Source organism: Pelecanus crispus, chromosome 9, assembly GCF_030463565.1.
Source record: "Pelecanus crispus isolate bPelCri1 chromosome 9, bPelCri1.pri, whole genome shotgun sequence".
NCBI classification, from domain to species: Eukaryota; Metazoa; Chordata; class Aves; order Pelecaniformes; family Pelecanidae; genus Pelecanus; species Pelecanus crispus.
The window spans coordinates 11,369,029-11,623,620 of NC_134651.1; the positions used below are offsets into that span (position 1 = coordinate 11,369,029).

Sequence of the window (254,592 nt, forward strand, 5' to 3'; positions counted from 1 at the left end):
CGAGCACCCGCCATCCCAGGGCGTCCCCAAAGTGGGGGACAGGGACCTGGGGACCGTCCCTGTCCCCATCCCGCTCTCACACTCCACAGTGCCGACAGGAGGGAGCTCTGGTTATCATCCCGTGCCGCCCCAGTGTGATAACCCCCGCCAGCGCTGGGGCAGAGGGCAGCCCACTGCCCACCCCCTCGACCCCCTGTCCATCGCCATGTCCTGCCACCCCGAGCCACCGAGGGAGGTGGCATGGGAAGCACCCAAACGCTGACACCTGGGAGCTCCCAGCAAATGAGGGCAAGTGTGTAATTAGTCCTCATTTGCCACGGGGTGGCCAGCTGAGGTGAAATCCAGGCTGAAGGAGGCCATGGGGTGTAAGGTCAGGCTGGCTAGGAAGAGAGCTGGGCTGCCCAAGGGACACCCCCCCAGGGGCTGTGGGAGCATCCTCTGCTGCTCCTGTGCAGGGGCAGCCTCAGCCCCCTGAAACACCAGTGGGTTCAAACTGGGAGGCTCCAGCTTTTGTCCGAGCAGCAGGTAGGACCTGGTGGGAGGGGAGGAGGAGGAGGAGGAGGAGGAGGGTTTGCCTTGGTGGCATCAGATCCCACATTTCCCGTGTGCTCAGCACCCCTCTATCCCCTCTGCATCCTGCTGTGCTCCATGCTGGGTCCCAGCGTGGGGACCCTCCAGCCTGTCTTTGCCCAATATTTGGGGTTACCCGTGTGCAAGGTCTCAGTGAGAAGCCCTGCAGCCCTCAGTGTTTGCTGAGTGGCTTGGAGCTGAGCCCCAGGGCCTTGTCTGCCCTGGGCTTATCTCCCTGGGGAGCAGAAACCCTCTCTGGAGCAGCTCCCTAAGGGGTTCAGGGGGTCCCCAGGGTGGGTGTGGGTCCCTTGGGGCCACAAAGGCAGGAGAGAGCAGGGTGTGCACCCAGGGAGAGGTCCCCGGTGTTCGTGGCGCTCAGGGAATGAGTGCCCACCTGGGGGGACATGTGTTGGGTGCATGTATGGGTGCATGAACATGTGTAGCTGGGTGCTCCTGTGGGCTCCCCGCAGGGCCCCCTCACCCCATTCCCCGCGGGTGCTGAGCAGGGGCCGCTTTTCTGCTTCGTTAGCCACGGCTGTGCCGGCACATAATGACATGGTAATTGCGAGCGGAGACCCGGCCACACGCACTGCCTGGCTCGCCGGCCAGCCCTCGCCGCACCTGGGTTAGCCACTGACTGGGGGTCCCACCACCCGCTCCCCTCCCCTGCCGAGGGGACCCCCGCCTCCGGCTCCATCCGGGGTCTGCCCCGGCAGCAATGTGGGGGGAAAGCCCCCCAGCAGGCTGCGGTCACCTCCTCGCCTGGGAGCTGGGAAACCTGTCCTTCCCTGTGGTGTTTACATGGGTAAGAGGGGTCCTCTGCCGCTGCACATCGCATTTTCTGCTTGGTCACTTCCATCTGTGTCCCCGCATAATGATTTTTTCTGCTACATTAATTTAACACACTGCGGCGAGCCGAGGCGCTGGGACCCCGGGCTGCTTAATTGTGTCAAAGGAAAGACTCCCTGCTCCCGCTTTCATCGGCAGCCGGGGCTGCCGCAGGGTGGGTGTCCCCACGGAGATGTGGGAAGGGGTCTCAGGGTGGTCGTGAGGTCTGGAGGGAGGCGGCGGCGGAAGGGTGTGGGGTGTCGCAGGGGTTGGCCTGAGCTTCCCCATCCCGGGGCAGGCAGCGGGTCCTGGCTCAGGGCATCCATCGGGGGCTGTGGGGTGAGGGTGGGGGGTCCTGGGGACCCTAAAACATCCCTTCCAGAAATCCTGGCACCTTGGGGCATCCCACCTCATTCCTATGGATGCTGCAGCAGGATGGTGGTGGCATGTCCCAGTGCCGGCCGGCCCCGCACCCTGGGACAGCGGGAGCCGGAGGGTTAAGTGTTGTGTTTGTGTTGGCTGAATGCAGCGGGAGCCGAACAAGGCCCCCACAAATGGAGGTGAAGGGCTGCCCAGACGGGATGTGACAGCCCGATTTCAGGGCTGTCAGCCCCGGCATGGTGGGCATTGAGCAGGGACATTCCTCCCCGCCGCTCCCTGCTTCCCTGGCTCCCGCGCCGGGACCGCCGACAAAGGCGATGGGCAGCCCCTGCCCACCTCAGCCCTGCCATCTGGGATGCCATGGGGCATCTGTGGGGCAGTGCCAGGCCCGGGGCTGGGCTCCGTGCCCAGCTCTGCCACCCCGACACAGCACGGTGCTCGGTGAGCCCCTGGCCAGAGGGAGATGCCGGGAGCCCCCCTCACCCTCCCCGCCAGCGGCCCCGCCGTAAGTGGCCTCCGGTATTTGCAAACATTGTGGCGAGGGGCTGGGAAGGTCTCGGCCCACCCCAGCAGGCGCCTTTGTGCCGCGCGGACCCCCGGGGACTCATTTCCATCCCACCCGGGAGCTCGCTCCGCTCCTTTCAGCACCGCCGGGCCTCGCTCCCCGCTCTGCCGGCATGCCAGAGCCGGGCAGGAGCAGTGCCAGGCACACAGCTGTGCCCCAGCCCGGCACCGCTTCCATCCTGGGGGCATCACCGGCACGCCGTGATGTTGTCTGTGCCGCTGCCCCATGGGGTGGTTGCTGAGGCTGGTCTCTCCTGGTCCCTCCAAAACCCACTGAGGGTCCCCATGTCTGTGCACGCTTGCACAGGCGTGTGTGCACACTCGTGTGTGGGCTGCCATGCTCAGAGGTGTGCGGAGCCAAGCACACATCTCCTGCACGCGCAGCTGCGTGGATGCACCCACTCATGCACACCCACCCTGGCTTCCTCTTCCCTTGCACACCCACCCACACCAACTCCAGCTGTGCACGCCCCACCATGCACACTCCCTGTCCTGCCCTCAGGGTCCCCCAAACCCCCCCACCCAGCCGAGCGAGGTGCCCCGGGCTGGCAGGCAGCTCTGCCCAGCCTGGCACAGCCAATCCCCACGGCACAGGGGTGCCGTAAGTGGCTCTGGGCTCCCCACAGCTCCCAGCACACTCCCTGTGTACCCAGCTGTGGGGTCACCCTGCCCCTCTGATGCATTTTGGGAGGCTACCGCAGCCACATCCCCTATCAAATCACAGGGACCCAGCCGGGCGCAGCCGGATGCCAGGCAGCGCCCGTTGGCTAGCACCGGTGGTTTATGGCCCTTCTCAACGCTCGCAGATCAATGCCAAGCGCTGTTTTATTTGCTTTTGGAGTTATAAAGGTGAATTAACCCAGCTGCACCTTTGCAACCGCTCTCTCTTGCTGCCAGGTGCAGGGTGGAGGGGACAGGCAGGGGACAGCAGGACCCCGGGACACGGTGCCCATCCCTCGCCATGCCGGGGAGCGCCCGAGGGAGACGGGGTTGCTCTTTTCTCGCACTTTTTGTGGCCAGCAAATCTCCTCGGGGGCCCCCGGCGGTGACCTCTTCCTGGGCGCAGCCGCTAAGCCCTTTGTAATGGGATTTTGTGGCAGAACCGGCAAATTAGGGGTGAAGTGAATGTGTTAAGCTGCTGGTCTCTTTCTGGCGGGTTCCCCTCCCCGGCCCACGCCAGCCAGAGCCCGAACAAAGGCGATGAGCTCCGCTTTTATCTCCAGCCCTTAGAAGTCGGAGCTGTACAGGGCCGCATCCCCCCCGGAAGCGGGCAGGCTGGGACAGGGATGGGGACAGGGACAGGCAGAGCCCGGGGCTGCGGGAAAGGAGCGTGGGAGGATCCAGCTGCAAGCAGGTTGCGCTACCATGTTGGCTGTGGTGGCAAATTTGGGGAAGGGGGGCAAAAGGGCCCATCTCCAGGCCAAGGACATGTGGCACCGAGGGATCCCCCTGGCATGGGACCCCTCAGCATCCGAGCTGGGGCTCAGCACTGGGAGGGCAACTGGGATGGGGCAGCGGCTGGGGCTGCCCAGGGATGGGAACGGTCCCAGGGCGATGCCGGAGGGATGCGGTGGGAGGATCCCACCTCTGCTCCAGAGCTAATATTGTTCCAGCGCGAAGGCTTCATTAACACCGGCAAATACAAGCCATAAATACTCATTAATTCCCTGCATCACTGATGGCCTTGGGAGCCAGTGCACCCCCACCGCACCCCCAGCCACCCGGGGACCCTTCGCCAGCCTCATCCCCAGGTTGGGCAGGGGGGTGCTGGGTGTCCCTCCGAGGAGAACAGTGGGCAACTCCCAGCCTGGGGCATCTCCCCTGGGCACGGCCATTCCCCCCAGGAGATCTCCTTTCAGGGGTGCCCCTCCAGCCCCCCAACTCGGGGTGGTGGCCGATCCCCTGGGACCAGCCCCATGTTCCCGGGCAGCTCTCAGCACCCACAGGCAGGAGAGAAACACCCCGGGGCTGGGCGGGGAGGGTGCTACTTTGGCACCACAAAAACCCCCAAATGCAGGCAGGGGACAGCGTGCTGCCCGCAGGGCCCCCGTAAGGGCCTGATTTATTGCTGTCTCCTGAAGGATGCCATTAAGGGAGCGGCCGGAGTGGGGAGCGCAGCTGCTGGAGCAGATCAGTGCCTGATTAATGTTGGGCAACTTGTTATATTGTCAGATAATTATCCCCAAACTGTATGACTTTTCTGCTAAGTGACAGCGCTTAATTGCGTTTTTAATTACACCACCATCACTGCAGCCCCTCTGTGCAGGCGGTAGGGATGCCGGGAGCCGGGCAGGAGCGGGGTAGGGGGCCTGGGACCCCTTGCAGAGGGCATGGCGGCGGCATCCCGCCCCCACAGAGGCCCCCCCCCAGTGTGGGGCACCCAGCTGTGGCATCCCCAAGCTGTGGGTGCTGCGGGCAGCGAGGTTTTGAGGTGACCCTTGTCGGTGCTCCCTGAGGCAGCAGGCACACAGGGTGCGGGAAAAGGGAGGATGAGGCGGGGTGCTCCCCCTTGCCCGCCATGGGCTTCGAGGGCTCTCCATCCCCTGCGGCCCCCCCGACCCCATCCTGCTGGGGGCAGCCCGGGGTCTGGCTTCCCCTGGCAGGCAGGGCTGGGTCAGGGGTCAATGCATTTAAAATTCCTCCTTACTCTTAAACTCCAGAGAGCAGCCGGGGGGGCAGCGGCTGCGTGGGGAGCACCCGCCAGCACCCCGGGCAGGCAGCACACGTGTGCAGGCAGGAGTGGGTGTCTGTGTTTGTACACGTGTGTGTGTGTGAGTTCATGCACATTCATGTGTGTGCATGTGCACAGGGGACCACACGTGTGTATGCATGTGCACGAGTGTGTGCATGGGTGTGCATGCACGCGGGTGAGTGTGCAGCATGTGCACATATGCGCGTGCCTGTGGATTTATGTGTGCGCGCTCACAGGGGGCTGTGTGCATACATGCAAGTGCATGAGTGCGTAGGTGTGAGGTGTTCACGCTTACATGTCTGCTGATGTGTACATCTGCATCTTTGTGTACATATATAGGTGTATGCATGTATGCATACATGCACGTGTGTGCAAACACAGAGGTATGTGCATGCATGTGAGCCCGTCTGAGCACTCGCAGGAGTGTGTGTTTGTGTCTCTGAGTGCATGGAGGATGTCAGTGCTGCATGCAGGGGTGCGTAATGTGAGTGTCTGTGTGTGCAAATGTGCGTGCGTGGCTGCACGCCTGTGTGAGGTGTGTGGATGCAGCCACCTGGGGTGGTTGCAGTGGGTCCCAACTCTGCCCCCCTGCCCCAGCCACGCCGGACCTCCCAGGGAGCCTCCCCCAGGGGACCCCATGGGGGCCAGCCCTGCGTGGGGGGTGGCAACGGGGACTGGACCCCCCAGGGCTTCAGGTGCAAGAGGCACCTGCGGGTTGCAGCAGCCCCTCTCCCCCACCCCTCCCTGGGACAGCCACGCTCCCAGCACCGTGAGAGGGGCACAGCCTGAGACCCCCAGCACTGCCGGAGCACCGAACCCCCATGGGGCTCAGCTGTGCCCCCCAGGGCCGTGGGGCAGCAGGGGGGACAGGGTGCCCCAGCCCTCCCCACCAGCTGAACGCCGGGCAGCACCAGGAGGAAATCCAGGCGTTATCGGGCGGCAGGCTGCAGCCACTGCCTCGGCCGCGGCCTCTGGCCTGAAATTTCCTGGTGTGGCCATCACAACAGCGTTACCCTGGGCTTTGCCTTCTCCACCGAGCCGGGGGGGCCGAGCCGGCAGGAGACACGGCTTCCCCCGACCCGCGGGGGTGAGGGGACGGGGTGGATCAAGCCCCCCAGGTCCCCGTCGCACCAATGGAGAGGAAGAAACGTGGATTTTGATGGGGAAGGAGTCAGCCCTGAGCCCTCCCTTGCTGCTCAGCTGTGCCCCCCACTCTCGTGGGGTGCATGGACCGGGGCAAGCATCAGGGTGAGCATCAGGGCTCGGGGGGGGAATAAGCCCCCTGAAACACATCCTGACCCCCAAAAGCCCCCTTAGCAGCCCCTCTTATCTTTGTGGCAGCCGGATGGGGTCTCACCAGAGAGAGGTTGAAATTTCAAGGAAAAAATGTAAATAAAGGTCCCTGTCCCGCCTGTCCCCGTTATCTCAGGAATCCAGAGCGCGCCGGCCCCTTCTCCCAGCCGTATTTCATCCCAGCCATTGCCGCTGGCCGCGGACCAAAGCGGCGATGATGGGGATGGAAGGAAGCTGTGCCTCCGCACCCGCTGGGACCCCAGGACCAGGAGAGCCACGGTGTGCTGGGCTGGGGCCGCCTTCCCGCCCCACGGTGCTGGGGGTCGTAGGATGGGCAGGGGCCCTCACCACACGCCACCCGGCCACGAGGACACCACGATGGGGATGCTTTTGGATCCCTGTTGCCCACCTGGTGTCCCCAATCAGCACGGTGGGGCCTCGGCCGCTTCCCCTCCTTGCTCCGAGATCAGCTGCTAATGATGTCTCTCAGCCTGCTCGCAAAGAGTGTAAATTATTCAGCTCCTCATCAGGGCAATTAAATTAACTCGTCATTGCGGGCCATGAATATTTCAGGGGGGCAGGGGCCGGGGAGCTGCGAGTGGGGTGGCAGGGCTGGGGCTGAGCCCCTTGGCCGGGAGGTGCAGCAAGTGCGTCCGGTCTCAGCCCGCAGGGGCCAGAGGGGGCAGGGAGAAGGGGTTGGGGGCTCTCTGGGTGGGGGGCTTGCAGGCGGTCTGGGTCCTGCCATCGCCCTGTCTACCTGGGTTACTTCCACCGGCTGCTGACAGAGGCCAGGTGCCAGGCAGCCCCTGCGCAGCCCACCCTGGCTCTGTTCCCCGAGGGCCTCCTGCACCCCACATCACCCCCCTTTTTTTTTGGGGGGGGGGCGTGGTGGCACTGCAAGGAGCTGCCTCCACCCCTGGGACCCCACATCCCCCCTGCCCTCCCCTTGCCCCGGGCTGTGCCAGCCCCTGCCTGCCGCCCTCCCCACGGCCTGCGGGGTCTCCGTCAGGATTTCTCTTTCCTTTCTTCCTTGCACCGAACAATTAATAATTTATCCCATAATAAAAGAGGAAACGGTTAATGAGATGAAAACAAGCCAGAAACATCTGCTGGGGCTGCTTTCATCGCCTCCCCGGGCCGCCTGCGCAGGAAGCAGCAGTGGGAGGGGGCTGGGGGCACCGGGGGTGCCGCAGCAGCAGGAGGCTGTCCCCCACGCCCGGCCTTCCTCACCACAGCCCCCTCCTCCTCGGGGACCCCCAGGCCGCCCTGGCCCGGCGCCCTCTCCCCACTGCCCTGCCCAAGCCTGGCTGAGACCTGCCAGGCTTGGGTCATAAAATGGCACTGGGGGTCCTGCCGTGGGGATGTCACCCCAAAACGGGCAGCGAAGCTCCCAGTGCTTTCACTGGTCTGGCGTTGCCCTGCATCCCCAAGATGTGCCTGGCTGCGGGAGGGGGACAGAGCAGTCCCCTCTGTCCCCTCCATCCCCAGCCCCCATGCCCAGATGTTGCTCATTACTGGCAATCCGATCTGCAGCGAGCAGGGCTGCTCCGGGGACCCGATGCTATCGGGGTGGCAATGCAACCCCAAACCCTCCCCGGGCACCGGGGGGGGAATCATGGGGACCAGGCAAGGCACCCCACGAGCAAAGGGGGCTGCGGGATTGTCCTCCCGACTCAGTGCTTTGCTGAGATTTATGGGGCTTCCTGGGCGGAAGCTTATTTCGGGACCACTCATTTCAGCAGCAGCTTCATGGCACGCGAGGAGAGGTGCAAGGGGACGCAGCTGGGATGCGGGTGGGGATGCGGGGTGCTGGGGAAGGGGAGGGCAGGCAGAGGGGGCACGGAGAGTGGGAAAGGGACGGGCAGGGAAAGGGAAGGGGAAGGCAGCAACGCCCGGAGGCTGCTGACGCAAGGCCAAGCCCCGGGCTGGAGGGAAGAGCCTGCCCCGAGCAGCCCCGCCACCGGCTTGGCCACAGGAGGGGACCACGGGCACCCCATGGAGGCACCCTGGGCTGGCCCAGTGGGGATGGACTGGGGTGCTGCAGGGACGGGTCTGGGGTGGGGATTTGGGCAGGGGGGAACGGGGTTTGGTCAGGACACTGCTGCCTGCCTCTGCTTCTAATTTAGCTGATCCTCGCCCCGATCCCCGCAGCTCCCTAATCTGTTTGTCTTTCAAAGCCGTTAAGTTAATTCAGAGCCCAGCAAAATCCCCCAGCTCTAATCCCAGCCCGCACTCCGGCTTGGCTGGGTTCAGCTCAGTGGGTCTGGCCAGGGCACGGCAGGCAGCTGCCGGACGCTGCCGGTGCCGGGCACAGAGCCCCTCTCCACGCAGAGGAGCAGGGACCCGCTCCTGCAGGCTCCCAGCCCCGGCTCCCACAGCCCCCAGATCCCTCCCGGGGCCGGGTGCCGCTAAGGGCCATCGCGGGGACAGGCGGGCGTGATGACAGCTGGGGAGATGGCCTGTCCCTCCGCCAGCCCGGCCGGGCACCCGGCCCTGCTCCCGAGAGGTGTCGCGGAAAAACCGACGTCAGCATCAGCCCGGAGGAATTTGGCCCCCCTGGCCCATCCGGGCTGGGGACGGGGACGGGGACAGGGGCCTCTGCCATGCACCACCGCAGTCTGGAGCAGGGCAATGGAGGGGGGAAGGCTATAAGCCCCCTTCCTTGCTGTACCCTTTCCCGGGGCTGGGAGCATCCAGAGGGTCTGGGAGTATGCCTGGGGTACAGCCGTTGTCCCCGCTCCCTGTAGGCACGTGCCCCTCCATGCCCTGAGTGCAGAGAACAGCCAGCTCGTGACACTGGTGACACCCCCTGCGCCAGCCAGGGCTGGTGGTTGGGGTTTATTTCCCCAGAAGCTCATTTTTTCACCCAGGGCCTCAGCAGCGGGGGGTAATGGGCTAATCTCTTCCCAGAGCCCCCCCGGGGCTTCTGGTATGGCTGTAGCCATGCTGTCCCCTCTGTCCCCCACCGCACAGGATGTGGCTGGTGGTCCCCGGGGGGTCAGTGGTGATGGGGAAGCTGTCGAGACATGGTGACACCCCCCCAGCCGCCCCCATGCTGGGGACCCTGGCATCCTGCTCCCCTCCCCCAGCCATGCCACCCTCCATCATCTCCTCGTTCCCAGCCTGGAAATTGGTGGTCCGGTGACAGACGGGCTCATTAACAGCTTAATTCCTTGGCTTTGTCTCTTCCTGCCTGACCCGCAGCCCAGGTGGGGACAAACCCAGCAGGGTGCAGGGTTGGACACCCCGAGGCCACTGCACCCCATCGCTGCACCCCACAGGGACACCCGCGGAGCCGGAAGGAGAGCACACGTGTGCACACGCGTGTGCAACACACACCGGCAGGCAGCACTGCCCTGGCCAGCCCCACGCAGCCTCAGCTCCCCAACATTGGGGTGCATGGGGGAGAACCCCATCCCTGGGCATGGCGACGGTGCCACCCCGCCCCTTGCCCTGCCACCCGCAGCGATGCCACCGGGGCGGGTGCCCACAGGTGCCGGCAGCTGCCCACCCTCCTGTCCTCGCCCTACCCTTGTTTGCTCCCGTAACGGTGGCGGCTTTTCGGCTCCTTTGTGCCAGCAGATAACAGGGGCCACCTTCGCCTCTGAAGCACCGTCCGGCTGCCCAAGCACCGCTGCCACCCCGCAGCCCAAACCAGGCAGCGGGCAGGGGTGCAAGCGGTGGGTGTGAACAAGGGGTGCAGGCAGGGAAGCAGGCAGAGGCATGGGTGCAGGCAAGGGGTATGGGTGGGAATGCAGGCAGGGATGTGTGGCAGTACAGGCAGCATTGCAAGCAGTGGGTATGGACACGGTGTGCAGGCAGGGGTGCGGGCAGGTTTCCCAGCCCCACTGCTCCTCTGCTTCTGCCCTTGGGTGCACATCGCAGCCCAAGAACCTGTCCTCAGCACCCCCTCATCCGGGCAGTGCCCAAAATCACGTCTCCCGTCCCCCTCCCCGGCAAAGGCAGCCGGACGCAGCCCACAAATGGCTGATGTGGGGCCCCCAAAGGCTGCCCCACCGGATGGAGGCCTGGCCGCGTTTCAAAGGCACGCTTGTGTTGTATAATTTATCGGCAGGAGATAACAGCCAAGCAGCTAACGAGGAGTGGGGGCTGCACCCCGCTCCGGGGAGCCTGGCACCACAGGCACTGGGGCTGCCGGGACTCGCCATGCTGGGGGCGTGGGCACCTCCCCAGCCACAGCAGGACAGGGGGACCACCCCCCCGCAGTGGGTCCCATTTTGCACTGGGATGTTTTGGAGGTGCCCCAAGGCAGGGGCAGAGACGGTGCCACCCTGTGCCCTGCTTTGGGGGCACCGGCTGGGTGCTTCCCCCGCTCCCCACCGGGTACGCCTGCCCCAGCCACCCCAGCGCACAGAGACCCCGAGGGCTAGGGCACAACCAGAGCAAGGGCAGCCTGGGCTCAGCCTTTGGGGGGCTCTTCACCCCCAGAGATTTATGGCCTGGGTGCCCCCCGCAGCCCAGCACGGAGCGGGGGCAGCAGGCATGGAGGAGCCCCAGGGTAGGGGAGGACTGGTCCCATGGGCACCGGGGCAGCGCCTGGCGCCAGATCTGGGGAGGGTTTGTTTAACCCCAGATAAGGAGGCGACGCCAGGCACCTGGCTGGCAAACCAGCGCTCCTGAGGCAATGGCAGCAAAGGCAGTGCCAACCCCCCCAGCGCCCGCTGGCACGCACCCCGGGACCATCTGCTCACCCCCCGGCAGCACGGGGCTGGCATTAACTGGGCACATGGGTCCCTCTGGCCACCCACGCTCCTGTGGCACAGCACAGCATGGCACGGCACAGCACGGCACGGGGTTGGCGAGGCAGTGGGCACACAGGCAGAGCCAGGGCAGATGGGGACATGGTGCAGGGAAAAGCAGGGTGCCCCATCCTCTGCCAATCCCGGCCAGATTTATGCCAGGGCCAGCCCCGCCCGGCCAGTCCTGCCCCACGGGCTGCCTGGGCGCGGGGCCGAGGAGGGGGCTTGGCACGACAGCCATGCTGCACAGCCAGCCCCCGGGGGCTCGGGACCGTGCCAGGCTCCTGCTGCCACCCCGGCCCCGTGGCATCTGGGGGGCTCCTGGAAACCTGCCCCCCACCCCACCCTCCACCAGCTGGCTCTACGGGTGGCTGCGTGCCCATGATCCCGGTGCGGGGCCGTGCCCGCCTGCACCCAGGGTCGGGGCTCAGCTGTGCCCTGGTCCCGCAAGGGCAGGGAGACAGACGGTGCTGCCGGCTGCAGGGGCGGTGGGCAGCAGCATCCCTGGGGGGCTGCCTCGCCGGCTGGCCAGCACAGCCCAGGCTGCCTGCTGGTGTGCACCGAGCGTGCCAGGTCTCAGCAAGGGCAGGCAGGGCCAGCCGGGTGGGATAAGCCCAGGGCGAAGCCTTTGTGTCACCCTGCAGTGGCCCTGCGAGCGCCCAAGCAGAGGGCACAGCCGTGCCAGGGACCCCAGCCTGAATTGCACCAGGCTCCCAGCGGGTACCCGAACAACAGCCCCGGGGCCCCATGCTACCCTGCCGTGGCCGGCTGGCCCTGCCTGGTGGGTCACATCCCTCCAGTGCAGCATCCTGGGGATGCTGAAGGGGACAACTGGTCAGACTGGTGAGCCTGGCTGGGGTTTGGGGGTCCCCCTCCAGCTCACCCCGGGGGTGCTCTGCCATGCTCAGTGTGCTGCTGCCACCCCCTGGCAACGTGCACAGCCCCGGGTGCCTCCCAGAGCCCTCCACGCAGGGGTGCCCAGCCGCTGCACCCCCCACAGTGGGCAGGGGCACCCTGGGGTGCAGGATGCCAGGGAGGGTGCAGGGAGCTCGTGGGGGGGGGGGGGCTCACACCCCACACCTTGCACCGGGTGGGGGGCCTGGGCATGGCCCCACACATGGCCCCACACTCAGGCAGGAGGTTTGTGCCCCCCCGCCCCAGGGTGCGCAGAGCGGGGAGGGGGCACGGGGCTGGGCGGGGGGGTCACCCACCCAGACGATGATTAGAAGGAGCCGAGGTTACGTCCCAGCGCATTAAGGCTGTCCCTGTTGAGTGCCACCGCCGCGGGGTGACCCCGCCATGAACCGCCCGTGTGTGTGCCCCCCCCAACAGGCCACCAGCCCCCTCGCACCAGCAGCCCCCCGTCACGCCAGCGGGGATGCGCCGGCACCATGTCGCGGGGGGAACACGCGGTGGAGAGGTCACAGCTGGGTGGGCCTGTGTACCGTAGACATCTTGTGACGGGCATCCCGGCGCGGATGCTGGGGGCACCTTGGCGCCGGGTACCACCCCGAGCCACGTCCCGGAGATGTCCGGCTCCCAGGGACTCTGTCTATGCAGCCACCTCGCTGGGGGCACCGGGGCCGCGCACGGGCACCTGTGTCCTGTAGAAGTCCCCGCTCACGGCCTCACGGTCCTCAGCGAGCTGCTGGCATATGGCAGCCACGCGGTGCCATGCCGCCCGCCTTCCCCGGTCCCCATCAAAGCGGGGCACCGGCACCCGCCACCCACCTCCGTGCCAGCCCCCTGGGTGCCACGTCCAGGTGGGCACCCCCTGCCCAAATGGGGCGCAGGGTCCCCGCTGCCACGTCTCGCCCAAGCCAGGGACAAATCGGGTAAGGCAGGCCGGCGGCGGCATTTGGGTGCCGGGGGGGCCCAGGGCTGAACTCTCCACCCCGTGCCGGTGGCTCCCGACCAGATGCCAGGCGTGCGAGCACCCCGTGGCGCCCGGACGCGTGAGCCGCCCCCGGCCCTGCCAGCCCCCCCGCTCCCCTCACGGTTCATCGGCAGGACACGGGTGACGGCCGTCGCCCGTCCCTCCCCCGCGTGCCTGGCGTGGGAGGGGGTCGGAGCCGGCGGGGGCTGCAGCTCCCCGGCCCCATCGCTGGCTGAGTCTGCGCAGCTCATGACACTGATGCCCAGCTGCGGCCGGGGGGCGCGGGTGAAGCCCGTCTGTCCCACGCCTCGGGGGGGGGGGGGGGGGGCTGCCAGGCCCCCCGTGGGGCAGCTCGCACCCCCCCCGGCGGGGGCCGCTGGCTGGGGCGGCTCCGGGCCGGGGCCCGCCCGTGGCCGTGGGGGAGGCCGTGGCGTGCGCGGCTCCGTGCGGTGCCATCCGCGGCCTCGCAGCTCCCTCTGCCGGCACCCGGCCGGGCCAGGCCCCGCGGCACCGGCATCCCCGGGGGGCGGTCCAAGCGCCGGAGCCCCTCCCGGCGACAGGCTCCGCGGGACCCTCCGGGGCCAGCCCACAGCGCTCCGGCCTCGCCAGGGGCCCTGGCAGCCCCCCATTGCGGTGCACTTCCCTCCGCAGCGAGCCCCCCGCTATGCACCCCCACTGCTCTGCACCCCCCCGCAATGCCCCCCCGCAATACGCCCCCATTGCAATGCCCCCTCTTGTAATGCCCCCCACTGCGATACACCCCCGCTGCTGTGCACCCCCATTGCAATGCCCCCCCACTGCAATGCACCCCCCAATGCAGTACGCCCCCATTGCAATGCCCCTCGTTGCAATGCCCCCCATTGCAGTGCCCCCATCTCGCCGCTCCCCATTACAGTGCCCCCCCCGATTGCAACGCACCCCCACTGCAGTGCGCACCCACCCCACTGCAGTGCCCCCCAATCTCACCGCCCCCCTTTGCAGTGCCCCCCCGCAATCGTAGCGCCCCCCCAGCCGCAGTGCCCCCGCCAGCCCCGGCCCCGGGGGTGCCAGACTGTTGACCCAGCCGGGAATCCGCCGCGGGCCGGGTGCTCGGCGCTGCACAGCGCGGCCCGGGCTGCAGCCCACGGCGGGGGGGGAGGGGGGAACCGGGGACGGCGGGCACTAGGGCCGCGGGGACACCCGCCGCCGGCCGGCAGCAGTGCGCGGGCGCGGGAATCGCCCCGCCCACCCTGAAGCTGCTTCCGCCCTGCGGCGGAAGGACGCCTGCCTGGCGGCGCGCGGCGGAAGTGCGGGCGCGTCATCGGCCAGCGCCGGGGGGAGCGGGACGCGGAGCCGCCGCCATGGCTGGGATCCTCTTCGAGGACATCTTCGACGTGAAGGACATCGACCCCGAGGGCAAAAAGTTCGACCGCGGTGAGTGGGGCCCCGCGCCGCGCCCCCCGCCCGCCCGGGCCCGGCTGCTCCCCGCCGGGCCCCCGCCCGGGCCTGCGCCGCCTCAGGCCGGGGCTGCTCGGCTCTGCCCTCCCGCGGGGCCCCGTGCCCTCCCTCGGCCCGGCCTGCCCCCTCCGTCTGTCGCGGTCTGCCCTCTGCCCTTCCTGCCGATGGTGGCCCCTGTGCCCCGTCCTTTCGCCACCGTCTGGCATCGACCCCTCCGTATGCTGCCGTACCCCGGTGCGCCCGGCTTCCCCAGCCAGGGGTGTGTGCCTGCGGCCCCCGCTATGCTCCATTTCTCACCTCACCCTGTCCCTCTCCCTGCCCATGCGCGCCTCACTGTGCTGCCAGGTTCTGGCAACCATCCCCAAGCCCTGTGTGCCCATTCCCCCAAATAGCTTGGGTGCCGGTCCGGGGTGGGGTGGAACAAGAATGGCCTGGCCCGAGGACCGTGCTCCCACCCAGCCCCTGGGGGTCTTCTCTGTCCTTCTGTCCTGACTCTGCCACTTTCCCCAGTGTCCCGCCTGCACTGTGAGAGCGAGTCCTTCAAGATGGACCTCATCCTGGATGTGAACATCCAGATCTACCCCGTGGACCTTGGTAAGCTATTAGGCTGCTAGTCCAGTATGGGCCGGGATGAGGCGAGGTTAGAGAGGCACATGCTGGTGCTCGGAGGAGGGAGGCTGAGTCTGCTCAGGAATGAGCTGTCTCAGACTTTCTTGGGCCACTGTGCACCCCCAAGGTTGCAGGAAGTGCTGGGCACTCTCACTGTGCTGGGGATGAGCTGGATTCTGGTTCGTCTCACTGTGAGATTTGTTTGTGCTCATCTCTGGCTTATTCCCCAGAGATGCTGTCTAGTGAAACTGCCTCAGGTGGTGGCAGCTAAGCTTTAAGGGAGACCTTTTGAAATGAGCTGTTGTGGCTAAATGTATTAAATGGGTGAAAAAGAAAGTCTTACTCTCAGTAAAGTGCAGAAGGGCTGGAACTGGTGCTGCAGGGTCTTGCATACCTGCCCAGGGCCCAGCCAAGCCCTTTGGGACTCTCCCCGCAAATCTCTTGCTGTGTCCCATGAAAACACCAGCAGCGGCATCCTGGTGGCACTGGTCTCCTCCATGGTGGGGACCAACGTCTGTGGGAAATGGGGAGACAGGGCATCCAGTGTGATCTTTTCCTCGTTCCCCATAATCCTGTTGGAGGACTGAACACAGGGATGGGGCTTTGTGCCAAACCTGCCAGGGCGGTTCCTTGCCACCACCCCGAGATCTGCTGTGGTTGCTGCTGCTCTGGCTGTGCCCCCTGCCTTCTCACCTCTTCTCTGCTCTCTCCTCCCAGGTGACAAATTCCGCCTGGTCATCGCCAGCACCTTGTACGAAGATGGCACCCTGGATGACGGCGAGTATAACCCCACGGACGACAGGCCGTCCAGGTACAGGGGTCCAGCCGGGACCCGCGTGGGGGTGGATGAGGGAAAAGGTGAAGTGCTGAGGGGCTGCGAGGTACCTTCTCCCAGAGGACGCTCAGCTGGGGGAACACGCGGGTTTGACTCTTCTCTGAGCTCCCACATTCCCATCGCAGGGCGGACCAGTTCGAGTACGTGATGTACGGCAAGGTGTACAGGATCGAAGGGGATGAGACCTCCACGGAGGCAGCCACGCGCCTGTGAGTGCCTGTCGGCGGGAGTGGGGGGCCGTGGTGCCCTGGGGTGGTGTGGGGGAGGCACTGGGATCCCAGCCCAGGTCTCCCGTGGGATTCCCCACTCTCACTGCTCCTCTTCTCCTACCCCAGCTCTGCCTACGTGTCCTACGGGGGGCTGCTCATGCGGCTGCAGGGAGACGCAAACAACCTGCATGGGTTTGAAGTGGACTCTCGAGTTTACCTGCTGATGAAGAAGCTGGCCTTCTAGGAGACCTCCTGCCTCCATGGGCTGCTCCAGAGACATTCTGCTAGCAAGCAAACGGGAGCCCTGTGACCCCAAATCCTGCCCCAGCATCCACGCTGCCTGGCCCCTCCGGAGCTGGGGATGAGGGAGCAGTCCTCCTCCTCGTGCTGGCCTCTTCTGACTCGTGCTGGGATCCGCAGCCCCCTCCTGTGTGGAGTGAGGAGCCTAAGGGCCGAGTGGAGACTGTGCTGGGTGCTCTGCGGTCCTGCCTGCAGGGCGTCTCTTCCCACCTCTGCCTTCCTGTGCTTCAAAAGCAGGTGCAGCCCCGGCTCTGGCCAGGGGCAGCGGGACAGGGACGGCCACCTGTCTACTTCAGAGCTGGGGACTGCTTCTGAAGGAGCCATCATGAGGCAGGCTGGGCTTATTCTTGATTAAACTGGGATGTGTTTTTTAGATCTGGCTCTGCTGGCTGAGAGATGAGGCTGACAGGGAGCAGGTATACCTGTGTGGGGGCAAAGCGGGGGGCCTGTTCTGCTTTCCCAAAAGACGGGCAGCCCAAACCTGCCCCAGGCTCTTCTCTGCCACCCATCTGGGCATGGTGCACGCTGGGGCTAGGGAGAGGCAGGTGGGTGCGGGGGGCAAGGAGTGGAAGCTGACATCCCCGAGTGGGTTTTGGCGCCCGACGGAGCCCGTCGGCCCTGCAGAGCTGGCGGCTACCGCGGGAGGGAGCTGGGCACTGGGGAGAGACCCGGAGCAGGGCCCTGAGGGGCTGCCTCTTGCTGAGGCCCCTGGGGGGTGCGGTCCCCCTGCCAGGGCCACAGCAGGGGGGAAAGGAGGACACAAGCAACGCTCTAGAAAAATAGCTCTTTAATTGTAAAGCATTCACAGTAGAGGGGTCTGCCTGGGCGGGAGCAGGGCCTGTGCCTGCTGGCACACGGGGGCTGCTGCTGTCTGTCTTGGTGGGCTGCGCAGTCGCTGAAAGCTTGAGGAGCAGGAGCCAACCCTTTCCCTGCAGGCACCTTCCTGGGCACCCAGAGCGCAGCTCAGTGTCCGGCAGGATTGCTCGCACGTGGGATTGGGGGTGAGCCCTGTGCGCAGCCTCACTGGGCCCTGTACCGGGGGTCTCTGCCACCCCCTAGCCCTGCTTGCACAAGTCCTTGGCCAGGTCGTGGAAGAAGAAGCGCAGCTTGCCCTGCACCAGCTGCCGGTAGGTGAGGAAGATGCTGGTGACGTGGGTCTGTTCCATGGAGCGTGGGGAGCAGCCTGGCTCCCAGGGTCCTGCCTAAGGGGTGAGAGTGGGACAGTGGGGGTGACAAAGCCATCGTACCCAGCCCAGCGCAGCCGGTACCTGCGCCGGGGTGGCCTGGCTCGCGTCAGGGAGGCCTCACCTCCCAGCTGAAGGTCTGCAGGAGCAGGAGGAAGGAGTTGGCGTGTCTGTGAAGCTGGCTCAGCTGCCTGGCCCCGCACTCCTGGGTCACTTGGCCCTGGGCCCCCACCACGGCACCCACCAGCAGTGCCAGGTCACAGAGGATCTCTTGCCGCTTGGTCTCGTTCTGGGGGAGCAGGCAGTGAGAGGGCTGGCTCGCAGGCCCAATTTATTCCTTTGCCCACCCCAGGTCTAAATGGGGTCCTCCACCCCCCTGTGCCACCAGGTGTGCCCACAAGGCATCTTGTTCAGCATTTCTGGTGCCTGTGCCAACCCGGGGGCTCCTTCTCCAGCCCCATGGGCACCCCTGGTGCCAGCACCATGCTCCCAGCCCCTCTCACCGATTTGGATTTCCACTGCTGGAGGCTGACATCCACCAAGGGCAGCACTATGGGGCAGCTGAGTGCGGGCAGTGCCTGGCACTGGCCCTAGGGGGGAGAGGAGATGCCGAGGTGAGATACCAGGAGTTGTGCCCGTCCCTGGCCTTGGGTTTTGGGGCAGTGGGGGGGGGTGACTGTATCCTTACCACTCTCTTCTCCATGTCCTTGGCCTCCCCAATGTACTTCTGGATGAGTCTGTTGTCGCAGACCAGCCGCGTTGGGCTGGCATGGCCCTCTTCCATGTGCAGGAAGAAGGATGTGAGGAGGAGCAGTCCTGGGGGAGACAGGGTTATCTTGGGCACCATGCCACCCTCCCAGGGCAGCTCCAGCCCAGGGCTGTGCCTGCACCAGTGACCCCTCACCCCAGCCCTGTGGTGGTTGTAGGGGTCAGGGGGAGATCTAGGGGGGCTGAGGAGGGCCTGGTGCTGCCCTCCGGTCAGTCAGTGCAGGTGCCCGGTGCTCGCTGGGGAGAGCTGGGGTTTCCATGCTGGTGGTGTGTGCTGAAGGGCTGCTGTGCCCAGATTTTTTTGTCTCTGCTGCAGGCAGGAAGCAGAGCCGTGCTCCCTGCGCAGACCAGGGCCAGCCCTCCGGATCTGTGCCAGGAGCGGCTTCAGGCATCACGTGCGCTTCGGGGAATCCCTGCCTGTAACATCCCACAGCGTACGTCTGCTCCTCGCCGCTGCTCTGGCCGAGGGCTTGCCTGCTGGCACTGCCTTCCCCAGCGCTGCCAGCACGCTGCTGCCCTGGACACCTCTCGGCTGGGCGGCTGCCATGCCCGCTGTCTGCCCATCCTGGCGACAGGCATCTCCTCTCCAACAGCCCTCTGTGCATCCACCTGCCTCACTGCCTGCCTTGGTGTTACACCTGTCCCCAAAAGCCCTCAGCACAGCCTGTTTCCCTAGGACGGGCACGGAGAGATGCCCAGCTGCCCTTGCGTGCCGGTAGCGGCCAGGTCCGACCAAACCGGAGCCACCCTTGGGGTTTGCTGCCCACCTGTGGGGCTCACCTCTTGGGGTGCCCATGTGGGGGATGCTCTGGCCAGGCCGGCACGGTGCTTGCTGCCAATGTGTTGCCCCTTCCTGCTCGCTCCCGTCCCCCCTTTTAACCACACACTCACTGTTCAGCTCCATGCTCAGCTGGGGGCTTCGGCCCTGCATCTTCCACCGTGGGGCCAGCGGCTGCTCCCTGGCTCCCGTCCCCCTTCCATGGAGGGCGGCTGTGGCGCGGGCTCCCCGCGAGCCGCTCAGCCGGGACAGAGGGCCAGGGGCCAGGAGCGCCCCCGGGGCGGCACGGCACGGCTCTCTGGCTCCGGCCTGGCCGCCCAGCCGAGGCAGCGCGATTTCCTGTTGTGTTGCCGCTGACCTTCGAGCAAAATCGCAGCGGGGGCCCCGGGCCCGGGGGACGGCTTCCTGCCTCCAGCCGCTTCCTCCCTTGGCTCAGGGCACGGGAAGGGCGTCCCCAGGGCACCTTCTGGGGCTGCTCACCTGCCCCTGGCCTGAGCACGCAGCTGCCAGCACCTTGGTGGTCAGTGCCTTGGCTGTGCCTGTCCCGGGGGTGAAGGTGGCACTTGGACCTGCAGAAGAGATGGCATCGGTGACCCTGCGCTGGGTGGCCCTGGGACCATCAGCCCTGATGGGGTCCTGCTCCCGGCTGCGGCAGCCAGGCACGAAGGCCACCAAAAACCCTCACCCAGAGGTGGACCTCATTCCTGTTCACCTTCACCCAGAGGTGGAACCAAGAACAGTTACCCTCTCCCAGATGTGGACCACAACCCTGGGACCCTTGCCCAGAGGTGGACCCCATCCTTGGGGATCCTCACCCAAAAAGTGGATGCCATCCTTGGGGTTCCTCACCCAAAGGTGGACCCCAACCTCAGTGACCCTCACCCAGAAGTGGGCTCCAACCCCTGCATCCGTCACCCAGAGGCGACTCAGGGCTCTGGAGATCCCTGGCAGGGCTGCAGTGCGCGAGGACCCCTCTGAGCTGGGGAGGGTGATGGAGCATGGGGGCCTGGCTGGCATGCAGCCCTGGGGCTGTTTCACCAGGGGTATTGTTTGGGGGGGGCGGGTGAAGCACCCATGGACACTCCCTCCCTGGGTGGGAGAAGCACCAGGGATCTGCCCAGTGCCAGGCCCTGGCACGGCCATGACCCAGCCCCCCCAGGGCACTCTGGCCTGCTGCGGGGGGCGGGGGGGGGTAGGTGTGCACCCCCCCATACCCATGCATACATGCACATGTGTGTCTGTATGGCACACACGTACACACCCCCCGTGTGCACCCGTAGACCTATGCGTGCACATGCGCACTTCCCATGGCATGTGTCGGGGTGCATGCTCAGCTAATCCCCAGGGCTGGGCAGCCCCCTGCACGCTTCCTTTTCGGGGGGGACCCCCCAGCGGGACCCCCCCAGACTACATCCTCTTGCCCCCGTCTCCCCGCAGCCTGCCTGTTTCCCTTTCACACCCCTGCTCTCGCACGCTCCCACCCCTGTCCCTGCAGCCGGCGATTCCCGGCAGCGCCTGGCTGAGTGACAACAGGCAGAGTAAACACCTCAGCCCCGCTCTGCCTGCCCTGCGCCCCGCTCGGCCCCTGGCAGCCCACCTTGCGGGTCGCGGGGTGCCCGGACGGGGGTTCCGGCGGGTGCCACGGCTCCGGAGACAAGGCTGGCAGACCAAATCGCCTGTGGCACCGCTGGTGGCAGCAGGAGCCGCGAGCGCTGGGGTCAAACACCGCTGGGCTTCCCCTGCGCGGCCATGCCCCGTCTCTGCGGACGTGACAAGCTGCAAACGCGCCCCGCCGGCACCCTCGGCCTCCTGGCCAGCGCTGGCCCCGCTCCCGCCACCGTCCTCACGCCAGCCCCTGCTGTGCCCGGGTCCCTGTCCTTCCCTGGGTGCAAAACCCTTCGCGATGCTGGGCCTGAACTGCGGTTCCCTTCTTGCCCTCATAATTAGGCAAATGAACCCGCTGGGGGAAACTTGAGGGCAGCTGGTACTTGGGAAGATGCCTGATGGACCCCAGTGGGCCCCGTAGCACCCCAAGTTGCCTAAAATAGCCCCTTCACTCCAAAATGCTCCTTTTTAGCCTTGCCAGAAGCTGGTGGGCAGCAGGAGTCCATGCCCATGGGCAGCCTGGTGTTCTGCTGGGAAGGGCAACGCAAGCATTTGCTGCCCATGCCGGGGGGGCAGAGGGGGATGTGGGGGGAGCCCCTGCTGCTGGCCCGCCATGTTTCCCCCAGCCCAAAGCCAGGGATGCTGTGTGCCCTGGAGGGAGGGGAGTGGGGCAGCGCGTGGGGCTCAGGGACCCCAGAGGGGCATGGGGGCTGCAGCCGGGGCAGGCAGGGGTCTGGCAGGGGGCAGGAAGCCGGGTGGGGGCCGCAGGGCTGCACAGCTGGCCGGATCCCGGTGCCAAGTTTCCCACCTCTCCTTACAGGGTGCAAAGTGTCGGGAATCCCGCTGCGGGGGGCAGCCGTTCGCACCCACTTCACCAAGGTGCCAAGGGCAGCCGGAGGTGCCAGGTGGCAGGGGGGCCGGGGGGGGCAACCACGGGCCGGTGGCACAGTGGCTGTCCCTGCCGGCCACCCAGATGTGCCCGGTGGTCATCCCCAGCATGTCAGCACAAGGCGGGGGGGGGCATGGGAAACAAACCTGGGCTTCCAGGGATGGGGAGGGGGGGTCCCAGCCCCCTTTGAAGCCCCCATAAAAGGGTCCAGCATAAAGGGAGGAGAAAGTCAAAGGAACAAAGAGAGTGGCTAATCCCGGCGTGAGCAAACAGCCCCGTTTGCTCAGGGCCCAGCTGGCCCCGGGGCCAGGGAAAGGAGCACAGCGGGGCTCTGGGGGTGCCAGGCAGCGGGGGACCCTTTACCCACGCTGGCCTCCTCCCTGAGCGCGGGCAGCCCCTGGGAGCTGGGTGCCCCCTGCCCGCTCCGGGCTTTTTTTTTACATTTGCAAATTGCCAATAAACATCCGTGGGCAAATCCCACTCCCCACGCCCTCCGCACGCTGCACCGCTCCCTGGCAGCCTGTCACGGCAAGGCAGCACGGCACTGCAAAGGGGCACTTTGGCTGGGGTGCCACAGCTCGGGGGTGAAGGCTGGCAGAGTTTCCCGCACTTTTCCCAATTCCTGGCAGGCCACACGCTGCCCGGCACCCCGGCATGAAGTCCCCCGTGCTGCCTGGAGGATGCCCATGGGCAAACCCTCCAGCTGCTGCCTTGCACCAGGGCAGCTTGTGCCAGTGGCCCCGCTGGCATCCAGGGAGACCCCGCCGTGCCCCCTTCCCCCATCCTGCTCCTCAGCTGAGCTCCCCACCCTGATGGGGGACACGGGGGGTGCCAGGAGGGCACCTCGTCCCTCTCCCTCCATCCCGCAGGGCGGCGAAGGGGTTAATGCCAGGCGGCCGAGCCGCAGGTGGGCGCAAGAATGAAATTCCTTCTCGCCGTCCTGCGAAGTCTGGGCACAAATATTTGCCTGCATGTCCGGTGGGGAGGGGGGAGACCACCATCACTCTGGGAGCTTGCTAATCCCCCTGCCAAACATGGCCCCCCCCCCGTGCTCCGCACGCCCCCCACTTTCCTCCCACTGTGGTCACCCCGCAAGGCCTTTGGGAAGGGGATATTTGGGGCCAGGTGGACACCAGGACCTTTGGGTGCTCCTATAAGCAGGGAGCTCTATGGAGTTGACTTGGCACTGGGAGCGGGCACGGTGCCCCGGGGCACAGCCGGGATTCGCTTGGCCTGGCAGGCGAGGCTGCTTTGGGGTCTCCATCCCGCTCCCCGAGCCGTGCCCACCGCAGCGGGCTGGGATGAAGGCGAGACCCCCAGCCATCCCCGCCATGCCGGCAACGCGCCCTCTGTAATAAACTCCATGTGTTCGCAGATGGAAAGCAGCCACTTTCCCCCCCCGCCGTCACCCCCCCAGGCTGCATCCCCCTCCCTGTACCTGCCACCCCCAAAACCCCCTCCATCCCCAGACCCCCCTGGCCTTCGTCTGGGGCGGCCCAGCCCTGCAAGCCGCCTACCAGTTGTGCAAATATTGCCGGAACGACTGTAATCCCCATGTCCAACGTGAATTATGAGATATTTCCACCCATTACGACAGCCCCCCCCGCCCCGCCGCGTGTGTGCGAGGCCGGGGGGATTAGTCACGGGGCAAGCCGCGCTCGGCACAAAGCTTTGGGGAGGCCGACAGCTCTCCGCACCCCGCGCTGGGGCGGGGTGGTCAAGGGGGGCTCTTTTTGGAGGCGGGGGGGGGGTCCCATGAGCCTTCCCAGCTCCAGGCTCACGCCTGGCACGGGTGCGAGGAGGGGATGTCGGGGTGCCCGGGAGGCGGCGGGAGGCTGTGGGAAGGCGGGGCCGGGGCGTGCGGTTTTGCCTCGACCCCTTCCCTGGGGAGCAGAGGCTCCTTCCTGCCGCCCCGAGCCCGGCTCATGTTCAAAGCCGCGAGCAGGCAGCGGCTAACAAGGCCAGACAATGGGGAGCTGCGTGGGGCAGGAGCGCTGGCGAGGGCCCGCCGCGACGCCCACATGCCAGGCACGGCACGGCCCCGGCACCGCGGCCCACCGGGACCCTCGCCACCGGGCAAGGCACGTGCTGGCGAGGCCCCGGCGGCGCTGCGGGCTGTTTCGGAGGGCGCCATCGGGGCATCCCACCCGCGCTGCGCCGGGATGGCACCCCATGGGGCCACCGCCTCCCCAGCCGGGGGTGAGCCAGGCACCCGCTCGCCGTAGAGGTGCCGGAGGGGCGCGGGTGCCAGGCGGGGTGGCCGGGGCTGCCTCCGGCTGGCCGGCTCCGTCCCTGTGCGGCTCCAGCTGCCTGCAGCCGGCGGCCCCGTTGGGGCTGTGCCGGCGCCAGGCCTGGCTCCGGAGCGCCTCAGAGCTGCCTTTGTGCAGGGCGCTGCCGGCGCACATGTGCGGGCACTGGGAAGCAGCTGGTGGACCGGGACCCTTTCCCAGCGCTTCCCCCCGCCGGCACCACCCCCTCCCCACCCGCACAGGGACCCCCGAGGCTCTGGCAAGCCGCCTCTGCCCCTCGCCTGGGGGCACCCCTTGGCATTTCCAGGGGCAGCCAGGGCTGCGGATGAGGGATGCCCAGGCACGGCTGGGGCATCCATTTCCTCCCTGCCCGCGTGCCCCCACTGCAGCGGCGATGCCCCCTCCCCGGGCAGGGATGCCCGGCACCCTCCTGCCCTGCCAGGCCCCGTGCCAGCGTACCACCCCGGTCCCAGTCTGGCAGTGCCGGGATGCCCTTGCAGTCGCCCTCTCCCTCTCGCTGCCACCCCGTGCCTCAGTTTCCCCCATGCCGAGGGCCGCGGCCAGGCAGGTTCCCCGTATCTCCTTCCTTTCCCCAGGAAAGGGGAGAGAGCTTCCCCCGCCGCTTCCCCACGTCCCGCAGCCGAGCCAGGAGACTGTGACGAGCTCTGGGTGCACGGAGCCAGCGCCGGATTCCTGGCACCAGCAGGACGGCCGGGAGCCATCGCCCGCCTCCTCCCTGCTCGGCCGCGCTCGCGTCCCGCCGTCCCCCAGGGCCGCTGCCGCGCCGCAGCGGGCACCGCGCGGTGACACTGGAACGGCCACGCAGACCCCAGCCCTCCCCTGCCCACCGCGCTGCCGGATCCCAGGCCAGCGGGGACACCGGGAGAGAGGAGAGGGGACAGGTCAGTGGCACCGCCGGGGACAGCGGGGAGGGCACGGGGCCGCGGGGTGCCACGCTGTTGGGCATGGTCCCCGCTTGCAGAAAGTGCTTGCAAGCAGCAGGGTGTTGGGCACAGCCGTGCCCAGGGGATGCCCTGGGCCCTGGCAGTGTCCCAGCCCTGGCGATGCCAGCGGGCCGTCCTGCCCGGGGAAGCCCGGCTGCTCCTCGCTGCCTCGCACCAGCACCAGCTCCTGCCACGGGGCAGGGTCCCAGCACAGCCAAGCCCCCGCGCCCCACTGCCCTCCCTGGGAGAGGTGCCCGCTGTGTGGGGACGTGTGCCAAACCAGGGCAGGGAATGGGATGGGGCCGCAGTGGGCAAGCCATGGTTAGGCAACGCCATGCGGGCTGGCATCGGGGGCACGGGGCGGCGGGCTGCAGCCCCCCCAGCCGCTCGCCGGGCCGTGGGGAGGCCCAGGAGGAGCCTTCTGGGGAGGCAGGGGCCTGTTGTGCTCCAGCTGTGCCGTGTTTCCCTAGCTACACCGTGCAGCTGGCCGGGTGTTTGTACCGCCCGGAGTTGATTTTGGCAGCCCCGCGCTTCCCCCTCCTCCCTTCCCCACCCGCCTTCCCCTTCCCCGGGCGCCCGCCCGCCACGGACCAGACACCCCTCCCTGCCCCCCTCTGCAGGGGTGGCGAGGCAGGGACACGGGTGGCACATGCTGGCCCCCTGCCCACCGGCCCCCCCTCCCTGCAGTGCGTGCCTCAGTTTCCCCAGCTGGATGATGCTCTCCCCAGGCTTTTCCATGGTGTCTGCTCACTGCCCACCACCGCCAGCCCGGGCACATGTGGGTGAAGAGCGGGACCAGTGCTGGGTGCTGCTCTCTCAGCTTCCTCCACGGCTGCCCCATACCCTCCCCGGGCAAGGGAACCCAAGCATCCGGGCTCCTGTCCCCCCGCAGCCGCTGTCACTGGTGGGCAGGAGCCCGGGGTCCCATTCTGGAGCCTCCCTCTGCCCGGGGTGGGCAGCAGCCGGAGGGATGTGGGGATGTCAAGGGCACAAGTTGTGGGGTGCGTGTGACTTTGCAGAGTGCAGTGTAGTTTTGCGTGGGAGGGGAGCTTTGGGGGGCCCATGCTCGGGGTGCTGAGTGGATGGAGGATCTGTATGTCCTGGGGAGGGGCTGGCTGCGGGCAAGAGGCCTGCAGGGGGTCCATGGCCCACAGGGGACTGTGTGGACGGACGGTGCCCCGCCGTGCCCTGTGCCCTGGGGTGCCAAGCAGCCTGGGAGGGGGCTGAGTGGATGGAGGAGTCCCCAGGATGTCCCATGCCTGGGGGGGCCCAACGAGCCCTGGGAGGGCTCATGCCTGAGGGTGGGCTGCATGGATGGGGAGCCCCCAGGATGCCCCATGCCCAGGAGATGCCCCATGCCAGGCGAGAGTATATGGTTTGGGGAGGGGGGCATTTGGATGGGGGTGCCCTTCAAATGCCTTATTCCTGAGGGGGCTTATGTGGATGGGGGACTCCCAGGGTACTCATGTCCTGGGGGGGGGGGGGGGGCATGTGGATGGGGGCATATCCAGGGTGTCCAGTGCCCAGGAACACCCCAAGCTCTGTGGAGGAGGTGTGGGTGGTGGCAGTGGTGTCTCCACAGTGCCCTATGTCCCCGTGGGTGTTGTGTGAGTCGGGGGGGGGGGGGGTGTCCCCAAGATGCCCAGCCCCTGGGGGTGCCCCGTGCCCTGAGGGAGGGTATGTGGATGAAGGCATCCCTTGGGTACCCCATGCCCCAGGGCTGGTATGTGCGCGGGGATGCTCTACACCCGGGGGTACCCCGTGCTCGGGGTAGGGGGGCAATGGATGGGGGTGGGTCCCCAGGACACCTCGGGTCCGGGTGTGCCCCATGCCCGGCGGGGCAGCTGCAAGCCCCGGGGTGCCGCAGGACGGCCCGTGCCCAGCAGGAGCGGCGGGGCCCGGGGCCCGGGGCGGGGGGGGGGGGGGGGGGGGGCGTCCCCCCCCGGCCGGCCGCTGCCTGCGCCTCATTAGCGGGGCCTTTGTTTGCACAGGGCTCGCAGCTCCCGCTTGCCCATGCCGCCGCCTATAAAGCGGAGCCGGAGCCGGCGGCCGGGCAGAGGCGGCGGCAGCGGCAGGCAGCGCCCGGCCCCCCCTCCCCGCCCCCGGCCGCCTGCCTGCCCCGGCCGGCCGGCACCATGCGCGCCGCCCGGCTGCCGCTGCCGCCGCTGCTGCTGCTGCTCGCCCTGCTCCTGCCCGGCCGCGCCGCCCGCCCCAAGCTCGCCCTGCCCATCCGGCCCGACACGGACCCGCTGCCCCCCGGGGGGGCGGCAGGTAGGAGTCCCCCCTTCCTTCCTTCCCCCCCCCCTCCCGCTCCGGGCACCCCCCCGTCCTATACAAGCTGCTGCCGCGCCCCCCCCTTCGTGCATCCCGCTTCGTGCACCCCCCTCCCTACCACCCGCACCCCCGTCCGTGCACCGCATGCCTGCACACCCCCCCACACACCCCATTTTCTTGTACCCCCGCATCCCGCTCCGGGCCCCCCGGCTGGCCGGGACCGGCACCGGCAGCGGCACCGGGAGCGGGAGCGGGACCGGCCGCCGTGCCCAGCGGGCGGCGGGGCGGTGCCGGCCGCTGTCCGGGGCTGCGGCAGGGGGGTGCCCGCGGCCCGGAGGTGACCGGGGGCGGCGGTGGTGGTGGGTGGCGGGGGGGGGTCTCCGCAGGCTGCGCCTTCGGGGGGCACTTTCTATGCCCTGGAGGAGACGTGGCACCCGGACCTGGGGGAGCCCTTCGGGGTCATTGCGCTGCGTTATCTGCCACTGCGAGCCGGTGAGTGCCCCCGCACCCCCCGCCCCGGGACCCCCCTTCCGCCGGGAGATCCCCCAGGATCCGGCCCTGCCGGGGAGGGCGCTGGCAGGGGGGGAAGGTTGACCCCCTTCACCCAATACACGCCCCCCCCCCGAATGGAAAAGGGGAGCGGGGATCCCTCCAGCCAGCCCCCGGACCTTATCCGCCCCCCCGCCGCAGCAGTGGGGAGGAGAAGGGGGGGGGTTAAAGGCTCAGGCTTCATTCCTCCTCCTCGGGGATGGCCCCCCGGCCCCCCTCCCTCCCTCCGAGCAGCCCCCCCGAGGCCGGGGCTGGCGGGGCCGCACACAGCTGGGCAGGGGGGCTGGGGGCCGTGGGGGAGGGGCCCCGGGTTTGGCTGCCGTACAGGCAGCTGGGGGGCTGCGCAAGGTGTCCGGGCTGCCCGCGGGGGCTCCAGATGGGCCGGGATGGGGGGAGCCAGGCTGTGCCGGGGGGGGGGGGCACACCTTGGCACGGCTTGGCACACCTTGGCACGGCTCTCCCGGCCTCTTCCCCCCGTCCCGCAGCAGAGGAACCGGCGGGGGAAGCCGGCGGGGAAAGTGAACTGCAAGAACATGAAGCAGGACTGCCCCGTGCCCCGCCTGCCCCCGGGCCACGCTGCTGCCCGGGCACTGCTGCCACACCTGCCCCAAAGGTAGGCCAGTGGGTGCCTCCCTGTGGGGAGCCCCCCTGCATCCACAGGGGTCCCCTGTGGGCACGGAAAGGGGGGCACTGCACACACACCCCCGAAAAGGGCTGCTTGGCTTTGTTATGGAGGTTGCCGGTGCCCGAAGGGTGCTGGGCAGGGGAAGCCCTGATGGACGCAGCTGTCCCTGAACCACCCCTGGAGGGGTGTGGAGAGGGTGCACAGGGCTAAATTGCCTGTCCCTCTGCCTGCGCCCAGCATGCCCCCTGCACCCCAGTGCAGAGCCCCACGGTCACCCACAGGGCACATCTCGGTCTGTCTTGGGAGGGGGGAATTTATTATTGCCCCCCACCCTGAGCTCTTGGGCACAAGCAGCCTGGTGCAATGGTCTTCCCCTGTGCCCACCCCATCCACCTTGCCAGCCCCCCTTGCCAGCCCCGAAGAGCCCCGCACCCCCTTCGACACCCTTCGAGTACTTCCAGGACAAGGAGGATGACCTGGACAAGCCCTACAACGACCGCTCCTACCTCAGCTCTGAGGGGCTGGCCCGCGATGATGCCCGCACAGGTGAGCCGCCCGCCCGGGCGGGCAGCAGCGGTGCGGGACACCCCTCTGTGCTCCCCACCATCGTTGGTATCCCCTCCCCAGAGTTCGTGGCCTTGCTGACGAGCGGCCCGGAGCCGTGGCACCCCATGTCCAGCGCAGTGGCAAAGGCTCGCTTCACCCTGCTGCGCTCCTACCCTGCTCTTCTCCATCAGCTATGAGCGGTGAGTCCTGCCCTCTGCCCCGGCTGGCACCGCGGGCACCCCTCTGGAAAAGGGGGGATGCAACCGTGCTTGCGCCTCAGTTTCTCTTTCGACGTGCCCCCCGCCACAGTGCTACAGCCTTGCATTGGCAGGGCGAGAGATTTGGGGAAGGGGAGGATGTGCTGGGGGTCCAGCCTGGGCGAGCAGCCGGGATTTTGGCACACCCACGGCACCGGCCCGGCCTCACCCCTTTGCCTCCAGGTCTGGAGCGGGAACAAATGGGAAGGGCTCCGCCGAGGACGCGGGCGCAGCGGGGCAGAGGCGCCGTGCCGCCCCCCGGGCTCTGCCAGCGGGCACCGCCGGGGCACTGCTGCCAGGGTCCCCCATCCTCACCGTGTCCTCCCCGGATGCCCGCCGGCGGTGGAGCTTCTCCTCTCCCTCCCTCCTTCCCGCTCCAGTTTCTTCTGCTCTTCCTCGCTTCCAGGCCCCTTTGCATAGTAAAGTGGTGACTAATTTCCAGCTCCGACTGGGGGAGCCAAACAGAGCCGAAAATGCTCCTAATTTACAGCCAGGCCCGAGCGCTTGGCTCCTAGTGGGTCCTGCCCTGCCGCCTTTCCCGGCGGGGACCCCCTTCCTGCTCGGTGCCAGTTTGGCACCGCTCCGGGGCAGGGGAGCCCCGGGGAGCCGTGCCGAGCTGGCAGCAGGCCGGGCAGCAGCGTTGGGCCAGCACCCGGCGTGGGCAGGCAGAGCGTGGCGCTTGGCACCCCAGGGGGATGTCGCCCTCCTCTCGCCGACCTCAAATCTCTGGGCGACCCCCATGTGCCCTCCCCGACGCACCCCTGTGCCCGGTGCTGAGCAAGGGTGGTGCCAGGGGAGGGGGGGCCAGGAGGGAGGTCCTTGCTCACCCCCTGGGTGCCCGCAGGCTGGGGCGGCCAAGCCGGGTGCGTTTCAGCGACCCCGAGGGCAACGTGCTGTTCGAACACCCCGTGCAGAAGAGCGCTGCCCCCGAGGATGGCATGGTGAGAGGGGCCGGGAGGGCAGGCAGGCACCCTGCCCCTTCCTCCCCCTGCCCGGGTGTGGGGTGCCCCCCGGCCCCTGCCCAGCCCTGCCCTTGCCCCCAGCTCTGCGGGATGTGGAGGACGGTGTCCAAGGCCAATGTCCAGCTGCTGCGGGGGGAGCAGCTCCGCGTGTCCCTCGTCACCCGGGCGCAGCCCTCCGGAGAGGTCCACGGGCACATCCTCAAGCACCGGGCGCTCTTCGCAGGTAAGTCCAGTTCCCACGTGCCCATCCGGCGGGTGCCCACTGGGGTGCCCCTCATGCCCCCTCTCCCTGCACAGAGACGTTCGGTGCCATCCTGACCTCATCGGACCCCGCGCACCTGGGCGCTGGGGGCATGGCCATGCTGACGCTGAGCGACACCGAGAACAACCTGCACTTCATCCTCATGGCCCGGGGGCTGCTGGAGCCCGGCGCCGGCGGTGAGGGTGGGCACGGGCACCCCGAGGGCCTGGCACTGCCTGGAGGGGCTGCGTAGGGCTGGGTGGTGGGGCGGTGCACAGCATGTATGTGGCTCGGGAGGCATGGGTCAGCATCTGTGGGGTTGGGGTGGGTGCATGGGCTGGGTGCAGGGTGGGTATAGTGGCTGTGCGTGGTGTGTGTGGGGGTTGAGGTGTGCATAGGGGTTGTATCATTTGGGGTGTGCATGGTGGGGGTGTAGGGCCATGGGATGCTTGAGTGTGTATGGGATGTGGGGGTCAGTGTGCAGAAGGATGGGTTTGGGATGTGGGTTGTGCAAGGATTTGGGGGGCGCAGGGGGGAGTGGTGGGGGTCACGGTGTGTGCAGGTGTCCAGGCATGCAGGAAAGGAGAGGCAGCTGGCAAGAAAGTGGGGAATCAGGTTCAAGGGTTTGGGGGTGGTGGGCACAGAGGGGTGGGTTTGGGGGGGTAGAGGGACAGTGGTCGCAGGCCCCCGGTCCAGTGGGTCCAACCCTCTCTGCCATGGCCAGAATCCCCTTGGGTCCCGCTGCGGGTCCGCATCCTGCACCAGGGCCAGACGCTGCGGGAGGTCCGTGCCAACATCACCGTTGAGGTAAAGCCGTCTCTCCCCCCCACATGCCCTGGCAGCCGTGGTGCCTGCCATGCCAGGGCTGAGCTGTGGCCCCGTGTCCCCCCGGGCAGGACCCTGACTTTGCAGAGGTGCTGAGCGAGCTGTCTGCCCACGAGCTGCAGTGGCTGGTGCAGGGGGAGCTCCGCATCGTGGCCGAGACGGAGGGCCGGCACGCACGCCAGCTGGCAGGCACCATCACCACCCGCCGCAGCTGTGACAGTGAGCATGGGGCAGGGACCCCAGGGTGCAGGGGGGGCTGGCCGTGCCCCCCATGCCAACCTCACCCCCCCCCCCCCCCCCCCCCCCCGCACCGTGCCTCTCTCCCCGGGCTGAAGCCATCCAAAGCGTGCTGTGTGGAGCCGATGCCTTGCTGCCAACCAAGACGGGAGCCGTGGGCTCGGCCAAGCTGGCGCTTCATGAGAATGGCACCCTGGAGTACCAGGTAAGCAAGGGGCACCCGTTTCCTTCCTGGGGGTCCCAGGGATGTCTCCCCCCTTCCCTGGCACTGCCCCTCAGCACCCTTCCCGCAGGTGCAGGTGGTGGGCACCGCCAGCGAGGTGGTGGGCATCACGTTGGAGACCAAACCCCGGCGGAAGAGCAAGAGGAACGTCCTGTTCGACATGACGCCCAGCTACAAGGATGGGGTGGTGAGCACTGGGTGGCACTGGGGGGGATGGCACAGGGACCTTAGGCAAGTCCCCATCCCAACCCATGTGTTCTCCCGCTGGTGGCAGGCCCGGGGCGCCTGGCAGAGCCCCAGCGCCCGCGATGCCCACATGCTGCTGCAGAACGAGCTCTTCCTCAATGTGGCCACCAAGGACTGGGCGGAGGGCGAGCTGCGGGGCCAGGTCATCTCCCTGCCCTACAGCGGGCTGCTCGCCCGCTACACAGGTACCCGGGGGGCACCAGGGGTGGCGGTGGGGGCAGTGGGGCAGCACCCCGCCCGCCACCTCCCACGGCCCCTGTCTGTGCACAGAGATGCCCGTGGCGCTGGCGGGGCAGCTGGTGTCCCCGCCGGTGGGCAGCGGCGCCGGGGGCCACGCCTGGCTCTCACTGGACGAGCACTGCCACCTGCACTACGAGATTTCGGTGGCGGGGCTGGGCCGCCCAGCCGATGGCACCGTCAGCGCCCACCTCCATGGGGTGGCTGAGCTGGGCGAGATGAGTGCCCGTCCCCACCAGCACAAGCGCCTGCTCAAGGGTTTCTACAGCACCGAGGTGAGGCAGGCACCTGGTCAGGGCACCCTGCAGCAAGGACTGGGCCAGCCCTCATGCCCCCCTCCCCGGCGTCCCTCTCGCCCTGGCAGGCTCAGGGGGTGGTGAAGGACCTGGACGCCGACCTGCTGCAGCACCTGGCCCAGGGCACTGCTTTCCTGCAAGTCAGCACCAAAGCCCACCCCCATGGGGAGATGCGGGGACGGGTAGGTCCCCACCTGGGCAGGGCACCCCTACCCATCCCCACCACTGCCTGGGGTCTCCAGCCAGGTGACGCTGCCCAGAGCAGGGTGGGAAGGGGACAGGATGGGGGCACACCGTGGCACGGTCCTGGCAGCCCAGCGTGGTGTGTCTTGTGGTCGTGGGTGCTTCCTCCAGCAGCCCCGACTGTGGAGGGCAGCCGGGCATCCCCATGGGAAGCGGGGTCCCCCAGCAGTGCCAACCCTCCTGCTCCATGCCCCCACCCAGGTGCACATCCCCAACCGGTGCCATGCAGGAGGGACCCGCCTGGCCCCGGGGGAGGCTGAGCTCTCCGAGGGTGCCAAAACCAGGGACCTGGAGCAGCTGAAGAAGGACCCCAATTCCTGCTTCTTTGAGGGGCAGCACCGGGCGCATGGCAGCCGCTGGGCACCCGACTATGACAAGAAGTGCTCCATCTGCAGCTGCCAGGTACGTGCCGGGGGTGGACAAGCTGGGGGGGCAGCACCCATCAGTGGTGCCCCCTTGTAACGAACCCCATACCTGCTGCCCCCAGAAGCGCACGGTGATCTGTGACCCCATCCTGTGCCAGCCCCTCAACTGCACCCGCCAGGTGCACCCTGAGGAGCTGTGCTGCCCCATCTGCGAAGGTACCTGGGGGCTGGGGGGATCCCGGGTGGGGGACTGGGGGAGCAGGGGCATTCCCCATGGGTGAGAGGTCCCTCTCTGAGCATCTGCACCCCCTCATGGCCTTCCTCTTCCTTGCAGAGAAGATGGGGCAGGAGGACCTGAAGCTGGAGCGGGCACGGGACAGTAGCGAGGGTGAGTCCCCGCAGGCATGGGCTGAGGGGGCAGCTCTGCCCCCCAACCTCCCTGGCATCCCCACTCCCCCCATGGGGGCTGTGCCTACCTCCTGCTCCTCCTTCTCCTCTCCCAGGCTGCTACTTTGATGGGGACAAGACGTGGCGAGGCTCTGGCACCCGCTGGCACCCTGTCGTGCCGCCCTTTGGCCTCATCAAATGTGCCATTTGCACCTGCAAGGTGAGTGTGGGTCCTAGTCCCCCCCCAGACCCCCACCCTGGTTTGGCAGCAGAGCTGCCCTGGCACCCATGGTGGCTGCCCTGAGCAGCCGGGCACTGTAGCAGGGGCTCAAACCAGGGAGGGGAGTGTGTGTGCCTTGTACCCACTGCCCCGTGCCCTCTGTGCACTCCCCGCAGGGCACCACGGGCGAAGTGCACTGTGAGAAGGTGCAATGCCCGCGGCTCACCTGTGCCAACCCCGTGCGTGCCAGCCCGTCCGACTGCTGCAAACAGTGCCCAGGTACCTGCATCCCCCTCCTGCCCTCCGCTCTCCCCACACCCCTGGCATGGCCCCTGTACCTCCCCATGCCACCACCGGCAATGCCGTGGGGTGCCCCTGCTGCCTGCATGCCATCTCCCACTGCCCTTTCCTGCAGCCCCGGAGAAGACTGTCCCCGAGCTGGCTGACACCATGCAGGCGGACGGGCCGCGGGCATGCCGCTTCGGGCGCCGCTGGTACCTCAACAATGAGAGCTGGCACCCCTCCGTGCCCCCCTTTGGAGAAATGAAGTGTATCCTGTGCTGGTGTGTGGTGAGTGTGCCAGGCCTCGGGTGGCACCGAGGGAAGGAGAGGTGCCCCCCGCGCCAGTCCCCAGTGCTTCAGGGACGGGCGGGAGAGCAGCCTGGGGCGGCACCCCAGGGACCCACCACACCCTGAGAAGCCACCCAGCCCCTGCGCTCAGCCCCCTTTCTGCCCCGCAGTCGGGGGAGACGCACTGCCAGCGCCAGGAGTGCCCACCAGCCACCTGCGCCAGCCCCGCCAGGAGGGACAACCCCTGCTGCGCCAAGTGCCGTGGTGAGTGCGAGCGCTTGCACGCAGGCGCTGCTCCCCCAAACACCCCGTGCACCTCCCTGGCCCCCTTGGGTGCCGAGCCAGGGCTGGGACCAACCCAAGCGCCCTCCTGGCACCCGCCGTGCCCATCTCTCAGCCTTGCGTTCCCCCCCCCGCAGCCCCGGATGCCCCCCCAGATGCACGGGAGAAGGTCCACGATGCCAGGACGGAGGCGTGGAGCCGCTGAGCAGTGACCGCTGCCCGGAGCAGGGCGAGCACGCAGTGAGGCCAGGCAGCCGTGGGGGGGTCCCCGCCGCCCATTGCCCCTGCACAGGGTGGGGGGCACAGAGGAGCACGGCGGGGTGAACACGGCCAGGCACCCAGCCTGGGCACCCCGTCTCAGCATGACTGCGATGCCAGGGCTGCCCTGCCCGCTTGTGCCAGCAGGCAGCGGCTGGGCTGGCGGAGGCTGGGGCACCCGCTGCCCTCCTCTTCCGAGCCCCCCTGGCCAGTGGGCACAGCGGGCATCGTGCCCACCTTGTACATAGTGTAAAATCCCTCCGGTCCCCATCTTGCTGTGCCCACCCTGGCTCAGCCGGGCTCGTCACATAATTTATGGTGCCCGTGGATAGGGGTCCCAATGTATTTATTAAAACCAGAGATATTGCCCACCCGGCTCCCTGCCTCCTCTTCCTAGCAGCAGCAGGTGCAGGGCTGTGCTCCTGCATCCCACACTGGGCTCCTGTGGGATTTGTAGGCCCTGGCCTTGCTGGGTTTGGGGGTGCGTATGCTGGAGTGGGTATTTGAGGGGCACGGGCTTGGGAGCCAGTGCCAAGCTGGGGGCATCCCCGGGGGACTGTGGGGCACTTGTAGGGCAGCATGGGACAGGACCAGAGCAGGACCCAGTACCCACAGCCAGGGGCATGATACCAACCCTGCCTGTGCCCAGGGCAGGGGCTGCGGGTGCAGCGCCTGGTGACGGTGCCCGCTGGCACAGGGACAGCAGGGCTCTGTCCCCTGCACTTCCACGGTGGCACGAAGAGCCCAGCCTGGCGCCCCGGGCCAGCTGAGGCCCATGGAGGCACCTGCCCACAGCACCCACAGCACGCCGAGTGCCCGGGGCTGGGTGTGCCACATAGCCACCCATACCTGTGCCAGGGCAGAGCACGGCGCGTGCTCGGGGGCAGCGCTCCCCCAGTCACCCCAGTATAGCTGCACCGGACTAAGGGCTACACAGGTCATGGGGCCCATGGGAGCCCCAGTGCCGCTACCTGCCCTTTGGTCCCCAATGTGGGGGACTGGGTCACCTCTGGGGACATCACTGTGTTGCATTGAGGACAACTGGGACAGAACCAGAGCTCTACTGGAACATTGTCAGAGCTGTAGGGAAAGTAACACTGGGCTCTACTGGGACAGCACTAAGGCATGCCAGCACAACAACGACGCCATAGTGGGACAGCGTTAGCCTATACTGGGACTGCACCAGAGGTGACACTGGGCTGGACTGGGGTGGTGGTAGGGCAACAGGAGGATGGCACTGGGGCATACAGGACTGGCACAGAGCCGTGGGTGCTGAGCCGGGGGTCCTGCCCCATGTGTGCCCACAGCCACGTGGGTGCCTGTGCCAGCAGGGTGGCAGCACCCGTGGTGGCCTTGCAGTGGGCTGGTGGCCCGCAGCCGGGCACGCTGGTGGCAGCAGGCAGAGCGTGTGTCCTGGCACGGGGCTGCTCCTCCGGATGAGCGTCCCGGCTGCCACGGGGCAGTGCCAGGAGCTGACGAGCGAGGAAGGAGCTCCGTGCCCAGGGACACAATGAGCGGGCAGCCCATTTTATCACCTCTCTGCCGCAAACCGGTTCATGTCCGGCAATGAACCCTCCCAGGCTGGCGCAGGGCATATCCCAGCTACCAACCCAGCCATCGTCATCCACCCTTGGGGGTAGTAACGTCAAACTGGAGGGTGGCACCTCGGCGGTGAGAACTAGCCTGTTCCCGGTCCCTCAGCACCAGCCCGGCAGTGCCACGGCTCCATCATTCCCTGCACCCAGTTCTTGCCACAAAGGTGCCATGCGGTGCTCCAGGGAGGAGGGCGAGCTCGGCCCTGCCAGCAGCCCCGGCTGCTGCTGAGCCGGTGGTGGTGGCGAGACGGAGGCCCCAGCAGCCAGCCTGCCATGCTGGAGCACCTTGCCCGAGGATTGCCAGTGCCGAGCTCTGCCCGTGTGCCCCTCTGGAGAGGGCTGAGCCCCTGCTGCCCAGTGGGTTTGGCAGCGAAGAGCAGAGCCCACCTTCCTTCCCTGGGGCTGGCAGTCCTGGGACGCTGAGCGGCACTACGGTAAGAACGAGCTCCCTGCCTGCTTTGGGGTATCTCTGGTGAGCCCCTACAGTGCCCAGGTGCCCTGCCACCCATGGACATCCATGGGGTCCCCCCGCCTCAATGCCAAGACCTCAGGCACTCTGCCACCCAAATCTGACCCCCAGCCAGGCATAGCCATGAGCCTGGGGGCTGGCTGCCTGCGGTGCCCCCAGCACGACCCTCCCTGCCTCCCCATGCCACCGGGGAGAAACCACGGGGCAGCAGGGACCAGCGGCAGTGCCAGCCCCACGCCAGCCCCTGGCGCCCGTGGGATGAGGGAGCAACGTGTCCCACAGGGAGCTGCACCCGCCGTCACCCCACGCCAGCTTTTACCCTCCTCCCCCGGCTGCCCACGGGTGCCATCCTCGGCTGGGAAACCTGCGGGCACGGGTGGCAGGGACCCCGCTGCAGGGCTGAGCCCCGCGGCCGGGCTCCCCCTGCCCCTGCCCGGCGCTGGCTGCCGGTGCCGGGCGCTGCCGGCGGAGGAGGAGCGCGGCCGGTCCCTCCCCCGGGCACTGCCCCGGGCCCGCCCCGCACGGCCCGGGAGGAGCCGCCGCGGGCACCGGCACCGGCACCGGCAGCGGCACCGGCAGCGGCGGCAGCAATGGCAGCAATGGCCTCGGAGGGCGAGGCGCAGCGGGCGCTGCAGTATGAGCAGACCCTGGTGAGTGCGGCCACACCGGGGGCACGCCTGGGGGAGATGGGCGGTTTTGGGGTGCTGCCCCGTTCAGGGTGGCAGTGCCGACGAGCTCCGCGGGGCCCGGTTTTGGGGGGGGCGGCGGGAGGGGTGTCTCCGGGCTGTGGAGCACCGGGGCTGGGGTGCCACCCCTCGGCCCCCCCCAGCAGTGGAGGAGCCCAACTGAGCCCCCACCCCCAGGGCAGGGCTTCTGCACACACCTCCCCCCGCCCCCAAAAAACCCTCATCGCTGGAGGGGTGATGCCCGCCCTGGGGGGGGTCCCAGAGGCACCGCACGGGCACCCTTCACCCCCTGTGCTGCACGTCCCCAGCCCTCTGCCCCCAAGATAGCGTATCTCCCCTGCCTACAACCTTAGCCCCATGTTTATGACTCCTTCCCCTCCGAGGCCTCTGTGCTGGCACCCAGCTGCCCCGGGGGTGTCCTCCCTCCCCACCGTGCCCGCAGACCCTTCACTGCCTACGGCCCTTGGACATCCTGGGCAAAGGTGCTTCTCCCTGGCCTCTGCCTGGGACGGTGCCCGGGGCAGCTCAGCAAACGGGTACTTTGCCCTGGCAAAGGCATTCAGACAGGCAGGGCTGGGGAAGTGGGTGCTGAGCCCCTGCAGGGTACCCATGCCCACAGCTGCCCGAGTTTGCCGAGAGCCTGAGCCAGTTGCTGCAAGCAGTGGGGGGCTTGCCCTGAGGCTTGCCCACCCGGCACGTGGGCACGGCACAGTGTCAGGGCAGTGCTGCGCCAGGCACCCTCCACATCATCTTTCCGAGCACCCAAAGCCCTTGTCTGGATGTCCCTCTCAGTGCCCACCCCAAGCTGTCCCTTCCCCATTACTGTCAGGTGGCTGTGGTGCACCGGCCAGCCGTGGGAGCAGGGATACACAGCACTGTCTGATGCGAACCATGGGGGTGCCTCTCCCCGCCCCCCCCAGCGCCGGATTGCCCCCCTCGGTGCTCTGTCCGTGGTGGGGGGGCAGGGAGGCCAGCTCAGTCAGGCACTGCGGGACAGAGGAGCCTGTGGGCAGTGCGGGAGAGGCACACTGGGCTGGCATCCGGGCAGCCTTGCCCGGTGCCAGCAGACTTTGCCCTCCTTTCCTCCAGGCGGGGTAGTGCCCGTGCCCTGGGCATCCCAGGGCGCCCATCCCCATGGCCTCTGGGCTGTGGCAAGGCTCATGAAACTACCTGGGGCTCACGTGTAAGGCTAGGCACAGGCTCCTGTCCCACAGCCTCGCGCCTGACTTTCGGGAGCCACCTGGGCACGTGCCAGGCAGGAGGGGTGCCCAGCCCTCCCCAGGGCATCTGAGCCACCACCAGCTACTGCCAGCACCTGTCAGGAGGGTCAGGATCCAGCCGGAGCCTGGCACGGGCTGGTCCCAGCCAGACTGCCCTGGGGACAGACCTGGGGACAGCTCTTGCTGCCTGTGCCCACAGCTGGGGCATCAGAGCCGGGCTACAGGGCTGTGCCCTAAGAGCCCCATCCCCACCCCACGTCCTTACACACACACACCCCCCCCAGATTTCATCAGCCCTAGGGTGCCATGGCCACGGTGCCACTGGGGGCTGGCACAGCCCCAGCCCTAAAGATCCCCCCAGGCCACAGCATCCTTCCCATGTGGACCCCATGCTGGGTGGGTGCCCATGAGATCCCCTGGCCATGCCAAGGGTGCTGGGGTGCACGCCAGCCCCGGTGCCCCCCGCATGCCAGGCTGCCGTGGCGGGAAGCAAAGGGCCCCTGGGGAGGGGATTAAGCTTGACAAACTGCCCTTGTTCAGTGCGGAGCCGCTCAGGGTGATTAGAGCCCGGCTAAGACGGGCAGCGTGACACACACCCCACGGCCTCAGCCTGCCCGCTGCCAGCCCAGGGGACCCCCTTCCCCCCCACCTTTAAATATCACCCCCAGGATCACGGCTTTGCGGGCGGAGGTTGGCTGGCATTGGCCGTGCGGAGGTGAGCACCAGTGCCAGGCAAGCTCGGTGCTATGGGACAGGGTGGCACGGGGACACGGCAGTGCCAGATGCTAGCGCCTACCCCGGGCGCAGCATCGCCCGGGCACCGCGGGCTGGCACAGCCCGGGGGGCTGCGGCACGGCCGGTGCCCACAGTGCAGGAGCCCAGGACCGACACAGCGGCCTTGGCCTGCGCCCGTGTCCCCGGGTGCCCCCCACCAGCCCCCCCCCCCCCCGGTGCCCGCTCCCTGCCCGCCCGGCACTGTGATTGTTCAGCTGCTTCGCGGCGGAGGCCGGAGTCCCGGGGCTGTTTGTGTTTCAAAAGGCCTTTGTGGAAAAATAACCGGAGCGGGAGGAGGAGGAGGAGGAGGAGGAAGGAGAGAGCCCACCACTGGCCTTCACCACAGCCCTGCAGCCATGCCAGGGCTGCGGGCACGGTAGCTGGGGCTGCCCGGCACGGGGCACCCTCGGGGTCCCATGCCCTGCCTGCAGGGCCGTGGCACGGGGCAGCGGGGTGGCATGGGGTGGCAGGGGACAGCAGGGTGGCATGGCCCCTTCACTCACATCCCCGTTGCTGCAAGGGGTTTGGCTGCAAACAGGGGGAAGAGGGGGAGCAAAATCCCCCCCCCCCCCCAACCAGGCTGGGCCCCCCTGGGACTCCAGGCCTCCTGGCATCTCTCCAGGTGCCCCAATACCCGGGCGGCAGCGTGCCAGCCTCTGGCATGGCCCCAGGAGGTGGGTGTGGAGCTGATTTGGGGGGCACTCAGCCTGGGGGTGCCCTGGTCCCGGGGCTGGCCGTGGGGCGGCAGTGGGGACGGAGGAGGCGGGCGCTTGGCAGGGGGACAGCACTCCTCGCGGTGCCGGCCCATTTCGTCTTCCAGAGGAAACAAGCTTCGCCCGAAGGGAGCCTTTGAACGCCGGCCCCTGCAGGGCTGGGGTCCTCCTCTGGCAGACGATGCTGAATCCAGCCCCTGAAGTGGCTGTGCCGGCATCTCCACCCGGCTCATGACTTCCCTCCAGCACATTTCTGTAGGGCGAGGAGCCGCTGAGCCCGTGCTGAGCAGGAGTTTTGGGGGCAAATCTGTGCCGGGAGGGGGTCAGCAGTGGAAATTAATGTGCCCCCCTCTCCCTGCCTGCCTCCCCACCCTGCCTCCCACTGCTGAGCACAACCTGGGTATTAGACAGCGGAGAATCCACCCGGCGCCACGCTGGCTGCTTTCTGCTCCCTGCCAAAGAGACCTGGGCAGGAGCAATGCCCCATGAGAAATGCACCTTCACACCGTCCCCACGGGGAGTTGGCATGTGCAGCAGGCCAGGGGGTTGTGAACGGGACCCAGGCGTCCAGGGCAGGCACCGCTGCCTGCAGCCGGGGCTGGGCTGCCCACGTGCCAAGCGTGGTGCCCACCCATGGCATTGGCCCTCTGCCAGGCGCTGGCACGGGCCGTGCCAGGGAGGAGGGTGGCTGCGCCCTTGCTGGGCGGCCACGCGCTGCACCGGCACGGCACGGCGGGTGGGCGCACCATCGGCATGGGGCTCACGTCACCCCAACGTGGGAGCCTGGCAGGGGTCCCTGCGGCCCTGAAGCCTCGCTTTGTGCCGGGCCCAGCCTCTGGCGCTTGGCATTCAGGTCATGCCAGGGGGAGCGAGGCGGAAACCAAGCAACCGAGTCCTTGGCAGTGCCCGCCAGCGCAGGACAAATGCCCCCGGCTTGGCAGGGAGGACGGGCACAAAGAGCTCCTGGCCGGCACAGGGGGCACTGCCAGGGCCACTCCCCCGCCAGGGCCAGGCCACGTGCCATGGCCAGGCAGGAGGTACCCGAGGAGGAGGGGGTGCCCTCCACGTGGACACGGAGCCCCTTGCACCCTCTTGCTCCCCAAATCCCCTCCTCACGGCCTAGGGACTGTGCCGTGCCCAATGCTGTGCCCCCCCTCTCCCCTGGGACTGGGGTTATGTCCGGCGCCCCCGCTGCCCTCCTGCCTTCCTGCTGCCGGCTGAGACCAGCCAGCTCGTGTCACGTGTGGCCTGCCAAGCCTGCCTCCCGGGGGGAACCCAGCCCTGCTTTTAGTGATGCCAAGGGGAGGTGCCTGCAGAGCGCCAGCACAACCCCAGTACCAGCCCTTGGAGTCTCCCAGCCAGGCGCCCATTGCTGGAAGCCCGTCCCCACCCTCCACCCGGGGCACCTGGGCAGGGCCGGGCACTGGTACCCGCGGTGCCAGCTGCCTGCGCTGGGCATGTGGGCGAAACCATTGCCATCGATCCCTGCATGCCTTATCTGCCCGGCCCCTTCCCACGCCCTGGTGTGCGGCTGGGGATCCCCAGAGGCACTGCTGCCTCTTTCCCTGGGGGTGCCACAGCCGCCAGCCCCCTCGCCTGGCACCCACTGGTGCTGGGAGGTCGTGCCAGCCTGCCCACCACGCCCCTACCTCAGTTTCCCTACTTGGGTGTGGGAACCAGGGTGCCAGCCCCGCCTGATGCCCTCGCCCGCTCCTTCTCCCCCAGATGTATGGGCGCTACACGCAGGACCTGGGCACCTTCGCCAAGGACGAGGCGGCCCGGCTGCGGCTGCAGCAGGGGCAAGGGGAGGGGGGCACCCCCCGGCCACGCCGCCCCTCCGAGCTGCTGGAGTACACCCAGGGCCGCTGTGCCCCCTGCCGCGGTAAGGGCCACCGGGGACAGGGACACAGGGGGGGACACCAGTGGGCACAGCCCCACAGCAGCGCGTGACCTGGGCACAGCCGCCCACCCCGCAACGGCGGCGGCGGGTAGGGTTTCTCTGGCTGTCATGGGACACCAGCGCAGAGGACAATGCCACCTGCCTGCTGGGCAGCAGGGACACAATGGCCCAAAATAGCCGGGCATGCCGCAGGGACTGGGGGGGCCCCGGCCCCTCTGACTGGGGCCATGCCAGGGGGACCGTGCCAGTGGGACGTGCATGCCCAGGGGCGCCATGTGCGGCTGTGCACAGCTGGAGCCCACCGTTCCTGCCTGCCGGTGGTTGCGGCGTGGCTGTGATGGCTGGGCACGGCAGTGCTCCTGCACCGGATGGTGCCGGTGGTGCTGGGTCAGTGCCGCCAGTTGTGAGCGCTCGTGTCCCTGCCAGCGTGGCCCTGCCTCCCCGGTATGCCCATCACCGGGGTGCCTGGCCCTGAGCCTGCCCTTGTGCCCGCAGTCTGCGCCTTGCAGTGCCAGCGGTTCCTCATCTCCAAGGTGGGCGAGGACTGGATCTTCCTCATCCTCCTGGGGCTGGTCATGGCGCTGGTCAGCTGGGCCATGGACTTCGCCATCGCCACCTGCCTCCAAGGTGAGCAGGCACCGGTGGGCTCCCCGGGGTGGGGCAGGGGGTGGCCGTGCCACAGGGCTGTGCCGTGCCCCTTGCCACCCATGACCTGCTTCGTCGACTGCCCACAGCCCAGAAGTGGATGTACGGGGGCCTGGACACCAACGTGCTGCTGCAGTACCTGGCCTGGGTCACCTACCCCACTGTGCTCATCACCTTCTCAGCTGGCTTCACCCAGATCCTCGCCCCCCAGGCCGTGGGTAGGGCACCGGGGGGGTTGCCTGTGCCCTACGGGGTGTCCCTTCCCTGGGGCTGTGCGTTGGGAGCTGCATGGATGTCCTCCTGGGCTATGGAGTTGGCGGTCCTGAGGGTCTTCCGAGAGCTATGGGATGGTCTTCAGTGGGTGTCCTTGAGGCTCTGGGGTGGATGTCCTGGGCTATGGGCTTGAGAGTCTTGGAGGTCTTCCTAAGGCTATGAGCTTGTCTTCAGAGGGTCTCCTGTGGGCTATGGCACTGGGTTTCCCCCCAGGGCTATGCGTTGGGGTGTCTCTACATGGCCATGGGGCTGTTCCCACAGACTACTGTGGGGAGAGGTGTCTCAGGTCTCCCTATGGCAGTGGGGGATGGCAGAGCACCAGGGATCCCCCCAGAACTATGGGGCAGGGGCTCCCCAGTGTCTCCCCCACCACGGCCACGGGTCAGGGCTGTCCCCACGGTGCCAGGCTCGGGGATCCCTGAGATGAAGACCATCCTGCGGGGTGTCGTGCTGAAGGAGTACCTCACCCTCAAGACCTTTGTGGCCAAGGTGATCGGGCTGACGTGCGCCCTGGGCAGTGGCATGCCCCTGGGCAAGGAGGTGAGGACAGTGCCCAGGGAAGAGTGGGCAGGGGGCCGGGGGGGCACCATCCTCAGCCCCCGCCCCGCTGTCCCCACAGGGTCCCTTTGTCCACATCGCCAGCATGTGTGCAGCCCTGCTCAGCCGCTTTCTCTCCCTCTTTGGGGGCATCTACGAGGTGAGCTGGGTGGGCTGGCCCCAGGGGGGCTCCGCCTGTGCCCCCCCAGCAGGGTTGGCAGCATCCGGGGCGGGGGGGACAGTGCCCGCTCACCCCTGGCTCACCCGCAGAACGAGGCAAGAAACATTGAAATGCTGGCAGCCGCCTGCGCCGTCGGTGTCGGCTGCTGCTTCGCCGCCCCCATCGGAGGTAGGGTCACCCCAGGCCCCCTGAACCCCCACACACATCCCGCCCGGGCACTAGGGTCCGCCCAGCAAGGCGAGCAGGACCCCCAGGACAGCTGGCACAGGAGAGGGCAGTGCCGCTCAGCGGGGAGGAAGACGGGAGGAGCGGGCACCATCCTCCCGGAGGTGTAACATCTGCTCTCGTCCTCTCCCCTGCCGCCCTGCGCTCCAGGGAGCTCCCTGCTCCGGCCCCGCTGAGCCCTGCCCGTAGGTTGGTGATGTGTCTAACTCTTTCCTTGCCCTCTGCCTGCTGCGCCGCCCCATCTGTCTGTCCGTCTATCTGTGTGTGCCCCCCCATTCCCAGCGCCACCCGCCATGTCTCTGCTCACATCCCCGCGCTACCCTCTTGCTCGCGCCGACTCCTGCTCTGCCTTGCCCGCTGCCGCCAGCCAGGGAGCGGCTGCGCGCTTTGCCAGGGAAGCCCTTGAACCGCCCCATAGCATGTCCGTGGGGCCGGCCCGGGCCCCCGCGGGCCGTGCACGAGCGTGGGCTCGGGGCAGGAAGCATGCCAGGCGCCGGGAGCCCGCCTGGGTTTCGCCGCCTCCCTCGTGCGCTTCCCCCCGGTGCCAGGTGTCCTCTTCAGCATCGAGGTCACCTCCACCTTCTTCGCCGTCCGCAACTACTGGCGCGGCTTCTTTGCTGCCACCTTCAGCGCCTTCATTTTCCGCGTCCTCGCCGTCTGGAACAAGGACGAAGGTACCTCTGGGGGAGTGGGGGGCATGGGGCTCCCCCCACCCAGCCCCGCTGACCCCTGCCACGCCTCCAGAGACGATCACGGCGCTGTTCAAGACCCGCTTCCGCCTCGACTTCCCCTTTGACCTGCAGGAACTGCCCGCCTTCGCCGTCATCGGGTGAGTGCGGCTGCCGTGGTGCCCATCCCATGGCCCCGGGGTGGCAATGGCGGTGCTGGTGGTGCTGCTGATGGTGGGGGTGGCAGCAGGACACACGGGTGCTCACCCTCCTCCTCTGCCCAGGATCGCCAGCGGCTTTGGGGGTGCGCTCTTTGTCTACCTCAACCGCAAGATCGTGCAGTTCATGCGCCGCCAGAAGACCATCAACCGCTTCCTCATGAAGAAGTAGGTGCCTGGTGGTCCCTGGCACTGGGGCGGTGGAGCCGGGGCTGCACCGGCATCACCCCTGGCCCGTGCCACCCCACCAGGCGCCTGCTCTTCCCTGCCCTGGTGACGCTGCTCATCTCCACGCTGACCTTCCCGCCCGGCTTCGGACAGTTCATGGCCGGCCAGGTACCCGCTGTGGGGTAGCACACCAGTCCCCACCCCAGGGCTACCGCCAGCCCCAGCTGACCCCTGCCCCTCACCAGCTCACCCAGAAGGACACCTTGGTGACACTGTTCGACAACCAGACGTGGGCCAAGCAGGGGCTCAGCGATGAGTTTGAGTACTTGGGCATCCTGGAGGCTTGGCGGCACCCCCGCTCCAACGTCTTTGTCACCCTCGTTGTCTTCACCCTCATGAAGGTGGGTGCCTCCTGCCCCTGCCAGCCCCAGGGTGCCACCAGGAGGTTCTGGGGAGGGGCTCCTGGGTACCACCAGGGAGGTTCTGGGTGGTTGCCAGCAAGTTGGCACTGGGAGGCACTGGGAGGCTGCTCCCAGAGGCCACAAAGGTGTTGGCTGGGTGCCACCATCATGCCGTCAAAGAGATCTTGGCTGGGAGCCACTAAGGTGCCACCAGGGAGGTGCTGGCGGGGTGCCCCAGGGAGGAGCGGGGCTGCACCTTGGCACGGTGCAGTGCCCACGTGCTGCTCCACGGCAGCCAGCTGTGGGGCAGGGCAGGGGCAGGAGGCAGGGAGGCGTGGGACGGGGCAGCGGCAACTAATGGGTGCCTGTGTCCCCTGTGCAGTTCTGGATGTCGGCCCTGGCCACCACCATCCCGGTGCCCTGTGGAGCCTTCATGCCCGTCTTCGTCATTGGTGAGAGCCCGTACCCCGCGTGGGCACGGCAAGGGGAGGGAGCCACCTGCCAGCCCACGCTGGCGCACCTGTGGGTGTCCTCGGGTGTCCCCTTCCCTGGCAGCGCTGGGGCAGAGGAGAGAGTGCGGGGCTGGGTCGGCTGCTGGGAGAGCCCCTGCACCCACTCCCAGCCCCTCTCTGTGGGCAGGGGCAGCCTTCGGGCGCCTGGTGGGGGAGAGCATGGCAGCCTGGTTCCCCGATGGCATCCACACCAACAGCAACACCTACCGCATCGTGCCGGGGGGCTACGCCGTGGTGGGTAAGTACCAGGCTGGCATGGGGACACCATGGTGGGCATCACTTGGAGATGCTCCAAAGGAGCTGGTGGGTTCCTCAGGGCTGAGGTGGTGTCCCCAGGGACTGGGGGTGATCCCACCATCGGGGATGTCCCCAGGATGTCCCAAAGGCTTGGGGTGTTGCAGGTGCCCTGGGTTGGGGACCCAGCCCAGCAGGCAGCACCTGACAGCAGCCCCCATGTCTCCCGGGGATGGGCGCAGGAGCGGCTGCGCTGTCAGGTGCCGTCACACACACAGTGTCCACGGCTGTCATCGTCTTCGAGCTGACGGGGCAGATCTCACACATCCTGCCCGTCATGATCGCCGTCATCCTGGCCAACGCCGTGGCCCAGAGCCTCCAGCCCTCCCTCTACGACAGCATCATCCGCATCAAGAAGCTGCCCTACCTCCCTGAGCTGGGCTGGGGCCACCACGAGTGAGTGTGTGTCCCCTGCCCTGTCCCCAAGCCCCTCACCAGGCACAAGGGGAGGGATGGCATCACCCTGAGGCCACCGTTACCCACCCCGGGCAGCAAATACAATGTGCGGGTGGAGGACATCATGGTGCGGGACATCCGCTACGTCACCCTCAACTGCAAGTACCGGGACCTGCAGCACGTCCTGCACAGTACCAAGATGAAGAGCCTGCCGCTGGTGGAGTCGGCCGGTGAGACACGGGCAGGGGGCTGCGCCGGCACCCACCCCGGCCCTGGGGCGTGCCAGGATGGCAGGGGGGCGATGGCGAAGGGGACATCGGGACTCAACATGGCCCCTTGCTGCTGCCGGCAGAGTCCATGATCCTGCTGGGCTCCATCGAGCGGGCACAGGTGGGGGCCCTGCTCTGCCACCAGCTCAGCCCCCAGCGCCGGCTCCAGGCCCTGCGGCAGAAGGCGCTGGCCGAGGATGGGCACCGGCTCTCCGATGCCAGCATCCACTTCCAGGTGAGGGGCATGGCTGCCTTGGGGGATGCCCGGCCAGGGTGCCCCCCACCGCCGTGCCCCCACCACCCATCCCCCCGCAGATCAGCACGGAGGCCTCCTCAGGCACCCCTGCCCGCACTGCCTCCCGCAAGCCCCTGAAGCCAGCACTGAAGCGGGTGCCCAGCAGCCTGGCCGAGACCCCCTCGGGTGAGTCTGTGCCCGGCACCCCCCAGCCCCTGCCTGCACTTCCCCGCTGACACCCCCCTCCCCGCCCACAGCCGGCACAGCCGACCACACCGGCATCGCCCTCAAGAGCCTCTTCTGTGCCAACACTGCCGCAGAGCCCACCGAGGTGAGCACCTGGCCCTGCCCGGCCCTGCCCATCCCTGCCTGGCCCTGCCTGGCTGTTTCTACCCACTGCCATCCTTTCCCACCACTCCCATCTCTCCATCCCTTCCTACTCCTGCCCATCACTTTCCATCCCTTTTCTGCCCATTGCTATCCATCCCTTCTTATCCCTGCCTGTCCCATCCCTTCCCTGCTCATCCCTACCCATCTCTGCCTGTCTCTTCCCTTCCCTGCTCATCCATGCACATCCACGTCCATCCCTACCTATCCCTTCCCTTTCCTGCCCATCCTTCCTCATCCCTGCCTGTTCCATCTCTTCCCTGCTCATCCCTGCCTGTCCCTTCCCTTCCCTGCCCATCCCTACTTGTCCCTTCCCTGCCCATCCCTGCCTATCCCTACCTATCCCTTCCTGTCCCTGCCCATCCCTGCCTGTCCCATCCCTTCCCTGTCCATCCATACCTATCCCTTCCCTTCCCTGCCCATCCTTCCTCATCCTTGCCTGTCTCATCCCCTCCCTGCCCATCCCTACTTGTCCCTTCCCTGCCCATCCCTACCTATCCCTTCCTGTCCCTGCCCACCCCTGCCTGTCCCATCCCTTCCCTGTCCATCCATACCTATCCCTTCCCTTCCCTTCCCTGCCCATCCTTCCTCATCCTTGCCTGTCCCATCCCCTCCCTGCCCATCCCTTCTCTGTCCATCCCTTCCTATCCCTGCCTGTCCCTGCCCACCCCTGCCTGTCCCATCCCTTCCCTGCCCATCCCTTCACTGCCCATCCCTACCTATCCCTTCCCTTCCCTGCCCATCCTTCCTCATCCTTGCCTGTCCCATCCCTTCCCTGCCCATCCCTACCTATCCCTGCCTGTCCCTGCCCATCCCTGCCCATGGCACCATGGGTGCGCCACGCCCTAACACCTCTGTCTCTCCCTGCGTGGTGCCAGGCCCAGGGCACGGCCTATCGCAAGGCCAAACACGTCCGCATTTCCGTCACGGTAAGCTGCAGCCAATTGCAGGCTGGGCATGGCTCCTCTCAGCCAATCGGAGCCCATCATGGATTCTTTGAACCAATCAGGAGCCTGGCAAGATTCTGCTTGGCCAATCATATTTGGCCTGTGTCTGTGCAGCCAATCTCAGACTGTCTCGATTCTGCTCAGCCAATCACAGTGTGCGTCCTCCCGATCCCAAACCTTCCTGGCGAATCGTGGCGTGACTCGGAGCTTCTCAGCCAGTCACGGCCATGGGCTTTACTCCACTTTGCTCAGCCAATCACGGCACAGCCTGCGTTCTCTCCACCAGTCACAAGCCTGGTTTGTCCCGCCTTGGCCAACAGTCATGTGACCTATGTCCTCTCAACCAATCGGGTTACCTTGGCCTGCGCCCCGCCCGCAACCTGCCCACGTGCTGCCTGCGCCCTGCCTGCACCCGCTGCCTGCACCCTACCCAAGCGCTGCTGCCATGCTGCCTGCAGCCTCACTGCGCCCTGCCTGTACCCTGCCCGCACCCTGCCTGCAGCCGGCCTGCAGGCATGCTGCCTGCTGCCCGCCAGGCCGCTCACGCTCGCCTCTTTTGCAGGAGGATATGGACCTGGGTGACAAGATGACCCCGGCGGAGGTGAGGGGGTGGGCAGGGGCAGGCAGGACCCTCCTGCCCACGGGGACTCAGGAGATCCCAACGGGGTGCCAAGGCATTGGCAGGGGGGAATGCACCCACAGTGCTGGGTATGGGGCGGGGACCTTCCCTGGCATCCTGTGGGGCTGTGCCCCCTTGCCCTGCCCCACAGCGTGTCCATCCCCAGATCCTGGAGTGGGAGGAGCAGCAGCTGGACCAGCTGGTGGACTTCAGCAGCGCCAAGATCGACCCTGCGCCCTTCCAGCTGGTGGAGCACACCTCGCTGCACAAGGTGCGCCTGCACCCCCCTGGACCCCCTCCAGGCTCCCCCAGAACCCTAACTCAGCCCCCTCTTCCTGCAGACCCACACCATCTTCTCGCTGCTGGGGCTGGACCATGCGTACGTCACCAGCATCGGGCGGCTGGTGGGCATGGTGTCCCTCAAGGAGGTGAGCTGGGGGGTGGTGGGGTGGGGGGCACAGGGTGGGGGACACCTGGAGCAGCCTACCCATGGGTTTGGGGTGCCCGCAGCTGCGCAAGGCCATCGAGGGCTCGCTGACGACCAAGGGGGTGAAGGTGCGCCCGCCACTTGCCAGCTTCCGCGACAGCATCACCAGCGCTAGCGAGCCCGACACCACCGCCCTGCGCCAGCTCTGGGACCGCCACCAGCACCACCCCATGCCCCGCGAGGCTGGTCCCCAGGCCGACGATGACAATGATGCCCCCAAAGGCCAGTGAGATGGGGTCCCCACCCGTGTCCCCAGGTGCCGCAGGGGCCCCCGGCGAGTGCTGGGGGCTGCCCACCCTGTGCCCACCTGTGCTGGGCTCAGTATAGGGGTGGGCACCCTCAATCCAGTGCTGCTGCCCACCCCGTGCCAGGGGCTGGCCAGGTGCCCCCCAGCCTCCCTGTGCCCCCCACCTCCCTGCCAGCTCCTGGGGCTTCCCACTTCGCTACCTCTGCCCCCCCACCAGCCCCGGTGCCCCCCGGCATAGCCACCACCCTCACCCCACCCCCGCCTCGGGCACCCCAATGTCCCTCCTCGGGGTGGCATATGGGGCAGAGGGGCGTCCGGTCTGGGTGCCCACAGGGACACGGGTGGGCACTGCTCCCCTCCCCAGCACCTCGTGGCTGGGAAGGGGGGGGTCTTGCCGCCTCTCCACTGTGCACCCCACCCCTGTGTAAATACAGAGATTTTTATATTAATTTAATAAAAGGACTTTATAAACAGAGCCAGAGTGCCAAGGGGCTGGGGGCAGGGAGGGGGCACAGCCAGCGGGCACCGGCCAAGCCTCACCACGGCACCGGGGTTGGCATCACCTGGGGCAAGAAGCCTTTCTTTACCGGGTGCTGGATCACAGCGTGGCCTCGCTGCGGTACAGCGGCTGCGGGGGCTCACCAGGGCAGGTGCCAGCACGGCGCCGGGCGGTGATGACCAACGTGCCGGCCTCGGTGAGGGCACAGCTCACCGACAGCGGGTCCGTGTCCTCAGGTAGCTGGCACTTGTGGGTGAAGGTGTCGCAGACGGTGCCGTCCTCAGCCACCTGTGGGGACGCAGCACTGGCGTGATGGGGCACGGCACGGCATGGCACAGCACAGCAGCACACAGCACAGTCCCAGTTATCCCAGTGCTAGTGATGGAGCAGCTCCCAGCTGCCCCGGCCCCAGCAAGGAGCTCAACAGGGCGGTTCCCAGTCACCCAGTGCCTCAGGGGCAATTCCCAGTTACCCCAGTGTCAGCAGAGAGCAGCTCCTACTTGTCTCAGTCCTGGGGTGGGGTAATTTCCAGTTACCCCAGTGCCAGCAGAGGCCATTCCCAGTTATCCCAGTGCCAGAAGGGGCAGTTCCCAGGTACCCCAGTACTAGCTGGGGCCATTCCTAGTTATCCCAGTGCCAGAAGGGGCAGTTCCCAGTTACCCCAGTACCAGCAGGGGCCATTCCTAATTGTCCCAGTGCCAGAAGGGGCAGCTCCCAGTTACCTCAGTACCAGCAGGGGCCATTCCCAGTTACCCCAGTACTGGCAGGGGCCATTTGCCGTTCCCCCCTTGCAGGAGGGGGTGCCGTGGGGCAGCACCCCCAGTGCTGCATGGCGGGGGGGTGGCGGTGCCCCCCGGGGTGCCTCACCTTCTCAGCCTGGATGGCGACGTGGCAGTTGGAGGTGGTCACCACGATGTCGGGGGGCTCGAACTGGCTGACGTCGGCCACCACCTGGTAGGTGTCACCTTGGGCACGCACCCAGGTGCCCAGGCTGCAGGGACACACAGCGCCCGGGGACCCTGCGGGCATTGGGGGGGCTGCTGGGCACAGGGCCATGGGGCCACGGTCCCCGAGGGCGGTGTGGGAGAGGCTGGGGACACTGGGAGGGGGTCTGGGGGTACCCAGGGACACTGGGAGGGTCTGGGGGTACCCAGAGGCACTGGGAGGGTCTGGGGCCACTGGACGACCTGGGGACAGCAGGGGAATGGCGCAGGAGGCTGGGGACAGCCAGGGAAGTCTGGGGGGAGTGGGGTGGGGGGCTGGGGTTACTGGGGGGGCTCTGGGGGTGTACAGGAAAGCGGGGAGGGTAACAGGAGACACTGAAGTGTTTGGGGTACAGGGGGGCTGAGGACATAAGGACAGACAGGAAGGTCTGGGAGGGGTGGGAAGGGACATGGAGGGGTCTGGGGGCACCGGGAGGCTCAGAAGGGTCTGGGGAAGGGGGAGCTGGGGGCACGGTGGGCCTAGGGACAGCAGAGACACTGGGGACACGGGGGACTTGGGAGGGGGGGCACAAAGGGACTGGGGGGCAGAGGGCTCGAGGACAGTCCAGAGAGCCATGGGGCATTTGGGGGACAGTCGGGGCTCTCCCCAGCCCCCTGGTCTGTGCCGGGCACATCCCACGCTGTGCCCAGGCACGGGGCAGCTGGGTAACCCTTGGGGGGACCCTCCCTGGGGTAGCAGGGACCCCCACCCTCCCATCCCCGGTACCTGGGTACCCGAAGGAGTCATGTGCCCGCGCCCCGAAGGGGCCGTGCCGCCGGTCGCCCTCGAAGCGGGGCTCGCCATGGCCCTGACCGTAGGTGCCGATGCGCTCGGTGCGGTACGCGGAGGCCGAGCCCAGCGAGGCCATGGCGTCTGCCGCCCGCGCCCCCCAAAGCCCCGGCCGCGGGGAGTGGGACGGCCGCCTGCCACTGCTGCCACTGCCAGATGCCCATAATTAGGCACCCAGCCCCAGGAATGCGAGATAAGGGCCGAGACCTTGCCGTCACCCTGCGGGGACGCAGAGAGGGGGATGCACCACTGCCACCGCCGGCTGCCGCTCCCCCGGCCCCCCGGGAGGTGCCCCCCGCCCGCAAGAAGAGGCGCCCGGCGCAGCGCTCGCACAATGGACTTTATTCGAGACCTGGCGGGATGGAGGAGGGGGATGCCGGGGTGTGGGCACCCAATGGGTACCCCAGGGGTACCGCTGCAGCGGGGCGGGGGGGCTCAGGCAGCCCCCCCAGGTATGCACACGCGTGCACATGCACATACACTCCCAAGTGTGCACACACACACGCAGAGCAAAGCCCCCCACCCATCTGCAGGCACCCTGTAACCCCCAGCCCATCCCAACACTGTGGGGAGCATCCCCTGTTCCCCGGAAAGGGGGTGGTGGTGGGATGGCAGGAAGCCCATCAGCGTGGCGTCAGGCCTGCTGCTCCCTGCACCCCCCACGGCTTGGCCATGCAGGGAGAGGGGAGCCAGCCCCACGCCGGGCACCCCACAGCGGGGAGGGGGAATGGGTGCCGTGCCCGGCAGAGGTCGATGGGGGTGCTGAGGGGACGCGTGGGAGCAGGGACGTAGCGGGTGCTCAGGGCACCCCGGGGTGCGGGGCCGGGGGGGCCGTGGCCGGGCTGGGCGAGGAGTAGCATGCAGCGGGCGAGCGGCCCCACGAGAACACGTGCCATGCGGGAAGGCGGGGCGCAAGCGTTGGCAAAAACTGGCATTCCTCCCCCAAAAGGCATGCCCGGACCCCTGGCACGGCCCTGGGGGGCCCCCGAGCCGGGGTGCCACCCCCAGCCAGGACCAGGGGGACTGGTCGCCCTTCATGTAGGCACTTGGTTCCCTGCTAGGGGTGAGTGACTTGGGGACGGGGACATCGGTCCCGGGACCTGCCGTCTCCCCCCTCTCTCCACCCCACGTTGCCCCACAGCAGACATGGGGGGCCCTGGCTGGGCTGAACCCCCCGCTGCAGAGCTGGCTCGGGTGTGCTATCGCTGGTGGCCCAAAGCCCCCAGCCTGGGGGTCTGTGCCCACCCGGCCCCCCCGGCCCCGCAGTCTCCCCGTGCCGGCCCCACGCACGTACAAAAGTGTAGAAAGCCCCGGCACCGCGGCACATCCACGGCCCCCCGGCCCCCCCGCACCAGCCCCGTACCCCGAGGCAGCAGTTCACAGTATAAAACTCAGTCCGATAAAAGCCGGCCGTGGAGAGAGGAGAAAAGACCCCTGCTCCCCAAATCCCCCCCGCCGCCCCGAGCCGAGGGTGCCAGGCACGGGGCAGGGGCACCACAGGATGCTCAGAGAGGTTTAGCCATGCCAAGGGGGGCGGGCCTTGCCCAAAAGGGGACCCCGGAGTGGTTTGGGGGGAACATGCGAACAACCAGCCCCACTGATTCAGTCCCTTCAGTTTTGGGGGGCACATGTGGGCATCGGGGCAGGGGATGAACCTCCCCAAGCCCTTCCCCGTTCTCATGCAAAAATCCAGGAGGGCAACGATGTGGCCAAGCAGGGCCGGGGCACGGCAGGGGCACACTGGCCAGGGGGGGCTGCGGCAGCCCCCCGAACCCCCCCTGCGCCCTGCTAGCGAGGGGGATCGGCGGCAGGGCCTGTCCCTCGCCCAGCGCAGGGTCCGGCCGGGGGGCAGCAGCTGGGGGGCTGGACCCCCGCCAGGAGAGGCAGGGCACCCCAGGGGGGCATCAGGGCTCTTCAGCCTCCTCCTCCTCCTCCAGCGATGCCACCCCAGAGGAGGCGACGTCGGAGACTTTCCGGCGGAGCGGGAAGTCCTTGCTCAGCACTACCTCATCCTCGGCAGGCGAGAGGCAGGCTTCGGCGTAGGACACGGAGTAGAGGGAGTCCTGGCACCGGAGCCGTGCCAGGCCCCGCAAGGCACTTTGGCTGGCCGGGGGGGGCAGCTTGGGCAGCAGCAGGTCCTCGCTCCCCAGGGAGCCCAGCAGTTTGGCAGTGAGTTCGGAGGGGGACACCATCTCCAGGCTGCAGAGGCTGGAGCAGAGGGTCTCGGGGGAGAGGGTGTGCGAGGAGTCGCTCTCGGGCTCGCAGGAGCCGTGCCGCATGCCCAGCTGGCACAGGTGGCCCTGCAGCAGGTCTCGCAGCAGCGCGCTGGCAGGCACCGTGCCGGGCAGCTCTGCGGGGAACCGGGATGCCCGTGGTCAGTCCGGGGCAGGTGGCACCAGGGGGTGCCAGCTGCCCCCCTCCCTGTGCCCTGCAGAATGGGAGCGGTGGGATGGGAGCAGCCCCGTGCCAGGCACCGTGCCCGCTTTGCCCACAAATTGCTGCGTGCATGGCAGTGGCAACCGCCAAAGGAAAAGCAAAATATGGTCTGGCACCGGGGAGGGCGTCACATTGCAGGGCTTCCCCATCCCCGGCACGGGCACTGCTTGCCGTGGTGCCAGGCAGGGGCACTGCCCCGTAAGGGGTTGGCCAGGCTGGGAATGTGGCCGGGCATGAGGCACCCCACTCCTTCAGCCCTTGGCACCGGCAGCAGGACACCGGCAGCAGGACACCTTGCCCGCTGGGCAGATGCCTGCTCGCCGTGGTGCTTACCGGCGGGCTGGGAGCTCTCCGTGGAGGGCACGAAGTCCTCGTCATAGGACTCGTCGTTGGAGTCGTCCCCGTCCACCGAGGACCAGGCTCGCAGCTTGGCCTCGGCGATGGCAAACTGCTCCGCCACGCCTGGCATGGGACAGGCACAGGTCATGCCGCGCACTGGGAGGTGCCCCCAAAATCCCCCTGCTCCGGCGCCTCTGTGCCCACGGTGCCATGGCACCAAGAGGAGGGAGGAGGGAGGGATGGATGGGGACAACCCACCCCACCGCCCCTGCCCTCGGCCACGGTGGGGGAGCGTGCCCGCCGGCCGTGCCCCGCGTGGTGCCCACCGGCAGCGAAGCGTGCCTCCTGCTCGCCCTCGCTCAGGTGGCAGTAGGAGTTGAAGGCGCTCTCCAGGGCGGCTGGTGGCTCCACCGGCTTGCACCAGCCCTTCCACTCGATGAGGTGGGCAACGCGGCCCTGCGCCATGGCCGTTGGCTTCGTCACGTGCTCCTTCACCACCTGCGAGATGCCTGCGAGATGCGCCCCCGCGTCAGCACCCCCCAGGCACCCCGAGTCTGCTCCACAGAGCCCATGACCCTGGGACCCACCACCCCCCGCCTCCAGCCCTTGGGATGTGGCACCCCCATGCCCATCTTTTGGGTGCCGCCAGCGACCCCAGGGATACTTTGAGCCCCCCAAATCCCAGAGGGGTGACCCCAATACTCTCCCTAAGAGGCCCAGCTCCCTCACCCACAGGAGACCCCCCCCCCTTCCCCGATGTCCCCCACGCCAGGCGGGCAGTTACCATGCAGCGAGGAGCGGGCCAGGGCGGCGATCTCCTGGATGGTCAGCGCGCGCCGTGACTTGGGCAGCATCTCGACAGTATCCTCAACATTGACCTGCCGGGGCGGGCAGGGGCGTCACGGCCCCCGGCCACCCTGCCTGCCCCTGCCTGCCACCACTCCCCCTCTGGGAGCCCTGGGCCCTGGGAGGGGGCTCAGCCCCACTCTGTGCCGCAGGGTGCCATGTGGCAAGCGTGGGGTGCCTGCGCACACATGTGTGTTACGTGCACACATGCATGCGTGTGCAGAGGGATGGTCACAGCCGCTACATGCAAGGCAGTGGGTACATGCACACCCGTACCTGTGTGCACATTCCCACGCTGTTAGTACACCTGTATGCTGCTACTATGTGCACACACACTGCACACACTCACACCTGCACTCATACATGTGTGGACACACCTGCACACATAGACATGCTCAGTGCATGCACGCCTGCACATGCCCACTCACATAACCACATGTACACGCACTCGTGCATGTGCACTGACCAAAAACACACACGCGCCCTCGCTGCACGCACACGCACGCTCGCACATCCACTCACTGCAGCCAGGCCATCCTCACCATGCACACACGTGCGCTCATCACCGCGCACACACGCGTGCTCACTGTGCACACTCCATGTGTGCATGTACCGCACACATACGTGCACTTGCTGTACACACACATGCACCTGCATGCGTGCACACACGCGTGTGCACATGCCCTGTACCAGTTGGTGCCATGGAGCGTCCTCCCCAGCTCGTGCACGCACACACACATGTGTGTGCAAGGCTGCCGTGGCCGGGCTCCCCAGTGCCCGCTCCCTGGCAGCACCCGCCATGCCGGGACATCCTGCCACGTGTCCCCATCACCCATCCCGGCCATGCCAGGCCCCGAGCCCATGGCCACGGGGGAAGCGATGCGGGATTTGGAGGCGCGCAACAAATTGCATTGCCATGGCAACGAGGCACCGTGGACTGATTTCTCCCAGGATACAGCCCGGCTCGCGGCTGACGTCAGAGCAGCCCCGGAGCCGGCTGCGAGCTGGCAGGGCCAGGCGGGCAGCAGGGCGGTGGGGCCCATTGTGCCCCCGGCCACAGCCAGGACGGGCGGCCTGCCGTGGGGTACCGGCACACGGGGACCCCGGCCAGGCCCGGCCGGGCTCGGCGGTACCTGGAGGAAGTCCTGGCTGTCGAAGGAGGCCTGACGCACCAGGCGGGGCAGCGGGCGGGCAGCACTCAGCGGCGACAGCGCTTTCACCTCCTTCCACTCCACACACAGGGTCGTGTCCACGGCCACTGCGGGAAGAGCCAGGGAGGCATCAGTACCTCCGTCCCCCCAGCAGCCCCCTCAGCCCCCCACCCCAGGGAAGCGGCTTCTTGCCTGGTCTGAGACCAGACACAACTCGTCGCAGGGCCGCTCCGGAGCAGCCGGGTGCTGCGGCGCGGGTGACTCACGCCCGGGCAACTCTTCCACCTGTGTCAGCGGTAACGCACGGCCCCAGCCTGGCACCGGGGACCGGGCGCCCGTCCCGGCTTGGTGGCTGTTTCGGGAGGGGTGGGAGTAGCTGGACCAGGCTGGGGGGGGGCGGACAGGGTGCATGGAGGGAGGCGGCACTGGGCTGTGCTGCGGGGGGCTGTCGCTTCTCCCCCATCTCCAACACGCCCCTCCCCAGTTCCCCATCTCTGGGGCAGGAGAGAAAGGAACAAAAAAGGGGGGTGGGAGGATAAAAGTACCCTCACACGGCCTCCACTCCAATAGCCTGACCTCCTGGCACTGGCACCCCAAACGGATGGGTCCCCACCCCCTCGGGCACTGACTCCCAAACACCGGGGCCAGGGAGGGTCCCCTGTCACCGCAGCCCCCGGGCCAGGCCAGCCCCCAAGGGGCCAGGGCAGGATGTCCCCAAGGAGCCTCATTCCGCCTGCACCGAGGTGGGCCCTGCTGACGTAAACCGGCCCTAAGGTGGGATGTGGGGGGGGAGAATGGTGCTCCCCTATCTAGGGGTGGCCCCTGGCTCCTGGAGAAGCAGCTGACAGCGTTGCCCCCGCCTCCGTCCGTGGGTAGGGGCACCCAGTGTTGATGCCCAACATCCCTGCCCCCCTAGCAACAGCACCCCCAGGGCCCCTCTGGCGCGTCTGCAACACCCCCAGCGCCGTCCCAGCCCCCACCGGCCCCAGCCCCCAGAACACCCTCGGATCACAGCCACAGCCCCCATCGCCCCCGTCCCTCCTGCGGCTCCCCCACAGCACCCTGTGGCACCCCACGCCCTGCAGCACACCCCTGCCAGCCCCCATGGCCCTTCAAACACCTCTATCCCCCGCAGCACCCCATAGCCTTCAAGGCCTCTGACCAGCACCCCAGTCCCACACCCCCTTCCCAGCCCCCTGGACCCCCCACACCACCCACCAGCTCCCCCAAAGCTGCACTCCAGCCCCTCCAACGCCCCCAATCCCTACGCATCCTCACCCCCCATATCTCCCCACATGCCCTGGGCCACCCAGCTGCCCTGGAGCAGCATCCCCAAGCCCCAAACCCCCCGTCCCTCCGTAGCCCCCATCCCCCTATACGTACCCAAGTCCTCCAGAGCCCTCAAGCTCCCTGTATCCCCCCCCCATCTTCAGGCACCCCAATCCTCCGTGCCCCCCTCCCCACTTCCATACCTCCCTATATCCCCCAGCCCCCATAGCCTCCCAATCCCCACAAGCCACCCCACACACCCCATCCCCCAGACCCTCAGCTCCCCCACAGCAGCCTCCGCCGCCCACCTTCCCCTATCCCCTAGCCCCCGTAGCCCCCGACACCCCCACCTCGTCGCCCCGGCCACCCCTCAGCAGCCTCCCCGCACCCCCCTACTCTCCACATCCCCGCACCCCCCTATACCCTCGGTACCCTGAGACCCCCTCACGGCCCCCACGCACCGCCCCCCGGTCCCAGCCCGGTGCCGCTCACCCACCGATGGTGGTTTTGGAGCCGATGCAGCCCATGCTCCCGGGGGGGCCCCGGTGCGGGCACTACCGCCGGCTCCGCGCCGCCCGCATCGCCCCCCGGCCGCATGGGCGGCCCCGGGCAGCCCCCGCGCCCCGCCGGAGGCCGCTGCCGGGCCGGGCCGCGGTGCGGGAGCCCCGAGCGGTGCCTGCGCCGGGCCGGGGAGCAGGAGGTCCAGAGACGTCACCGCTGGGGGAGGAAGAGGAGGGAGAGGGGGAGGCGGGAGGGGGGAGGGAGATGGGGAGGAAGAGGAGGAGGATGGGGAGACGGAGGGAGGAGGGAGAGGAGGAGGAAGGGCGGGAGGAAGGCTGGGGAAGAGGAGGCAGAGGGAGGTGAGGGAGAGGAAGGACGGGGAGGATGGGGGAGAGGGAGGCTGGAAGGAAGAGGAGGAAGGGGAGATGAGGAGAGAGAGGAGACGGGGGATGAAGGCAGCCGGGGAGGATGAAGGAAGAGGGGGGCTGAAGGAAGAGGAAGAGGGGGACGGAGGAAGAGGAGGATGGATGAAGGAAGAGGAGGAGAGGAAGGCCGGGCACCGCGGAGAGCGCCGAGCCAGCACCGCGGACAGCGCCGCCCCGCCCGGCCCCGCCGCCCGCGGAGCCCCCCCGGCCCCGCGCGAGCCCCGGGGGGGGCAGGGGCCGCTCTGGCCCTGCCTGCCCCCCCCGCCCGAGGGTGCCACAGGGAGCGCACAGCCCCTGACAGAGGGCGGGGGTCCCCGCCTCGCTGGAGCCGGGTTTGGGGCGGGGGGGTGCAGGATTTAGGACATCACCTCCGACGGCAGCACCACGGCCTCCCCTGCAGGAGATCCAGGCCGGCACTGATGCCAGGCTGAGGGGTTAACCCACAGCCAAAGATGTCTGTTCATTCTGAAACCTACTGATGGCAATTAATGCTGCGGTACCTTTTCCCCAGCACAGAGGGGCACAGGCGGGCGCTGCCAGGGTGCCACCCTCCCTCTTGGCAAGCAGGGCACCGGAGCAGCCCGAGGGCCTCCCTCTTTACTCACTCGGGAGCTCCTGGCCATTAACCCCCCCACCCCAGTCCTGCCGGCCTCTCCCCACCAGCTGCTTCCCAGCATGGGTGCTGCCAGGGTTGCAGCTCAGACAGATCAGCCTCTCTCTTCTGGGGAACAGCCTCTGGTTAATTATTCTGTGCCCTCTGGGCCATGGCCAGGGTGACTCAGCAAACACACCAAAGACCAGCCCGGCCCCAAGGGGGGACCAGCCCACCCTCACCTCCATCCCCAGGTGGGAGACCCCCACCAGGGACCCCCACCTGCAAGAGAGAAAGTTGTGGGGGGAACCCAGCTCACCTCTCCCCTCTCCTGCCCCAAGGCAGAGCCCAAGCAAGGCACACAGGTCCTGCCACTTCTGTGCCCGCAGGGAAAGGAACATCTAGGGACATGGGGGCTCTGCTCTGCAGCCAGGGCTGCCCGCTCCACCACAGGCCCCCCTGTGCAAGGCACAGCTGGCGAGGGGGGTCCCAGGGGGCCGGGCTCCAGGCACATCCGACCCCCTCGCCACCCCCCCAGCCCCGGGGTGGGGGGTACCTTACCATCTGCCTTGGGGTGCCGGGGGAGGCTGGCCCCTGCCTGGGCTCGAGGCTGGCACCCCCACGCCAGCCCAGGCGCAAGGGACATGGGTCAGGGGGCGGCAACAGCGGCACACGGGGCATTATTTAGCAATGTTCTTTTATTTCCAGTTTTAAGGTGAAAAGATGCCTTTAAATTCTCAATTAAATACTCCATAAAGAAAAAAAAAAAAGAAAAAAATTATTTACAAATTCACGTGACCAGTAATTGAAGCCTTGTTTTAATAATTACACGTGCGGCTCGTCACATCCGGCGCTCTATAAATACAGGGGACGCGGATGGGGGGGCCGCCCCGTCGTTTGCCCAATTGTGGCCTTAAACGTTTGGGAGGATGGGGGCTTCAGGGTGGTAGGAGGGGACTCAGCCTGGCCCAGAGACAAGGGGTCACCCCCCCTCCTCCCTGGCACCCTCCCCAGGTGTCAGAGCAGGAGCTGGGGGGGAATGATTTATATTTAAAATAAAAAACCATAGGTGGGGGAGGGTCCAGGCAGTGATGAAGGAATAGAGAGAGGACAGGGGAGGGGGAGAAATCACGCTCCTGTCCCCAAACCAAGTTTAATAAGTTTATATATATATAATCTCTCTATATTTCAGCAAGAAGTGGGGAGGAGAAAGAGGAGGAGGGAGAGGAGGGGAGAGATATGTCCCCATCCCATCCCATCCCCCCTCCCCATGACATGAGTCCGGGGGTGCTCTGCCCCGCTCCCGGAGACCTGGTGTGCCTGCGCTGGGAGGGGGGAGAGGAGGAGCCCCGAGGGGACCCACCGCAACAGCCACCTCCATCAGCATCTGTTTATTATCGTTGTGACAAACTAGTACAGGCCTCGCAAACAGAACTGGGACAGGGGGAAGAGGGAGAGGAGGAGAACTGAAAAGAGAGAGGGGGGCTGCAGGGGGCACAGCAGGTCCCTCGGCCCCAGCATCAGCAAGTCCAGGGGGGCCAGGGGTGGGAGGGGATGGAGTCGCTCCCCAGGGTGCCCCGCTCTCTCTCCCCCCTTCCCCCTCCTCCTCCTCACGGCTGCTCAGTTGTTGTCCGACTCGTCCTCAGCTTCCCGGAGCCAGGTGAAAAAGGCTGTCACGGATTTGAGAGCCACCCCTTTGCCCTGCTGCTCGGCCGGGTCCTTGCTGGACTCCCACTTGTAGAAAGCCTCCTCCTTGATGACGTCCTCGTCGTAGAGGGCATCAAAGAACATCCGCAGCAGGTCTGGGGGGGCACAAAGCAGGGCCCCTGCCATTCCCCAGCCACCAACCACCCTGCTGGGGTGGGGGACACACCTGCCACCCCCCTCCTCAGCCCACCCATCCCACAACACTCACTGGGAGGCTGGTCCAACTTCACCACCAAGGCTTGCAGGGCGTAGAGTGCCTGGAGCTCTTTCTGCTCATCCCGCAGGTACTTCTGCAGCAGCTTGGCTTGGTTGCGGATGACCAGGGCATCCACGCGGTAGGGGTTCTCGACTGCAGGAGACAGGGCGTGAGAGGGGGACAGTGTGGGGAGGGGGACACATACACACACACCCCCCCTCACCCCGGTACTCACAGACGATGGCCGAGTGGCACACAGACGTCATCAGGGCCCTGATAAATGTGTTGGATGAGACCTGCTGCTCGCTCAGGTTGGCCTGGAGGAGGGAGGGTAGAGGGGCTGTGAGGTGGGGAGGGAGCTGGGAGGGAGCCCCCAGACCCACCAGCGCTGCACCCACAGCCTCACCTCGATCCAGTCGTGTATTCTTTGGTTGTTCGGGTTCTCCTTCAGCAGTTTGTCCATTTGCTTGCACAGTTCCTCCGAGGTCAGCTCCTTGCGGCTCGGCGTGTCCGAGCTGTCCCCCATCGTGTACTCCAATTTCTGGGGGAGCAGGCAGAGAGGAGCTGTTAAAGGCAGCACAGAGGAACCACCACGCTCCTGGCAGTAGGACCCCCAGGGTTCCCCCCCACGGCCTGTCCCTGCCCCTTGCCGCCACTGAGCTCCCACCTGCTCTGTGACAAATTTGTTGACATCCTGGTCTTCAGGCAGGAATTCCTTCCAGCTCAGGCCCCCGTCCCGCCACAGCTTGCCTACGGTCTTCTGGCTCTGCAGGACAGACAGACAGTCAGCATCAGCACCCCATGCCCTCCATGTCCAGGGAGGGGGATACTGTGGGTTGGCCATGCCACCCCCGTGACCCAGACACAGCAAGGGATGCCCCTGCCATCCCCTCTGGTGGCAGAGGGGTTCCATCCCCACATGCCACCCTGCCCCCCTGAGCAGGCTGTCAGTCCCCGAGGCAGTGGCCGACAGCTACACGAGCTCCGTGCACTTACCATGCCCTTGCACAACAAGCCCAACACCTCAACCAGCAGCGTGGTGGCCTTCCCAATTGGCACCAGGGGCTTCGTTATCTCCCTGTGGGGCACAAGAGACCTGTCTGAGCTACCTGCCCCCAGGAGCCCCCCTGGGACCCCGTGGCAGCCCTACGGAGGGGCACGGCCCTCACCTGAACAGCTCCTCCATGGGGATGCCTTCCTCTTGCAGGATGGGGGTGATGAGCTCAGCCAGGTATAGCCAGATGTGTGGGATGTCGATCTCCATGTCTTCTGCGATCTCCAGGATCTCCCGTAACCTGCAGGGCAGAGGGGGGCCGTTGGGATCCAGCAGCCCCCATGCCCTCAGCTGGGAGGGACCTCAGGAGGTCTCAGCAATGAGCCCTGCTCAAGGCAGGGCCAAATTCAAAGTCAGGCCAATAGCAGCTCAGGGCCAGGCAGCCCCAGCCCCTCACCCTTTGTAGTACTGCTCCTTGGAGAGTGTGCCCGCCTTCACCAGCTGGCACAGCAGGACCCCCATGTGCTCGCGGGAGATGGTGCTCCTCTCCAGCGTGGACTCAATGCCGTTCTGCACGAAGATGTAGAGCAAGGAGGGGCTGCCCAGCTCCTGCACGCACTGCAGGGCCTCCTGCGGGGAAAAGAGGGGTCAGTACTGCCCCACAGCCAGCCCCAGCCCCCCCCTTCATCCAGGCACCGCCAGCACCCTGCCCAACAGCGCTGCTGCACAGGGAAGCAGACGGCATGTTATGGGGGCCATATGGTGCTGTGCCTGGCCATGCCCTCCTCTCACCTTCATGTCATTGATGTGCAGATATTCCTCTATGATCGCCTTGGATTTCTTCTCCAGCTCCTCTTCCGACAGCGCAGGCTTGGGAGATGCTGCGGGAGGTGCTGGCTCTTGCTTAACTGCGAGGAAAGAGCAAGGATCAGGCACCGCCTGGGACAGGCAGAGCCCAGGCCACAGCCAGACCCCCAGGACACCGCTCCTCCCCAGCTCACTGGTCTCTCGGCTCCTGTCCCGCTCCTCCGTCATGCTAGCAGCCTTGCGCACGGCCTCAGGCCCGCCCTGCTTCTCCCGTTCTCGGCTCCTGTCCTCTGTCTCTTTGCTGAAGCTCCTCTTGGTGAGGGCAGACCTGTTCCTGTCTGCCCGCTCCCCCCGGTCAGGACGCTCCAGGCGGTCGCTGCCCTTCTCCGAACGCGACTCCCGGTCCCCTCTGTCCCCAGCCTTCTCTGACCTGTCGCGGCTGGAGCTGCTCCTGGGTGGAAGAAGGATGGACACAGCGTGAAGAGCCCATCACCACCCTCCCTGACCCCAGACTGCAGAGGTCTGTGAGGCAAGGCTGTCCCACTCCAATTCCAGCCCTTTTCAGGGCCCCTTCTAGCACTTGACCACCCTCGGAGAAAAAAAAAAACAACCAAACAACTTTTCCCTGTTTCTCCCCTGTTCCAACTCATGCCCTTTGCCTTTCGCTCTGTCCCTTGGCATGGCTGAGCAGAGCCTGGCTGCATCCTGCCCACGCCTTCCCCCTACTGCAGACTGTGGTTAGATCCCCCTTTGTTTTCCTCTTCTCCTGAACAAACCCAACTCCAACTCTCCTTGGCGACCTCATACTCCAGCCTCCACAGGACTCTCTCCAGCCCATCAATATCCATCTGGTCCCAGGACCCCCAGACCCAGCACCCAGGTGTGGTCCCCCAGGTGCCAAACAGCAGGGAGGAAGCCCAGGGTGGGGTCAGCCTTCTTTGCTACAAGGACTCACCACCGACTCTGAGCCCCCCCAAGACCCTGACCTGCCACAGGGGCTTATTCCAGCCCAGACACCATATGTCTGTCAATACATAGGCAAATCACTGCCCAATTCGGGGGGTTCCTCCCTGGGCTGCAGACCAACACAACAAGGCAGGGCTGGCCCCTCACCTCTGCACCACACGGCGGGACTCCAGGTTCTCGGCAGTGGTCGACTGCTGGAGCGCTGAGAAGCGGTTCAAGGTGCTCGTGGCTGGTCGCCCTGAATCAGATGCTGGGCGTGAAAAGAGGGGAGTCTCAGAGTTCAGCACCTCCCCAGTACAGGAACTGCCAAGGGAAAGATCCCCCCCGCCCCTGCCCCATCCAACAGCACCCAGCCAGCCCCACACTGCCTACCTGCATCTGCAGGCTTCGCGCCAGACCCTCCGCTGCTGCCTTTGCCCCAGCTCAGCCGCCCACCTGGCGCAAAGAGCTGGTTGTTGGAGTCGATGGATCCAGGCTGCAGGTGGAGAGACAGAGTCAAGCTCTGAACCCCGCACCAAGGCAGGATCCGGGCCAGGCAGCCAGCTCAGCTGCCCACACTGCACCCCCGGCCTCACCTTGGTGATCTTCGTTAGCCGGCTGGTGTCGATGGGCCGGTTGCCCTTGCTGATGGGCACCGTGTTCCAGCCATCATCTGCAACCAGGCTCCCACGCCCACCTGGGCACAAGGGGGACAGACATAAGGCACAGCCTGGCCTCGAGCGGTGCCCATCGGGAGCAACCCACCCCTGGCAGCCTCAGGTGCCCCCGAGCCCAGGCACTCACTGCTGGAGGATGGCCCGGGGGGTCCTCTCCTCTTGTCCTTCGACATGAGCTGCTGCACTTTGATGTGTTCCCGATGCTCCTCCATCTCTGCTTCTTTGTGGATCTGGTCAATGGTTTTGGGGCCCTGGTCTCCTCGCCGCGGCACCCAGCTATTCTGCAGAGGGCAGGGAAGAAGGGAAGAGGGCACTGAGCTGGCTGGAGGACAGAGGCAGAGACATTTTCCCCTCCCAGCCATCCCACCCTTAAAGCCTCAGGCCGAACTCCTGCCTTGGCCATCACAGCTCCCTGTGTGCTGTGGCAGCTTTTGGCACAAAAGGGCTCAGTTTCCGGAGCCCCCCTGCATTAAACAGCCGCCAGTTACTGTGTGCCCACTACTACTACCATGCTAACCAAGGGCTGTGGGCTAGCATGGTGTCTCTGGGGCTGGCCACAGCTTACACGCCCACCTCTCCCCTCCCGGTCACACATGGACTGCTGGCACTTGGAGGACACAGGCCAGCAGCTCCACAGGACCAAGCAGGGGACGGAGGACAGTCCCCAGGCTATAGCAGGCCACACGTCTTACCCGTCTGAGGTCAATCACATCCTGCAGCATGAAACGGATTCGGGATGATGTCTTCTTCTCTTTGATGATTTTCTCCATCTGATTGAAGTACTGGTCCATCCTGGGCTATAGAGAAACAGAGTCACGGTCACATCCCTCCCAAAGGCAACGGCAGGGCAAGGCAAGGCAGGGCAGGGCAAGGGGTACCTTGGCCTTCTCAAAGTCCAAGTCCTTGCCAATGGTGGTAAGCAGGCGGCAAAGGCACTCAAGAGACTCCTCATCGTGATTTTTGAGCAGCTTCACCACGCAGTCATGCATGATGGCCTCTGTTAACATCTTCAGTTTGAAGAGCTCTCCGATGAACTTGATGTTGCCCAAGGATCGCCGGCGGGCCTTGTCCCGTGCCTCCTCCAGCTCGTCCTTCATGCGCGCCTTCTCCTCGGGCTGCAGGGAGGGCACAGCAGGGCAGCTCAGAGCCCAGAGCTACCCTGAGGACACCTACAACAGCCCTCAGCTGCAGCCTCCCACCCCAACTCACAGCACTGGCATCGTCCATCTCCTTCTGCCGCTTCTCAAAGATCTCGTCGTCGTCCTTGTCCTTCTCAAACTCCTTCTGGCAGCGGTTGAGCAGCAGCTTGCGGAAGTTCACAGTCACCGTGGGCTTGTCTGTTGTGGGCACTTTGAGCTGCAGGGAAAGGTACAACCCAGGCAAGGAACATGAGTCGTATCTCCCCCAAAAACTGGCCACCTAAGGCTCAGGCACTGCTCAAACCAGGGAAAAGCCACCCTACACCCTCATGATGCCCTGCTAAGACTCTGGACTTGGTCCTCCATCCACACGCCCCACTTTCCCAACCCCACACAGAAGGACCTGCACCTTGCTGAGCTCAGCTGAGGCCCCCAGACAAACCCCTGCCAGCTTGGCATGAGATGCCCCAGCTCCTGCTCACCCCCATAAGGCAACGGCACATATTAGCATAGGCAACAGAGAAGTTTGGCTCCGAGATGGCCTTCTCGAAGACGAGGTCGATGACACCCTTGAGCCGCTCCTCCGTGTCGATGGACAACTCCATCACCTGCTTCATCAGCTGCTGGAACATCTGGGGCGTCAGCTTGTTGAGGATGCTGCGGACACGGCGGAGCAGTTCCTGAGAGGACAGCAGGGTCAGCAAGAGCCAGACACGTCCCCCCCACCCTACCACTGCCCGCCCGCCCCAGCTCCCACCTGCGTCTTTATGTTCTCAGGATCCTCCTCCTCGGAGGCACGCTTGCTGCTGGGTTTCCAGGCCTTCTCAGCCTTGTTCAGCTTGACGTCCTCGTTGAGGGACACAGTGGCAATGATTTTGCGGGGCTCCTTCCTCTGGCTCTGCTGGGAGCGGCGGGGACCCAACCCTGAGGGCTGACAAAGGGAGAAGAAACTCAACTCTTTGCTCTGGCACTAGCCAGGCGGGCTCCTGGGGTGTCCCCATCCGCCTGCTCAGATCCTCAGCTCCATCACAGACATCAGTGGCCCAGACACAGTGGCTCGAAAGCTTGATCATCACGGAGAGGCAGAAGGGGACAGCGTGAGCAAAGCGAGGAGATACTCACCAGGCCCCGGTTGCCCATGACGGGCCGGCCAAGGTTGGCAAAGGAGGGGGTGAAGTCAGGGCTGCAGTTCATGCCGCTGAGGCGGATGGGGTCGAGTGCCCGCAGTGGGGTCTTGTTGGCCTGCGAAGGTACACAGGGCTGAGGATGCCCGGGGGCAGAGGAGCGGGACGGATCCATCCCCCAGCCTCAGCGCCGGGACAAGGAACTGGAAAGATGGCCCCAGAGGTGCCCCCCCGCACCGACCCCAGGCTCAAGGCTTGTTGCAGATGCTGCAACAGGACCCCGAGCACAGCAGGTAAGTCCCTGCCCTGCCTTGACAAGCACAAAGAGGAGCCAGGCCCCCACCTGGGCACCACCCACACTCCCCCAATTTCCAGGTCCGCACCGACCTTGTCCAGCACCACGTCTGTGATCTGGGGCAGCCCCTCAGGTTTCTGCATGCTGGCGAAGATGAACTGGAAGCCCAGCAGGAACTCACGGTCATATCGCTTCTTCTCCTCGGGGTTCAGCGGCTTCCATTGCTCTGCAGTGGGGGGCAAGAGGGAGACCCTGATGTGGCCTGTCCCGTATACTCTACCCCGAGCTGCAGCAGGTCCAGGCCCACCCAGGGACCAGCGAGGTGGGATGTAGACAACCACAGAGCTGCCCCAACCTGGTATGCCATGAGTACAACGCTTCTTGCTTAGACAGAAAGCCTGATGCTACCAGCTCCCTGCCTCCTGCCAGGACCCTCACGCTGGGACCTCTGTCCCCCACCCCATGCCAGGCTTGGGGACAAGACCGGAGGAGAGCGTGAGGTTTAGAACAGCAGGACCATGCCACCCCCACCCACCCGACCGCTACGTCCAGAGGTGGTGGCTCCCAGTGGAGGCCTGGGCCAAGGCACGGCTCACCTTCCTTGTAGCGGTACTTCTGGTCGGCAGCCTTGCCCTTCTCCGGGGCCAGCTTGTCCTCCTTCTCCTCCCACGTCTCCTCCGACTCTTCCTGTGGACGGGCGGGGGCTGCATCCTCTGCTTCACGGGCAGGGGCGGATGCGGGGGGCTTGTTCTCCGCCTCTGAGGCACTGTCACTGATCTGAGACTGCATTGGGAGGGATGGGGACAGCAGTCACCCCGCAAGGCTGGTCCTGCCCCCTCCACCCCACACCCAGGCATCTGCTCCCCCTCAGATCCTCATTACCATCACGGAGCATCAGTGGCCCAGACACGATGGCACAAAGCAGAGTTCATCACAGGAGGAATCGGAACACAGGGTGACCCCTGGACCCCCCTGGGACACTCACCTCTTTAAAGGCATCCAGCAAATCGCCTACTGCCTCCTTCTTGTTCAGCTCCTTCATCCTTCGCTTCTTCTTTGGCACCGACACGGCGACTGCGAGGAGAGGCAGGGGGGTGAAGGACAGGAACCCTCCCAGTCCCCCACGTACCCTGACACCAGCTCCAGGGTCACCAGTGAGGCCCCAGTAACACCAGGAGAGCTTCAGGATGGGACTGCGGGGAGCCACGGGGACATGGCCCTGCCACCCCAGCACAGCCCCCGTCCTCAAACACGCTGTGCACCCACCTGGGCATCTGCAGCCCTGCGGGTCCTACACACAGCCCACCAAGGCACCTCGCTTCCTCAGCGCGTGGCCCAGAATACACCCCGTACAGACGCACCTCACACCTCTCCCCATCCGTCCGCTGTACACCAATTTACCCTATGCCTCTCCAAAGCACCCCATCCACACCTCTTCCCTAGTGCAGTGCTCCTCATCCTCCTCAGGGGATCCCTGCGGACACCCACACGCCTCTGCAGGGCAGCCCTTACAGGGACACCCCTGTACACACCTCTGCCCCCACATATGCTCCCCTCCCTGGCACCCCTATACACCACCCCATACAGAGGTGCTCCCCAGAAGCACATCTGCCCCCCAGTCACATTCCTACAGCCCACTGTATCCCTGCACAGGGTGCTCTGTATGAACACATCCTGTGTACCCATCTCCTCCAGTACCCCGATATAACCCCCACACCCCTGTGCAGGGTGCTAAAAAAAAAAAAAAAAGGAGACTTATCTTCGCCCCAGCACATCCCCAGGGCTCCCTGCTTTCCCCAGGCACCCCTATGTACTTGCACACCCCTACACAGGGTGCCCCACACAGCTACCGCTCCGTATCTCCCCTGCCACCCCTCCACCTGCTGCGCCTCCCCATGCCCCTGGGGCAGCTGGGGACAGCCCTCAGATACAACCCCAATACACCCGCCCTACACCCCCGCGTAAGGCGTCACATCGAACATGCTTCCCTCATGGCACCCCATCACCCAGGGCACCCCATGCATACACCCCTCTATACCCACCCCATACTCCTGCATACAGATGCACTTCCCCAGACATCCCCCCCCAATCTTGCCATCCACAGGCACCTTGTCCCCCCCTCAGCACCCCATGCCCACGTATGCTGGGTTACCTAACCCTGTCCCCCCCTCTGTACCCCATACCCAGGTGACCCCCCCCAACCACCCAACACCCACCCTGGGGCAGGCACCCTGCAGCCCCACATGCCCCAGCCCAGCATCCCCAACCTTGCGCGGTCGCCTCCGAGGTCTGCGAAGGGGCAGGGGCTGGACTCGAGCTCCGCTCCTGGGCCTCGCCAGGGCCTTCGCTCTCCTCCTCCTCCTCCTCTGCCGGCGGGGAGGCAGGGGTGCCAGGCTGGGCCGGCTCCTCAGGCTCCGAGATGGGGCTGACATCTGACTCAGGCTGCTCCTCGCTTGGCTCCACTTTGCCGGTGCCCTCCACCCCGTTGGGCAGGGGCAGCTCTTCGGGTTGGGCAATCGGGGAGTCCAGGGTGGGCACGGGCACCAGTGTGGGCACCGGCTGGCACACGGGTGCCTCGGGGACCGGCTCGGGCACCTCCTCTAAGACCCCGTTGGCCTCGGCGGGGGACTCGGCAGCGGGCTCAGGGCAGGGCTCTTCCCGGGGTGGCGGGGGGCTTGGGGAGGCAGGTTTGGCGGGTGCTTCAGGGGCCTGCGGTACGATGGGCGGCGGCGACGGCGCAGCCGGCACCAGGGGCACAGCTGGCATTGGGGGGACAATGGGCACCGGCGGCGCCTCAGGGGGCACAGGCGCCTGCGGGGCAGGCTCCGAGAGGGGAATGACGACCTCCTCCTCCTCCTCCTCCTCCTCCTCCGCGGCCGCTGTGTCCATGTCGGGCGCGGGCATGAGGGGCAGCTCCGCAGCCCCTGGCACTGTAGTGATGGCGCTAAACGTCTTGTGCGGGTCGGGCGGCGCCTCGCCCAGCTCCACTTTAGTGTCCGCATCCACGGGGGGCTCCATTGGCACCAGCGTCACATCCGAGAGCACCACGGGCTCCACCTCGGGGATGAGGGGAGGGGGAGGCGACGGGGACGCCGACTTGCTGGGCTCCAGGGAGACGGGCTTGCTCACCACCAGCGCGGGCTTCGGGCGGTCATCTGCAAGATGGGTGGCATTAATGGGGGGCTCTCTGATCCCCGGCTGACCCCACATCCCCCCCCCAGACCCCTCCATCTGCAAGTGCAGTAGGATCAGATGTGCCAACCCACATCACAAATCAGTGACAGGGACAACGGCGTTCCTCCAGTGCCCAGGGGACAGCTGGCGTGAGCAGACAGCCCCCATAAACTCTCCTGGACCCAACATGGGGACACTGGTCCCCAGGTATGTAGGGAATGCATTTGACCCTACAAACCCCAGGTGAACCGAGGAACTGCGAGGCTGGCAGCACGCACCCCGCAGTGCTGACAACAGGGAGCCTGGCAGCAGCCATGCTGGCTGGCACACCCACCCCCAGCGCAGGCACTTACCTGGCCGGACAATAACTGCTACATGGGGGGTCTCTCCGTTGGCCTGGGGCTCCAAACCGCTTCCAGCCTGGAGGGGTAAAGAGGGAGTTCAGCAGGGCCCCGTGCACATCCCGTGGCCCCAGTTGGGGAGTCCCCTTACCTGCGGAGGGGTGGGGGTAGATGAGGTCCTTGCTCCGGACATGATTTCTTCAGTGATGTCTTTGCCGCCTTGGTTGGGGTCTCGTATCCGGATCTGTCCATGGGAGAGAGGGGGACCCTGTCAGCAGGGTGGGGGACCCAGCACACAGGACACCCCCTTTCCCTGGGCCTGACACCCCCAGGACACCCCCTCCTCCCAGGGGAGAGGCCAGAGGCTTATTCAGCGCTGTGCCTGCCCTGGCCCCACGCAGCTTGGGGACTGGCAGGTGCCACCTCCCCTCCCCACAGGGCACAGCACCCCACAGACACCAGCCTGTCCTGATGCCCAGCGGGCAGGGACGGCATGGGGCAGGGTGAGCCTTGCAAGCCATTGTGCCACGCAGCCGGAGCCAGTGTCATGTCCCCAGGCCAGCGCCCATCTCCAGGCGTCAGGGGATCCCAAAGCATCACCACACTGGCACAGGGGCTGCAGGCACCCCCCCTGCCTTGGGGACAGCAGAGGGGACCGGCCTCGGCACGCAAAAGTCGTGGCGAGCTCCGTGCCATCCCAGGCACAGCCCATACACCCGCAGCCTCACTGGCCCCGTGCCTGCCGTGGGTGCAGCAGGAGCCGCAGGGCATCCTGCTGGGGTGTGAGTGGGGGGAGACGCGTGGGTCCCGGACGCCGGTGCGTGGCACAGCGCAGCCAGGGGTCTTGTTCTCCCCACCCACAAACATGACCTGCTCCCAGGGCAGCAAGAGCAGAGCCCAAGGGGCACCGAGGCCCCTCTGCCAAGGAAATGCCAGCATGCCCCCCTCTCCGGCCCAGCAGCACCCCTGCCCCCCGGCGTGGGGCCATGCCGGCAGCCGCCCGGCTCCCCGCTATAAATAGGCCCCGCGCGAGGCCTCCGAGCGCCGGCATCTCCAGGAGCAGACAGCAGTTGGCAGCCGCGGCACCCCCGCCCCCCCGGGAGCCGTGACTCAGCACAACGCTGCCCGCCGGGACGGCCAAGGTCGCCAGCACCCACCACGCATCCCGGTCCCCTCGCTGAGCCCCCCAGCCTGGGGGGGGGGGCACGGCCCTGCGCCGCACCCCTTCCCCGGCATGCTCCACCACATCCCATCCCGCACACCACGGGCACCCGGGGCTGGCACCGTCCCCTCCTGCACGTGAGCCCCCCCACGCCTGGAGGCGGATGGCTCCTTACCGTCTTGCGCTCTCGTTTGGGGGGGATCGGCGGCTGCTGGCTCACAATGACCTGGGCGGTAGGGACCCCCGCCGGGAACTGCTGCACCCCCTGCGCTGGGTAATAAGCACCCGCTGGAGGAGAGGAGAGAGCGTCAGACCGGCCAACCCAGATCCTCCAAGCCCGTCCTGGGGATCCCCTGATCCCCCAAAGACAGGGGTCTGTCAGGAGCCTGGGGAGCCTGTGCCGCTCTGCAGCGAACCCCCATCGCATCCGGCCCGGATTGTCCCAACCCGCCTGACAGGCCTGACCAAATTCCTTCCCCGTGAAGCAGAGCGTCCCCGCGCCGCCCCCACGCCCAGCCGGGCCCCGCGGGCGCCTGCTGTGTCCACTGGCTCCACGCCACCGATGGCCCCACCGGGACGCTTGGCCATGCCAGGTACGGGTGTCCCGGCTCCGCGGGCGGCCGCCCTCCTGCCGGCACCCTTATCTCCCCGGGGCCAGGACCAGCCCGAGGGCGGCACCAGGCAGCCCCATCCACACCCTCCATTCACACCCAGGGCAAGGGGCTTGGGCTCCCCTCGCAGTCCAAGCCCCCAGTGAGCCCAGCCCAGAGGAGGGAGCCGTGCCGGGGGCCAGAGGCCGAGCTGGACCCCATCCAGGGCTGGCACAGCCCCCGAGAGGCACTCCGCTCCTCCCAGGGCATCCGTGAGCATCACCCCCAGAGCGATGCCACATGGATATGGGTGTCGGGGGGGGACAGGCACAGCTGGGCCCTGGCCCCTCCGGCTCCAGCGCCTTCCCGGCTGCGCTGAGCCTGGAACTCACCCAAGGTGCTCTGGTAACTGCCCCATCCCCAAGCCAGGGACCCCTCCCTCTGCCCAAGGGGTCAGCAGGGGCACCAGATGGGCCCCGCACCCCAGGATGGGCCAGGCGCAGGGGGAGGGACGGAGACCCCGAGCTGCCCAGCCCTGGGGACCAGGAGGGCCGGCCTGTCTTGCCCGTCAAGGGGCATGCCATGCCAGGCCGCCCACCCAGTCTTGTGGGCACGCTGTTGCCAGCTCCCCTGGGAACAGCCGCAGCCCAAAAGCGGAGGCAGGAGGCAAACCCATCCCGGGACCCCGCAGAGACACCCAGGGGATGCCCCAGCACCAGGCACGAAGGAGCAGCCGTGCCCTGGCCCAAGCGTGGGAGCCAGCTGCTGCTGGGGGCCACCTCCCTCCTCCGAGGGGCCAGCTGGGCCCTGAGACAAGAGGAAGGGAGGCCGGGCACGTACCTGGCTCAGGAGAAGCCCATCTCTGCCCCGGTTATGCTCTGCTGCCGGGCCGGGGCCGGGCCGGAGGCCTCGGCTCACATTTCTGTGTCTGCCGGGCCTCCCAGGACCAACCAAGCCTAAATATAGTCACAGCCCGGGTGGCCACATGCGAGCGGGGGGAAGAAGGGGGGGCTGCTCACACCGCTGCTCCCCAGCGCCGGGAGAGGGCAGGCACGGAGCGGCCCCGGCACCCCAGGCTCGGCTCCTTGGGGAGCGGGGAGCTGAGGCAGGGTCAGCAAGCACAAAACTGCTCACCACCTTGACGGTAAGCGAGGGGGAGCAGGGGATAAAGTCTGCCCCAGCCCTCCGCCAGGAGAGTTAAACATTAAACGGCCCCGATTTGGAAAAGGGCGGGGGCGGATGGACCGGTGGGACATGATGCGCAGCCGTCAGTGCTGCTGGGAGACAGGCAATACCCCCTGCCCCCCAAAACAGCCTGTAACAGAGTCACAGAGACAGCCCCAGCAAGCTGGCAAAGGCAGAGGGGGGTGTGCGCTCAGCTCCTGAGCACAGGGGGCTGCAGGGAGGCCAGAGGCAGGGTTGCAAAAAAAGGTGGGGGTGCTGGGGCTGGAAGAGCACCAGGGAGCAGAGCAACCCCCCCAGCCTGTACCGTAAGTCCCGAATTCTGTGGGGCTGGCTCCAGGGTAAAAACTAGGGGCGCCAGGCTGGACCGGGTACTGTTGGGTTGGGACGACGTAGGTGGAGCGACCCTGCAATGGGGGAGAAGAAAGGTGGTCAGTTACCTCCCCTGCGAGGCTCAGACGTACCCCCAAACCACAGACGTACCCCCAAACCTGCCTGTGAACCAGCTGGGCGCCAGGGCAGGGAGCAGGACGCAGGCAAAGTGGGCACGACGCGCCTTGGGGGGCTGCTGAGGAGGGGGACCAGTGCTGCCTGCTGCCTCTCTACAGAGTCGGGCAACACCCTACTCAAATCAGTGGATGCTCAGAGAGCCTGGGGGACCCCTTCCACCCTCCCAAAACAGACCTGGGCTCCAACCCAGGCAACACCCCCCCGACCGGTGCCCACCGCAGGCCCCTCCCACAGAGCTCAGGACATGGCCCTCACCTGTCCGGGAATGTAATAGGCTCCTTGGGAAGGTGTGTAGGATATCTGGGAGGGTATCATCATCACCTGGGAAGCAGCCGGATACACATGGGCAGGGGGGCCGGGCCGGGCCGTTGTGTTACTCTGCACACGGGACGCGCTGGCGGGAGGCTGCGCCCTGTTCTGGTAGAAATGCTTGGGGAGAGACGGGGCACGGCGTCAGGTGGAGCGCCAGCACCCACGCACACAGGAGGGAGACCCCCCCCACCCCAGGACGCAGCCCCCACACCCCTGCCCCACACTCCCCAGAGTTGCCCCCCAGCCCAGCACCATCCTGTCCCCACGCACCTGCGTGGCCGCCTGGGTCCACCCGACCCAGCTCATGCCCGGCGCGGCCCCCTCCCAGCCCGACCGGGGCCGGCAGCTCCAGCGCCCGGAGCCGGCCACGGCCGCACGCAGCTCGGCAGCGGGTCCCGGCGTGCTTCGCACCGGTTCCCGGCGCTCGCATTGAATGCTGGGACCTGTAGTCCCGCCGTGCCGAGCCGCACCGGACAGCCGGGGCGTGCGGAGCCGGCTATTCCCCCCGCCCCGGCCCACACCGTTCATCCCGACCCAGCTTCTTTGCTGGGCAGGAGCATCCCTGGGAGCAGCAGCTCAAGCCCAGCAGCAAGTGGGCAAGGAAGGGTCCGCACACGCACCCCAGGGCAAGGAGAAAGCATTACCTGAAGAGACCTGAATCCTCCCTGTTAGCAAGCGCACGCGTACAGAGGGAAAAGGGGAAAGAGAGAGACAGGAGTTACCCGCATTGGGACTGGGCCTGGACGCAGGGTGGCTGGCAGAGGAGGGGACAGGAGGGGAGCCCTTTGCCTGGTGCCCACATCCCAAATCCAGTGGGGTCCCCTGTAGGGACCCCCCAAGGGGCAGGGAAGGGTTTGAGGAGCTCCCAGCTGGCACAGCCAAGGACGTCACCAGATCTGTCCCCAGCAGCTCCTCCATGCAAGAGGGCCGATGGAGGTCCAGAGCCCTGTATGGCACCACAGGGCCTTGGGAGACCCCCACAAAGTGGGGAGGAAGAGGAAGAGGAGGATGAGGAAGGGCACAGGCAGAAGCAGCAGCCTGGGCTGGGGTTAGCACAGGCACAGCCACATGCTGCAGGCTTCATGCAAGGAGGAAACTGGGGAGACACTGCAGGGAAACCCCCCGCAAAGTCGAGCATGTCCCCCCCACTTTCCCCAGACCATCCTGTCCCCCACCTCTGGGGTCCCCACGTGCACCCCGGCCCCGGGTGGGTGTTTCTGTGCAGTGTCGGTGCAGGGTGCTGAGCATGCGGGGTGCGGGAAGCGGGTTAGTACCTGCTGGTGAATAGCCCGAGGCCCTGCTGGAAACTGAGAGAGGAGGAGAGGGATGTTTGGGACAGGGGAGGAAGGAGAGAAGAGCAGTCACTTGGTGGGCATCCCCCGCTGGAGGCACCTGCCCCCCCACCCCAGGGCCGGGAGGTCCCCAGGCAGCGGTCGCAGTCTGGATCACGGGCGCGCTCCCCCTCGCAGGCGCACGCCAGCCCCAAGGGGCACCACGGGGCTCCTCGCGCCCCTGGGTGCTGTGGCGGTAGCGGCTCCTGGGCCCGGAGGCAGAAAGCTGCTGGATCCCCCCCATCGGCCCCTCCAACCCAGGGCAAAGCCCTTACCTGGCGCGGCTGAGAAGGCGTATTCATTTGTGAGGTCGGTGCCGGGTTAAAAACCACAGGTGCCGTCTGACCGGGTGGGAATGTTGGCTGGAGGGAGGCAGGGAGGGAAGGAGATGGCACCGCCACCCCCAGCACAAACTGGGGAGGCAAAGCTGGGTCGTCCCCCCCACCCCAGAGGGGCCGGTTACCTGCGGCAGTCCAGGAGAAGGGGCAGGGTGCGGGGCTGTCGGGGCTCCTCCTGTGGGCTGTGGAGCTTTGTTCATTTCATGGGGTTGTGCATAAGGATCCCCTCGCTATCTGCAGGGACAAGGACAGCGGGCATTAAGCCGGAGGCGGGGAGCACCCCGGGCACCCATCTCCTGTCCACGTCAGCCCCAAAAACGGGGCATCTCCAGCCCCTCAGCATCAAGCCTGACGCCGGCCATGCCCCACAGACAGCACCATGCCAGGGCGCAGACCCCCAGCCACCCACTCCTGCCCCGCTGGGGCACGGGGAGAGGGTGAGCACTGCCCAGCCCGGACAGGTCCCCGCGCCCCGCGGAGCAAAGCCCCCCATCGTGCCCCAAACCCGGCTGTGCCCACTGGCGGGACGGACTCCCCCTGAGGTGACCCCGCGGAGCCCAGCCAGGTGCCCCACGCAAGCAGGCACCAGCGCTCATGGCCTGCCGCCAGCACCCAGGCCACCACCGACTCCGGGGGGCTGGGTGGGCCGGCGGCACCCCGGCGTCAGCCATGCCGTGCTCCACCCCAGCTGACCTACTAAGCGCTTCCCCTGGCCGGCCAAACCTGTTCCTGCTGGTGGTGCCGGGTCCCCGGCGTACGCCACAAACGCCTACCGGGGAGGGCAGGGAGCAGCTCCCGCGTCCCCCCGCGCTGCCGACGCTCCTGCCCAGGGGAGCCGGTGGCCCCCCACCACCACCGGCACCCAGACCGGCCGGGCACCCTCCCGGCAGTCCCGGGAGGGACTTGGCAGCCGGTGCCGCTCTCCCCGCCCCAGTGCAAAGGCCGCCAGGGCAGGAAGGAGAGGCGATGCCCCCCACCCCGCACCCTGCTGGGGGTCCCCTGCAGCCCCACGGCACCCGGCGAGCCCGCTGCTGGCCGGGGCACCCGAGGGAGCAGCCGCGGTGCCTCCTGTAACCTGATGCCCGCCCGCGTCAGCGCCGCCGGCCCCCGGCCCCGCCGCGGGGCACTGCCAGGCACGTCCCACCGACGCCGGGCCACGGGGTGCCCCAACACCCCCGGGGCCGTAACCCTGGCACAGAGGGGTGCCACCCCATTGCAGGGGTCCCCCCGGCCGCGTCCTCAGGGCAGACGGCTCCTGCAGGGGTTTCAGGAGGTGGCAGCCCAGAGGCCCCCTACTCACCGGGGAACCGAGAGCCTGGCACGGGCATCCCAGCACGCCCGCCCTGCCCAGCCCCGGGATGCGGCAGCCTGGGCCATCTTATCTCGGCCTTGGCACCAGTCATCCCAAAAAAAGGGGGAAGGGGGGGTGTCACACAGGGGAGGGGACGCCCGGAGAACAGCCCCGGCCTCCCACCGCCGGCACGACCGGGAGCGAGCAGGATACTCACCCCCCCGCGGGAAAAACCTGGGCCGGCTGAGCGGGCCTGCAGAGACCGTTCATCCGACTGACTTGGAGAGAGGAGGGAGGGGGAGAGAGAGATCAGCCCCGGCCCGCCGCGGGGGAGCCCACCCCGGCCCCGCACCGCGCCCTCCCCGGCCGGCCCGGCGGTGCCCGGCCCGAGGCAGGTCCCGGCCCGGGGCGGGAAGGGGAACCGCCGGGAGATTTTGCAACAACAGGAGCCGCCGTGGCCGCTGCCTCCCCCGCGCCGGGAGAGGCCGGGGCCTGCGCCGGGCCCGCAGCCGGGGCGGGGGGGTGGGGGTGGTCCCTGCCCGAGGCCGAGGCCTAGGGGGGCCCGGGGCAACCAGGCCCCGCCCGAGCGGGGCACCGCGGGGGCGGAAGACAGGGCTCGGCGGCGGGGGCCGACTCGCCGGGCGCCCGGAGTCGTGGGGGGGACGGGACGGGACGACAAGGCGGGGGCGTCCCCGGCGGCGGGGCCGGGCCGGGAACAGCCGGCCCCGCCAGGCCCGGGCCCGGCCTCACCCCCAGGCCCAGGCGGCGGCCCGGCCGGCGGGCGCTGCCGGCTCCGTCCCGGGGCGGCGGGCAGGCCCGAGGCGCCGGCACCATCTTGGCGAGGGAGGGGGCCGGGGCGGCAGGCCGCGGGGCGGGGGGGGGGGGGCCGGGGCGCGGCGCGGGGCCCGGTGCGGCATCCGGCGGCCCCGCTCCCCCCCGCGGCGGCGGCGGCCTCTGCCAAGGACACGTGTCACTGCCGGCCGCCGCCATGGCCCGCGGCCCCACCGACACCGGCGGCGGGGCGGGGGCGGCAGGGCGGGCACCACGTGCGGCGGCGGGCCTAGGCGGGCGCGGCGGCGGGAGCACGTGCGCGGCGGCGGGGCGCACCGGCCGGCACGTGGGCGCGGAGCGGCGCCGCGCGGAACCACCGGGGCGGCGGAGCCGGGACGAGCCGGGCCCGGCGGGGACCGGAGCGGGACGGGGCAGGGCAGGGCCAGGGGAAGGGGGGGGGGGGGGGGCGGCTGGTGGCGGCGGCGGGGCGGCGCCCACGTGGTGGCGGCGGTAGCGGCGCGGCGGGGCCCGGCGGCGCGAGGCCCGGGGCGGCGGCGCAGCGGCCCGGTACCGGTACCCCCCACCCCTCCCCCCCCCACCCGCCCGCCCCCCCCGCGGCGCGCGCCCGCCCCGCCCCCGCCCGTTACCTTCAGTCTCCTTCAGCGCGCGCGGCCCGACGCAGCCGCAGCGCAGCGCAGCACGACCATTTCCGGAGCCGCGCCGCGCGCAGGGGCGGGGCCGGGCGCCGCCGCGGGGGAGGGGCGCGCGGGGGGCGGGGCGCCGGCCGCCGCGCCTGAAGTCGCTCCGGGCGCCGCCCGCCGCACGTGACACCGGCGCCACGCCCCTGCCGCTGCCGTCACGGGGCGGGGCGGGGCCGGCAGAGTCCCCGCCCACCCCGCAGGGGTGGGCGGGGACTCCGCCGGCCACGCCCCTCCGGCCACGCCCACAGCGCCCGCCCTCCCGTGCGGGAACACGTGGCGCGCCCCCGGGACCCGCCCAGCGCCTCGCACCCACGCGGGACATGGCCCCCACAGGGGACACGGCCCCTTGATCCTCCCCTGCGCCCACCCCACTCCCCTCGGGGCTCAGCGCCCCGCACCCATCCCAGCCTCCATCCAGCACCGCCCACACCCACAGCCTCCCACGGCCCCCCCGCTGGGGCAGGGCTCTGACTGGTTTGGAAACAGGACAGGGTTTTCCTCTTTTTCCTAAAAATACTTCCCCTGTGTTCTCCGCCCCGCCCTAAAACCACTGTTAACCCTGACCCTGGGTCCGGGGCAGCACCAAACGCTGGCAGAGCCCAGCGCACCCCGGGGGGGATGGGACGGGACAGCTGAAGCCCAGGAGATGCCACGCAAGACACCCCAGGGGCACAGTCCCGAGTGGGGACCGGCAGCGCCGGGCTGAGGCAGGTGCCAGCACGGACAGGAGAGCAGTGGCCCGCTGCCGGGCTCCCTGGCACGGTGCCACACCGCAGGCACAGCGCGGGGAGGAGCGGGTGCCCCTGCAGCACCCCAGAACTTTGTGTTCAGCCCCTGCTTCTTGGGGCCTGCGCTGTGCCCGGACCCCCGGGGCACAGGTACCCTCGAAGGGATGAGCCTGGCCCACGCCCCCAGCACAAGGAGGGTATGGTAGCACTAGAGTCTCGGCATAGTTTATTTCCTTGACCCTCAGTAACAAAAACAAACAAACTAGTTGTTTTCCCCTCCCAAACCCCCTACCCCCCCCCCAACCCCCCCTTGGCTCAAACATCGTAGTTGGGGTTCTTGCGTAGGATAACAAATCCCTCCAGGATGGGCGTCACGGGCACGTGCTCCTCTGTGGCCAGCTCTGCCCGCTCTCCATGTGCCAGCAGCACTGGCGTCGTGTGAGTCTGGAAGCCAGTGATGGTTTTGGGCTTGCCTGCCTGGCCCACCACATCCACAGCCTGCGAGAGAAGAGTGAGGTAAATGCCAGGGCCCCACGGGGGACACCGGAGCACCCCATCCCCGGCTCTGGCTGCCCCTTACCTGTCCTACCCGAACCGATACGGGCAGAGGCCGCAGCTCCTCGTCGAAGGTGACCAGCATGCGGGGCTGCATGGCAGCAACGAGCCCATAGAGAACGTAGTGGGACTTGCCCAGAATAACTGGAGGGGAGACAGAAGTGGAGGAGCTGAGCGATGCCCACCCCGCAGGCCAGAGGGGTGCCAGGGTGGGGGCCGAGCCCACCGTACTCACTGTTGCGCACGTCCAGGAAGGACACGAGGACGGTCAGCAGCCCGGCCACGGCCACCTGGCTCATGAGCTGGCGGTCGCTGTGGTACGGGCACAGGGTGAGCGTCCCCTTGCCCAGGTGGGTCAGGCCCTAGTGTGGCAGAGAAAGCTCGTGAGAAGAGTGGTGGAGTAACGCCTGGGACCCCCAGCCCTGCCCAGCAGGAGGGTGACACCACTCCCCTCCCAGATCCAGGGTAGAGACTCCAACACGCCCATTCCCCGCCACGAGCAGCGAGTGCAGGATCATCACCTGGGCTAACCGCACCATGAAGAGGTTGTTGGGGTCCTTGGCGTGGTACTGGGCAAGCTGCCGCAGCATCGCTGCCAGCCGGGCGTTGTTGGTACCTGGGGAAGAGGGGATGCAGGCAGAGAGTAGTGTCCACGGCTCGGGTCTCCCACCTTCCCCCTACACAAGCCCCAAACCGGGCTGTCCCCCAGGCTTACCGCTGCCCACCATGCCCATGGCAAAGATGGAGTTGTAGGAGACCTCAGGGTCAGCATCATGGGAGAACTTGCTGAGGGTGTCAAGGATGTTGAGCCGGGGGTTGGAGACTGAGATCAGTGCCAAGGCCAGGGGCACAGCACGGCGTAGGGTGGGCTCCCCGTACCGCAGCTGCACAGAGGGGAGGTGGGTGTCAGACCCAGCTTACCAAGGGCAGCAAGGTCTACAGCGATGTGAGGCCAGACCCAGTCTCTATTCCCAGGTCCCTTCCCAGCTCTGTGCTGTCCCCCCAGCATCACTCACCAGGTGGCCAAACGTGCGCAGGGCCATCTCAGCACCGATCTCCTCGCCCATGGCAATGAGTGCGATCCCCAACACCGCTACACCCTGTGGGGACACAGGCACTGAGTGCCAGGCAGGCAGCACGCAGCCCAAAACCCAAGTTCTCACAGCCCCTGCGCCCACGCTGAACCCAGGGGGACAGGGAGAGCAGAGGGTGCTGCCGGGGGCTGTTTTGCTCCAGCTCTGATGCCACAAGGGCCTTAGGGACCCTCCCAAAGCCTGCTCCTGCCCCAGGGACACAAGTGCCAGCCCACGTTTCCCCACCTGGTGAGCCCCCATGTCAGCTGAGCTCTCTTTCTTCTCTTTCTCCTTCTTGTCCTTTTTGTCCTTGTCCTCCTCTTTCTCCTTGGAGTCAAAGTGCTCACTGCAGATGTGCAGGAGCTGTTGCACCTTCAGGACGTTCCCTGAGCCTGGGGAGAGAGCAGAGGGCCAGGATCAGCAGGTAGAGGGCCCAGAACCCACTCCTGTATCCCGCACCTCGATCAGCCCAACTCACCCGCATAGGCACAGATGTCCACCAGCGTGTTGGCAAAGCTGCGGAATGGCTCCGACACCACCTCCAGTGCTGCCAAGATGGCCTCGATCGCCTCTCCCTTCCCTGCCGAGGAAGGCGCAGTGGTTAGAGGACAGCAGTGGAGGGACACTCCCACCACGTCCCCAACCCATGAGCCACTGGCACTGCCCAGCCCTACCCAAATGATTCAAGCCCAGGCCGAGCGGCAGCCACCGGGCATACGTGTCCTTTAGCTCAGTCTCTGATTTCTCCATGATGGTCTGGAGGATAGTTGAGGTGACATCCCCGTTGCAGGAGCCCACTGATATCATCCCACAGGCCAGGGCAGTCACGCCAGCCACCTGGTGAAGGAGGGAAGGGGACATGTTGTACATGAGGACAGTGCAGAGCAAGCTGACCCACAGCTCAGGGCCAGGTCTGCACAGTCTGACGGTTGCCCAACCTTAAAGAGCACTTGGGTACCTTTGGTCCCCACTTTGTGCAAAAATTTGGGCTATTGGGAGGCCTGATGGCTTCCTACCCTCCCACACCTGCTGCAATCCCATCATGGGAGCAGCTCAGATGGAGAAAACAGGGTCGTGCTCTTCTGGCACAGGACAGCACCTAGCAGGGACATGTAGCTAGCCTTGCTCTTGGAGCCCAAACTGACTGCAGGACATCCCCTGTATTCCCAGGGGCTGCTGGGGACTGGTTGGAGAAGCAGGAACCCCAGGCGAACCCTGCCTCGCTCCCTACCTCCATGCTGGACTTGGAGTCTCCCATCACAGGTAGCAGCAAAGTCAGGACATCCTCACGGTTGGAGCCCGCGTACGCCAGCCCCAGCCTGTGGAGAGTCCAGGGGAGCATGAGGGGGGAGATGCACCACCCTGTGCAGCATGGGAAGGCTGGGGCCAGGCCCTTACCCAAAAATGGCTCCGATCCTCATGGTGTTGCTGTTGTGGAGAACGTAGTCGGACAGGAGGGCCAGGGCAGGGTCACACTCATTCCTCACCCCCGAGTTGACGATGCCACAGGCCAGGAGGGCTCCCGACTGCAAGGCAGAAGCACCGTCACGCACCAGCCACCAACACACAAAGCTCCCTGCCAGCCAGTGACTAATGTCACCCCACACATTACACCCACTCCCCGGGATGGGCAAGTTGGCATCAAGTGAGCAACACCACTCTGGATCCAGCTGAGCAGTCAAAAGCTCATAGAGCTCTGTGACAAGGGGACCCCAAAGGTACCTCAGGCAGTCCCCAAGAGCTCCCCACCTTGCTGTGAGCTACTCAAAAGCCTGGGACAGGGGGCATCCGACCCCTCTCCAGGCAGGAGCTGAGCCGCACAGCGGACCAAGGCAAGGTTAACCATTCCCTGAGCCAGCCGCACACCCAGCCCGCAGCAGGGCTGCCCCACGCAGCCGTAGAGCCTGTGCTGGGATCGGTGCCACCGACCTTGATGTAATCCTCCGAGGAGTAGAGGTACTTGTCGATCTGCGTGAGCCCTCCGTCCACGTCCCACAGCAGTATCGTGCCCAGCGAGGCTGCTGCACTCAGCATCCCTGCAGTTCCAGGGGAGAAGAGCCCATGTCAGCCCTGAATTGATGTGCCCTGCCTGGGGCAGGTGGTGGCCAAGGACACAGGGCAGCCCAGCAGCAGCTGTGCCCTGCAGGCCCCCTTTCAGCAGGCCCCCAAAAGGGATGGGGTAGCAACCCCAAGCCTAGGGGCAGCTCCAGCCCCTGCCCAGCTGGCTCCCTCACCGTGGTCCTTGTTCTTGTACAACCATTTATTGCCATCGTCTGTCAGCAGCTTGTCCTGTCCGAATGCAGCATTCACAAAGCCATTCACGAAGGAGGAGGCCAAATTCATCCGGGCTGAGTCCACTTGGGAACCGCTCCCCCCGAACCCTGGGGAACAATGTCAGGGTGAGCTGGGCAGCAAGAGAAGCCCTGCCAGCCCTCCACCGCACAGCTGTCCCACGCCACGGGGGGACAAGGACCTGTCCCGCCATGAGCAGGAAGGAGGAGCCCAAATCCATGGCAGGCAGCTGGGTCTGCCCCACGCCAGGTCAGGGACTGCAGGCAGGCTATCTGCCTACCTTGGGATACACAGCTGACTGCCCCGGCCCAGAGGTGCCTTGCAGCCCCAGGAGCTCCCCACAGGAGGAATGACAGAGACCACAACAAGAGCCCTTACGGTTATTTTCCAGGTGGGTTTTGTAAATATCATCCGGCACTTTGGGCTCCATGATGTCCAGCTGCAGAGACAAGGGAGAAGGGGTTACATCCCAGCCAGCACATCCCAGGGCAGCTGCCCTACAAGGACAACCTCTCCAGGAGGTGCCTGGCCAAGCTCGTAGGGATGACGGGTCTCTTTCCAGATCTTGCCACAGAGCCCGGCAGCCAAGGCAGCCACAGCTGGAGGCAGCCCAGGGTTCTTTTCCCAGCTGGGACACTCACCTCTCTGGCCAAGGCCAGGAAGTTGCTGTTGAGCTGGACATTGGACATGATCTCAGTCAGGTCCTCGTACTCCTCCACATCCTCATTCAGCTCCAGGAAGACCCCATGGCGGCCCAGCATAAAGGCCATCTGCTTCTGGACAACTCTGCGCAGAGGGAAGAGGTCTCACAAGTGCCCAGACCCCAGCCAGCCACAGCACAAACACACCCTCACCAAACGGTGAGCCAGCCTGCCCTGCTCTAGAGTCACACAAGAGCAGCCCAGAGATGACCCGCTCCTGCCCATCTTGATTTCAGGGACAAGAGTCTCAGTCCATTTAAACCCCCAGATACCTCCAGCGGCGGCAGGATACAACCCAACTCTGCCCAGATGGGGAGCCAAGCCCCACCACGACGGGAAAAGGCCCCAGAGGGTGGGGAATGAGTCTCCGCTTACACATCCTTGCAAGAAGTGAAGATGTCCTCCACCAACTCCATGTCATTGAGCATCAGAGCCAGGCGCAGGGCTTCAGGGTAGCGGCTGAACTTGCGGAAGATGCCCAGAGCACAGCGCAGGAGAGCCGAGTTCTCGGGCTCTGGGACGTAGCTTACACAGCTTTGAGGAGGAGACAGGCATGAGGGCAGCTACCATGTCAGGCAACCTCAGCCCACCAGGGACCAGGCCCCCTCCAGTGCCTGCGACTGCTGAGGTCCCTCACCTGGTCAGGTAGAGGCACACTTTGGAGTAGGCATTGTCATCGATGTACTTCTCCAGCATGTCCATCTGCTCAATCTCCATGAGCAGGTCACAGGCCTCGTGCTCTGCGTTGTGAGCCATGTTGTAGGGGACGATCTCCTTGACCAGGGTGAGGAGCGTGTCCCTCTGAGCCTTGTCAGCCTCATCGATCTCCTGCCACTCCTTGGCCACCTCCCCTGCCAGGTGCCTGCAGGGGACAAAGGGACATCACCACCACAGAAACCAGCTTGACCCAGCCCCAAGGATGGGGAGCAGCTGCTACCAGTTAACCAGGGCTGTGTATTGTTTACAGGGACTCCACATTCCTACGAGAGCTTATGGGGGACAAGCCCAGAGAGGGAACAGGGCTAAAACCAGAGATTACAGAGGCCATGGTGGTAAGATCTCTGCAGCTAGCAAATCACTGTGGAAAGAGGACAAGGTGACGCATGTGCAGACGCAACAGGGGCAGCCAAGCACAAGCCCAGCAAGCTGGGACACCTCCCAGGCAGGCAAGAGTCGAAACACTCGGGGAAATCCCCCCCAAGCCCTTGTCTTTCCCCACACCCTACTCCGACCCAGGCTTACCTGACGTATTCATGCCCCCAAGACGCCAGCTCCTCCTGGGAGCCCACCAGCCGGTACTTCAGACACTCGCGCTCCCCACTCATGGTCATGGCCAGAACAGAAATGATGTCTGCTGCAAAGCGCTGGGGAAAGAGTGCAGAGGTCCGGACACAGACCGGGCACGGGGAAGCAGGGGCAGCCAGGGACACAACACACTCCCTGTGCCCACAAGCCATCAGAGGCAGCAAAGGCACGGCCCTAGCAAGTTATAATCCACCAGAGCAAGTCACAGAGGCTGGTGTTAGACCACAGGGTCTGGAGGGCTCTGTGATCAACTGCCCCAGCGCCATCCCCCCAGCCACGTGGGATGGTGGGGCCAAGAACCTTTACCTTGTTCTCTCCTGGAGCCATGTTCTCATAGATCTCCTTCAGCTTGCCGTAATGTGGCCGTAGGAACTTGAGGGGTTTGGGAACGGAGGTCATGGAAGTGGTGGAAGAGCGGATCTGCCTCCGCAGCTCCTCCAGGGCCGGGCGGTAAAGGGACGTATCTTTCTCCTGCAGAGGGAAGCTGCCTGTCAGGGAGCGGGGGGCTGGTTCCTGCACCACCACCCCGCCAGGCCTCCCCAAACACAGCCGTGGCTCTGAGCAGAGGGAGGCAGAGGCCCCTTGGGCAGCAGTCAGACAGGCAGCAAGGCTGGGGGACAGACCGCAGCGGACAAGGAGGGACCCCGCTCAGGGTGAAACCCCCCCATCTCCGCTGCACAAGCCAGGGACGGATGGACTCAAGTCCTGGCCAGGACTCCTGCTCCACAGCTCCTTCCCGAGGGGCACAGCACCAGACTTACCCCCAGGCGCTCCACCAGCATCTCCAGCTCATCCTGCAGCTGCTTGTCCTCCTCAGACTGCCAAAACGCACAGCAGAAAGCAGAGTTAAGGGTGCTCAGCACAGACACACCCAGTGTGACAGGTCCCAGGGGGACCAGGACACAGTGACATCCCCCCCGCCCAGGGTGCCACCCTGCCCCAGGTGGGGCAATGCTCCCGTTCCTGGGGACAACCCCCCGAAGGGACCACCCCTTCCCAGGGGGTGAGAAGTGCCTCCCCCATTCCCCTGTGCCGTACGGAAACACCCCCACGGAGACGGGCACGGCAGGGCACAGCCCCGGGGGGGGGGCACCCCCGGTGACAGCAGCCCCCCTCCCCAGGGGCAGCCCCCCCCAGCCAGTGGGGACCCCCAGCGCCAAGGCCACCCCGGTGCCGGGCAGAGAGGGGACCCCCCCCATAGTCCCCGCTGACACACGTGCACCCTGATTACATCACGGCTCCCCTCACCCCACTCCAGCGACATCACAGCCCGGATCCCCCCGCCTCACCGCGTGCACACCGCGTGCACACACACCCCCCCCCCCCCCCCCCCAGGGCCGGGAGCTTTCAGCTGCGTCAGGAGGGCACCGCTAAGACGTCACGGCCCCCCTCCGGAGGGAGCCCCTCGCCTCAGTGACGTCACGGCACCGCTCCGGAGGGAGCCCCCTCGCGCCAGTGACGTCACGCGCCCCCGCCGGAGGGAGCCCTGGCGACGCCACAGGCGCCCCCGGAGGGGTGTCGGCCGCACCCTGACGTGGGATGACGTCCCGCCCCGCCGGTGACGCGGGCCCGGCCGGGCCGTGACTCAGCTGCGGCCCGCGGCGCGGCGGCGCTCACCAGCTCCTGCTCCTTCTCGGGCCCCGCGGGCGGCTCCCGGCGGTCCCGGCCCCAGGGCGGCGTGGGCTTCTCGTCGCCGCCCGACCCGGGGCCGCCCTGCACCCGGCTCTGCCCGCCGCCGCCGCCCGCGTCCATGGCCGTTCCGTCGCGCACCCGCCGCTCTGCGCCTGCGCGCCGCACGCGCCCACCGCCAATCGCCGCCCGGCGCCGCCGTGACGACACGGGCGCGCGCCGGGGGCGGGGCGAGGGGCGGGGGCAGAGGCGGGGCGCGGGGCGGGGCGGCCTCACGTGGCGCGGCGCTGCGCAGCGCCCGGCACCGGCACCGGCAGCGGCACCGGCAGCGGCACCGGCAGCGGCGGGAGGCACGGCACGGCCCGGCCCAGCCCAGCCCATCCCATCCCGGGGCTCCGGCACTGCCGGGGAGCGCTGGCAGCCGGCGTCGGAGACCCGGAGCTCCGCCACCCTGGCACGGGGCACCGGTGCCACCCGAGCCGGGCGAGTGAGGCGGCATTGCCCGGGGCTGGCAGGCTCGGCGGGGCCCCGGCACGCCACGGACACCCGTGGGTACCCCTGCGCCCCTCCACCCGTGCTCACACACACACCTCCGGCACACGTGTGCCACTCTGTGCCCCCCGGCCCCGCAGTTCGGGCAGGTGGCACTGCCCCGCCCAGCCCCACCGGGCGCCCCGGGGGGCACCTTCCCCCCCCCGGGCAGCACCCCGGGCTGTGCTCGCTGGGAAACACCCGGGTGGCGGGTGCGGGGCCAGGCGTCTCCCCAAAGACGTTTTTCAAGGCGCTGCTGCTGCTGTGCACACCCGGGCACCCACCCAGCCGCTGTGTGCCCCGCACCCCGGAGGGTCGGGGGGACCCTACCCGAGTACCTGCACCCAGGCACCCCCGCACGCCGCTGCCCCCCTGGCAGCACCCCGGGCACCGGGCGGGTGACCTGCGGTGACACCGTGTCCCGGGCAGGCAGTTGCACAGGGTTGGGAGGTGTCAAGGCGGGGTGCGAGGCTGCGCGCACAGCCAGGCCTCCCCTTTGCTCCCCACCGCAGCGGTGGCGGTGGCTGTGTGCCCCTGCGTGCGTGCGACCGTGTCACGGGGGGCACGGGCCTGTGGGTGACCTCGGGGTGCCGGGGAGGGGGTGTCAGAGTGGGTGTGCACCCACCCGGGCGTGAGCCGGTGCGTGGCGGTGTGGGCCTGGGTCCCAGAGCAGGGTGTGCTGCTGCGGCTCTGCACCGGTACCACCCCGCTGCCGGTGCCGGTGCCCGGTGCTGTGCGGGGCCAGCGTGCCTCCCCGCCCGCTGAAGCCCAGTGCCGATACGCGTGTCCGTGTGCCAGCGCCCGTTGCGGGTGTGAGCCCGGGTGCCGGTCCGAGTGCCAGCGCCGGTGCCCCGGTGCACCTCCCTCGCCGGCGAGGCTGCAGGTGCCGGTGCGGCTCCCGTGCGGCTGCCGGAGAGGGTGCGGGTGGCGGTGCCGGTGCAGATACCGGTGTCGGTGCGGGGCTCCTCCCGCGCACACGGCGGTCACCTTGGCGGCGGGGCCGGGTGGAGCGGAGCGGAGCGGAGCGGAGCGGGCTGGGCGCCGGTGTCCCCGCTCCAGCCGCCCCCCGAGGCGCAGGCCCCAGCCGCCACCGCCCCGTGCCTGCGGCCGCGCCCAGCCGTGCCAGCCCCCGCGGCTCCATCCCTCCGGCGCGGCCCCATCCCTGCCCGGCACCGGTCCCGGTCCCGGCGGCGGCCGGTGCGGGCCATGGCGGCGGCGGAGGCAGGCGGCGCTGCGGCGGCGGCGGGGGCCCGGCGCGGCCCGGGCGGGGAGCGGAGCTAGGCGGGAGGCGGCCCGGGATGGCCAGGATGAACGTGGCCCTCCAGGAGCTCGGACACGCCGTGAGTGCCCGGGGCAGCGGCGCGGGCCGGGCCGGGGATGGCGGAGGGGCAGGGCGGGGGCAAAGGGCGGGGAGCGGGGCAGGAGCGGGGGGGACGGGGGACATCGGCTCGGGGGGCAGAGGGGACGGCGAGGGGGACGAGAGGGGGCCGGGACAGAGGAGAGCCCTGGTGCTGGCGGGCTCAGGGGGCTGGAAGGGCTGGGGGGGCTGCGGGACCCTGCAGGGACGGTGGGGCTGGGGGAGCCCGGGGGGGCGGGAGCCTGGGGGAAGCAGGGGGCTGCGTGGGGCCGGGGCTGGGGGAACTGCGTGGCTGGAGGGTCCCCGTCCCCCACGGCGGGGGGGAGAAGGGGGAGAAAGGCCCCCCCCCAAACCCCTGCCTGTTGTCAGGCAGAGGGAGCTGGGGCAGTTCGGAGAGAGCCCCACAGCCCCTGCTCTGCCAAGGCATGAAGCCCACCTGGGGAGTGGTGCTGCTCGTAGGGTGCCCCCCAAGGCAGCACCCCTGGAGAGAGCAGGGGGCCCTGTCCCCGCGTGTCTCAGCCCCACGGAGGGGGCAGGAGGAGCCCCAGGACCAGGTCCTGCTCCTGCCTCGAGGGTGCCAGGAGGTGCCGGGGAGGGGGTGCTGCCGGCTGGTGCCCAGGAGGACGAGGACCACCCAGGAGGGGAGAGGAGCATGTCAGGGGAGCCAGGGCAGTGGGGGTGCCCGGCTGGCAGAGCTCCCACAGGATGCCGAGCCGCCCCTCCTAATGCCAGTGGCTCCCAGGAACCCACCCCGGTGGGGGGCTCCTGCCAGCTGTGGAACCCAGTCTGACGCCCTCCTGCCGCGGCAGCGCTTGGCGAAGCCCCCTCCCTGTCCTGGCAGTGTGGTGGTGGGCAGGGCTGGGCATGGGGCTCTTGCTCTGCTTCTCCCCCTGCCCATCATCCTCCCCACCCAGGCTCCTTCCTGGCCCCTGACACTAGCCCTGCGGGCAGCCCCGGGACACACACCTTAGTCTGCAGCACAGACGGGAGGATGAGCCGCTACCCACCTGGGTGTTAACTCTGAAGCCTAAGGATGGCTTGTGACCAGCAGCATTGCTGATTCTCCTCCACCAAAGCCTCCAACTTTTTTCTCCACCTCATCCCCCCCTCCAAAGCTGCTGGCTCAGCTCCACCACCTCCCTCTTGGCTGAGTCCTCAGCAGCCATCACGGCTGGGTCGGCGCAAGCAGCCTCTGCCAGGCTGCCCCACAAGGCCAGGAGTGAGGGGGCCCTGCCCTGCTGGCTGGCCCCTCTGTAGTGCCCCCTCTCCCCCTGCATGCTCTGCCTGCACCGGCTTGGCCCCACGCCCCAGGCACCCCTGGGGCCAGGATGGGGTGGGAGGTGCTTCCAGATGTTTCGGACTGGTGCACATCTGCATGGAAAGTTCCAGGCGGGGGAGGAGGGGCAAGGCAGCAGCACTAGGCAAGGGTTGCCTGGCAACGGGGACCTCGTCTCCGTGGCGATGTGGCACCTGTCGGCAGGGCTGATGCCACGGCTGCCATGGCGACGCAGAGGGATGCTCCGGTGTGAGCCCCCGAGTCAGCCACCAGCAGCTCTCCCCGTGCTCCCCAGGGCCACCCGGGGCTGGGGACAGCCTCTGGGGAAGGCCCAGGAGCACCGAGGGGGGTCAGGGGCTGCCCTGATCCCCCTGTGCCCCCGCTGAGTGGGCACTGGCCCTTGCTGTAAGAGCCAGAGGGGATGGTGGGGCGGGGGACAGCCACCCCCACGCCCCCATCCCAGCCCACTCCCTCTCTCGGCAGATGCCCGACTACAAGCGTGCCACGCTGCAGGACGACGAGGGGCCGGAGCCAGTGGGAGATGGCAGCACCTCTCCCGACAGTGTGGAGGTGAGGTCTGCCCCAGCCCCTCCATCCTTCCCCTCTCCATCCTCCCTCACTCCCCCTCACCCTCAGCTGGCGCCTGCCTGCAGCTGGGTGGGCAGCAGGAGCAGGGCTGGCAGCCAAGCCAGCCCTGGCTGTCCCCAGGGATGTGCTGGGAGGCAGCCAAAATGCGGCAGAGACTGTGCCTGGGCCATCGTCCTTCCTTGCAGCTGGGGGGGGCCACCAGCACCCGCTGCTGGCTCGCCGGGGCTGGTGCCCTGCGCACCCCCGGACAGATGCCCCAATCCCCACCTCGTCATGCAGCCAAGCCAGGCACCGGGGAGCGGTAGGGGAGGGAAGGGGGAGCAGCAAGGTTCAGTCCCCCCACGGTGCGATGGCAGGTCCCGCTCCTGCCCAGGTGGGGTTTCGGAAGGGGCCGGGGCCGCTGCTGAGCCGCCTGGCCTCACGCAGCCAGCTGGAGCTGGTGCTCTGCGCCGTCGCTGTCTCCCTGGCCCTGCTGCTCGGTGTCGCCGTCGTCGCCCTGGCCATCCAGTACCACAGAGGTAGGGAGGGGCCCCACGGCTCCACCGGGGTGGCAGAGGCGTCCCCCCACCCAGGGGGGACACGGCAGGATGGGGAGGGATGGGCCAGCCCAGGGCTCCTGCTCCGGGTGCTCTGCCTGCCCCGGGGTGCAGGCAGGGCTTGGCCCCGCTCCGTGCCTCAGTTTCCCCCGGCACATGCGCACAGCCCCAGGCATGCCTTCCCTGCCAGATCCCTCTCACAGCACGTGCCTGACGGACGCCTGCGTCCGGGTGGCCAGCAAGATCCTGGAGGCCCTGGATGTGGAGACAGACCCGTGCCAGGACTTTTACCAGTACTCGTGCGGGGGCTGGATCAAGAGGAACCCGCTGCCCAATGGGCGCTCCAAGTGGAGCACCTTTAACAGCATCTGGGACCAGAACCAGGCCATCATGAAGCATCTCCTAGGTGGGCACTGGAGGGGTCATGGCCACCGCGGGGGTGATCTCCAGGCGCAGGCGGGCAGAGCCCTGGCGTCCCCGGGGCTGACCCGCAGCCTCCCGCAGAGAATGCCACCTTCAACTCCAGCAGCGAGGCAGAGAGGAAGACGCAGCGGTACTACCTGTCCTGCCTCAAGGAGCAGAGGATAGAGGAGCTGGGCTCCCAGCCCCTCATGGAGCTCATCGACAAGGTGGGCGGCCATCCATACGCGAGCCAAGCTGTCGGGGCTCAGCCCAGCACATCTCCCACTCGGCTTTTCACATAACTGGGGAGGGGGCAGCCCTCAGGGACGGACCCTACCCCTCCTTGAGGCACCGGGTCCATCTACCAGCAGATTGGGGGGTGGAATGTCACCGGCTCCTGGAACCAGACCAGCTTCATGGAGGTCCTCAAGATGGTGTCGGGCACATACCGGGCAACACCCTTCTTCACGGTGTACGTGGGTGCAGACTCCAAAAGCTCCAACAGCAATGTCATCCAGGTTGGCACCTCAGCACCGAGGGGTGGTGGGCACCAGGGGCCACCAGCGGGCACCAGGCTGCCTGTGCCGCTCCTCTCTCCTCCCAGGTAGACCAGTCGGGGCTTTTCCTGCCATCCCGGGATTACTACCTGAACAAGTCCGCCAACGAGAGGGTGAGGCTGGGCGCCAGGCACCCTACTGGCAGCAACTGGGGGGAAACCCACAGCAATGGGGTGCGCGCAGTGCTGGGGCACACCTGGCACCTGCACCCTGCCCATCGAGGTGGCACAGTGCCCAGGCACGGTGCCCAGGCAGCAGGTCTGAACTCCCCGGGGAGGTGGGATGAGCTGCAGCCAGGGCTGAGCTGGGGCTTGGGGTCCCACCAGGTCCTGGCAGCGTACCTGGACTACATGGTGGAGCTGGGCACGCTGCTGGGGGGGGCCCCAGAGCCCACCCGCCTCCAGATGCAGCAGGTACTGGACTTCGAAACCCAGCTGGCCAACATCACAGTGCCCCAGGCTGAGCGACGGGATGACGAGAAGATCTACCACAAGATGAGCATCGCCGAGCTGCAGGTGGGCATGGCACGGCACAGCCTGGGGAAACCCTCTGGGGGTGCAAGGAGGGGTTGTCCAGTGGGGCACCGAGGGGTCCATGCCAGCTGCTGCCCCTCCCCAGGACACCCTGGACAGCCCCATCTGCTGTGGGACATGTGCTGGGTGCTGGAGTGAGGTGTTCATCCCCACGGTCATTAGGATTTGGGGTGAGCTGCCACCCTGCAATGGGGGTTCCCAGGGTCCCCTCCTTGTCCTGCAGCATTGAGAGCAGCAGGCAGCCACGGGAAGGGTTTGGGTCAGAGAGGGGATTTGGGGTGCTGAGGGACCTCAGGACCTTCCCAGGTGGCACAGCCCTTGCCCCAGGGCATCCTCCCATGATGGGCAGGATGGGGCAGAGTCATGCCAAGCACCTGGGTGCTGCATCCCCATGTCCCCCCCAGGCTCTGGCCCCTGCCATCGACTGGCTGGATTATCTGTCCTACGCCCTGGCCCCGCTGGAGCTGGCCGACACAGAGCCCGTGGTGGTGTATGGGGACACCTACCTCCAGCAGGTCTCCGACCTCATCAACAGCACCGACAGGAGGTGAGGCACCCGTGAACCCCCTCTGTGCCCCGTTTGGGGTTTTCCCAATGGTAGCGGCATATTTTGGGCTCACCAGTGGCTGGGGCGTCCCCCGTGGACCACGCCCGTACCAAGACATGGCATCTCTCTGCCCCTGCAGCATCCTGAACAACTACCTGATCTGGAACCTGGTGCAGAAGACGGCCTCCAGCCTGGACCAGCGCTTTGAGACAGCCCAGGAGAGGCTGCTGGAGACACTCTATGGCACCAGGAAGGTAATGGGGGGCCCCAGGACCAGCCCCCTCAGCCCCCAGGCTGGAAGCAGCCAGGACCACCTCTGCTCTTGGGATGCCCTTGTGATGCACTTAGGATGCTGAGCCCCGGGTGCTGCAGAGGGAACCCAGGGACCATCTTTTGGGATGGGGGATAAGCTGCTGAGCATCTCCCCCCCCGGGGAGGGGGCAGAGCCAGGCTGGGGGCAGGGAGGGTAGCAGAGGAGGGAGCTGGGGGTCTCAGGGACCCCGGTCTCGCTCCCACAGTCCTGTACGCCCCGCTGGCAAACCTGCATCTCCAACACGGACGACACGCTGGGCTTCGCCCTGGGCTCCCTCTTCGTCAAAGCCACCTTCGACCGGGACAGCAAAGCCATCGTGAGGATGCTTCTGCCCCCATCCCCTCCCCATCACCATCTGTGGGAACCCCCCCTTTCTCCCCCAAACATCAGGGCTGGAAGGCAGAGAGCAGGGGAACGGGACCCCCAGCCCTGGGGAGGTCCCATCCTGCCACCCTGTCCCTGTCCGAGGGTCTGCGGGGAGAAGGGGGACTGCAGGGGGCAGGGGATCCTTCATTCCCTCCCCTCCCCAGGCTGAGGAGATGATCAGCGAGATCCGGGCAGCCTTTGAGGTGTCCCTGGACCAGCTGGACTGGATGGACGAGAAGACCAGGCAGGCTGCGAAGGAGAAGGTGACCCAGGGGAGGGCAGCGGGTGGGAGACACCCCCCCCCACCCCAGGAAGCCCCCCCATTTCACTGCTGAAGCCTCTCCCCACGCAGGCGGATGCCATCTATGACATGATCGGCTTCCCCGACTTCATCCTGGACAACAAGGAGCTGGACGACGTCTATGATGGGGTAGGGGGCCACCCAGCTCGTGGGGAGGGGGTCTGGTCCCTGCTGACACCAAGCCCTGCGGGGTCTTGTGGTGGGGCAATGTCCCTGTTTGGGGGACCCGTTTGGGACAGGGTGTTATGTGGAGCCACCCTGGTACTGAGTGCATCCCAGACAGGGCGGGGGGAACAGCCCCCAGGGACCCTTCCTCATGTCTCCTCTTCCTCACCAGTACGAGGTCTCGGAGGACTCCTTCTTCCAGAACATGCTCAACTTCTACAACTTCTCCGCCAAAGTGATGGCTGACCAGCTCCGGAAACCCCCCAACCGCGACCAGTAAGGGGAAGGGCCCTGGGTGGGGGGACGGAGGATGTGACAGCGGCACAGTATCACAACACTGTCCCCAGCACAGCCTGGGTGGCACTGGTTCACTGGGGGGGAAGGTCACCCAGGGTGGCTCTGGCTTGTCCCTGTGGCAGGGTCCCTTGGTCATGGGGCGGCAGTGCCAGCCCCAGGCTGGGCAGCACAGGGGACCCAGAGCGGGAGATGGCACAGGAGGGTGCCAGGGTGGGGGGGAGAGGGGACACATCCCTGCCTGTCCCCTGTCCCACCTCCCTGCCCCAGGTGGAGCATGACCCCGCAGACTGTCAACGCCTACTACCTGCCCACCAAGAACGGGATCGTCTTCCCCGCCGGCATCCTGCAGGCTCCCTTCTATGCCCGCAACCACCCCAAGTGAGCCTGGCACGGGGATGGGGGGCATCTCCTGGGGCGGGGGGGGGTGTGGGCTGGATCAGGGCCAGCACTCCACAGAGCCCCTCCCAGCCACGAAGCAAAGCCCTGGGGGGCCTGAGGGTCCCTCAAGACTTTATATCCCACAGCCAAGACAGCCTGCAAAGTCCCCATGGGGCCACCAGTGTCCCCAACGGGACTCATTCCCAGCTGGGTGCCAACCAGAACAGAGTCGCGCCGGGTGCGGAAGGGGTGCCCAGGCCAGGGGCAGGCTGCGATGGCATCATCCCCCTGCGCTTACCTGGCTCTCTCCCCTGGCCCCACAGAGCCCTCAATTTTGGTGGCATCGGCGTGGTGATGGGGCACGAGCTGACTCATGCATTTGATGACCAAGGTGAGAGCCTGTGGGCAGCGCCGGCCCTGCCCCCATCACTTTTCTGTTCCCCCTGGCCCCCCGCCCGCCCCCTGCCCTTGGCGTGGGGAGGGGGTGCCGTGGGCGCGCATGGGTCCCGCTTTGCCATCCATTGCATCATGCGTGCTCGTGCCCCCCCAGCCGCCCCCCCTTCTATCATCCTGTCTCCCCAGGTGGCACCCGCCGATACCTCCCCCCGGCTTCTCTGTGCAGCTTTCGCTCCATCTGCTTGGTGAGGACATGGTGTCTGCAGCCCCGGCCCCCTCCTCATCCTCCTCCCCGTGGGGTGCAGGACGGGTCCCTCTCACATCCGCTCTGCTTTGTGCCTTCACCGCAGCCCTGGAGCCGAGATGGGGTCAATGGGGGAATCTGGGGTGACAAATCTGGCTTGGGACAGTGGGGATGCACCGGGGGGTGGCTGGGACCCAAGCACATGGCTGAACCCCAGCCGGAGCCCACCCAGAGCAGGGGCTGGGGGACACCATCTGCCCTGGGCATGGACCCAAGGCACCAGGTCCCCCGGTGTCCCCTGGGGCTGTCCCCACTGCACCCCACCCTGCTTCGGGACACCTGCAGTGGGAGCTCTGCAGGGGGCCAGCGTCCCCTGTCCCACCCTGCCCCACGGCTCGGTCCCACAGGGCGGGAGTACGACAAGGAGGGCAACCTGCGGCCATGGTGGCAGAACTCCTCCCTGGAGGCCTTCAAGAACCGGACAGCGTGCATGACAGAGCAGTACGGCCGCTACACCGTCCACCACGAGAAGGTCAACGGCCGGCAGACACTGGGCGAGAATATCGCCGACAACGGCGGGCTCAAGGCAGCCTACAACGTGAGTGCCGCCGTCCCGAGGGGACGCAGACCCCCCGTGCCTGTTTGTCCCTTCCTGGGACCTTCAGGGCACCTCTCCCGCAGGCGTACAAGTCCTGGCTGCAGAAGAACGGGGAGGAGAAGCGCCTGCCAGCCCTGGGGCTCACCAACCACCAGCTCTTCTTCGTAGGCTTTGCGCAGGTAGGGCAGAGTGGGATGGTGGCTTCCCCATCCCTCCCGGCCCCTCAGAGCCACTCCACAGTCCCCTGTCCCACCCGGCGGGCTCTGTCCCCCATCCCTGAGGGTGCTCCCGCTCTGGCAGGTGTGGTGCTCTGTCCGGACGCCCGAGAGCTCCCACGAAGGGCTGGTGACTGACCCCCACAGCCCTGACAAGTACCGTGTCATCGGCACCCTCAGCAACTCCCGGGACTTTGTCGAACATTTCAGCTGCCCCCTGGGCTCCCCCATGAACCCCGGCAAGCACTGTGAGGTGTGGTAGGGACAGGGAGGGTGCTGGGGACAGAGGGGACGATGCTCTGCTGTGCTCCCCCCGCCCCCAGCCCTCGCCGGCTGCCAGAGCTGGCCCACGGGCAGAGAGCAGGGCCACCCCCTGGGTCACCCTCTGTCGCGGTCCCCCCCGTGCACACACCGCACGCCGCCTCGCCCCACCTCTGCCCCCCTCCCCAGCACAGACGGCTCCATACCAGGCACCCACCGCAGTCCCTATCCACAGCCTGGGGCTGGGCATGGCCGGCGGAGAAGCCGTAGCACCCCCCAAAACACAGCTCTGCCCCCCAGCCCTGACGTCCTACAGATGGGCACAGCTCAGCCCCCCCCCAGCGCCGCATCCACCCCCAGGTGGGCAGCTCAGAGGGGTCCCAGGGAGAGCACTAGAGCCGAGCCCGCCCACACTCCTGCCCCCCAACCCGCTGGAGATGGAGGCTGGGGGCCACCCGGCTCTGCTCTTCCCTCGCCCCCTCCCAATCCGGCTTGGCTTCCCCATCCACCTCTGCTGGGACCAGCGGGCAGCAGCAGGGACTCTGGTGCCTTCAGCTGTGGGTGGCTGTCGCTGAATTTATTTAACAATTAAAAGCAGTTTCCACTTACTCCAGTGGCTCCGGGACCTTTGTGGTGTCGGGGCACGGGGAGAGGTGGGATCTGGAGCGGGGGGTGACTCAGAAGCCAGGGAACGTGTGGGAGATGAGACATCCCGAGGGATGGGAGCAGGAGATGAGAAACCCCGAGGGACCAAGGGAGGGGAGCCGGAGATGAGATGTCTTGAGGGACGGAGAGAGGGGAGCAGATGCGCGGGGAAGGAGAACGGCAGCCGAAGGGCCCATCCCAGGCAGGGTGGGGGTGATGGGTCACCCTGCAGCCACAGGCACGGGGGGCCGTGCTGCCGGCTGGCACCGAGCGGGGTGGCTGGGGGACACCGAGAGCGGCTCTGGGTGAGGCTTGGGCGACGGGAAGGCAGGAGCCGGGCTGGGACAGCCCCACAGCCCCGGCCCAGCCCCAGCGGGCTGGGGTGCCCCCGTGGAAAGGCCGGCCAAGGGGTCCCATTGCCCCCCCGGGCGGGGGTGACAGCACGGACATCCTGCCCTGGGGCCAGGCCGTGGCCGAGCCCACTCCGCAGAGCGCCTGGGGCCTGCCCTGGCCGGGACCTGTCCCCACACCGCGCCCCCAGCCCCATACTGCGGTCCCCCCCTGCACCCCCGCCTCTGCACCGGGACCCCGACGGCCCGCAGGGGCCAGCGGCAACGGGGGGGCTCGCAAAGCCTGCCGGGAGTTATAGTCCTGTGGGCGGCAGGCGCAAGGCCCGACGAGAGCTGTAGTTCGGCGCAAGGGACGCCGGGAGCTGTAGTTCCGGGCACGCTCGCCCCGCCGCCGCGCCGTGGGCGCCGCACTCCATTTCCCAGCAGGCAGCGCGGCGGGGCCAGGGTCCGGGCCTGGGCGCCTCCGGCCTCGGGGGGCACGGGGGGCAGCGGGGCCGGGCCGGCTTGAGCGGCAGCGGCGGGGCCGGGCCGAGCCCGGAGGGGCTGGGGCCGAGCCGGGTGCTGGGTTCGGGCCAGATCGGGGGTGCCGGGCCCGGACTGGGAGTGCTGGGCCTAGGTGGGACCTTGGGTGCAGGGCGCGGGCTGGGTCACGGGTGCTGGGCCTCGGCCCGACCCAGGGCACAGGGCAAGACAGGCACCTCTGGAGCCAGGTTGGGCAAGGGGTGCTGGGCCGGGCCGGGGCTGCCGGGCACCTGTGGCTGCTGGAGCTGAACTGCCCCCAGCTGGGGCCACGGGCAGGCCTGGCCCTAGGGTGGTAGCGCCCCAGAGGCAGGGGCAGTGGGACATCCCTGCCCCGGGGACAGGGGTGCTGGGACATCCCTGCCCCTGGGCCGACAAGGGCCCATCACCCAGCCAACACACTCACCTTGCAGGCGTGCCGCCTGAGCCTCGCACCATGGACGCGCCGCCCATCACGCCTGGGGAGCTGCTGTGTCTGGGCTCCAGCCTCGCCTTCTCCGGCCTCTTCTACTACCTGTACAGGAAGAAAGCTAGAGTCGTGTCACGCATACAGGTAGCCCGGTCCCTCAGATGTTCTCCCCTGCCCACTGTCCCTTCCCCACTGCCCTACACTGCCTGGCCCAGAGCCTTTGATTTGGGTGCACCTCGCTGATGACTGCAGCCTGCTGCATCCTCAACTGATGTCGTGATGCCCAGGAGCAAGCGGGTCACATCCTGCCAGAGATCCCCACAAAGCCATGCACGACCCACCCTCTGCTTGCCAGCCCATCTGCCCCTGCCCGTGTTCACGCTCAGTCCCCACTCTTCCAGGAGGCCCCGAAGCTCCAGATTGATGACGACTTACCAGCACTGGTGTCTGCGGCTGATGGGAGATGCCTGCCATATGTTGCCCTGGAAGGTAAAGAGACCCTGCGGCCCCACACTAGGGACAGAGGCCGGGCTCTCCTCCTTCAGCCATGGTCTTGGCACTATGCCTTCGTCCTTAGGCATAGTGCTGCCAGCCAAAGCTGCGCTGACCAGCCATTACCATGAGGGGCTGCAGGGCGTGATCCAGAAACTGCTTCTGAAAGAGCATCGGCTGATCTGGAACAGCTTGGCCCGGAGCTGGTGAGCGATGGGAGGGGACAGCAGGGGTGGGCTTGCACTGTTGGGTCCAGACCGCTGTCCTCTGGGGCCACTTGAGAGGCAGAAAGTGGCTCGGTTAAAGGCTCTAGTCCCTACCCTCCGCTTGGCCCCAGGAGCTCAGAGTTCCTCTGTGTTGTCCACATCCCAGCACTGCACTCTGTGCTTGCAGGAGCGAGAGCGAGCGGGTGCTCTCGGAGCAGGTCTACACTGTCCCCTTCTTGCTGGCCTCGCCAGACACCGAGGCGATGACGCAGGTGAGCGTGGAGAGCCCGCTCCGAGCCATCTGCCTGCCGCTGGAGACGGTGTACGAGCGGTTCCAGCAGCCGGCCCACGGCTTCCGCGACCTGCTGGGCCAGTACTTGAGCGGGGAGAAGCCCAAGGGCATCCTGGAGACAGAGGAGATGCTGCGGGTGGGGGCCGGGCTGACAGGCATTGGGGAGCTGGCCCTGCACCCTGACGGCTCCCTGCACCTCCAGCCACCGGCCCGGGGAGGCGAGTATTTCCTGTGCCTGGGGGACTGGCAGACGGTGCTGGCGGAGCTGGAGTCAGCCAGTGGGCTCTGGAAGGGGGCGGCCGTGCTGTGCGCCGTGGCAGGCCTGGCCGTCCTCCTGCATGCCCTGTGCCGTGCCTACCGCCGTGCCCGCCTCAAGCAGCAGCCTGAGGACAAGGAGCCGGACAGTGAGGAGGCCGGGGACGGGGGGGCCCGAGGACTCCTGCGTGATCTGCCTGACACGACCCCGCGAGTGTGTCCTCTTGGGCTGCGGCCACATATGCTGCTGCTTCCGCTGCTTCCAGGCCTTGCCTGCCCGCCTCTGCCCCATCTGCCGGGGGCCCATTGACCGTGTGGTGCCCCTCTACCAAGCCTGAGAGCACCTTTGGGGCGGGGTGGGGTGGGGCAGGGCGGGGCAGGGAGGCACAGCATGAACCAAGCCAAGCCTGGAGCCTGCAGAGATCTTAGCTGTCCCCTTGTGTGCAGCTGAATGATACCTGCTGGGAGGGAAGGGTGCTGGTGTGCCCCTCTGTCTGGTTTTGGGAGGGGAAGAGTTATAGCCTCCTCATCTTCCCTTTGTCTACCAGAGGGACACCCCCCCTCAACATGAGGGCTTGGGGGAAACGTACTCGGTGCCTAAGCCAAGTCCACTGCCCCACACCAGGGCATTCCTCTGCCTGGTGGCTATTTGACCCGTGCCGTTTTCCCAGCCCTGAGCCCCGCTGCCAAAGCCATGTAGGACTTTTCCCTTGTTTGGCATTTCCAGCACATGGCTTTGATGGGGCAAGACCAGGGCTGGCAGGATGCAGAGGGCACAGTGGAGTGACAGAGACCCCCGAGCCACTGCAGTGGTGCCACTGTTGTCCTCCCCACTGTCCGTGTGCCTACAGCCACTGCTCAGACGGTGCAGGGGCACCCAGGGGCTGGCAGGGATGAAGTATGCCCATTTTCTAGCTGCTCTGCCACCTGGGGAGGGAGACAGCGTCCCTCCATCCCTCTCCGCAGGGTCCCCGCTCTCCTCCTGGAGCGGGAGGGCACTCCTGGGGTGCCCCAGAGTCTGCCCGGGCCTCCGGCCCCTGCTGCACCCAGCTTTCCTGCCCGCCTCCCAGCCAGGACCAGGCACAAGAGTGGCTTGTGGTGGTGTGTGGAGTGATAAAGCCAAGGAGTCGAGCTCGGCCTTGCCTCTTCCTTCGCGCCATGAAGTCAGGGGGGATGCGCCAGCAGCCAAGGCTGTCCCAGGAAGGGGGGTGTGGAGGCGGGCACCGCCACCTCCCTCCCCACCCAGGGAGCCGGTCCGGGTGTGCACCACTCACCGGTGGTGGGCAGGGGACCCCCGGCCAGGGTACACCTCCTCAGGATACAGCCCCGAAGAGGGGGGGAACAGGACTGTTGCCAAGGCAATCGCGCTCCTCTGGTCTCCATGGCAACTGCTCCCCTGGACCGCTCCCCATCAGTGCCTGGCTGCAGTTGCCCAGGCAACCCACGGGCTCTCCTGGCTCCTGTGGCTTTGGGGCACCCAGGATTTGGGGGGGGTGAGGGGGAGCGCTGGCAGGCCTCTGGCAGCCAGACAGCAGCAGGGGGTGGGGGGACACAAGGGGATGATGTGCCCCCTCCCCAGGGCAGCAGCCCCCATTGCTACCAGTTTGGGGCTGGGAGCTTGCTTGGGGCGAAAGTGCCCCTGTGGTGTTGCCCCCAGGGCCTGCAGCCAGCCACGATGCCCCAGAGCACCCAGCAAAACCTCCTGGGACCCACATGCGTTTTCGGGGTGGGGGAGGTTTCCCTCCTCTCCCCCTGCCATCTTTCAACCCAGCCTCTTCCCCACAACAGCATGGTGACTCCCGTGCTGCAGAGTGAGCAGTGAGGCCCGGGTCCCCCCCCCGGAGCCAGGCATCCCCCCCCGCAGCAGGAGGGATTTCGGGAAGGAGATAAATACCAGATGGGAGAGGGCCGGGCTGCCAGGAACACACTCCCCGCGTGCCAAGAGCTGCTGGCGCGAGTGGGTGCGTGGGCCGGGGGGGGGGCAGGGGGTGCCCGTGCTCCCCGAGACTGCTCGCCTCGTTCCCCGGGGCCCGACAGCCAGAGAGGGACCTGCAGCCACCCGCTCCCTTCTGTCCCCACAGGTGCTGAGGGTGCCCGGGGCAGGGGACACATCCCCTGTGCTGGAGGAATATGGGGAGCGTGTCACCCCGTGCTGGGGCACAGCCCTATGCTATATCCCCCCCACTTTGGGTCTCTGCCACCCCTGGGAGGCCACCAGCCCCACGGCGGCCTGGACACGCAGACCCCGCTGAGCAGCCCTGCCTGGCACCGCTCCGGGCAGCAGCGTGACTCAACCGCTCAGCTCGGCGCCAGCCAAAGCCTCGCCGTGCCAAACCGCCCGGCACAGGGGCTGCCCGGCCGTGCCACAGCGCCTGCGCCCACAGCCGAACCCGCTGTGCCCCCATTCCCGCCCCCCCACCCTTGCCCTTCCCCTGGGAGTTTTGGTCCAGAGCAGGACAGCAGGGAGCTCACAGTGCCCGGGCTGAGCCCTGCCCAGCCTCCCTCCCCGCCACCCAGGGCCTGAGAGGGACCCAGGCGTCCTGCCAGTGGCCCCCCTGGCCCTGCAGGGTCCCCACAGGTGCCAGCGGCCACCACCCGCACCCCCCCGGGCTGCCAGCCCGCTCCCGCCTGCCTCCCTGTCTGTTGTCATGGTGACCAAAGATGTGGTGACAGATGAGGATGGAGCCCCACACCCCAGCAGGGTGTTCATTCCCCCCCCCCCCCCCCCCGGGGTCAGCCTCCCCCCCCTCGCCCCAGACCTGGGGCAGGGGACCCTCTGTGAAGCCCCTGCCCCAAGCAGCGTGCTGGGGGTGCCCCATCTGCTCGGATGCAGCCACGGCATCGCTGGGACTGTGCCTGTGCCCCGGGCAGCTCGTGTGAGGGATGGGGACAGTGCCACCCCCCTTTCACCTGCCCCGACTTACAATCAGAGGCCCCTTGCGAGCACCCTCTTCCAAAGCCTGTGCGCTGAGACGGACAAACTCATCTCACTAGTGACAACCTGCTGGCTGGCCACAGCTCTCCTGCGAAGGCTTGAGCCCTTCCTCCCTGGGAAAGGTGCTTTCCCTCCAGGGAGGGCTTTTTGGCCTCATCTTCCCCCATCGCTGGCTGCGGGCACAGCACAGGGCGAGGAACACGCTGCTGTCCCACGCTTGCCCTGGGCTCACCCACAGCACAGCTGCCGAGCAGGGTGCCTGTCCCCTGTCCCCCAACATCTCCTCACTACGGTGACAAGGCCACCACAACCATCAGCACACATGGCCATCCCCACCGCCCGCGCCCAGCCCGGGTGCGTGTCTCCACTCCCCCAAAACGCCTGTGCAAAGGAGCTGCCCGACCATGGCACGGGCAGCACACACAGCAGCATCCCCACCTGGGCCCTGCCTCCTGGGATCCACTTGGCTACCGAGAGTTGGCATCAATAGCCAAGGTGGGAGACATCCCCGACCTTGTTGGTGACCTTTGCCAGTCCCCCATGCCGGGTCAGGGCCAGGTGCTCTGAGAGAGTGGCGGTGCTGGCAGCAGGGAGCTGGCACTCGGCGAGGTCCCCCGGGCCGTGGCTGCCACTGCCACGGAGCAGAAGTTGCCATTTCACGTTTCTTGGCAGGGCTGGAAGCAGCGCAGATGGAAGCACCAGAGCCGGCCTCCAGGCATGCCTCTGCAGCCCCCAACCCCGTGGGGCCAACCCCGGCACTCCCAGCCCCGGGGGACAGCTCCGACAGTCTCTGGACCTGCACCAGAGAAAGCCCTGGGTCTGGTGGCTGATGCCTCCTGCCTCTTCCCAGCCCCCTGCCATCCAGCCGCTGCCTGCCAGGCCACCGGCCCCGTCCCTGCCAGGCCTTGGGGCCCACCGGGTGCTCCAGTCCAATTCTCGCTGCCCGGGGGTCCCTGCAGAGCCTGGGCAGGACGTGCCCCCCCATGGGCAGCTTGTGCACACACAAGGCATTTCTCCACTCTGAAACCACTTGAAGCACCAGTGACTGCAGGGGAACCCGCTCACCTCCATCAAAGCACCTGGAGCTGGCACCCAAATCCCCACCAAGGGTGCAGGGCTCAGCGGCAGCATCCAGCTGTGGGGCTGGGTCACTGCAGGTGCCAGCGGGCTCCCAGAGCGTTGCCCGAGGCCGGGCAATGCCGCGCACTCTCCGTTGCCAGCCCCACTGCAGCTGGGAGCCCGGCCCCGTGCCCCATATCCACCCCAGGGGGGGTCATGGCTGGCCCCCAGCCCTTGCATCACCTGCAAGGTGTCCCAGCCTGGGGGCTGTGGCCCAGGTTTAAGGAGCCAGGGCCGGAAGAGCCACCTGCTTCCCACTCCCACGGCCACTTCTTCCCGCTGGAGCAGGCTTTGTGTTGGACAAAAGGCTGCAAAGGAAGTGAGAAAGGAGATTGCGTGGCTGCTAAAAGGCAGATAACGAAGGTGGGATGAGAGCCAGAGGAAGGAGAGCACACAGTCCAGCTCACCGTGTCCGGCTCACTGTGGAGGGATGCAACCTGCACTGGCAGGGGATGAGGGTGGGGTCCCTCCTGCACCCCCCTGCCCACCCACCTGCATTCAGGTCCCTGGTACACCCCCTCCCCGGGATGCATGACCAGCAGCACCCTTTGGGAGCCAGAGACTAGAGATGTCCCAAGGAGATGCAGCGCCCAGAGCCACGGTGCTGCCCTGTCCTGCCTACAGCCCAGTTGTGCTGGCACGAACCCAGCCCTCCTCCCACCTGGGCCGGGTGGAGGGTCCCTCCCACACCCCCAAACCCTGGCCAGCCCCACAGAGCTCCTCCCCACCACAGCCAAGCCAAGCAGCTCCCCTGGGTGCAAGGCACTGTACAGATACAGGTGTGGGATAAGCAGGGCCATTCCCAGGGTGACCCCTCTCAAGCCTCTCCCCAGGAGCCTGCCAGGCTGGAAACCCTCCTGGAGCGCAGCACCGGCCCTGCTCACATCCCACACAGCCCATCTGCTCCTCTTCTCACTCACCCCCAGCCCCGCGCGTGCCACGGCCTGCCTGTCCCTGCCCACGGGCAGCGGCACGTGGGCTTGGTGACGGGAAAAGCAGGCCACATCTCAGCGTGGGCTTCTCGCCTATTTTCCCAGGCACTTTTTGCAAGAGCAGAAGCCGTCACATGAAAAGTTCAAGCTGGTTCCCCAGCAAAGGCAGGAATAACAGTACTGCCTTGCCAGCGGAGAGAGGGCACCGCTGCCCTGTCCCTGCTCTGGGAGGGGACCAGTGCTCTGCAGAGCCTGGCACAAAGGGAAAGGCACAGCTGAGCCTTCCCAAAATAGAAGTACCTGCCCTGTAACAAAGACCAGCCCAACTGATGCTCTTCTGCAGCACCTTTCAACAGGATCTCAGGTTATGGAGATGCAGGAACAGAGAGATGGACCACAGGGCTGCCTGTAAAACCCCACTCTTGCTCCCTCAGGACACCCAGAGAGAGATTTTCATGGGGCTGGCAGGCACCGCTACCACACAGGACTCTGGCTTTGCAGCAACCCAGCACACACCCACATGAGCAATGGGGCCTGGAGGCAAAGGAGCAGCAGGAATAGCACTGCCCCATGGCAGGGTGGCCCTCTCCAACCACCCTGTACTATTATTATTATTATGATTATGTCCAGCAGCCCGCCAGGTCCAGGAGCCAGGGCTCTACCCACAGCTCAGGCAAGGAGCAGCAGCCCCAGCCTGAGCTTAAATAGGCCACCTGCCCCAGGTGACCAGGATGGGGGTCCCAGGTGAGGCCACTCAGGACCACTGATGCCAATTAGTGCAATCACTGCCCTGGCAGCAGAAAGTGCAGGAGGAAAGGGCCAGGGTGGGTCTGGGGCAGGGGTGTGTAGAGGGGACACAAAGACGGGGGGGGGGGGGGGGGGGGGCACTGGGGTCACTCCTGTAGGTCTCTCCTTGCTCACCCACTGGTAGGTCCCCACAGGGTATGGCTGCCCTTCCCCTTGTCAGCAGAGTTCCCCCCAGGGAAGGGCCAAACTACAGGGCAAGGGATATCCCAGGCCACAGCCCCTATGTGGCTGTGCTCGTGGGCACCTGCAGAATCACACCTGCGTGCCCCTGCAAATACATGCAAATGGACGCACTTATACATACATGGGGGGCCAAGGGGACTGGCAGGGACTGGGGCTGGACAGGTGCACCTCCAAGGGGGGGACCCCAACAGTGGGGGGGCTGTGGGAGGGGGTGCCCAGCTGGGTTTTGGGCAAGGGGCACAAGTGGGGGGCTGGGGGCAACCTGCCTGGGGAGACCCGGGGTGGGCGCTGGCCTGAGGGTCTGGGAGGCTTGAGCCTGCCAGGCTGCAGGAGGCTGAGGGCTGGGCTGGGGGTGCCAGCGTGGGCTGGGGGACCGGAGCGGGGTGCTGGGGGTCTGTTTGGCATCACCTCGGTGCGCTGGGGGAGGGCCCGGCTGTGCCTGGTGGTCCGCGGCTGTCCGACACGGGGGTACTCGGCTGCGCCAAGGGCTTCCCGCTCCACAGGGCACCCCGCGTTTAGGGGCACCCCCGAGTCGGGGCGACCACCGCGGGCAAGGCTGTGCCGGGGCGAGCAGCCTGCGCTGGGGCGGGACAGGGGCTGGGGCGGGGGTCCCCCCGTGCCAACCGGGCGGGCACCGGGCACCGGCCGCGGGGGTCCCCGTCCCGGCCGTGCCGTGCCGTGCCGGGCCGCGGCGCTCCGGAGCCGCCCCCCGCCGGGGGGGTCCCCGCTCCCCCCGGATGCATGACTTCATCCTTCCGCCCGGGTTTCCTCCCCGCCGCCGCCGCCGCCGCCGCAGACCGGCTCCCGGCTCGGCGCGGCGCGGCTCGGCCCGCTCGGCCCCGCCATGTCGCAGGTGCTGCCCTACGGCGAGGACAAGGTGGGCCGCTACGGCGCCGAGCCCGAGGCGGGGGAGCTGCCCTTCAGCTGCCGCCTGCAGGACACCAACGCCTTCTTCGGGGGCAACCAGGGCAAGCGGCCCCCCAAGCTGGGACAGATCGGCCGCGCCAAGAGAGGTACCGCCCGACCCCCCCGCCTCAGCCCCCCCGACCCCCCGCCTCAGCCCCACGGCGTCCCCGGCGCTGCCCCACGGCGTCCCCGGGACCCCCGCGTCTGCCCTGCGGCATCCCCGGCGCTGGCTCTTGCATCCCCGGCGCTGCCCCCGCGGCATCCCCGGGACCCCCGCGTCTGTCCTTGCATCCCCGGCTCTGCCCCACGGCACCCCCCGGATCGGCCCTTCCATCCCCGGCTCTGCCCCGGGACCCCCGGATCTGCCCTGCAGCATCCCCGGCGCTGCCCCCCCGGCATCCCCGGCGCTGGCCCTTGCGTCCCCATCGCCGCCCCACAGCATCCCTGGGACCCTCGATTCTGCCCCTGCGTCCCCGGCGTCCCCGGCACCGGCCGGCGCATCCCTGGCGCTGCCCCCCGGCGCCATCGGCATCGCCCCACGGCATCCCTGGCACCCCCGGCGCTGTCCCCTGGCACCCCCGGCACTGCCCCACAGCATCCCCGGCACTGCCCCCCGGTATCCCCCACCACTGCCCCCGGCATCCCCAGAACCTCCAGCTCTGCCCCACATCGCCCCCAGCACTGCCCCCCCCGGCATCCCTGGCACCCCCAGCTCTGCGACGGGCACCCGGCACTGCCCCAGAACCGCAGGCCCCCCCCCGTCCCCAGCTCCGGACACCAGCGCTGCCCCCCCAGCGCTGCCCCACACCCCCCGCAGCCGGGGGCTGCCCCCGGGACTACCCTGCCGCATCCCTGGGGCTGCCCCCGGGACTGTCCTCAAGCATCCCTGGGGCTGCCCCCCGGCACAGCCGCGAATGCCCCCGGGACCCCCCCGGAACTGCTCCTCAGCACCCCTGGAATTGCCCCCACATCCCCTCGGACTGCCCCCCCCCCCCAATCCCTATAAACACCCCCCTCCCCAGCCCCATAAATCTCTCTCCCTCCACATTTCTGCCTGCCGCAGAGACCCCCATCAGCAGCTGCCGGCGATGCTGATCAACAAACCACTCCCCCCCCCGGTTTACTGTCCCCCCAGGACTCCATGAACCCGCGTGCCCCCCCGCTTCTGCTTTACTGCCTGCCGCAGAGACCCCATCAGCAGCTCCCCTGCTTCCATCAGGACCCAAATAAACGCCCCCCCCCTCCCCTGCACCCCAATCTGTCACCGTCGATCCTCCCCAATGCCTTGGGGACCCCCGAGAATGGCCCCTGCCTTCCTTGCAGCCCCCACCACACCTGCTTGGGGGACCCCCATAGGCAAACACCCCTCCTTGAGCTGCAGGGGCAAAAGGGGGGGGGAACAGAGCCCCCCTCCCAGCACAGGGGGGCTGAGGGGGGCTGAGCTGCTGCCTGCTCCACCCACCCCCCTTTGCGGTGGTGGTGGCTGGGTCTGGCAGACCCCCCCGGCGGTGACTGGGGGGCTGGTTCCCCCTCGGTGGTGATGGGAGGGGGGTGTCTGTCTGCTCCCCCGGTGATGCTCGTGATGGGGGTGGGGGGGCTCTGGCCAATCCGCCCCCAGGGTGGTGGTGGGGGGGGGTTGCTGAGCACCCCAGTAGTGATGTGTATGTGGGGGGTGTCTGTCCAGCACCCCTGAGGGTGATGGTGATGGGGGGGGGTATCTGCCTGGACGGTGATGTTGATGTGGGGGGTGTCTGTGTAGCCCCCCGATGGTGATGCTGATGGGGGTCTGTCCAGCCTCCCGGGGGTGATGCTGACGGGGGGGCTGCCCAGCAGGTGATGCTGACGGGGGGGCTCTTCAGCCCCCCACGGTGATGCTGCTGGTTGGGGGTCCATGCAGCCCGCTGTGCTGACGGGGGGCTGTCCAGCTCCCCCGCCAGCGATGCCGGTGGCGGAGGGGGGGGGTGTCCTGCGCAGCGGGCAATGCTGACGGGGGTCTGGCTGCCACCCCCGCCGAGCTGGCGGTGCCCCCCCCGCTGGGTCATTACCCATTCCAGTCCTGTTGCTCTCATCAGCGCCTGCCGCAGAGAGGAGGGGGGGTCCTTCCTGGTCTTTCCTGCCCCCCCCTTTCCCAAACCACCCATCCAGAGGCAGCTGGCTGGCTGCAGGGGGGGGATGCTGCCCCTACCCAAGCCGGGCGGGGGGGGGGGTGGCGATCCCCCTCCCCCCCCAATTGCACCCACCTGCGCCCCTTCGCCCTGCTCCCCGGCATCTGGGGGGCACATCTGGAGCCCTCCTGGGGTGGTGAGTGGGATGAGAGGTGGGGGGGGGGGCAGAGGCCGGGCTTGCGTCCCCTCGCCCACGCACCCCCCCCGCCTGTCCCCGCAGTGGTGATCGAGGATGACCGGATAGACGAGGTGCTCAAGGGCATGACGGAGAAGTCGCCGCCGGGGGTGTAAGCCGGGACCCGCTGCCAGGACCCGCAGGCCGAGCCCTGCTCCCAGCCCGCCCGGCCCCGCATGCTGGCTGGGCCGCCGACGAGGAGGGGGAGGCCGTGCCCGTGCCCCCCTCCCCCGGCCCGGGGGGGGCTCTGCGGCCACCACCCCCCCCCCGAGCCATGCACTTTACCCCTCCGCCTCCCCCGGGGGGGAGAGGACCCCCGCCGAGCCCCCCACCCTGGGCAAAGACACCCCCCCCCTCCCCGGGGTGGGGGGTCCAGCCCCCCCCGCTCCGCGGCGCGTCCCCCCCCTCCCCATCCTCCTTGGCGGGGGGGGGTCCCCGAATCCCGGGGCGGATCCGGCCCCACGAGCGGGGGGGGAGCGCTGCTGTCCAGAGACATTTTTTGCTCCATCGTTTTTTGCATGAGCTTGGTGGCCCGGGCGCCCGGTCCTGGGGCCGAGGGTCAGCCCCACCACTCCGGCACGCTTCTTTTTAAACAGAAACTCCTCATATTTGTATTTTTATATCCGAATCTTTGTTAAAAACGATCTGCTGATGTTGAGATGTTGAAGTAACCGCATCGGGAAAACAAACAAACAAACAAAAAAGGTTCATATTTTTTTCCATAAGAAAAAAAAAGACAAAAAAAGAAGAAAAAACGGAGGGGGAAAAATAAAAGGGGGGGGGGGGGGCGAGAAAGATGGAGGGAGCACGAAGAAAGCCGAAGATGTGGGGAGGGGAGTGGGGACCCCCCGGCCTTACCCCCACCGCCAGCAGCAGGACCGGCCGGAGGGTTTGGCAGCACCATCGGCTGCTGCAGCCCACTCCCAGCAGCGCCAGGGCCAGAGCCCTTCGGGCCGGCTGTGGGTGCTGGGGGGGTGCCGGCCATGCCCCTCACTCGAGGGTAGTGGGGCCGGGGGTGGGGGAGCGGGGAGGGCAGGGACCGGCCTGAGTCGTTGTTTTTAATTTTGTACTTTAATTTAATTTTATTTTTTAAGAAGCTTCTCGGGGGGGTCTGATGTGCATGAGAAACTCGTCATCTTTTTCAATAACCTACGAGTGGCATTTATGGAGACGACGACGCAAAAAAAAAAAAAAACCAACAAAAAAACACCAAACAAAAAACAAAACCGAGAAAAAAAAAACCACAAAAAAAAAAAAGAAAAAAAAAAGATACTTGTGTCATGATGTTCTACAAATGATCCATTGTAAATTTAAATGCCATTTTTCACTGTACTGGTGAACAAAATGCAATGAATAAAATACATTCATGTACCGAGGCGAGGCCAGCAGCCGCCTGCTCCTTTCCGTCCCTCCCATGCGCCGGCTGGCTTTCAGGGTGGCTGCGGGATGGGATGGCATGGCGGAGTGTGGGGGGGGCTGACCCCGGAGTCCTTTGCCAGCTCCTGGCGCGGGGGGAGCCACCGGGTGACCCACTTACGCCTTTTGCCCGAAATAGCAGCTCGGCAGCTCGCGCCTCTTCGGTACGTTACCACCATCCCTCTGAGGAGGGGTCTTCTCCGCGCCCGCCGGCATCGCCCACCCTGGGGGTGTTTGGTGCCCGAACAGCCCCCGGGGACCCACCCGGTAGCCCCTGCGCACCCGCTGCAGCCGCCATGCCAGCACCCACGCACCGGCACCCACGCGCAGCCAGCCCTGCTGGCACGCCTGTCACCAGCCCTGGCACACACGTGTCACCAGCCCCGGCACACGCGTGTCACCACGCTGCTGGCCCCAGGCACGGGCCGGGTGTGTGCGGCGCACCACGCTTGTCACCGCAGCCAGGAGCGGGGATGGAGGGGGGACGGGGCACACATGCCCCGTGGTGCCCCCAGCCCTGTGCTGGCACGTCCCAGCCCGGACCCCCCATTGCCCAGCTGGGGGGGTGACAAGGACACGGTGCCCTTGCGCACCCCCACGGCCGAGGAGGCTGGCCCGGGGGTCCCCGTGGCAGGATGGGGCTCAGCGAGAACCCCCCCCATCCTACCCCCTGCACCCAGTGCCAGCACCCCCCGTCCTGCCTCAGCCCAGCTGCCTGTGCCAGGGGGGGAGGCGGGGGGGGCAGGGAGCCGCTCCCCACAAGATGGATGGGTGGAATTAAACCCGATTTGGTTTCATTACCGGCCACAAAGCCCAGAGCCCTGGCTGCTCTCCAGCCCGGCGAGGGAAGGGCGGGGGGGGGCACTCCCGCTCCCCAGAGCATCCCGCTGCCCCCCAGGAGGAGGCCAAGCCCCCCTTTTTCTCCCATTACATCAGTGGGCAGTCTGCGGGGGGACACACATAGGTTCCCCATTCCCCACCCGTGAGGGTGGAGCAGCTTAAGGTTTTATTGGGTGGGAGGGAGGCCGGGGAAGCCCCCCTCCGAGTCACAGCTCGATGGCAAGGAGATAGTCCTCGTCGTTGTCTGGGGGGGCCAGGGGCGGCGGTGGGGCGGGGGGCGGGGGGGGCTGGTGCAGCCGTCGCCCCAGGGCCAGGTCGGGGGCGTCCAGGGGCTGCCCCTTGCGCATGACGTAGAGGAAGTAGTGGAAGGCGCCGGCGTCCCCGTCCCCGCAGGCGGCGTGGCGCAGGGACCAGCCGAAGGCCTCCTGGGCGTAGTGGGGCTTGCGGAAGTGGGGCTGGGCGAAGGTGATGGAGATGAAGCAGCCCCCCAGGCGCAGCACCCGGCTCACCTGTGGCAGGAGAACCCCCGGGATGCAGGGGACACACAGTGAGGTACACCCCCATCCCCAGGGATCCCCATCACCACCTGCCAAAGAACCCCCCCCAGCCTCTCCGCTTGCACCCCCAAATCTCCTGTCCTAACCTTGCCCCCCCCACCCCACCCCCAGTTCTGACATGTCCCCACACCACCTGCAGCTCGGTGGCAATGGGGAACGGGGGTCCCCCCACACAACCTGCACCCCAAAACTCTTTGCCCCCATCCATAGCAGACAGCGTGGAGATCCAACCCTGGTGCAGGGAAAAGCTTCACCCTCCCAGGCATGGGGCCCCCCCAGAGCAGTGTGGGACACCCCCATCCCACCCACCCCTCCCCGCCAACACCCAGCATCCAAGGTGGGGCGGGGGGGTTGGATGGGAAAGGACTCAACCCTTTTAATCACCATTTTCTCCCCGCTGGAACTAAGCCCCCGCTAACAGGATGGAAAAGAACATCAATTTTCTTGCCTGGCTTTATCCAATGTCAAAAGGCTTTTACGGCCAGCGCTCGCGTGCTCGGCATGCAAAGGCAGCGCCCAGGGCGGGCGGGCGGCCCCCCAGCCAGCAGCCCCCCCCTGCCAGCACCCTGCCCCAGGGGGGGACACCCCTGGCCCCCCCCGCCTCCCGGCAAGGGCAGGGAGCCACTGCGGCAGGGGAGAGGGCTGGGGCCAAGGGGGGGTTTCCTGAGCTCTGGTTTAATCCTGCCGGGAAGCTCCACGGCTCAGTGCTGGCTGGGGCCCGGGATGGAGAGGGCAGCAGGCAGCCTGTGTGTGTCCCCACCCCACTGCGGTGGGGGCTTTTGAACTAAACCTTAGCGGTTTTGGCCAGGAAAAGGGGAAGCCAAACCTTAGTGGTTTTGGCCAGGAAAAGGGGAAGGCAGGTCCCTGCATCCCCCCTCTGGCCACCCCGCTCAGCATCCCTCCTGCAAAGCGCCGGATGCATCCATCCTGGAAAGACCCCACGGCTTCCCAGCTGACAGGCATGGGGGTCCCTGGGGCTGGGGGAAGGCGGGGATCTCCGGCTGGAGCCGAGCGAGAGGCATCCCGCATCCCATCCCTCTTTAATAGAGGGCTGTTGCTTAGAGACGGGCGCAGGAAACCTTCCCATCCGCCGGCCGGCGCGGGGGGGCGAGGGTGGCTGCTCCCCGCTCTGGCACTGACCCATCGCCCCCTCCTCGTCGCCCCTGGATCACCAGGACAGGGCTGTCCCCAGGGCATCCCCACAGGCAGGGCGGATTTTTGGGTCCTTACGTCCCCCCCCCAAGGAGAGCAGGACAGAGGCTGTGAAAACCCCAGCCCCCCCGTGAAGGGTGCCAGCCAGAAGGGGGGTGCCAGCCACGGCGGGACCCCCATGGAGGGACCAGCAAAGCAGCAAGTGGGTGGGAAGGCCCCACGAATCCCCCCAGGGACAAGGACAGTGGGGACCAGCTTCAGTCAGAGGCTGGTGCCCAGTGATGCTGGGGGAGGGCAGGGATTGAGTGGGGGATTAAAAAGGGAAAAAAAAAAGGGGGAAAAAAAAGAGCTAAATCCTTGCTGTTTGGCCAAATGACAAGGACAGGCAGCAGTGCTGGCAGGGCAGGGCCCGGGTAGCGAGGACAGCCCCGCTGCCCACAGCGCCGGGGGTCCCGCTCCCTCCTGGGCTCGGGGGGGACAGGAAAGGATGGGGGGGCAGTAGCCATCAGCACCCTCCCAGCACCCCGTGCCCGCACCCAAGGGTGGCGGGCAGGCACAGCAATTAATTATCCTTGCAGTTATTCCCCCGGGGCGGGGGAGGCTGCCAGGACCCACACCCCAGTGCCCGGGCAGGTTCAATCGGGTCCCTGCCTCCGCTGCCAATTAATCCGGCCCGGAGGCATCGCCCATCCCCGTGGCAACGCCAGGGCCCTGTCGATGCTGACGGGGGTTGCCATGGCAACCCCAGACCGATGGGGACTCCGGCTAATGAGACCGAAACCGGGGTGGGGGGGCGAGAGCCTACCACAGCCCTGTGATCATCACCTTGCCCTAGGTGGGCAGGGCCACCTCTGTGTGTCCCCCCCCAGGTCCCCCTCAGGCATCCTTGGGTGCCCTTACAGCCACCCATGCCAGGATGGGGCCCATTTTTACTGCCACCTCTTCACATTTAGGGTGCAAATAAAGAGGGGGGACACCCAGCTGGGGGACTGGGTCCCCAGGGACACTCTCTGCTCCATCTACCTCCCTGGGGAGAAGGTGATGGGGGAGCAAGGAGGGGTTTCCCACCCCGAAGGGTGCCAGGACCCCCTGGATGTCCCTTTGCAGGGTAGCAGAGGGGACAGAGGCACCATCCAGGGGGGCAGAGGCACCGTCCGGGGCATCCCCAGGGAAGCAGGGTGGCGAGGGGATGTTCTGCACCTTCACCCAGCCCAAATGGGGATGGGGTCCACCCTCTGCCCCCAGCTCCCCCCACCCCATACCTCCGTCAGCACCCGCTGCATCGCGGCGGCCGCCTGGGGCGAGACGTCCCACGGGTCGGTCTCCTCCACCAGCAGCACGTCGAGGGTGCCCTTCTCCAGCACCACGTCGAAAGAGGCGTCGGGGAAGGCGAGGGCGCGGATGTCCATGACGGCCCAGCGCAGGCCGGGGCAGCGGGCGTAGCGGGCGCGCATGGCCGCGATGCAGGCGGGGGAGAAGTCGATGCTGGTGACGTCGGTGTAGCCCAGCTCGTGCAGGTCGTGGCTCAGGGCGCTGTTGCCGCAGCCTGCGCGGGGGCACGGCTCAGCCGGGGCTCGGGGTGCCCGTGGGGGGGCTGCCTGCACCCCAACCCTGCTCCCTCGGACCCAGGGAAGGGTGCGGACGGGCTGGGGCAGCTAGAGAGGGAGCAGGTCATCGCCTCGCCCCTAATTAGTGGGCGCTGCGCTCGTTCTTAATTACCCCCTTCCTGCAAGGTGGCGGCTTTGGGCTCCCGGCCCTGCAGGACCGCGGGGCGAGAGCAGCCCCTGCCCCGGCGCAGCCCCCGCGCACCGGGTCCCCCCACCCCGGGGCGGGACGTGGGGGTGCTGGGGGCAGGGGGGTCCCCAGTCCTGCCCCGGCAGCGCCGCGGGGCAGGAGCCGGCCGTGCCCCCCAGGAGCCTGCTGTGGGGCAGGGGCCGGTGGCAAATTAGGGGAGCGCGCAGCATTTGGGGGGACTGAGCCGGGAGGGACGGACGGAGGGACAGACGGAGGGACGGCTGTCCCGGGCCAGCACCCCGCCCGTCCGGGGCCGGGGTGGCCCCAGCAGGACCCGGGCCCCGGGGTGCGGCGGGCACGGGGGAGGCCCCCTCCGCTCGCCGGGGGAGCCGCTCGCCGGGGGGGCCGGGGAGATCCCGGGGGGCGGATTTGGGGGCTATTAAGCGCAGCTGGCGGCGGCTGATCCGCTAACAGGATCGGTGATTACACCCGCCTAATCCCGCCTGCCCGGCGCGGCCGGGGGGGGGGGGGGCCGCGGGCGAACCTGCCGGGCCGGCGCGGAGCAGCGCGCAGGTGGGGCCGGGGGCCGCTTGTACCGGGCCCGGGGCCGCTTGTACCGGGCCCCGCCGCCCGCCCGCACCCCGGCAGCGGGGCCGCCCCTCCGGGCCGGGCGCTGCCCCCGGTACCGGCCGGGCGCCGCAGCGCCCCCTCGCGCCCGGTGCCGGCGCACCCACCGGCGGGACCCCGAGCCCCGCCCGCGCTCCCGCGCTCCACCCGGGCACGTACCGAGGACGAGGATGCGATCACCGGGGCGCAGCTCGGCCTCCAGCTGCGGGAGGAACCGGGAGAGCCCCCCCAGCCACTCCCGGGGCTCGGCGCCCTCCCGCCGGTACAGCGCGTCCCAGAAGCGGCGCTGCCGGTAGCGGCGGTTGGCGGCGGGCGCGCGCCGCTGCTGCTCCATGCCGGGCGGGGCGGGGCGGGGGAGCACCGGGCGCCACGTGCCGCCCGCGCCCCCACGTGCGGCTTCCGGTCTCGGCGGTTGCACCGGCCTAAGCGCTCCGGCCGGCAACGCGGAACGGAGCGGAACGGAGCGAGAGGGGAGCGGCGCGGCGGGGCGGCCATGGCGGCGGGGCGGGGGGGCGGCGGCGCTGCGGCGGGTCTGGCGGGAGCGGCGGGCGGCGTTGCTGGAGCCCAGCTACACCCCGCTGGTGGCCGCCTGCCTCTGCCTGGCCGAGGGCGGCGTCAACCTCTGGGTCATCCGCAGGGTCCCCTGTGAGTGCCGGGGGGGGCCTGCCCGGGGGCGCGGCGGGGGCCTCCGGGCAGTGACAGCTCGTCCCCGGGCTGGGCGGCGCTGGGCTGCTCCCCCGGGGGCCAGGCCCCGCTGGCAGGGTGACAGGGCTGCCCCGGCCCCTGTGGGTGACAGCATCCCCCGGCCAGGGCGGCGGGGGGGGGACGGGGGCGGGCTGGGGGGGCCTGGATGGGGCCGCGGGGGGCTGGTGGGGGGGGTGCGGGGCAGGGCCGTGGGCTCTGGAGGTGGGGGAGCCCCTGCCCGCGGTGCCCCCCAGCCCCCCTCGCCCCGCCTGACCCCCGCCCGTCCCCGCAGACACCGAGATCGACTGGAAGGCCTACATGGAGGAGGTGGAGGGGTTTGCCAACGGGACCCTCGACTACACCCAGCTGAAGGGCGACACGGGGCCGCTGGTGTGAGTGATGGGACAGCCGAGCTCCCCGCCACGGGGGGCTCCCGGGGGGTCCCCAAGGTCTGGCCCCTCACCACCGTCTCTCCACAGCTACCCCGCCGGCTTCGTCTACATCTTCCTGGGCCTGTACTATGCCACGGGCCGCGGTGCGGACATCCGCCTGGCGCAGTACCTGTTCGCTGGCCTCTACCTCCTCAACCTTCTCCTCGTCTTCCGCATCTACTGCCGAACCAACAAGGTAGCCTGGAGCCAGGAGACCTCGGGGCCGCCTCAGGGCCTCTCCTGCTCTGCTGAGTCCTCACCCAGGCAAAATGGACTGGGCAGGAGGTCAGGGTTGGGGGTCTGAGGTTTGGAGGGGCTCGGTGGCAGCGGGGGGTCCAGGACAGGCTGCTGATTGCCCTTGTGTCTCTCTGTCCCCTGCAAGGTCCCCCCATATGTTTTCTTCTTCATGTGCTGCGCTTCCTACCGCATCCACTCCATCTTTGTCCTGCGGCTCTTTAACGACCCCGTCGCCATGGCCATCCTCTTCCTCGCTATCAACCTCTTCCTGGAGGAGCACTGGTCCTGGGGCTGCCTCCTCTTCAGGTGAGGGTCCGGGGGCAGGGCGGGGGCTGCTCTTCATGGCGTGCTGTGTGCATGAGCGAGCTCGGCCCCAGGGAGGAGGCCGCGCTCAGCCCGGGGGCTGCCTGGGCACCCGTGTGGGGGGGCCGCAGTGGTAATGCAGCTTCCCACTCAGCCTGGCTGTGTCTGTGAAGATGAACATTCTGCTCTTCGCGCCTGGACTTCTATTCCTCCTCCTCCAGCGGTTCGGTCTCCTGGGCTGTATCCCCAAGCTCTGCATATGTGCTCTGCTCCAGGTGGGTCCTTGGTCAAATTGGCTACAGGGGCAGGCTGGCAGCCCCATCGGCAGGGGGGAGAGGGCTGACCTGCCTGCATCGCAGCATCCTGCCTGGCTGTCCTAGGGGCTGGAGACCTCTGGGTGGATGTACAGTGGCACCAGCATCTGGGTTGGCCCCACACAGCAAGCTGGAGGTTGATAAATAATCTTTTTCACGGGGCTCCCACCTTTGGCTGACTGGCCCTGCCATTCCACGCGGTACTGGGGTTCTCAGGAGGTGGCAAGGGTGATGGAGACCTGGCTTACCGCTGCTGCGAGGGTGCTGGTCTGTCTCTGGCAGGTGATTCTGGGGCTGCCCTTCCTGCTGGTGAACCCTGTGGGGTACCTGACTCGCTCCTTCGACCTGGGCCGCCAGTTCCAGTTCAAATGGACGGTGAACTGGCGCTTCCTCCCAGAAGAGGTTTTCCAGAATCGGGCTTTCCATGCTGCGCTGCTCCTGGCTCACCTGGCTGGCCTGGGGCTCTTTGCACTGCACCGGTGGCACAGGTGAGACCTGGGGTTCCCTGTGGGTGCTGGTCCCTGTCAGCTGATCCCCATCAGCCCCAGGGTGCAGGATATGGGTCCGCAGGGCTGCAGTTCTGGGGTTGCAGGCAGGAGGGGGGAGGAGTTACTGTTCCATTTCGGGGAGTGCACTGCCTAGGCATCATGGCTCGCAGGGGAAGGTCGGGGTGGGAGAGACTTCCAGCAGCTGAGATCGATGTTTGTGCTTCCCCCGCAGGTCCAAAGAGAGCATCCTGGCTCTGCTGAAGGATCCTACCGAAAGGAAACACCCGTCCCCTCCCTTGACTGTCAACAATATCCTTTGGCAGGGTGGGCAGCAAGGACAGGGGAGAAGGCAGGGCAGGGCAGGGCGGACCTCGGGCTCGACATTCGCAGGCTGCTGGTCCTGCCGCGCTGTCGGGACCTGCCTGGCCTGGGGGATGGAGCTGTGCTGTACGGCTGGGGAACTGCTGCGGGATCCCACCTTCAGCGCCCTGCATTTGTCCCCTTAACGCCAGCGCACAGATCGTCTTCGTCCTCTTCTCCTCCAACTTCCTGGGCGTCTGCTGCAGCCGCTCCCTGCACTACCAGTTCTACGTCTGGTATTTCCACACCCTGCCCTACTTACTTTGGTGCACCCCTACCGCCAAGCTCGCCCACATGCCCAAGTGCGTGTTGCCAGGGAGGGGGACCACCCAGCTGCCGGGGGGGGCTGGGAGTGAGGGGGGTTGGCGTGTCCCCCTCCCATGCTGACCCCCAGCTTTCTCCCCTGCAGGGTGCTGCTGCTGGGCGTGATCGAGCTCTGCTGGAACACCTACCCCTCCACGGTCTGCAGCTCCCTCTCCCTCCACATCTGCCACGGACTCGTCCTGCTCCAGCTCTGGTACGGCACAGCCTCCCCCCCGGTGCTGCACACCCCACCGCTGAGCAGGAGGCCCGCAGCCATCTCCAAGAAAGCCCAGTGAGAGCATGGCTGGCCGGACGATGGGAACTGGCCTCTGGGACTGCCCCTTCTGCCTGCTCTTTCCCCACCCGGCTCCCAGGCTGCCCCCGGCCATCCCAGGAGGGCCGTGAGCCCTGGAACTGTGCAAAGGGGGCAGCATGGGGACCCCTGACAGGCAGGACTTCCCCAATAAAGAGGGCTTTGTGTGCCCTTCCCTGGCCACAGCATCCTTGTGCCATGACGGTGTCGGGATGGCTGTGCCTCAGCCTGCCCCACCTGCGGAGAGGCAGAGCAGCCGCCGGAGCCATGAGAGCTCCCTTCCCAGCCCTGGGAGAGTGCTGCCCGGGGCAGGGGAGCAGCCTCTGGAGTGAGGTTGCTAAGACAGAGGATCTGCAAAAACGCTTTGCCTCAAGGTTTGAATCGCCTTGATGCAGCCCAGGGATCCCTCCAGCACGGCTTTTCCTAGTCCTCTGTCTGCTCCCTCCCACAGGAGATGGCTGGGAAGGGGGTGACCCCCCCCCCCCCCCCCCGCCCAGGGCTCTGGTGAGCCCCAGCGTGGCCTGAACGGGGCTGATGGCTCCCTGCCCATAACAGAGACGCCTGTGCAGGCAGCGTGGAGCCAGGCGCCTTTATTGGCCCCTCCGGCAGCCGTCAGACATTGTTGGGGTTGTAGCACAGCATGTTCAGCTTGATGTTCTCGTCCCAGTGACGCAGCAGCAGGAACAAGTGCCTGGCTGCCCCTTTGAGGCAGCTCACGTCCACCCCCTCGGGCAGCCGCTGCACCTGCAGCCACGCATCCGCCTTGGCCGCCACCAGCTCCCACTCCTCAAAGAAGCCGGCGCAGCGATGCTCCAGCCAGGCCAAGGCCACTGCCGTGGCCCAGCTTGCGCTCTCCAGGTCCTCCGGCCCCACGTCCTGCCAGCTCGCGCTGGCCTCGGAGGGAGCAGCTGAGTGGGGGCCGGTGTCGGACTCGGAGCCGTGCCCGCTGTCCGCCTGTGCCCACACAGCTGCACTGGGCACCTCAGAGCAGGTGCTGCGGGACGGGGGCGAGCCAGGCTGCGGGGCTGTGGCGGGCTCCTCGCCCTCCTCGCCACCAGTCCCTGCCTCAGGGCTGCTTCTGGCCCCTGGGGACGCGGGGCTGAGGCTGGCTCGGTGGGAGGCATACGGGGAGGCCCGGCGAAGGCGGTCCAGGGGGATCTGCACCACTTCGGAGAAGCTCTCGGTGAGCTGGAACGGCCCCTGGGCTTGCTGCAGCTGCACCTGCAATGTGGGGGGCAGGCAGGGGCGCAGACCCACCGTGGCCCCCAGCACTCGGTGGTGGGGGCTGCAGGAGTGTCCCCAGGGCACAGGGACTGTCCAAAGCCCCCCCCCCCCCCTCCCAGCCAAAAGCCAGCAAAGGCCCCCAGGACCATTCAAGGTGCCTGCTTGCCCCCCCGGGTGGGATGGGGACAGGGTCCTTACCAGTGGGAGGTAGTCGTGGCTGGCGTGGTTGCTGGAGCTCTCACTTTCTGGGCTGAGGCACTGTGGGCGCAGCGCCAGGCTGGGCCCCCTGCGCCTGCTCAGGCTAAACCTGGGGGGCAAATGGGCGAGTTAACGGGGTGGGGGGCAATTCCCGAGGGGCAGCTGAACCCCCAGCCTGCTGCAGGGAAGGGGCTGGAGCAGCAAAGCCCCCCCCCCCCCCCAACACCCCCCCCCGTTACGCTGCAGGAGCTGGCAGGGGACTTTGGACCTGCAGCATCCAAGAAGAGGCACTGTTCCCCTCTCCCCCCAACATGTCCTTTCTGTTTTGTGGGGTGTTTTTGGGCCCTCACATCCCCCCACCCTGGAGCCTCACCTGGAGCCAGCGGTGCTGTCTGTGGATTTCTGGGAGCCCAGGGAGGTGGTGGAGGGGCTGGCTGGAGGCCCTGCAAGGAAGGGGGAGCTGAGCATGGGGGGGCCATGATGCACCCAGAGGTGCGTCCCGCTCCCCAGCACCCGTGAGGGCGATGCAGCCCACGTGTCTGGGCAGCGAGGGCAGGCACGGGCACAGCAGATGCTTCAGCTCTCAGCTGCCAGCAACAGGGTGCCGGGGGCACCCCCGTCCCCCACCACCCCCGTGGCCCCCTCCACGCACCGTTTGAGCAGTTCTGGTTTTCCCAGCCGTAGGTAGGGGAGGAGATGCTGGCCGGAGACCCCGGGGTCTCATCTCGCTCTGCAAAAGAGCAAAGCCCTGAGGGCCCCTGGGCTCCCAGGACCCTCATGGCCCGGAGCTGCTGTCAGGGGCTGCTACACTGCCCTCCCCCCATACCCCCTCCCCGCATTGTGGGGCAGAGACCGATGCCTCTTCCCGGGCATCCTCAGTGCTCCAGCTGGGCCCAGCCCCACGCAGCCGCGAGCTGAGGGTCCTCAGGGACCCCGGTGCTCAGGCAGGTCCCTGGGGAGCATGAGCCAACGTAAGGGCCTGGATCGGTACCTGCAGCGACGGGGGCCTCATCCCGCTCCTCCGCATCCCACTGCTGGCCCAGACCCGCCGAGGAGCTCCTGCGGTGCCAGCTCCCTGCCGCGGCGGCTCGTGGCTGGCTGGCTGAGCCGGCTGCAAGGGACGGTGCCGCCTCAGCCCTCCGTCCCCTCACTGCCCCCTCCCCAGCATGCTGGACCCCCCCCGCCGTACCTGTGCCCCACACCTCGGGGGCTGTGGGCAGAGCTGCCTGCGTGGCACCGTCCACGGGCACCAGGCGGGTGTAGAGAGAAGGCACGTTGCAGGCTTTGCTGGTTTGCACAGCTTTCAGGCGAAACCGGCGGGCAAAACCTGCCCAGAGCGAGGCGGTCAGAGGTGGGGTGATGCCAGGGCTGTGCCGGGGTTGGGGGACACACACATAGGCACCAGCACCCACCCTGCTCCAGCTCGGCTTCCCGCTGCGCCGCGTTCTCGTTGTCCCGGATGACGGAGCGTGCTGCCAAGCGGTGCAGCGGCTTGTCCCGGGCCTTGCCCGCCCGCCGCGGGGGGTCCTCCCTGCCCAGCCCCTCCCGGGGCTGCAGCAGCGACTCCAGCGAGGCCGTCACTTCCCAGGACACCGGCTTGCCGGCTCGCAGCGCGTGGATCACCACCTGGCAGCGCAGGGGCAGGCCGCCATCGCCCAGGCTGGGCTCCCCCGGCTCAGGTGCCGGCGAGGCGCTGAAGAGGTAGGAGGGCTCCACCAGCATGTCCCAATCCAGGTGCGTGGGCGAGAGGAGGTTATCTGGGCAACAGCAAGACGTGGGCTCAGCGAGGCGGGGGGCACCCGGCTCTGTCCCCCCCACCCTCATGCCCCGGAGCCAGCACACACTTGACTCCACCATGCTGGGCTGCAGCCGCCGTGCCCGGGGTCCCAGCTCATCCAGCCGCCCCTCCAGGGACTGGTTCCGCTTCTGCGACACCTTCTCCAGTGCCCGGCACAGCCGGTGGGCGTCCAGCTCCCCGTGCGGCGAGGAAAAGCTGCGGCCGGCCAGGGCGGCACGTGCCAGCGCCTTCTTCCGCCGTGCCAGCTCCTCCGTGCTCAGGGCCACCATCACCTGCGGAGGCGGGAGGCTGACGGCGGGCCCAGCAAAGGCACCGGCACAGAGCCCAGACTGCGCCAAGCCATGATGATGGGGCACCTGCGGTCCCGGCCAGCTGTTGGCCGGAGCTGCTGGCTGACGCCCAGCCCCGCTGCTCTGCAGGCTGGCACCCGGCAGCCTCCCAGGGCGGCAGGCAATGCTCACCAGCCTCCTCATACGTGTGGGAAGGACCGACGGCACCAAGACAGGAGTTTGCAAACATCCCTGGGGGCTGACTCAGCCTGATGCTGAGGCAGAAGGAGTTGGCGGGGATTTTTGTGTGTGCGGGGTGGGGGGGGAGCCTTAGCTCAGTTGCTCAGGCTGGATGATGCTACGGTGGGATGCCATCCCCAGCACAGAGTGATGTCCCTGCACTGAGATGCTTCGCCTAAAAGCTACGGCAGGGCAGCAGCACCCATGCTGCCTCTCGCCCTGACAGAGGGGAGCCCAGGGAGGATCATTTACGCTGCAGGGAAATCACTTACGCTTGACATTTCAGCAGCAAAGGTCACCAGCTGTACTGTTGTGCGGCAGGAGCAGGTTACCTAACCCGTGCCACCGGGAAGGAGCATGTCCCAGAGGCAGGTGACAGCTGGCCTCCCCCGGCCTTGGGGCCATCATCACTGTGGGAGCCGCATCTTCCCATCCCAGCGACCCGGCTGGGTTTTAAACCCAGGTATGAAGCCGCGGGGATGTGGCCCATCGCTAATGAAGCATCAGGCAGCGGTGGCCGAGGGCTGAAGGAGCTGGGCAGGCGGTCAGCCAGCCCACCCCCTCCTCTCCAGCTTGGCAGGTTGGTTATCTGATGCCGGCCCAGCTCGTTTCACTTAGTTTCTGTAGCACCAACAAGGATCTGAGCAGGCTAGGGGGGTTTGGTAGCCACCCAGCTGACTACTGGCCCAGGGAGCTGGGGGGCCAGCTTCTTGGTCCCCAGCTGTCCCATTCCAGTAGAACAAAACCACCCAAGGACCCTCCTCATGGCACCCACGGCTGATCCTTCCTTAAAATCCAGGCTATAATGCTCTGGTTTCCAGCCCGGCAGCCACGTGTCCAGGCACAACGGGGGGCAGCCAGACCCCAGCTAAGCCAGGAGCAACCTGCCATGTGTGGGCCCTTGCACCCCGTTGGCATCCTTACCTTGGTGCCAGCCGGGGCAGAGGGCAGCGGGGCAGATTTGGTGGAGGAGTCACAGAGGGATAGGCTCTTCTGGCCCTGCTGGGAGGCGGCATCGGTGCCAGGGGCTGAGGAGCCACCCTCGGGGGCCACGTCGCGGGAGCCGGTGGACTCGCTGCTGGTGGAGCTGCGGGAGAGCAGCCCCTGGCTGCGGTCGGTGCTGACGGAGCAGTGCGTCAGGACGTACTGCTCCTGGATGTAGGAGGGCTGGTAAATCCGCTTCCAGATGTCTCCCCCCGAAACGGGATCCGCACCTGCGGGCAAGCACACAGCCCATCAGCCCACGGCTCCCACGCCTGCCCCAAATCCCGGCCCTTGGCCCCACTCACTCCGCTCTGACACCTCCGTGCTCCCGGCAGAGAGCTCCAGGGAGGCATCCCCAGGTCCCGGGGTGCTCTGGGGCGGCTGGCGGCTCTCCCCAGGACTGGGGACCTCCTCCTGGGAGGGGAAGGCTGAGCCCCGGGAGCCCCGGCGAGCCCCTTCCCGGCCCTGGCAGAGAGAAGGCATCACCGTCAGCCCCCCGGCACAGGGAGAAGCCAGCGGCACCGTGAACGTGCCGTCCTCCCCATGCCCGGCTGACGCCGGTCGTACTGGTGGGCGCCTGTCGCGGAAGCGAGCGATGCTGTAGAGGACGCAGTAGCTGACGAGGCGGTCACCGGGATAGAGGGCCGGCAGTTCAGTGGGCGAGAGCAGAGCCTCCATGCTGTCGGGGACGTACCAGTCGATGGTGATGTCGCTGATGGCCGGCTCGATCGCCTTCTTCAGGGACTTGATCAGCTGGGGCAGGGAGAGGAGCCGGTGTCAGCCACCACGGCGGCCCCTGTGCCCCCAGTCCCCGCCCGGGCATTACCTTGGGCTGCAGCCGCTCGGCCGGGCTCAGGAACTCGGCGCGGCCCCGGCTCACCTTGGCCATGCCCTTCAGCAGCCGCCGGCATGCCCGCGGGCCCATGCCGAAGCTGAAGCACCTGCAGGAGAGAGCCAGGTGATGAAAGGCCATGGCCAGGCCGGTGCCGGGGCCTGGCTAGCCCCGCGGCGAGCCCCGCAGGAGGGATGGGCAGGGGCATTTGACAGCCAGAGATGCCGCCCCGGCTGCGTGCCGGGTTGGGGCACCCTGGGGGAAGCCAAGCCGGTGGGATTGGGGATGTGATGGGTGAAGGACACCCTCGGGGCTGGCAGAGGTGAGACTTGGGGCTGCAGAAGGAGAGATCGGTGGGAACAGCCCAGGGGACATGGAGAGCACTGTGACCCCGCCGCGGTGCCAGTGCCGTACCTGACGGTGCTGGCCTGCCTGCGCACCAGCCGAAGGATCCTGCTCACGTTGCCTGCCGCCGCGTTGGTGAAGAGGAAGAGCTGGCGGGGGTAGCCGTGGTGGAGGGGCTGCGCCAGTGCCCAGCCCAGGGCTGCCAGCAGGTTGGTGCTGCCCGCGTCTGCCCGCAGCCCGCCGAGGTGCTCGCAGGCACGCCGCAGCGTCTCCTGCCCGCATGGAGAGCCGGCCTCGCAGCGGTCCCTGGCTCGCCAGCCCCGACCCCACACCAGGGAGGCGGGAGGAGGGACGGAGAGGGGCTGGTGGGGGGCTTTGCCCAGCAGCACTCACGTTGCTGCAGAGACGGCTGGATGGGAAGAGTGGCTTGACATCGGCGCCGAAGCCAGCGATGTTGAGCAGCGTCCCCGATGGGAGGCTCTTCAGGGCCACCAGCAAAGCCTCCTGGGGTGACAGCAGGGACCAGGGAGGGCCGCTAAGGACCAGCCACCCGTGGAGCATCCCTGGCCCCGCGGCACCCTGCAGCCGTGCCTCACCTTGACCTTGTCGAGGTCGGGGCTGCTCATGGCGCTGCTGCGGTCGACGAGGAAGAGGACCTCGCGGGTGACGCTCTGCAGGTCCCCAGGGATGCCCTCCGCCGCCGGGCAGAAGTTCAGCATCAGCACGGGGTTGGGGAAGATGTCTTTGTGGAAACGCTTCTGCACGAAAACCACCTGCGAGCCAGGTGGGCCAGGGGCTTTCTCGCACCCCCTGGCCCACGCTGAGGTCTTCCTTGCCCCCCTCCCACCGCCTCCCCGCTTCCTCCTCCTCCTCCTCCTCCCTGCTGGGCTGGTGATGGCTGTGCCCCGTCACCTGTCTCTCGCCGCTGCCATCCTTCCTGGCGATCCGCACGTAATCCCGGCGGCTCCGGATGTGGGCCTCGTACTCGGGGTACGTCATGGTGCCGTCCTCCATCACCAGGTGGGGGTGGTGGGGCTCTGGGGGGCACAGGGGGGTTCAGAGCCACCCTGTGCCGCAGGGGGGTGGGGGATGCTCCAAATGCTTTTGGGGTGATGCCCCATCTCCCCCAAACCCGCCAAGGGCGCCGTTCCCCCTCACCGCAGGGGTAGAGGATGATCTCCAGGTCCCTGTCGTAGCGGTGGGGCTCGGCCAGCGTGACGCAGGTGGTGGTGGCAGAGCTGGCCCAGGGGTCGGCGTCAGCTCGCAGCGCGTGGGACGGGCTCTCCAGACCTGCCGGGGAGAGCAGGCGGTGGGGCAGCCCCTCGTGCCCCCCGCGCCTCGGCCCCCCACCCGCTGGGCTCCGCGCCTGTGCCGGACACGGCGCCATGGCGGTGGCTGCTCCCTGCCAGCTCTAATGGGATTAACTGGGCTGGCAGCCAGGAGCGCGTCCCCACCGCCTCGCATCCCCTCCTCACCCGTCCATTGCGTCTCCCCGGGGAAGGAAGATGCTGATGCAGAGCTGCCCAAAGCCACGTGTGGGGTGACTTTGGGGGGTCCCAGCCCCCAGCCCCGCAGGTGCATGGGCAAAGGGGTTCTTCATGGGTAGGGAGTACAAGAGGCTGCCCAGGAAGGGGGCTTGTGTCCCCGTAGAAGCACAGAGGGACCAGGGGGATGCCATCCCAGGGGTTATCACCCATATTTCGGGAGGTTTTACCCAACCAACCAACACTGCCCAAGCTGCCTCCCTACCTGCCAGCAAGCAGGGGCCCTTCACCAGCAGCTCAAAGGCAAACTCATAAGGAAAAGGGTTGCAGGGTCGTCCCCGAAAGACATCGATGCTCTCTGCAGGCACCGTGGGGGGTGGCTGGCTCCGGGTACCCGGCCCCCCGAAACAGCTGGTGGGGCTGCAAGGGGAGAGGCAGTGATGGCTCCTGCCCCCCTCCCCGCTCGCCCAGTGTCGGCATTCCCCCCCCCGGGATGGCGGAGACTGAGGAAGCCATGAAAATCACCATAGGGCCAACCTGTCGTCACACAAGCTTGCCGGCTCGCTCTCGGGGACGGCAGGGATGCGGGGCGTGAGGATGGGGGGGAGGAGGAGGCGCAGGGCCCCGTCCGGCAGCGTGGCCAGCTCCTGCGCCGTGCTCAGGGTGACGGCCAGGCTCTCCGCCGGGCACAGCGTGCCCGTGGTGATGACAAAGGTGGAGCGCTCTGTGTCTTCGTCCAGGACGAGGTGGCCTGGGGAGGGGAGGGATGCAGGGGGGTCAGTGAGGTTGGGGAAGGGGGGGGTTGTGTTAATTGCACTAATTACTCTCAAAGGGGGCAACAGAGGCCATGCAAAGGGTAAAGACCCAGGAGAGGAGGACAGAGGGGAAAGGGGATGGGGCTGCCCTGGCACAGGGAGCAGCAGCAGTCCTCATGGAAAAGCAGCAGTGAGGATGAGGAGCCCTCCCTGGGCTCTGAGCCTCCCAGCCAGGAGGATCCAACAGGATCACCCGTGCCATGGCACTTACCACCGGCACAGCGGCACAGCCGGCCGGGGCTGGGGCCGCACTGGAGGCAGCAGTCCTGCGCCTGGTGCCGGTTCTGGACCTGGAATGTCACCCGCCGGCTGCCCACCACCGCCTCGAAGCCAGCCACCACCTCCGACTCCTCCAGTGGGTAGATGAAGACGCCTGCGGGCAGGAGAGACCCGAGGCAGATCCTGGCACGGACACCGTCGCGGTGCTGCCCACGGCAGCACCACTAAGAGCAAGGCGATTTAAATGCACGAGAGTGGGACAACATGCAGGAAGGACCCAGAGCCTCCCTAGCCCGGAGGAGGGCAGGGAGGATGAAATCCCCCTCTTCCTCAGCATTGGGAATGTTTTTGCCTGGTCTCACTCTTCTCTTACCCACAGGGCGATGCTGGGTGTTGGCAGTGCCCCCACCACCGCTGACCTCTGCCTTCGCTCCCCAAACTGAGCAAGGTTTGGGGGCCAGGACACAAGTGAGCTGGAGACGGCATGCTCTCAAGCATGGGTGTTTTTTGGGGGCCATGCAGGCAGCCTGGGTCCCTGCCAGTCCTGATAGCTCCCCCTTACCTTCCACGGGCTCCTCGTGGGGGTTGGTGTACACGAGGTGAGCGGTGATGCTCAGGGAGTACCCGTTGGCACAAGCCTTCACCCTGGAGCTCTTCAGGGGCAGAGCCTCCCAGGAGGAGAGGGCGTACAGGCCCGGCATGGTCCCTCGGCGGGCAGCTGCAGGCAGAGGGGAGGCAGGCACTGGGTACTTGGGGACGGGGTCTGCCAGGAAGGGGTTTGTGCGTGCAAGCTGCTTCCATTTGCCCAGCCTGCAAGGTGGGAGCAGGTCCCCAGCCCTCCCCATCCTCGGGATGCTGCTCTGCAGCATCCACAAAACACACAGACCTGGACCCCGATCTCTGCTCAGACCCCAGCCCACCTGGAAAATGGGTCTGGAGCCACGGAAGCCCAGAGAGCTCTTCCACCCCATGGGTAAATATACCTGGCTATTGGGCAGCAAAATGACTTCTTGTGGGCAGCAGCAGTTACATGCAAGCCCCGAGTCCCAGCAGACAAGCAGGGACTCCTAGACACGGTGGATAACAGCCAGCCACATGCAGCCTATCTCTCGGTGGTTCCAGAGCCTCCCCAGACCATCTCCTGCACTGGCTGGGAGAGGAGCATCTGCTGCTCCCATCTCCATCCACCCACAGAGGTTACCAGGGCAATTTGTTTAAAAAAAAAAAAAAAAAAAAAAAAGAAAAAAAAGAAGAACGGCTAGAAGCCCACGGCGTAACTAGGACAAAACAGCGAGCAGTGTTTGCTGGGGGTTTAATAATTAACAACAAGGTCAGCACTGCACTGAAGCGTGGCACAGAGGGGAAGGCACTGCAGGGGGGAGTCCGGCTCGGGGGACGATGCTCTCTGCCTCCAGGCAAGTGATGCTCTGCCCAGAGGTGGGCATGTGCAGCATCCCACCCTTTGGCAGCGGTCGTGGGAAGAGAGGTGGCTGGGGATGCCTTGCAGCCAGAGCACCAACCCATTCCACCCCTCTCTTCCCCTTGGAAAAACCACCCGGGAGCAGGATCCCAAACAATTGCCCAGAGCCAAGGCATCTCTTTAACATTGTCTTACCCTGTACTATCGCATATTTGCGTAAAATATTCAGGTCAGCCTTAGCCCTGCCTCTCTGTGGACAGTGTGCATGGGTCCCACTCCAGGCACGGGTCTGCACCTCCACACCGTATCCTGCGCCTGCTAGCCCACAGCAGCGAGGTCCCCGCATCACGCCGTGTGCCAGCACATCAGCGTGCAACGCGCCTGGGGTGAGGACAAGGCCAGGTACGAGTGAACCATCTGGTCCCCCGACTCCGGTGGCCTTTGTCCTGGGAACAGCTCGTACGAGCATCGGTAACTGGAGGCACGGGGTGTCCTTGGCACATGGTCACAGGGTGCCTCTCTCAGAGCATCCCTGAAAGCGGAGAAGGGCTACATCCTCAGAGGCAGCATCAGGACTGAGCCCCTGGCTGGCACAAGACAGGGAGCCCCCGGGAAGCACAGAAGTGCATTAGCAACGTGGCTGCGTCCCAGGAAAATAAGTCCATTACGCCAGAGGGGAGCTGTTTATCTGCTCAATTGGCATCGCAGGGTTGTGCTGGCAGGTCCACCCAACCACCCCCTGCCACCTCCAGTTCTTCACCCCATGTGCAGGATGCTGCACACCCTGCTGAGACCCCCAGGTTGCTATCCCAGCGCACAAGGCAGTGCAGGGGCAATGCACGGGCCAGTTTTCCTCCATGTCGGCTGTGCCACCACCAGGAATATCATCAGCTGGGTGCTGCCCTGACCACAGAACCCAGCTGGGCTCCGGGGACTGGGACTCCCCCAGCCCAGCCACATCAAGCCATTAAAGACGGATTTCACCCCAAAGCCCTTCCATTTGTTCCCAAGACACCCAGCTTAACGCTCAGCAACGCGCCTGCTATTTGCCATGCCGCCCATTGGCCGGGGCACCACTGGCTTGTTTACCAGAGACTTACCAGAAAAGCCATCCCGGCTGCTTTTTATCACTTCTCTTTACATTTACCCTCACAGAGTAAACAGGGCCCATCTGGCCCTGCCGCACTTCGTGCTGGCTGCTCTAAGCCCCGTGGTAATGAATAAAACCAGACCTGATGGTACTCGCCCCAGCCTCTTCATCCTCTTCCCCTGGGGCAGCAAACTGTCCCCAGGTACCAGTGCATCATCAGCAACAGGTCCTCGGCCTCCTCCCCATCCCCAGCATGGTCGCCAGTGCCTTCGCAGCCCCCTCCTCTTCCTTCCTCCCCACCTGCTGCCCACAGGAGCTGGTTTAACCAGCAGCATCCCTGATATGGAGGGGGCTGCAGCAGGAGCGGGGCTGGGGGCGGCTCGCCATGCCGGCAGCAGAAAGCCCTTGGCGAAGGCAAGAAGGAGCTAACTCTTCTCTAGGTCAGAAAAACTTAACATTTCTCTTCTCGCCCGTGGGCAGGTTGAGTTTTTCCAGCAAGGCAGCTGCTGCAAGCTAGGCGCCTGAGCCCAGCAGACCCTCCCTAGCTGCCTGCGAAGTTGTCAGAGTTTCACCTGCTGCAGCGACAGCCGCCCGCGCCGGAGTGCAGCGTGGTCCCGGGGAAGGGTGAGGCCAGCCCCGGCAAAGGCAAACCCAGCGGAAATTTCCACTGGTGACAGAGGCACAGGCCGTACAAAAGAAGGATGGAAAGACAGGAGCCCAAGCCTCTGCAGCAGTGCCTGGAGCAAGGCATCACTGTCCCTGCTGCTCGCCTGCGCTACCCCCTGCTTCCCTTGCCTCCCCTTCCTGCGGGACATCCCCGCATCGCTCTGCTGGGATGGGGCACAAGGGCAGGAGAGCAGGATCTGTCCCAACTTCTGGAGCAGGGAGGAGGCCACAGATTCAGGAGGTTATGGTGCTGGCTGCCCAGTGCCCATGGGGCACGCTGCTTTGAAGAGAGGAGGAGTGGAGGGGAAAGATTTCCCTGGTGGCTGCAGGTGAAGGGGACGGGGCGAAGGGCTGCCTGGCACCGCACTCGGCTGGGCTGTCCCCGGCCTGAGCTGCCAGCCTGCGGTGCTGTCCCCTGGCTGGCACTGCTGCTTGGTCTGCTGGGAAGTCGAAACAGAGAGCAGAGCCCACCGCACACAGACACACACATACACACGCGTGCATGCACGCACACACGCCCTGGCCCATGCACCACAGCCAGAACCACCATGTCCAGGACCTGTGCTGCTGCTCTCGCCTCCCCAGAGCTGCTAAAACCCCTGGAAAACCCCAGCCCCATGCCAGGGAACAGGAGTTACTTGCTCTCAATGCACCCTAACACAGGCACACCCCAAAAAAATGTCCCAGCCCCCCCAAATTCCCCCTGACACAGGAACATCCTGGCAGGGCAACCCTGCAAAAGGGTTCCACTGCTCCTCCGGCCACGGGACATTTGTGGCATGGACCAGGGACCGGCTGCTGATACCCTGGGGCATGTTCCCAGCAGTTATTAAAGCCAGCCCTGTCGGGTCCATGCTGGAGGGTGATTTCAGCACTTTTGTGGCCCTGCTGCCTCATCTCCCACCTCTTGCCCCTCCTGCAATCCAGGGCTGCCCCAAAAGCAGGTGTGCAACCCTGAGGCACCCAGGAATTGCAGAATACCCGCAGGGTCCCAGGCCACCGTGGTCCCAGACTCCCTCTCTCCCCGGCCCTTACCTGGAGGAGGAGGATGATGACACAGGGGCTGCAGGCTTGGCTCAGCACCCACTGGGTCCTTGCCCTCCGCAAAGCCCTCTGCCCTGGGGGTGGGTTTCCCTGCCCCTCTGGCTTAGGGGGCTGCAGTACCCAGAGGGGATGAGCGGTCCTTCCCCACCTCTCCCTGCTGCAGGCTCCCTCTCTGGCACTGGCTCCTTCACCGCCCTCGCTCCATCCCTCGCTCCCTGTGCCAGCAGCAGAGCTGCTCCAAGCCCAGCCTCATTAAAGAGACACACTCCCTGGTACCGCCGCCCCGGGGAGGGCTGGGGCATGCTCTCATGGGTGGTGCCGGGGGTCTCAGGGGACAGCCAGCACCCCAGGAAGGTGACAGGCACCAACCAAGAGCAGGGCCCACCCCCGTGGGCTGCTCTGCGCAGACAGCATGGAGATGTCCAGCCAAACTCGGGTGCTGGTGAGACCCCAGGGTGATGCTGCGGCACCCACAAACATGGGGTTTGGCTGCCGGTGACACACAGCCACCCCCTGCACCCCCCACCCCCCCTGAACAAAGCACAGGGCAAAACACAATCCCCCATCAGCCGGCTGAACTCTCCAGTACAAATACTGTGGGCCACAAGTGTCACAAACAGCTTCGCTAGGACAGGTCTCAACTGCCCTGAGACTGCCACAAGAGAGCTGGGCACAGGCGGGTGCCGAGCATCCACCCCAAACGCAGACACCCTGGAGTCCCACCGGGACCATCCCTGTCAGCCTCCGTGTCCCGCAGTGAAATCCCAGCCCCGAAGAGCAGGAAAGGGGGGGAATTTGGGGACAGCCCAGCCTTTGGGTGACGAGCGGGACAAGCAGCCTCTATGGGGAGGGTGCAGACGGTCAGGAAATCCCAATCCCGGCAAAGTCAGGACACGTCTGCTGGCAGGGAGATCTTACTGGTGAGCCCAGCCCGGGATGCACTGGGAATCCCTCAGCTGCCACTGCTGGTCCCATGTTCCCAGGTGGGACCAGAGAAAACCATCAGATTTGGGGCTAATCCTTGCCCTGCCTTGTGCAGGCAGCTCCCTCGCTGTGCTATAGATAGGGCTGTGCTGCCGCGGCTCTTTTTATAGAGCACGCGGAGGGGAGCTCCCACCCTCCCATGCACCACAAAACGCACCGTCGCAGCCACGCCGAACCTGGAGCCAGCCCAGCCACCCGGGCACGAACCAGGGGCAGAAAGAGCAGGCAGTGCCGGCGGGGGGAGCGGTCCCCGGTCCTCAGCAGGTGATTTTGGAGCAGTGCCGGAGCGAGGAGGCCTGGCAGAGCAGCATCTCCCCGCTGGATCTCACCTCTAAGCTGGCCCACGCACCGCTGTGGCTTTGGCTCTTCGGCACAGGTTTCACAGGTGACGGCAGGAGCTAAGGAGGAAAAATCTTGACGGAAGACGCCCTTTGCTGCACTCAGTAGCATGGGGCACGCTCCCTCCTCCCAACCCCTTACCCTGCACTTCAGCCAACACAATTATCTGGCAGAGAGGCACTCTGCGTGTCCCCGGGGTGCTTGCAAGAGCATGCTGAGCCATTCCCTCTCCCCGTGTGAGATGCCCCACGGCATGCCTCTTCCCCTCCTTGTGCTGCATGGGGAGAGAGAAGAGCTGAAGCATGCAGCCGCTCTCCTTCCCTGTCATTTATGACCACAGGAGAAGGATGTTTATACATTACCATACATTACACCCCTACATGACAGACGCCGTCTCTGCGAGCTGCTGGAGGCACAGCGTGCACCGCAGCACATCCACCCAGCCTGCAGCCTGCACGGGGCTCCTGCTCCCACCATCACGGCGAGCGCCGTGGCTGCTCCAGCCCCAGAAAAAAACCCGCAAGCTTTGATGTTTCTCTGAGATATTGTTTCTAGGCCAAGCTGAGGCGAAGAAAAGCATCCAAATGAGAGCGCTGGGTCGGTGCCACCAGCCGGGATGATGGGGCTCAGCCAGCCCATGGCGTCAGACGCTGTCAGTGGCCCCGGCGTTACGGCAGGTGAATAACCACAGCGTGTGCAGGGCCAGGGACGCAGCCGAGCCTGCCCAGCCCGCCAGCAATGTGTGGCAGCCCCGGTGAGATGCAGATGGGCTCCATCCCGCTCCATACAGCGCTCACACCAGTGTCAGACAACAGGCATGCGTGTCCCTGCTCTGCACCGTCGCAGCTGCGCTACAGCAGCTCATCGCAGCCACAGATAAACCCGCAGAGAGCTCAGCATTGCTTTTTGACAGAGCGCCGAGCTAAGGCAGGCGTTAAACCCCGCAAACGCAGGCCTGGCTCAGCCCAGTGGCTCCATTAAGTGCCCTTACACCCCAACAACCCCATGCAGCCCTCGGCAGAGGCTGTTGTACCACCCAAGGGACTGTTCACTATCTGGGTATTTATCCCCAAATCACACGTACCTTGTCCTGGGTTTATTGAGCTGAATTACCACCCAGATAGGGCTGGAGGGAGCACAGACCACAAAGCTCTCACATGTTCTCAGCTCCTAAGTCACTGATAAGCCCTACGAATTGAGTGCTGTGGGAGGAAATAACCCAAAGCCCAAGGAGATACCGGCTGGTGTCAGGCTGGGAGTGACTGCACTCAATGCAGCTGTGGCTCCTCAGACCCAGCTGAGGGTTGCACGGGCAAAGGCTGCAGGGAGACGGGCAGGGGCATCCTGTTCAGCTGTCTGCTGCTCATTAATCAGCACAAATTAAAGGTGATCCTGAGGAGGGGTAGCCATGGAGGAGGAGGGGAACGCCTGGTCAAAATTGGGTGCACCTCAGTTTAACCTGTGCAATATTGGCCTGCCCAGCTGCAGGGAGTTACAGAGGGGCTGGAGGGAGGAAGCAGTAGAAAATGAAACATCAGCAGAGATGGAGATGGCTCATGGATATATCAGGGACCCCTGGGGAAAGGAGCTGGGAAAGCTGCCAGCGCTCCTCCTGCCCAGACTTAACCGAAACCCTCCCAAGATGCCGGCGCAGGCAGACCTGGGATGCGCGCTGGTGGCTGCTGGGTTTCCTTTCTACAGCTGAAAATAGCGGGGGCTTGCAGCCCCCACGGACCTCGCAGCAGCCGGCCTGGGGCAGCCAGGCTTACTCGGGGCGGCTGGCTCCCTGCCGTGCCAGGCTCGCTGCTGGAAACGAAACTCCGTGGGTTTTGTGAACCCGAAACTCGCACGCCCCCGCCGCCTGCCTGGCTGCACAGAGGCTGTCGGTGCCGTTTGGGATCAGCTTGGGCCAGCGCGGCGGCAGCAGCAACCGGGGCTCAGCGGCACGGTGGGGCCCTGTCCCTTCCCACGGGAGACCGAGGGGAAAGCTGGGGGTGCTGGGTGCCAGGCAGGACCGGGCTGGCCCGCTTCCCTGCCGGGCTCGGACCCCTGCCCGCGGCCAGGGATGGGGCACACGGGGCTGGGGCCCCCTCCCAGGAGCAGCGGCTGAGGGCTCGGCCGGGAGAGATGGAGACGGGAGGGGGCCGGGAGAACCGGACCTGGAAGGGAAACCATCCCAAAGGCCGGGGGTGGGCAGAGCACGGAGAGAGCTGCCGGGGCTCGTCCCCAGCTCAGAGCAAAACGTTCGCGGGGCGGGGGGGGGGGCAGAGGACAGACCTGGGAAGAAAACGGAGGGAAACGGGGAGGGGGTGGCGGAAGGGGCCCGGGCAGCTCCCCGGCGGGCGGGGATGGCCGGGCGGCTGCTTCCCTCTAGCGGGGACCGGCGGCCAGGGCGGGGGGCCCGGCCCCGCCGCCCCCGCGGGCACGTGGTGCGGGCGGGCCGCGCTTCCGGAGCGGCGGCGGCGGAGCGGTGAGAGCGGGCGGCACCGGGCAGGGCCCCGGGCAGCTCCGGGCCCCGCAACCCGGCCCCACGGCACGCGTGGGGTGCCCCCCGGGGCGGTGCTGGGCGGTCAGACCCCCCCCCCCCCCCACCCCCGGGGTCCCAGGCTGGCCGGTGGCGGCCCCTCGGGGAGCCCGCCCGGCCCCCGTGCAGCCGCGGCACCCACGGGCGCCACTTCCCCGTCCCTGGGGAGGTGGCCCCGGGGGCGACCCCGCTGTGCCCCCACCCTGTGCTCTGGGCTGGCTGGGCCGCCACCGGGCAGGAGCCCAGGCTGCTGCTGGCAGGCCCGGCCCCACGCGGGGCTGGGTTTGGCGGGGGGGGGGGGGGGGGGGGTGTGTACACCCCAGCACCATTGAACCAGCCAGCATGCCACCACGGTGCACCAACTGGTGTCACCAGAGAAAAGGCACGGGGACGGAGTCGCCCCGGCAGCCTGCGCAGGGAGGACCAAAGGGGAAGTTGTGTTTTGGGTAAGTGCATTCAATTTTGTTCAATACCCGCAGCGTGAGACCCTCTGACACGCAGCGATGGGGAGACCCAGGAAGCAGCCCACCGGCACATCATCCCCTCCTCCGGCCGCAGCCGCCTCCAAAACCGCCCCCACCGCGCCACCACCTTCTGCCTCGGCCACCCGGGCCAAGGCCGCGGCTGCGGGCGGCCGATCCAGGAGCGCTCCGGCTGCCGGGGCTGCCGGCCCCAGCCGAGGGCAGGGTGCGAAGCCAAACTCCTCTCAGCCAAGACCCGCAGCATCCCGCAGAGCCCTAGGAGATGGGGGTGACCGGCACGGAGCACCCCCCAGGAGCTGCTCTGCAGCCCAGAAGAAGCCACCTGATGCCAAAGGAGCCGCTGGTCTGGCCAGACCTGACCCACGTCCACAGAAGCAGCAGCCTGGGGCTGACCCGAGCGGGGCCTGGGGCCGGTTCCTGCCCCCACTGGAGAGCCAGGACATCCCATGGGTGGAGAAGGAGACCCGGGGCCAGCGGAACAATCCCAAATGGTACGAGTGGCGGGAGAACCGCATCACCGCCTCTGTGGCCCCCAAGATTGCCAACAGCAAGTTCGCCAATGGCAAGACGGACGAGGTGCCCCAGTCCTACCTGAAAGCGGTGGTGAGCTCCAGCCCCGGGGTGCAGACGCCGGCCATGTCCTGGGGTGTGCGCAAGGAGAAGGCGGCCGTGCGGGCCTACGAGCAGCTGAAGTCGCAGGCGGCGGGCGAGCCGGTGCGGGTGGACGACTGCGGCCTCTTCATCCACCGGGACAAGGAGTGGATCGCCGCCAGCCCGGACGGCGTCGTCAAGGAGGTGGCCACGGGGAAGGCCCTAGGGCTGCTGGAGGTGAAGTGTCCCTACAAGCACAGGAACAGGACGGTGCGCGAGGCCTGCAAGGACAAGGACTTCTGCCTGGAGGTGGACGGGGACTCCTATGCCCTGAAGAAGGATCATGCCTACTTCACCCAGGTCCAGTGCCAGATGGCGGCCGCTGGCTTCCAGCGGGCCGACTTTGTGGTGCACACCACCAAGGAGACGGCCGTGGTCCCTGTGGAGTTTGATGCCAAGTTCTGGGAGCAGACGGTGCCCAAGCTGGAGAAGTTTTACACTGAGGCGGTGATTCCCCACCTGGAGGAGAAGGCAGGCAGCTCTGTCTGGGCCAAGGAGGAGTAGACCCCCCCGCCTCGCTCACCAGGATGCTCACTTGGCCGCTAGCATAGAAATTACGCCTAGTTTTACTGCTGTTCTTGGACCATTTGCTGCCTCTCCCCCAAAACAACTGCCTCAGGAATGAAATGTCGCACCAGCAGGACCCTGCTTTGGTAAGGGTCCCCTCAAACAGTGACTTCTTCCTGCCCCAGCCGGGTCCGTGCTCAGCCCCCAGTGCCTTCTTGTCCTGTCCCCCTCGCTACATTCCCCATTTGTCCCAGCTGCGCTGCCTGACAGACGCTGGCATACCTCCGGATTGGCAAGGGAAGCCAGTGATGCCTCTGTGCTGGAATAAGAGACTTATTTTGTGGAGAAAACTGGATCCTTCGGCACCTTAACTGCTGTCAGGACTAAATCATAATTCCACTCTGGAGTGGAGACAGAGCCCAAGAACAAAACACAGCTTTTGAGCTAAATCGTGATGTACCTTAAGAGTTGCAGCAAGGGTGTGCAGACACCCTCCCTGAGCCATCGGACCTGCTGCTGCTTTGGAGTAACTTGTGATGAGTTGGCTGCAGCCTCAGGAAGACGGTGCCCCTCGAAGAGGTTGTCCCCAAGCCCACGCAGCTCCAGAGGATGTTCTTGTGGAGCAGCCCCACGTGTTGCCACGGTGTGGGGGGGGGGGCAGGCATTGCTCTATTAAATACAATGCGCACTGGCCCGTGTTCCCTGTTGTTTGTGCAGCTCAGGGTTTACGGGGTGGGGCAGGGCCGGGTGGGATCTGCACACCAAATCCCCTCCTGCCCATAGCAGAAGGGGAGCACTCAAGGCCCAAAGGGATGTGAGACCTGAAGCCACTGAACTACACCAAAGCCACCACCATTATGGCAAAAAAGTACTTTTATTATATACATAAGACTCCAGCCACACTCCACAGGGCAAGGACCAGAATTTGCTATTTTACATATCAATACAAAGTAACTATAAAAACATAAAGCACTTTTGGGGCCCAGGCTTTCCACAGGAGGAGAGAGGCACAGGGATGAGCCTGGGGGCTGCTGAGTGACAGGGGGCTGCCCCACACCCTCCCCCAGCTGTGGTCCCACAGTAACCAGATGTGCAAGTAGGAAAGAACCCAGTTAAGAAATACAGTCATGGGGACTGGCACGTGGGGGCTGTCCCACTCCCCGCGGCAGGCAGTGGCATGCCAGGGGCCGAACCGAGTGTCACCAGGACAGGAGCAGGGTCTGCATCCCCCAGGGAAAGTGCAGAAGGCACATAGGCCAGGCTCTTTGGAGGGGCTGTGAGGAGGAGGTGGGATCCAACAGTTAGTGCACGTGGGGCCCCGGGAGATCGCACACACACACTGCACACGGGGGACACGGAGGTGGGGGGGAAAGCCTTCCACTACCAGACTTAACTGGGGGCCTGGAGAGGGCATGCCCCATGTCTCCAGAGCAGCAGTTGCATAGCAGAAGGGGCTCAGGGCCCACTCTTGACAAGTCATTAGGTTTCGCTCTGTATGTCCAGGAAAAAAACCAAACCAAAACAAACAAAAAAAAAAACCCCAAAACCCAAACCCAAAACAGCTTCTTTGATGGAGGGAGTGCTGGGAAGGCAGGCCTTCCCAGCTCCAGGCTCCATCCGAGCTCAGGTCTCAGCATCCAGCTGGTGTTGAAGCAGATGCTCCAGACAGCCCTGCAGGCAGGAGATGGCCACAGGGTACAAGCTTCAGTTGTTTTAAACTGGAAGTGAAAAACATGGAAAGCTAACCAGAGCACTCTCCTGCTCCCCTTCCATAGGGCTCCCAGCCTTGCCACAGCCAGCTCCGACGATAACTGCTCAGTCTCCTAGCAGGAATCCCACCCCCCCTTTCACACAGGAGACTTCAGTGCAACTGGAGAAGGTGAACCAAGGAGGGCTGCTCAGCAAGAACAGCCTTTGTAATCGTCTACCAGAGGATGCCTTTGCCGCTCCTAACCCAACAGGACTATCCTGGGGCATGCAGGCACAGCAAACAAAACCAGGAGCACCACAGGCCAGGGGAAGGACCTCCCCTGTGCAGCCTACAAGGCTGATGAGCCAGAGATGGATGAGTCCACCAATACCCACAAGACGCAGAGCCCCAGTCTGCTTCAGGCATCAGCAAGGATGGATGTCCCTTCCCCTCCCGCCCTGGAGGGCAGCACACTACATGGAAGGAGCTCGCCTGGGCTGCACCTACTTGCTGGAAGAGAACTTGGTTCACCGGGGCTTTGCCATCGCAGCCCACCCAAAGGTCTGAGGCAAGGAAAGGAAAACAGTGAGGAAAAAGGAGGAAGGGGAGTCACATCTTGGGATAAGTGTAAGCTTCCACCACACCACAGAAAAACTACTTGGACTAGGTTCTCCTTGGCTGCCCTGGGGGAAAGGCACTGAGCCAGCTTTGTGCGAGGACAGAGATGTTTCTGAGTGACCTAGTGCGTGGCTGGACCACCCTCCTCTCCCCCCCACACCTCTGGGGTAACTGAGCTCCGTGGCCAACGCGATCCTCAGGGAGGACGCGCGTGGCAGCTTCCAGGAGTCAGAAGTGCAAGGGGGACAGTCCAGCCCCGTGGCCCAGCCCCTCCCCTGCCATTACTGTGCATTGATTGTCTAGCCAAACCGGGCTACAGTCTTCAGTTTAAAAAGGGGACCCCCGGCCTCCCTGCTCTGGAGGAACTTCAGTCACAGAAGCGCTTGCGGGGCACCGTCCGAGCTCGGTTCGAGCGGCGAATCTCCTGCTTGGCATCGCGGCATCGCTGGCAGATGAAAACCTCAGGCACGTTGGATTTGCGGATCTTGGCACAAGAGAGGTGGATCCAGGTAGCGCATTCGTTACATTCGATCATGGGCCTCCCTGCGAAGGGCTTCAGGCAGAAGCAGGTGATCAGATCCCAGGCATCATCATCTGATCAGGGAGAGAGAGACACTGGTCAGAAACCACCTTACCAGCTGCAGGTCCAGCTGCACCCAGACTAGCCAGTTCCACTGGTGTTAAATGGGACAGCCCCCCCACTCACCTTCTGCTTTGGTGTTCGGAGCTGCTGCGAATTCGACTGCTAAAGTTGCAAAGTGGGGGAAAAAAAGAGAGAAAAAAAATAAAGACCGGATGAGCGAGGCACCCCTACGCCTCACTTCAGACACATTTCAGGTCTGTACCGCTCGCTCTGCAGAACAGAGCTGCCAAAGGGCAGGCCAGCTCCCTGCCCTCTGCTCTTCGGTCCTCCCAGGTCCCAAAGGTACTCCCCTTGCTGGGAGAGGCTTGGGCCATCGACAAGCCCTCCCTGCAGCCAGCATGGGTGGCTCCAGCTGAGGGAGGGACAGTATCTGGCACTGGCTGCAGCACAACAGGGCCCTCTACGCTCCCTCAGACACTCACCACTAAGCTGGGAGCTCCCTCTGCTTGCATCTTCCCCTTCACTTTGGTCCAAGGTACTACAGGAACTGGGGCTTTTCCTCCCTCCAGAGCAGGGGTCATGCTCCTTTAGCTGAGGATCATCTCCTGCTGGCTTCTCAGTCCCCTGCGCTCCGTGCATCCAGTCCTTCTCCTCCTTCATCAGCTCCTCCAGGAGGGAGTTGGGCTGGGGGTCCCCAGCTGGGTTGAGGGAAGGCTCCAAGAGCTGCTCTTTCACGGGAGGCACTTGTCCCTCCAGCGCAGCCAACTCCTTCACCCCGTCCTGCTCTGCCCCAAAGCTCTTCCCGGTGCTCGGCGGCACCCTCTTTTCTACCTCCTGCTCCATAATGAGTTTCTTTGCTGGTGGCTTCTTCCGTTTGGTTTGCTGGGGCCGGACATCGTAGAAGCCGGTGGGGAAGGCAGGGCAGCTCATGAGCAGGCTGCTGTCCACAGCCCCCCGGGCCACGGCGTTCCTGCTCCTCCTGTCATCCGTCAGGACATGGCAGTCGGAGGAGTGGGACGAGGCCCAGCTATCGCTGTCCTGAGTGCTCCCCGTGCTGTTCTGGGGACTCATGCTGCCTCCATGCATCCAGAGCTCATTCTGCAAGAGGGGAAAACACAGGACTAGCATATGAGACCGCAGCGCAGACATTCAGGGTGAGGAGGAAGGGGCTGGGGATGGAGAACAACTCTCCAGGAAAAGAATTAGGAGCTGGGTCTGCAACCGGTCTTTTTGCAGAGGAACATCCCGTAAGCCCGCTTACCTCCTCAGGGTAGGGGATGTAGCCTGCGTAGGCCAAAACGAAGGTGCAGAACTGATTGAAGTCCTCCACGGTTCTCTGTCGCTTCTGCAACGGCTGCAACAAATGCCACGTGTCGATTAAACTCCCCGGATACCCCTACCCGAGCCGAGCATCACAACCGACCCCGGCAGGCAGCCCTGGACCGCCAAGCAATTACACAAGCACGTAATATTTAGGTCACCCGAACACCCAGCCTTCCCATAACCCATCCGCATCATCTGGCTTTACAGATGCAGCCCTTCCCTTTAAAACCCAGATCACAGAGGGGGGACACACAACGCTGACGCGACGGGACACCCCGAAAGCGGCGTCCCACAGCAGCCGCCCGGCAGAGCGTGAGTCAGAGGCTCGGGACCCCGGTGCCGGGGATGGCCGGCCCCCCCCGCCCACAGCCGGCTGACTCAAGGCCAGAGGGAGAAGGCATCGAGGGCGCCCGGAGTTTTGGGCTTCCCTGGCTGCTCCCGGGTCAGCCGGAAGAGCTCGGCGCCGCTCGGGACGAGGTCCCGGGGACGGAGCGCCGGGGCGCGGCGGTGCGGGAGCGCCGGGAGCCCGCGGCAGAGCCGGCCCCGCGTCCGCGCCCCCCGAGCCAGGGGCGGAGGAGCAGGCACCCCCCCCCCCCCCCCGCCGGCTCCGGGGACGGAGGGGAGCCCCCGGGGCCGCCTGCAGGGCTCCCCCCCGCGGGAAGGCGGCCGCGGCCCGCCGGGGAGGAGAGGGGAGGGCAGGGGAGGGGGCGGCCCCCCCGCCGCCGCCGCCCGTCCCCGCGCCGGGCACCTGATGGCTCCCAAGATGGCGCCGCGCTCCCGGTCCTGCCCCGACCGGCCGCCGGGGGGGGGGGGGGGGGGGGGCGACCCCACCCCCGCTCACGGACACGGACACCCCCCGCACAAGCGGCACCCACCCCGGCACCGCCACGGCCCCCCCCCCCCCCCCCCGCCCCCGGAACCGGCACACAGCAGCCCCCCCCCCCCTTCACACGCACCCCCGCAGCCCCCCGCCCCGGGCCCGCCCGGGCACGCACACGGCGCGGCACAGCCCGGCCACGCAGGTCCCCCGGTCGCGCCGCCGCCGCCCCCCCCCCCCCCCCCCGACCCCGCGTGCCGCCGCCCCCCCACCCGCGCACACACACGCGCGCCCGGGGCACCACCCCCCCGCCCGCGCCCACCGCCGCCCCCCGAGGGCTCCCGCACACACACGCGCACAGAACCCCCCACGCACGCACCCCCAGCCGCCCCCCCACGCACACAGCGGCCCCCCCGGCCCTCCCAAGCTCCCCTTAGGCACAGCCCCCCCCCCCAGCACCCTCCCGCAAAGCCCTCCTCGACACACGGCCCCCCCCCGTGCACGCACACACGCGACCCCCCCCATGCACACACACACACGAACACCCCCCCCCCCCCCCCGGGCACACACACACACGAACACCACCACCCCCCCGGGCACACACACACACACACGAACAACCCCCCCCCCATGCACACACACACACGAACACCCCCCCCCCCCCGTGCACACACACACGAATACCCCCCCCGCACACACACACACTAACACCCCCCCCCCGGCACACACACACACTAACACCCCCCCCCGGCACACACACACACTAACACCCCCCCCCCGGCACACACACACACTAACACCCCCCCCCCGGCACACACACACACACGAACACCCCCCCCCCCCGTGCACACACACACACCACGAACACCCCCCCCCCCCCCGGCACACACACACACACACACGAACACCCCCCCCCCGTGCACACACACACACGCGCCCCCCGGGGCCCCCCCGCCCCGCGCACACACACGAACTCCCCCGGCGTAAGAAACCGCGCCCCCCCCCCGCACACACACACACACACACACGCACAGAGACACACACGCCCCCCCCCGCACACACTCACAGACATACTCACACGCCCCCCCCGTCCCCCCCCGCAGGCACCCCCGGGCACGGCGCGCCCCCCGGGGCCCCCCGGCACCCGCACCACAGCTTCCCCCCCCCCCCCCCGCTCACCTCCTCGGGCACCGGGGATCCGGGGCTGGGCACGGGGCTGCTCCCCGCCGAGCGCGGCCCGCCGCGGGGGAAGGGTCCTCCGGGGGCGGCGGCGGCCCCGCGCCCCCTCACCTGCCGCCTCCCCGCCGGCGCTCATGCCGCCCGCCCTGCCCGGCCCGGCCCTGCCCGGTGCGGTGGGTGCCGCCGGTCGGAGCGAGGCTGGAGCGCCGCCCCGGCCGCAGGGGCGGGACCACCTGGTGGCGGGGAAGGCGGGGGCGGGGCCTCGCGCCGGCCGTCCCGGTGGGAGGGGTGGGGGGGCCGCCTCTACCGGCGGGCGGGGGGGGGGGGGGGGGGCGGCCTCCGCACCGGCCCGCGTCCTGCCCCGCAGCGCCAGCGCCCACCCGGGGCCCCGCGGGGTCCCCACGCCCCCCCCACCTCGCTCTTCCCCGGGCTGCCAGGGCCCCCCCTGCTCCGCGCCCTCCTCCCGCCCACCCTCAGCTCAGCCCCGGTTTCTCGCACTCCCCAAACCGCAACCGGATCCGGGCGCCCGCCGGAGCCGACACCCAACGCCGGCCTCGTCCCTGCTCCGTGCCCCCCGAGGCGGCCCCCGGGAGCCCAGTGGGACGCAGGCACAGCCCCCCACAAACCACCCCGGGCGCCAGCCCCCCCAACACCGCAGGGGAGCCATTTAATTTGGCGAGACTCGTCCGGAAAGCATCTCTCCCCCGAGCAGCCTTCTGCTCCGTGCCCCCCAAATTCAAGCCCCGCTGTCCCCAAAGGAAAGGAGAGCACTGCACCCGCTGCGTCCCGGGTTTATTTACACCGCAACCTCTGTGCCGGCAGGCAGGGAGGGGTGCCGGGCAGCCCACCCCAGGGCCAGAGGAAAGGAAAGGCAGGCAGCAGGGCGAGGTGGTACCGGCGGCACAAGGAAAGGAGCGGGGAGCCGGGCGCAGGCAGAGCCGGGCTCTGGCTCCCTCAGCACTACAAACGCAAGCCCCCGGGGAGGACAGACCAAGCGAGCCCCGGTTTCCAGGGGCTGGGGGAAGAGGCAGGGGTCACTTTTAGCAGCAAAGGCCTCGTTTCCCTCCAGGGCGACAGAGGGGATGGTGCCATGAGATGGTGGCATGTGACAGAGCCTGACTGGTGTTTGGCCACTTAAACAAAAAAAAAAAATCCCAAAAAACAAAACAAAAAAAAAAGAAAAAGCCAGAGGGGGAAGCAAAGAAACATGAAGAACAGCTCCTCTCCTGTCCTCCAGAGCACGGAGTTAAACGGGGGGCGGTGGGGACGCAAACACCTCCTTCCCTCCTCTCGGCAGAGCAGCAGCTCCAGGCACAGCCTTCCCAGCGCGCCCAGCACCAGGCGCAGCCCCGGCCAGCGGCACAGCTCCCGGCGTGCCCCCGGCCACGCGCAGCACCAGGCTCCTGCTCCCTTGCTGTCCTTCCACCCGGCCCCGGGAGAGGAGAGCAGTTCAGGTAGCAGTTTGATGGCATGGCTGACGGTCCATGCGGGGAGCAGCGTCCTTGGTGCTCTGCCAGGCACAGTTGGGATGGATGCTGAGGTGGCTGAGCATCGCGCTCCAGCCCCCCGGCGCAGTCCGGCTCCCGCCTCCCTTATAGGAAACCCTCCTTCCGGAACTGCTCCTGCAGGATGTCTCTGTACTGGTCAAAGCCACCCTCGATGCGGGTCACAGTGGCGTTCTCGCACACCCACAGCTCCTGGCACACCAGGCGGATAAAGCGCTCGTCGTGGGACACCAGAATTACACCACCCTGCCAAAACACAAGGGGGGAAAACAGGGAACTCAGTGGAGCACAACGCGGGGGCAGCGCCAGTGGCACTGAGATCCTGTGCCCCTGTCCAGCCTATGCCCAGGACTTCAGGTTTCCACCCGCTCCAGGGAAAATTCAATGGTACTTCACTGGCAGGGACCTAATCCCAGCCTTTCCTTCCTCCAAGGGGACAGACAGAGGACGTATGGAGGGGGCACGTGCAGCAGTAACGTATTTAGTCTCCCCCCTCAGAAGGCAAGTGCAGGGTTTGTTACTGACTCTCCAGGTCTCTGACAACTGCAAGGATGGAGATTCCAGGTGGAGTCAATGACAGTCAAAAGGTGGCTGGACCAGGCCCTGAGCAACCTCAGTTAAGCTTTTCTTTCACAGAAAAACTGCCCCAACCCGAGCAACTGTAAGACAGTGAGAACCAGGTTGACAGTGGCATCTGGAGGCCGAGTCTTTGGAGATCAGCCATAAATTGTGCCTAAGGAAGAGCAGAGAGGCCCCAAGGCAGGGCTGAGCGCCGCATGCAGCACATGAGAAGTCAGAGCGCAGGTGGCTGGCCAAGATGGGGGACAAGGTGCTCTCTGGTCTGCTGTTGCCTTTCTCAGCCACCCCTAGCCAAAGCCAGCAAGCAAAACAAACCACCAGCATGGACGGCTAAGACAGAAATGTGACTGACCCGTCCCAACATCTGTCCCGAACTTGAAGCCATCACTGGTATTCGACTGTCTGCCTCTGGCTGAGATACCAAGTAACCCGAGCTGGAGGCTGCAGGGAGCGTTAGAAAAACAGGAGATCTCACCGAGGGAGCCTTACCCGGAACTTATTCAGCGCCTTTGCCAGCGCCTCGATGGTCTCCATGTCCAGGTGATTTGTCGGCTCATCCAGGATGTAGAAGTTTGGACTGGAAGAGAAGACGGCTCTGAGCATGCACTGGAAGAGGCCCAGGCTGGGTCCGCACCCCTTCACACTGCAGGGACCTCCACCACGCTGCTGCGTTAGCCATGAAAAGCCACAGCCACCGGCATTTGCGTGGCCCCAAGATTGGCGTTGCCCAGCTCCAGGGACACCTCTTATCCCTGTGAGCCCAAAGCAGCAAGAGAAAGCCACCTGCCTCCTTTCACACAGTCCCCCCAGGGTGACAACCTCCCTCCCCACAAAAATCCCAAGGACGAGGCCTCCGTGGGGCAGCAACAAAGTCCCTGGATTCCCACCTTCCCCCCGGTGGAGCAGGCTCCAGGGATGGAGCTGTGCGAAAATTAACAGCATCTGGGAGAAAATTACCAGGACATAGTCATCTGGGCAAAGGCCACGCGACTCTTCTGACCTCCAGACAGGCTGGCCACGGGACGCACAGCCAGCTCCCCCGAGACGCCGTAGCTCCCCAGCTGATGCCGGTACTCTTCCTCCGTCTTCCCTGCAGGAGCGTGTCAAAACACAGCTATGGCACACCTGGCGTGACACAGGGCCCTCGGCGCCGTGAGCTCGGTGGGCGCCATGGCCGGGCAGCCTGTGCCAGACCAGCACAGCAGGGGAGGAATTCAGCAGCTGCTTCTAGGCAATTCCCTCCCAAGCAGGGGGTTTGCAGGGGAAAAACCTGATTGACACAATCAGGACAGGGGCTGCAGGGCTGGTGACTGACGGCCAAGTGACGCTGCCCCCAACTCCCTGTCACCACATCACATAATGTTAAGTGGAGAAGGGAGTGGGAGGTTTTGGAAACTGGGAAAGGGGGAGCCGATGCTCGTTCTGTGCCCAGCAGGAAAACGGGTCATCTGCCCCCAAAACCTGGCCACGGTGGAGCAGCAGCCTGAGCTCTGCAGACTGCCAGCTACCCCTGCACAACCAGCTCCTCAAGGCTGCTGTCCTGAGCTTGTGCTGGACGTGGGAGGTTAACCCAGAGCAGGCGGTGTCCCTTAAGCATTGACGTGACAGTCTTCTGCCCAGGGCCACACAACAAATCAATGCTGCTCCATGTGCAGCAAGGGAGACCTCAATGGCCCAGATCTCCTGGAATCTCCAAAACTCACCTGGGAACCTTCTTGCCAGCAACGCTACAGCACTGATGTTCAAGTCCAGTTGATCCACATGGTGCTGGCTGAAATAACCAATCTTTAGGTTTCTGCAGAATGAGAAGAGAGAATGGGAGCTGGTACCAGGCCCTGAACCACAGCGCTCGCAGCTGCAGCTACAGGAAGGGAGGCATATGCGTGGCTGTGCATCCCCGTTGCTCGGGCAGCCACCACTCCAAAGCACAGCCCACCAGAAGCCCTCCAACTGCACCATTCCTCCCAGTCCCCCAGCCCTTCCTACCAGGTACCTGTGAGCATGTCTGATCCCTCTGACTGGTGCCAGCTCCCCCATTAAGATCTTTAGCATGGTCGACTTGCCAGCTCCGTTCTCCCCAACCTAGAGAAGCAGCAGCAGCATTGGAGAACGTGAAACCCATGAAGGTACTTCGGGGAGGGGGGCAGCGATCAGGGAATTTCAGCTCTCTTGGATGATCACGCAGCGGAGGGGGGCAGGATGAGAGTCTAACCAGTGACTCCAGCTACCTAGAAGCTGCATTTCTACCACTGAGGAGCAGCACAGGCAGCAGCGTCTCTCTGCTGCCCCATCCAACGTAGCAGGAGTCCCCACTACATGCTGCTGTTGTCAGCTAACAGAGAGTTAGGGAGAAGATGGACCCAGTCTCTTCTCAGAGGCACCCAGTGAAAGGATGAAGGGCAACAGGCACAAGTCACAAATTCTAACTGGTATTAGGAAAAATGTTCCAATGTTCCTCAAAATGAGGATGATCAAATGCTGCAATGGGACCTAGAGGAATGGGAGAAATAGTCCTCCCTGGAGATACCCAGAATTCAACTGGGCTAGGACCTGAGCAACCTGACCTAACACCAAAGCTGGTCCTGCCTTGAGCAGGGACCTCCCAAGGTCCCTCGTAGCCACCGTTATTCTGCAGTCCCACATACCACACAGATGCGGGACTCCAGGTCAGCAGAGACGGAGAGGGAACGAAAGATGTAGTGATTCGGGCTGTAATAGAAGTCTACTTCATCTAGCTGCAGGATTGGAGGGGAGAACTTCTCAAAGCCATCGGGGAACCTGGGAAGGCAGGAAGAGGTGAGAGATGGCCAGGAACTTCAGAGACACAGCTCCCAGCCCCCTGGGACAACCTCTGCAACCCCCCAGGTGGCAAGGGGGGCTCCCTACCATGCAGGGCCTCTGGGAAGGATGGTCACAAGAAGGGGACACAGATCTGCAGCCTTGGCCCCAAGAGGGAACCCAGCCTGAACGCGGGGGCCTGTCTGGGCTCCCTGTCAGAGTAGGGCTGGCCCGCAGGATGGGGTCATTGTCCCAGCCAGGACAGGACCCAGGAGGAGCTCACATCAGAAGGGGAGTCAGGCACCCTCCAAGCAAGGGCTCAGGGGACACTTACTTCATGATCACCTCAGACTCCTTGTCCACAGGTTTCAGTTCTGGCCTGCAAGAAGAGGCGACACATAACCAAGGTGCCTTGCACTGGGGGTCTGTTCTCACACCAGAAGGCATCAGCTCTGCAACGCCTCATCCTAGCCAAAGCCTCTGGACCAGAGACAGAGCAACCAAACCCCAAAACCACCCCCGTATCTCCCAGGTGCCCCGGGAACCTCTGTTTCTTCCCATGAGCACTGCCCCCTCCCCACCTCCAGAGAGGAGCAGGACAGGCACTCACAGCTTCTCCAACAGCTTGAGCTTGCTCTGCACTTGGGATGCTCGGTTGGCATTGTAGCGAAAGCGGTCAATGAAAACCTACAAGAGAGAAAAGCATCAGAGAGCCCCAGGTCCTCTTCAACCCCAGCCACACCACTCTGCTGCCAAACCCCCTGCAACAACAGAGCCACATCCACAGGTCTAGAAGCATGGAGAAAGGGACGAGGCTGGGAAAAGAGTGCCCCAGCACTACTGGCTTCTTCCAGTACCTGGATGTGCTCACGGTACTGCTGCTGGGCTTCGTACTCTCGCTGCTGGTTCTTCAGCCGCTCCTCCTTGATCTTCATGAAGTTTTCAAAGTCACCGCGGTATGTGTCCAGCCTCTGCGAGTGCAGGTGAATGATGTCCGTGGCCACCGCGTTCAGGAAGTTCCTGTCGTGGGACACCACAAGGATGGTCGACTGCCAGGTCTGGAGGAGACAGCAAGAGGGAGGCCTGAGCATCATCAAGCCAGAGCGCAGGGCTTGGTCCCACCACCCAGCAAGGCGAGACACCAGCCTGGAGGACGTCTCCATCCCTCACCCCCACTCTGCCCCGCAGCCTCCCACCACCCCCTACCTGCAGGTAGGTCTCGAGCCACAAAATGGCCCTCACGTCCAGCATGTTCGTTGGCTCTGAGGGAAGGGAAAGAGGCACTGAGGTCAGGAGAAATGAGGACAAATGGTTTATGCTTTTTTATGTGGGAAAGACTAGTGATCAGCGTTGTGGAGAAAGTGACCCTGTGTGGGGACCTGCCCCCGCAGCTCAGGGGACTCACACGAGTGGGATGTGCTGAGGGGGTGGGCACGGGGGCTGAGGCTCAGCCAGGGGTGCTCCCCCCACTCCATACCAGCACCCGGACCCTGGTGCCCAGCAGCAGCCCCTTGCCCAGACCCCCCACCCAAGCTGGGCACCTCCCCAGGGAACCAGCCCAGCACCGGGGTCACACCTGCGGCGAAGGGGCTCCCCCAGGGTGTGCTGACAGCCAGGGCCCACTACAGGGACAGGTGAAGGAAAGGGACTGCGTGGGGCACAACGACACACAGACCACCCGGCTGGGACACGGGGCAGAGCTCTGCTGAGCGCAGTGAAAGTGGCTGCCCAAGCAGACTTCCCTGCACCACCGCCAGCTCTGCCCGCCGTGCCAGGGGAGCGCCGACAGCCCTGCCAGCACCGGCTCTGTCACACAGGGCTATTTTGAGCAGGCAGCTAAAGGCCAGGATGTGTTCCCAACCCCAGGAAGGGCACAGGCAGGCCCAGCAGCGATGTCGGAGGGGATTCACAGTATCAACTTACCATCCAGCAGAAGGAGATCTGGCCTAGGAAAAACAAGGCATGGGTATCAGAAGCAAAAAGAGCACAGGGTCAGTGCAGAGTGCGTTTCTCCACATGCACAGAGCTGCAATGCCTTCAATGCTCCCCAGCCCGAGAGCCTGAGTTGAGAGAACCCCCAGGCAGCACCCCTGCACCTTGCGGCATGGACGGCAAGGAGGGTTAACCCCATGGCATGAAGGCCTGGACACCAACCTGGCAAACAGGGCTCTGGCTAAGGCCAGCCTCATCCTCCAGCCTCCGGAAAACTCTCTGAGGAGAGAAGAGGTTGCAGAGAGGGGTTACCGTTTAATGCAGAACAACTCTGTGTTTGCCTGCCTGCCAAGCTCCCTGCTCCCCCTCAGCCCTTTTGGCTCTGCTGTCACCCAGAGATGGTGTGTCCCTGCAGAGATCTTGAGCACGGCACAAGATGGCCCAGCAGGCAAGTGGCTTGGCACCCCCAGGGTAGGAGACCACGTCGGATGGGTGGGAATACACCCTCACTCTCCCATAGGGCTCCTCTCCCTTCCAGCCACACCAGGGCCTGGGGGCTCGCTAGCAGCATCATCTCCCCAGGCCCATTTCTGTCTCGATGCCCAGAATCTGGAGACTTACTTGGTTGCCTGTTGTTGCATCTTCGCATTAAAGCCAAGCCCAGCGAGAATGACGGACGCCCTGGGGAGAAGGGGAGAGAATTGGAACGCAGCTACAGCATCCAGTGGCAGAGCACAGTCTGAGGTCTCAGACCACAGTCACCGTGGGGACTCTGCTGCATGGTTTGAGGCCGTTCTGGCACAGGAAAACTTCCCTGCATGCCCAAGAGCAGCGCTTAGCTGGGAAATGCAGCCCAGCAGGGCGCAGCATCCACATGAAGTCCCAGGAGATTCACAAGAAGCTTTCAGCTCTTTGGCCAGAAGAAAGTCACTACCACCAACATCCCAGAAATGTTCCCCAGACACCAGGAACCTGGGGAGGTCTGAGGGGAGCAGCAGCAACAATGCAAGCCATTTGGGGCGGGGAGGGGGAAACCCCTCCAGCTTCAGGGGAAAGCTCAACTACTCCTAACCCAGCAGAGCTGTGACAGAAGAAAAGACAAGAAGAGCAGTAGGGAGAGCCCCCGTCCCCACATGCTGGATCCCAGGACCACAGCACCGCCCTTCCATACCCCATGCCCCAACTCATTGCCCATGCCAACAGACAGCGGTGCCCACAGGGCTGTCTCACCTCGCTGGGGCCTTGTCTGCCTCAATCTCCTCCAGCTTCGCGTAGACCTCCGACAGCCTGGCACCTTCTGTCCCTTCTCCCCTGGGGCAGGACAAAGAGGACCGTGTGGGCTGACAGGGGTCAGGGTTTGAGTGCTGGGGGACTTGGTCCAAGCAGCACTAAGGTGGGCAAGATGCAGCCCGACCCTGCTGGAGCCCTCCATTTGAAGGGAGAGACCTCGGAACAAGACCTTGCAGTCAAGAAGCCACAGAAGGGCTGGAAACCCAGCAGCAACATCTCACCTGCCGGCATTAATCTTAGCCGTCAGATCCCTCTCCTCCCGCAGCAGACTCTCACGAGTGGTGTCACACTCCAGCACACTCTGCAGTGCTGGCGTCTCATCCCCCGCCACCTCCTGCTCCACGTGGAGGATGCTGATGTGCGAGGGGATGCGCAGGCTCCGGCTGGCGATCATCTTCAGCAGCGTGGTCTTCCCCAACCCGTTCCTGCCCACCAGCCCGTAGCGCCGTCCAAACGCCAGGTTCAGGTCTGCTCCCGCCAGTAGGACGCTAAAGCAAGAGAACAGGCAGGTACCTGGTCAGACTGCCCCACGGAGTGGGAGATAACCGGCAGCCACCTGCCCCCAGTGTATTTCAGGCTGTACTGGGGCCAAGCAACCATCACAGACTTCTCCCCCAAATCCAACAGGGTCAGGTGCCCACCTTGCTTTCTGGTCCTTCCTACACCCTCTGTCATCTCCCAACCACTCTCCGATCCAGTCTCAATGACCCATGGTCCAAAACCCCAGCCAGGATCTGTCCCACCTCCCCACCTGCACTCACCGCTCGCCGAAGGACACATCAAAGTTCTCGATGCGCACGTCATATGACTTGTTCTTGCCCGATGACTCCATGCGAGTCTCCTTCTTGCTGGCAGCTTGGCTGGCAGATGCCTCCTCGAGGACCCTGCGGGCAGACAGAAGACAGAGAAGGGGGCTCAGCAGGAAAGCCCTGGTACAGCCAGATCCCAGCCACACTCAGCAGAGTGGGATGGGGATGCGTGAGGCGCCCTCCATTCTCACAGAGGACCAGATGACTTCAGGGAATCCCGCTCCATCCTCTTGTCCTGCTTGGCTTTCAGCCTGGCTTCCGCCTTCTCCAGTTTCTTCGCGTTCACCATCTGGGGCACAAAGCAGAGAGTTTAAAGAAGAGAGAGCATCTTCAGCAAAAGCCACAAAAGCCCCACTCCATGAGAAAAGAGATCAATCAACCCCTCACGCCCGGAAGGAAGGGAGGGAGGGCAGTAGGACAGGGCAACTGGAATGGATTCAAGTGCATTTTGAGGAAGCTAATCAGGCCAGGAAGTCACTTCAGGAATGAAGCCCTAAATCAACTCATACATAACGGTTCTGCCTCAGCAAGGCAAAGGGTTTGGCTGACCCTAATGTACGGCCAGTTTCTCTAGTTCCAGGGACCTGGTCAGCCAAGTGACTTCAACAGCAGCAACCTGCTATCCCTGTGCCTCCTCTGCTACGCCCACCCTCGTCCTAGACCACGAGGCAAGTTAAACTTTGGCCAGTTTGGAACAAAGTCAGCTTACATGGTGGATCAATCAAGACAGAGACAAAAAGCATTTAATTAAACCTGAAGGCAAGAAGGAGCCAAGTGTTTTAACCTGGCCTCTGGTCTTGGCCAGGCTCTTAGCCCACTCCAGCTTATTCCTGCATCAAGTCAAATATTTGTGGCTGACCAAGAACACTCCTAGATATTTCTAGGCAACTCTGCAGCCACCAGAGCAGATTATAGACCTGCATGCTAGACTGAAGAGCATCTTGTTACTGGAGCTGTGACCCTGTACCTACAGACAGACTGAGTCACTCTGTAAACTATACTGAGCTGCCTGAATCTCCTACTAAGACATGTCCTCCAGAACTTGAGAGGCCTCCAGAGACCTTCTCTGAATCGTCTCCAATTTTTCTGAAGATCCTTTTTGAGTTGCAGACACGAGAGCCAGAGAGCAAACCCAGCAGCAACAACTCCAGTGCCAAAACCAGCAACAGCCGCCAGCTTTCACTTAAGACTCCCATTCAGACATGGGGGGATCATGTTAGGTCTCAGCCTCCAAGCAAGGGTTTCTCGTCCTCAACGCGTTACCCCAGGAAGGGAGAGCTCTACAGGAGACCAGCCTGGTAGAGAGACTGCCCACCCTGCACAGCTACAGCTGTCTTTGCTTTGCAGATGCACAGCCACACCGTAGCCGTACTCAAACTTTGGCACATCCAACACAGAGGCCAAGCTGGGTCACTCCTGAGCAGCCACATGTTTCATGGGCAAAGATGTTCCGATTTCCTCCAGGTCATGGAACGTAACTGCTTTCAAACTTCTCTGCTCCTGACCTTATTTCTCAAACCACGACAACCCACAGCCATTTCTAAAGCTGGGCTTACAACCTCCCCGCAGCAGCTCTCCGGAAAAGAGCTGCTCCCTGCTAGCTCCTCATCTGTAACATCCAACATCCAGCCATTAGCCAGGATTTTATCTCTCATTGAGTATGGCAAGACATCATTCTATCTTCTCCATCAAATGCCTTGCTGTAGAAGCCAAAGGCCCTCATGAAAGTCAGAGGAGCTGCGCTCCACACTGAGCACCACCACTGCATCAGCCACGCTTTGAAGCTCATTAGGAAGTTATAACAAAATAGATCTTATCAAATTAATAAGCCGTTAAGTCCTGTTGAGCCTCTTTACCAGACCAAGGCCAAGAGTTTCCCAAATTACAGTGAACCTGATGAGGAGGAGCAGTACCCCCTGCAGCTGTGCCCCTAACCGGGACAACTGCCTGCCCCGGCTGCTCTCCGAGGGCGAGGTGACTGGAGCGGAGCAGCGCAGGGCCGGGCACCCCGCTAGTTAGTTGCTCCCACCGGGCCTGCTGGCTCACGAACGAGGGCACGGCCCCCACTTACCGAGGTCTGGCCTCTCTTCAGCAGCAGCCCCGGCAGCAGGTCCACGCTGGCATCTGCTGCAACAAGACGGTTGGGTTGGTGAGCGCGTGCTCCAGGGAGGCTCCGCCAAGCGCTGCCTTAGCGGCTGCCCACAACCAGGCAGGACCGTCCCCTCTCCAAAGGGCGGACCAAAGGGTGACTCCTCTCCTTGCCCCCCAACTTGCCCTGCGGGCAGCCAGGTGCTGCTGGCGACAGCTCAGCAGCAGGAAGAGAAGGAGGGGTGCACCTGTGAGGGGGAGCCCCAGACAGGTGGGGGCCAGGGGGAACCACTCCCCCACAGCCAGGTGAGTGTGCGCTCGACGCCCTGAGCCCGCCCCGGCCACCGGCACCCCGACAGCGGGCTGGGGGCTGCGGGGGTACGATGACAACGCGTGGCTGGGGCTCTCCTGGGGGTGCCACTCACCATATCCATCGGTGATCTGGGAGAGCTGGATGGGGGCGTCCAGCAGCACCTGGCTGCAGTGCTGGGCCCGGCCCTCGTCCCTGGAGGGAGGAGGAGGAAGGTGAGGAAGGTGAGGAAGGTGAGGAAGGTGAGGAAGGCGGAGGGCGGGCGGGGGCCGGGGCGGGGGCGACCCTTACAGCTGCAGGGTGTTGAAGAGGCGCTGGCAGATCTCCCGGATGGCGTCGTCGTCCTTGGCGTCCTGCGACACCTCCCGCAGCAGCTCCCCCACCGCCTCCACCAGCTCGTCCACCGACTCGAAGTCCGCCCCGCTGCCGTGCAGGATCCCTGCGGGCACACGGCGCCGGCGCTGCACTCCCCTCCGCTCGCCCGCGCGCTGTCGCGACGGACGGCCGCGTGTCGCGATACGGCCGACAGGTGGCACCCGCCCGCTCCCGCTACCCCCGCCCCTCCCCGGCTGCCCGTCGCGACTCGGGCGCCGCCGCCTGTCGCGACAGCGGGGAGGTGTCGCGACACGCGGCAGGGCGGGAGGCCGAGCCGCGGGGAGGCGGGCACCGCTCACCCGTCACGTAAGCGAAGACCTCGCTGTCCAGGTCGGGGAACTCGCTGCGGAGGATGTCGGCGCACGACGCCATGGCGGAGCGGGGCCCGGCCGCGGCGCGGCCCGGTGCCGCCGCCGCACAGAGCCCGGCGCGGCGGCAGAGGCGGAAGGGACGGGGCGGGCGCGGGGGCTGCCGGGAAGGAGGCGGGCGGCCGCCATGCGCGCGGGGGCCGCTGGGAAGCGGAGTCCGGGGCGGGGCGGGGGGGCGCGTGCGCGGGGCGGGGCGAGGCGGGAGCCCGCTGCCACGTGCAGCCGCCCCGCGCGGGGCCGGGGCCGGTGTCGGTACCGGAGGAGCGGGAGCGGCCCCTCGGCACCCAGCGGGCGGGGGCCGGGCACAGCGGCGACCCAGCGCGGCCTTCCCTGCCGCGTGGGTTTGCTCTCAGAGCGCGGGGCCGGCGGAGGCTTCATGAGGGTGGGTTGGTCGGTTTTTTTTTTTTTTTTTTTTTCCTCTTTTGAAAAAGTAAAATAAAAGTTTCATCCCTCAAACTTGTTCCTCAAGACACACAGCCACTACACGGTGATTTTGTTTTTGGGTTTTTTTTTTGTTTGGTGTTTTTGTTTTTTAAAGGTGCTCCCTTAATTGGTCTAGTGGTGGACAGGGTAGTGTTAGGTTAATGGTTGGACTTTATGATCTTAAAGGTCTTTTCCAACCTCAACAGTTCTAGGATGCTATGAATAGGCGGAGGGGCAGGTCCCTCAGCTGTCAGAGCAGCCACCCCACGGCAGGGGCTGTGTCCGTGCCCAGCACGCCCGCCTGCTCAGGGACAGGGGTTAACAGCAGCCGGTCTCCAGCCAAGGGACAGCTACAGCTGCTGCAGCAGTTGCTTGCGCCCTCACCCACCGGGCACAGCACCCTCCTCACCCCCAGCCTCCAAAAGCCAAGGGGGAAAAAACTCCTGTGATTTTTTTTTTTCCAGCTCCTCACAAGGAAAAGCCACCAAGGTTCACTTAGGCCAGGCTTGGGCAGAGAAGGCAGCTGGACACACCTTACCAAGAGGGCAGAAGGGTCAGTTCAGCCCAGCTGCAAGGTTTTAGTGATCCAGCCCTAGGGGGAAAACCCAGAGCACCCTCCTTTCCCCAGGGAGCTGCAGCAGCTGGAATGGAGCAGTGGCACCACTTGTGGAAACAAAAGCATCGGTTGTTCTTTCCACCTACTAGCTCCAAGGCAGCCCAGGGCTGGGGAAGCAAGTAAAGCCCTGAGACACCCTGGCACAGGCCCAGAGCACAGCCCAGGCTCTTGCACCCCAAGTCCCAAACAGCAGCACAGGTAGCCTTCTCCGTTCTACATACTTTATTAGATTTGGAGCTGGACAAATCACAAAGTGTACAAAATGGAGACCACACTACCAGAAGCAGGATTGTGGGTAGCAGCAGCATTCCTATGGCCCAGAAGCGTTTGGTAGAAGTGTGGAGAGGGCAGGCTGGGGCAGGGGGCTCTTACCACCAAGGGCATTTTAGATTCCCCGAGGACAGACCCTGTTCACATCCTGACAGAGCTCAGCTGACCTGCACTCCCTGGGACAGAGGGGACACATTTCCAACTTGTTTGGAAAGGACAGACTGGCTCGAGCCAGCAGTGGGTGGGGGTAAGTGCTCTAAGGACCTGAAATGCTGTGCCACCCACATACACACCAGCAAGAGTCTAAACCCTCATCCTTTTTGGTCACAAACCTTCCCACAGCAGGACTCTATACTGACGACTTTGCAAGAAATATAAGGTGGTGGTGAGATCTGGTGAGCCCACCATCTCCTCTGGTGGAGGCCCGACAAACTCACCACCCCAGGCATCTCAGACCGGCCAGCAACATCTACCACAACAGCAAGAGCTAGTACAGAAGCCAGGGTAACTTCAACTCAGATTTGTCCAGTCTATGTTTAGGTCTAATCTACGAGTACATATGCACAAGAACTTCAAAAATACTAGGATATGATGCAAGTAGTGAGACACCAACAGAAGAGTTTAATGGTGGACGTTCCCTAGAAAGATCACGAGAGGATGGGAGTTAGACTAGCCCTTCCCCACCCTGGGACAGGGAGCGGGAGGCTGACTGCACCCCTGCGCACAACTGGGTTCTGAACTTCAGCTGCAGCGTGGGTGATAACCAAGCACAGGCAGGCGAGCCCACTCCCAAGGTAAGCCACAGGGGCTTTCAATCTGCGTAGAGGGGGCAGGCAGATGTTTTCTCTGAATGTACTTGAAGACTGAGGAGAGGCGGAGGATGGCTTGGAGAAGAGGGAGCCCGCCAGCCTGCTGGGGCTAGCATCTGGTCTCATAGATCCCACTCCTGCCAATGTACCTCACCCATTTTATCACATCATGGTCACTGTAGTTCAGCTTTGGCTCAAAGACTTTCAGGTAGCGCACCTTCAGCCCAGAGGGCGCAAACGGGACCTATTGAGAAAGGGAAAGGCAACGGAGAGCATTGGAACAGAGGGGTAAGATGCCCTCCATACTCAAAAGCCAGAGGACTCCTTGGCTATGCATCTAGAAGTGGACACCAAGAGCCACTGCTCCCTTCCCCACTCCCTGCATGCAGGGACAGACTCCAGTGGCTTTAAGGGCAGTTTTCTTCCCTTAGCTTTGCCACCTGACCAGCCTCATGTTACAGAGTCACACAGCAGCTGGGGACAGGCAGCACTCAAACCTGTGTAATTTCCATGAGGGCAGAAGGGACCGGACTGACAAAAGCTTCTCTAAGGTTATAGCTGCACCCTGGAAGGCAGACAGGGACTCACCTCAAAGTTCATGGAGATCGGGGGCCGAGCCCACTTCTTCTTGTCATTGGTGGGCAGCAGTTCAATCTCTGCACTGATCTGGGATTCCTTCATTCCAGCCATACGTTTTATCCTATCAGAGAAAGCCCAGAAGTGAGGAGGTGCCAGAGTTTATTCTCCCCTTCACTACACGTGCTCAGGGCAGACAGGAGCACTGAACAGACTCTGCCTACCCAAGCCCTGCCCCTGCAGGACCCCAGACCCAACATGCTCACTTACTTCCAGACAATGGCATTCTCACTGGCCTTGTACTTTGCCTTCCCTTTCATACAGATGACTTGCACTCCACTGGTATTGAGGGGTGTTGGGATCCGGACCTAGAAGGCAGAGTCTGGTGAGCAGGGGCAAGGAGACTGCAGCCTGGGCACTCTGTACAGTTTCAGAGAAAGACCTCCTGCCCTGGCCCCCTTGGCCTTCTCTCTCCCATCTCAGGACCCAGAGAACATCAGCCACCACAAGGCATCCTAGGCTAGCTCTCCAGTTTCTTGCTTTGAAGTAAAGGTTCAAACACATTTTCAGAATCCACAACAGTCAGTGAGGAACAAGGCAGAGCTCTCCAGTTCAGGCTGCAAGAAACCTGGCTAGTGTCAGGCAGATGAGCTCAAGAAGGATGCCAGGCTGGCCAGGGAGGTCTAGTTGCACCAGGCTCTGGACAGCCTAGCTTTGCAGCAGTAAGCCTTTCCCAGAAGGGGACTAAGCTGCAAAGCCACCCTTAGCCTGTCTTACACAGCTCATAGCCTACTGCCTGTCTGATGTACAATCAGATCACACAGACAGAAGAACACGAACTTTTCACAGTGGCCAAGACATTAAACGAAAGGTTGCTGCAGGGAACAAGGCCTCTGCCAAGGTGGCTGTGCAACTGAAAACAACTTCCACCTCCCTACCCTACGGCAGTTCCCTTCCACAGCACAGCAGCACCATGCATCTGTGGGGCATTCAGTTCACTCTTTTAGTCCTGCACAAGCTTGAGGACTCATCTGTGAGGACTCCATAGCAGGGGACATAAAGCAGAGGCATAATTCCCAGGCATGAGAGACCATAGGTTTTTATTCTCTTACCTCTATCTTCTGGGCCAGCAAGGAAGGTTTGAAATTTGATTTGATCACCACCTTCACTTCCAGCTTGGTCCGACCCACCTCACGCACCAGGGGAATCACACGGAAGGGAAGGATGATGTCCTTAGTGGTTCGGTATCTGCAGAGAAGGAAGCAACAGTGAACTCCAAGAAAGAGTTAACTCCCTTAGGGTCTCAAATTGTACCACCTTCCTGAAGAGACGGTCTCTGCATACAGGGAACAGCTTAGAAACATCAGCCAGAAACAGAGGCATCCCAGAAGGAGGCATCCCAGAATGAAGCAGCACTAAGACCTCTGCTGCCCTAGGGCAGTGATGGTTTATTGAGTCTCAAGTTTTATATCTGGTTCCTGCCAATGACCCTGGTCAAGGACACCAGTTTTAAGCACTAAAAAACCCAACAGATATAGCAAGCTAACGGGTAAGGAAACCCACATCCAACACTGTGGCTGTGGCAAAGAAAACCACGCAGCTGGGCTTCTACCATATTTTTAACAGAAGGATTTGTGGGACACCCTGTAGATTCTACTCTGAAAAGAGAGAAGGCAAGAGCATCTTTGTTAGGTGCTCAAGGGCTGCAAGTCTGCCTGAGAGCAGCAACACTACTGTAGTAGCAAGAAGATGTCAACACCAGCCTGTTCATCCCCCCACCACCGTACCTCATGAGCTCAAACTCTCCATCTGGTGGAATGAAGCTGATGCTCCTCTCAGAGTCAAACTTGCTGAGCCTCACACACTGGTGGAAAGTGCAGTCGTCGATGGCGATTGACTGTTTGCCACTAAAAACACAAGACACAGTTAAACAAGTGCAAGCTGCAGCTCTGGTATCTTGGTGCAGCCAAAGTCTGCGCAGGCAGAAACTATTCTACAGAGCACATTGCCATCACAGGCATCCAAGAAATGGGGAGGCAGGGAGAGATTTAGGGGACAGCAACCTCTTGGCTCAGACTTTCCTGTTTCACCACCACAAAAATCATATTTCAGGAAGCTTGTTTGAAGGAATTCTCTCCCTCCTCTCCCCAAAGAGGAGAGAGATTACAGGAGCACCCTTCTGTCATAGCCAGCAACACAATGCTTGGGTCTGCCTGCCAGCAGCACCTCAGTACTGCAATGGCAGCTCTGCTAGCCCAAGTCTTCTCACAGCACAGTTCAAAGGAAAGAAAACACTTTCCTGTCCACAAAGCTATCTATCCCACTGCCACACAGCCAGGAGACACCAGGTTCAGGGTCCTCCTGTTCAAAACTCTCTTCATAGATGTTGATTTCCACACTGCTAGCAGGTGGTTTGATTCTGAACTGATTTGCCAAAGACCACAATATTATGCCATAGAAGTTTCTATCACTCACTTCTAAAAAAAAAAATCTACACAGCTACCATCTGTCCATCTAGGTACCCTAGCCTAACCTGCCAGCACTGAACTTGTGCCAGGTTCTAGTCTCTGAGAAGACCTTCCTTGCTACAGGTCCTGAGGTCAGCCAAGAACTCTCAGCTACTGAGAGGGAGCAGAAAATGAGAAGGTGGTAGCAACAAAGAGGCAGCGATGTAGCACTGCGATATCCAGGCTGCCTCAACTGCTGGGAGCAACAGGACAACCATGCAAGTGTGCTGAAATAGTATAAGTACTACAGGCAGGTTCAGCTGTCCTAGGAACCATCATTACCTGCACAAACAGGAAGCAGACTGACCCCAGGCTGACTGGCTGTTTAGTTACACAACCCAGTGGTGTAGTTTGAGCTTCATAAGCGGGAGTTAGTCTTTCCTAATCTGTTGCCCAGAAGACAGCCAACAATAGCTGACTAGTTCCCGTTCCTTTGAAACACTGCTGGGAAAGCCCTGCTGCCTAGCACTGCTCCAGGTCTCAGGCCGCATTACTTGGGGTTTGGTGTTGCCACATGCTAGATGCCACACAGCAATGGCAGCAGCTGTCCGTTTTGGTCACCTCATAACTAAATGCTTCTGGACAGTGATATCTCCAAGCTCCTGCCCACCAGAGAATCAGTGAGCAAGAGTCCCTGCCCATCTTGCTTCTGTAACTCAAGAAAATAGCACATTTACAGGCAAAGGCATTCATGGCACAGAAACTTTTGGACAGTGTTACTGACTCTTCAGAGGCCTACACAGATGACATTTTCACTAGAGTATACCCCCACTGGGCACCAAACTGAGGTTCATCCATTTCACTAGCTAGATTCAGGTACAGGAAAGATGGCTCAAAGGTGACAGTGAAGTGATAGCTCTTGGCTTGGTTCTGAGAGAAAAGGCAAATAGCAGCTCAGCTCCATTTACAGGAACCATCATGGAAAGTGTCCGAGATCCGAGTTACATGCACAAGTCACATGAAGCAAGAGACAAGGGGGAGGCAGAGTGCACACACAGCTGAAGCAGATTATCTACCTTCCCAATTCACTGGGGGTCAGCAAAAAAAAAAACCCACACCAAACACAACCAAGAGAAACACAGTTGAGTTGCAAATGGTTAGTGAGAGAAAAGTTGCTTTTATCTCTTCACCCCAAACAGGAAGGCTGGAAAAGGCATAAGACCTGTTTTCAGCTTCAATGTGGGTACTGACTGAGGTGTAGCTGGGAAGGAAGGTAGCTGGGTTCCTGGAAGGGATGAGCCTCCAATCCACACAGCCACTGATACCTCTATGTCAACAGGAAGGGCTTACCCAGTATTAGTCTGCCAGCTGTTCTAGTTTGTGGGAACAGTCTGGGTAGAGCAGGCTATGGTCAGAAGGGTTCCTTCACTGTTCACTGGAAGCACTACTTCTACATCCTATGATTAAGAGTCTCTGCACTGACTAGAACTGCTATAGACACAAGCTCTAGGAGAATTACTCTTGGGGAAATGTTTCCAGCTGCAAGAACTTCACACTTAACACTGTGTTTGAATCTTAATACTTGAAGTGCTCCTGGCACTTGCCCATGTACAGCTGTGAAGTCAGACACCAAAGATGACGTTCCATCTGCTCACATTAGCCCTGCTGCAGAGAGGCCTCTGTATTGAGGCCCTCAGTCTGGTAGCCTGCATGACAACTGACCTACCCAGAGAAAAATTAGTAGTAATAGCTGAAGGGAAGAAGAGATGAGCTTTGTCTGTCAGATCAGAAAATCTACTAAGTGCTGCCCTTTTATAAGAGTCCCTGGCGGCAAGTGGCTTTTACCCCAATGCCTCTTACCTTTTCCCCGTTTCATCCGCAGTCCCTTTGCCCTGTTTTTCAATTACAATCTTGTCATTCATGCCAAACTTGCACTCTGGCATTCCACTCAGGTAACTCTTCATCACCACTCTGCCAGAGACGTGGGCACTCAAAACCTGACCTGATGTAGAGAAGAGTGCAGTTCAGCACACTTACACAAGCCCCAGCTCACAAACCTTGAAGGGGAGAAGGACGCCAGCTCTACACCTCCTACTTACCTTGGGGGGACATCAAGAGATTCACACTCTCCAGCACATCAAGAAAGAGTTCATTGCGACGGTATTTGATCCCTTCACGTCTCCATCCAATCTGTCCAGTCACCTGGCTGGTGATCTGGGACTGCTCTTCCTTAGTCTGAAGGGAAGATAGGACATCTTAGACCTCTAGATAAACTCAGATACTAAGAAAGCTTCCTCTAAGAGCAAGCACTTGCCATTTATTACACACAACTGCTTCTGACACTTAGATATGGGTTCTGTCACACACCCCATGATTTGGTGATTCTCTCCTCAATACAGCAAATCCTATGCCTAACTAAAAACCAGTCATAACAACAGCAGGAAAGGTTCTACCATTTTGTTAGCTAGTCTGTTAGGCTACATCTAGGTGCAGGGAGGCATGGGCTCCACCAATGACATTCAAATCATGTCTCAGACTGTCACATCAATCCACATTAAGCAGAGAAGCAGGCGACAGGCCAGTTCACACCCTTATCCAACATGAAATCCTAGGGCCATGAGACAGCTGGTCCCCAAGGACTGCTTCTTAATAACTGCAGTCATTAGAATCACACGCAAACACTAACCTAACATGTATCCAACAGCGTCCAGGCTCTAAGCCTCCTAAAAGCACTAAGGATTGTGTTGAGAGGCACAGGGAGGTTTCCTACCTGATGCTACACAGGTGAGGTCCAGTCACACGCAGAAAGTCAAGAAGTAGATGTATAGCAGCAAGTGTGGTGCACACAGGGTTAACAGGCAAGCAGGTCAATAGCAAGAAAAGGAAGGGAGGGAGAAATAGGCAGGTTAAGCTTAAGGCTACCTCAGGACAGGAACAAAGCAGGACAGCTCATCATTAATTAGGTAGCTAATTAGCACAAACAAGATGAGGGTCTTCGACCTTTAACTCACCTCAGGAAACCCAGCACTCCTAGCAATGAAATGGCTTTTCAGACTTGGCCCATTATGGACACGCAAATACAAGGTAGAGCAGAGGGAGTGATAGACAGGCCAAATACCACTCCCAGTAATGTTCCTATACAGAGCAGACTCCTCACATTGCTGTTCCTAAAGCAAGCCCTGGATGTCTACCACCGCACAGATGCCCAGACTATGAGAAGTACAAGGCACCCAGGACTGCATGCATCTTAAGTCTGGGTCCTGTATCAAGTTATACCCTTGTTAATTCTGCCTCTTCCTCCAGAACGACTGCAGAATGCAGAAGTGGGTCCTGCCCCAGCAGCCCTGCATTGGGCCCACAGGGTGGCAGTACATGATCTCAGCTTTAAACCAGCAGTGGCTTGGTTTCACACATGCTCTTGCCACAGATGTGGTCACTCCTTGAGTGAGCAAAGCCATTATTGTAACACCTAAGAGGCAGAGTTTTACAGTCCCCTGGGAACTGCCTAGGTAAGCACTCAATGCAGTACAAAGTACCTCCCTTGTCTGTCCCACAAAGAAACCCTCCTTGTCTGCCTTGTTCAATGCTTTGTTCAGGCTTAAAAGTAACGAGAGGCACATGTAGATATAATACCCAGTTCTCTGGCTTCCAAAGGGACACTGATCACATGCTGACATTCCCATCTCCTGCAACAGCATCAGTGCCATGAACCTCTACTGGTCACTACAGAAAGTGACTGGATGGATCTGGAAGCAGATGCCTGAGGAGTGCTGAAGCTGAGATCACCCAGCAGCACAAGTGTTCCCTAAGGGAGGGACTGAAGGCACCTGGGTCTGATATTTCTCAGGACTGCGAACTTCTCCAAGCTGGACAAGTCAGTCAGCTACAATGGGACAAGAATATCCAACTTGCTGTACTCAGTCGCCAGTATGTTGAGTAGAATAAAGGTACAGCTACCAGCAGATTTCCTGGGCTCTGGCAGCTGGTGGCAGCCCTCTCCTCACTTTTAAAAAGTACTACTAGCATTTTAGCACTACAGTATGTCTAAGGTTTGGGGTAACACTGTAACTAAGAGTTGACCAATTCACACTCCCAAAAAGCACTTGGAGGGGAAGAAAATTACAACTTTCAGCTAGTTAATGAAGTCTGGACAGATACAGACAGGATAAGAGTGACAACTGAGCACATGGAGCACAGCTCCACCTCGAGGCGTAAAAGCAGGTTTAGCCTCTGCTGGAGGAAGGCATCTGAGCCTGCGTCAGTTCTGATACAGGACATGAGCATGGCCTGCAGTCCTGCTATTTGAGTAGTGGGCTACTTCATGGGTAGGGACTAGAAGTGAAACCATGTTGCACACCAGCACCTTTTAAAATCTGTGTGCTACACCCCATTCCCAGAGCACGGGGTACTTCCCTTAGCAAGCAATGCAGCAATCTCAGACCCACTTTTGAAAAAAAATAAAGCAGATCACCAGCCCTGGAAAGACCACTGTAGGCATACAGAGGGCAGCAGCTCAGTATGCATCAAACCTTTAATTGAGAACAAAGTCAAAAAGTTGAGTTTGGAAAGTCTGCCATAACTGCAGGTTTTGCTTCTTAAATTCAGCAGAACACAAGCCCAAGGAAAGCACCATCATGAACTAAGCAGGGATAAAGCAACACAGATGACAGACCTCCCAGTCCCAGATTTTTGGCCTAATGTACTGGCTGTAAGTAAAGGAGGAGGCTAGATGTACCAGAGTAGAGAACAGACAAGAAAATATGGCAATTACTGTTTCAACTGTTGCCCCTGCCATACTGTGCCTGGAAAGGATTATTTCTGCTTTTTCAACTGGGCTGCACAAACTTCCACCACAGAGCAGAATAACTGCTTACTTATGTAAAGTTGAAGTCCAAACTCCTTTTTTAAGGGAAGGACTAAATCTGCTGTGGAATGAAGCAAGATGCTGTGACAGTGGTTTGCACACAAACAGTGTAAGAGTTTGTTAAAACAGACAAAAGCAAAAAAGAGCTAGGGAAGGAAGTGAGGGTGGTGGTTAGTTTTGAGTTTTCCCAGGAACAGGAGCCGACTCAGCTATCTTGAGTGCTGACTGCCCAAAATGTCAGATTGCAGCAGGCCTGAGTGATTTACATTAGGGCTCGGGATGGGGGACTGAGGCCGGATGCACTCACATCTGGCCACCAATACACATGTGCCCTCTTGCAAAACACTCTTTGCTGTTCTAGCAGGAAATATGTTGCCCAAGGGCAGCTTCTCTCTCACCTCCTTTTTGAGATGCAGCTAGTCTTGCTACTAGCAGATTAAAAGTTTCAAAAGGAGTTCTTAGAAAGTCAGTGCTGATGAACGGAGTTGAAACAGAGCCTCCAGAAACTTTGACCTCTGCTGATCCTTAACAAGAAGTCGCCAGGCAGGCTCTTGTTTAGCACTTTGCTTGTTTGTACCTTGGGGCTGAAGTTTCACCCAGATCTCTGCTGCAGACAGCTTCAGTACAAACTCACTCCCAGCTTCTCTCCTGACTCACCTGCTACACAGGGGAGAGGACTAAGTTTTAGGCTAAGTCCTCATTATGAGCTGCATAGCTGTGTCAGATGGACAAGGTGAGCAATATTCCTTGGGGACATGAGAAACAGTGACTGTAACAGTCCTTTGGTTTCAGAGGTTGAGCATAGCATGAGCTGTCCAAGATGGGAAGCCTAGTTTTGAGGACTGTAGCCTGGAGTAGGATTAGAGCGAGCTTAAAAACACATTCCAAAGAACAGTCCAATTTAAATGTCTTTTTCCCCCAGTGCCCTTCAAATTCAACCTCCATATAAACTTTGTTGCAAGGGTTAATACTGTGCCAAATGCACAGTAGAGATTCTCTAACATGAGAAAGCTCAGACTGTACTGATGCTGGTCTGCAAAGATGTTACAGGCAGTGACAGAGTAACATCTGCTTCCTGAAAGCAAGATCCACAAGGCTGAAGAATACTTCATTACAAGGCAGGCATGAAATCCTGACAGCTCAAAGCACTAAGGGCTGGTGGAGAACAGATTGGCTCAGCGAGATTCACACACAGAAGAGCTGCTTCTGGTTCAGCAGGTAGATTTGTTTATCCTCTGTCTGAAGCTGACACAGAGCAGAGCCTGAAGCCAGCAATCATTTACAGGCAAGGGACTGGCATTATCCCAGCTCAGGGCACTTCCTCCCGCATCTCACCATGTGCCAGGGAACATGAGGTCACACAAACGCAGACACACCTAGAACGAGCTGCTACTGAGCTACATCCCTGCCAGGGTGTTCTCAATCTACTCGGGCACCTCCGCTCAGCACAGGTCAAATGGTTAGTTGGTAATTAGAACCATACTTTCTTGAACAGGCTTACAGAAAATTAATCAGCAGAGCAGTGCTGTACTCTGGTTACCTGACTCTTGATGCCTTGCTGAGTGATGAAGGTCTTCAGGGCCCCTGTTTCAGAGTTCTGAGGATAGCCAAAGTCCAGGATTTCTACAGAAGTGTAAAAGAAGGTTATTTCAGAGCTGCAAGATATGAACATGCCAACCACGCTAACCATTCCTATAAGGAAAGCACCAATTAATACACAGACACTGCTTACACATTAAATTTCTGGGTAAGTTGCTGGAGCATTCCTTACCAAGAGAAAAGAAACAGCCTTGCTAAATTGACTTCCCTGTGCAATAGTTTGGAGAGAAGGTGTGATGGAAAGCTGTCCAACTGATGAATTTGCTGGGTTTTAAATACAACTGCACTTCAGGACTAAATATCAACTAGACTAGCCATGTGCATAGGGCACACTGAGGAGTTTTTCCAAAAACATCCCAGGGACAATAAAGAGGGTTTATTCAACACTACAGCAATCTACCTTTGCAGCATTTTCTTTAGGTTTTGATTTTCATATGAGGATGTAATAAAAATCAAAACCTAAAAAACATAACAGCAGAGTAGTGGCACTGCAGGATGATCAGTGCAGGAGAGAAACAGATGTTAACTACAGACAGCTAATACACTTAACACCCACTCCCCTCAAAGAGGAAGGGAACAACCCACAAGAGATCTAAAGGGGAAAGAAGATCACTAACATGAATACTGAGTAACACCACACTGGCAGGTTTTGATCTCACTGTGCCTACTAGGAGACAGCAGTGACTGACTAAAGCAGAGAAACAGCAGTCTCTTGATCTGCCCAGAGGGAATCCCATCAGTCACCGTGACCCTTGGCTAAGAATCCCCGGACACACACATGCAGTGCCTTGTCTGGAAAACAAATTGAAGCATAACTAATACAAAGTGGTTATGTTATGCGAAACAGGGACAGCTCAAGGGCGATCTCCACAGGCAGGCTGATATCACGAGCAGCTGAAGGGACACCGTATTATTCTATGGTGAAATCTGGAGCTGTATCACTGGGGGAGGTAGGGCTGGGACAGAACAGGTTAGGTTTTATTGACTTCCTTCTGTCTCAGAACTGCCCCCAAGAGGCAACCCAAGAGTGGCAGCCAACTGCAGCCTGGGGTGACTGCTACCATAGAGTGCTAGAGCTACCTGGGCACTAGCTGGGATGGCTGGCCTTAGAGGTGCTAACAACAGCCCTCTTTATATACCTCAGCATAACAACAGCCCTACATCTGCACAGGATCCACTCTGAAGCTGGAGTCCAGTACCAGCTGCCTCATTATACAAGTACACAGCTCCCAACACTTCAGCAAAGTAAGCTACAATCAACACAGGGCTATGGGCTTGAGAAGTTATCTACACTTACAGTACAGTTGGCATTAGAAAGCAGAACAAGTAATTTTGAACTCGGTCACACATGTTAAAAATACTTCAATGATTATTATTACTACAAACAACTAAGCTAGGGTTTTACAATGACCAAGTGCAGCATTGCATAACGGTTAAGGGCAACATCTCACCATCCAGCAGCTCATAGATCAGCACAAAGTTGTTCTTTATGTTCTCCTCGCTGATCTTCCCAAAGTAGGCAGTCATCACGTCACACATCTTGTAAAGAAACTCGAATACCATGGCAGCGTTGACATTCTGCTTGGTGACAGCAGCCAGCCAGATGTTGGAACGCTTGACATGGAAGAAACTTGTGCGGGCGATGTTGGTGACAGGCGAGCGTACCTGCTGCCGTGCGTGGATGACATTGACGCGGAAGGCGTCGACGGCATTCCGCCTACAAGTTCATCACCAAAGATAAATTAGCACAGCATACATGAAAACAAGCTGGCTGCACAGATCTGCTTATGCAATTATAGTCAGACACTGAACTACATACACCAAGCTCACTTAGGAAGGGTGCCTGGGGATCTCTAAGAGGGACAAGTGAAGGCTCTGAGCAGAGTTAGACATTAAATTCTGCACAAACTAAAGGAGAGAGCACGCTGCATCTCTAAGGAGCTTTGGACTACAGTGCAACTGTAGTCAGAAGGAGAAGCTAACCTCAGTCTAGAGTCAGATGGCAAAGGAACCTTCCCTTCAATTAATTTTGCTAGCAAAACCCCAATTGACTGCCATAGCTGGGAACAAACACAGTAGCAGCTTATGGCTCAAAGAAGAGCCCAGTTTTGACCAAACACCTAGTTACTGTCAACTCTGCGTGCTCAGGCCTTCATACTCTTGCCCCAAAGCAATCTGTAGTCTCTCAAGATATTTGTCAATGGCAGTTCCTCCCAGACATACCACTGAGTAAAAAGCAGCAAAAACTACCTGGGTCACCTGACAGAAGTCAGTGCCCAGGTATACCATGAGAGGGAGCTTTAGTTCTCAGATCTACCTCACCTCCATGCCCCAGGCACCATGGAGGGCAGGCTTAAAGCAGCAAGCAGAATTAGGAACATTTTTGGCTTTCCAGTTACACATGTCCTCTCAAGCCTGCTAGGCTTCAGAACAGGTCTCTTGCACATGGACTTAGGGTCCCCACAGTGCAACGTGCTAGTAGCACTACATTATGTGCACTGGATGATCCAGTACCATTTATGGTAAAGAAAAGATGTTCTGCACAGCGCCAAAAAGGTGCTGTACAAGCTTCCCCTAGCTGCTGCCATCTTTAATCCAAACTGTCTATACACTAGTGACAGGGAACAAATCCCTCCTGGGTAAACAGGGGTGTCTGAGTGGCATTCTGGATGTCAGGTCTTCCACACTAGAGTTTCCTTAACCTGTAGCTACAAATCAGGATAAACTCCCCAAATTAAGTTAAAGTCCACCAATCCTAAGAACACAGGAAGGAAGCCCGAGTGGTTTATATGACAAGACCAAGACTTAAAGAAATAGTATACACACCAAGCCAAGACTCATCTAGTTGTGCTTTATTACTCATACTCTTAGAGACTACATAGAACAGTGGGTCTTCTGACTGCAGCATCAAGGCCATAGTACTGATTATGCAGAACCATGTGTGAGAGCAGACAGTAATAATATCCTCACAAGCAAGGATACAGGCATACAAATGCTCGTAAGCATTGAGGGTTTTCAACAATCCAGCAGACACTTCCAAGTTTGAAAACAAAGGATATTCAAAGGAACATATGCTACCACAGCAGGTGTTTGCTCCTTGAAGGTCTGGGCACATATGTAGAAACTTCATCAGTAAACATGCTCCCCCATAAGCAAAATTCTGGCCTTCACATACTTCTCAGGTTTTATTGCCCCAGAAGGTTTGCAAGTTTGAGTTAAATTAGTATTTCATTTCTACCTTAGTTTTTCAGTAAGAAAGTAATTTACTATAAAATAACAGTATCTAAAAGCCCCATTCCTCCCCTCCAGTAGGCCTTGCAAGGAAAGTTCAGCTTGTTCTGGAGTGTTAGCCCTCCCAGCCTCAAGTTCTAACCCACTAGAACTAGTACCAGAACCAGCAACCAGGCTGGTGCACGCTAGAGGAGAAGCCTCAGGTCAGCGAAGCTTTTCTAGCACACCAATTGCCCACTGTGCAGTGCCAGTCATGGCCTACCACGCGTCTCTTACCTATTGCTACAGCAGCCAATGAGATGGGATGGACAGAAATGGCGCCAGCGGAGAAAGGAGGAGTGACAGCAACAAGAGAAAGGGTTAGAAACACACACACACAAGGCACAATGAATCCAAAGAGATAAGGAGAGACCAAACAGCACCCCCTCCCCCTGCTCCTGGGCACAGAAGGCCAAGGTGGTATTGGATGGACAGTAACAAGCTGTGGCAGCCATGAAGCCCTCGCAAGGCACAACGCTGACATGCCATGGTCAGGCTGCCAGCGTGGACAGACTTGTGTTTGGCTGAATTTTAGGGCTAACTGGGCATGTAGTCCAGATGAGCTGCATCTGTATCACATCAGTGATACCCAGTCTGCTCTGCTAATACATGTAGCAGGCTTTGGAGGGGGAAAAAACCCAAAGCCTCAATCTGAGGCACTGTCTGGCAACCATGCAGTATCAGGTATCTTCTTCCCAGTCTGCCTCAGAACAGGGCTGCAAGTCTGAGTGGGGATTTCTATGACAGTACTCTCATTTGAAGCTGTTTGGGTTGATGCTTTCCGGCTTGGTCCAGCCAACAGGAAACACAGCAAGTTTGATAGAGCTGGAGCACATCTGGAGAGATATGGCACATCCTGCAGATTCAGACACTGCTCTATCCAGCTTGCACTTTTTCCTTAAGGATCAAGAGCCATGAAGCCAAAGTGATGTATTAGAAGCTCAGAAACCAAACGCCTATTATGCTTAAAGTGCATGCAGTTTGTCATGTAAGCTGCTCAGTTTCAAATAGCTTATTTTTATGAAATAGCTACATTCTTAAATGCAGGTAGGTTCTCCCGAAGAACAAGGCACTTGAAGATCGCAGTAGAGCCCTCCATGGTATCCTGAATTAAACACATAGTGGTGTTTTGGTTTGGTTTTTTTTTTTTTTTTAAGAGGCTGCTTATGCATGCAGCTAGCTGCTGTATGGACAGATGCACTACATGCACTGAAGCCATTCTAAGTTGCAAGCAAAGAAAGTCCAAGTTTCGTGGTACTTCTGCCTTTAACAAAGTTAAGGAAAGGGTTTCTTCATTGACCATCACTTTGCTCATTAATATTTGAGCTAGTATCTGCTTATTTAGACCCTTACACTGTGCAAGGAGAGGGGTTCTCATAATCACAGATAACCTTTAATCTCTCCCAGCACACAGGCTGAGGCTTCAGAATGCCAAAGACAAGTGCCAAGACCAAGGAGTCTTAACGGTCAATTGCTCAGAGCCCACGTGAAGAAAGGCAGCAGCTATGCCGATTTCCCATTCAACCTATCTCCCAACAAGATGGATGGGCTCAGTCCTCAGCACTTTAGATCTATCATTTAGGAATTAAAAACTGTATAGTGTTCTAGAAATCTATCACCTGGTTGTTTGGTTAGAGACAGAACTCCTACAGACTTGAGTACAAGCTACAGTATCATGGCTATTCCTTTCTCTACCTCTCTCTGAAGGTTAGGATACTAAAAGCTTTTAAGTAGACCTGGTATTGATGCTAGTGTTCAGAATAGGAAAGGGCAGATATCCAACTCCACTTGCTTGCTATAGAGCTGAAGATTCTCAGTTACTTGATTACACCACAAGATGAGACATAGCCATTTTAAGACAACTTGTTTTATAAGGTTACACATCTAAAAAATTCCAAACCAGGTTTGAAGGCCTGTTTCAGAAGGAATCCAACACCCTTGGGAGCAAGCTTGGTTAACAGCCAGCACCAGCTCCGCCTAAGTCACAAGACTGACACTTTCACAGGAACTGACTGGAGGATCTCACTCAAGGGAACACTGACTCCTGAAGTCCTAAAGAAAACACTTGAATCTTTTTGGCACCTTTTGCCAAATGAAAAAGTTAAGAAAGGATCAGGCAGGAAATCCCATTTTCTAGTTTTGCCTGGCTAGCCAGCAGGAAGTACTTTACCACGTACTGAACACAATTCACTCACTTTACAAGCGGAATGAGCCAAGATAAAAAGCTATAGAAGATCACTATGTTAAAAATAACTACTTCACTCCCCAGTTTACACCTCCACAGCCAGAGTGCCCTTTAAATTAAAAGGCCTTCTTGAATAAACACCAGTTGAAGCACAATCCTATCTTTAAGTGCTTTAAGTTTGCAAGCCACAAAAAAAATTTTTGCCAGAAACTGCAGTAACAGTGTCCCTAGCGTGCCTGCCCCGCCCCCCCCCCCCAACATATTCTCAAAATTTATCTGTAATCCAAACTGGCTCAGCTCAGTCACTGTGATACCTATTCATTAGAGGAACTTTACAAAGTCAGATCTGGCATATGAATTGCTCTGAAGAGCTTCAGCTAACAAGTATGCAAGACTGAAATGAGTTAGTACAGCAGAGGAGAGGCAAAACTTTGTAGACAGCAGTTTTCTGCTTCAGAAATACAATGCTTCCTTGGCTCGGCTCTGTGTGGAAGTCCTGGAATAACTTAGTCAACCTTAGAGCAGCTACTTTAGTCTGCCTTAGTTGACTTAGAACAAGCCAAGAGATTTAAAGCTTGTTAGGTGTTACGTGAAGTCTTATTACAGACACTGTGTTGACTGCTACTCCATTAATGAAACAGTGCAAGCCCTGACTAACTATAGTTCTACCTCAACTTTAACCTCCACTAGACAATCCATAACCAGAAGGGACACACTCTCCAGACTAGAGCAGTCTGAAGGCAGACTGGATGACAGCTTTTTGTAATTCATGGCAACAAGTTATTTCGCAGCACATCCTACCACTATTGACTGTGGAGGCCTGGTACAAGCTATTTTTTCCTAAACTGGCCAGAAGGATCTCTCTCATTGGGCTTTGAATTAACACCTACCACAGCCCTGATTCCATTAGCTATGTTTTGACTCTGTTAACTTCAATTACTAACTTCCACCTAATGCTAATGAAAACCCACTAGGAAGAGTACTGTTGTGCAAGAAAGCTACTTAAGGTTTTCAGTCAAAAGCATCATCATCACTTGATATTGGGTTCCTCACAGCACTATCCACTGCCTGAGACACCAAATTTTTAGTAAGCTGCCTGCGTGGAACTAGCAGCCTAAGGATTGTACAGATCCAGTCTAAGTGAGTATCATAACACCTGTATGAAGTGCAACAAGACACCTACAATCTACTGAAGGCTTTCAGTGCTTCCCACAACTTTAATTACCCAATGAATATAAGCTTTTCACATACAAGGCTGCCATACAAAGTTGGCAGACAGAATGCCAGCTTTAAGTGTACATCCATGGTTACTATGAGACTGCTTGTAGACATAACTTTCCAAGACCACAGAAAGTCTTCTGCATGCCTGTACTTGATGCTAGACATCCGTGTCTGAAACTAATTCAGAGCCCTGGTTTTAGTTCCTGGCAGACAGTTCCCACATTACTGCTCCTGTAAAGATTTAACAATTACAGTGGCAGTCCACATTCCTGAAGCATTTGGAGTAACAGCCTGATCTCTATCATCCAAGTCCCAGGTTTACCTGCAGGCCATCCTTTACTACCATCTGTAGGTGACCAGGGCTTAACAAACTTTTTTTTTTTCTAAGCTTAGAGCAGCAAGTTGAGTTGCAGTCTTACATGCATGCACAGCTAATGCAGAACAAAGCAGCTCTGGGTTGCTGTCCACACCAAAATGAGACAGAAGTGCAAAGACCAGGGATGCAACAGAAGCACTTACCCAATGTCATCCCGGTAGACTCGAGAGATTAAAACCTCTCCTTTGTGATTATAGATGAATAAGCCTCCGATCATGATGGAACTTTAGTCTTTTCTTCCCATGTTGCTTAAGACCTGAAGCAAGAGAGGGCATATATCAGTTGGTTGCATGGCAACAAGCAGTACAGTAGGCACAGACTTTGACACCTGCTGGCTACTAGCCAGGGCACAGACACCTTTTGTCACACACATCCTCAACCAGAAGACAATTCTTACAATACCTGTGGTGGTGAGGACCTGATAGCACACATCTTGATGCCACAGGAGTAATGAACTCCAGCAGATTGCAGGGACGGACAAGGCATGCTCTGAGATATTCCTGAAAGCCTGATGGTGCGGGCTACCTCACCTAATTTACCTTGTTACATCTGGCCAGGCTAGCACATGGCTGAGGCCCAGTAGGGCAGGTAGCGACTCAGGAGCAGCTTGGATGCTGGAAGCAACTGCCTGCCCCTTGCTTACCTCCTGGAGAGGAGAGTACAGAGCTCCTTACTTATAAAGGACTATTAGAAACAGCATTTTATTCTGGAGAGGAGGGAAGTAGCCTTATTGCTGCAGTTACAGATCATACTTTTTGATCTGCTGGGATTTTATATGGAAAAGCGTGTGTTCCCAATGCACAGTACGGACTGTATGTATGACGACAGACCTATGCCCCTAACTACACACCAGTCTCTCCAGATCAGCATTCCCTCATGTCTGCTGCAGAACTGCCCCTCTGGGGTACATGATAACAAGGATTCAATGAGGAAGCCCACTGGGAGCCAACAGCCTTGCTCCAGACCTAAGGAACCACTGCAGGAATCTTGACAGAGGCCCAGCTGAGTGACTTCCTGAGCTTGTCTGAACCAACTCAGGAGCTTAGGTCTAGGTGAGTACATACAGCTACCATGCATCCTATAACACATGAGGCTCTGAATGTGAACTGCAATTTGTAGCCAGGACTGAAGATTAAAATTAGCACTGAAATAGATGCAGGCTTACTTCTCATTCCATTCATCAGCACGAATGGGTCAAGCCTCAAGTATTAGTAGCATCTGGCCTATCCCCTGAATGTGAGGAAAAAACACAGGCCTGGAACTACAAGCAAATCAAAGACCCTTTATTTCTACTATAAAGTGTCTATCTCCCCAATGACCAAGATGCAAATCAGATTCAATTCTTAGTTAGGCTTTTTGCACACAGTTCACGCAAGTGTTTGAGATGCGACCAAGCCTATCACTATACAGCAGGGGGTTCTTAGCAGCAAGTACACCTTGGTTTATGACCACTTTTACAAAAGCCGAGGAAGACTGCTGAGCTTAAAGAGACAATGGTTACACAGTAGCAACTATTGATTTAGTCGGTGCAGTAATTCAACTTTTCTAACCACTATGTTTGCGGATAAGGATTATTTAAGCAGCATCTTGACAAAACACAACACAGATCTGCTTAGGATCATAGCTGCTTAGTAGTACAGGCTGCATTAATAACTAGATACAGAGAGCCAGCAGTTGTCATTAGCCAGGTAAGCTTGAGACAACAGCTCATTCAGAGTATCTGTTATCCACATACCAGCAACAGTGCAGCTGTGAGACCAAAAGCAGCTCACTGGTTTAATACAGCAAAGGGTGATGGGCAACTGCTACAATACACACGGACTCTATATATAGTTATGTTTTAACTGCTTTCACAGCTTGGAATGAATGTCTTCAGCAAGAGTCCTCGCACCTAATTTCTAGCATCTTGCATTCAAGATGTATGGATACTGCATAAAAGGTGATCAGAGGAATGGGGTCATTGTAGTTACTTAAGCTAAGCTACTTGATCTTTGGCATCTGGAGTGCTTGTTCAAAAAAATAACTTTTATGTAGCAACGTTACAGCCTTTGCTGATCCCTAGCAGAAGGACTGAGTAACACTTCAGAGTCCAAACTGGGAGCAGCCTGGCCACAAGGTGCCATTGGAATGGGAGATCTCAACCATAAGCCAGTTTAATTGGGGGCTAGTGCCTCAGAAGTTACCCTCTTAAACTGCTAATCTTATCTTTCTTTAAAGGAAGATTGTTTTGAAGAGAACTACAAAGTGGGTAGATGTTACCAAGGCAGAAGACAGTTTGATTTTATTTTGTTTTTTCTTTTTTTTTTTAAACATACAGCTACTTTACCAGATCCCATTCCTGTAGTCATGTACATTCCTATTCACTTCGGTTTAAGTCATAATACCCACTCTAGCAACTGCTTGGTTGGCTTCACCCAGAGAACAGCACTACAAATACAATAGGGTATTTCTTCATGACTAGGTCTTGGGATGATCACATAGGTATTTCTCAGCTTTGGCACTGCAGAGCATTAGATAACCAACCATTTCCACACTGCAGTTAGGGTGGGTTAGCCTACACCCACTTGTCTGGGGTGGGTGGAAAGGATAGGGAGAAGCTAGCCTAGAGACAGCTGCTGACAGTGAACTGATATGTCAGGAACACAGCAAAAATTAAGTTAAGATGACCTAGTCTCAGATCATCAAAGGTCAGGAAAAAAAAAAAGAATACAAAAGCAATATACACAAGAGGAACAAAAGGACCTCCAGGGTAGAAGAAGCCTGGAGTGTTAGGAGTAACATATCCTCTAGAATTTATGTTCAAGAAACTAAAGCAGCTGCCTATTTGAAGGAGCTACCTGCAGACATGAGTTCTGTGCTAAAACAAGATTTATAGTGCAGCCACTACTTTTAATTTCAGAAAGACAAAAAAAAACCACTTAAAAATATTGGTGTAAAGGCTTATGAAATTTAAGCCACACCTAATGAGTCCTCTGAGACTAACATTACACATACTTCTTTGCTATGGGTCTTCAGCTACCGGATGCCTGCTTCTGCTCATTAAAAGGAAAAAGAATCAAAATGTCAGTTGTTAAGTCAAAACAGTGAGAAACAGACAGACAAGCAGTTTCCCCAAAGCTCAGTAGTGAGTTTCCTGGCTTTTACTCCCACATTCTGCTGGTTGAGTGTCTCTTGCTATTAACAGGCTGCCTCCTGCCACTTGTCAGTGGCTTCACGTGGCACTGTCATCAACATTTTTTTGATGTCTGAGACTCCATCTAGCACAGAAAAGGTTTTCAAATATGTTTTTCCTCCATTTCCATTAATGACACTTTATAACTTCAGGATACAAGTATTCCATTTACTTCCAGGATGACTAAACCTGTTAAGACAGAGGGAGCACACAGTCTGAGATTCCCATGTAGTTACAGAGTGGGAAAAGCTGCCTGTAGCTCCTCACTGTCCCACGTAGGGGGACCAAGGCTACATGGCATAGTTGGCAGCAAGGCCAGCATCCCCATGCCAGGAGACAGAGACAACCCTGTTGGTCAACAGAACAAAACCAGGTTCTCAAATTTAAGGAAGTGGCTGTACCACAGAGTCATAACTACTTACATGAAACACATGTGGCTGTAAGAGGCATGCAGGAGGCCACTAAAAGATAACATGCAGGACTAGAACCCAAAACATGGAGAACATCTGTTTGAATACAGTTGCCCAACAAGTCTGGCAGATGCTGAAGCGGTTAATTCAGCAAACATTTGAAATGTCATTCACACAGGCCAAATGATGGGAAAAAAAAAAAAAAAGAAAACCATTATGACGAGAGCAATCTGTTGCCTGCTCTAGGAAATTCCTTCCTAATTAGTATTTTTTCCATACTGCTACAGTGCTGGCTTCCACATTTGGATATGGACTATTGCTACCAAAGGTGAAGCAGAGTTCCTGCATCCTCTTTAAGACTTAACATTATATAGAAGTTTCCTGGAAGCTTATGCAACTGGTCAAAGCTGGATCATATGAATCCTACAAACCCTTTCCAGAAGATTCCTAGAAAGCACATCCTAGTTGTAAAAGAAAATAATCTGCCTCTTGGGTTTTAATGCTGCTTAAGTTACTTGTTTCACTATATTTAGCATAAAGGAAATGTCTGCTTTGATGAGCAACAGGATCAGACACATAGCATATACAAGACAAAGCCTCTTGCTAGCATGACAAGCCAATCGCTTTCTGAAAAAGCCTTGATTTGAGTATTTACTGCATTACTATAAAACATGTAGAAGACTGCTGATCAAGCTTTGTGTTGGAAATTAAAAGCCTTCTCTTAGGAAGATCTACAAACTTTAAATGTTGATTGAGATAATGAGGCTATGCTTTCTCATGTGTTAGGTTAGAACATGTTCTGTAATAGCTTCACTTAAGTTACAGGCAAAAATATCAGCATTTTTAAGCATCACAGCACTAGGCAGCAGATTCAACTGCTTGCTTATCTTATACGTTAGTAAAAAGATGTTAGATGGAGAGTAGATACAGCAAGATTCAAGTGCTTTTAGTCTTCAAAAAATTCTTTGTCAATGCAGAGAAATGCTAGGCTTCTTCCTTATACAAATATACTGGGAGCTGAGTTCAGGCTTCAAACTTTCCATTCACAGTTAGCTCCTAACCTAACCAGCTTCATTTGCACATTGAAGAGCCACATTGGTTCATGCTGATGATCTGTTAGCTCAGTGGCTTGTCTCCGAGGTCAGCAATAAAGGGACAGTCAGGTAACAGTAAGGACAGGTCAAGAAAACACTCCCCAGGAGATCCCCCTGCAATAGCTTGTTTATTTTAGAACTCTCAATGGATTTCTTTAAAGTATTTGCCCAGTTTCCTCTCGAATTTCTGCATTAGCTGCATCCCATGGCAAAAAACAAATTCTACAGTTTTATAACTGCTGTATAAAACACCCTCCTTTCTAAGTCTGCTTTTTCTTCCTTCCCCCATCTTTGTTTAATGGCTTCCAGTTCAAGTGCAGGAAGAAGCAATTTAGAACTAGCCCCCATACTCTATCTCCAGGTCACTCAGGATTTTGCAGATCTTCACTGCCTTCATTGCCCCTTTCCCAGATTGAGATGTTCCCACCTTACTCAGTTGCTCTTCACAAAGAAATTGCCTTCCTCTAAATATTTTCCTTCTGGAAGTGAGTGCAAAACTGAACAAGTTATTCAAGATGTGAGCAAACCAGGATATAGACAATATGACAATCATATATATCCTGCTTTGATCTTTTCCTATTGGTTCTTGATATTTAACTTATATTTTTAAACTACCACCCAGCAAGAAGGTAATGATTTCATTATCTAACTCCAAGATCACACTGAATTTGGTCTTCAAGGCGATTAACCACACTACAGGTGAAGCTAGAATTGCCTTTGCTCCCTAATCCACCTACCTGCTATATGCACCAATTTACTTCTATGTACCTTGAATTTAGCATGCCATTTTACAGTCCCATCACTGCACCTCTATGCCATTTTTGACCTCCTTTGCCCTTACTACTCTGAATATGCTCATATCTACACCGCCAGCCCCAGGACTGCTCTTATTGCAAATCCTCATTTGCTACAAAATAGGAGCATGCAGAGAGATTTGCCACCAACCAGCTGATGCATACTAGCCATGCTACACTGGTGATGCAACTCGATATTGAACTTGCTCAAAGTCAGAAAGGGACTGTCTGTGCCATATGAACCCCTGGTTAACACCTGAAGGTAGCTTCACTTACTACAGATTTAGCCACAGGATCAGGACCAGTTTGTTTTATAATGGCAGCCTACCAGCATAAATATACCTGAGAAATACGCACCAGCATTATTTCACAGGTAGTAGCAGTTTGCCTCCACACCAGTTATGATTCTCCTCAAGCCTGAAAAGAACCCACAATTCTACAGCTCTACAAATTAAACCTGAATTCACATTTAAGTGTAATTTACCTAACTCGATTTGTGTCAGGCAATTGGTAAAGTGTTTCCAGGTACCAAGCAAAGTCAAATGGGCTAAGGACAGTGAATACAATGAAACAGTTTTAGATGACTAACCCAACTGTACCAGCTATCCATCAGGTCTCTGTGGTAGTGGAAGGACATGCGCAGTATAAACCTCTTACTGCACTCCCATCTAATGACATCAGGGACCAAAGAGGTCTCAAGTGCACAAGGTATTTAACACAATTATAAGCAGATCTTCCTTGCTCTGCTCAACTTCTGCAGTCCAGCATCCTGAAGAGTTCCAGGCATCAGAAGCATGACAGCACAACAGCATCAACGCAGCTTACAGCAAGTTTGGTTTGGTGCAGTGCCGTTCTCTCAGCAAGCCTTCACCAAATTTGCCCATGACAACATTCCAGTCTTCTGCTCAAGCCTTCCATTACATGCCTCCCAGACACAAGATCAGCATGACCACACTCCCTCCCCACTACAGAGTTACTTTCTTCAGCTAATGGGAGCATGTCCACACAGCTGGAAACTCAAGAGGTGGAATGACTAGCCCAGAGATATATGAACAGATGAGAGGAATGCTATACAAAGGGCAGCATGCAAAAGAAAGTTGCTTAAAGCTTAGCAAGAAGAATGGCTCTTTAGGATGACAATAGCTCTCCTTGAAGTGGCTGTAGTGAATATAAGCCTGCTTTGTTTTGATCCTCATTTGTGTTTTGGTACAAGTTTCACAGACACTCATTTCAACTATTTCAAGGTTACACTGCAACTAGAATGAGGTTCTTAGTGGTACAGTTCAGACTAGGTATGATCTTCCACACATTTTTAAATAATGAATAGTTTTCAGATCAGCTTTGAAAATGCAAGATCCTAGCACTTGCAATGGTTAAGAACTGCAGGGAACAGGGCTCAAATTAATTTGAAACTGACATTCAATGACTCATGGCTGCTGGAATCAGAAGGCCCCAGAATAAGAAATCCACCACAGGAGATGGGTTCATCTGCTCACTGTGCATAAGCAACATGACTCAGAAAGCTTCCCAGCATTGCTCAATCAGCTTTCAATGACTCATTCTACTCTTCTCCCCAGTCAGCCTTTTCTAGGGAGCTTGCCCTACACTGTTTTTGAGTTTCCTCAGGCTAATAGCTCACTGGAAGATACAGTTTAAGAGCAAAGCCTATCGCTTCTTCAACTGTTTATCATTAAGTGTCTGGAAACCAAGGTAACTCTAGCTGAAGCCTTTGGGTTAATGGTCCGTCAACTGCATTTTCAGAGCTTTGCAGCTTCACTCCTTCTGTTTCACTGGCTTGAACATATGGCAACCTGCTCCACACTGCTAGCTACAGCCCTGTTTTTTAGTTATGGATTTATTCTAGTTAACATACAGAGAAGACCCATGTGTATGCTGAATTCACACCAGCTGGTGACTAATCACCTCCATTTAGGAACAACAGTCCTTTCCCAATACACTCTGCATTCTTCAAGCAGCTAGCTACTGGGGTAGGAGCAAGATCTAACACCTGAATGCTGCTCCTACAAATACCTAAGGCCAGTACACTTCCTACTCTGCTGCCAAGTACTCACATTCCCATATACTTCTATTTCAACCCATAAATAGAAAGGAAAAGGATCACGAAGAGCATCATAGACAGAACACATACTTATAACATGCTTATAAACCCACTAGGAGTTAAGGCTACATGGAAATGGCTTTCCAGAATGCCCTTCCACTCAAGTGAAAATGAGAGCATTAAGATACACCTTTATAGCAACTGTGGCAAAGTTACAACATTAAGACAGACAGCTACAAAAAAAAGAACATGTATAAAAATGAAATGCTGGGATGTAGATTTGAATGCATTTCAGTAGTTACATAACTGAGAAGCAACAGGATTAGCTGGACCTACAATGACTGACACGGTAACATGCACCTTCTTAAAAGAATCAAGCATACTCGTCTCAAATCATGTCACTGCTCATGCTGTGCAGGGGATGTGCATTAGGGAGTATCCCTCTCTCAAACCATCATGACACGTTACACAAAGCCCCAGAAGCCTGTCTGCAGCAGGTTAGTTGCAGACCATGACCAAGGGAGTCCAGAGAAAGATAAAAGATGCAACAGAGCACAGTATCTCAAAACTTGTTTTTGTCCACCGATTCCATCATAGATGGAAAATGCTCTATTTATTAGGCCTGACCTAAAGACAGGTGGCTCTCCAAAAGCCATCAAACTTTGCCCTTTCAGACCCATGTTGTGCCACACACTTGGAATGTATGAGTGCAGTCAGGAGCACATGCTCAGGCAGCAGGATCCTGTTGCTGGGCTGTCAGTAGCTTCACACGTTCTGGGATGCAACAAGTGGCTGAACTGGGAGCTACCTAGTGAGATGATGCACTAAACCTGCATTTAGCACGTGAAGATTCACCAGCTCCCTCCTGCAGCATGTAAGAGCCCAGCCTTACACTTCCATTGCCTCTTCGTGGATTCTGATCTAGAACAGCTGTAAAAAAAATGAACAACATACAGCACGGAGCTTCCTTAGACTAAACAAGGCAGACCTAAGGAACAGACTAACAAGCATAGTTTGTTCCCTCTGCAGCGATTTGTTCATATCTGCAACAACTCTTCCAGAAACACCACAGCAAACAGTACCAATTCTCCAGTCTTTGTCCACTGCATTAGCCTCCCATGGCCTCTCTACTTGAGAAGCCATAGCATCACACCAGTAACAAGACACCACTGTAGTACCACAGTCATCTGTTCATTAGGGTATGAAAGACAAAACTGAATTCTAGCCTAAATCCCAGATATACAGACATTCAAACAAGTGACCTTCTCCAATACATTTGTCCCATAACCTGAAGTCTTTCAGGTGACACCACATAGATCACTAATCCTTCCCTGCACCAGCAGGAACACTGCCAGCTTCAACCTACATCACAAACTTCAAAACACAGTTGTCTGCCTTTTGTAACTGCATTTGCACAAATGAAAATGGAAAAAAAAAAAAAGCTGATTTGCTCAAATTAATTGCTTAGGAAAAACAGTGAATTGTTAGTCAGTTTTCTGCAGTGGTACAAGTCAACATGGCTGCAGCAACTACAGCTTCACATCCAGGCAAGAGATGTTTGTCCTAGCTCTAGAAGAATGACACACTGTCTGGAGGGAACATGTCATAGAACCGTTTAGGTTGGAAAAGACCTTTAAGATCATCCAGTCCAACCATTAACCTAACATTACCAAGACCACTACTAAACAAATTAAGGGTAGAGTAGCAATTTCATGTTTCCTGGCTTGGTGGCTGGATTATTTTTTAATGAAAGCAAAAACTGGGAATCATTAAGATTGAAAAGGATCTCTAAGATCATCAGTCCAACCATCAACCCAACACCACCATGTCCACTAAACCACATCCCAAAGTGCCACGTCTACCCGTTTTTTGAACGCTTCCAGGGATGGTGACTCCACCACCTCTCTGGGCAGCCTGTTCCAATGCTTGACTACTCTTTCCGTGAAGAAATTTTTCCTAATATCCAATCTAAACCTCCCCTGGCACAGCTTGAGCCCATTTCCTCTCATCCTATCACTAACTACTTGGGAGAAGAGACCAACACTCACCTCACTACAACCTCCTTTCAAGTAGTCGTAGAGAGCGATAAGGTCTCCCCTCAGCCTCCTCTTCTCTAGGCTAAACAACCCCAGTTCACTCAGCCGCTCCTCCTAAGACTTGTCATTAGCAATGTGTCTACAGCCTAATGGTACTGGAGCCACCATAAACTTTGGGCATATATTGGTATTTTTTGCCTCAGGAAAGAGCAAATGCAGTAGTCTGTATCCTCCCACACCAGTTTCTTTAAGTTCAGTGCAGGCAGAAGCTGCTGAACTCTTGAGCCAGGCCTGGCCACTATCATGGCAGGTCTGCTCAGCAAATCCTCTATGTTCTCTCTTCAGAGGTAGAATGGTAATCAGCAGCTCAAGAATAAATGCTCAGGAGCTGCCTGACAGCAGGGACAGGAGTTCTTACACTGCCCCTAACAATAATTACCGTTTCACATTACCACCCAAGCACCAACAGCCTTAGGGTTTGGCAAGCACTGGTAGCATCCTGATAGCGCTGAGTGCATTTGTCCATTCATTTTAGGACATGCCTTTGGGTGTGTATTTTACTGCTGTATTTTACTAAGCCAGCTGTGTGGGTGCTATTCTCACTACAGAGATACCTCTCCAGAAGAGTCTAGCACTACAGTTGGTGAAAATAAGCACGTGACATGGTCTGCCAGTTACGTTCAACTCAGACACTGACAGATCAAGCCACTGAGGCTTGATCAGCAGAGCTGAGAGGACTCCTGCTCATCTGCAAAGCCATTTTGGCGACAGCCCCACTGTGAAACAAGCTGTTACCTTCATCGAGTTTCCTGTGCCATCAAGTACAGGGTACAAATAAACACAAGATGATCAGTAGCGAGCCCAAGACCAAGATACTCTGGGCTTTGTCACTCCCATTAAGGGGCGAGAAGTTTCCCACAGAACAGACATCACTTAGTTTGAATGAAAACAGGAATGCTTATTTCTCTAATCTACACAGCACATCTAGGAAACAGCAATTACAAGTCAGTTAATAAGCTGGTGTAAAGCAACCAACCCATTTAGTAGTCTATTAAAAGAAAGTTTGGGTTCTGACTTAACAGTAAGACTTTTGTGCATTAATGAGCTTATCTAACTAAGCAGTTCAAGGTACATTAGCTGCTAGAGTTCTCATCCAGGAAGAAACCAGGAGAGGTATTGCAGCTCTCACCCAGAGGGCTGAGAGTAAATCACCAACTGTAAAAATTTCTGCATTCCAGAAATCAGTATGATCTTGGACAAGTGACAACAGTTGAAGTAGGAGAGGGATTAGTCAGGCTGCTCTGGCAAACTGGAGTTATTCAGAACACCAGTCCTTTCAGGCCAGCGCTAGCCATTAACAAACCAAAAGGCTTAAGGCTTACAATGATGTCATCAATCCACCAGCTAATCCAAGCATCTAAGCTTTGCTTAGAGGGCTGCATTAGCCACTTTCCAGGAGGCCATGGGCTGCACTTGGTTTTAAACAAGAGTAGCTGCAATCGCTTCATCCTGGGGAAGACTGGCTGCATAATTTAATTAAGAGGCATACCGTGAGCTAAAGAGCTACTGAGATAAACCCATCAGTTTCAGAGAAACCGTTCCTATTTTAAACCCAATCTCATAAATCCCTATAACCAGCGGGGAGGAAGAGAAGCATGTTCAACGCTTACCAGGCTCTCCTACAGCCTACCTGTGCATGCCATGCTGCACACAGCCAGTCTAAAGAATAACAAGAGATAAATACTGACACAGGGAAACACAAGAAGCTCCCTTACTCTGGCAAAACATCACAGGAACAGCATTTAACACACCTTTCCACCTTGAGTCCAGCCTTATCTGAACAGCCCCAATGGCTTCCTCCATTTCTACCAGTTCTCACAATACAGTTTTAAAGTCAGTCTGAAGCAACTTCTACTTGCTTTTCACTCTTGAGCTAGAAACCTGAACAGTGACTTGCATTCTATTAATCTTCTAACAGAAGAGGTTAGAGACATGGATGGCAGCTTGAGTAAGAGCTTATATTCTGCAGACCAGTAATGGTCTAGGTGCCCTGACTTGCCAGTGTTTCTCTCTCTACTATTACTGTAGAGCGGATAACTGCATTTCACATTCTGTGCCCCAGCCTGCAAGATTTTAGCTGAGCTGCCAACCTCCTGCTGAGATTAAAATAATACATGGCTTGCTAGTAACTTTTGGCTCTGTAGGTCATTCACTAAAGGAGAGGAGCTGACTCTGCCATGCAGACCAATTATATATTGGCACCCCAGGCTGTACTTCTGTCCATCCACCACTTAACCTTACAAACAGCCTTTAAATACTCTAACGGTCTTTAGTAGTATAAGCTTAGAAAACCAGTGCAAGATGTTGCGCTGCAAAATACAGTCTTTGCTTTATCATTTCTTGATGCAGGGATGAGACAAGAAAAGTTTAACTGGAGTCACAGGAAGTTTCTTTACAAAACCCATTTTGTTTAGTGATTGTTCCCATTCCATCAAAAAAATGAGATACTATCAAACCAGAGTGCACTTCCAGTCATCTGTGCTTCAAAGAACTCAAGATGTAACCCTTCACAGCCTCAAGACTCAGCTCTTCAAATGCCAGAATTGTGCTCTCTCAGGAGGAAGAAGCAGCCGGCCATCATGCCCTTCAAAGATATCTCACATGCTCTCCCTGAACATGGCCAGTTTGCAGCCCAAAGAACGCCAGGTATCTTTGTCACTAGATGTCAGTAACATGGTACTTCCTACAGAAGAGAAGTGATGCCTCCCTTCTGACAGGGAAAATATGGAAATAGGCAGTTTGGCAGCATCTCTTCAGATTAGAGATTGTCCCTCCAAGCAAAACTCACAGGGACAAGTACAGCTTTTACTATAGGAAAAAACAGTAGCTACAGATCTGATAGCATTCAAGCAACCGTTGCCCAACAAGACACCACGTGAGCCTGTATGCAGTTAGAAACCTGTAATACCTAGACTTCTGAGCCACAGAAGCCATCCAGACTCACGTATCTGGGAAAGTTCCAGGCTCAGATTTTGGCAGCCTGAGGCTAAAACTTGATAGCAGCCTTGTCATACTAAAGCAAGCAGAAAACAGATCATGGAATCACACAGCTCATGGGGAAAAGACCAGATCAAAAGCAAGTCATTTCCTAGTGGGGAGAGAGGTCAGCTGCACTGGATGATAAACACGGTCTGTGTTTCCTGCAGCTTTACTGAATCCAAAAACCTAGCCCAGGGAAGAATGGAAGTGGAAACGCATCTAGAAGAGCCGTTGGATAAGAGCCCGTTTTAAGCCTCAGAACAAGCACAGTTTAGCATCAGCAGCGCTATGTTCTGCCTCAGCAGGTTTTCCAGAGAGGAAGCTAGAGAGTGCAAACCATGACCTAGCTAATTCAGGTTTGTATCAGTAGTACAGGCAAATAATTTGGGGGGAAGTTCCTGCCTGATCCGACTACAAGACCTTTGCTCAGGCTGACCTAGCACATCAGTGCAGGCCTTCCCCAGGCGTCCTGTGCTACACAGAGCCTGACTCCGTCCCCACCCTCAGCCGGTTCAGCACCGCAAGACTGCCACTCCAGACAGCTATGCTGGACAGACAGCGAATTAACACAAGCAATTAACAAACCCCCTCACCCCTAAGCAACGTGCGAGCGGATGAGCCAGCTCCAGCGGGGCTGGGGTCGTCCAGCACCTCTTCACGGGGGGCTGAGGGAAAGCCCCCCCGGGGAGCCCCGCTTCCCGCCCACAGAGCTCCGCAAAGGGCAGCCCGGCTCCGGGGGGCACCTCCGCTCCCCTCCTCAAGGGCAGCCAGGGAGGTACCCCGCCCCGCAGGAGGCCCCCCCCGCAAGCCTGTCAGGGCTACGCCGCGCCCCGCAGGGCAGGCCCGGGAACCCCCACCCCCGGCGAGCCGAGGGCACCGCCACCCACGGCAGCTCGGCCACCGCCCGGCCGCGGATCGCAGAGCGGGTGCGGTCGCAGAGCGAGCCCCGCCGCAGGAAGCCGCCCAGAGAAGGGAAGCGGGCCGCACGCCCCACCGGGGAGCGGGAGGACAGCCCCGGGCACCTCACCTGCCGCTGCCCGCCGCCGCCGCTCACTGCCCAGGGCCCAAGATGGCGGCCGCCGCCCCCCCTTTCGCCCCGCGCCCCCACTATCACTGCAGAGCCGCCTTCGCCGCGCATGCCCCACCGGCGCCCCGCCCCCGCCGCGCATGCGCCCCCTGCGGCGCCGCTCGGCGGGGGCGGGAAGGGCGGGGCCGCGCGGAGCCTGCCGGGAGCTGTAGTCCTGCGGCGCGGGGCGCGCCGGGAGCTGTAGTCCGGGCGGTAGCGAGGGCGAGGGGCGAGCGCCGGGCGCGGGGCCGCCCCTCCTCCCCGGTCCGCGCGGGGACCACCCGTAGGGCACAGGGGTGTGCCCGGGCAGGGAGGCTGCTCTCCCCGCGTAGAGGCCCGAAGGCTCCGTGCCCTTCCACGGGGCTGCTGGCTCCCACCGCCCCAGCACCGCCCCGGGCGCTGGCCCCGCGCACAGGCGCCCCCGGGGCTCGCCCGCCCCGCCTCCTCGCACCGCTGCCGAGGGGGGCTCCGCCAAGCGCCGGGCCGGCCCCCGCCGTCGGGCTGGCCCCCGCCGTCAGGCCTGCCCCCGGTTCTCGCCGCAGCGTGCCTGCTGCAGACGGGAGAGCTGGGGAGCACCGAGCGCCCACGGCCAGGCCCCGCGCCGGGGAGCGGCGGCAGCGGGAGGCCGGACCCGGCCCAGGTTCGGGCCGCAGCAGCCCTCGGCACCCCGGGAAGAGTCAGCTGGAAAACGGGCTCAGGCACAGGTGCCCTCGTCCCGCTGGGATCTCGCTGCAGAGTGAAAGGCAGGAGGACAGAAAAGGAGGCTGGGGGAAAAACAAAAAAAACCCAAAAACAACACAAGGCAGGAGTCCAATAAAACTATGTTTATAAATAAAAACAAGGAGATTGGTTTTGTTTTTATAAAACCCAGCGGGCAGGGTAGGGCGAGGGCATGAGCAGTGGCCAGGGAGGCTGCTGGGTGGCATTGGGGGGGGTGGACAACGGGGGGGACGACAGGCAGCAGCTTGCTGGTGCCGAGATCGGGGGGGACAGGAGGGTGGCAGAGAGCGGGCGCTGGGCAGGCTGACTGCAGCAGGCAGAGGGAAAGGAGAGGCTTTAGGGAGCCACGGGGAGATGAACTGATGACACGCGAGAGCTGGTACAGGGCTTGCAGGGGCAACCCCCAGGGAACAAAATACATTTCATCTCCAGCGTATAAAAACTGCAAACACAAGAAAGACAAAAGGAGGCAACGCGTGCAGAGAAAGCCACGGCGCGGCAGTAGGAGAGGGTGCTGGGGCACCAGCACCAAGAGGAGCAGGGTCAAGCGTGTCCGTGCTGTACCGTGCTTGGCCCTGGGCAGGGGAAAGGGGCTAACCCCAGCCACGTCTCCGAGTACCCAGAAGAGGAAGGAAAAAGGGCAGGGAGCACCAGAGCAAACAGATGCAACTGTCCTGATGCATCTGCCGGGACCAAGAGCAGAGGCCACGGCTCAGGCTGCAGCCTCCCTTCCCGGAGAGCTCGTGCTGCTGCCAGGCGCCATTCACAGCCCAGCGGGAGCGGGGCCATCCCAGCTCCGTGCCAGAACCTCATCCCTCCCGGCAGCCAGGCCAGCAGCACTCATGGCACTGGGCAGAGGGGGAGGCAGACTCAGACCCTTCATAGGGCAAATACAGGGGACCTCCACGTTTCCCCAACACGTGAAAGCAAACCAGTTGTGCCCCTCTCTCGCTTTCTAACTCCGTCCAGGCCCTTGAAGATGTCACATTGCTGAGCAGCAGCACAAGAGCAGGAGGGAGAAGGCCACAGCTGCCACTGTCAGCCCCAGGCATGGGACAGACAGCCCCTACAAACAGGACAGGCAGCAGCGTGCTGCAGTCAGGACGGCAAAGAGCAGGATGGAGGGAGCAGAACTCTGCCCTTAAGTCCCCCCACCACCCCAAGCAGGCAAGGGCAGGTGCTGAGCCCTGAGTCACGCAAGACCGTGCGCAGGCACCCACCGCTGCCCCGGGCTGACTGCAGAGGTACAGCCTCAGCAAGGTGAAGGAGGGTCCTGCCATGGGGCAGTGCCAGGCTTGGACCTGGCCCAATATGTGGGCAAGAGGAGGGAGACAAGAGGGAAGTGGCAGCATCTCTCTACTCCCCACAGGCACTGAAGCCCTGGAACATTCATGCATTAGCCAAAAGGCAACTACAACGGGATTTAGAATGCATATATAAGGCTGGTCCCTGCTCCCCTCTCAGGGCTGCAGGAAGGGCAGGGCGTCTTCCACAAGGGGAGGAAAGAAGCCATCTTCAGCGCCATGCGTGCCCAGCGCCCTTGGAGCTCTGTGTCCTCCTGTCGGGCCACGCCACGCTCCAGCTCTCCCCCCCACGGGCGGCAGGCTCAGAGAAAGTCAAACACCCCGTAATTCTTTGCTGCTTGACAGAAGAAACACAAAAGGGTGAAAAGAAAGAAGAGATGTTTAGGGTGGAAGAACCGAGGCAGCAGTGACACACGGGCAAGCAGCACAGGGCGCTGGGACGGATGCGGATTAATGGGGTTAGAGAGGACAGCAGGAAGGAATTACCATCGGCAATACACAAGTCTGGTGGCGGGATGGGCTGGCAGCACCCAGCAGGCCTGCCAGGCCCGTCCATCCCGCTTGAGGAGGGATTAGAATCAAGGTTTAGTTCCATTTATTTTTTTTTCCCTTTTTTTCTTTTCGTTATCAAGACCAAAAAAAAAAAACCCAAAAAAAAACCAAAACCCAAAAAACAAGGGGTGAAGCCAGGGCTGGTCCTAGGAGACAAACGACGGGGATGGAGGCGGGGAAGGAGGGGCAGCAGACAGACAGGGGACGGGCGCTTCACATTACATCCACAAAGAACTCACTGGGGTTGCCCATGGCCATTCGGAAGGACTGTCTACTGGCTGTCAGTTCGGGGGGCACAGAGGCCAGGTCACGGCCCGGCGGCGCCCCGGGGGGCCCCATGGCTGAAGGTGGTGGAGGCATCAGCAACATGGGGGGGCTGAAGAGAGGGGGGAGGCCGGGTGGCCCGTACGACTGCTGGCTGTGGTGGCTGCGGATGCTGTGAGCCAGAGAGTGCTGGCTACGCTGACTGTGCTGGCTGGCCGGCACCGAGCGCTCGCTGGCCGCGCGCTCACGCCGCATGCTGCTCCTCGTGGTGTGGTCCGACTCGCTCCCACTCCCGCCTGACTTGGACTCCCCGGTCTTCTCTCTCTCCTTCCTCCTCTCGCTGCCGCTGCGATTGGAACCGCTGCTCCGGCTCCCTGCGAAGTGCACAAGGCAAGGTTAGGTGACAGCTCAGATGAGCCAGGAAGAAAGGATGCTCCTCTAGGCAAGAGAGGACTGCAGCACAGCCATCTGCCAGCACAGTCCATGCTCTCAGTCTCCCTTCAACTCTGAGTCCCCCAACCCTTCTGAGATGGCTTTTGCCCTGGCTTCCCCCACACACAGGGCCTTGCCTACACAGCCTTTTCCTGCCACTTCCCTTCCCTGAACAGGGCACCTGCCCACCTGCAGGCATATTTTAGTCCTTTTTACTCACCTTCACTGTGCTGGCTGCCTGCACTGCCCCCTCCATAGCTGTAGCCTGGGTCAGGGAAGCCGGGGTGGGGGTTGTATGGATGAGGCGGTGGATACTGATACGGGAAAGCCATAGGCCAGGGTGCGGCTCCTGGGTGGGGAAGCGGAGCCAAAGTGTCCTGATCAGAGGCACCGCTGGAACCATCGTGATCGTGAAGAGAAAGATTAGCCATGTCTGCAAGAAAGCAGAGAAGAGCGGTTAATCCAAGCGGAAAGACAACCACGTGTGATGAAGCAGCTGCCTGTCCACCCTTGCTGATGGACAAGGATGGGGTACACAAGGAGAGGCAAGAAGCTGGCACTCTCCCTACTAGTCAATGCAACCATTTGAGCTTCCTGGCTGAACAACAGCCAGGCTGTGCGAGTCCGAGCTGCCGCTCCAATAGAGACCAGCTTGGTGGGAAAGGACCACATCAGAGCTACAGCTCACCCTGCCAATTACTTCCCTCTTATTTGAGCACAACCCAGTTGTCTGAGCACCACCCCCTTGCCAGCACTGGAAGTTCAGAGCCTGGAGACAAAGTCAGTAAAGACCAAGACTCTGCTATGGCTGCCCAGGAGAAAAGATCACATAGTAGGTGACAGTGTCATCTTCCACCTTCACCACCCCAGCAGCATGACAAGGGAGCTGCGATATTCTTCCTCAGTCTCTAACAGGGTCTTTAGAACAAAGGGCCCAGCCTGATGGCAATGGTGGTAGCTACGTCCCCACAGTGTTAGCAGGGCTCTGCAGGACCTCAACCCCCCTCCATCCTCTCCCCCCCACCCACGCCAAGTGCCATACTTCCACAGAGGTCCCCGAAGATGTAATAGCATTGCTCCGAGAAGGTGATCTTGTTCACGGTATGTCGGATGTAGCCAGCCTTCAGCAGATTGCTGGCATATTTGCGGGATTCACGACGGTCTGTAAAGCCCTCCACATGGTGATAGAGCCAATCCACTACATCCGAACCTGCCACCAAACACCAGAGTTAAATACAGCAACAGAGAGGAAGACAGTGGCCCTTGAGGCAGTGGGCCACACTGGAGCCAAGACTAAGTAGGCCAAAAGGTGAAAAAGGACTGCACAGCCAAAGGTTCAGTTTGTGACTCTGGCCTGGTCAACAGTTTATGGTGACAGTGATGCTCCCTTGGACATCTGCTTGGAAAACAGGCCACCCATTCCCCACTCTCTGCCTCTGCTGCAGGTAGCAGTCTCTTACCAATGAAAGCATTGGGGATGGTGATCTTCAGCCACATGCGGTCACGCACCTCCAGGCCTGACTCTGGTGAGGCCATGGCTTTGACAATGGTGGCCATGTCGCTGTGGATGGACAGGTGAAAGTCGTCGAGGCCTGTGGCATGGATGAAGGGAAGGTAGGCAGAGATGAGAGGGGACAGGAAAGACAACAGGGCTACATGGAAGCATCACACAGGAGGAATGGGCCAGGGAACAATTCATTGCAGACAGCCTTGGGGTGCATGCTGTGTAACCCCCCCCGTTCCAGCCTTCCGATGTCATCCTTCCCATGTCAGCCATTTCACCTTGTGCAAAAACCAGGCTAGAGTCTCCTTCCTTCCAACCAGTCCCAAGCAGCTGAGATCCAAAAGCTGCCAACTGAGCCCACACAGGCCAGCAAGGGAATTCTCTGCTCCTCACAAATTGACAACAAGCTCCTGGCTTTTGGCCCCAGCTCTCTAGTCCCTTGCTTCAGGGCTCTGTATACTAGAATCACCCAAAACCTTCAGAAAGCAACCAAAAGAGCCCTGTGCTCAGCAAGGACCCTACCCCACTGCAAGGCTCTTTGCTCCCAGCTGCCTCCATCCTGCCCTATCTGCTGTCTTGGAGGGCAATTGCTCCAGGGACAAGCTTGACTCCCTCTGGTCCGGCACTCTCAGCCGGTAACCCCTGACTGCTCTGAGCCTTTCCTCTGCACCTGCTGTGCTCCTGGATTGCACCCAGGCTCTTCTAGGCTCCTTACGTAGAAGGCTGAAAAAGGTGGTATTAATTCACCCAGCCAGAACTCCCACTGATCCAAGCGCCTGCCTGGTGAGAGCTGCCTCCCTTTTAGTCCCCTGGCAGGGCAGACCGTGCCGATCCCAGCTGTCCCCAGGCAGATGTATTGCTCCTTTTACAGCACAGTGAAGGCGAGGAAGCCCTGCAGCGGGTGGAGCACGGAGGCACAAGGACTTACGTTCAGTCTCTGGGATGGAGCTGGTGATGGAGGAGCTGGTGGAAGTGATTGTGCTCATGGATGGACTCATACCGTACGCTGGGTAGGTGCCAGTCATCGCTGCCGTGTGAGACACCCAGGCTGCCGGGTCGATGGGCCGGATGGGCTCACCTGCAGTGAAGAAAGAATCAGTCAGTAGCTATAAGAAATTATGCCCTCATCAAATCAGCCTCTGGGGAGGGACAGGGACTCAGCACAGCCCATTCCATCCCCAGCATCTGCCGGGACTCACCCGGATCGGAGCATGGAGAGTCTGGCCCAGCCCAGATCCGCTGGGGAGCAACTGGGAGAGAAAGAAGAGAGGGAGGGTCAGCAGGAGAGGTGCAGAGGGAGAGATCCCCCTATGGCTCAAGGGGGGGTTTCTCTTTCCTCTGGCGCCCCGAGCAAGTGACCCCCCTGCCCCAGTGAAACGCGTCCCCAGCGTGATGTGGGAAGGAGGGCTGGGCTTATGGGCATTTTGGCCTGGGAATAGGACATAGCAGCCTCCTAACAGGAGTGCTGAAACCCCATCAAACCCCAATTCAGTGCCACATGGAGTCACACACACAGGGGAGGAACAAGACAACAACCAAGTAAGTGCTTAAGGCAGGGCTCTCACATGAGCTGGGCACCAGCGTTAAGGGTGGGTCAGCTATCCACTTACTCCTGGGTAACGAGAAGCAGCCCCGGGGGCTGGGGTCCCAGCACTTGGCCACCGTCAGGGTGATGGGCCTGCAACAAAAAGGCAAGAGTTAGAACAAGAGCCCAGTGGCCCAAACCTCTACATGATGGGCAGATGCTGTATGCTGCCTCTCTCCTGCGAGACAGGGAGAAGCTGCCAGTAAAGTGCCCTGGTCCCCCTCCAGCTATGGATTTCCTTAGTGGCATAGACAAAATGACATGACCCTCCTGAGGTTTGCTGATGACCCTAATGACACGGCATCCCCACAAAAAAGGGGCACAGACCCCAATTCATCACCATTCTGTTGGCTGCAATTCTTGCTTTGGGCATGAAAACCAAGGAATCAAAGCAACACCAAAAACCTAAGTTCTGAGCTCCAGCAGAGTCACTGGCTGAGCCACTGGCAGAGGTGGCTGGAAGACACGACTCACACACCCCAAGCACACACCGTACAGCTGCCCACGGAGGTAAGGAACAACCTGAGTACTTACCCCGGCTTGTGCACAATCTCCCTCAGCACCCGCACAGCATCATCATTGCTCATGTTCTCAAAGTTGATGTCATTTACCTGCAAAAAATGCAAAGAGGTGAGTCCCAGAGATGTGACCAGAGGCTGAGCTGCCCACTCAGCTCAGCAGTGACTCAGCTTCCCTCTTCCAAGCGCAGCTTCCTGGGTTTAGCCTGCCAAAGTGTGCAGGGAGGCTTCTGGGACTTTTCTTACTGCTTTCCCAGGCCCAAAGATGGAGGTATGTGGGCGTGAAGTACCTGCAAGAGCATGTCTCCTGGCTCAATCCTGCCATCAGCTGCCACAGCGCCACCCTTCATGATAGAGCCAATGTAAATGCCTCCGTCCCCACGCTCATTGCTCTGTCCCACAATAGAAATGCCCAGGAAGTTGTATTTCTCTGCAAGGATGGAAAGAGAAAGAAGTAAGACACCATACAGCAGGAGGCACGAGCAGCCCTAACCTCAGATAAACCACGTGCTAACAATGGTCGCTTGCACCCCTGTCCCAGAGAGATGTCCTGGGACGCAGAGAAACTGGGACGCAGAGAGACCAGTACTTCAAGACAAGCCACCTTCCTACAGAATCCATCTCCTCACTCCTCCCCGCATGTGTTCTCTTTGCCCCCTCCCTAGTTCCCCTCTCTGTCACCCAATCTCCCTCTGGAAGGACTGCAGGCTCCATGCACACCTCCCACTCACCCATGTTCAGCGTGACCGTGATGATGTTCAGGGACATGGTGGAGTCTGTGATGCTGCTGAAGGACGATGACTGCAACATAAGTGAAACATGAGATGTCCTCCTGCGCCTCAGTAACATTCCCAGTGCCGGCTCCCTCCACTCATGCTCCCTGCCGCTCCCTGTGGCATCACAGCCACCACCACAACTCCAGACTTATGCTAGGAGTTTTGCAGAGCCAGAGGGCATCAGCCACAGTCCTTATAACCTCTCCACAGCCAGGACAAGGTCTGTGGTCTCAGCTCTTGAGGCTACATTGGCTTGGAAATGTTTACAGCACTTTATGAAGTCTCAGCATTTGAACACCACCTGTCCCCAGCCGTGCCCACAGCAAACACAGCCGAATCCCTGATCAGCCCTGGAGCACTGAGTGGAGAGATCCACCAGGCAGCCCGCCTTGCCCTGCACTGCCCTCCCCAGGACACCCAGCCCCTGGGTACCCGCTCAATGCGTGGAGCCTTCTGTTTCCGCCGGCGTCGCTTGTGCCTCCTCATTAGACGGGAAGCACTGCTTTGCTCTGTTGAACTGCTAAACCTAGAGGCAAAAGTGAGAGTCAGCTCTTCTGCTGCCAGCATGGTGGCTCTGTCAGCAAGAGAGCCACAGAAATGGCACAGGGAATAGAGGCTGCAGGGATAGACAGGCAGAACATGTACGCGGGGGACAGACAATAGCAGAGGGGGCTGCTGAGTGAGACTTTAGACAGAGGCAGGTCTGAGCAAGGACCCTGGAGCCCAGGATTACTGTGCCTTGCAAAGGCATCTTTCTGTGCTGCGAGGCAGGGGGAAGCTAGTGTTTCTCCAGGACCTAGGCTCTCCTACCTGCTGGTGGAGTCATCTTCATCTGAATCGAAGAAGCTGGTGGTCTCCAGCTCACTGCTCATGAGCGTCGAGGAGCTCTCGTACCCGCCCAGGTCTCGGCGCCGCTCTCCCTTCACTGTCCCATTCACCCTGGGTGCTATGAAAAGAGAAGATCAGTGCGCTTGAGACCGGCCACAGGGAAACAACCCCTTTCCTTACTGCAGGGCTCATAGCAAACTTCCCAGAATGAAACTAGCCATCAGACAATCCCATCTAGTGCTGGCCAGCTCTGAGTCCGCCCTGGGATCAGATCTATCTTCTATGGGATACCTCTTCTATCGCTACAGGATGGGGAAGAGGCTGATGGGCCACTAGGAACAATGCTGCTAAAGTTGTGGAAGACCTGCAGCTGGTTCCTTGGCAGAGCAAGGACCAGCACGGAGTGGCAATGCTACAGCACACTGCCTCCTGCTCTTGAGGCTTCTACAGGAGACATCTCCTTTGCCCCCAAAGGTTTCAACACCAACCTCTGATGCAACATAGGCATTAGCTCCTGCCTCCAGGAGGAGGCTATGGCCTCAGAGCACTGAACAACCCTTTTAAGCTGAGAAGGTTCTGCAGAGCAGGCAGAGCTGTGCCATGTCTGGAGCTAGTGCTCCCACCATGCCCCAGCCATGCCCTGCAGAGCTCTTGCCATGTTACCAACACCTACCATGCTCAGGCCCATCTTTCCGACGAGGTCGTTCCCTTTGCGATGACACCACCGAGTCTGTCTCTGTCTCATTGTCCAAGTTTTCCCGACTCCCCCCAGTGTTAGGGCTGCAATGATATAAAAGGAACAAATATGTCCAACAGAGAACAACTTAAACAGGCTATTTCTACCTCTGTGCTGGCCAGCACAAGCCTCCAGCCATCAGCTGTCTCCTTCTTGAGGAACAGGAGCAGAGGTGGTGGGGAACAACCACGGCACATCTATAAGTGCAGGACAAGGGACTGAGGGGAGCCGTGCCAGCTCTTTGCCAACTTCCCTGCGCTATTTTCAGCATGCCCTTGCTTGTTGAATAATGCAGCTCCACTTTGAATCTTCTCCCAGCCCCATTCTCCTCCCCTCTGGCTGGCTGTGATCCCTGCCAATTTGGGTAGGAGTGTCCCAGCCCCTGGTCCGGATTTACAGCAAAGTCACTGTGCGTCCCTCAGAAACCAGGATAGGTGTCCAGGTAACTTACTGGAAAGAGGGGGGCCTGGAGTCTCCAATTCCTCCTGTGCGCTCCATGGAGGGTGGCAGCTCTGTCTGGTTATCGGCACAGACCGAGCCAGCATCTGAATGGGAACCCTCTGCAGACACCAGCTGGAGGGACAAGAGACAGAGAATGAAATGGCTGAGGCACTGGGAAAACGTTTACAAGAGTGGCCAAACGAGCTGGCCAAACGCCTGCCTGGCCCAGGATCTCATCTCTGACGGTGGACAGCAGCAGATGCCCAGGAGCGGGTATGGAACAGGCCAAGCATGTAGCAACATTCCCCCTCAACGCCTTCCCAGACACTGGCTATTTGTGGCTCAGGAATTCCTGACCCAGCGGTGAAGTCCGGGTGGCTGACAGCCCTGCTTGGAGACTCTGACATCATCTGCACACCCACACTGCACAATTTTTACGCTCAGGTGACCTTTAGCACACGTCCTGTGGCAAGGAGTGGATTCCCCTAGTTCTTCTTACATTGGAAGAGGCAGCTACCAGTCGTTCCTTTTCTCGATTTTTACCAGCCTCTACACCTCTGCCTTTGAGCTGTGGCACCCAGCAGGACTTTCACATTCCCAGCCCATGATGGGAGCTGGGGGTAACAGAGCTCAGGGCCGAGCCTCACTCTGAAATAGACTCCAAAACATACTTTTTTTTTTTTCTGGTTTTCACAAATACTTTGCAAACTTTCAGCTTGTGCCCAGCTAAGTGGCCTGGGCATAGCCTCCAGCCAACCTCTGGGAAGCTCGGCAGTTTCCCCAGTGCATAAATTCAATAAAGGGTCAAACCCCGGGAACTATTTATACTAGCCATGCTTTAGGGCAGCCCAGGCACACCCATATCTGTGCCTCTGGCTCTAAGAAACCACAAATTTCAGGGCTCAGGGGATGAGGCAGAGCCTCTGCTGGAGGAACGGGCTCGACAGTGGGATGAAGCAGGATAGCTCAAATGAACTCAGTGGAAAGTGGTTTCCCCAACATCACTCCCTATCCAGGTTTGTGCTCTCCCCACTTTCAAACTGCACGGAACAGGGCTAACTCCAATAGGGCCAGGCAGGAAAGCAACAGAAAGCCTCTTCCTTGCAAGAGACATTCAGGGACCCCCAAAGCAGAGGTGACAGGGCCCAGAAAGGAGCCCTCCCCTGGCCAGGCAGCGAGTCCCCAGGGAAAGGCTAGAGCTCTTGAGCAAGGGAAGATCAATTTCCATCTCTAAGGACTTTCAAGTATGCTTTTCATGTCTGCACCACATCTGTCCCCTGCACAGCATAGGGAAGCAGGGGGGTTGGTTCTCTCCCAGTGTCAGGGAGCGACCACAGGGCCCAGCGCCTTGATCCACCCCAGACAAAACAGGCTGTGGGTCAGCCTGGAGCCAGCCCAGGGAGGTGAGGAGACCAGGTCAGGTCTCAGCCTGTGTACTTGAACCAACTACCAAGCCATCAGCCATCACAGGAGAGGTCTGATCTAACAGAGGTGAGGGATGCCTCGCTGTGGGTCAAGGCAGAAGGATCATGAAACATGGGCTGGAAAGGAGCTGATTGCTGCTGCCCAAACTGTAATGCCCAGTATAAATACAGAGGCAACTCTGCTGCCTGCTGGTGAGGGGACCACATGTGCAACATGGAGGCAAGAGCAGATGCCAACCCAGGTGCTGGAGGCACAGCCTGTTTACACAGGTCCTGAGCACTTCCCAGCATCACTGATGAAACGCAAAGCTGTGCCCTGCCCACCTCGTAGAACTGGGGAAACCATGATAAAGGGGGATGGACCCCACAGACCATCATTAGGGCAGGGTGAGAGAGGTCTGCTGCCAGGGAGGCACTGGGCACAGAGAAAGGGATGCAGCCATGGCAAGGAAGATAGAGCAGCCCCAAGAAAGCCACAGCCAAAGCAGCAGACAGGGCAGAGAACACCCTGGGGTGCCAAAAGCTGCAGAGCCCGTCCCACAAGCCCCTGGACAAGCCCAACGGCTCCTGCTCTCACAACTGTCTAACCAGCTTGTCTCACACTCGGCTCAGCTTCCCTCCCTCCAGCAAGCTCCAGGCACATGCCGGGCTCTGCTCCTGGCACCTTCCTGGTGACTTGTCTTCCCAGGACACATCCCACTGCCTGAGGGCCACATCCTTGCTCTGGCAGCCACTGCCTGGGAGCACAGGGGAGAAGAGATGCTGGAAGGGGCCACCATTGCCTAGAGAAAAGTCATGTAACACTCTATGCTTGAAGATCTCAAGGCAAGACCAGGCAATTCGATCTGGACAGAGGGAACTAGCTGCAGGCAGCTGTCAAACAGCAGCAAGGAGGAGGGGGGGGGAGTGTTCCCGAGTGGGGGGACTGATGCTGCCACCTTCTAACACTCCTGGGGCTGGGATTTCCTCCAGGGAAGGTTTTGATAGCCACTCTGCACTTTTCCTGCCTCTTGCACTGTCAGGAAATATTTGCTTGGATCCAAGTCTCCGTCTTTCCCTCTAGCTAAAATTAGTACCAAGTTCCTAAAATAGCCTCATCTCAACCTGTCTGGCAGAGACAGCAAAGCAAGTGCTCCCCCCACAGCCCCCAAACCACCCACGGACAGGGAGACTCTCAGCAGGGATAGAAAAAGGGATCATCAGCCGTGCATAAAGGTCTCAGACTGTCATCACCCTTCGTGCACAAGAGCTGGTAGCGGTGCTAACTCCAGGCACATCTGCCCCACAAGGAGCCAGCACGCCAGAGCAGCAGCACGGTGCCCTGGTCACACCAGACAGAGCTGCGCCGGATCTATGCCACTCACGCTGAGCAACCAGAGAGCGCCTACAAGGAAAGCCAGCAGCTGCGTGGATGCGTGGACCACAAGGAAAAGCACGCCAGGTAAAAGAAGAGAAATGGAAAGGGTTCAGAGCCTCTGGGACTCCCCACAGAGCAGGTGAAAACAAAAGGCAGGTGGAAAGGGAGGAGTGGGGAGATGTCTCAGGGTAGGTGCAGCAGCAGCGGGGACGGTGGCCAGCAGCCGGACAGGCTCTTTTCCGAGGGGCCGGGATAACCACTAGAGGGAGGACGGCAGGCGCCTGGCCGCTGGCTCTTTGTGTGGGAGCCCAGCACACCCTCTCCTCCGGGTGTGGGGCGCGGGCAGGATCCCCCCTGCACGCTGCTCCCCTGGCCAGCACCCCAGCGGGAGCCAGTCTGGCAGCAGGGTGCCTGCCCGCCCAGTCCTGTCACCCCCACTCTCCCTCCCGAAATGCAGTCGCTTCATGGCTCCCCAGCCGAGGCCTAGTTGTTTGGTGCAGGGATAGAAGCACTAGGTCTGACCTAGCCTGATTAGCTGAGGATTTTCACTGTTTAGGGGCTATCTGATGGTCTCTGGAAAAAAGCACTTGGGTCTTGGTCCTGCTGCTGGCGTAGGTCCACACACCCTCATAAGCCCAAATTGCAGCTCAGCAGAGGGGAAAAAGGGATGACGGGCTATGGAGACTGAATACACCCCCCCCCCACCCCCCAAAAAAAGAGGGTCCCCTTGGGGGCAGAGGGAGGCATGCGGGCAGGGGACAGAGCATGTGCATGGCATGGCACGGAGGGAGAAGCTTGTCCTGCAGCTGCCCAGGCAGTACCTTTAGTCTTCAGGGCAGTCAAATCCAGTCTGCTTCACCAGCACTAAAGTCACTTAAGCCCTTTGCACCAGTCACCGGAGCAGGACTTTCCTTGGAAAGCTGACCCTGCCGTAGGGGCACACGGGTTACGCTGCGGACAGGCTGGGACCATCACCTCTGCCAGGCATCAGTGACCGCGAGCTCCCCACAGAGGCATCCCACATCTTCCCCGGCACAGGAGACCCAGCACCACACAGCCCCCTCTCCAGCTGAGGGACTGGAGTGTGGTAATCCAGCTCATCAGCTTCGCTAGCAGTCAGCACTTTGACAGTAGGGAGCAGTTCCCGTGCCTTACTTGGCACGATGCAACCAAACAGTAGTTTTCAGAGAGAGCAGAAACAGGCAGCGATACCGAAGCAAGGGGCTTGCTTACCCACGACACCACCCGGCCATTGAAGCAGGGAAGCTTGGCATTGTCATCCGAAATTTCTTCTTTCACCACCCTGCAGAAGGGAGAGGAGGCAGTCAGAGCTAGGTCCAGGACTTCAGAGGAAAAGGAGACTTTCCCAGGCGGGTGTTTGCACCCAACAACAGGCAGCCCAGGCCCAGGCTTGGGGATGGGGCAGGGAGAGAACCCTCCCTCCTGCTGCCAGGCTCCAGCTTCCTATGCCCACAGCCACGACTGGCAGGCTGGAGAGGAGAAGACAAGGGCAGAACAGGCCCTCCCGTGTGCATCCAGCTGTTTTATCCTCCGATTCACATTTTAATCAGTCAAAAAAAAAAAAAATCAGATGCATATTTCCACCAGTTCGCTTATTTCTAAAGAAATACATACTTCAAACCTCTTTAAAATGATCTGAAAGAATCACAACCTATGCCAGAGATTTCTAATAGATGAAAGTGAAATGCATTAAACATGCTGCCTCCCAAATGTTACAGTTGCTTTTTAATTATGTACATAATATTTCAACATCAAGCTTTATAGTTGTGCCACAATGTCATGTTCCTGCATTACACAAACAGCTATGTTATTATCAGTCTTCACAGTGGAGGGAGCACGGATAAATTTTTTCCCCCAACAGTAAAAACATCAGTTTTCTTTGGAGAGAAAATTTATTCTATTTTAAATATCACCAGGCACCTAAATACTTTTTCCACAGTGAGTCTGCAATCAAAACAACTTGTAAATTCACCAGATTCAATTAATACCATCTTTGATAAATCAAATTTAATGGCAAAATAGGCTTTAACAAGCTCATTTTCTTTTCTACTCAATGACGACATTTTAAGCACTCTTACTTAATACAAAGACGTCTTACAAGTAGTTTGTGATATTAATTTCCCCTTCCAAGCTATATCTAAGGCAGCTTGACACATATTGTGCTTAAAAAAAATAATGTAGTAACTAAACAGTGAATAAATTATGCTTGGGGGAAAAAGAATCCAACAGAAAAAGAACAAAAAAAAGAATGTGAAAACCAAGGGAAATTATGTATTAAAAGAAGTAGCTTATAAGTAACTAACAGAGTACACAGAGATGGGATCCCATCAGCAGCTCTGAAGGGTCCCCAAGCCAGTCCCCAACTCACGGAGAATCGAAGAGGATGCAAGCGTGGGACACAGAGCTGTGACCCATTGCTCCGCGCTGCCACACAGTCCAGGCACTGCCACTGAGTCGCAGCACACTGGGGCTCCCGGCTGCGCTCCCTGGTGTGCCAACAGCTGCCCAAACCGTCACTGAAAATAGGGCGGCAAGGCTCGCCAACACTCGCAAGGCATCAGCAAAAGGCAAATGAACACCGCTGGAAGACCAAAACCTGGGGAGCAGGCTTGCTCCACCCTGCCAGCCGCACTGGTTGCTCCAGTGTCACGCAGGCTCAGCAAAGGGCTGTCCCACAAGGTAAAGGGCAGAATGTTGCCACGTCCTTGCTGGCAGCTGGCACTCACGATCCCTGCCCAAACTGGAGAGCCAGCAAAGGGACTGGACAAATGCTGCTCATCCCCAGAAAGCACAGATGAGGAGGTCACGGTTTGAGCGGTCTAATCCACTCCCAGGATGTGCGTTAATTCCTCTTGCACAGATGGGAAAGCAGGAAAAAGCAGGAAAGGATCAGTGAAGATGGATTAAAACCCTGCTGGCTTAATGCTTCTTCACCATGCCCTGTGCCAGCCTCTGCTCAAAGCCCCTGCAGCCCAGGACGAGCATCAAACGCAGGCAGTCTTCCCCAGGACCCATCCTCTTCGGTGCCCGTGCCAACCCCTTCCAATGCAGGCAAGTTGTTGTCTCCTCACTTCCAAGCACACACACACACACCCCCTGGCCTGGCTGCACTAGCATCCATTCATACTGTCGCCAGCAGCCTGGACTTCATCCAGTTCCTAGAGAGAACTTCAGGCAGAGCCAATTTTCAGTGCCGTGTGCTGCCTGCTCGGGGACACAGAGCCCTGCCTGTGGGTGGAGGGACAGGGCGATGTATTTGCAGGGTCAAGGTGACAAACTGCTAAGCACAAATGAACTATTCCACTTTCAGTGGGGACAGAGGAAACCAACCCCCAAGACCCCCCGCCCACCCTCAACTGCAATGCCCGATGGAAAACAAGCTCCTTCTGTCCTGAGAGCTGGTCCCTCGTCATTCCTATTACCCCACTGCTGCCCCAGACATCCCAGGGGTCAGCTCCACCCCGGAGCAGTTTTCTCCCTCCTTCCCCAGCCACTACATTAGTTATCACTATTTATCACCCAGATGCCAGAACACAATGGATTATATATTTAGACTCTACAGAGCAAAAACTGATAGTGCTGGAGTTGGGCACATGCCGAGCAGGAATATTGCCGCAGCCCTGCTCACATCTGTCACCCCTCGCGCTGTCGCAGCTATTCGTGCCCTGCATTCCTCTCCAGCCTCAGCCCTGAGCTGTAGCCTTCCCCCCCGCACCTCTCACCACTCTCTTCAAGTCACACTTCTCACACAAACAAGACCGCAGGTTCACATCAGAAGCCACCAACCGAGCAGCCCCTGGGGGAGCTGTGAGCGGTGCCACGTTTCTCCTCCGCAGTTGCATGGGGAGGCAGCCATGAGATGAAACTGTCCTGTGGATGTGCTGGGAGGGAAAACATCCCGTGAATGTGCTGGGAAGATGATGGGGGTTGAACCCGGGAATCCCGAAAGAGCAGACCCAGAAGGAGCTCAGGCTCTCTCGGTTCTCTAAAAGCTTTTGCTTTTGGCAGGAGCCACCACAGCCCAGGGAAAACATCTGCCCCAGGCTGATTTCAAAGGGAGTGCTTTTAGTTTACCGTCCATCAGGGCAGCCTGGTTTCAGATTTTCCCATGTTTAAAGTCCTGCTGGGGGCTGGGCACAACACGGCTGAGAACGGTGGCCAGGAAAAAGCCCTTCTACGGAGAGGAAGCCCAAGCCTTGCCCAGGCGAGCAAGCGTGGGTCCAGCCCCCTCGGCACTGCTGCTCTGCATGGAGAATCGCCCAGCAGAACGGGCGCTCGCCGGCCCCCGTCCTGTCCCCAGGGCCGGCCGACATGCTGCGGCCAAGCTGCAGGCTCAGCGCCTGGCCCGCAGGCCCAGCGCTCCCTGGCACTCATCTGCCTTGAATTTTCCAACAAAGAGACCTGCGGGAGGGAGGGAGGGTTACAGGGGAGGCAGGCCGAGTGGGCGGATGATTCAACCGCCATCCCCAGCGACACGGGGCCAAGCCGGGGGGGAGGAGGAGGGGACAAGGCTCCGGCTGGCGCAGGAGCCCAGCTGGGGTGTGCAGAGGGGGCTGCCAGGGCTGACACAAGCAGCACATCTGCTCCCATGCAGCTGGGGGAGGGGAAGGGGCAGCCCCGGCAGCAAGGGAGGGAAGCGGAGGAAACCCAGCTCCAACCCTGGCTCCATCCCTACCCTCCCGCCAGCTTCTCCGGAAGAGCCGGCAGACCCTCTCCCCACGGCCTGGGAAGATGCCACACTCCCAGCTTCCCTCCCGCTCCAGGGAGCAGCTGGCAGCCTGGAACAAGGACGCAGAGGCAGGCGAGGGACAGGCGGGCAGATGCTGCCTTCTCCAGGGAGCCCCAGCTCAGCTCAGGAAATTAGAGGGTATTTTATATCACAGTCATGTCCTAGGAATGAAGGGAAGGTGGGGAACAAGAGAGCGTGCACAGGAGAGAAAGGAGGCCATAAAACCCAAGCCTCGGAGACGGCTGCGCCGTGTCAGGGACCCCAGGCTGCGCAGCCGTTACCAGCGCAGCTGCTGCGCTCCCAGCCTCCCCGTTTCCCCTCGGTGGCCTCCAGCCCGGGCGAGGTTGCGGATACACGGGAGTTTCTAGCTTCAGCCAGCTCTGGTCTCTCCTGAGCGGGACCCGCTAACCACAGTGGGGTCCCAGAGAAGAACTTGGATGGAATAACGCGAGCCCAGGGAACGAAGAAATCCAAGAGGCGTTGACAAAGGCTCCGGCAGGAGGATTTGAACCTCAGATGTGGATGCGGGCTGGAGCTCAGCAGCGATCGCTGCTCGTCTCTGGCAGTCCCGTCCCACAACTCGTCTATCTAAGGGCTCGCAATGGGGAGGATACTCGGAGAGAAGCAATCACGGGACATGGCGGTGAACAGAAAAGCTGAATCTGGAGTTGGGGGGGGTCAGTACCAAGAAGGGAGGTGAGGGAAGCAGGGCCCTTAAGCATATTAGACAGCTCGATGGCCAGGATGAAAACGAGTCTTATTAGGGGAGGTGCAGAGATTGAGAAGACAAATTGATTAGTGACTATTTCACACTAAAAAGATGAAAAGCTAGTAGAGCAGATAAAAAAAGTAAGATCTTTTCCTTCATTTAGTTCTCAACGAGAGGAAAGACCTTCACAGAACAGTAACGTTTTTCCAACATCACAAAGCCCAGAAATGCAATGTTAAACTTAATTGTCTATTACAACCCCTCAAAAGTGCAGATTAGGTAGGTCACTCCTCTGACCTTAACAGCCCCCATCTCCTACAGCCCACAGAACCATGAAAAAAAGAAAAAAAACCCAACCCCACAAACAAAAAACATCAGGACACATTTCTACCCAATAGCACAAGCTTCAGGGATTCACACACTGAATGTGAATGAAATGTGTGAAATGTGATCTCATTTTCAAGACCTTTAGTACACACCCCTTAGGGCAGGGATGTCTTGTATCCAAATAATTGTATAGATTAATAATGCTGCATAGCAAAATGAAGCACCTTCATGTGCTACTATCCAAATGTGAGCATCTCCTAGCTCCAAGCAAAATCCTCCTCCCTTCTGCAAGATGAAATGCTGGGGCCACAGGGACGAGCTCTGCAGCCATTTCACCAGAAGAGAAAGCTGGACAAGGCAATTCTCCAACAGAGTTGGGATTTTGGATGGGAAATAAGGCAATTCTCCAACAGAGTTGGGATTTTGGATGGGAAACACTCACCTGTTAGATTATCCCCAGACATGACACGTGTGCTTCCCATGGGGATACAACCCCCCCAAGGGCTACAGGCCCAACCAAAGAGTACACGTGTATCGGTGAGACCTTGGGCTTCGCAGGCAAACGGCACACATCAGACAGGATTAGAGGATTTGAGTTTTCTGTCTCTGTAAGCCAGGACATTCTTTGGGTCTTTCCCACTGTATTTTTACCTCCTGTGCAAGGAGTACACAGGTACAAACGGCACAGTGCACCGGGGTGAGAAGGTCTCTCCGAGTGTAAAGAGAGACCATCACTCTCCTATTTAATCTCCCTCCCAAGCCCCCAGACAGGGTATTCTGCACTGCTCCTCTATGCTGTAGCACAGGGTAAAAAGGGAAACACAGATTTGTGGATGGTTTAGCTCTGTCAGACCGTCCTCCCCAGAGGAGCTGCTGTCCTCCCGTCTGTCCCTGCACCCCGTGTGAATGTGAGCTCCCTTGCAGCACTGTCTTTACCTGGGGTCTTTTTTAAGAATCACAAAGCACAAACCAGCTGTCCTGCTAACACAATAACACAGCTCTGCATTCAAGCAGGAAAGGCCGCCTCTGCTCTCCTAACAAATCAAGTGAGCTTCACAAGGATTCCTCGGGGAGCAGGTCACCCCATTTCAAGCTACTACCCATTTTCCTCAGGAGCGGGGACATCGTGCCCATGAGTGAAAGCAGAGGAACATACTCTCTCATTTTTAGGCTGTAATCTCTACAGCCTCCCACAACCGTGCTCAGCACTGCTTCCCCACAGCCTCCCCATGCACCCCACAGCTTGCTGTGCTTTTCCCCCCATGATCGCTCAGGCAGGGACTCAGGGGCTGAACAGACATCTAAGATTGCAACTGTTTTCCCCAAGAACGCCTCATCAACACATTTGTAATCACTCCACTGGACATACACCAGGACAACCACAGCCCCGCTGTCCAGGAGGTGCTTGGCTCCAGCTGGACCTATGCTCAGTCTTACAGGCATCACTGGGTGGGACATGACAGAGGACAGACCTCCTGTTCATCTAGTCCAAAGACTAGATAGAAAAGGAATGGCATTTAGGAACAAGCCACCCGACCTCACAAGCCTACCCAGGAGCAGCACTTATCAAAGCAGAGCTACAGCAACGCTTGATTTCGAAGTGAGCCCAAGAGCCCTGGCAGCCCCTCCCGCCTTGATCTCCGGATCTGGAGTGACCATCTGGCTGCAGCACGGCTCTGCAAACAAGCCCAACAGGCCTGTCCTCTGACCGGGAGGAGGAAGCTGCTTGGGGACTGCAGGAGGCACCTCCACACTAATTAATCCCGCCCTGCCCAAGCGATGCTTCCAACCCCCAGAAGGACATTTAAAGACATCATCAAAGGAAGCATTCTCCAGGCCCCCGAAGGTTCAGTGACACTTTCAGTCTCTTTGAATTGGAAATCAGGACAAACGGGAACTCCCAGCAGAAGCTCTGCCAGGATCTTCACCCTGGTAGCTCAGTTTCAGCTCCTCAACAACTCTAATAGCTTGCATGGCCCAACACAAGGAAACAAGTGCAAGGACTCACTGTGAGAAAGAAAGATTTGAGGTTAAACGTCTGCAGAAATGACCTTCAGGGAACAGAGACATCCACAGACACAGCAGTGACCGAAAGCTGGCCTTGTATTCAAGGTGGGATAGGAAACAGCCCCAAAGAGGCCCCAGCTGAATGGAGACATGCATATGAGACACGGTCAAATCCTGATGCAGTTGCTATGGTTCATATGTATGTTGAGAGACGGCAAGCAAACCGGAGGAGGCTTGGTCTGCTGTGACACTTAGCTCCATCTGGGTAGAGATGGTGGGAAGAGCCCACAACGCAGAGCTGCGACACAGTAGCTCCTGCCAAGAAAGAGAAAGGGACTGTGCAAGGTAAACAAGGGTTTACCCAGCTACCGCAGGTAGCAAAACACAAAAGGCGCAACAAGATCTTATCAAGAAGTTGATGGAAGACGTGCCTGGGCCCCACAGGGAATCCCTTGCAATTCTCCACAGAAGTCACCCACCCCTCTCTAGGCTGGCTAGAAAAGCAACAGGCTCCCTTGGAATGCCCAGGGACTTCATGTCAGTTAAGATGACAGTGAGGAGCTGTAAAGGACTCCAGGGACTGCTGGGGACATTAGCACATATGCAATAGGTAAGGGAGAGGGGAACGATGTCCAAGAAGGCTCTGCACGCACCGTGAGGAAGGTAGGACCAGGCCTTCCTTTTCTGGCCCTCAGCTGAGGGACGCCAAGTCAGTCCTGCTTTTTCTTAACAGCAGGCGAGGCTCCTGCCAAGAAAGCGCTGCTGCTGTGGAATGTGCTGGGCCAGCAGTACAGCTCATTCCTGGAAAAGCATCAACTCAGCGGGAGAGCAAGGAGAGGAGAAGAGGGGGAAAACGGGAAGAGGGGGAGGGTGGGAAACAAAGTCTGAAAGCTTGGACTTCCACACCTGGGGAAGCAGGGAGCTGCCACAGAGCAGTCTGCTCGCCAGCACCCTCTTGTCCCAGGCTGCCAGCACAGCAGCCCTGCCCAGCACCAGCCCCCTGGTCTTGGAGCACCTTTCTGCTGGCCAGTCACCTCCCGAGCAGGTCTGGGAAGGCACAAACCAAGGCAGATGTCTGTGGGGAGGAGGAGTGAGGTTTGCTTCCCCCATCATGTTAACAATTAATTTGTATTTAATGACAGATCTCCACCAGGAGATGACAAAGCAGCCTCCAAAAGTGTCCTGCCCTCAAGACACTGACCAGGTTGCATTACTCTCTCCTGGCACAAATAACTTTGCAAGAGTCTCCCAAGGAAACCAGCCCAACCTCCTACCCAGCGAGAAGGGGCCTTGAAGGACAACAAGCTCTAGATGACTGCACCTACTCTTCACATCCAGCTGGGCTACCATCAGCAACATCTTTGCTAACTGGGTCTGTAAGACACACAGAGAACCCCTATAAAACCAACAGGGAGTTAATAAAGCTCAAAACTAAGTTCCAACACAAAACATTTGCCAAAGACGATGAGAAGGACTCACGCAAAGAAGAGCCTTTCAGAGCCACAACAGCTGCATGGTGGCAAAGAACGAACTTTGTCCCTGATCCCAGGCTATTGCAGCACTCCAAAAAAAAGGGCAAACAGCGATACTATGTCCCTCTGGTCCTAAAATGCAGGAGGCAGCATGAGGGGTCTGAACATTCATAAGAACCATTTCTGACCATTGCTAGGACAGGGACACGTATTCTTTTTCTTCCTCACCTTTGGGCCCTGGATAATTTTCGGTGCAACCTGAACTATTCACTTCGCTCTCAGGAAATTGTCAGCAAGCCAGGAAGAACTTGGAGAAAACCAACAGTTTAAACAATCAGCTCCTACACAGGTCTACTAGTAGACTAAACCTATCAAAGGTAGAGGAAGGCTAGCTGTTTCACCTGGTCTCCTGCTTTTGATGGTGTCAGTGCAGGGGATGGTACAAGAAATTTCCTGTACAGAGAGACAGCAAATAAGAGCACATTTTAGTAGCCTTTTATATACTTCATTTATTTCAGCTAATACCAGTCATTTTCACCAAACTCCTTTCAAGACACAGGGCCAAGCCCTTGAACAATACAATGAGCACTCTCCTACCAAGCATCTTTTACCAGGCCAGCCAAGCTTGCCCTCCAGCCATCACCCAGCAAACAAGCAAATACTGTTCAACTGCTGGAAGAAAGAGACAAGAAAGATGCTCCAGTCCTAACCAAACCAAGTACACGCTGGTATACAACTCACTCAACTAGAGGTCCAGAAAGCAGATGAGAGCTACAAAGCAGGAGTCAGTCAATTACTGTAAATTAAAAGGAATGTGATTAGCCAAGAAGCAGGGAAAATGTGAGCTGTCTCCACTGTGCTGCTGGTTTACTCTCAGCAATACTCACTTCTTTTTCCTTCCCTTACGAAAGCGCTGGCCCACAGGACTCCTCCTGACACCTGATGGATGTTCCACTGGACAAAGTAATATCTAGGCAGTCAGGGGATCATCACCTGCCTAGGACTCCTCCAAAGGAGTGTCAGAGATTTACTGAAGCAGGGTCCAGGCCATGGTCTCGATCCGGAAGGAAGGCGTTTTCTGCAAGCAGTCAAGCTTTTCTGTTTCAGCAGCCCAGCTTTAAGCAACGACTGGCATTAGTCCATAGTTGCTGTGAGCTGCCACGTACAGAACTCCATCCAGATCCTGCCAGGACTCGCCTCTACACCAGGGATCAGCAGCCTTTTCAACAAGAGGGTAAGTTTCCCCACAATTTAGAAGAGGACAGTACTTTGAATTACTACAGCAACATACCCCACCTCTGCAGTACCAAGTCCAACGCAGAGCTACTGCTTTTCTTTGACACTGTGAACTCCCGGGTCTGACCCTGTCACATACCATTCAAAACCTTCCCACCTGCCATCTCTGACAACTGCACCAAAGGCTGGATAACAGTCAGTGACCTCCAAAAGTCACCATCACACGTGACATGAAATGCTCCTCTTGTGGAGGGTCTCAGAACCACAGCTGCCAACTCCCAGGTCCTTCAAGGATGGGGAAGTGCAGTGGAAGGCAGCACAACCTGTCTGCAGTCTGTGAATATCCCATGAGCTTGGTAACTGTGTTGAAGTGGTCACTCTACACATTAACTATTCCCAATGGCAGCCCAGAAAGACTCGTCGCACGTTATTACTGCAATAGGGCCACTTCTCATGTTTGTGGATCTGCTGATAAGTCAAGTTACAAGACGACCCTGATTTTGAGCTTCTTAATTATCTATGATACTGACATCAAATTCCCATGAAGCATCTCTCCTTTAGTCACACGTAAAGTCACCACAAATGCTTTGTGCCAGCACCATGTGTTGACCGACCAGGAGCCCACCTGGTCCCTGCAGATGACATGGCCAGACACAGCCTCCCCATCTCACTACATGGGAAAGCATGTGTGCCATGCAGCTTCCTATTACCAGAGCACAGCTACCAGCTGCACCAAAGGTAGTGTTGTATGAAGGCACCAAAAGGTATTTAAAGTGTCCCACACTGGCAATATGAAACAAAAAGGGGGGGGGGAAGACTGCTGTAGTAGGCTCCTGTGTTTCTGCGTGTGGAATTCAGAAGCACAGACGCATGCTGCACAAGTCTGACCCAGCTCAGATACATCAGACTCAACATGCACACCCTGTATAGACGCTGCATACCTCTGCAGTAAGTCAGAGCTGCCCCAAGGAAACCCAGACAGAGGGTACCCTAAGCTGAAGCAGATGTTGCCACCCCAAACTTCTCTGCTGCTTCCAAGATGCCTGGGCAGGGAATAATCTTAAGAGTTTTCCCAAACTAACCCACCTTTTGGCCCCAGCTGAAGTGAAACATTTTTACTCTGGAAGGAAAATCCATCTCACATGAGCCCCTTCAGGACCTAAAGGTGCATTTACCAGCTCCGGGTCTAAGACAACTGGGAGGTCTGCCGTAAGGGACTCAGCTATGCAGCTAGATCCATGAAAACCTAACCTACCCTTTCTCAGAGCTACAAAAGCCAGTGAGAAAAAATTCAAATGAACGCAGTGCAATAGCAAGACTTCCTGCATTAAGCCCCTGTACGGGCTTCCAGTATAGCACAGCCTCAGCTGGGCCCACAGGCGAGTCTCTCTGCAAATGCACTAAAATACTGGTTGAGCTAGGCAGGGCTGAATGAACTGGGACAGCTTGTAAGCCATATGCAAACAGAAGTATGGAGTTTGCATATCCACCACAGCTTCTGAAAAGCGCTTCCATTTGAGAAGCTGCTGCACCCTGGGGCCAACCCAGCTAACAGCCTTGAGCACAGCAGCAGCCTTCTCCCTGCCCCTGCCCTGCTGATCACAGTCAGACCACAAAGCCACGTTTGTCACCGCACTTCTGACACTGCTCTGGTTGTCAACACGGTGGCTGGCACACTGCAGTGTACAGGGGACAACCTATTCACTCACAGATGGCGAGACACAAAAGGACTGTGAATCTCAAGCAGGTCAGACTAGGTCAGAGCAATGCTGAGGGAAAAAGTTGAAGGCCAGCAAGTGGGCAGGCTAAGGTGCTAGCACCAGCTTCCCCGCTATGATAATCCATGCAGAGCCAGAGCTCCCAAAACACAGACCCCTCTGGCAGACCCTCAGTGTCCTCAGAACTGGCCTGCACATGGCAGGAGCTGCCAGCCATCAGAAACAAGGAAAAGCCCACAGCTTTTGTTACCCAGACCCTGAATTCCCAGCCTATCACAGACACAGCTGCCAGCGATCAGAGGGGCCACGTAGCAAATAAATTCCTCTCCAAACCCTAGGGGCAGGTCAAAAACCATGAGGAAAGACCTTCCCACACAGCGGCTGGTGCCAGCTCTCCCAGAAACAGATCTCTGCTCCAAGTCATGTGAGGAGGCCTTCCCTGCTCACGTCTTCAGCCAGGACCAGAAAGATGGACTCCCACTGCAGTGATTCAGTCACCGCTCACTGTATCTTCTTTTCCTCCAGTTCTCACAAGACAGCAAATTTTAGCCAAAAAGACACAGACAGATGCCCCAGCGAGGGGATAACCAACACAGAGTACTCAGTGGAGCAGGGTACCCAAATGCTGCTTCTGCTGCCTTCAATAGCTAGCTGTCACTGGAAAAACAATGCCTCTGGCACATCTCCTTTAATAAATAACTGATACAACAACCACAACAGTCCCAACCCTCCACTGCAATACAGGATTAAACAGCACAGGAAGGTCAGCGCCAGGCACCTCTGCCTGCCAAAGCCTCCAGAGAATTCCAGCCCGTTCCTGGACGGGCTCAATATTAGTGCTGCAGCAGTAACAACACAACGATGGAGACAAGTGAAACCAAGAGCTTCAGAGCAGGGGCTCAGGGAGATACTAATACTTCAGCTCTGCAAGCTAACGCAGCCCTTGGAGACAGTGATATTCATGGCCCAAGAGCTCACATAGTCTCCTAAGGCCACCATGGCATTACGTAGATAAGCACACGGACAAAGCAAAGTCACAGAGATTAGACTAATTCCCGGATTTGTACCTTACTTCAACACTTTCCAAAAAGCCTTCACAAAAGGATTTGGTCCAAAAATTTCCAACGGCAGCCACCAGCAGGATTAAGTTTTACTTAACTTGCCAGCTGCTGCCTAACAAGCCAGCACCACCGGGACAAACAGTAACACAGCCACGTGGTGCCACATCCCCCTTCTGGAAAGCCACCATCCATCCAGCACAGGTCAGAAGGGCAGGCTCTGAATAACAAACAAGGGATGGAGAGAGGAGGAAATCAATAGGAAACACCAAAAAAACACACAGCCCTGACTGCTGCCTCATCAGATGTGCAGCACGATGCAAAGCTGGTGCGACAACATGAAGGCAATTTCCTGCAGGTGCAGTCTTTGCTGTGTTCTGCAAGCCCAGCTCTCCTTCGTGGGCTTTTACACAGATCAAATATCCTAAACCACAACATTGTTATATCTATTCGGACGCAGTCAAGGGTGGAGGAGTAGCACTTCGTTACAGCAGATACCCTCAGCTCAGAACAGTTCAGCAACTGCCATGCAGACATGCAAGAGGCTTCCCACCACTTTAAGTACCATGAGCTCAAAAAGGACTTGAGGAATTTTAACTATGCTCCCTACACCTCTACATATACAGCCTTCAAGTCTAGATAGAGGGCCCGATGTCCACCCTGAGAGAGGACCAAAGCCGAACACATCTGTGCAGCAGAAAACCTGGGGGGGGGCGGAACCAGATTTTCTTTGCCTGTACTCACAGCACCCTTCTTCCCCAAGCATTTGCAAATGCATGGTGGTAGGTAACTACCTCCACCTTCAAGGGTTCAGGCCACCAGGCTGCAGACCCAGATGTCTCTGCCTACTGGGAGACCAGGTGGGGAAATCACAGGTGAAGGAGGTCAGGAACATTCTGGAGAAGAGAGACTTACTGAAGGTTCAGTGCTTTGAGCACACGGGCCTTGGGCTCATGGGCCATCTGCCTCCATACCTACAAGCCAGCACCTTCCTTCTCAGAGTCCATTAGAAAATGCTGCCTCCCCAGCTGCCCGCCCTGCACTCACCGTAGCCATCTAGGAAGGAACATCACTCCCTATGCCACCACCCAGGAGATCCAGTACCCACTCTGTGGGTGAGCCAGGGCCTGGGATTTGGGAACAGTCAAGTTCTAGATGAAACTCTCAAAAGTTGTATTTCAGCAGGAACCAGAAGACTGAGTAGTGGGACCAGCACCATCATCCCATAACAACAAACAACACTCAGGTCACAACCCAGATTATGGTGGTTTATGAGCCATTTTTAACAGCCCTGACCTCAGAGACTCAACCACGTTGGAGCACAGCTGCACCACAGACAGTCAGGGTGCACAGATTTACTTCATGGCAATTTCCGAGATGTCAAGGCAGGTTTTTGCTCTATGCAGGAATTTGGAGGACCAGAGTCCTCCAGGTGATTTCAAAAAACAGAACTGCATCAAAACAGCTGCATTCTCATGGATGGGCAAAGGTTTCTTGACCTTCCTTCTCTTTTTTTCAGAGATGACAAGAGAGGCTTAAAATTCAGAAACATTCCCATCAAAAACATAATTGGAAACAATACCTCTCCAAGAAAAATGCTGGCTTCAACATAACACCATATTTTGGGAGAAAATACATTCAGTCAAAAAAAATTCTGACCAGCTCTAGCTGCAAACAAGTTCAATAGCTGTTGTAAAGCTTCATTGTTTGCATAGTACAGACAAGGCCTTAGGGAAATTGGTCTGCAGCCCGATTTGGCTAACTTGGCTTTCCAAATGCCACCCCTGGGCAAAGAAACCAGGCTATGACTGCCATCCAATGTGGCCTTCGGAGCACAGCTCCAACCACAACAGACAAAGCCGGACACCTACAGAGTCAGTAATAACTGGGTCTGAACAGCAGGACACACACTGCCAGGCACAGACAATACAACGCAGGGAAGGAGCGAATACCATCAACTAACCCTCTCCATCTGCACCCCAGCCCTGGCACTGCTGCGGCCCCCCCTCCCACTGCCACGATACTTGGAAACAGCCTCCAGCAGCAGCTACAGCCAGGATCAGCTCCAGTGTCGATGGGCCACCCCCCAGCACGGGCAGCATTACAGGAACTTCCCACCACAAGCACAGACAGTGGTTAGCAGCTCTCTGCCAAAACCTCAGCAGCCCAGGAGACAGAGGCACAGGCTGCAGTAACCTACATGCAAAATGCCCAAAAAATAACCGCCCATGGACCCTAGCTAACCAGGGCAGCACATCTCACGTGAGCACGCAGGGAACCACTCATCCTCCGGAGCAGGGAGCACAAGAGATGGGGTGCTGTGGTCTCTCACATGGCTAAGTGCTGCCCTCCACGCAGAAAGGACAGCGACTGGCCAGAAGATTAAGAAAAGTGATGGCCACCAGCCAGGCCAATGCTGTCAGTCGGACAGAAGGACCACAAAGGACGTGAGCATGCAAGGGAGTCACACGCCGTTTTGGAGGCCCTTTTGCTCACAGACTTCTTGCCAACCTCTCCCTGCATGAAATCCTTGCTGACATGGAAGCACTCTCCAGCAGAGGCATGGAACAGGCAAAGGTCTTCTGCAGACAGCAGAGTTTCCAATTCAAAATTTAAAAAATAAAGTTCCAAAAATCAAAATAAAACAACTCCCCCAACTCACACTACAAAGAGCTGGCAGGAAAGGCAGAGGCACCATGCCAGCGGCTCACCACTGCTTAGGGACTGACACTGCTTATTAAGTTTAGGATCCCTTCCCTGGCTCCAAACACTTCCAGCCAGAAGGACAATCACTGCTGGCATCAATTTCAGAAAGACCCTGCAATAAAAATAAATCACTCAGCCTTTCAGTCAGCGTCAACGCGTTTCCCCATGCACATGTGCAGGAGATGAGGTCGCCAAATACCAACGGCATCTGACCCCTGCACTGGGAATTCCAGCAGCGCCTGCTTTGTTCTGCCTCCAGAGTGTTGCCCTAATCACTGCCTTGTACCCGGCTTTGGAGAGCAGGTGATAATTAAGCAGGTCTGGATTAGATACCAGGCTAGTGATTAGTTGGATACCAATTTTCACTTGACAACTGAGACCTCGGAATCACTCACCACAGCTCTGAAGTTAAAATTGGAATCAAGACCTGCAAGAGGAAAAAACCAGCAGCAGTGGGAGGAGCACCACCACTGTACCTTGAATCACTGGTGTCCTCCTGGCAATGCAGAATAAGTAGGTGAGATGGGGAGGGAGGGATGGTCCGCTTGCAGGAGAAGCGGGCCTTTCTGCTCTCCAGCCGGGAAGAGGAGAGGTGGCTGAGTGAAGTGGAGATAAGCCAAAAGATCACCCAAGTGCTTTCTCCACACACAGAAGAAATTCAAACTCTCAGGCACTCCAGAATGTATGGGAAGACGAGATGGAACTTCAGGCCAGGTGCTAAGGAGTTACCTGGACGCACAAATTGCACTCATTTAAATGAAACTGCTTTGAAAAGTTTAAATTAAACTTTAGCATGCCCCTGTGGCAACCTTTCGATTGACAGAAAATGAGCAGCATCAATTACAAGCAAAAAATGAGTCAAAAGAAACCACATTTCAATTGATATAAGAATATCCTCAGAGTTGTACCAGTCACCTGGCCAGATGAGCTTTGTCAAACCTGTAGTTCAGCTGGGGCAAACATGCACACAACCTGGCTGGTGAGAAGATCCATGCTGCCCAGGGACAGGTACGTTTCTCAAGATGGACTTGGGCAGGAGGCAACACTTTACACATCACTGAAGCCCACGTCCCAGCAAACTACCACAGACCATCAGCACGGTTGTTCCCTTCCCAACTGCAGAGGTCCCCAGGAGAATTTATAGTACTGTTCTTGCAGCACCTCTATGGAACTGAGAGCTCTGTCATGCTATGATCCACACGAATGTTTGTCCAAGAAGCTCACAGTGTCAAGTGGACAAGACAAGGCACAGGAGCACTGTTAGAATTTCCATTTCACAGATTAGGAACAAAAAAGACAGAAATCAAAAAGTCTGTTCAAAACCCCCTGAAAAACCTGCAGGTGGCTTGATGGAGAACATGGATCTCACAAGCAGTCATGGCACTGCACTGATCTAAGGCTTTCTCCTGCTTACCAGCAGACAGATCTTACCTGTAAAATGTTGAATAAAAAGACTCAAGCTGTAGAAAAAAAACCCCTTCCTTCTCTAATGAGGGCAAGGTTAGCAGCCTAAGGGTAGTTCCAAACTTCACAGCGAGGCACATCCATGCAAAATACCTGAGGTCCAAGAAGAGTGTACCACATCTATGCACTGCCATACTTCCACCATCAGTCTGCTTAACTCCTCCACAGGTCTCGAATTCTGGGATCAGCAACATACAAAGCCACCAAGGGCACAAATATCTGCACCCTGCGTCACTGCTCCGCACCGTTGGGCTCGGGCTGGATTCTCTGTTTGCGGCTGTAGCCCACTACATGCTGGGTAGACCAGGCAACAAAACCCTGCAGCCTTCCTGCTTGCTCACAGCTCCTCTGCCCAGGATCGGGTGCATGAAATCTTCTAATTCCTCCTCCTTCCCAGCTAGAGGTGACACCATTCTGGGGTCTTCTTAATTTGGGGCTGAGCATTTTGACTAGGATTAGCTCCTGGCATAGCCCGACAACTCCACAGCCACCCAGGGGAGCCTCAGTTCACATTTCCAAGGAGATGTAAACACTGAAGCTGCTCCATCACCGCCCTGATTCTCAGAGCAAACAAATATTAACAAGATAAACAAAAGAATGAAAAATCCCACACACCAAGACTGCGGCTGTAACACTGCCTTGGGGATGGGGTGAGCTGAAGGGAATGCCAGGCTGGAGATCCACAGCCTGGAAAGAGGAGGAGGAGGGAGAAACAGATTCAGTCTGAGCAACAGAGGTGAGAGGAAACGTTGTACCACATCTTGCTCCAGCTGACCCTGGAAGGTGAGATGCCTCCATTCCCAACAAGAGATGAGAGGAGAACTTAGTCTTATGCCACAGGGATCCTGCAAAAGGTCCAATCACTGATGAAAAGCATGATCCATCACATCTGCAGGTCTCCTCCTTGTTGATCAGCTGCTGTAAGGCCATCCACTGTTAATAACTCATCTCTTTCATGAAGGGGCTTTACCCTGGGTATTACTTCTGGACACTGCCCAACTGACAAAAACCAGCCCAGCTCAGAAACCGTCAGCACAAGCCAGGCCATCCCCCATGCCGGGCAGAGGGCATCTTGAGGGAAGCGGCCGAGAGGGATACACATGTGAGAGGCAATGCCCTTCCTCAGCACACAGCTTCTGAACACAGACATCATTAACCTCCTCCTGCATTTCACTGATTGCCCATGCAATTACAGTCAAGCAGCTGAGGTGCCTCCTGCCCTTCCGTCCCCATCTCTCCCTGCAGACCAATGGCTTGCTCTCTCCTGGACACCAATTACCAGGGATCACAAAACATTTTGGTTGGACCAGATGATCTTAAAGGTCTTTTCCAACCTAAATGATTGTACGATTCTATTTCGAGTGGTGCCTCGGGCTCCAAGGCTTCTCAGAGACAAGGCTGCAGCTGGACTGCTCTGGCTGTTCCCCGCCATGCTCCAGCCAACCACCAGCACGTTCTTCAGCTCTCTGGAAAGGAGCAAAGACAGCTTTCCTGATGGGGCATCCATGGTGGCACCACGAGAGGCTTTCTCCCCTGTTCCACACAAGGCCTTGCCACGTGCTGCTCCAACTGCGCAACTCATCATGCAGGACTTCGCCAAGGAACAGGCTGCCCACACATGGACTCCGACCCCTCTCAGCTGCACCTTCCCTTCCAGAGGGGTTCACTCTTCCCAGAAGAATTAGCTGAATTGGTCCCAAGAAAAATCTCATCCCATGCATTTCTGATGCAACTAAACTCGCTGCGTCTTCCAGAGTGATTTTCCTCTCTCCCTGCTAGCATCCACAACAACTCCCTATTCTGCTTTATCGTTGAGTTTCATTAATCTACCATCTGCCTCCTCTTGTGGAGCCTTAAAGAAACAGAGGAGGATGAAAAGGCACAGCACAGAACTTTGCTGCCACCAGACCCCTCTTCCCAACACGAGACACTGCTATTTATTACTAAACTTTGTTTATAGTTACGCAGACACTCTCCCACCCACATGGCAATGTTTCATTCAAGACAAGTTTGAATTCACTTCAAGAACAACATTTCAAAGGATCCCAAAGCATTTGTTTACAAACAGCATGCACGGAGAATTCACTTCTCCCACCAATGAACATGGTCTCCTCCAAGATGAGGAGAGGCAGCTGTTTTGTAGCACCCAACACTACTCAACAGCTGAGGGACAGGAAACGATCTGCAGACAACTGATATTGCTGAGGAAATTTATGGAAAATGAGGGCTGGAGACTTCTACTTGCCTGGAGAGAACGGGGAAGCTTCTGAGCACTCAAGCTCTCCACTGGGTCAGGAGGAATTTAGGGAGGCAAAGCGTCCCAGACTGTGGTCAAAGGAGTGACTCCAAATTTCAAGCCTCATCTGAAAGCTGGCACCTCCCAAGCTAACGGGAACCTGGGCACTGGGATAATTTGGCTGCAGAGGGGAGAGCATCCCCTGCCGAGGCAGCCACACCGATCTCCATCCAAGCCCTGAACAGGCCCAGCCCTGTTCAACATAGGGTACGAGCCAAGATCACAGCCTAGGGAGGTATTTGGCGCAATAAGAAGACACTAGGAAGACTATAAAACTGAAAGCTTTTTGCAGTCCCAGCCTCCGTATACAAGACCTACTGTAAACACTAAATCTTCAGAGGGGAAAAAAAAGAAATCCAGAGGAAGGACAATCATGCAACTCTTTCAAATACCAAACTGCTAGGAATGGTAAAGGGTCACATGTTGTGGAAGCCAAGAGAAGCTACGTTCCCAGGATAGAAACAGAGGTCCTCAAAAGGCTAGAGGAGAGTCAGATGTAGGAAGACTCTGGACAAAACAGAGTGGGGACAAAGGGTCTTACAGAAAGTTGGCTTCACGTGGTACTTGCTCCCCAGAACAGTCACCAACTTTATGAAGGTAGGAGACAGCAGGGGCTCCCCAGAATATTAGTCACTACAACCATCCAAACAAGGAACAGAATATACCTCCTCACCTCCAAACAGCCACATGTGATGGAAGGAACCAAAGGGTATCACAAAAGAAGTGATGAAAATACCAGTGTTGGAAGAGAGCTGCCCCGCAGGAGATGGAATGCGAGGCAGGGCTGCACCCCAACTCCGTACAGACCCATCCCAGAGATCAGGAACCTTACATTGAGGATAGGACGTGTACATGGGTACAGCAGGTCTTGTACACACTGCTTGCTCAGAGTTAGGCAGCACAAGGAGATCTCTCACTCCTTCTCCATGGAAGCAGGGGAGGAAAAAGCTGGTCCCCTTTACCCATTCTTCCCAAAGATAAGATGCGGAGGACAAAGCTGCCAAAATGGATGGCCCTCCCCAAAATGGATGGTATGAGAACAAAACTCTCCCCAGATCCACTCCCTGGGAAGGGCTGATGGAGGGGGCACTGCCCCAACAGCCTTTTGGCAGAGGGAACAAGGGGCCCCCTCCCCAGGCAGGCACAGTGGGAGACGCCCAGGCCCTTTAGATGGGGAATGACAATCCTGAGTAGGATACGTGGGGGATGCCACCCCTATACACCCCCAAGGTGGGCTGCACCGGGAGATACCCTCTCAGGCAAGATGCTGCCCAAATATTGTGAGCACGGGGAGGGGGTGATCCTCAGGTGGGACGATGGTCTCTGAGATGTCTCTGGCAGACACAGGGGTGCAGTCCCAGAGAAGGCGCGTGGAGGATACCACCAGCTGCCCCGCAGAGGAATTAGCAGGGGGCAGCTGCCCCCAGAGCTCACGGGGGAAGGGGAGAGGGCAGGGGGCCGTTCCTGGAGGCAGCACATGGGGACCACCGTCCCCCCCAAGTGAGGTAAGTGGGGGTGCACGCGCCCCTGGACAGGGTGCACGCGAGGGCGTGTCCCCCGCCAGACAGAGCACAAGGGGTGACCGTCCCCGCCCCCCTCCGAGCGAGGCAACGGGGACGGAGGATGATGAGGGTCCCCCTCCCCAGACCGGGCAGGAGAGGGGCCGCCAGTCCCGAAGGCCACCACCCCACCCGGGGCTCCGGGCACCGGGGGGACCCGCACCGGGCGGAGGGAGGGGAGCCTGCCCCGGCCCCCGGCAGCGCGCGGGCGGGTGTCCCCAGCCAGGCCCACGCAGCCCGCCCCCGACGCGGGGCCCCCCCCAGCTCCCCAGGGAGGCCCACGGGAGCCCGCCCCCCACGCGGGGACACAGGGACCCCCCCCCCCGCCCCCCGGGCGGTCGGCGGGCCGGGCCCGCGTCCGCGCTCACCCGAAGTCGTCGTCCATGGACTTGAAGTAGAACTTGTAGTTGGGGCGGTTGAGGAGGCCCTTGAAGTCGCCGAGGGTGACGCGCTCGGCCGGGATGGGCAGCTTCACCAGGTACGGCGTCTCCTGCTCGTCCAGGTGGTAGATGATCTTCGTCTCGGCCGCCGCCATGGCGCCCCTGCCCGGCCGCCAGGCCTCCGCCTCCTCCGCCTCGCCGCCTCCGCCCCCGGCCCGGCCGCGGCCCGCGACCCCCGGCCGCCGCCTCGGCCTCGGCCCCCGCCCGGCCCGGCCCGGCCCCCGCCCGCGCCCCGGCCCGGCTGCGGCCTCTGCGCGCCCGGTCCCCCCGCGCCCCTTGTTCTCCGGGTCCCAGCGCCGCCCGGCTCCAGAGCGCAAGCTCGGGCTCCGGCGGCTCCTCCCCCGCCCGCCCGCCCGCCGCCCCGGCTCCGCCGGAACCGGAACCGGCGCCCCGCGGGGCCGCGCCGCCGACCGAGCCCGAGCCCGGAGCCGAGCCCCAACCCGGAGCCAGTACCCCGGGATGGGCCGGGACCGGGGCTCAACGGGCAGCCCGTGAGGGGCAGCGTCCGGCACGTCCTCGACCCAGACCCCGGCCACCATCCAGGCCCGCAGCCTGCCCCCAAGCTAGATCCCGCACTGATAGGGGACCCCCCGCTGGAACCGACCCCCACCCGCACCCATCCCCCCCTCTCCCCAGGGCCGTACATCCACCGCTGCTCCTGCTGCACCCCACCTGGGTGCGTGCCCCCGGGGACTGCACCCCTCGTCACCTCCCTGGCCATGCACAGCCCCACTGCCTGCGGATGGGTTTGGATTTTTTACTTGACATCCATGTGCCATTATATACAGCCTAGTACTCCCCATGCACCACATTCCCAGTGCTAGCTGGCATGCGCCCATGCACCCCTCCCAGGCTCCCTACCCCCATCCAGCTCTCATCCCCTCTTACACCCACTGATGCTGCTTCACACACATGGTCATGCCTGTGCCACGTGTGCTCCTGCGTCCCGCAACCTCCACTGCTGCTCGTACACACCCCAGGCCTCCTCTTCTGTCTCCACAGACCTGGTCCTGGTTTCACACACCTCCCAGCCTTCCCCATGCTCCTCATACAACTACGTGCCCCTCGAGTACAGCTTGCAGAACATGAGGCATATCCTGCTCTACCCTGTCCTCCCATGTCCAGACCGCCTTCAAACTCCCCATACTCTGTCTCCGATGGCCACCCCATGCAGGGACTCTGCTGCACAAGAGGAGCACAGTACCTCCCACCCCAGCTCCTCTCCAGCTGTGGCTTCCCTCCAAGCCCCTTGTCACCATCCAACAAACACCCCTGATACTCAGGCACTGGACACCACAGTGTCCCTTCAAGTTCCCCAGCCTCATTTCCTCACCAAGCAGACTCCACCACCCCACCCCACCCCAGCCACTCTTCATGAGCATTCTCCTTTCCACGTACCATGGCCTCTTCAGCTGTGCACAGATCAGCTCCAACAGCCCCTTGGCTCTGTCATTTCTTCCCCATCCTCTCTCCCCGGACCCTATCACTGTCTTACCTACAGTCATCAGCACTGTGACCCCAGCCCCTAGGACTTGCCTCTGTGCCGCAGCAGTCTTGGGCTGGCTGGCTTCCCCTCTGGGCACCTCGCCAGCACCCAAGGTGTGCCAAGGAACCGTCTCCATCAGCAGTTTCCTGGAGCTGTGGCCGAGAGCAAGGCTGGGGTGGACAGAGTTTGGGGAACACCTGCCACCAGGAAGGGTAAGAACTGCCTTGCACCGTCCTGGATTAGAAGGAACAAATGCAGAGGAAGAACCACACCGTGGGCCTGCACGGGGCACGAGGCTAGAGGCCCTCAGCGCCAGACTCACCTGCCATAGGAAGAGGAGCCAGAGAGAACGTAGAGGGAACAGAGCCAAGCTCCTCAGGCTGGCAGGCAGGTGTGAGCTAAATAGCCTCTTCATGCATGAAAGAGTCCTGTAGGCGTTGCTAGCAATTATCTGGGCAGCGCTACTAGACTGGGTGAAGAATCTGACATTAAATTAAAAAAAAAAAAAAAAAGGGAAGACCTCAGGTAAGCAGAAATTGTAAGAGGCATGAGGCTCTCCCATGTTTCCACATCAGCTCTTGGAAGATTGTCACTTCCTCACGCTTGGAGCTCTGCAGTAAAAGCTGGCATACCTGGAAAGAAGAATCCAGGTCAGGAATGGAAAAGTTTAGTTTAAGCTGCTTGTTATTGTGTCAACCCTGACAGAACTAATCTTAAAAGTCTTTTTGCAACACCTCCCTGCCCAAAAAGCTGGGCCCATGTGAAAGAATTAGTCTTCCCCTTCCCCTGACAGGGCCACTCTCTTGCCCACCTCCCAGCACAGTTGCGGATGCACCTTGGAGCTGATCTCATACCTTTGTTACCAAAAGGGCAATTTTCTGAAATGCTGAGCTCCCAAGGGAGCACAGGCAGCCCAGAGGAGAGATGCCACACGCCCCCAGGGTGGTAGGAGATGAGATCTCATTGTTACAGCTGCTTTTTTCTTTTACAACAGGCCAAGTGATTGAATAGACTCAATCAATAGATTGATTTAACTGCTGCAGAGGTCTTGTGAAGTATGATTCACTCTTAATAAATGGACGTTAAGAACACAAAGCCAAAGAAATTAGCAGTAGGGGATTGTGCTGAGCACTCCAGGTCTGCAAGGAAGAGTTTCTGAACAGCCTGTTGGCTTATGTCTACATTTAAGAATTGCAGCATTGACAGCATTGCTTCTCCTTACAGACTAAACAGGCTCCAGGCATTTACAGAGTAAACAGGCATTTTAGAGCATCTCCGAACAGCCCAAAGCAGAGGTGGATGTACTTGAGTTCCACCACTTACACCTTTAAGCAACACAAAACTATTCTCTTTTTCTAAAAGGCGCACTATTGTTAACTGAAGTTATGGGTTTGATAACAGGAACACCAGGTGACATTCATCCATTCATCCATGTCAGATGGGGAATCAGACAAGTTGACTACTATGGCCTTAGAAAAAATAAAAACACTTCCTGCTTACATTGCTCAAAAAAGACGGATAACAACAATTGCACAATCGAGGCTGCTCTCAGGCATTTCTAGTCTTCCAACCAATTATAAATAGTGATTGAAAGCAACAGACAGCATCAAGCCCACCCTACACTTAAGCAATGCAATTAACGCTCCATTACAGAGTATACACTTACCTGCCCATAAGGATGCTGCACCATGCCAGAACTCCACCTTGGAGAATATCAAGTGTTCTACTTTGTCTCCTATTTGCTACTCTGTTCTTGGCACCTGTAAAACCACCCCACCACACACACCACCAAGGCCTGAAGGATAAGGGTATTTGGCCATAGAGCAACATTCTCCCCTTGGATCTTAACCTCTGGGTAAGAAAGCAACTCACACCATGAAGAAGTTGGCTACTATGGAGCAAAGGAGGAAGGAATGTGGAGAAAAAAAAAAAAAACAAAACTTAAGTAGAATTGTTACTTGGCACAAAGACTCAAGAGCCTCTGGCAAAACTGAGCCATTTACAGAACTACGTTAAACCTATTTTTAAAGCCATCTTTACATTGTAAAAGGAAAAAAATACTCAAGATGCCCGAAGAGATTTTAAAATTACCAAGTCTTGCAGCTGGTTTGTAAATGGTTTTACTAAGAGCTCTGCAGCTGTCCTTCCCTGCCTCTGCCAGTTCTCACTCTCCAACATCAGGAGGCCACGACGCAGTACCTAACAGCCAACATTCCCACTAATTCTCATCATGGCAAAGGATAACAGGTTTCATAGGATTTAAGGTTCATCTTTGCAATGTAATCCTGTACAAAACCAAACCTCGCCCATTTCAGGATTCTAAGTTCAGAAGTTTTAATAAACTGTTCTCTACTTGTAAAGAGTGAAGTCATGAGTTATCACTGAACATCTATACCAATTCAATGGTGTGCTGATTTCCTACCTGCCTATTATGTGCTTAAAATCTCTTGAGGAAAAAGTAGGGATTTAGCTTACCTGTTAAGCCCTGCTCAGGCATGTGCCACAACTGGAGACATACAATTCAAACAAAACAAACAAGCTGGTAACACCAGGATAGTTTTTATTTGCTCCCTGAATTAAATATTGGCAGATACAGAAATTCAGATACCAACTATTTCCCCAACATTTACAAGACTGAGTTTGCAATGTCAGAAAACAAGCACATTTATGCACAATCCTGGCAACTGATAGTGTGAGTGCACAAGATAACCCTGCCTGAACATCAGCTTTTAAGAGGCAGTATCCCTGGTCTCCAGCATCCAACGCTGTCCCCTCACTGACAATTGTGGCACCACGGAACGGCCAAGTAAATATCCTGAGTGGGCAGCTCCAGTGCATTTCCCCCCTGCAAAGGATTTATTCCATGCTCCTCCTGAAGGGGCAGAGGCAAGGTCAGCACATCCAACAAATAACCCACCTATGAACACAAGCTGATTCTCACCGTGCCTTTTTTTTGCTTTGTTCTTTGAGAGCAGGGAAGAGCACAGCACAGCGACACTTCCAAGAAAGCCATTCTTAAAGGCCTTATTGCTGTCACACACTGTGCTGGCAACAAAGTGCCAGAGGCACACTCATTCTCTGCTGCATGTCGAGTTGCTCTGCGGCTGCTGAACTTTACAGTGGGTTTGCAGCACTTTCCCTGCTGTCTGAGGGAAGGGAAGTTTTCAAATAAATAAAAGGACATGAAGTAAGCAAGCTTGTATAAGTGAAATCATGTGGAAACACAAAGCACATGCTGTTGAAGGAAATACCATTCGCTCCTTTTCACACTGGAGCAGAACTTGGGAACTTGCATCCTCCTTAAAGCAGCTGGTGCGGTCAGTGCCCCCAGAGCAAAACACAAGTGGTGTTGGTGCAGCAGGAGGAGCCAAGCACCTCTGCTCCCTTTTTATAAAAAAAAAACAAACAAACAGACTCTTTTCTAAAACATGTCTGCTAAGCCGGGGATGCACAGAAGACAGATCACATCTAAGATGTAGTGATCCATACAGCATTTCACTGGCCAGTGCATATCCACTATTAGCCAACCCCCGCAGTGGGGGAACTGAGCATGTATTATCCCCTGTTCTACAGAAGGGGGAAACACATGGTTTTACCAACTCTACTGTGCAACCTTGTGTTAGATCCTAGCATGGCAGATGGCAAGAGATTTTTCCCTTTTGGGAAGATCACAGAAGTGCCTTCTAGGCTGCAAAATGCCTTGGGCATCCTCAGACAACTGCATCTTCTTCAGGCACAGGAACTCCTGAATCCCAGTCCTGCACTCCAGATCCTAATCCACATGCTCCTACTCACCAACCTTGCCAGTGTCTCTTCAGCAGAAGTTCTCTTAGCTCCAGAAGCAACAACGACTCCAAATAACTTAGCTGAATGACCATTCTCCCACAACCCCAATGGTTAGATTTATAAGGGCGTTGTATGCATTTGCATCTATGTGCTCCCTTTGTATTAGTAACAAGGACCTCCCAAAAGATAGCTTATAGTATATCGTATCCAGGCTCCAGAAGGATTCTAGGTATCACCACATCCTGCTTTTCCCTTATGGTTTTTACACTGGGCTGCAACCATCCAACATAAGGTGCCACTGGGCAAGTGAGGGAGGGAGGGAAGTGGCAAAGTTGGGAACACACAACTTAATGATGGGAGTGTCAGTCACTTCGATGTCAGGCCCCACATTTACACACCATGCACTGGCATTGATCTTGCCCTGCCCACTTGGCCCAGAAAGGCAGTGAGAGTGCCTCTTCTCATGCCAAGCCACCATATCAGTCTTGGTCGCCATCAGACGACTCTTCCTCAGCCTCCTCCAGCCACTGGATAAACTTCTGGAGCTGCAGAGAGAATGAAATGTAATTGGGTAACAAGTGACACTGAACAGATGCTCAGAATGCTCAACAACTACACTGTGTCAGTGAGCACCACTATCATGCACAAGAAAGAGTGTTTCTAGGAGACATGGAAACAGAGGCAGACTGAGGGAGAGAGAGACAAAAGTTTAGATGAAAAACAACTGGGATGCCATGGACAAACCCAGACTTATTAGAATCCCGAGGGAGATTCCTCTAGTCAGGCAATCCCCACAACACTCAGCAAAAAGACAAAAGTTTGAGAGTTTTTCAGAGCTTGAGGGAGAAGAGATGACAGCTGCACGTTAGGAAAACTCTGCTGAGAAAAACCTACTCCCCGAGAAATTGCTATAAAGAAGGCAGCTCATTTTACCTTTAACTGGGCTCAAATAAGCAGCTGTAAGCACTGCTGACCTATACTAAGAGCTGACTTTGCAAAGGTTTTAAACAAAGTTGGAGTTCTTCAGAGATGGCTTTTTTCCCCTGCTCCTCTTCCAGATCCAGGGAGGACGACTGGAACAGGGCTCAGCCAAACTGCAGCACAAAGTTCTGCCTGATGGAGGGGGAAGTTTATATGCTCCTTGCAACACAAGCCAAATGAAACCACTCAGTACAGCAAATGCTTAGAAATATATGCGAAGGGACTGGTGAGCCAGGAATGAAAGCTTCAAAGGAATTGCATGGGGCCAGCACACAGGGCATTGGCCTAAAGCCCATTTCAAATGGGTGTTGGCTTGGAGAAGCCATGCTGCTACTCCAGCAAGTGCTGGCCTCGTGCTACAGAGAGTCCACTAAAAACAATCTCCCTCTCCTACTACCTCCATTCCTCATCCAAACAGGATGATTATGGCAGAACACACAGAAATGTCTGTTCTGGAGAACAAGGTTGTGTTGCTTAGTGTTCAACGCACTGGTGCATTACTGGCCTACCATGTAATGGCAGCTGCTCCACAGAAAGTGACGGTGGCACCAAACTCCACTCAAAGTTTCTTCTAGCAGCTGTTCTCTCCCTTTCTCCTTCCCCTCACCCCTCTTTAAACACCTTTGGGACTTACCCGCTGGTTTTTACGAAGCTGCTTTCCCTTGTCAGACGTGTCCCGCAAAGAGAACCAATTAAGAATTACATCTTCTTCCAGAATTTCCAGCTGGTAAAATGTCATCAACACCTGCATCAATTAGAAAAGAGCAACAGGGCTCTATAAACTCTTTTGGGGCTAGCTCATGTCCAAGCACGAAGTTTGCACATAATCTGTGTCTCCCAGCTCCATCTTCAAAAGAAGGCTGCCCAGTCTGCTTCATTTTGCTTTTATTGTCAAAAATAACTGTGCTTCTCCTACCAAGCCTTATGCTCCTGACAGTTAGATGCTATGACACATAATGAATCAAAGTTCAAGCCCCATCAGCTTCAGCTCTGTGGATGCAGGGTATGACTGAGAGCTCCGGGCAACAAAGGGCCACAGAGGATGTCAGTTCAAGATGCTACATAAGTTCTCTTTTTAAAGCATCCCAAAAACCATCCCCAAAGCAGATCTAACAAGCAATTCTTCTGCAGGCCCACATACACACAACGGTGACATGTGCAGAGGAGCATGAATCTACCCAGCTCTGCCTCGGGCTCCCTCCTCCTGCCAGTTCTCTCTCAAAAGTGCCTTATGGCAGGTGTCAAAGCAATTGGTCATTCAGCAGCTCAAACTCCTGCCCAGTGCAGCAAGGGTAAGATGCAACCACGCTTTCTCAGGGTGCCTTTGTGCTCAGGCAGAGCAGGCACTTTGCAGTCGGTCTCCTTGCGGCAGAGCACTGACAAAGCTGGCTGCCAACTCCAAATATAAAGTGTCACTTCAATTCCCAGCCTCCAGGGAAACCCAGGCCCCTAGAACAATGGACACATGCCAAACAATTGCTGTAGTTCAAGGACATTTTGGCTCACCAAACTGAAGGCTTTTGGCTCCAGTCCTAAGTGCTTTGCCATTAGCCAGAAGCACTGGTAGCTGAAGTTAGGATTACTCTTTCTTGAGGAACCAAGAGTTAAGCAGGCTCTAGGAGAGCTCTTCCAAAAGAGACAGGGGCTTCCTGAGACACTGCTAAAGGAGAGACTTGCGATCCAAGTCAAATGCTCTCAGTGTGATAGGGCAGAAAGAATGCAAGGACAAAATATTTGTGAAGGAGGGTGAGGAGGAATATACTGAAAACTCTCAGAAGCGGGGAGATAGGTAATAAGCCATATGTCAGCTCCCCTTTATTCCCAGTTTCAGCCTGAGTAAGAAATACCACCCTTATTCGCAGCCTTGCTTGTTTTGCACTCTAAAGTAGGATAAACCATTTGGCAGTTAGATCCCAGGGACCATGGAAAGACAAATGAAGTAAAGCTCCTCCTAAAGCAAGCCTCTGGCCTCGCCTCTTCCAGCATCACACAACAAGGGCATCTAGGTTAGAAGCAGCAAAATAATAGCTCCCTTCAGGCTGCATGCTGGTAATTAATACTCACCCTCAGCTGTGCTCCCTCAGAGGCACAGGCAGACATAGAACTCTTTTTTTTTTTTTTTAAAGCAATTGTTTTAGATGGATTTTCTATACACCCTCTTCACTGAGACCCCAAAATTCTCTCCTCTAAAGCAGACAAGCTGATGGTGCAAACAGGATGCATTTCACCATGAATCTAGCAAAAACAGGTCCTCAGAGCTGGGAGCAGATACTCACTTTTGCTATCGATGTGCAGAGACTGTCATGTTCCAGGAAGAATTCCTCAATAGCAAATAAGGCATTCAAGTGATCCGACGCCCGTTTTATGTAGTTCTTAAACAATGGGGTCCAGTTCTTCAGCAGCTGCAGGGGAAAAACACAGAGGAGTTCCTGAGCTATGAGATGGATGTGTGCACTCAGCCCTGTTTCTCAGCTGTGTTGTGCTAAGAAACTGACCCAAGGAAGCATTTTAGGAAACCATGCAGCTGACCACTTAATGTATTTGCCCCACTCTGCCCATGAAGCAGATGCTATTAAGTCTCACGTGTGCAGATAGGACCTGGTTTTACTAAGCAGCTTTGAGGATATCCGTTAGCTTTCTTGGTCTTGCCTCTCTGGATGGAATTATTTAGTTTATCACAGTAAATGTGTTTAATGGAGTCTGGTACTCCAAGAAAATCACTTCACAGCAGACTGATAAGGAGAGGTACATACATGCTACTCAAACCTTCCCCTCACAGAACAGCTGACATTTCAGTGAAACTTTCCTTCAAAGCAGAAGAGCAAATAAGAAAAAAAGAGAAAAAGATAGTGCTAGGATAATTACCAGCTGAGAAGCAGACAGTGCAAAATAGCCAACCCTAAAACAGGAACGCAGTGGAGCAGCCCCTGAGCGCAAGACACACATTTGCTGTGTGCCTGCAGGCTTGTTTGGATCCTGGAGTCTGCTGCAGGGAATAAGTGAGAAGGATGAAGGGCAAGAAGTTGTTACACTATTATCTGATCTCAGTTCTCTCCTCCAAGGCTTATTTTTTTTATGAAGTCTTTAGTTTAATGATATTGGTGTTGCCTCTTCAAACAGTATTTCTGTCTGAGTCCCCCACAGCTCTTTCACTTATTGTACATATCTGGAAAGCAAGCAGCAGGGAAAGCTCTGCAAAGCAGCACAGACTGACCTGAATCTGGGTAAGAGGTAATAAAGATACTTAGACCCCTGTCCATAACAATTTTAAAAGGTATCAGAACTAGGGTAAGATACAAAAATTCCTCATTGGCCACATCATGACCAGAGCATCCTACAAAAACATTGTAGGAAATTAAATCAAGGTTCTGCATCTTTTTAAATGGATTCACTCAACAACAGGCATTCCTGCAACTACATCCCTGGCATGCCCATACAGATATACTGTTCTGCTGTGCCTTCAACAGTCTCTTTACAGAACACATCTGGTCCGTTTTGAAGGGAAACAGGTAATTCACAGGGGCTTAGGGTGTGATGAAGAAGCTCTCAGTCACCTACAACCAGGGCTAATCAGCATTATTCTGTCCAGAACAATTGTTAACAGGCAGTAGCCCTGCCAGAGGGAGAGCTCCAGGACACACAGCAGAGCTAGAACCCAGGCTAGCATGGACTAACAAAGGTAGCCTGAACTAGGAAACTGTGCTTAACTACTCCATAGTACCACACTCCACCACCTCTTCAGACACATTTGCTATGCAACCATGCTGGAATTTGCATGCCTCAAGCAGAAACAAAGAAGGGGATTAGTACAAACACACTGATCTGTATAGTAGTACATGGACTGGTTCAAGGAACAACAGTAACAGCACAGAATGATCCTAATCATCATGGTATTGCAACAAAAAACTGAAGGTTGCATGGCACGTTTCCAGAAAGTATTTTAGCCTTTAGCAAAATGCTTAATCCAAAAAACACTCTTCCCTCTTCTACAACCACCTCCTGCATTTTTGTTATCTTTTGGAGTTCTTCACCTCAAATGCAGTAAAGCTACTAGCAAGTTCCTTCCAGGCTAAGAAAGATTTTGTAATACTTTTCTGTTAACGCCTTTAAATTACAAGCGGGCACAATTCTAACCAGAAGCTATTGAGTTTCTGAAAGCAAGTTATTTACAAAGAAAGCAGAGCTATAAGCACTCACATCCTCAGGACTCAATCCAGTATGCCTATTGCTAGGAAAGGGAAAGAAGAAAAATATATCATCTCAGGTCGAGAACATGCACCATACTGTAACTGGTGCTAATGGTGAAAGTAGGGCTCAGCCCCACAGAGCCCCTAGCACAAACATGCCTATGAGCCTGTATGACCAGAGAAGCTGTTTTGGGAGTTTCATGAAAATCTGAACTGGGGAATTAGAAGCTTGCAATTATTTTAGATTGTATAAAAGACTGAAAAATGTGAAAAGATTCCTGACAAAGAGCCCTCTGGACAGCATCATAACTTTCCAGGCTTTGACTCTACCTCGGTAACTCCTCAAAACAATCTACAGTCTGGAGAAAGCAACCAAATTCCGCTGAAAAGTCAATTCATTTTTCCCATCAGATCTGGTCAGTGATGCTGTATCAAGTTCAAAGAGGTTTGTGATCCACTTTTCTTTTGTCAGAAGGACAGTCTCAACACCAGGCCTATTTTACCCCTACCTCCAGCACAGAACACCATCATGAAGTACATGCAAAGCACAAGGGACAAAGCTATAATTCCAACCTGCTACACCATAACAGCATCTGTGTGGATCACCATAAACTGCTTCAGTGAAAGCAGAGATCCATTTGGTCCCTGAATAAGCCATACCATGTTGTGTTCACTTGCGTAACATTATAAAAGACTAAGACTCCCTAACAGAAACCTGAGGAGGTGCACCACACATGCTAGCTGCTGGGCAGCAGTGCAGACACTGGCCAGCTCAGCAAATTGAACTGCTATATTGCCTCCTCTGGCTCCCTTTAGACATCCTCACCTACACAACCTTGTTTGATGCTGCTTCAGTGACAAGAAAAGCACAGGCTTCAGTTTATCAGCAGCTTCAGCCCTGTTTGCTCAAATCACATCTACAGTTCTAGGAAAGGTCTGTTTTTCTGCACCATCTCTACTTTGCAACTTGTAGAAGAGCCAGACAAGATGCCTGACCTACATCGAACTGGATAACTATTTCTCAAGCCTCCATGTTTCATCTGAAAGATACCCATGGGCATATCCTTTACCGGATGCTTGTTTCCTAAAATTGCTGCAACACTTAAGAGCTTCATGCTCAGGGGCCAGCACTTCAGAGCACATACTGTGGTTTCAAGTCAAACCATACATCATAACTATGGCATTTCCACAATTTCCCCTCCTGAGCTGTCTGGGACGGCTCTACCATCACTCCTACACAAGCAACCCATCTTCCTTCAGCATGTCCTAGTCAGAGCTGAGCTAGAGAGACACATAAAATAGTTCTGTAAAGTTCAGTGGGCTTCTGATATTCACCACTCTCAGAATGCAAGTATCCCCATCTCATACAAAATAACACTTTGCCACATGTAAACCATCATAAGCAGATCTCAGCCTAATACCACTATTGACTGAGGCAGTTTTAGCTGCGTAGTTACACATTTCAGCTACATGCTTTCATTATGTACTAACCTATACCAAGCTAGTGCTTGAGATTCTCAGGGTGTAAGTAAGTATTGGTAAATTAATGGAGTGTAATTTTTACTAACTAGGGAACCACAAGTTGCAGAAAAGCCACTGTTTCAGGTGCTGTACAAACATGCATGTTCTGCCTGAAGAACCGGTCTCTTCTCTTCAGAGCACTGTTGGTAAATACAAAAAGCTGCTGCCCAGGAAGACCACTGATGTCTCTTTAATAAGCCTTTGAAGGCTGATTCACTACCTCCATTAGAGGCACATCTCAACATATGTTTGATATTGGATTATTGTAACAGTGACTAACATAATGTGTGCAACTGAACATTAACAGCATACCTCACCAGGATACTGCCTTCCTGCTGATTTCAGTACAGAAAGCCAGCACAACAATTCTGCACACACTAAAGACACTGAGGCACAAAACTGTTCTAGAGGAGGATTCTAAGAAACTTCCTGGTTATTCTTTACAAATGAGCATCTGGAGAAACTGGCTACCATGATGGTCAATTGGTTTGACACTTGGCTCTCTTTGATAAGCCTAAGGATAATTTGTGTTTCATAAATGACATGCCACACAATTCCCTGCCTAGAGAAATTTCACTTGTCCATGACATGGGTCATGGTCACCCTGAACATTACATTTAGATTACTGTTGCTTCTCACTAAAGATGAGTTGATTTGCTGTCTCTGCTGTTAAACATGAGCATCAGCTTTCCTATGATGAAATATATATGGACAAAGTTACCCAGAGGTAAGCCCTTCATGTACTTCCATTGTCTTTAGCTTCTAAGGGGTTTTGGGCAATTATGCAAAACATTATGCATTTATATAGTATCCTTTATCCCAGACTAGAACCTCTTCTGACTGGGTGCTGCAGTGAAGTTCTCCTGTCCTATTCATGCTAGATTAAGAGCCCAGTCTGGGAGACAGAAAGAGATGCCATATCCTAGCTGGAGAAAAAACAAACCACCCTACACAGATACCAACTGCACACAACCTGTTGTCTAGATGTATTGCTTTCCACTTAAACACCTGCTCTAACATTCTGTTCAGTCCTCCTCCTTCAATTCTCTTTTCCCAGGACAGGACATGCTATTCAAGAAAACAGTCTGGAAAAATGAACAAAAGCAAGCAGAATTTAAACAGAGTGAACAGCAAAATCTCACTAAGCCATCTGATGAACAGATCAGTTCACATGGATGTTTCCTCCAGAAGGCATCTCCACATCCAGGAGATGACTTAAGTGCCATGCTTACACCTACATAAAGAAAAATTAGTTTTCCACTCTTCCCCATCAATTGAATGCACATACTTCCTCAGAGAAAGGATTATGAGGATGTCTAGTGTTCCTCTTTAGCTCCATCTCCTAAAAAAATTAAACTAGTCCTTCCCAAACACATGTCAGACCCATTCACTCTGAAAGAGCACCTTCATAACCTGTAGAGTTTGCAGACTCAAATACATAAATGGGCTATAACAAACGGCTACAACGGCTTCAGCCTGGATCAACAAAATCATTAAGATAAGACTGCCTGCTTTTTAAAGCAGATGCTACCCTATTTTGTCTCCCTTAATTCAGGAAATAGAAATTGCTCTCACCCAATTATACAACCTGTCTCTTTAGAGATACAACAGAACTCTGTATCTTCGCTCAAAGACAACAGTATCATGCCTTTTCATTTGTCTGGAAAAAAATTGGCACCAATTACAGTATGCAGACAAGTAAGACCTTGGAAAAGATCCCATTGGGAGAGAAGTGCTCCCTGCTGCCCCAGGGACAGGGTTTTATGATGGATTGGAACTGGGTTCCTGGAATGCAAGCTTGTAAAGACATCTCTAACAGTCCCTCTCTTTCCTCTTCTACAAGTGATGCACTTCTACTCACACACACAGGAAACAGAAACAACCATAAAACCAGTGAAGTAGAGCTCCCCACACCCACAGTCTCAGCTGAGTTCTGTCAAGCAGGTACAATAGTTTCACTTTTACTTCTATAGAAGACAGAGAGGCTCATGAACTGAAGGAGTTCAAGTGGCTTCAGGCTTAACAAAGTTGTCTTCTCAGCCAGGAACTACCTGGGGTATCCAGACAGACTCCTACACACTAGCAGACAAGTCCAAAGAAGAGTCAAATGGAGCAGGACTCACAGGAAGTAACGCTGAGAAATAGTTCTGGGAGTCCAGGTTTGCATCCAGCTGCTGCAGTGGGAACTCCAGGATCACTTTACTGAGCACCTGCATCATCTCCTTCAGGCCAATGTTATACGCATACCTGAGAGGAAAAAGGCAAAAACCCCCAACATTTCACACTATAGGATCCCTGCAGATTATGGCTCTTCAGAGATACAGCAGAAAATTTGACTTTCATCTTCCAGACTTGTTTTTTATTTTTTTGGTTGGTTTTCCAAATATTCAGGCAATAAAACTACCTTGCATTGCATCAGGCCTTGCATAAGCCCACAAGTCCCAAAAAACTGCTATCACAGTGGAAAAAGCTGCTGCAGGGACAGCACCCTCACATTTACTACAGTGCTGTAGGAATGCTGTCGCACAAAAGAAGGGAAAGAGGTTTGTATTTGAGAAATGCTAGGTAAAAGCCACTCTGATTATGTGTTCTAGACTTGCTGCTGTAAAAACAGCGGACAAGCCACACCACACCACAGCCCCAGCTGCAGGCAGCTGTTCAAATGTTGCAATGCACAGAGCAGCAGCCCCTGCATGAACTTACAGGCAGACCATGCCAAGAACTGGCTTGCTCTCTTCAGTCCACAGTTACTTAATAGCAATTCAATCTCTTGTTACAGAATTGGGGCAGGAAAAGCCTAACCATGGAGGACGCTATAGATGCAGCTGGTGCTCTCCACCAGCTCCTGTCGTCTTTAAGTCATGCTCTCTAATCTGTGTTTCTCATGCTCTGTACTGATAAAATTAACATTTAACAATCAAACATGGGTATTTACATGGTTTCTCCGCTTCTTTCTAGATCTGCTGTCAAACCCAACTGTTCAGCATAAGGGACAGCATCCCTAAGGGAACACTCACTTGAGGGAGTTGATTTCCAGGACCAGGTTGTCACAGGAAATGTTTTCTTCTTTGCCCCTCTGTAACGTACCCAGAACCTCATTCTGGAAAACTAATGAAAGAAAGGACAGGTAGTTAGACATGAGAGGGAAAAGCACAGATTCTTCAAATTGTTCATTACAGAAGAAACAATGCCCTTAACAAAGGAAGCATTCTGACACAGATGTCTATTTGTTCTCCGTAAGTTGGCACAAACGCACATCAACTATACTTATAAATAGTGGAATATAGTTCAAATAAGGGAGATGACCTACTAGATATCATTGCCCTATTCATACAAACTGGTACAAAGCTGTTTACCTCTGCACCCTTTTAGAGCAGAGTTTCTATTATACTTTCACAATCTAGCCTTTCCTATTCAGACAAACTTCATCTTCCCCTAACTAAAGATGTGAATTCAAACCTAGAATTTATTGGTTTAATTTCCTTTGGGGAGACATTTTAACATGAAAAATGTTTTTTTTCCAATTTGGCTTGAACCTCTTTCAAATCCAGGTAACCTTAATACAACAAAACAGAAAACCAAAACCAAGAGTGGCAGCTCCTACAAGGACATTTAATTCTCCAGCATGATTACAGCACTAAGTTGTCCACACAGGGGAACTCTGCTGGACCTTCACACAATCTCTGAGTTTCGGCAATGACACTGCCATTTAAACAGACAACTCGGGCAGGTCACTTTCATGAAGGCCCAGTGATCAGGAGTGAGAAAGATGGAGGATTTTTGTCTAGCTTCTCATTCTTGGCTGCCTTGGGTTAACACAACAGCAATACAGGGAATATTAAAGAACTCCACAAAAAATGCAGGAATTGAGGTCAGGAAACAAACATATTATAGTCATCCACAAATTTTCCAATATACCTAGAGAAAGCAGCACAAATCTCACACTCACTGCATTATCTGCAGACTCACCATACTTCTTAAGAGCCCATCTCTCACCTTTGATGTCATCTAGCTGAGGGGACGCTGCCCGACTGTCTGGCTCCTCAGAGCCCATGCTCAGGTCACTGTCTGACTCGCTCTCTTCCTCTGAATGCATAGCTGGGCCTGATGAAGAAGAGAAGATGCAGCATTCAACACTCAAAAGCTGCAGGTGTCATATGCATGAGGAACCAGGTGTCCCAGGGACTTCCTAACCAAGTCAGCAACTATCTGTCCTTGCAAGGAAGCTTCTACCTACAGGTCCAGATGATTAGATTTGCTGCAGAGGGAATGCTACAGCTGGCACTAGGATAATGGGTCTTTTCAAGAGTCTGCAGGCAGACAACAAAGGACAGGGACAGAAGCAAATGCATTTTGTGCAGACTGCTGACTCATGATGGAGCAATGTCAGCAGACACTGTCACTAGCAGGAAGAAAGCCAGCAGTACCCGGAATAGCCAAAGCATATTCCCTCTAAGGGAGGGCCTGGTATCCCATGGTGTGCCACTCACAGCACAGACAGCTGTGTGTGTTAGCGTAAGTCAAAGATATAATAAACATCTTCCACAGAGCACAGGAAGAGAGAGAATCTGGTCCACCACCTGCTTTCACCTCTCACCTTGTCTCCACACACATATGTTACCTGGAGCCAGCCTGCTTCAGAAAGCCCAGGTCTTACTCTAGACACAGTTATCAGCACCCCACTCAGCCACTTTCCCTGGCACAGGTCTGCCTGTCCATCCCCAGGTCACTACACCAAACTTTTCCTCACCCCATAGACTTTGTCTCTGCTCTTCTTCATCCTCTTCACTCTTGTCATCTGCTTTCCAGAGGTAGCCTCTGCCCTCTGAGCCTACATCCTTTCTATTGTAACCTGAAAAACAAACAGCGATTAGGAGGTAGATGTACTGGACCTGCTTACAGGCAAACCTGAAATAGACTGGTACAACCTGCGTATTACTGCCCCTAAATATCCCCCATCAAGAGGAGCTGGGATTCCTGCAGATGCATATGGATTTCAGCTTTTATCTTCTCACTTGCCTTGGCACGTGACTGACTTACTCCTCCCTACAGCAGCAACATTCAGCTGACCATGTTTAGATCCCTTGACAAACCCAGACTGGTAGAAACAGTATTTCACAAGGACAAAGTCCTTGGACACAGTCCAGGCACGAGGACATAGACATATGCAACCTGCCTTGAACTGAACATCTCTTCCAGCTTCAGCTTATTATCTCCTACAAGGCTCCTACTCTAAGAAAAATGGAAAATAGCTGATTCTCCAAAGATTTTAATAGCGGGGTACTGAGGTACATCTCACTGTCCTACTTGAGCCAAATATCCTTGCTTGCCCTACTGGAAACACACATATTCCAAGCTGAATGCAGCATTAAGCTCCAGTCTGGCACTGCAGAGTCTAGAACAGGGGAGGGAAAGACCCCAAAAGATCACAGAAGGCAAAGCCCTCTGCAGAGCCTGAGTGCATGGAGCCAGACTCTCATACCTTTCAGTTTCACTTTGCTTTCCTCCTTGTTTACGCCAGAATCATCACTGAACTGGTCATCATCCTCTTCCTCCTCATCTGGTGGGTGCAGAGAGATCACTGTGCCCTCAGAAAGAGTGATGCCAGGACCAACTACTACCTGCAAAGATGTGCAACATATCTTAATGAAGAAATACCCTAATTGTCCCCTTGTACCTCCACCAGCAGGTACAATAGCTGCTCCAGACAAGCTGTGCACTAACAAGTATAATTGAAGACACCAGCACTGTGAGATCACATACCACGCTACCCTAGCCAAACAAAAGGAAGAAAAAAGTGCAGTAACATATCCCCCACCTCTGCAAAAAAGCTTGTAGCAGCCCTGTATTCTGGTATGGTCTAGTGTAAGTCTAGTAACCTGCCAAGAAAGGCAGAAAGCAGAACAGACATAAATACAGCTCACCTGAGAAGAGAGGACACAGTGGGGCTTTAGCTTTACTTTCTCCTTCACTTCAGCTTCATCGCAGATAACAGAATGGCAGATCTCCACGTTATCTGCTATGTGTACTCTGTCCCAGAGAAAAGCTCCGTCCAAAATGACTTTATCACCTGTTATACATCACCAAGCACAAATATGTTGAGCAAGGCAGTTTGCTGCTCTCCCACTGCTGAGTCCACCAGAAAGCATCTTACTGATCCCAATGCCCTTGATGCATGATGAATGTTAGATGAAAGGTAAAAATTGGCCTTAGAGGCCTACAGCCACTTCTTACCCAAAGCTCAAAGAGGAGTTTGTTCTCTACAGAGACTTAACAAGTTGACAGTAACAACCGACATCTTGGTTTTGCACAAATACAGCCAAATCACAAAAAAATTCCAGCCAAGACTAGGAAGAAGTACCAGGCAGCTCACAAAAACAGGGACAGATGTTGGTGGGTGATAACTCTAGATCAGTAAAAGTCATGCATGCATTCCCTACTGCTGAAACAACTTATTTGCATCAAGTGCCTTCCACCTTTCAGCATCATTACGGTACCCTGAAAACTTTAATCTATTTCCTCTGCTGGAAAACCAAGCTTTTCTCCTCTCTTCCCATTACAAGTCAATCAGTACCTATCATCCCCTCAGAACCAAATGCACATTAAAAACTAAATCCCAACAACCTGTGCCCTTGCCTGGCAAGGCCCGTATGTCCCCCATTCTTGTACTCACCTATCCTACAGTTCTGCCCAATAACGCTGTTTGTTATGAAGCAGTTGCTGCCAATGACTGTTCCCTGCCCAATGAGTACGTTCTCTTCCAGCACGCTGCCATGGCCGAGGCTAACATCCACCCCCCGGTAAATGTTGTGTTTAGAATGGGTGTAACTCTGATTCTTGTCATCAGTGAAGTTCATCTCTGGAGTCAGAGGATAAACCCAGCGCCGGATGATGTCAGAGCACACAGCTTCGTACATTAGGAGGTTGCATATATGGGCACCGTACTCTTCTGTCGTTACATGCATATGGATCTGGTTCCCCAGGACCTGGGAGACAGGCAGGAGCATGTCAGAAGATTCTCTAATGCAAGGTAACAGCATCTCCCTTGTAACAAAGCTCTCCTTACCTCCTCATTCACCAACAGACCACGCACAAAGTCATCCCGTGTCTGGTAGTCAAAATTGTCTGTGAACAGCTCAGCCACCTGCCAGGAACAAAATATAAGGAAATAATATAGTTAATGGAAAATGTTGCCAGGGAAGCCAGATAATTAATGGCTGTTCAGTGGTTCTCAGAGAGCCATGTTATACAGTATAGGAAAGTGATGCTCTTGCCTTGAATAAAGCTTTGATTCCTTCTGCTAGGAGTGTTGACCTTCCCATCTCCTCCTCCTAACGGAGACTATGAACAGATTCTGGTTTTCAGAAGGGGCAAAACATTGCTTTAGCATTTCCAAGCAATCCGCCCAGCCTCACTTTGTAGTTTCACTCCAAAGAAAGGCTGTAGACCAGCTTTTTCAGATGTGGAAGTGATGTTCGCGAGCCTAGGCTGGAATAACCCTGAATGTTACCCTAACACAGTACCAGCTTGCAAGTACTGACACTTTTCCATAGCATAGCCATCACCGCTGCTCCACAGATGTTACTATACTCAAAGTGAAATCGCTTATTTTCCAGAATAGTTTCATCCTGTGCCAAATCAGCCAATCTACCAAGGCATCCATTGTCTAGTTCTGCCTGGGCTTGAGCAGTGCATGCCAGATACAGACTGAGCACCCATACAGTCTGCAGAGCAGCACCACATGATCATTCAGGCTCTCAGCTCAGTCACTGAGCACAGCTGGGAGTTTGTGTTTCCAAACCTAGTACACTCAGACCACATGCACCCCCTGCACACCAGCAGGACAAAGGGAGCAATACAGATTGGATTTTGGATCCTCAAAAGGGCAGAGCTCACCTGCGGGGAGCAGATACTGATATGACAATCCAGCAAGTCATGGCGCACCTCAACATTCTCAATAGAGTTCTGGAACAGACTCTGAAAGAGGAAAAAATTCAGATGATCTGAGTGCCTCATGCAGTGCCGAACCCCAAAAGCTTTCTATAAGCGAGGGGAAGTATTGATTCAATTGTTAAACCAGCTGAAGTTCTGAAGATCAGAGAAATCTACAATCTACACTGAGAGAGAAGCTCAGCAGGCACAGCCTGGTCACACATGGAGCTGCATGTCAGTCAGCAGAGACTGCCCTCATCCTTACACAGTGCAGCTCTCCAAGAAACAGCCTGTACTTTGAACAATCACTTTTCCTCCAGGAGGCTCCTTACCTTAGTCGCTAGGAGCTACACATGTACAAAGAAAATTAGTAAATCAAAATGCAACATACATAGCTTCCATACCCCCTGTGGATTTTTACAGCTGTGCATTGGTTTGTTGTTGTTGTATTTTGTTTGGTCTGTTGTTGATGTTTTTTGTTTGTTTTGTTCTTTCCTTTTTGGTTTCGTACAGTGATTTGTACCTTCATTTGAAGGTAAAAAATAATCTACTGATTACTGATTTGAGGATGAAAATGCCACATAATCACAGTCTTAGTTCCAAGTTGAAAAAAGAAAAAGCTCCATCTGTCTCACTGGAGAAAGTGTCTCCGCAGATATTTACAGAGCATTATTAGAAGAGCCTTTTTAGGTGAACAGTACAGGCAGAGGTAATAGGAGGTACTACCCCTTGCACCTGCTGTTATTCCACCCCCTATGCCAGGCTCAGTGCCGCTTCAAAATGGTTTGTGTACGATAGTGGTACATGCATCCCAATCCTGAAACCCCTGTGACAGCACCAATCATCCATCTCCCTTGTTTCACATGGAGAAAAGGAATCCAATCAATGCAAAAACTGAATTGTGAGAAATATGTCTGCCCTGTCTTCAAACTCTGAAATAAGTCCCAAACACATGTGTCCCAGCATGATTTCACCAAGCCTCAAATAAAGGTTGAAGGAAGAAAAGACCGGTTTATCAAGAGTTACTTCCTATCATCTGCTCCTCCAAAAGAAGCAGTAAGCGCAGTTCCCCAGCCCTCACTCAAGGAGGACCTCCTCCTTGGGGTGGGCTGCTTCACTACTGCAGCCCTTTTCCACTCATCAGATTCCAGACGCACCATAGGAAAGCGGAAGCGTTTCAGCCCCTGGGTTCTCTGGTAGTGAAGGACACGGTTTGTGGCACTGTCCATAGCAATAACGATGTCATCTTCTTTGCACCTGGCATGGTGGCCAGGTGAGGACTCCTTGAATATCATCGTCATCACAGAAACATTCTTCTCCATCTTACGACGCAACCTGAAAAAGAAGGGCAGAACTTTAAAATCACTCTTCAACGAGCCCATAGTCTCAGCACACCAAGCAAGCATACACTCTTTCAACACCTACTTGTGCTCTTCAAGGGCTTTGGATATATTGAAATTGGACACCACATCTCCAGTGACGAGAATGAAGTCGGAACGAACAAGGGACTTGGCATCAACGTCTCGTAGCACGTCACCAAGGGAGCGGTACAGGTCAGAAGTCACAAAGCGCACTGTGTTGGGAGAGGTGTGGCGGCACCACTTGGATTTTCTGGAAGGAGAAAAATACATCAGGAAAGCATAAAGAGGATATTCCTATGGAGAACCCACTAGGACACTGTAAGTGAATGCAAGGAGAATCCTACTACAATGAGACCACTATCTATAGGCTTAGGTATGCTCATTTGCACACAGCAGATGAACTGCAGAGGGTTAGACTTTGAGACTGTAGCTAACGGAAACTTAGGAAACCCGACTCCACTGCGAGCCAAGTTTTGACTAAGGAGAAGGAAAAGTTACACACAATCCAAACTTTTTTTCTTGGAAAGCAGTACCTCAGGCAGCGAAAGGCTGCATGCTTCTCTTTAGCTTGCAAACCTGCAGCATGCAGAGGCAAAGGTGCTGTCTGAGCGAGCTGTTTCCATATGCTGCACGACATACCAAGACAAGGCATAACGCAAAGGGTGGTACTCTAATTTACATGACTACCCAGGAAACCCCTGCTTTTAGATGAGAAAAGTTAAATGCCAATACAAATGCAGTCCCAAAACACTCAACCCTTTTAATACACCATACAGCCACACTCCTTCACAGAAGGAATGGGTTGTGGGATTTTTTTGACATGTGTTAGGAGACTTCTCTTGGAAGGGAATCTCTAGCACATGGTTTTCATCAGAAGGATCAGTGAGACCTTTGAGGCTTGCTGGAGGATAGAATAATCCTTTCCATGATAAAGCTAAAAAGAAGAGATTCTTACTGTAAATGCTCTTTTATCTCAGCTGACTTCCAACAGCAGAAAACAAAGGTTTCTTCCACTCCAGTTGCTGTTAGGAACTCCAAAGTATAGTCAATCATGGCCACATTTGCCATAGGCAGAAGAGCCTAAAAATAAAAAAAAAAAAAGACACACAGATAGCTGAACAAACACTCTGTACCTCAACATCAGCAACAGTCCCTTCCAACTTGAGGACATACCATCAGTGGCACCAGAAAAATAACACAAATAACTGTTCTACCTCCTTTTATCAAAAATTTTCAAAGTTGATCTAATCAGTAAGAGCTAGTTTCTGATCTTCCATAGGGGCAGATTCTCACTTCAGAGAAGAAAGCATAAAAGAAGTGACGTTATCACACATAAAACTCTTCAAGGTGACTCAAATAAGTGAGAGACTAAAAAAAAAAAAAAAATCCCAGAGCGCTGATTCCCTGACTCAGGCTTTAACTGCTACAAGAAAAACCTGACAGACATGAATGATGAAGCCACAGAATAAGCGTCCATAATTAAAGAAGGGGAAAAAAAAACCCAATCTAAAGCGAAGTGACTATTCTCTTGAGATTCAAGCCATGCTTTTAAACCAAGTTACTGATTCACAGCTGAGTGATCTCATACTATTCTTTAATTCATTTTTGGTGATGTTTTGTTTCAGGCCTGAGCTCGTGTGTATAATTATGACCGCCAGAAACATTTAATCAGCAAATGAGGTAGGATAATTGTTCAGACCTAAATTCTCCAGAAGTGCTTTTTCCTTTAACATACAGCCTTCTGATCTGGCTAATTAAAATGCCTCCCCCATCCATTTTTATGGCCATGTTCTTTTAGCCATTACTGCTGGCAAGGACAAAGATTTTGCTTCTTTCCTCTATCAGAAACAAGCCTGCCCGAACCCGCTGCCGCTCCTGCATCAGCGACAAATGAAAATCAAACAGCGCACTTTGCCTTGCCATATGGAAAAGCAAATAGCACCAACGCAGCAATCAGATCCTCGCTGCCTCTCCAGCGGGGGATCTAAACTCTTACGAGCGAGGAGAACTGGTCAGAGGCTTCCACAGCGTGGGGGAAGGCGGGAAAAGCCGCGGCAGCGGGGACTGCCCGAGCCCCGGACGGCCGCAGGGCCCCAGCAGCATCCCAGGACCTGCGGGAGCGGCGGGGGGGGGACCGGACTCGCCTTCTCCCGACCCACGGCGGGGCACGCCGCGACCGCGGGCCCGAGCAGCGCTGCCGGCGAGCGCTCCGCCTTTCGTCAGAGGCCCGCCCGCTCCGGTCCCCAGGGACAGGGGCGACGGGCACAGGCGGCCCCGGAGGAACCGGCCCGGGGCGGGCGGCAGCAGGCGGGGGGGGGATTTCTCACCCGCGGCCGGTCTTTGGAGATAGGGAAGAAGCGGCGGTTGAAGCTGTCGGCGACCAGCACGGCCTGGAGCGGCGGCGGCGGCTCCTCCTGCGGGTCGGGCCCGCGGGCCGCCGCCGCGCCAGCCCCCCGCCTCGCGGTGCCGCGGGCCGCCATCTCCTCACGCTGCCTCCGCTCCCCCCTTCCGCTTCCGGGTCCGCGCCGGAAGCAGCGACGGGAGCTCGGCGGGGACAGAGCAGCGCGGGGCGGCGGCGCGCGTTGGCGGGCGGGCAGCGGCCCCGCTCCCCGCCCCTGCGGCCCCGGCCGGGCGGTTCTGCGGGGCCCGGCCCCGGAGAGCGGGGCAGGCCCTGCCAGGGCCCCGCTCCCTGTTGCGTGAGCCGGCCTAGCAGAACGCGGGCCGCGGGGTGAGCGGGCGGGTCAGAAACTCCTCGCTGCCTCCCCAGCCTTTCGCCCCGTCCGTCAGCACCTGCGTGGGGAAGATCCGCCATCGCCGGACCGGTCTTCCTCAGGCAACGCTGTGGGAGCGAGCGGCTCGCAGGGGCTGCGGCAGCAGCTGGCCCGCATGCCCGCGCCTCGGGAGCGGGGCGGAGGCGTTTCTGTCAGCAGCCCCCGAGGAGGGAGAGGGTGGGGAGCGGAGCAGCGCTCCCCGCCATTGCAGGGCACAGCCAGCACCCAGCGGAGGCGAGGGGAAGGCCTGCATTTCCCCCACACAGACATTTCCCAGATGACTTTGGGGTGCGTGTAGCACTTTGATGCAACCCTGGGGACTTCCAGTTTAGGAAAAAGTTATATTTTCTTGATATGCTTCCTAACTGTGATGTGCTTGTGCTGCGTTTCCAGATCTCCAACTGCTGTTTCTGCAAAAGCCAGCCTTGCTGTGAACCAGCCCTTCAGCACTCACACCTTCCATCAAGGAGTGACCCCCAAAACCCACAGTCCCTGAGGGACCTCTCAGAGCCCACCCAGAGAGGAGAGAAGAAGATGTGGTTTCTGGGGGCAGGGGTGGCATTTGTCTTCCCCCAGCTTGGTGGAGCAGCCCCAGTTTGGGTGCTGCAGGTGATGGTGCCTGGCTGTGCGCTCTGCTCAGACACTGTCAGCTTTGTGGATCCTGATCCCGCCAACCACCCCTGCCCCAACCCAGGCTCTGTCCTCATGCAGGTCTGGTTGTCCCTCTTAATGTGTTTCAATATTGGCCCAGCTCTCAGAAGAGGATCGGCCACGTACAGTCCTTGGCACAGAAAGCGTGCTCTCGGCTGAATCCCTCCTCCGCCGCCTCTCTCTGCTGCCAGTCCCAGTGCTGTGATCTCTCTTGCCTGGCACAGCTCATGCAGCACTGCTGCCTGCTCGTTTTTCAGTTAGAGCAAACTGTGTCATAACCCCTGCATTCCAGGCCAGGAAAACAGGCTGAGAGACTTCTCCAGGGAGCTCCCAATGGGCTGGCAGCAGGAAGGCTGTGGAGAGCCCTGAGCCTGGCGTCAGGAGGGCCCTTACCAGTGCTGGGTGCTGCAGGAGCTGGTGCTCACTGCCCTGCCCTGTTGTTACGCTTCTGCCCCTCTCCACGTGGGACAGGCGTTCACAGCCCCTGCTCTGTCTCCTCACCAGCCTACCTTGGATTCTTGTCCCTCGCTCCCCATAAACTGCGCCACTGTGACACCCTGCTCTGGTCCTCGCTGCTCTCGTCTGCTAGCAACTCTGCACCCGCCCACTGACTGACCAGCCAGAGACTCAAGGAGCTGATACACAGTTCAGCTGTGATCTGAGAAAGAAACATGGGGCACTTGCACCCCCACCTCCAAAGCAGGGCCCTTCCCCAGGGTGGAACCTTGTATGCACTTATCAGCCCAAGGCACACAGTATGGCCTTTCCATCCTGGTGACAGGGGTAATTAAGGGAGACTCAACCCAATCATAGACCTACAGTACAGTCCCAGTGTCGCGGGCAGCTTGTACGGTCCCCGTGGCAGTGCTGAGGGGTCTTTGCTGGGAGTGGGAGAAGAGTATCACATGCAACATGCATCATCCCTTTTCATTGGTTGAACTGAAGGTTCAGGGCTGAGTTGGTAGAAAACAACTCTCCTCTGTTTCCTGAAGGACTCTGCAGCATTGGGTATTCCCTGAAATTTCCCTTACCAGTTAAAATGTTCAGGCATTGCTTACGTGGTGCCATCTGCGCCCAGTGACTTGTGACTGAGCCCTTGCTGTGCCGCACCTTGTGGCTGAGTTGCTTGACCTTAGCTAGTTGTTTGGAATAAAGCAGCAAGGATGGACACAGTGAACAAATAGAAATGAGCTGCCCCAGGGAAATAAATCGTCCCCATCCTTTTCAAAAATAGGTATCCACGTACCCTTGGGAATCCTGTTGCCTCGGCAAAGAAACTAACCGTGGAACAAAAGCTCCCAGATGGTTTCAGCCCAGGGGTTACAGCTTGAGGAATGATCCAAGAGGTGGATTTGTCATTGCCTGAGGGCACGACGACACCTTCCTTCCTGCCTACGTAGCACTAAGTGCATAAACAGCACCAGAAATCAGGTCTGATCCAGCCTGCACAGCCCACTGCCTGTGTCGACACTGGGCACACCGAGCTTGACAGGAGAATCAGCAGATTATCTGGCTAATTACATCCTGTTCTCTCCAAATGAGGCGAGTATCCAACACGTTGCGCTGGTAAATTGGCAAGAGCAGGGGAAGACAAATCAAGGTAATTGCTAATGAACTGAACTCAAAATCAGCCTGATAAATATTCTTCAGGCTTTGCACACACGTTTCCCTTTGGTTTCACCGGGGACTTGCAGGCTGGTAGCACCCAGGCCAAACATTTTCTGAAAGCAGTATAATTCCAGGGGAGCTTTTAAAGTTAAAGTTAGCTCATGAAAATTGAATGAGACTGGACTGGGTTAGACTGGAGGTTCATCAAGCCCAGTATCCCACAGTGGCTGGGCAGGGGGTTGGAAAGACACATAGGCTGTAGGCCTTTTTCTTACTCCCCCATCCTTGGATATCTCTGGACAGAGCATCATGGGGCAGCATCCACGAGTTCTGGGAATGATGTGTGTGGTGGGGATGCTCTGCGTTCTGGGGCATTCTCCCAGTCTCTGCTCCTACATTTTTAACCCTTCTCTCTTTCCCGTTTGTTGTCCTCTCTAAGCATTTGGTTGGTCTCTGGCTTTTCCCTCTGTGTAGACGATGGCCCATGAGGCATTGCTAAGGCTTGGCAGGTGGCTCCAGATTTGGTCCTATTTTAGATAGCTTTGGGGCTCCACATTCATCAGGGCTGAGTGGGACCTGTGTCAGGGAGTCCCCAGGGTGGTGAGACTTGCAATGAAGAGGATCACAGGAGGTCTGCATGGAGGAGCCACGTACCTAGCATGAGCCTGGTTTCCCCTCACATGTCCTGCCTGGTGGCCAGCAGCTCTGATGCCCTTGGAGCATCCTTGGGTGCCTCGGCAGGGCTATGGGATGTGTGTCATCTCAACTGCAGGTCAAAGATGCAGTTAGTGCCTAAACTCAGCTCTTCCTGGCCCACGCCACGCTAGCAGGGAGCCTGGTTTGGCCGGGGCTCTCCCCACACAGTGTCAGAGGTGACATGGGGCAGGCTTGCTCCTGCCCCTGGGAGAAGTGGTAGGCAACAGCCAGGACGTGCTTATGTTGACCAGCCCTCCTGCACGCCTGAACGGCTCTGTGCCTGACACAAGATTTACCTGAGCACCGAACCAAGTCCTGCAGGTAAAAAGAAAACTGCAGACCACAAGTAAGTCAGCAAATGTGAAAGCCAGAGGACTCTGCATCCCAACTCTTCTGCCTCACTCCCTCCATCCCACATCCTAGGCTCTGGCCAAGCTGACAGCAGGGACACTGACTGACTCACAGGCTATTCCTCCGCTGTTTGCTCATTTGGGCCTCTCCTGTGCTTTTCAGCAGAGGGTTTCTGCCAGATGACCTGCTGGGCTTCCTCTGCTCTCAGCATCCTGCTGCTTCTTGGTTGGCAGTCTTGAGAAGGGGAGCCAAAGACATGAGGCCACCCTGTCTGTGTCCCCCTGGGTTTCCATCCACCTTGGGGTGCTGCTCACAGAACTCTCTGGTGGCCTTTTCCGCCAGTGACATGCTGGGCACAGCATCATTCACCTGCTAACAGGCAGGATGCACTACTGCTGCCCAAGCTCTGGGCTGCCACAGCTCCCTGTAGCTTGGCTGCCCCGTGTTTCATGTTGCCCCCATGCCAGATGGGATGTGCAATGAGGCAGGCGGCTGCTGCACCAGCACCTCCCCAGCTGCCAGAATATGGAGAAAAGGCTGGGGGTGTCCTGTTGCAAGGAGCAGAGCATTTGCGGGGAGCAGAGTGCAGGAGTGGGGTGCTGCTGGTAGATGCTCACCCCATGCCCCTGGGTACCACGCAGGTGTGCCAGGCTGAGCAAGTTCCCCACGGCTGGCACGGGTCTCCCGGGATGGGCAAGGGACAGCAAAAGTGCCGCAGTGCCTGGAGAAATGACATCCGTGTGACAGTCTGTCTGCCACTGACCAGCCCTGCCTGGAGCTCAGGAACATGAAATGAGAGGATAGGTGGAGAAAGCACTGCTAAGTCCCAGAGTAAACTTCTCTCTAATTTACTTCCCCGGGGCTTTTCCTGCTCCCAGGCTCTCCCCTCACAGACAGAGACTGGGCTGTAGGCTACATTGCCCTGGATATTTTAGCTGAGTTTCCATCCCTTTACAAGCCTTGCTCCAGTTTCTCCCCCTTGCAATGGTTTTGCTCTCTCCCCATGGCCTCAGCAAGCAACAGCTACTTCCAGACTCCTTATGTAGCTCTTGGATGAAGTCTGTGTGTGTCCAGCTAACAGACAAGTTCTCGCGCCGGTAACCACAGTGCGGGTGCAGGGGCATGGGTGTGCTGCTCTTCTGCTATTGCTGCTCACGCTCTGGCTCCATCCTTTGCTGATTCATCTCTCTGGTCACTCTTAGAGACTGATGAGGCTTTAGGCATAGCAGGCGCAGGCTCCTCAGCTCAGCAAGGACACCCTGCCGGGGGGGTGGGAAGTGAGTCAGTGGCCATCTGGGCTTGGCATGTGCTCCAGCCCTGGGGACAGCAGCCCCTGGAGGCAGCCACCCTGCATGACCCCAGAAGCCGCTCAAGTCTGAAGAGCAAAACACATTTCCCATCGGGGACAGTGCTGGAGCAGTCACAGGAACCAGCACTCCCGATCACGCGGGGGACTGCCTGAGCATAAACACCCAGGAGATCACTTTCTCCCTGAGTAAGGCTCATGAGTCTGCAGACTAGTACTTCCCCTGTCCTTTCTATGTTCCTTATTCACATAGGACTTTTTGCACCAGTGCTACATTGGTAACACCTCCTTCCCTGGGGTCGCTGGCCTTCAAAGCCTAGGTTAGTCCTGGGTTTACCCAGCTTAGCGGTCCCGTTTGGCTCTGCACTGAGCCATGTGAAATGATGCAGCAGCCCACGAGCAGGTCCTTTTTCCCAGTTCAGTGGTGCACAAGGTGGGAGGTAGCAGAGCTGCCTCCTGTTTTCTCAGCTAACCCTTTTTCAGCTCTGATCCATGTGGATTCCTGTAGTGGGGGAAGCTGGGAACAGCCCTTCCCAAGCAGGTATGTAAGGGTAGCCCAGAGAGGCTCGCACTTCAGTAATAAACAGTGTCTGGTAGGAAGGGATACATGGGCTCCCAGAAACAAAAAGATGTCTCCTTTGGAAAGACAAAGGGCAGAGCAAGATGTGGGGCTGGGTAATGGCAACCTTGGGACTGTGGGGATGGGCAGGGAAATGCTGTGCTGCAGAGGGTTACAGGGACAGGACCTGGTGTCACCTGCATCATGAAAAGGGAACCTGTGGTGCCAAACCAGGGCTGCTGGGGACAAGGAGGGAATTCCCTGGCTCTAAACAGCCAGGGAAAATACCCAGGAGAAGGATGGCTGGCCACTCTCTGACCCAGGGCCTCATTTCAAGAGCTCCCTAGCTGGCTCCAGCCCATCCCTCCACTCCATCCCACATGAAGGCCTTACACCACCGCCACAGAGCAGCTGTCAGCGGGAATTGCTGCTCTGTTCCTGCTCCCTTGCTCCGAGATGGGGCTGCTCTCCTCTCCTGTGCGAGGGCAGAAGGCAGGGTTATTCCTCATCCCTCATCTTGTCCAGGGGAGGAAAAGGGCTCTTGCAGCATCCCCTCCCGGAGCAGTCCCTGCCCTGTCTGGAGGAGATTCCGAAGGAGGAGCCGTCCATCCCTCTGCCTCCTCCCTGCTACCGGCACCAGATGTACCATTTCAGGAAGGAGGCAGCCCTGCTTCCCACCGCCTGATCTGCCAGAAGCGAGGGGAAGCTTTGATCAAGGCACAGCTATCTGTGCTCTGATCACTGTCTTTCCTGCAAGGGCCCTGTTCAGAGGAGAGGGCACATTTCCTTTAACCATTCATCCCCTGCAAGCCTGGAGGTCCACAGGAAAGGCACATTTATCAGAGCTCTTGGCCCAAGGGGCTTCACATTTCCAGGGATGGCTGGGAACTGAGAGATATTCAGTAGCTGTGCCATTTCAAGGATCCATTCAGTTGCTCGTGCACCCAGAGTTTTGGTTTAGAAAAGCTTTGTGTTGGCTCTGCCTTAAGATCTAATTAATAAAGAGAGAGAAGGGGAACTTTCTCAGGGGAACTCAGCAGCCCCCTTCCATCACATCAAAGCCGTTGAGAGATCATGTTATCTTGATAGATGTTGTACACTACAGATCTGGTTACTGAACTTATGTTTCCCATGGACTCATTCCAACACTTCTTTTAATTTGTCAGGGATATATTTCAAGCTGTGATATGCACATGGTTGCAGAAAAGTAGAAGGAAGTAGCTGATTAATGACTTTTTTCCTGGTAGTGTAGAAGTGCTGGTTCAAGCTGTAGTAGATACCAAAGAAAAGGTAATATACTGGAAACCAGAAAAATAAAAGGAAGTCTCTTGGATTAGAGGTTCCTTTTCTGTTTCTTCCAAGACAAAGCAATTAATAATGCTATGAAGCAATGTGCTAAGCTGTGTGATGAAGGTCTATACCTGAGACATGCTGAGGAATTCATCACAGTGCTCCCACCACTTTTCTGTCACATCAGTGGGAGTACTACGCACAGGCAGTTGAGATACCTTGTCTCTGGGAGCAGCTTCCCAGACTCCACTTGTCTGCAGCACTCTCCTTCGAGTGCTGGTTTGGGTGCCCTAAACAGATGTATTATTTCTACTTCTTTTCATCCTTTTGCAATCAACCACAATCTGAAGCACTGGTGACACCACCAATCACAAGGTTTGATATCTGCCACCTTGTAGTTATCAAACTTGTTTCTTGCTTGATGCAGTTACCTGAGATGAAATGAAATTATTAGCTCCATGAGGCAGGAATACACCCCCCTCCTTGGCACTCAGACAGCTCCTGACTCGGCTGGGCTTGATGCACGCTGTCAGAGCTGGGCTGGAGTGCCTCTGGGGCTGTCTGTCCCCATCGCAGGGCCACTACTTCCAAAGAGGGACTCCAGGCATGGCTGCTTGCCAATACTATATATGGGAATAAACACTCTTAGCAGCATCGTAACACTCGGCTTTGATCCTCATCCCTTAGAGGTAACCTGACAGCTCTAATCCCTGCAGTGCAGATACACAAACAACCTCTTGGGTAGAGGCATATGTAAAGACCTGGCTTGGACTTTGCAGGGGTGTCCGCAATGACGTGAAGTGCAAACCAGGGCAAAGGTAAGCCCAAAGACACCATGGCTGTAGTAACTCAGCGCTGGTGCAAGAAGGGAGTCCAGAGCATGCAGCCCTAAATGCACAGGCAGGGCTCAGCTCTCCCTCCCCATGGCTGGATGGCAGAGGGAACACCCCTGCAGAGACATCACCCAGACCTACTCTTACCTATAGGTGACACGGGCGTTCAGCTAGAAACTTGATCTAAATTGTATCTCTGCCTGCAATCACAGGACATCAGAGTGTGATCTGATAAATGCGTGCAGTAAAATGTGTTCTAAACCATCTCTGTGCATTTCTCTGTGCAAAACACTGCAATCACACCGAGGAAATAGAAAAGCAACAAACCCAGTTGGACTTAATTCATATCAGACTGTAGCCGTATTAAGTGCACTGCAGAGAGCAGGCCCTGGCTTTTTTAAAGACAGAGGAGACAGCAATAGGATTCACAAAGGTCGTGCAATGCTTGAGCTCATTTTTCCCACCCACATGAAGAGCTGCTGTATTTTCAAAGCAGAGCAGCTGGTGATTGATGCTACATGTGCCTCACTCCGACAAGGAGCTGGGTCTGAACAGGCTATTTTCCATTAGTTCAAACTGGTTCAATCTGCTGTCTTTAAGAGGAAGTCAGATGCTGCCCACTGATGGGGATGATCTTTTGCACAGCTGTGGTTTGAGACCTTGCTCTGCTTTCCATACAGCGACTCCTTTGCCTCTGTCACATGGTTTCCAGCAGTCATGCATTTTTTAGGAGGAGGAACTGAGCCATGAGTTGGAGATGTGATACAGTTGTGGCCACAGAACAAGCTGATGACCACCCCAGGAGTTGAGCACCATCACCCTGCTCCCATCCTGTAACTGCATGCTGGAGGAGGTGGTTTTGATGCTTCTAGACTTTACATCCCCCAGCTCCCACATGCTGCATTCCCAGTCCTGGGGAGAGGGCATGGTGGGTCTGGAGGCTGGGCCATTCTTCGGTTATCAGTATTAGGCTGGGTTTGTTATTCCAAGCATTGTGGGACTGTGATTGATGTT

General features: G+C 59.9%; 19 protein-coding genes and 2 non-coding genes across 30 annotated transcripts; 7 read left to right on the forward strand and 14 right to left on the reverse strand.

Moving 5' to 3' along the window:
* The first annotated feature begins 14,282 nt into the window (after positions 1-14,282).
* On the forward strand, positions 14,283-16,705 carry POLR2H (RNA polymerase II, I and III subunit H). 4 transcript variants are annotated; one of them, XM_075716587.1, is made up of 5 exons: positions 14,283-14,377; positions 14,912-14,995; positions 15,728-15,821; positions 15,971-16,054; positions 16,181-16,705. In XM_075716587.1, the coding sequence occupies exons 1-5, from the start codon at positions 14,305-14,307 to the stop codon at positions 16,296-16,298; spliced, it is 453 nt and encodes a 150-aa protein (XP_075572702.1). In that variant the 5' UTR covers positions 14,283-14,304; the 3' UTR covers positions 16,299-16,705. The 4 variants fall into 4 exon arrangements, with proteins under 4 accessions (XP_075572702.1, XP_075572704.1, XP_075572703.1 ...); XM_075716589.1 differs by lacking the exon at positions 15,971-16,054; XM_075716588.1 differs by lacking the exon at positions 14,912-14,995.
* A 704-nt stretch (positions 16,706-17,409) lies between these two features.
* THPO (thrombopoietin) lies at positions 17,410-19,210 on the reverse strand. The gene is made up of 5 exons (XM_075716837.1): positions 19,198-19,210; positions 18,227-18,354; positions 18,042-18,128; positions 17,663-17,827; positions 17,410-17,556 (listed from the first exon to the last, which is right to left on the reverse strand). The coding sequence occupies exons 1-5, from the start codon at positions 19,208-19,210 to the stop codon at positions 17,410-17,412; spliced, it is 540 nt and encodes a 179-aa protein (XP_075572952.1).
* A 7,696-nt stretch (positions 19,211-26,906) lies between these two features.
* Positions 26,907-34,561, forward strand: CHRD (chordin). The gene is given in 27 exon segments (XM_075716838.1): positions 26,907-27,042; positions 27,432-27,451; positions 27,453-27,506; positions 27,508-27,537; positions 28,080-28,148; positions 28,150-28,219; positions 28,634-28,765; positions 28,847-28,938; positions 28,940-28,965; positions 29,867-29,963; positions 30,066-30,207; positions 30,282-30,422; positions 30,950-31,032; positions 31,122-31,269; positions 31,386-31,492; positions 31,581-31,697; positions 31,785-31,941; positions 32,027-32,268; positions 32,358-32,471; positions 32,734-32,934; positions 33,020-33,113; positions 33,232-33,285; positions 33,401-33,504; positions 33,681-33,783; positions 33,920-34,074; positions 34,245-34,338; positions 34,494-34,561. Coding segments are annotated over 27 exon segments (2,850 nt in total).
* Positions 34,562-37,277: 2,716 nt separating this feature from the next.
* CLCN2 (chloride voltage-gated channel 2) lies at positions 37,278-49,663 on the forward strand. The gene is made up of 24 exons (XM_075716265.1): positions 37,278-37,328; positions 41,797-41,953; positions 42,467-42,598; positions 42,706-42,834; positions 43,296-43,429; positions 43,509-43,586; positions 43,697-43,775; positions 44,381-44,506; positions 44,577-44,661; positions 44,785-44,886; positions 44,970-45,054; positions 45,132-45,287; positions 45,670-45,739; positions 45,927-46,037; positions 46,276-46,489; positions 46,586-46,719; positions 46,842-46,993; positions 47,074-47,179; positions 47,251-47,324; positions 48,259-48,309; positions 48,890-48,928; positions 49,113-49,217; positions 49,288-49,374; positions 49,457-49,663. The coding sequence occupies exons 1-24, from the start codon at positions 37,278-37,280 to the stop codon at positions 49,661-49,663; spliced, it is 2,664 nt and encodes an 887-aa protein (XP_075572380.1).
* Positions 49,664-50,278: 615 nt separating this feature from the next.
* Positions 50,279-52,031, reverse strand: LOC104035699 (heat shock protein beta-7-like). The gene is made up of 3 exons (XM_075717098.1): positions 51,890-52,031; positions 51,047-51,198; positions 50,279-50,467 (listed from the first exon to the last, which is right to left on the reverse strand). Exons 1-3 carry the CDS (start codon positions 52,029-52,031, stop codon positions 50,279-50,281), a joined length of 483 nt encoding a protein of 160 aa, XP_075573213.1.
* A 1,825-nt stretch (positions 52,032-53,856) lies between these two features.
* FAM131A (family with sequence similarity 131 member A) lies at positions 53,857-58,520 on the reverse strand. The gene is made up of 6 exons (XM_075717048.1): positions 58,490-58,520; positions 56,707-56,831; positions 55,512-55,605; positions 55,054-55,236; positions 54,722-54,850; positions 53,857-54,302 (listed from the first exon to the last, which is right to left on the reverse strand). Exons 1-6 carry the CDS (start codon positions 58,518-58,520, stop codon positions 53,857-53,859), a joined length of 1,008 nt encoding a protein of 335 aa, XP_075573163.1.
* A 2,597-nt stretch (positions 58,521-61,117) lies between these two features.
* On the reverse strand, positions 61,118-77,874 carry EIF4G1 (eukaryotic translation initiation factor 4 gamma 1). Its single transcript, XM_075717138.1, has 32 exons — positions 77,844-77,874; positions 76,461-76,569; positions 76,273-76,359; positions 74,610-74,783; positions 74,152-74,251; positions 72,248-72,360; positions 71,062-71,154; positions 70,923-70,989; positions 69,663-70,550; positions 68,381-68,469; positions 67,992-68,178; positions 67,488-67,621; positions 67,099-67,236; positions 66,734-66,907; positions 66,459-66,656; positions 66,047-66,193; positions 65,716-65,952; positions 65,530-65,634; positions 64,965-65,118; positions 64,757-64,857; positions 64,554-64,656; positions 64,329-64,431; positions 63,410-63,666; positions 63,201-63,316; positions 62,866-63,038; positions 62,584-62,709; positions 62,411-62,492; positions 62,082-62,180; positions 61,821-61,955; positions 61,650-61,731; positions 61,427-61,567; positions 61,118-61,313 (listed from the first exon to the last, which is right to left on the reverse strand). The coding sequence occupies exons 2-32, from the start codon at positions 76,533-76,535 to the stop codon at positions 61,132-61,134; spliced, it is 4,860 nt and encodes a 1,619-aa protein (XP_075573253.1). The 5' UTR covers positions 76,536-76,569; positions 77,844-77,874; the 3' UTR covers positions 61,118-61,131.
* Positions 66,982-67,056, reverse strand: LOC142594386 (small nucleolar RNA SNORD66). Its single transcript, XR_012831380.1, has one exon. It is a non-coding gene; the product is annotated as a small nucleolar RNA SNORD66 (small nucleolar RNA).
* Positions 68,259-68,335, reverse strand: LOC142594384 (small nucleolar RNA SNORD66). The gene has a single exon (XR_012831378.1). It is a non-coding gene; the product is annotated as a small nucleolar RNA SNORD66 (small nucleolar RNA).
* A 2,267-nt stretch (positions 77,875-80,141) lies between the features above and the next one.
* On the reverse strand, positions 80,142-87,417 carry PSMD2 (proteasome 26S subunit ubiquitin receptor, non-ATPase 2). The gene is made up of 21 exons (XM_075716336.1): positions 87,370-87,417; positions 86,514-86,570; positions 86,059-86,223; positions 85,690-85,811; positions 85,085-85,309; positions 84,823-84,981; positions 84,388-84,532; positions 84,125-84,185; positions 83,689-83,835; positions 83,384-83,490; positions 82,853-82,980; positions 82,686-82,773; positions 82,129-82,291; positions 81,933-82,034; positions 81,701-81,846; positions 81,398-81,481; positions 81,097-81,265; positions 80,903-80,997; positions 80,617-80,743; positions 80,407-80,525; positions 80,142-80,324 (listed from the first exon to the last, which is right to left on the reverse strand). The coding sequence occupies exons 2-21, from the start codon at positions 86,532-86,534 to the stop codon at positions 80,142-80,144; spliced, it is 2,556 nt and encodes an 851-aa protein (XP_075572451.1). The 5' UTR covers positions 86,535-86,570; positions 87,370-87,417.
* Positions 87,418-89,210: 1,793 nt separating this feature from the next.
* ECE2 (endothelin converting enzyme 2) lies at positions 89,211-97,243 on the forward strand. Of its 3 annotated transcripts, none has more exons than XM_075716052.1 (19): positions 89,211-89,252; positions 91,029-91,115; positions 91,507-91,651; positions 91,860-92,075; positions 92,174-92,298; positions 92,443-92,589; positions 92,676-92,741; positions 92,955-93,143; positions 93,566-93,708; positions 93,848-93,962; positions 94,227-94,337; positions 94,552-94,650; positions 94,740-94,817; positions 95,026-95,129; positions 95,418-95,528; positions 95,852-95,919; positions 96,576-96,766; positions 96,850-96,945; positions 97,067-97,243. In XM_075716052.1, exons 1-19 carry the CDS (start codon positions 89,211-89,213, stop codon positions 97,241-97,243), a joined length of 2,310 nt encoding a protein of 769 aa, XP_075572167.1. The 3 variants fall into 3 exon arrangements, with proteins under 3 accessions (XP_075572167.1, XP_075572168.1, XP_075572169.1); XM_075716053.1 differs by having other exon boundaries at positions 89,220-89,258; XM_075716054.1 differs by lacking the exon at positions 91,029-91,115 and having other exon boundaries at positions 89,220-89,258.
* A 1,931-nt stretch (positions 97,244-99,174) lies between these two features.
* LOC104037073 (mitochondrial ubiquitin ligase activator of nfkb 1-A) lies at positions 99,175-100,748 on the forward strand. Its single transcript, XM_075716972.1, is given in 5 exon segments — positions 99,175-99,309; positions 99,567-99,654; positions 99,743-99,863; positions 100,051-100,585; positions 100,587-100,748. Coding segments are annotated over 5 exon segments (1,023 nt in total). The 5' UTR covers positions 99,175-99,192.
* A 6,482-nt stretch (positions 100,749-107,230) lies between these two features.
* Positions 107,231-109,748, forward strand: CAMK2N2 (calcium/calmodulin dependent protein kinase II inhibitor 2). Its single transcript, XM_075717037.1, has 2 exons — positions 107,231-107,399; positions 109,678-109,748. Exons 1-2 carry the CDS (start codon positions 107,231-107,233, stop codon positions 109,746-109,748), a joined length of 240 nt encoding a protein of 79 aa, XP_075573152.1.
* Positions 109,749-112,094: 2,346 nt separating this feature from the next.
* On the reverse strand, positions 112,095-116,292 carry EEF1AKMT4 (EEF1A lysine methyltransferase 4). The gene is made up of 3 exons (XM_075717072.1): positions 116,118-116,292; positions 114,860-115,143; positions 112,095-112,397 (listed from the first exon to the last, which is right to left on the reverse strand). Exons 1-3 carry the CDS (start codon positions 116,290-116,292, stop codon positions 112,095-112,097), a joined length of 762 nt encoding a protein of 253 aa, XP_075573187.1.
* ALG3 (ALG3 alpha-1,3- mannosyltransferase) lies at positions 116,291-119,374 on the forward strand. The gene is made up of 9 exons (XM_075716839.1): positions 116,291-116,603; positions 116,935-117,034; positions 117,122-117,269; positions 117,456-117,616; positions 117,768-117,888; positions 118,210-118,415; positions 118,648-118,724; positions 118,933-119,077; positions 119,185-119,374. The coding sequence occupies exons 1-9, from the start codon at positions 116,291-116,293 to the stop codon at positions 119,372-119,374; spliced, it is 1,461 nt and encodes a 486-aa protein (XP_075572954.1).
* A 629-nt stretch (positions 119,375-120,003) lies between these two features.
* VWA5B2 (von Willebrand factor A domain containing 5B2) lies at positions 120,004-128,500 on the reverse strand. Its single transcript, XM_075716607.1, has 21 exons — positions 128,362-128,500; positions 127,792-127,953; positions 127,291-127,516; positions 127,031-127,185; positions 126,440-126,571; positions 126,194-126,318; positions 125,878-126,054; positions 125,675-125,785; positions 125,351-125,553; positions 124,931-125,045; positions 124,672-124,857; positions 124,410-124,569; positions 124,045-124,334; positions 122,658-122,883; positions 122,226-122,570; positions 122,003-122,140; positions 121,805-121,924; positions 121,466-121,543; positions 121,187-121,256; positions 120,814-120,922; positions 120,004-120,612 (listed from the first exon to the last, which is right to left on the reverse strand). Exons 1-21 carry the CDS (start codon positions 128,498-128,500, stop codon positions 120,004-120,006), a joined length of 3,876 nt encoding a protein of 1,291 aa, XP_075572722.1.
* Positions 128,501-140,181: 11,681 nt separating this feature from the next.
* Positions 140,182-143,852, reverse strand: LOC104039094 (PHD finger protein 13-like). The gene is given in 6 exon segments (XM_075717017.1): positions 140,182-140,408; positions 140,521-140,559; positions 140,880-141,495; positions 141,659-141,751; positions 143,717-143,821; positions 143,823-143,852. Coding segments are annotated over 6 exon segments (1,110 nt in total).
* A 1,260-nt stretch (positions 143,853-145,112) lies between these two features.
* On the reverse strand, positions 145,113-155,754 carry ABCF3 (ATP binding cassette subfamily F member 3). 2 transcript variants are annotated; one of them, XM_075716087.1, is made up of 21 exons: positions 155,682-155,754; positions 155,299-155,446; positions 155,123-155,202; positions 154,681-154,733; positions 152,801-152,898; positions 152,562-152,684; positions 152,022-152,288; positions 151,741-151,821; positions 151,132-151,191; positions 150,733-150,789; positions 150,502-150,524; positions 149,785-149,840; positions 149,436-149,636; positions 149,189-149,265; positions 148,913-148,957; positions 148,446-148,578; positions 147,794-147,882; positions 147,504-147,595; positions 146,758-146,890; positions 146,290-146,377; positions 145,113-145,467 (listed from the first exon to the last, which is right to left on the reverse strand). In XM_075716087.1, exons 1-21 carry the CDS (start codon positions 155,752-155,754, stop codon positions 145,309-145,311), a joined length of 2,136 nt encoding a protein of 711 aa, XP_075572202.1. In that variant the 3' UTR covers positions 145,113-145,308. The 2 variants fall into 2 exon arrangements, with proteins under 2 accessions (XP_075572202.1, XP_075572201.1); XM_075716086.1 differs by having other exon boundaries at positions 154,681-154,736.
* Positions 155,755-157,660: 1,906 nt separating this feature from the next.
* AP2M1 (adaptor related protein complex 2 subunit mu 1) lies at positions 157,661-188,079 on the reverse strand. Of its 2 annotated transcripts, XM_075716498.1 has the most exons (12): positions 188,038-188,079; positions 174,550-174,662; positions 168,806-169,071; positions 167,296-167,378; positions 163,662-163,667; positions 162,991-163,126; positions 162,752-162,893; positions 160,232-160,351; positions 159,557-159,692; positions 158,715-158,812; positions 158,457-158,568; positions 157,661-158,112 (listed from the first exon to the last, which is right to left on the reverse strand). In XM_075716498.1, the coding sequence occupies exons 2-12, from the start codon at positions 174,621-174,623 to the stop codon at positions 157,978-157,980; spliced, it is 1,308 nt and encodes a 435-aa protein (XP_075572613.1). In that variant the 5' UTR covers positions 174,624-174,662; positions 188,038-188,079; the 3' UTR covers positions 157,661-157,977. The 2 variants fall into 2 exon arrangements, with proteins under 2 accessions (XP_075572613.1, XP_075572612.1); XM_075716497.1 differs by lacking the exon at positions 163,662-163,667.
* A 2,786-nt stretch (positions 188,080-190,865) lies between these two features.
* On the reverse strand, positions 190,866-222,354 carry DVL3 (dishevelled segment polarity protein 3). Its single transcript, XM_075716220.1, has 16 exons — positions 222,188-222,354; positions 201,751-201,820; positions 197,747-197,868; positions 197,233-197,339; positions 196,542-196,677; positions 196,164-196,257; positions 195,687-195,756; positions 195,246-195,385; positions 194,972-195,048; positions 194,463-194,530; positions 194,052-194,102; positions 193,781-193,930; positions 192,809-192,940; positions 192,391-192,558; positions 191,569-191,781; positions 190,866-191,290 (listed from the first exon to the last, which is right to left on the reverse strand). Exons 1-16 carry the CDS (start codon positions 222,352-222,354, stop codon positions 190,866-190,868), a joined length of 2,190 nt encoding a protein of 729 aa, XP_075572335.1.
* Positions 222,355-224,340: 1,986 nt separating this feature from the next.
* On the reverse strand, positions 224,341-245,993 carry EIF2B5 (eukaryotic translation initiation factor 2B subunit epsilon). Of its 3 annotated transcripts, XR_012831284.1 has the most exons (17): positions 245,841-245,993; positions 244,469-244,593; positions 243,578-243,763; positions 243,310-243,487; positions 242,117-242,197; positions 241,287-241,364; positions 240,894-241,206; positions 240,145-240,290; positions 239,703-239,841; positions 238,971-239,072; positions 238,217-238,324; positions 237,238-237,328; positions 236,344-236,467; positions 230,789-230,914; positions 229,147-229,257; positions 227,930-228,076; positions 224,341-224,377 (listed from the first exon to the last, which is right to left on the reverse strand). XR_012831284.1 is itself a non-coding variant. In XM_075716119.1 (16 exons), the coding sequence occupies exons 1-16, from the start codon at positions 245,991-245,993 to the stop codon at positions 228,011-228,013; spliced, it is 2,127 nt and encodes a 708-aa protein (XP_075572234.1). In that variant the 3' UTR covers positions 226,286-228,010. The 3 variants fall into 3 exon arrangements, 2 of the variants coding, with proteins under 2 accessions (XP_075572234.1, XP_075572235.1); XM_075716119.1 differs by lacking the exon at positions 224,341-224,377 and having other exon boundaries at positions 226,286-228,076; XM_075716120.1 differs by lacking the exons at positions 224,341-224,377; positions 245,841-245,993 and adding an exon at positions 245,213-245,228 and having other exon boundaries at positions 226,286-228,076.
* Between the last annotated feature and the right edge of the window lie 8,599 nt (positions 245,994-254,592).

Bases quoted from the DNA above. Each gene is read 5' to 3' on its own strand.
- ABCF3 (XM_075716086.1), bottom strand. From the start codon at position 155,754: ATGGCGTCGTGCGCCGACATCCTCCGCAGCGAGTTCCCCGACCTGGAC. The intron at 151,822-152,021 runs GTGAGATGTTGC...GTCCTGCCCCAG, and splicing joins GCTAAGATTAATGCCGGCAG to GGGAGAAGGGACAGAAGGTG. The intron at 149,637-149,784 runs GTAGGGGGTGGT...TGTCTCCTCCAG, and splicing joins GGCTCGAGACCTACCTGCAG to ACCTGGCAGTCGACCATCCT.
- POLR2H (XM_075716587.1), top strand. From the start codon at position 14,305: ATGGCTGGGATCCTCTTCGAGGACATCTTCGACGTGAAGGACATCGAC. The intron at 15,822-15,970 runs GTACAGGGGTCC...TTCCCATCGCAG, and splicing joins ACGGACGACAGGCCGTCCAG to GGCGGACCAGTTCGAGTACG. The intron at 16,055-16,180 runs GTGAGTGCCTGT...CTCCTACCCCAG, and splicing joins ACGGAGGCAGCCACGCGCCT to CTCTGCCTACGTGTCCTACG.
- AP2M1 (XM_075716498.1), bottom strand. From the start codon at position 174,623: ATGATCGGAGGCTTATTCATCTATAATCACAAAGGAGAGGTTTTAATC. The intron at 162,894-162,990 runs GTAAGTAGGAGG...TCTCTACATCAG, and splicing joins TCTCTTGATGTCCCCCCAAG to GTCAGGTTTTGAGTGCCCAC. The intron at 158,813-159,556 runs GTAAGAGAATAA...TCTGCCTTCTAG, and splicing joins TGCTGGCCCAGAAGATAGAG to GTCCGGATCCCAACACCCCT.
- FAM131A (XM_075717048.1), bottom strand. From the start codon at position 58,520: ATGGGCTGCATCGGCTCCAAAACCACCATCG. The intron at 55,237-55,511 runs GTAACTGCCCGC...CGCATCTCGCAG, and splicing joins GGCCCGCTCCTCGCTGCATG to GCATCTCGCAGGTGGTGAAG. The intron at 54,303-54,721 runs GTAAGCACCACG...GGTTCCCCGCAG, and splicing joins GGAGAGCTCCCAGCCCGCCG to AGCTGCCCGGCACGGTGCCT.
- THPO (XM_075716837.1), bottom strand. The intron at 18,129-18,226 runs GTAAGGATACAG...TCTCCCCCCTAG, and splicing joins AGGACATGGAGAAGAGAGTG to GGCCAGTGCCAGGCACTGCC. The intron at 17,828-18,041 runs GTGAGAGGGGCT...CTGCTCCCCCAG, and splicing joins AGCAGTGGAAATCCAAATCG to AACGAGACCAAGCGGCAAGA.
- LOC104035699 (XM_075717098.1), bottom strand. From the start codon at position 52,031: ATGGCCTCGCTGGGCTCGGCCTCCGCGTACCGCACCGAGCGCATCGGC. The intron at 51,199-51,889 runs GTACCGGGGATG...CAATGCCCGCAG, and splicing joins TGACTCCTTCGGGTACCCAG to GGTCCCCGGGCGCTGTGTGT. The intron at 50,468-51,046 runs GTGAGGCACCCC...GCGTCCCCACAG, and splicing joins TCGCCATCCAGGCTGAGAAG to GTGGCTGAGGACGGCACCGT.
- EEF1AKMT4 (XM_075717072.1), bottom strand. From the start codon at position 116,292: ATGGAGCAGCAGCGGCGCGCGCCCGCCGCCAACCGCCGCTACCGGCAG. The intron at 115,144-116,117 runs GTACGTGCCCGG...GCCCCCGCGCAG, and splicing joins TGATCGCATCCTCGTCCTCG to GCTGCGGCAACAGCGCCCTG. The intron at 112,398-114,859 runs GTATGGGGTGGG...CTCCTGCCACAG, and splicing joins TGCAGCGGGTGCTGACGGAG to GTGAGCCGGGTGCTGCGCCT.
- EIF4G1 (XM_075717138.1), bottom strand. From the start codon at position 76,535: ATGAACAAAGCTCCACAGCCCACAGGAGGAGCCCCGACAGCCCCGCAC. The intron at 70,990-71,061 runs GTAAGGGGACTC...TTACCCCTCCAG, and splicing joins CTACCCCCACCCCTCCGCAG to GCTGGAAGCGGTTTGGAGCC. The intron at 64,657-64,756 runs GTGAGGCCGGGG...CTCCACCTGCAG, and splicing joins GGCTAACGAAGATCACCAAG to CCTGGATCCATCGACTCCAA.
- CAMK2N2 (XM_075717037.1), top strand. From the start codon at position 107,231: ATGTCGCAGGTGCTGCCCTACGGCGAGGACAAGGTGGGCCGCTACGGC. The intron at 107,400-109,677 runs GTACCGCCCGAC...CTGTCCCCGCAG, and splicing joins GATCGGCCGCGCCAAGAGAG to TGGTGATCGAGGATGACCGG.
- VWA5B2 (XM_075716607.1), bottom strand. From the start codon at position 128,500: ATGCCGGGCCTGTACGCCCTCTCCTCCTGGGAGGCTCTGCCCCTGAAG. The intron at 122,571-122,657 runs GTGTGTGCTGGC...GCTGTTGCCCAG, and splicing joins GCCCAGCATGGTGGAGTCAA to ATAACCTCCTCTCGCCCACG. The intron at 121,544-121,804 runs GTACCGATCCAG...GCTCTTTTGCAG, and splicing joins TGAGGCCCCCGTCGCTGCAG to AGCGAGATGAGACCCCGGGG.
- ALG3 (XM_075716839.1), top strand. From the start codon at position 116,291: ATGCCGGGCGGGGCGGGGCGGGGGAGCACCGGGCGCCACGTGCCGCCC. The intron at 117,270-117,455 runs GTAGCCTGGAGC...GTCCCCTGCAAG, and splicing joins TCTACTGCCGAACCAACAAG to GTCCCCCCATATGTTTTCTT. The intron at 117,617-117,767 runs GTGAGGGTCCGG...CTTCCCACTCAG, and splicing joins TGGGGCTGCCTCCTCTTCAG to CCTGGCTGTGTCTGTGAAGA.
- DVL3 (XM_075716220.1), bottom strand. From the start codon at position 222,354: ATGGCGGCGGCCGAGACGAAGATCATCTACCACCTGGACGAGCAGGAG. The intron at 201,821-222,187 runs GTGAGCGCGGAC...TCCCTTCTGCAG, and splicing joins TCCATGGACGACGACTTCGG to GGTGGTGAAAGAAGAAATTT. The intron at 192,941-193,780 runs GTAAGTCCTTGT...TCCATGCCACAG, and splicing joins CTCCATCCCAGAGACTGAAC to GCCTCGACGACTTTCACCTG.
- EIF2B5 (XM_075716119.1), bottom strand. From the start codon at position 245,993: ATGGCGGCCCGCGGCACCGCGAGGCGGGGGGCTGGCGCGGCGGCGGCC. The intron at 242,198-243,309 runs GTGCGTCTGGAA...TTCCTCTTTCAG, and splicing joins AACGCTTCCGCTTTCCTATG to AGTCTGTTCCAGAACTCTAT. The intron at 241,207-241,286 runs GTAAGGAGAGCT...CCTGTCTCCCAG, and splicing joins GTCTGTTGGTGAATGAGGAG to GTCCTGGGGAACCAGATCCA.
- PSMD2 (XM_075716336.1), bottom strand. From the start codon at position 86,534: ATGCTGGTGGAGCGCCTGGGG. The intron at 84,533-84,822 runs GTAAGCGGAGAC...CCCTCTGCGCAG, and splicing joins TTCACTTCTTGCAAGGATGT to AGTTGTCCAGAAGCAGATGG. The intron at 82,774-82,852 runs GTAAGGGCCTGG...GACTCTCCACAG, and splicing joins AGGATCGGAGCCATTTTTGG to GCTGGGGCTGGCGTACGCGG.
- ECE2 (XM_075716052.1), top strand. From the start codon at position 89,211: ATGGCCAGGATGAACGTGGCCCTCCAGGAGCTCGGACACGCC. The intron at 92,742-92,954 runs GTGAGGCTGGGC...GGGTCCCACCAG, and splicing joins ACAAGTCCGCCAACGAGAGG to GTCCTGGCAGCGTACCTGGA. The intron at 95,529-95,851 runs GTGAGCCTGGCA...CTGGCCCCACAG, and splicing joins TATGCCCGCAACCACCCCAA to AGCCCTCAATTTTGGTGGCA.
- CLCN2 (XM_075716265.1), top strand. From the start codon at position 37,278: ATGGCCTCGGAGGGCGAGGCGCAGCGGGCGCTGCAGTATGAGCAGACC. The intron at 37,329-41,796 runs GTGAGTGCGGCC...CTTCTCCCCCAG, and splicing joins TGCAGTATGAGCAGACCCTG to ATGTATGGGCGCTACACGCA. The intron at 46,720-46,841 runs GTGAGACACGGG...TGCTGCCGGCAG, and splicing joins GCCGCTGGTGGAGTCGGCCG to AGTCCATGATCCTGCTGGGC.